This window comes from Lacerta agilis, chromosome Z, assembly GCF_009819535.1.
Source record: "Lacerta agilis isolate rLacAgi1 chromosome Z, rLacAgi1.pri, whole genome shotgun sequence".
Lineage (NCBI taxonomy): Eukaryota > Metazoa > Chordata > Lepidosauria > Squamata > Lacertidae > Lacerta > Lacerta agilis.
The window spans coordinates 19,646,906-19,935,263 of NC_046331.1; the positions used below are offsets into that span (position 1 = coordinate 19,646,906).

General features: G+C 42.9%; 3 protein-coding genes across 6 annotated transcripts; 2 read left to right on the forward strand and 1 right to left on the reverse strand.

Annotated features, from left to right (window-relative positions):
- Positions 1–7,808: 7,808 nt before the first annotated feature.
- On the forward strand, positions 7,809–21,533 carry MAGT1 (magnesium transporter 1). The gene is made up of 10 exons (XM_033137540.1): positions 7,809–7,972; positions 9,152–9,321; positions 10,215–10,332; positions 10,751–10,891; positions 11,993–12,133; positions 12,998–13,087; positions 17,926–17,989; positions 19,217–19,291; positions 19,714–19,804; positions 20,691–21,533. Exons 1-10 carry the CDS (start codon positions 7,889–7,891, stop codon positions 20,704–20,706), a joined length of 990 nt encoding a protein of 329 aa, XP_032993431.1. The 5' UTR covers positions 7,809–7,888; the 3' UTR covers positions 20,707–21,533.
- A 35,696-nt stretch (positions 21,534–57,229) lies between these two features.
- ATRX (ATRX chromatin remodeler) lies at positions 57,230–149,199 on the forward strand. 3 transcript variants are annotated; one of them, XM_033137007.1, is made up of 35 exons: positions 57,232–57,412; positions 63,981–64,081; positions 68,160–68,233; positions 69,414–69,466; positions 72,086–72,210; positions 75,064–75,183; positions 76,757–76,866; positions 78,706–78,773; positions 79,885–82,643; positions 87,075–87,150; positions 94,237–94,367; positions 95,415–95,594; positions 99,270–99,363; positions 101,189–101,291; positions 105,221–105,397; positions 107,539–107,677; positions 107,890–107,999; positions 109,903–110,049; positions 110,264–110,441; positions 113,830–113,967; positions 116,699–116,874; positions 118,596–118,713; positions 124,245–124,375; positions 124,628–124,716; positions 124,903–125,066; positions 129,070–129,223; positions 129,417–129,517; positions 130,973–131,081; positions 133,384–133,561; positions 134,850–135,044; positions 138,189–138,338; positions 139,220–139,345; positions 143,665–143,760; positions 145,176–145,304; positions 148,809–149,199. In XM_033137007.1, exons 1-35 carry the CDS (start codon positions 57,393–57,395, stop codon positions 149,109–149,111), a joined length of 7,122 nt encoding a protein of 2,373 aa, XP_032992898.1. In that variant the 5' UTR covers positions 57,232–57,392; the 3' UTR covers positions 149,112–149,199. The 3 variants fall into 3 exon arrangements, with proteins under 3 accessions (XP_032992899.1, XP_032992898.1, XP_032992897.1); XM_033137006.1 differs by having other exon boundaries at positions 57,380–57,454; XM_033137008.1 differs by lacking the exon at positions 75,064–75,183 and having other exon boundaries at positions 57,230–57,412.
- A 10,924-nt stretch (positions 149,200–160,123) lies between these two features.
- Positions 160,124–185,467, reverse strand: FGF16 (fibroblast growth factor 16). Of its 2 annotated transcripts, none has more exons than XM_033137933.1 (4): positions 184,693–185,467; positions 169,591–169,694; positions 161,859–162,097; positions 160,124–160,355 (listed from the first exon to the last, which is right to left on the reverse strand). In XM_033137933.1, exons 1-4 carry the CDS (start codon positions 184,964–184,966, stop codon positions 160,262–160,264), a joined length of 711 nt encoding a protein of 236 aa, XP_032993824.1. In that variant the 5' UTR covers positions 184,967–185,467; the 3' UTR covers positions 160,124–160,261. The 2 variants fall into 2 exon arrangements, with proteins under 2 accessions (XP_032993824.1, XP_032993823.1); XM_033137932.1 differs by having other exon boundaries at positions 161,859–162,100; positions 184,693–185,459.
- Positions 185,468–288,358: the final 102,891 nt, after the last annotated feature.

Here is a 288,358-nt window from a genome sequence, read left to right on the forward strand (position 1 = left end):
TTAATTCACTGAGCATCCATAAGTGTAAAAGAGGCTTATCTACACTTGCTCTTGTCCGGCTGCTTTTCCCTGTGGAAAACTGCTCGTTAGTGCTCAGTTGTGGAAAACAGCAATACTGGTTTTCCCTGGATTGCCATTTCTTCCAATCTATCGCCAAAGAATGAGTTTTCCCTTGGAAAAGGAGCAGAGCAAGGGGGAAACTATATGGACCTGTGCTTTCTAGGCACAGCACAAGCAGACATGTGAATGAGCTCTAAGTGAGGAATGAAAAGGGGGAAGCGAGAGTAAGGGCTTACCCACACTCAAGTTTCTTCCTATCTTTCCAGCCATGGTCTGCATGTTCTAGCATGTCATTTTTATTTTTATTTTTTATTTTTGCTCTGGAGCTTTCTCTGTGAAAACCTACACTTTAAACTTCAATCTGAGCACATGTCAATCCATAGAAAACCTGAATTGTCATTTGCTTTAATTCAGCTTTAAAGAGCAGATATTCATGGAGAAAGCTCAGTGCAAAAAGCCCACTGAGTTACAGAGCATTAAAGAATGAACCTCTGGGGAAAAGGGGGGGGGTTAGATATTGTTAATTACAAGTTTAATGTTTTGGGTACTGATTGTCCCTGTGGAGCACCAGGGGGATTCCTTTACCAAAGGAGTTTATCATCACACGCATGCGCACACACACCACATTTCCATTCTAAGCAGTCCTCAGAGCATCCTCACCCCCCCCCCATTTGGGTCTTAAGGAATGGTCCATAGGAAGCCCCCTCTGGCTTCAGCATTGAGGTCAGCGAATACTCCGGACCCTAGTGAAAGTAGCCTCTCCTTTGTTTCCTGGGTGGGCAAAATAAATGTGCAACTGTAAACATTTTTATGTTTGCGGTAATCAATCAGAGGATAATTTTATTGTTGTTAAAAATAGAATTCTGCATTTTGCCAGGGAGATTTAGAACTTCAAAAGCTTCTTTTACGCTTTTATCCATTTTGCTTTTATGTCACTTTGTTCAGATTCTTATACATTTCATTTCAGTTTAATATTTGCTAAAAGACGGGCAGTATTTCCTTTTCAACTGACATTTCGTGAAAATTCAGGGTCACAAGTTTGTTTGCGTTGTAGTTTATCAAGAGTCTGAGTTAACTTCCATTTCTGTAGTATACATTTAAAGCTCTGGGATACCATTTTAAACAGTTGTGTCTGCCCCAAAGCATCCTTGAAACTGTAGTTTATTAAGGTTGATGTGAGAGTTATTAGATTCCTTTCACAGAGTTACAATTCCCAGAGTTCCCTGGAAAGTGGGAAGAGGAATGGATTGGTAAATAACTGGTTCTAGAGAAAGTTACTCTGTGAGGAGGATAAGGGGTTTCCTAACAACTCTCAGCACCCTTAATGAACTACAGTTCCCAGGATATGAGCCACCCCAAGGTACCTTCAGCATCCCCAATAAAATATTTGAGAGAGCAGGACCACCTCAAAGTTGGTCACCATTCAAATAGTGTGTGTGTATGTGTGTGTGGTGTCATGTGATTTATTGTGTGGGGCAGGGCTTACCTGCTCCCCCTCCCCAATATTTTATTCAAGTTGGCGCCTCTGGTACCCAGGATACATTTGGGGGCAGCCATCACTGTTTAAAATGGTCTGAGCAATTGCCTTGATACTGGCAATTTTTCCTAATGTGTGTGTTTTTGGATTCAGGTAACAGGGATAAAAGTAATGTGTGCTCATGTTCTGAGATAATGATGGGAGTTTAAGAAAACAATAGGAGTCCACTGAACCCAAGAGTCCAGGGTTCAAATCCCGACTCAGCCATAAAGCTCACCGGGTGACTTTTGGCCAGGTCTTGGGCTCTCGGCCTCCTTTACCTCACAGAGTTATTGTGAGTATAATTTGGAAAGGGGGAGCATGCCATGTGTACCACCTTGAGTTCCTTGGAGGAAAGGTGGGGCTTCCATGTAATGAAAAATACAACTCCAAAAAAGGCCCCTTGGAGCACAAATTTTTTTAAAAAAAAAAAATGTGTGGAGGTGGTGAATGTAGGTGAGCACCCAGGTGAAGAGAAAACGTGGATCATAGCTGTCAAGTTTCGGATTTGAAAATAAGGGATCAGCAGCCTCACCTATCCCGGGGACAGTCACATGGCAGTGGTGGGCGGAGCCAGAAGCAAAAGTGGGTGGCACTAGTGTGAACACGCGCAGTAGGCTTACTGTATTTTGGAAACGCTGCCTGTGGGCTACGACGCCTCGGCTGCTCAACGAGCTCCAGATAAAAAGCTACAAAGTGCGTGCTGCTCCATCGTATTGTAACGTTTCAAAGCACCAGCCGCCCGTTTTCAAAGGCAGCCAGGCTCCCCCCCGCACAGCCAACCCTATTGTCTAGCTGAGGGGCTCGGGGGCAGCTGATAGGGGCTGATGCAGGGGGCCAAATACGCCCCCCTGTAAGCGCGGGAAATGGCTCCCGCTTGCTTTGAGGCTGCAAGGAGGCGAGGTCTTCTCAGTCCCTGGCCAGCAGGGGGAGGGAGAGGAGCTGCTTCCTTTGAAAAAACGGGAAATTAAAGGGATATAAAAAATAAGGGATGGCAGTGGGAAACTGCTTGAAATAAGGGAGATTCCTGGGGAAAACGGGATACTTGACAGCACTGACGTGGATCCATCATACAAAGAAGCCCACATATTAAAATGAAAAAGCAAGAACATTACAACTACTAGAATTTATAATACACAATGGCAAATGAGGAGCCACCATGTAGCCAGCCATACAGGTGTGTTCCAAGTTGGTGCTGTAAACTGAATCCCAGCCTACCTTATTTCCTTCTATCCCTCTGAGGGACGCAAGGCTGGAATGTGGGGGGGGGACTATGGGGGAGCCTAGATCCTGCTGCCTTGACTTCTTTGTGAGGAATAAATGAAGGGGTGGACCAGGGATCGTGCAGCTGCCTGAAGGTGACCCTGGGGGAGAGAGCTGGCCTGGAGCCCAGAGTCCATTGGGCCAGTCCTTGGCCAGGCTCTGACCACACAATGTGCTGTAGAATCCTGTGAAATGTTTTATTTCCCATGAGACCAGTTCAATTAACTGTCTCCTTCAGAGGAGTTTCTTTGATCCATTGAGGTCAGAAAATATTGCTATCTCTTTTGGCTCAGTTTAAAACCTGGATAAAGTCTTCTGCCTCCCCTACTGCACAATGTGGGGAGTTTTGGCAGATGCTGCCGAAGGTAAAATTAGGGAAGAGCAGTACCTTTTTTCCTTTAAAAATGTTTAGGGGTACTCTCACTTTCCAACTCGTATTGAAATACTGCCCCTCAATGAGGCCAAACTTAGATTCACAAAATGTATAGGGGTATGTGTACCCCTGCATCTCCCCAGAAAAAAAAGCACTGGGGAAGAGAGAGGAGACATCCTTAAGCCTTGTGTCCCGTCCCCCTCCCCAACCTTCCAGCCAATTTTTAAATATGCTCCCTGGTTATTTGACCCTTCTAAATCCCATGTTAGCTGTTATGTGAGCAAAAATCTTTCCAAGGGAGTTTTCTGATAAATTTTCTGAGTTGCCACCATGACTCAAAATATTTAGGAAAATGGCTCCCTACCTTCTAATATCACTACTCACAAATCGAATGAGGAAAATACACACCCCTTCTGTGCAAGGTTCACACCTGAACCTCTGGGTGCTCCCTTCCTTGGGTGCATTTCCAGCATCTAGAGTTGGTTTCCCAAATCCCAAGTCCTATCAGCCCCAGACAGCAGGCCTGAGAGTTAGGGATAAGGGGAAGGAGAGAACTTGGGAGTCCAGCAGCAACATCTATAAGCAGGGCCGGATTTAGATGAAGAGAGGCCCTAGGCTACTCCACTTGTGAGGCCCCTCCCCATCCCCCACCCTCATGACTAGAAGAAAATGGAAGAGTGTTATACAGTGGTGCCCCGCTAGACGAATGCCCCGCAAGACGAAAAACTCGCTAGACGAAGGCATTCGTCTAGCGGAAGGCTGCCCCGCAAGATGAATTTGTCTATGGGGCTGCCTCGCAAGACGAAAAATTTTCGTCTTTTTTTTTCATCTAGCGAAAGCGCGGCTGTCATTGCCGCTTCGCTAGACGAGAAACCCGCTAGACGAAAATTTTCGCAGAACGAATTATTTTCGTCTAGCGGGGCACCACTGTAAACAAAACTGAGTGAAGCCAAGGATGATGACAGGTATTTAAAATTCTGCAATTCTCAATTTATCCTCTAAAGGACATAAGATGTTATTGTTAAATACCATGGTGATTTTTTAAAATGCATAAAATTGACACTGGAAAAACTTTTGCAATAACTGAACTTTGTAAACCTTTTGTGGAATAAGCATTAATTTTTAGGAAAATGAAGTTGTAATGTTATTCTTAAAAAAAAAAAAACACCTTGAGTTTATAAATTATATTGCCTGGGAAGTGTAAATAATATGACCATGATTACCTGACAGTGTGGCACTTTTAGAATCTACTTTATGTTGTCATTAAAAAAGTCGGTTTTAAAATACATATTAAGAAGTAAACTACAACCATAAAATACAGTAAGGCTAAAATGTTTTTTTCCCTAGCCTTCCTCATAGCAAAATCATCCAAAACTTCATGAAAATTTGTTTGTCTAAGTTTGTCGCTTTCAATGCACAGAATGCTCAGTGCGGACAACCTCTTTTTGTGACATTGTGGCCCTTAATTAATTTTTAATTCTTGAAAAACTCCTCTCTCCTGAGCAGTTAGTGACCATAAAACTAAGAAATAGCTGCAAGATTGCTTCCACATTAGGAAAGGCCATGTGAATTTTGTCCTTGCATATAATTTGATAAATGTCTGTATGAGACAGAGAACGCTCTGCTGTAAGCCTCTGGCTTTGTCTCACATACAGGTGAAAGTGCAAAAGTTCATCAAGAAGTTTCAGGTCAATATCTTCTGGGTATGCTTCTATCAACAGTTCCACACTTTGCTGAATTCCTTGCTTAGATGTTGTCAAATTAGCAAGAATGCCAAACAATTGTGCAACATCACTGTACACATTACTTTTTCTTTTTAAATTGGCTTCAAGTGCATCTAATAGAGGAATAAAGGATTTTCTCCCTAAACCTATCGCTTGAAGAAAGTGCATCTAAGGCATAAGGTGCACTTCTGTCATTTCTTTGCCGTTCCCTCACTCTTTGTCTCCTTGTTTTATAGTTGACATTTGGCAAGGTGGTTTTTGCTTGTTTCTCAAGCTCATCAAAATCATCTCTAATTTTCCTTTAAAAATCCAGAAGTGAACTGTACAAACTTGCACAAGAACTCAATAACAGGCCTAATTTCTGAAGGGCTTTGGTGACCTTGTGAAAATGACCTAGATCACGGGTCCAAAAATGCAGCATAAACACAGATTCCAGACCTTCCATTTTCTGCAAAAGATTGTTAGCTTGGAGCCTGGTCTCCCCCTTCCCATTAACGTCAGAGTCAGGATGAGGTCCAGTTACCAACCTGCAGCTTGGCCTCCTGCCTTCTACAGGTAGTTCTGGATCCCTCCGAGGATCCCTTCCCACTGCTGCATCTGGTTGACCACTGTGAGACCAGGAAGCTGAATTGGATAGGCCACTTTTCACCTGATCCACTTGCAGTGCTCTTCTTATGTTCTTTAAAAAAAAAAACTTATTAAAATATTTTATTAACATATAGAACACATACATTTACACAGTACATATACATAACACCTTACACATTTACACATAACTTATACACAATACCTACTTTTCATAACGTAAAGCATACCTAAAGGTAAAGGTAAAGGTACCCCTGACCGTTAGGTCCAGTCGTGGACGACTCTGGGGTTACGATGCTCATCTCTCTCTATAGGCCAAGGGAGCCGCCATTTGTCTGCAGACAGCTTCCAGGTCATGTGGCCAACATGAAGAAGCCGCTTCTGGTGAACCAGAGCAGCGCATAGAAACGCTGTTTACTTTCCCGCCGAAGCGGTACCTATTTATCTACTTGCATTTTGACATGCTTTCGAACTGCTAGGTGTGCAGGAGCTGAGACCGAACAATGGAAGCTCACCCTATCGCGGGGATTCGAACCGCCGACCTTCTGATTGGCAAGCCCTAGGCTCAGTGGTTTAGACCACAGCGCCACCCACGTCCCTATATTATACCTACCTATACTATACATACCAACACACCTACACACCTACTCCACACAAACACCCACAAAGTGACTTGATTCCCAGGCATTCTTGTTACACTACTTTATTTTTCCAATTGGCTTAAACACATTTCGTAATTTCTTTAATCTCTTCTTCTATCTTAACTTTACTCTCCTTTCACTATAATCATTTTCTGGATTCACTCAATATCTGTCAAAAGTTCTACCTTTTCCAAATAGCTTTTGATGTGTTCCTTAAAGACAGCCCAGTCCATATTCACTTTTTTACCATATCTCCTCTTATCCTACTTGTTAAGTAGGCAATATGAAAGTAAATATAAATATTGGTCTGACCATTTTTTTAAATTTCCTCTGACATGATACCTAGGAGAAAGGATTCTGGGCTTTTTTCAAATGAAAATCTAAACATCTTTTTCAACTCGTTGTAAATATTTTCCCAGAATCCCACTATCTCTTTGCATTCCCACCACATGTGTAGAAAGGTTCCTGCCCTATTGTTGCATCTCCAACAAACACTACAAAATAAAATAAAATAAAATAAAAATTTCTTCCAGTAGCACCTTAGAGGCCAACTAAGTTTGTTCTTGGTATGAGCTTTCGTGTGCAACTTAGTTGGTCTCTAAGGTGCTACTGGAAGGAATTTTTTTATTTTATTTTGTTTTGACTATGGCAGACCAACACGGCTACCTAACCTACCTGTAACTGACACATCACTAAAGTTTTTATACATTTTTGCCAGTCTAACCAGGGTCAGGTAACATCTGTGTTGCATTTTCATTACATTCTCTTCTTATGTTCTTAATCATTGATTGCTTTTTTTTAGAAAAAAGGGGTGCCGGTACTCACCATGAAGTGGTTACAGTAATTGCCACACTTTTAACATTTGAAAAGAAAAGGGTACCAGAACTACATGCCCTTGAGTACCCCCAGAAAAATGCACAAATCTTAATGATGCTTTTATGATTATCTGGCTTTCAGTTTATTATTTATTAGAAAATTGCATTCTAATATTAAATTGCATTTTATTCCTTTTTGAACATGGTGGTATAAACATGTTTTACATAAATAGGTAAAATGATCATTAACGTAGCAGGTGCGAGTTTTAATCTACTTTTACTTTTACTCTATTGCTATTTTAACTTTTAAAAAGTCTTACACTATTATTGCTGTTAATTATTCCTATTGATAATTTTATTGTTTTATATTTTTCATAAACCAGTTTCGGGTTTTTTAAAATTTAAAAAAATGGTGCATAAATTTTATGAAATAGTAAATAATTAATAAACAGCTTGTCTTTTAAACTTGACGCATCACTCTTACCCCTCCCTCTTACCCCTCCCTTTGGGGGCTGCTGAGTGCAAAGTCCTCCCGTCTGGCGCAGTACCCAAAGACAGCCTGTCAATCCGCACGAAGTCCGCCCAACCGGTCTCTGGCGGCCAATCATATCGCAACAGCTTACCCCATTCTCATTTGTCAACGGGAGTCTGACGCGTCCTCCCCCTCCCCCTCCCCCTCCCCCTCCCCCCCGAACTCCTTTCTCCTCCACTTCCAGTCCAAAAAGTAAAAGTTTGGGTAGGGGCGGAGACTTAGCGAAAGAGGAAGAAGCGCAGCGGACCAATAGCTAGGCAGCGGAAGTTCCCTTCACCCAATCCGGTGTTGGCCAGACGCGCGGCCTGGCCTATGGGCGCCGGGCTGCCCGCGAGTGGCTTTTCTGCCTGTCGTTGAAGGAAGGGAGGCCGGTTCAGTCATGGCGGCGTTTCTGAGGGTTCTGGCTCTTGCTCTCTTGGCCGTGCTGGCCGGCTCCGGCGTCGGAGGGCAGAAGAAGAAGGAGGTGAGTGGGGCCGGCTGGAGGAGGGCCAATGCGGTCGCGATCCAGGTGGGGAGGAGGAGGAGAGGGAGAGGGGCACACCGAGGTCATCCAACCGCCCACCTTTCTTACTCTCAGGGCCCAATTTACGGAGGCTCGCCAACAACTGTTTGCTAGGCCCGCGGTTATCCTAGGAGGAGCTGTGTGTGTGTGTGTGTGACGGACTACAGGATTGCCGAGCATGTGCAGAGTGCCCCCCCCCCGCGCCTCAAGCACTTTGCACCGCTTAATCGCCGCTCGTCTCTCCCACTGCAGTCCTGTGGGAGTCTTCGTGTGGGAGTTGCCGCCGCAGAGTTCCTTGGTGGGGAGATAGATTCATAACAAGTGATGACGATGATGAAGATTATAATGAATGAAAAAGTTGTTGGCTGCGCCTTCAGTTGCTGCAAGTTACACTGCAATTAAACAGAATACGTTTCGTCTAATTTATGCACGACCGGGCTGCAGCTATAGGCGCAAGCGAATTAGTGCCGCCAGATTTTAGCAAGAGATACCTAGAAGAGGGCGCGTTTTCCTGTAACGTAGGGTAAACGACGGGCGCTGCCTGCGCTGAGGAGGATCCGACGATTATGACTCTTAGCCAGGCAGTGAATGGCAGGTGATGAGGGAGAGAACTGAGAATGGGGCAGCATCTAAGGATGCCTTGGCATGTCTATTGTTGTGTGGCCAAGTTCATAGAATCAAAGGCTTGTTGCTGGTTGCATTGTTGAATGCTGTGAACGGGTCTAGTGTACTCCATATAATCTGGACATCTTCCATGGCCTCTGACCATTACCCACTCTTTCTGGGGCTGATGGGAGTTGTAGTCTGCCAACATCTGTAGGACACAAAGTTGGAGAGGCTGTTGCAAGCAGCACTGAGGAAGTGAATATTCACCTTGATTTATCAGTGCTAGTTGCTGTAAAGAAATGGTACTGGGAAGGAGATGAAAGGATAACATACTGGAAAGGCTAAAGAGAAGAAATAAATATTACACTCTCAGTCTCCCAACACAGCTTAGGAACTGGGTCTGATTCTGGGATCATGCAGCTAATGCATATTTAAATGTCATGCATGGTTGTTCAGATTAAGCTGTAGCAGTTTAGACTCCTAGTAGACTTGTTTAACAGAAACTGTTTTCTTCTTTCCAATTTTATATTTTAGATGGTTCTTTCAGAAAAAGTGAATCAGCTGATGGAATGGGCTAGCAAACGGTCGGTTATTCGACTGAACGGTGATAAATTTCGTCGTCTTATAAAGGCACCGCCAAGAAACTACTCTGTGATTGTTATGTTCACTGCGCTTCAGCCTCACAGACAATGTGTTGTGTGCAAGTATGGATTTAAATTACTTGAAAATTCATTATTACAGAAAACCTTGTGTTTTTTTTGTGTCACAGTGTTTCTTCTTTGTTTTATCCTTTTTACTTCAAGCTTATTCTGTTGTACTCAAGGGGAAAACACCATGCTAGCATTCAAAAAATCAGGTGTACCAAAAGATGGTTGAAGTAGCAATTAATCATTGTGATATTTTGAAAATAATTCTTTAAGAAATGATATAAAGTCATACACAGGGAGTTGCTTTTTAAGTTAAAATTACTATACCTGCTTCTTATGAAGAGAATTTGACAGAAAGAATGTCTCTTCAGACAATACATGTAGGGATTGTGCTTGCTTAACCTTATTCAAGCACCTGATTCACAGACCAACATCTTTAACTGACTTAGCATTTGGCAACAGAGACTTAAATTCTACCTGTGTACACCTGAAGTGCCAACTGTAACTGGTTTAGCATTTAGCATTAAAGATTTAAATTCTACTTACTCACACCTGGAGTACCATCTGTTCTCAAATTATAAAAATATTCTCAAAGAAATGCTCACTGACATGAGGGATCCAGCTAAAGACATTCTTTATTGGTACCGTACTTCATTAGCTGAGACTAAGTGATGTGGGTCTTTGAATCCTACTGTATAAAAGGCTTTTTTCAAAGAAAGCAAAATTGCAACTTTGTGGGAACGCCAGGAAGTATATGCATCCCTGTCTGTTCAGATGCTGTTCTGTTGTAGTGGTGACTTGTGGCTGCATGATCATTGCTGCTGTTCAAGTTTCTTTTTACAGCTAGTATGAAAGTGTGGGCTTACTTTCTTGAAACTTCTGATGGGCTAAATGCTTTTAATTCTTGACATGGTTAGATGCTTGAACAGCACTTTCTTACATTTTTGTAGGCAAGCTGATGAAGAATATCAGATTCTGGCAAACTCATGGCGGTACTCAAGTGCATTCACAAACAGGATCTTTTTTGCCATGGTTGATTTCGATGAAGGTTCTGATGTATTTCAAATGGTAATGTGCTTCTTGCGTAGCTATACTTGTGGACTAAGATTAAGAAAAAGATATTCATTACTGTTTTGTTTTATAAAAACTGTTTATACTTACTGGGGAGTCAGTAACATAAACATACTTAATATTGCTCTAATATTTAGGATTGCACATTAAGTAATAACCTGCTTCTCTAGAGCATTTCAGACTAAGTGGAGTGTGAGGTAAGAAATAAGCTTTTCTGGTAACCTAATAGTACAACTACTGGTATTTATGTGAGACAGTGGAGTTTGCAACATAGACCTATGTGTTTTGGTTCACAGGTTATAATGCCTGGATAACTTCAGAATCTGAGATCCATTTCAGAGGATGGATTTTAGGTAGCAGCTCAACAGACTATTTGAGTGACAGTACGTTTCTGTGTGTTTCTTAAAAAATACAGCTCAACATGAACTCTGCTCCAACCTTCATTAATTTCCCACCAAAAGGGAAACCGAAAAAAGGTGATACATACGAACTGCAAGTACGAGGTTTTGCTGCTGAACAGCTAGCCCGTTGGGTTGCTGATAGAACTGATGTCAATGTAAGTAAAGGCCAGACTTCAACTTCTATGCAATGTTTTGCTTCCAACTGTAATATAAATAAATATATTATTGTTCTGTTGACCCTCTGTCTTAGCCTCAAATAGCAGGACTGCCACACAAAGAGAACAAGTTCATGAGCACTTGGGCATCTTTTCCACCATATGCATACACTCAATACAATTATTTCTTTTGAACCAGAACAGTTTACTTGGCCTTATTTTTGTGCTCTATGAAATCACGTTTTCCATGGTGGATGGAGAAAGGGTCGGTGGGTTGAACTGTTAGATTTTTTGTATGGAGAGGCGATTGCAAATTTTGTTGCTTCCTATGTTTCCCAGTTGTCATCATGAGCATCCTGGTAAAACTGTTAGTGATTGGAGTGTCTTTTTAAAAATACTTCTGGTATCTTAGTAAATATATTCTTATGTCACTTTTCAAATTATTTTCAGGGCATTCTAAAATCCAGCGACAACCCTTTGCTATGGTTTTTGTATTATTCTTGCAGCTTAATCCTATACATGATTATTTGGGAGTAAGTCCACTGTGTTCAGTGGGGATTGTTCCCACATAAGTATGCATTTAATAAATGCAGCTTTAAATTGTTTAAAGGTTCTTATTAGAGATCTGTGGGCATCTGCACCATTTACCTGTAAGGAAAGATTTACTGCAACTTAGAGCAGGAATGCCTCAGTGGTACATCTCAATTTGAAATGCTCACTTCATTGTGGTCCAGTATACTTTGTGCTATTTCTGAGGTTTTGTACACAAGAGGAAACTGTTTCTTTTTAAAGCAGATGTTTTTGTAATGTGCTTCCTGAATATAGTTTAATTGTAACCTACTTTGAGGTAGTTTATGAGAACAACAGAGTGTAATATTATTAAAATATTGAAATTATTTGTATACTTCAGTGTTACTACTCAAAAGCAATTTTCCTTTAGTTTTTTTTTTTTTTTAGAAATTGAAGTAGCTTTGCTGCATTCTCAAAAACTTACCTATCCCTCTAGTAGTAAAACTGTTCAGGAATTATTGGTGCCTATATATTTTTGTACAGAATTCTTCCATTTTGCTTTAATGTGCAAACTGTTGTTGACTTTCATAGATCCGTGTGATAAGGCCTCCAAACTATGCTGGGCCCTTGATGTTGGGGCTGCTGCTCGCTGTTATCGGTGGCCTTGTATACTTAAGAAGAAGCAACATGGATTTTCTGTATAACAAGACAGGCTGGGCTTTTGCTGCTTTGGTAAGCAAATAACCTTGTAACTATTTTGCTTTCTCTTTACTCCCCAGGATCCCTCTCCCATCCTTCTTCATCATTTGGCCTATTCCTTGCATGCATCTATACATGCATCTACCGCGATCTGGCTGTATTGTTTTTCAGTGTAAAAAACAGATTGTCATTCTGGTTTTTAACAACAGTTTCCTTTCCACTGATTCAGATGGAAGGGCTGCATTAGCTTGTCCCCCATTCCAGGGGAGTATTAGCAAACAGGATAGCTTTGGATCCTGCAGATCCACTTCCATTTCTATAATATGCCTTCTTGTTCTCTCCAGCATCAGAGTTCTGATATCAGAGTGATAATGGCTGTGGACCTTTCTGCAGCTTCATAGAGCAGGCATATGAGGTCAGATCTTCTTGTCTGAGGTTGAACCTCTCTGTCCTTGGAGAGGGAAATCTGGAGAATATTGTTGTGAGTTTACGTTTTAAAGGAAATAAAGTAGCTTCATTCCTTAGTGGGAGCTCTTTTATTGCAGGAAAGATGCAGTTGTGAAATTATTGTTTTCTGTTGGATTAAAAAAAGGGTTTTAATTGCTTTGCTTGGGGCATGTTCAGTATTGTCCACTTGTGGACAGGACGCTCCTGGCTATGTCACATGATTGTGTAATATGCAATCAAGATGTGGGCATAAATTAAATACACACTCATTTTGAGGATTCAACTAGGGCACAGGCTCAGAATATATCTGAAATTTAAAGCTGTGGGGAAATAGTGGAAACAAATTAATGACCAGCATTGTTTGAGGTCTCTGAAAAGGTGAGCAATGTTTGATTCAGGGATGTCTTTCTTGGTGCTTACATGTTTGCTGATTTCTCAACATGTTTCCAGTGTTTCGTTCTGGCAATGACATCAGGGCAAATGTGGAATCACATCAGAGGGCCACCATATGCTCATAAGAATCCCCATTCAGGTCAAGTGGTAAGTGCTCATTTAAAAAACAAACAAACATCAAAATTCCAGTATAACTTTTTAAAATATGTTAACATGTCTTTCAGCATATACTCCCCTTCATTTGTAAAACTAAAACACATGAACATACAACCCCCATCCCACAAAAGCAGCAGCTACTAAGTATTTTTTCAAGTGTCAAACAACTCAACCACATACTTCAATTAATGTGTCTTGAGAGACTTTCTAAGGACCAGCAGAGTGTCTCTCTGGTTCCAAAGAGTTCCAGAGATTCCCACCCCGGGAGAAAGCACTATTCCTTGCACTCACACTGTTTAATAGCTCTTGCTTGATGGACCAGAGAGCAGGACTCCTGTTTGGGCAGACTCACAGATATAGGTGGTCCTTTAGACAACCTAGTCTCCAACGATTTAGGGTTCTAAAGGCCACAACCAACTTTGAATTGAGTCCAGTGTGGTGTAGTGGTTAACAGCAGTAGACTCGTAATCTGGTGAACCGGGTTCGCTTCTCCGCTCCTCCACATGCAACTGCTGGGTGACCTTGGGTTAGTCACACTTCTCTGAAGTCTCTCAGCCCCACTCACCTCACAAAGTGTTTGTTGTGGGGTAGGAAGGGAAAGGAGAATGTTAGCTGCTTTGAGACTCCTTTGGAAGCGGGACATCAAATCCAAACTCTTCTCTTCTTCTTCCAGAAGCAAAGGGGCTGCCAGTGTAACTGATACAGGATAGGTGTATTTAGAATAGGAGGTTCAGAATATGTAACAGATACAGAACAGGAGTATTCAGAATAGGTGATACACTTTTTACTGAAGTGTGTAGATTATTGTAGCTAGTATACATTTCTCTCCTCCTGAATCTTTTTTTGCCACACTCTGCCTGTTAAAGAGGTCCCTGATTAGGCATGTTCCTTCCTTCAGTTTATTGTTAAAGATTCTGTCTTTCATACCTGTAGGCCTCTTAAATGTGAAACTGAGAGTTTCTAGGCTGTGCTAAAAGTGAAAATTTTGTGGTTATTTTAAGCAACACTTCATTGCTTTCGGATTCTCACAAACTGTTGGTCACAGTAATGTTTCTAAATCTCGCATTTTCAGTTTTAAATATATATACGTTTTTGCCTCCTATTTCCTTTCACTACATACTGTTCGATTCAAAATTTATGTATCCTGGATTTGTTTGTATTCAACTTGGTTTTGCTCAGAGTTGACCCACTGAAATTAAGGGACGTGATTAAGTTATGCCCATTAATTTCAATGAGTAAGACTGAGTTCAATGCCACCCCATGTTTAGTAAAAGTGCAGAAGCACATGGAATTGAGTTTTCTGTTTGAAAACTTGCAAAGGTTTAACATGGGGACCTTCTTTATAAATCTACTTTAAACCTTGATCAGAGGAGTTCTGTGGATATTTTGGAACATGGTTTGCAATCAGAGCTCCTGCATGAAGCAGGATTGCCCTCTGTCTCCCTTGCTTTTTGTGCTGGCCCAGATGTTTAGAAAGTCGATGCGGGTTTTAATCTGCCACCACCTCTCTGCTTATTTAGATTCATACCAAGAATGATTGAAGGGTGGATTTTTTTTTAATTGGCAAAATATGATCCTATCATTTATACATATATACAATGAAAACCTTGTTTGTCACACTGAGTATTATTTCAATTGACTTCACAGGGGGGTGATACAGTACGTAATATTGGATGGTGTTACACCACGTCACCTCTGCACAGTGATATGGACTGGCTGGGTGAAGGGGAGTGGTGGGTGGCACTAGCCAGGGAACCCCCAGTGGAAACCCCAGAGCAGGGGATTGGTGGTGGGATGCTCAGGAGAGTTCAGGGGGAGGCTTGGAAGGAAGGGCTGGATGTTGAATGTGCAACAGGGTTTAGTGAGTAAGGAAGTATTGGTGACAGGGAGCAGTTCAGACTCTTGAGACTGAAGCAGAGGAGGGGGATCAAGAGGCTGCTGAAGAATCCAGGGACTCTCCCTCTCCTGCTGCAACAAGGTCCCCTCCTTCTTGTTCTCCAAGAATATGCAGAATAATGAGGAGGGCAGAACAGGGACCAGAGGCACGCTTGGGAAATATCTGGGAGAGGAAGAGCCTCAGAAAGGGCGCAAGTCAGGGATCTTCAGTCCTGGCAACTGCTCCATAGCTGCGATACCTGCTGGGAAATGTTGCTGAGTTGTATAAAGTTTCATTGAATAAAGAGTTAACTTCACTGACAATGAAGCCTTGCGTCTTTCGTACTGACTTGCATCTGACTCCCCCCTGACAAGTATGAAGTATGTTATTAAATGTACCAAGAAAAAAGTGCACCAAGAACTCTGGCCAGTAAATTTCAATTGTGGGAATAAATCCTACTCACAAGTCAAAAATCAAACAAAAGTATGTATTCTGAAAAGAATTACAAACTTAAGCAAAGAATGCAAACTTTAACAAACAATACAGCTTCAAACTCACAATGATATGTGTGGCACAATAATTCATTACAGTATAAGACACAAAAGTTTTAAAGTAACAACAAATTCATATTAGTCCATACTCAGAATGGCCGTTTCATGTATTGAGCTGAAGTTAAGAGTAGATTCTGGGTCAAGAACCAGGACAGGGCCCTGTTTCGATGTGGACACCTTCATCAGCTGGTAATATCAAACAATACATAAATTTACATTCGAATTCTAAATTATAAGTTTTATAAATTTTATATACGGCATTATGCAACATTCGAATGTAAATTTATGTATTGTAACAAATACTGTAACAAATTATTGTGCCACATGTATCATTGTGAGTTTGAAGCTGTATTGTTTGTTAAAGTTTGCATTCTTTGCTTAAGTTTGTAATTCTTTTTGGAATACATACTTTTGTTTGATTTTTGACTTGTGAGTAGGATTTATTCCCACCATTGAAATTTACTGGCCAGAGTTCTTGGTGCACTTTTTTCTAAGTATGAAGTATGATCATATCTTGTTATGTTCCAGGGACAGAACAAAAACGTATATATCTGAACACCCCTGGAACCACCCCTGCATGAGCAATTTTACCTCCCAGAGCTGGTAAACTGAACAGGTCTTGCCCCCACAAGCAAGGCAGAGAGCTTTTATGCTCTCCTACTCGCATACTGGGCTATGGGAGGCTCTGTTGTGGCTTCTGGGAGTTTCTCACAAGATCTCACAGGGCAATCTGAGTTCCCACAAGAACTTGTGAAGCCTCCCAGAGCTTGGTAAGCAAGGTAGAGAGCTTAAAAGCTATTTGTGTGCCAAGACAACCCAGAACAAAAGGAGCTTTTAAGCTCTCCAACTTGCATGCAATTAATTTGCAGGCTTTCAACTGGCCAGCTTTCATCCGCAGAGGTTGAAATTGTGCTAGTTAATTGTGTGCAAGATGTGATCATACAGTATTACTAGTAATCCAGGGATTGGACCAACTGCGTAGATACAAATCAAATGTATTGTGAATTGTCGTTCCTATAGGGACAATCCATTTAGGCAATTTTGTAAAAATGCTTATTCAGACATAGAAAATCCCTTTACGGCATCTTATTTTTGGATTTGGAGGTGGTGGTGTGCTAAACAAGTACCCTCTCCAATTTTTTCACTGGCGTTTCATCTGGTTATAGAAGATCATTTAAAAACCCAAGGAACTTCTATAATCTTTGGTTTACTCTTATTTCTTATGTCAACAAAGGAACATCGATATAGGCCACTGAAAACACATGGAAGGGCATTTTAATATAATTAGACAGGGACCAATCGACCCATATGCTCATTTTCAGTGGGTATCATTGGGGGACTTTGTATTGGGGGGGGAGAGGTATAATTTTATTCTAAGTTCACTTCTTATTTATGCAAAACCGATAAACATTTTTTTAAAAAACCCAACAACAACTTCAGAAACCAAACAGTGATAGTAAATTCATCTGAATACACTTAAATGGAAGTTGCACAATTCTTAGAGGATAAGGAGTGTGTGTTAGAAAGACCAGTAACCTTTTTAAGTGGTTCCTGTTGCTCCTTTTCATATCTTATACTTAGGGAGAAAATGAAACTGCATCCCTTGGAAGCAAATCTTTTATGCAGTTTTGTTAGTTGTCTTTAAAATACATATATGCATTTCATAAACCAACTGGATAGTTTTCCCTTTGGCTGGGAGGTATGGTATTTTGGGTTATGGCTCCAACTTCTGGTCAAGGCAGGTGCAAACGCTTTGGAAAAAGAAGCAGTGGTTCCCAGGGGGTCTGTGGCACCATTCACATAAAAAGTACTATAGAGAGAGCAATTTTTTCAAAAGTAGGGGTCCATGGCTTGGCTTTTGAAGCAAAGGGGGTCCACAGAACTTAACTAATTGGGAACCACTAGTTCACTCCTCTCTTGGTCAAATAAGGTACAATTGCTTCTCTCTGACTCTCTTTGGCTCTTGGGTAGATGGAATTGCTGAAAGAGTGCTCTTCCTTGCTTTTTGAGATTGTTATAGGTGGCAGTAACAAAGCAGTCTCTAGCCTAGGGGGACTGGGCTATTGCCTTTTTAGGTTAAAGCCAGCATTTTAAATGTAGAAAGCAATCGCTGTTACACATCCTGAAATATTTCTGTAGTTCCTGGCAGGAGATGGACCATCGCATGGTGCATTAGCTGACCTGCAAAGGCAGGTACCACAGTAATATGCTCTGGGAATAACTACTGATTGGAACAGTTTTGCAGTCAGCAGAATCCCTTTTAAGCAAGTATGGAGACTGAGTGAACCTGGCTTTTCATCCCCATGTAGATCTGTGTGTGAGCATGTGCAAATTTAGCTCTGGAATTTTATAATCAAATATGAAATAATCAAAACTGCATAATTTTAACCCTTTTCTTGCAGAGCTATATTCATGGGAGCAGTCAAGCTCAATTTGTTGCTGAAACACACATTGTTCTGTTGTTTAGTATCCTTCTTAACAACAAATACTTAAGTGTGAAAGCCTTTTGACCAGATCTAGCCAAAGTTTCCTGGGGTTTGCATCAGTGACTTTACAACCTTCTAAAGAAATCATTGATCAGATCAAGCAAGTAGTTGCTGAATTCTGATGCCAGTCAGGTGTGGTTATTTGAATGGAAAATCATTGTAACTGCTAAATTTTCATATAGGTGGTAGCCAACTACAGTGGTACCTCGGGTTATGGACCCAATCCGTTCTGGGGTGCCGTTCGCACCCTGAAAAGTCCATAACCTGAGCGGCGCATTTGCGCAAAAGCTTGATATCACGCTTCTGTGCATGCACAAACTGCGCAGAACGCTTCTGCGCATGCACGCAGGGCGAAACCTGGAAGTAAACACTTCTGGGTTTGCTGTGTTCGCGAGCCGAAAAAAACGTAACACAAAGCGAACGTAACCCAAGGTATGACTGTATGTTAAGAGTAGACTCAGTGAAATGAATACATCTAAATGTGTGTCCATTATTTTCAGTGGCTCCTCTCTCAGTAGGACTGCTGTTATTTTTAAGGATGGGTATGCTTAGGGTGTTTGTATTTTTACCTCTTGTTATAAACGGTCCTTGGGGTTATCTGTTTAAGCTTTTAATTGTAAATTCAAAGTGCCACAGACTGTGCATTTCCCTCTCTGTGCTTCTTGAGTTTGTATCTGTTAGTATAAACTGAAAATGGCATTGCTTGTGAAGTTGGTTGTAATCCTTGAAAGCTTTTGACTCAATAAGTTTGTCTTTATAAGCTGCTTTGAATTATTTGATTTGGTTAACATTGTGTAAGTTATGCTGCCCGCCCCATCCCTAATTCAGTGATTTCCCTCCCCCCCAGCTCCCCTTGCTACTGTCTCTTGCTTCCAATTCTGCATAAAAGATAACAAGCACAAAAGCAGTGCAGTAGCTGGTTGCTCAGCTAACAGAAGTCAGGTGGGGTGGGCGGGAATCTAGCAAGGTTTTGAGAATGCAGAGACCTAAAACGTAATGACTCTTACCCTTCCTCCTTTTTTTCTGTAGTTCAACCCAGAATGCTAGGACAAAGTTGCTGAGTTCAAACTTGGTTCAGTCTTGCAATCTCTGCAACTAGAGCAAAAGTTAGGATCTTTCTAAATGCTTAGCATTAAGAAACTGGATAGGAATGTGCCATACTTTTGTTCACCTGTTGAAGTGGTTTAGCCTTAAACAGCTTTCTCAGATGCTGGCGTTACTCTTGGGATGGTGCTCCTGCATGAAGCTGCTACTTCTGACCTGGAAGTAGTGAAGAGAAAAAGTAAGTACTGTACCAGATTTCCCTTCACCTGGCAGGGATGGTAATGTTGGATTGCAGCGCCATCTTCTGGTCAATTCTGACACCACAGCATTCTCTTTCTTCCTTTCCTGTGCCTGGAATGCAGTGGGCTTGCATTTTTAAACAGGGAATGCCATGATGGGAAAAGCAGGTGTGTGTGTGTGTCTATAAAAAATATTTTGGTACTTGGCAGTTGTGTTGTCAGTATGAATAGGTTTGTTACTTATTGCTGGTTTTCTAAGTTGTATGGCCTCTTTTGCTCCTTTTGAGAGTTCTCGCAAATTAATTCACTTGGAACTGCAGTTAGAAAATCAGTAAGCGTTCTTTAAATTTCAGTTTTAATGAAGGATTATTTTCATGCTGTTTTGGCAAGCTGACTTTGTTTTGTGAATTATTTCCTGCAGTAATGTGTATGGCTGGCATCGGTTTGGTGGTCTTGTTCTTCAGTTGGCTGCTCTCAATATTTAGATCTAAGTACCATGGCTATCCATACAGGTATGTATTTTTTGCTATTTAAAATCCCTTTATTCCAGTAAATAGCATTTTAATAGTATTTTGACATCGAGCGTACCTGAAAAGAAACTTGCATAGTTTGTTTGGATAGTTCCAAACTATTAATAATACTTAAACAGAGAATCGTGAACATGGTGTCACTTTTTCCCCTTATTGGTGTTTTATGAAGTAACACTAATGTTACTTCACAAATGAAACTGATCTGCAGGAAAATGTAACTTGAAAAAAGAGACATTGCACATACTTTTGTAAACCAAGAAATCTTTAATAAAAATACGTTTAAATAAATAAATAATAAATGTTTTATGAAGAATATGAATTAGATTGATTTTTTTAAAACAAGCAAGTTAGAAGATAAATAATCCAGGTCAAGGGAAGCAAGCATTCATAATGCACAATGCAGTACATCACAGGGTTAAAACCACAGGGGGGAATCTTTATTTTATAACCAGACAAGACTACCTTTTCTGTATTGTGATTAAAGAAAAAAACATACATTGGACAAGTATTTGGACAAGTCCCTAAAATATGCTAGGCCTACGTGCTGTATACAAATGGAGTGCACAGGTTCCTGCCTGCAGACATATTGTCTAATTGGGACTTGGAGGGAGAGGACCCTGAGCTAAGAATTCATCTGCTGCTGTTCTGTCACACTTCCCAAATGATGCTAACTAAAATTTAAATGCAGCATACTCTGATGCCAAGTACATTTTACATTTCTCTAAAATCAGTGTGTGTTCACTTTGAGTCTTTAGGATTTGTGAGCAATAATTGCTTATTTTGATTTGGTAACCTGAAAAATGTGTGTTTGTTTTCTCTCTCTCTCTCTCTCTCTCTCTCTCTCTCTCTCTCTCTCTCTCTCTCTCAGCTTCCTAATGAGCTAGAGCATGTTGCATCTCTGCTGTTTTCCTGAAGCGTGAAATATGTGGACCATGCTACCTCCATTTGAAATGAATGGGAATGAGACTGTTGCACACCAAACCAAAGATGTCAAGTGCCTTGACAATTTGCCCTAAAAGTCATGGGGAGTATTAAGATACATGCTCTTTTCTCCATTTACTTTAAGTCTAGTATAATTTTGCATCTGGGTTCCTTTTTCTGATTAGTTTAAAAGAAAACTAAATTTTAATTCCCAGGCAACAGTCCAAAGACCCTCTTATGCAGATGTTAGTGCCTCTGTGTTATGCATAGAGACACCCTGATAATCACAGTCACCACCACTTGTCGCTTCATGAACTACTGGACCTATTCATAGCTCATCTGGGTTTCAGGGTGGCTTTTAGCGGGGCGGGGGGGCACAGGGAGGGCTGCTTTCACAAGGGAGGGAGGTGCCCCAAAACAGTACAGTGTTCATGTGCAGCTTTCTATGCAGTCCTTTGGGCTGTGGCTTTAACTGTTATATACACTGCATTGTATTTCTGGCACCTACAGGGACTTTACATTTTGCCCATATTTTTCTCCCCTATTGCAAAGGACTCATTGCAGATGCATTCAGTAGGTCCCTCTTTGTAAGGCAGATGTTCATCTTGTAGGTGATCTGATTCTATGTTGGGCAAAAGATTCCTGCATTGCAGGTGGTTGGACTAGATGATCGCCATGGTCCCTTCCAACTCTATGATTCTATGATGAAATTTTTAACCTTGGTTTCTGTGCAACATGTTCCAATGCAGAGCCAACTGGGAAGAGAAGTTGACTCCTTAAAAAAAAAATAGTACGTAATTTAAAAGTACATAACTTGAATGTGACTTCCATAAGCCTTTCTCTCTCTCTCTCAAACCCTGGGATTATCTTTCAGCAATACTGCTGTCATAATTATTGGGGGGGGGGCTGTTTGCATTTATTTGCTTTGTAATATACACTAGAACTCCTTCAGTACAGTGCATCATCCTCTTACTCCATGCACAGTGCAAATGCTCATGACTACCAGAAAGTGTTTTCTGATGTTGAGACTCATATGGGCTTGTAGCCCCAGCATACCTTTGTTCAATAAAGAAGCATCCTCAATAATTTGTGTTAAAAGGTGCACAGCCTGGATCTGATTCTCTGTGCAGAGCAGCCTGCTGTATACACATTAACCAGCCAAACAAAGTCAGTGTGGTCAGCCTTGATAGTACCAATTCGCTATTGTGTTAGTCTTCCAAACAAGTGAAAGGTACTGTTAAAGCTATTCATATTGCCAACTTGCTATGGGCTGAAAATAAGGTCCTGATCCAGTATGTTAATGACATACCTACTGTTCTAGGTGCGCTGTGTGTGTGTGTGTGTGTGCGTGTGTGTGTGTGTGTGTGGAGCACAGAACTCTTCAGTGCATTTGAGACCTCACTCACACAGCAGTTTTCACATGGAAACCTGTCTCTAGGAGTTGATTTCCAATGCCAATTTGGGGCAACATCTCTTAAATCTGAACATGCAGAATGCAGGACAAAGCATCAAACATGTCAGTGCTTTTGCCATTGCCTTGTAATAATATTCCACTGCTTTTCTTTACCTCTGAATGCAGTGGAAATGTGTGGGGTGAGAGAGAGAAGATCCCAGTATGTATAATGAATCTTAGTTAGTGATTGTAAACTTTATAAGAAAGCCTATGTTTCTTCTGCTTTTGCTGCATTCCCCAGCTCCTTCCATGTTCAAAGAAAATGATCTGCTTGGTTTTCATCCTGCAGCCCATGCGGATACTAGGAACTGGAATCTAGAAGGAATCTTACAAGGATTCTAGGAACTGTATTGATTCAGAACTCCTGCTTCTTGGCTTGATAACACTGTTTCCTTCAAGGCAGGCCTAATACTGGGTGTGATTGACAACATAGAATAAGAAAAACATAGTGCTTTTTCTTGAAGGGAGTGGGTATGGGGTAAGGGAAATTATGTTTCTCATTAAAAGTTGAATAGAGGTAACTACTACTATACTGAACAAAGTAGTTTTCTCTTATGCAAATTTACTATATTTAATTATATTTCAAGTGCCTTAACACCATTAGTCTATTTTTTGATATTGACTCCACAAATATTTTAAAAAATGCATTTTTATACAGCTCACAGCATTCAGTTGTAGCATGGATATTGAAAGGACTACAATGGATTTTGAACATCTTTCAATAAATATTTTACCTACCCCTGCTGTTGTGTTTCTAAACTTTATCACATCTCTAAAACATCATTTGAGACTACGTTCCACTGTGATGTTTCCCCCTCTGCAAGCCTCAACTTGATATAAATCAGACTTGCACAAAAGGCTACATTTTGGTAGAAAGATTTTTAGGTGCGTTTGACTGAGACGATCTATATCATAAGTTGCCATCATTTAACTCTATCACATTTGACTCTGTCAAGCAATGTCTGCAGCAGTGAGAACATAGTTAGTAATACTGTAACACCATTCAGGACTTCATTCTGGAAAGGTCTGCAGAGTGACCATCCCACTTAAACATTGTATTTATTTATTTATTTATTGTTTGTTTGTTTGTTTGATCTATATGCTACCCTTTATCGAAATATTCCAGGGTGTTGTAGAACATTAAGAACAAACTTTACACAGCTTAATAATAAAAACATAATATAGAGGATAATAATACACAGAATAACAACAATAACAACAGTCATATAGTTCCCGCATTTAATAGACCATAGGTTCTGAGAAGCTTTCCCTCGTATTCTCACAGTAGTTGAGCAGAGAGTGGAGGGATCACTAACACTAAGCCCTGGTAGCAGCAAGACCCTTGAAGTCAGCTGTCATCTGACTGAGCAGATGTTGGGATTCCTGTCTGCTAACTTCCAGCAACAACAAAACTAAAGCCTTCATTGAACAGCATAAGGGATGGAGTGGGTTCCTAGTAATCTACTTTGGGAACCACTGTGCCTACCACCTCAAAGCACTTCTCTGCCTTTGACAGTTGCAGAAGTTGTGTCCCTGCAGGGCTTCGTGTTCATGCTACACACATTCATCTGTTGCATAACCATCATGTGTCTTGCAGAGAATCCTATCTGGAACACGCAGGTTGACAACCTATCTAGACTTAGGAACTAATGACCACTGGCCCATGTGGCAAGCTGCACCACTACGTCCTCCCCAGGGAAGGTTGTTGGCATCTGTCTTGAGCAGGGGTCTGCAACCTAAGTCCCATGGGCCACAAGCAGCCCACATGTGTTGTTTAACCGGCCCCCAAGCCACCCGCTTGGTGAGTCCCCGCGCTGTGCTAAACTGGCGCAGCGCATGGACTTGCTTTTGCAGTATCAGAAATGGCATATGTGCATGTGCAGACGCCGGAAATCGCATCTGTGCAGATGCAGACGCCAGAAATCCCGGGCGCACACATTCAAGCTCTGGCTCACAGAGGAATCTCCTCTGGAATGAACCGGCCCAGGCAAGGTAAACCTTGCCGAGCCCTGGTCTTGAGAGACAATGGAAGAGCACCTTTGGGGGTAAAGTCAAAGCAGTTGGAGAGTCAACAGCGCCTGACATGGCTGTAGAGACTGATACAGGAGAGGAAGATTTTATTGCAGATGATGACGTCCGCTTTTGCTGAAAGACCACCTGGATATATGCTACCCACTGGGTTGTCCTGGGCTGGAAGGACCATATGATAACTTTTCATCTCAGTTGTGTTTTCTTCAAGCAAATAAGGTCTTTCGGGGCTCTGGCCTATCTTGTTTTTCTGCCCATGCTGTTTGGTCATGATTCACTGCAGGCTGTTGCCCACAGCTCAGCCCTGGGAAGAAGCATAGGGATCGTTTGCAGCGATGATACTTTGTAAATGTCAAGGTTGAGCCATAAGCAGGTGTCTGAAGTACATCCGAGACAAGGGATGCAACACAACTTCAGCTGAGCCAGGAAAGCCTTGTTGCTCAGACAAGGCTCCAGACTCAACAGCATATTTCTGTAGCACCTTCCTGTTGGAGAGGGTCCCCAAAGGTGGTCCAGAGCCCCAAAGAAGTGCATTGCTGGGATGGTGTAACAAACAAAAAATCCCTCCTGTGCATAGCAAACCAAATACAAGCCCCAACACTGATGACGTCTTTCCAGCCATTAATGATATTGTCAGTCTGACATTGATTTAATCTGAAGTTCCTTATCAAGGAAGTATAAAGATCATCTACAGGGAAAATAATTCATCTGGGATATTTCAATGAAGAAAAAGCTTACCTCCTAATACCTGAGTCTGATGGTGTCCTGGAACATTTAGTACTTGCAAGGAAGCTGGAGAACTGTGTGTGTTCACCATTGATCCCTTCCAAGGACAGATAATACTAGAGCTGTTACAGTGCTACTTGCTATATCTTAAGAGCATCGGGGAACCTTTTTCAGCTGGAGGGCTGCATTCCCTCATAGCGACCCATGTGGGTAGTGGTAGGTGGTACAGTAGGATACATTCCAGCCATTAAAAAAACATAGGGTTCCCCCTAATAATAATAATAATAATAATAATAATATATTTCTACCTCACCCACCTGGCTGGGTTTCCCCAGCACTCTGGGCGGCTTCCAGCAGAAGGTTAAAAATACATTAAACATAAGAACATAAGAAGAGCCTGCTGGATCAGACCCAATGGGTCATGTAGTCCAGCATTTTGTTCTCACAGTGACTAACCAGATCCCCACAAAGTGAAGCCCATAAATAAGTTACAGGTAGGTAGCCGTGTTGGTCTGCCATAGTCAAAACAAAATAAAAAAATTCTTTCCAGTAGCACCTTAGAGACCAACTGAGTTTGTTCTTGGTATGAGCTTTCGTGTGCATGCACTTCTGAAGAAGTGTGCATGCACACGAAAGCTCATACCAAGAACAAACTCAGTTGGTCTCTAAGGTGCTACTGGAAAGAATTTTTTTATTTTGTTTCGCCCATAAATAAGGCATGAGCACAAGAGCCTTCTTGTCCCCTCTTGTGGTTTCCATCTCCTTTAGTTCCGTTTGGTGCAGCTCATTAGGCACTGCAGATTTGAATTCATTTAAAATAGCTAGTTTTCCTATCTTGGGCTGGATCTCCTCCTTGCATTGTTTATTCTGTTATCACCAGGTTGGGTACTGTTTTCCTTTTAGGTGAATGCAGAGGCAAAGTAGGGTTTGAGCAGCTCTGTCTTCTTTCTGTCACCCAAAAGCATTTCTACTACTTGGTTCTTCTTCCTCTTGCTTTGAACATAGCCAAAGAAACCTTTTTTTAAAAAAATAAATAAAAATTAACCTCTCTTGCAAGCCTGAGCTTGTTCTGAGCTTTGGCCTGCATCACCTTCTCCCTGCAACTGTTGGCTACTTGTGTAGGCCCTATACACTTCCTTTGTGATTTACCCGTTTCCATAAAAAAACAAACAAACCCCTTCTTAAATCTCCGTTCTCCTTATGCAGCCACACTAGCTTCTTTAGATGCCTCCTACTTTTCTTTTTTGTTGGAATTTTCTGCATTTGCACTTTCAATTTTTCATCTTTAAGAAACTCCCATCCATCTTGGACTCCCTTCTGAGTATTTCTGACCATGGGATCTCACCCAGTAGCCCCTTAAGCCACTGCCGTGAGTGCTGGAAAGAAGACCTGCTCCTTGCTGCAAGGCCCATTTCCACCTGGCCTGGGAGCAGGCACCAGACTCATCCCACTCAACATAACAGACTCCTGGGATTGCTTTGCTGTAATCCTGAAGAGCCCAGACTCACTGGAACAAACTCTGGAGTTGGGGCAAATGTCAAAAATGCTTTTAAATGTTTTTAATAGTTTTAAATCTGTGGTGTTTTAAATGTTGGGGTTTTTGTTTTGTTTTTGCTCTCTTGTGGGTGGGATAAATGTTTAGATGGAGCTGGGGATTAGTTTAATTTTAGTTTCTACTGTCATATAGGTTTATAGGACCAATTGTTTTGAAGGGGAGAAGCGCAGGTCAATTCTTTGTCCAAGGCAGCTGTCTACCAGCTCCATTTCCTACACAGGCTGAGACCCTACCTGCATGCAGACTGTCTCACCAGATACAGGTGGGTAGCCATGTTGGTCTGCCATAGTCAAAACAAAACAAAATAAAAAATTCTTTCCAGTAGCACCTTAGAGACCAACTAAGTTTGTTCTTGGTATGAGCTTTCGTGTGCATGCACACTTATTCAGATACACTGAGACGGAAGTCACCAACCCCTTAAATACAGTGAGGGAGTGGGGAGGGGTATTACTCAGAAGGGTGGTGGGAATGGGTGATCAGCTGATAGGTGTGGAAAACATGTAGATGACTGTTAACGACTGCAATTAGTCTTTCAGGGAAGGCAAGGGGTGAGATGGCTAAAGATAGCTTTGTCAAGTATAATGAGATAAGAATCCAACATCTTTGTTCAGACCAGGTCTCTCCATGGTTTTAAGTTTGGTGATTAGTTGCAATTCAGCCACTTCTCTTTCCAGTCTATTTCTGAAATTTCTTTGTATTAAGACAGCTACTTTGAGATCTTTTATAGAATGTCCTGGGAGATTGAAGTGTTCTCCTACTGGTTTCTCTGTCTTGTGATTGCTGATATCAGATTTATGTCCATTTATCCTTTGGCGTAGGGTTTGGCCTGTTTGTCCAATATAGAGAGCTGAAGGGCATTGTTGGCATTTGACTGCATACACAATGTTGGAAGATGGTCCTGAGATGGTATATTTGATGTTGTTGGGGCCAGTAGTCTCACCAGAGTAGTGATGATGTCTGCGGTTTTGACGTTCACTGGAGGGCGCTATATTGTTTTGCAAAAAATCACGTTTTTGCTGGCGAAAGGTGTGCTATCTGTACAACGTAAGTATGCACAAACACTCCAATATGGCCATGGAACATTGTGTCCAAATTTCAACGGAATTGGTCAAGTGGTTACGGAGAAAGGCGATCGGTCACAAACATCCACCTTTTACATTTTTATATTATTATTATTATTATTATTATTATTATTATTATTATTATTAATTATAGAAACTAAATATATGTAGTATTGACTCATTTGAAGAGGCACTATTATGAATATGTAGTTCCTGGCTCAAGGACTAAATAAAAGAAAACCACATAACTGTTATGGGAATCAAAGTCATAAATGGTGAAATGTGTTATGAAATGTGTTATGCCTCTCAGAAAATTCATTTGTTAGTTTTTTATTCTCTTCTCTATTCCTCAGATAATCCTTCCACTTCTGAGATCAGTGATTACGGTATTTGTGCAAAGTGAATTTTAAACCAATGCAGCATAAAAATCTGCTAAACATTCCAGTCACTTTGGATGTGTTGTTAGATTTGTAAATAGGGGTGTCAAACTGCACTTTATACAGGATTTATCATTGTAGTAGATCATGGTATTAGTAAAATTGATCTCATTCAATATAACCCAGTCTCTTGGTTGCCGCCTCAACAGTCAGCAGCAAAGATGGTTCTGGCCTTTTCTCTTTTCTTGTTCCCAGCAAATCCCTGCTCCAACCCCTCCCATCTGCCTGCTATCCCAAGTCTAGTTTTTTTAGAGGCACATTTTTCCTGTGACCAAAGCCTTCCCAGCTCCCATCACCTTGGCAACCCCTGCCTGCCCTGGCCTAAGGATTCCTCTGTGATGGGGTCATCAACACCTTTTGTCATGCTAATGCCTCTATCCTAGGTGAGGCCCTGGTTTGGAAAGGAAACTTAGCCTGTATTTTTCCACTGGCCTGGAATCTTACCTTCAATACTCCAAATAATTAGCTACATCCTTACATTGATTAATTTATTCGGTTTGGGGGGTTCCCCCCCCAAAAAACTTATAACAATATTATTTCAACTACTAATTAAACAGAGGAAACTGTTTGGATTTTAATAGAGAGACTGCCAAAAATAAATAAATATTGGTATTATAAGAATTGCTCATCTCTTCTCCTTTAAGATGCATTGGCTATAAGTACAAAACCCCTAGATTTCCAACGGTTAGTTAGCTCTCCAAGCTCCAACAAGCAACTTCACTTTATGCAACACTCTAACCAATAAAGGCTTCACCTCAGTACAAGCCTCTCTCTGTTGCTTTGCATTTGGTGTGAGTTCTGTGGCAGATTGGTCATGCTCACGTTCTTTATGCTTTGGACAACAGTTAGGGATTTGTTTACTGTTTAGATCAAGATGTGCATGTACTGTATGAGATGGGCTATGTTTCAGCTGGTGTTATTTATCATTAAGGATCAAGCAGGAAAATTATAAAGCAAATAACTTTTATTTGAACAAGCTTTCCTTCCATGACACTAAGTATATCTCCTCTTCTGTCCTAACCATCTTACTTAGTGCCACATACACAGATGCATATTTCCTGCATGTTTGATGGGCGTAGGCCCTCATCCAATTTTTTTGAGAAATTATTTCTAAAGAAATCTCTAATGTTGTACACCAGCAGGTTGTGCCCGACACAACACCAGCTCTTCTTTCATTACAGGTAGGTAGCCGTGTTGGTCTGCCGTAGTCAAAACAAAACAAAACAAAACAAAACACGAAAGCTCATACCAAGAACAAACTTAGTGTGCTACTGGAAGGAATTTTTTCTTCTTTCATTAGAAAGTGATAGCAATTCCTGTCGGCTGTGGCAAGGATATACTTAACGTGCTTCATATTCTCAATTCCACTTTCTTAGATATAAAGAGTAGCCGAGTGGAAGATAGGTTCCGGTCTTACTATCCAAAACTGGTTCGCTAGAATTGGAAGGAAAGCACACTTAGAGTCAATATCTCAATACAGTAGAATGCTTAAGGGTCAAGTTAAAAAGGACATTTTTTGTGGGGATAGCCAGCAGATGGGACGACCAGTAATTCCCGGAGTTCCTGCTCCCACTGGCCATGAAAGGGTCCGCTGGCTATGATCTGAAGGTAGTTGTCATGAGTTCTGGAGGTTTCTGAAGGTTTCCGAAGATTCCGGAGGTTTCTGGATAGGAAAGATAGGCTAAGCTAAGTAGTGGCCAAAACTTAGAAGGCCAAATAAACGTTTTGAAATAAAAGAAATAAATACAGTGGTACCCAGCAAGACAAATGCCTCGCACAACGAAAAACTCGCAAAATGAAAGAGTTTTGCGAGTTTTTAGTTGACTCGCGAGACGAATTCGTCTATGGCTGTTTTTCGCAAGACAAATTCGTCTGGTGAGGTACCACTGTAAGCCGGCACCGGACCGCACCGGGTTTTAAAGCTGCAGCGAGCGAACAGCAGCGTAGTTGACCCAAGATGGCGGACGCGATCGGACGGCACCCCTCCCGACCGGAGCCAAAAGGTAAGCCTTTACAGCTATGGCGCGGTGCCGCATTTTAAAGATGCAGTGGGCGAACAGCAGCGCTGCTGTTCGCTCGCTGCAGCCTTAAAACGCGGCGCCGTGTGGCTCCGGTGCCAGTCGGAAGGCCCCCCCGACTCCCCCCCCCATAGGAACCCATTAATTAAATTTTAATGCGTTCCTATGGGAAACGGTGCCTCGCAAGACGAAATTTCCGCAAGACGGAAAGTCTTGCGGAATGAATTAATTTTGTCTTGCGAGGCACCACTGTACTAAGAGACTGCAGTCAATGGTGAATAAGCTCTCAACTGCTCTGTGTGGCTTGGTTTCTCTTTCGGTTTCTCTCTGGCTTGTCTCGCACTGATGTTCTCTCTGGCTTGTCTCGCGCGTTCTCCACACCCGCTACAGAGAGCAGAGGCTATTTATTAGAAAGTTAAACATCATCACAACATTAACATGAACCAATCACAACGTTGTTTCTAGGCTAGTTTCTGGGCAGGAAACCTTTAACTGACCGTTACATTGGCTAAATTGGCGCGCTTTGCCCCCAGCGCGGAGGGATCCAGGCAGCAAACCTTCTGCTGGATCCTTTACCTTCCTTGCGATGTGCGGAAGGTTACCTTAAAGAAAACATAAAGCAAACAGGTGCAGGAGCACCTTAAAACGTATTCCCACAATTTTTGTTACAGAAAAATGTGAGGTTGGCTTTTATAGCCCAGCTCCCCATCAAGAGGCTCAGTGTCCCCTAATCCATTATCGGTCAGAGAAGAATAGATGGAGGCAGTGGCGGAGCTTCATGCTCTGGCACTGGGGGGGGGGGAGAGCACGCGGGGTTGGCGCGCGTCCTGGGGGCATGGTGTGCTGCCTGCAGGGGCGTGGTGTGCGTCCTGGGGGCGGGGCGCACCACCTGCGGGGGTGGGGCACCCACAATGGCACCCTGATGGGATCGCACTGCTGGAGGCGGTGTGCTACCCCCCCACTCCTCTTCCTCCACCAGTGGATGGAGGCAGGATCCAGGGAAAACAAGCCTGATCTTTCTTTTTTTCCTGTTGTGGGAGAGTCCACCCTCCCTTGCAAGGCAGTGAGGACCCTGAACAAGGGTGTGCAAGAACTTTTAAAGACTTTAGATTATTGCCCAGCCCCTTAGCCAAAGACCACCCAAGAAACATACACCTGTCACATAGAAAGAGGCTGTCTACAACAGAAATTTGAGAGTGCAGCTTGCCTCTTGTCTGGCAAGATACCTGATCATGGTCAGTGATTGCATTTACCAGGCGGGTCTGAGCCATTCTTTTGAGATGGTAAATGTCTTAGTTCCTGAATCCAGGTCACAGACCCACCCTATTCAGAAATACAGTATGTTCTAAAGACAGGATTTGTAAGTGAAAAGAACTACTGGGAAAGGTTTTTCCAAGACATTTCCTTCTGCAGAAGAAATATTTAGAGTCATTTAGAACCTGCGGGAGAGAAACTGAAAGGGGGGAAATCTTGGCGGCTCTGCCGCTTTTACCTGGCCCTTGACCCCACCCCTGGCCTCTGTCCTTTTGTCCCATCCTGGCCAGAGGCAGGCCAAGGGCAGACCTGAGCGGGGGGGGGGAGGGGAACCTGACCAGGTGATCCCGCCCGGTGCCGCAAACAGGTGCCGCAAACACCGCTCACCTGGGAAGAGAGGGCGGAAATTCCAAGACATTTCCTTCTGCAGAAGAAATATTTAGAGTCATTAGGAGAGCCAAGATGGCTTTTGGGATTGTTCTGTTTGCTAAAATAAAGTGTATTTTTTTCAGGGAATATTTCTGAAATTCTGAGGGGTGAAGGTCTGGTTTTCTGTGGAGTGTATGTCTGCTATGTGTGTGAACCCTAAAATTTTATAACAGTTTGAAACAACATGGTTTATGTTTATTAGTTATGTCAACAAGTCAGCTTCCTTGATTAAACTTCCATTGACACATGTATGCCTGTGGGGGGGGGGTGGTTATTTGCACAAGTGAGTTATGCTATTTGTATTTACTTAATACATATACATTTGTATTTACTTAATACAGAAGACAGCTTAAACACCATTATTGATGCCATAAAAATGTGTTGGTATTTTAAAGTGACACAAGACTCTTTTCTGTTTTTGAAAGAGCATGTAAGATCTATTTATTTCTTCATTCTCTTTTCGTATTTTGCTTTTCAACCTCTAGACACGCCTAAACCAATTGCAAGGAGCCATAGCTCTGTGGCAGAGCATTTGCTTTGCATGTAGAAGGTCCCAGGCTTAATCACTGGATCTCCAGGCAGCACCAGGTGAGCACTGGCTGAAACCCTGGAGAGCTGCTGCCAGTCAGTGTAGACAATATTGAGCTAGAAGGACCAACAGTCTGGCTCACTTTAGCTCAACTTCATCAGTTGCTTATGCATACAGCCTTATCTGGAGAGGCAATCTGCACCATGCTGTTGTCTACAAAATGAGGCTGCTAGTCTTCCTGTAGGATTATTGAGTGCTTTAAAATAGGATGAAGAAAGAACAGGTAAGCGCGCAAGCATAGGGTCAAGCTGATCTTTTTCCACAATACCGTGAAAAACATAAGCCTATCCGAAAAGGGTAAGTGCCAGGTAACTTCATGTCTTGTACTATGACGTCAAGTGTGGCCTTGCATGGTGGTAACCCTATCTCCCTGTTGCATCCACCCAGGAAAGGCAGCGGTGCTATGCCCTCTGCTGCACTGTATCTTCACAAACACCATTTTGCACTGCCTGGTAAGAAGAGCGTCAGAGTTTAGCGACAAAAGCCAAAGACACTTTGATGCCTGGAAAGATACTAGGAAATGGCATCCTCTGGGAATGGTAGTTTGTTGAGGTTGTTGAGTTAGATCACAGATAGGAAATGTGAGGCTCAGGGACCAAATGCAGCCCTTACAGGTATCTCTGTTGGGCGTCAGGCCTGCCTTGCACCCTCTTTGAGTGTGTTTGACACACTGAAATGTGTCTTTGGCTGGAGAAAAGGTGCTGTGGTTTGTGGTCTCACTTTGTCCCAACTTCTTCACCCCCCCATGCTTTCTTTTTCAATTCTGCTGAATGACCTCTTTCTCACCTTTGCACCCTTGCTTACCGGTACTCAGTTGGATGGAGAGACTGAAGCTCCTCTCTTGTGTAACTGAGAGGGAGCCTGCCTATCAGGAGGCAGCTGCACACATGCTGCATGGCACTTCAGTATATGGTTACCAGATTTTTTTCAATGAGTCCAGGGACACTTTTTTGTGTTTTTTTTTGAAGCTGAGTAGCAACAGGGAGTCAGTAGTGGGGATGCTGAGGCAAAAGATCCTAGGCCGAAGCACACATGCATATTGTATAAAGGTGCAAAGCCCTTCTTTTGCATCCTGTGAAACATAAATGTGCAGAGTTTTTTAAAAACTGGGCAACGGCCACCCGCCCGAAACTCCCGAACCTCCCCCGATCAGTCAAAACAAAGGGGGAAGGGGGCAGAAGATCTGTACCTCCAGATGTCCCCGGTTCCCCTTCAGCAGTGGCAGCGGCAGTCAGCAGCCAGCCTGGTAGCGCAGTTGGCTCTGGCTGACTTCAGGAGCTGCTTGCTGCCGTGGCGCCTGCCAGTTTGCCTCCTGGAAGTCCCCATATGATGTGTCTTGTGCGCAACACATCAAATGGGGTATTCCGGCGAGGCAAAATTGTGGGTGTCACGGCAGCGAGCAGCTCATGAAGCCAGCCAGAGCCAACTGGGCTACCAGACTGGCTCTGGGCTGCTGAGGCTGCCGCTGCCACATTTCCTGGGGACAGATTTGCAAATCTGGGGACTGTCCCCGGGAACCAGAGACGTCTGGTAACCCTACTTCAGTAGGACTTTGTGAGTTGCTCCTTTGAAAGAAAGGAAAGGAAAGGAAAGATGCTATGAAATGGGGAGGAGAAATGTTGTGCTGAAGCAAGGGGGAATGAAATTGTGATGGAAAATGTGGGGGGTGGGGTGGAGAGAGAAAGCATGAATGCAGAAAAGAAAGAACAAATTGCGGAAGGAAAATAGGGTGCAGGGAGGAGAGGGAAAGTTAAGGGCAGAAAGGGGGGGCATGTGGTGGGCGCACAGAGCAGGGGGAAAGAGGCAACCACATCTGAACGGGCCCACCACCCTGCCAGGAATTGCCCTTGCCAAATAATGGTCAGACCATGACCAGAGTGCATTGCATTTGGGGCTAATAATAATAATAATAATAATAATAATAATAATAATAATAGCCCTGGACACAGAATTGACCTGCGCCTCCATGGACAGCTGTGAATCCAAAATGACTCCCAGTCTGCGCACCTGGTCCTTCAGGGGCACAGTTACACCATTCAGGACCAGGGAGTCTTGCACACCTGCCCGCCCCCTGTCCCCCCAAAACTGAACTTCTGTCTTGTCGGGATTCAACCTCAATCTGTTAGCCACCATCCATCCTCCAACCGCCTCCAGACACTCACACAGGACCTTCACTGCCTTCACTGGTTCTGATTTAAAAGAGAGTTAGTGCTGGGTATCATCCACATACTGATGAACACTCAGCCGAAACCCCTGATGATCTCTCCCAGCAGCTACATATAGATATTAAAAAGCATGGGGGAGAGGACGGAACTCTGAGACACCTCACAAGTGAGAGCCCAGGGGTCCAAACACTCATCCCCCAACACCACTTTCTGGACACGGCCCAGGAGGAAGGAGCAGAAACACTGTATAACAGTGCCTCCAGCTCCTCTAGACGGTCCAGTAGGATGTTATGGTTCATAGTATTAAAGGCCCCTGAGAGAGCCAGCAGAACTCGGAAACAGCTTTCACCCTTGTCATTCAATAGCCCTGGGTAACTCTGCATTCCAGTGGGCCACCAGGGAATTGGCTGAAAGGCAATCAACATGGGATAAAACATCCCCTACCATTCTCTGGAAACCATTTGGATTCATTAAGTGGCGAATCCCATCTCCTTGCAGAGGGGAAGGGTCATGGAGAAGTCCAGTTGCACCAGTAAGTGATCCGACCATGGCACTTCTTTTGTTTTGCTTTTACTTAGTGTCAGCTCACCCACATCCATAAAGGTCTAACACCAGGTCTAAGGAATGTCCATGACTATGAGTTGGGCCAAACTTATTCAGGGACAGTGGAATGGAGGCCATGCTTTCCATGAAGTCATGAATGGCCCTTGTAAGGTTGTGTCAGCATGGATGTTAAAATCCTCTAGGACCAACCAAACTAGGTATCTCCAGGAGAACATCTGCCACGACCTGAAGCAGCTCAGGTAGAGAATCCTTGTTGCAGCAGGGAGGTTGGTACACCAAAAGTAATCCTGTACTGCCCCTATTTCCCAACTTCCAGAACATGCACTCAGAAAACTGGGTCTCCCCAATAGGATGCCAGGTGTAAACTTCCTAAAAATCACTGCAACCCCCCTCCCCGCCCATATGACCTGGGTTGCTGTGTGTAAGAAAAGCCTGGTGGGCAAGCAGCGGCAAGTACAGGCCCATCTGACCCGGCAATTACACAGCAGCCCCTTAAGGTCATGTGCCCTGCCTGATGTGTTGGACTAGTGACCATTTGAGTGAGACCCATAGTTGGCATGGAGACCATTAAGTCTTCTTCAGCAGCCTCCATGTGGATATTGAATTCACCCAGGACAATTGTGTTTGGGTCCTCCAACAATGCCCCAGAGACTATCTCAGCCAGCCCAGTCAGGGATGCAGCTAGGCACCAGGGTGGTCAGTAGACCAGCAGCACCCCCAATCTGTTTCTCTCGTCCAACACCACCTGCAGACCCTCTAAGCCCATTCTGAGGTCAAGCGGTTTTAGGGTCAAAGAGATTGTACTTGTATGGAGAATAGCAACCCTTGATTAGCCGGTGCTGTACCACGTACTCAGTTGGACACATCTGGGTAAGGTCAGTCGGACCCAGAACACCCAACTAAGTCTTGGTAATGCAGACCAGATATGCCCATTCACCCATGATCAGATCATGGATAAGCATGGTCTTATAGTGGACTGCCCTGAGTGCTCACTAGAAGGACAGATCCTGAAGTTGAGGCTCCAGTACTTTGGCCACCTCATGAGAAGAGAAGACTCCCTAGAAAAGACCCTGATGTTGGGAAAGATGGAGGGCACAAGGAGAAGGGGACGACCGAGGATGAGATGGTTGGACAGTGTTCTCGAAGCTACTAACATGAGTTTGGCCAAACTGCGAGAGGCAGTGAAGGATAGGCGTGCCTGGCGTGCTCTGGTCCATGGGGTCACGAAGAGTCGGACACGACTGAACGACTGAACAACAACAACAATAGTGGACTGGCATTCAGCAACAGCACCACTAGACCAGAGGGTTCAGTGGCAGGGGTGTATTACCAATAGACGCTAGTGGCGCAGGGCACCAGAGCGCAAGGTTCTGGAGGGTGCTGTGCCGGGCGAGAGTCTGGGAAACACCTAAGGAGTGTTGCGGGCACCAGAAGGCTAAAAGGGAAAAAAACCGAGTGGACGCTCATCTGGAGCACCGCACGCACCCTTGCTCAGGCGCCTGGTTTTGCTGTTGCCACCTTGTACTCTGCTCCAGCTCTCTCTCTCTCTCTCTCTGGCCTCAGTGCTCCTGATTTGCTTGTAGGGTCCCCTTGCCCGTCCTGTTCAGCTACATCTAATCAGAGCCGTGAGTAGCAGCAGCTGCTGCTCTGGTTTCTCTCCCTGAAATCGTGCCCTGTGTTTAATGTTACGGGCAACTCTATCCCAGTGAAGGGAAGCCTCCTCCCTTCTCCTTCTTCGCCCCACCCCACCCCACCCCACCAACAAGGGCCCTAGGGGTTGTAAACCAGGCCAGACCATTTAGCACCGACCCCATTCATTCCAGCAGCTGGCCATCACCCGCTCACTCCAAGCCCTGTGAAAAATATCACCATTACTACTACTACTACTACTACTACTGCCCTCCACCCATAGACATCAGGGCGGCTCACAGCCTGAAACTACGGTACTAAGCACATGCAAAAACTAGAACAAAGGCAAACCAAACCAAGCCAGCAACCCTCCTTCTCCCTTATTTGTGAAACAATCCTGTTAATTGCCCATCCAGCTAAAAAAAATGGCACTGAAGGTTTGTGAGATCAATGCAAGCTAAAAAGAATTGCAGGGGGTTGGGTTAGATGACCCGCAGGGTTCTTTCCAATTCTACGTTTTTCTGAAAAACACACACACACAACCCAACTATGGTCCCTCTGCAGTCCTCGCCCCAAGCAACTGTGTGTGAGACTTGCTCCCCAGAAAGTGGGCCTTGTCTTGCTACCTGTGGTTTTGGTTTCTTGTCAGCCCCCTCCCCCCAGTCTATTCATATTCCTTTCTCCCTAATCTCCAACATTACTTTTTCCTCTGTGTTGTAAGCCAATTTTGGACAAAAAAGGCAAAAAGGGGCCCGGTTTTCCCAAGGAGGAGTTCCGGAAATTTAGCCCTGAGAAGCCCACACCTTTTCTGAGCTCCCCACTTACGCTGGAAAAACAGAGGCGACACCGGAGCTGGTAGAAGGGAAAGCAAGGCACAGCCCTCCCGTTTATTTGGATCTGTTGCAACAGAGGTTCCCCTACGTCGTGTAGAATCACGAAGAGAGAGAACCATGAGTATAGTCACAGGGAGGGTTTTATACATTTTTGTTCCCATACAGGTGAATGGAAGGAAAAGAGCAGGAAGGAGGGATTTACATAAGGTAAGTACAAGGAGATGGCTTATACAATAGTGACGAAGTGGTCTTCCTGCCGGTTCTTTGGACTTGCTAATACTCCTGTTGTCTTCTGTCCTGCAGGGTGGAGTTGGTGATCGGAACTTCCTGGAGGGTGAACGTCCGTGTTGTTTTGTATATGAATAAAGGTGATTCTCTTTGAATGGCAGATGTTTCCATTGTCTTTTATCCTGCTGCTTTGGTGGTAGACCCAGTAGATGGCGCTGTGGTATAGGGGAAGCAATTTGACAGTTCATAGAATGTTGAGGACGGGAATCTGACAGCTCCCGGATGAGTGGCAGTTGGTCTTTATGAAGGGCGGCAGCTAGAGGAAGCCCTTTGCAACGTAATTTTGATACAGTCAGAGTGCAGATAACCTTATAACCTTATAGTTGTTACAGAGAAAAATACATGGAGTGCAGGGATACATTTAAGGTACATAGCTGGAGAATCAAGAGTTACATTTTGGATACAATGTCAGAGACCCACACACAACGTAACGATACATGACATTTTGGAGGTGAAAAGGGCACATTAAAATCAGCGATTACAGAGGGGAGACATCTGCTTAGCAATTAGGGAAAAAGGCACGCCTTTACGGTGTTTTTGCAGGTTCGGGTGGGGTGCGCTGAGGAAGGGCAGCCCCAGCGATAAGGATGTTTATTTCGGTCAGGACCTGAGGCAATGTTTGTCTATTGTTTTCACTCACTGGGTTTTGGCTGATGCATTTAGATATGCAAACGGTGGAGGGGCTGGGTGGGGAAGCTAATCTGGCTGCAGGTGATGGGTGGGTGCGGAGATGTGGGTGATTGGATGATAATGAGCGGTCAGATTTGCATCTGAACATCCGAATTGTTATCGCCCGCCTCCCCCTCCCCTCTCTGGCCAACTTGTCCTTCTGCTTCTGGAAAGAAGTGGATCTAAAATGGCGTTGCAGTGGATTTCAGGTCCCCTCTCTGTGCGTAGGGGTGGTGGTGGGGCGAAGATGTAGGTGACATGGGTATACTCCTATTACACTCTGGTTGAGACTTAAAACAGAAAACCCTAATTCCCAACTGTGTTTCTTGCTGCAGTCCTACTGTCTACTCAGAAGTAAGGTCCTATTAGATTCAGCAGGGCTTACTCTCAGGTAAGTGCAATTAGGGCTGCAGCCTTTGTGACCCAAATCTTGGGTCCTTTTTAGGTTCAGGGTGTCACTGCTTTACACCCACCCCACCCCCCCGCAATATTTGAAAAAGTCAGCTTTGTACTTAAACACAAATTGGCCACCAACTTCACTGTCTGTGTCTTTATTAATTTATGTAAAGAACAACAAACTGGTGATTGCTTTAACTTTTTGATATGTGGTGATTTGAATCATGAGGATGAATTAGAAGAACTGCTGAGTCTTGAAAGAGTCTTGCTTTAGAATTGAGGACTTCATTAGATTTTCTTCTGCCTTTTCATTTTATTTTGTTCTAAGGGCTTGTTAGAGATAATGTGTAAGCGTGGTGTCTGCTCCCTGAAAAAAAGGTCAATAACTCTGGGAACATTTCCTAAAAAAGGTCAATAACTTTGGGGTTCCCCCCCTTAAAAAAGGTTGACAACTCTGGGAAACTGGGGGGAGCGGGGGCGCCAGAGGGATCTTTGCACCACGGCTCCAGATATGCTTAAGATGGCCCTGACCAAACACTTAGGTGGTGGTCAGCACCTCCACTCCAACTGTACCTTCCTCTGCCCACAATCAATGAGATTGGAGCAGCAACTTCACCACTTCTTGCTACCTGCCCACTCAGACACATTACCATACCACTTTTCATCCTTGTATACAGCTGAAGGCCACAGGCAGAAAACTAAGGCCTAGTAGTATGTGCATCCCACATTGTCAGAAAGAAGATGTTAAATCCTCTTCAACTCTCCTCCCCTTGTCTCTCACTTAAGTGGAACCCCACTAAACCAAACTCCCCCTCAATTGGGCTTTCACCCTGGGTGAGGGTCACAGGCCTGTCTACCACAGTGGTGTACAAATTCTATACAGTGATACCTTGGGTTAAGAACTTTACCTCAGGATGAGAACAGAAATCGTGTGGCGGCGGCGTGGTGGCAGCGGGAGGCCCCATTAGCTAAAGTGGTACCTCAGGTTAAGAACAGTTTCAGGTTAGAACAGACCTCCAGAACAAATTAAGTTATTAACCTGAGGTGCCACTGTATTTTGACTGACAGTGTGGGGCACCCCTGCCCTACGGCAACCCAAAGTAGCAGCCACATTCGGGGTCAACCTTGCCACATGAGGCAGGCCCTGGATCCCACCCACACCCAGCTGTATCCACTCAGCCAGCAACCAAACAGTACAAAACACCCATAATCAGCCAGAAAAACTTCTTCCTAGCAGGCATGCAGCAAACATACCAGTACAGAAAACACTCAAGATTGATGCAGGCAGAACACACACACACAAATACTTGCTGGGTGGGAGAGCAACCCAGACAGGGGTAAAGGTGGTGCAAACGAGTCCTTTCTTGCCGAGTCCTCTGTAGGTCTTCTTCATAGAATCATAGAATTGTAGAGTTGAAAGGGACCCCAGGGTTATGTAATCCAACCTCCCGCAATGCAGGAATAAATATTTTTTACTTAACTTTTAACATTTTTATATTTATTACTAGCTGGCCCGGCCACGCATTGCTGTGGCTGATTTGGTGAAATGGGAAAGGGAGGTGCAGTGCAAAAGTGGAAGTGTATGCTTACCGACACTTTTTCTTGTTGAAGTTGAGGATGCGTGGTTTCCTTACCGGCTCTGCAGATGCTTTGGGCGCCGCCAAAATGGCGGTCATTTTGTTTCCAGGCGTCCAGAGTCTCCTCTCAGTGGAGACGGAGTCCCGGACATGACCAAAGTTTTTTTTTGCGGCTGACTCTGCAGGCGCTATGGCCGTCTTGTTAGTGGAAGTGTCGGCGGAAACTGCTGCTTATCCGGCTGGCTCTACAGCCGCTACTGCCTCCGACGCAAATGATGGTAAGTTTCGTTTCCGCCTGCCCTGGCTGTTTTGTAAGTGGAGGCGGCATCGGAAACTTGAAAGGTTTGAGAATGCCGTTTCTGCCCATCCTGGCTCTGTAGGTGGCCAAGGTAACACCGCAGATGGTGGAAGCGACATTTCGTCTCGCTTTTCCTCCCCACCCGATGGAGCCATGGCCACCAACCACACAAACGGTTGTTCCTTCCTGCGTGGGTCTACAGCTGCCACCGGAGACAGCAGCAGCGTTTGTGAGCGGCGTGCTCCTCTATTGGCTGGAGGTAGTGACGTAGTAACAGGAGGAGGGGTTTGAGCTGTTTTTAGTGTGTTATGCTGCGTTCCGTCCACTGGAGGGTGCTGTGTTTTTTTGACACAAAATCAAATTTTTACCTGGGTTAGGTGTATTATTTTTGCAATCTAACTACGTAAGATCCTTCCCATATGCTCATGGAACGTTGTGTCCAAATTTGAAGTAAATTGGTCAAGCGGTTACGGAGAAAAGTGGTACAGCACAAACACCCACCTTTTACGATTATATATATATATAGATAACATTTCAGTAAAGAAGTAATATAACGAAGGTGAGGGAATGGGAACACAAAGCAAAACAAATCGAAAAGAGAGAAAAGTACTTAAAACTGTGGCACAGAACAATATATAAGTGTATAACAATTGTAATTATTCTAACAAGTGTAAATGTATTAAGAAATCGTTGTGTTTATTATAAATGGATTCTAAATACAGTAACATTATATTTATCAATACACAATCAATTCCAATGTATCAATATCAGTCTTTAAGTAGAAGTAAAGGTGTAGAAAAGTCCATTTACATTGGTATGTGGTTTAGAATAACATTGTCATCCGACAATTTTAATTTCTCTCCCAAAGTAACATCTATACATCTTAATACTTCCCTCCAAAATTTTTAAAGTGTATGACGTTGCCTAAACAAACATTTCAAAGAAGCATTTTCCTTATCACATCACCAGCAGTGTGCTGTCGTAGAAAGTCCATTTCTGTATACTGTAAACTTAGAGGAGTCCAATAAATTCTAAACATTACTTTTTTTTTGTATAAGACACTGTTTATAATCTAATGACACACTAGCTACCAAAGTTAAAACATTGTCCCACTGCGTAGAGAACATAGGAACCATCAGTTCATTATGCCATTTGTTTCTCAGAAGTTGTACATCAAATTGACTAACTGAAAACAGTAAAAAAAGCAACCACTGGCTTTTTCATCTGAATGGATTTAGTCAATTGTTCTAATATCTGAGGCATTGTAGCTGCTGTAAAAGCTGCTGATGTGAACAAAATATAGTAACATACAGTATGCTGCAACTGCAAGTATTGCCATTGCGCTGAATCTGGCCCATTTGGTATTTTTCTTTTAATATAACATACCTGTAGAATTCATCATTCTCTAACAATTGTTGTTTTAACTCTCGACATAGGTGCACCATATAGCATCTTGACCCATTTAATAAATTCCAAAGAGAACCTGAATCTGTTTAATGTATCCTGCATATAATGTTTATGATCTTCAGGTATCTGAAGAAGTATGTATGCACACTAAAGTTATACCAAGAACAAACTTAGTTGGTCTCTAAGGTGCTACTGGACAATATATATATATATGAATGAAGTTATTATCCCCAGTACTTTGTGTCCTTCCCCCACTCCTGCACTCTGAAATATTGTCTCTGTCCTCTTCAGGACTCAGTTTAAAGTTCTTCTGATAAGGTTTGTGAGACTCCTAGCAAACACATTCTTCCCAACCACTGCAAGGTGCAGTCCATCTCTTGCCAGACGTCCTTCTCACTGGAAGAGGAGAACATGGTCCAAGAAGCCAAACCATTCCTGTTGACACCGCCTGTGCAGCCAGTGGTTTACTTCCAATATTTTCCTCTTCCACCCTGGGCCATTACCTTCAATGTCCCCCAAAGCCCTTCAGTTTCATACCTAGAGTCTCATAGTCCCATGCTGTACATTGTAGGTTGTATCGTTGTCTGGCAGTATCAATGCTGTACATTGTTTGGCAGTATCATTTCTACACACATGGATCAGAAGGAAGGGGTTGGGGTCGGTGGGCTTGATAAGACTTGACAACTTCTTTGTCACTTCTTGGATCCTTGCATCTGGAAGACAGCACACCTTTCAGGACATTCTGTCACATCTATACACTGCTCCCTCTGCCCCCCTCACCACAGAGCCACCTAAAACCACCATAAGTCTCTTCCTCCCAGTGCTATTTTTATAGAAAAAGAGATGCCAGAACTTACCACCAACGCCTCCCTTGTGCTCTTATAATCGCAATGGTGCCCACTTAACAGGAACTGGAACCAATTTCCGGCGAGTCATGGCTGCAAAAAAGCGCTGGTTCCTCCTCTGGGAAGTGGCATGAATCCTTCTGTTCGCTGAACCTTGTCCAACCACCGAGTTCTGCAACGGCTGACTTTGTTGCTGTGGCCCAGCATCAACGTCCATGGGAAGGACCTGGGCAGCAGCCTGGTTCCCGACAGCTCCTCTTCTAGGCGTCACATCCCCAGGGTTTGCCTTCTGCATTTGATGCTCGTCTACCTCCATAGGAGTACCCTCACTGTGTTCCTCTTCCACGGTAGTCTGCATCACTTTATTCAGAGGTTTTTTATCTTTCACGATGACTTGCGATGTGGATTGCTGGGTTTCAAGCAGTTGTATCTTGTCTTCCAGCAAGGCAACTAGCTTACACCTGCTGCATGTGTAGCGCTGTACCTTCTCAGGCAGAATAACAAACATGCCACAGGTGCTGCAAGTCACAGCAGCAGCTCTGTTAACTTCCATGCCATGTACACTGTTCTGCAGTTCTCTGGGGTCCCCTCTCAAGCATTTCAGCAAAATGCCCTGGCAAACTCTCCTGGTTGCGAGCTCCCAGAGACTGAGAGCAGCTATGTAGAACTAGTGGCTGATATATCCACTCCCAAGAAGGTCAGTGACTCACTCCTCCCTTCAGCCTCACCTCCTCTGAGCAGCAACTCCTCCCCTTCAGACTGCATGGCACATGGTAAAGCACACAAGCAAGTCCCCAGACAGCTAAAACAACCAACCCAGTTTTAACCCAAAAGACACATGGTCACTGGGGTAAGCAGTGAGGAATAGTTAATATATGTAGGTACTGTATATGAACTGACTTGTGCTAGATCAGTCTGTTACCTGGATGTGCCTTCTGGTATTAAGATGGCCGGTTCTGTTGTAGCTTAGAGATTGATTATTGCTAAATCAACATTTTTGGGCAAAAGTCGCCAGAATTGTTTCCCACGTTTTAATTTTCTTATGTTAAATAAATGCAGTAAGGTAAACGAATGTTTCCAATACTTGTAAGGATGCACCGTGAACATAATTACAATCCTGTTGCGAGATATTGTGATAGTTATCCACAGTACTATTTTTCTAGAAAAAGAGATGCTGGGACTCACTACAAATGCCTCCTTTTTTCTTTTATAATGGCAATGGCCATCTGAGGTGCCAGAACTGAGTTCTGGTGAGTTCTGGCTGGGGGGGGGGGGAAAGCTCTGGTTATCTATCACCTTTTCTTGAGATAGGAGAAAAAACTCAGTATGAGATCCAAATAATTAGTTTGGGTGTGTCCAAAGGCTTAAGAAGTGAGCCACAGACTAAGCACACATTGATTTTTATACAATAGCACAGTCACAGGAGGACTTCGTGCTTGCAAAATCTGGTTTGTATTTCCTATGGCCCATGAAGCCCACTAACTGAAGGCATGTGGGAAATGGTGTCATTTGAATCCACTAGTTTGGGTCCTACCCTCCAGAGCAGGAGGAAACAAGCTTGCTCCATCTTCCATGGGTGAGCCCTTCATATATTTGCAGATGGCTGTCATACCTCCTCTCAGTCTCACACAACCTACTCCCTCAGTGAATATGTTAGTTCTGTTATGTTTCACTGGGCTTATCCCTAACTCTGGGCGCATAGAAGAACTGCAGTCTGCAAGATTGTGACAAATGTTAACCATAATAGGGTGTAATATTTATATATATGTATATATTACCCCTTTCCCACAAAGTGCCATAATTTTCCCATTTTATCCTCATAAGAAACCTGTGAGGCAGGTTAGGTTGTCATGGCGACTGGCCCAAGGTCATCCAGTGAGTTATGTGGCCAAGTAGAAATTAGAATTTTGGACTCCCCAGTTCTAGTCCAACACTATTCCAACCACTGTACCTCATACACTCAACACTTAACAATTGTTCTTTGCCAATATTTGAGGTGTTTCAATCTAGTTTCAGTTCCTAGGAGCTAAGCACGATATTCTCAAGCAGCAAAAACAAAAGTCTTGCAGCTCCTTAAAGACCTGAATTATGTCACAAATATTTCTGCCATAAAAATGTGCTTGTTTTTTAAAGGGATACAAGTCTCTCTTCTGTTTTGGAAAGAGGTGCAAGATCTAATCAACCAACCAACCAACCAATTTTTATTTAATTTTCTGTTTTACAATTTAAAGTACTAATTTTTACAACCTTAAAATATCAATGACCTCCCTTCTTCTCTTTCCATGGTTCATTTTACGTATCATAAATGCCTGCATATTTTACAAAGACTATACTATTCAGTATTCCATTATCGCATCCATCAAAACTTATTTACACTGTTGAATTTATCTTAATTCTGCCAGCGTTTTCATCTGTACAGTTATTTCCCATATATTAAATAAACATTTTCCAATCTTCTCTAAACGTATGTTCTTGTTCTCTTATTCTATATGTTAAGTCTGCAAGCTGCACATATTCTGTCAACTTGAGTTGCCATTCTTCTTTGGTTGGGACCTCACTCATTTTCCATTTTTGGGCTAACAAAACATGGCCCACAGTAGTAGCATACAATAACCTTTTTTGACAGCTGGGAATGTCAGAAACTCTGTTTTTTGGGGGGGAGAGAAATGACTTTTAAACATTTTTTTCCATTCATTATGGATCATTTCCCAATACTAGTTTACCCTTTTACAAGTCCACCACATATGAAAAAAACATTCCCTCAACCTCTTTGCATCTCTGGCACTTATCTGATTCAGTCTTATACATCTTAGCAAGGCTACTTGGAGTTAAATACCATATGTAAATCATTTTCAAGTAGTTCTCCTTCAAAGACTAACATGCTGTGAACTTCAAATCACTTTTCCAGAGTTTTCGCCCAGAAGTGAAAATCTATATTATGACCTGTATCTATTGCCCAGTGTATCACTGAGGCTTTAACAACCTTGTCTTTTGTTTCCCACTCTAATAACAAATTGTATATTTTGGACAAAAGTTATTTATTTATTTATTATCTTTCATATTCTGTTTTTCATCCTCCGCCACATCTGAACTAATTGCAAGGAGCCATAACTCAGTGGCAGAGCATTTGCTTTGCATGTAGAAGGTCCCAGGCTTAATCACTGGATCTCCAGGCAGCACCGGGTGAGCACTGGCTGAAACCCTGGAGAGCTGCTGCCAGTCAGTGTAGACAATATTGAGCTAGAAGGACCAACAGTCTGGCTCACTTTAGCTCAACTTCATCAGTTGCTTATGCATACAGCCTTATCTGGCGAGGCAATCTGCACCATGCTGTTGTCTACAAAATGAGGCTGCTAGTCTTCCTGTAGGATTATTGAGTGCTTTAAAATAGGATGAAGAAAGAACAGGTAAGCGCGTAAGCATAGGGTCAAGCTGATCTTTTTCCACAATACCGTGAAAAACATAAGCCTATCCGAAAAGGGTAAGTGCCAGGTAACTTCATGTCCTGTACTATGACGTCAAGTGTGGCCTTGCATGGTGGTTACCCTATCTCCCTGTTGCATCCACCCAGGAAAGGCAGCGGTGCTATGCCCTCTGCTGTATCTTTTCACAAACACCATCTTGCACTGCCTGGTAAGAATGCAGGGGTCAGCAAACTTTTTCAGCAGGGGGCCGGTCCACTGTCCCTCAGACCTTATGGGGAACCAGACTATATTTTTTTTTTTTGGGGGGGGGGGAAATGAATGAATTCCTATGCCCCACAAATAACCCAGAGATGCATCTATATACTGTATATAAAAATGTTTCCATTGCGTGCGCGGCCGACACCACCTTGCTCTGTAACCACTGGACCAAATCACATCAGATTTAGGACAAAGCATAACATGACCATGGGGGAAGGATCTAGCATAATAAAAATTCAAAAAAACCACACCTATCGTGCCTAAAATATAGAATAAATGACAAAAAATGGCGCACACATTACGTGTCACCAGCAACAGAACTGAAGACTTTGAACAACAACCAATAGAAAGGCTGATCGCAGGACAGCGTCACAGACTGTGCACCAACCACAAAACCTCCTTCACCTCAGTCAGCCATTTTCAGTCAGCAGGGACAACCCCCTATTAATATCCCAAGCCCCAGCCTCTGCCAAGGGCCTTACCACCAAAAAAAACAGTTAAGAGGAAGGCCTAAACTCTTCTTAGTAGTTTCAGCTCCAGGCAGGCAGGGGCGTCGTAGGGTGGGGGCGGTGGGGGCGGGCCGCCCCTGGTGCCGCCCCTAGGCGGGTGTGTGCAGTGCTGCTGCTCCCGGGGTGACGGAGGGAGCGGCGGCGCGTCCCACCACTCCCATGCGCCGCCGCTCCCTCCGTCACCCCGGGAGCAGCAGCGCTGCACGGACGAGGCTCCCGAAGTGGCGGCCCGGCATACCCCAGGGGCGGGGGCGTCGCTGCGCGCGCGTGCGTCATGACGCACACGCAGCGATGCCCCGCCCCCAGGGATGCCGGGCCGCCGCTTTCCGGAGCCTCGGTGGGCTGCAAAGAGCCCCGAAGCCGCAGCCTCGCAGCCCTTTGCGCTATGGCTGCGGCTTCAGGGCTCTTTGTAGCCCGCCGATGCCCCCAAGCCCCCGCCCGGCATACCCCAGGGGGCGGGGCGTCGCCGCGCGCGCGTGCGTCATGACGCACACGCAGCGATGCCCCGCCCCCGGGGATGCCGGGCCGCCGCTTTCCGGAGCCTCGGTGGGCTGCAAAGAGCCCCGAAGCCGCAGCCTGGCAGCCCTTTGCGCTATGGCTGCAGCTTCGGGGCTCTTTGTAGCCCGCCGATGCTCCCAAGCCCCCGCCCGGCATACCCCAGGGGCGGGGGCGTCGCTGCGCGCGCGTGCGTCATGACGCACACGCAGCGATGCCCCGCCCCCGGGGATGCCGGGCCGTCGCCCCGCGCGCGTGCGTCATGACGTCATGACGCACGCACGTGCCACGATGCCCCGCCCCCCAGGGGTGCCCCTCGGCTTCCCGCCCCGGGCAGCCGAGGGGCTAGGAACGCCCCTGCAGGCAGGAAAAGGTTTTTAGGCCTGGGCCATACCATTCCTTATGGCGGGGGGGGGGAATGTAGGATGAGAAAGCTCAGCAACTATGCTTCGCTCCCTATCCTGTCTCCACACACAATCCTTTCTGCACTGCTGTATAGCTTTACAAACGAAACTCCAGTTATCAGAAGAGGAAAAAGCGCCGCACACAAATGTATAAGGACCCTACCAGTTCCCCATCACCCCATCAACATAGTCATCAAAGTGTGCTGGCCTTTTCCGCTCCCGCTGGGACCGTCGTGGTTCCTGTGCCCGAATGGGTGACCCAGGAGGTTCCTCCGGTACCTGCGGTCTAAGTGGGGAGGCCAGCTCTGAAGGGGTAATGGCCAATGGCACCATTGAGGACTCCGGCCTGAAGTCACCTTGCTGGGGTAACTCGGTCACCGGCAACCCATCTGGTTCCCACCCTGGCCTGGGCACAGATTCTCCCAAAGTACCCATTTCTCTGTACTCTGGTTCCGCTTGAAGTTCCCTGTTCGGAGGTGTCCTGGTTCTGATCTGGTCAAGGTGTCTCTTCCAAACCAGACCCCCCTCCAGCCCTACCTCGTAGGAGACCGGACCTGTACAGCGGGCAATGGTACCTGGGACCCAACCCTGTCCGGGCCCATAGTTCCGGACGTACACAGTGTCCCCAGGGAAGAACCCTCTAGGAGCCCCCCGCACCACAGTCGATGGCCGTTGCTCAAGAGCCCGGCCGGGGTGCATACGATCAAGGAGGGTAGTGAGCCTCCTTCCCATAAGCAACTCCGCTGGGCTCCGGCCAGTCACTGCGCTTGGAGTGGTGTGTTGGGCCAATAAGAACTCCGCTAACCGGAGAGTCCAGTCACCATGCACTATGCGCCTCAGTGCGTCTTTGGTAGTATGGACCATGCGTTCAGCTTGGCCATTAGTGGCTGGGTGAAAAGGAGCGGAACGAATGTGGCGGATTCCATTCTTTGTTACAAATTCTTTGAATTCCGCCGAAGTAAAAGCAGTCCCATTATCACTCACCAGTGTGTCTGGCAAGCCATGTGTTGCAAATAGCTTCCTAAGCGCGTTTATAGTTGCTCTCGTGGACACGGTTGAGGTAGGCACCACCTCTAGCCACTTGGACTGAGAGTCGACCACTATTAGGAAGAGTTGGCCCTGAAAAGGCCCCGCGAAGTCCACGTGCACCCGGGACCATGGGGACTGTGTGGACTCCCAGGACTGTACTGGAGCCTTGGGTGGATCCGGCCGGGAGACCTGGCAGGGCTCGCAACGTTTCACCCAACCCTCTATCTCCGCATCTATGCCTGGCCACCACACATAGCTACGGGCCAATGCCTTCATCCGGACAATTCCCGGGTGAGACACATGCAGCCCTTCTAAGACTTTTTTTCTTAACGGGGTGGGGACTATAACACGGCTACCCCATAACACGCATCCTCGGTGAGTAGACAGCTCGTCTTTGCGGGCTGTGTAACATGAAAATTCTGGACCCGGCTTCCCGGGCCACCCCCTCCCCACCCAGTCCGAGACACGGGCCAATAGTCTGTCCTTCGCGGTTGCGGCAGCAATGTCCTTCACATGCAGGGGCTGGTCAGGTAAGTCTTCCAGGCGCAGGATCTTGTGGGCAGGAGCAGGGTCAGGGCCGCTCTCCGGCAGTGGCAAGCGGCTGAGCGCGTCTGCGTGACCCATGGCTTTCCCAGGTCGGTGCTGTAGTGAGTATTGGTACCCGGCCAGGAAAATGGACCAGCGCAATACTCGTGGCGAAAGCATCTGGGGTGTCTGGCGGTCGGGCGCAAAGAGTCCCAGGAGTGGCTTGTGGTCTGTAATGATTGTGAAAGGCCGACCATAAAGGAAGTCATGAAACTTTTTGACTCCTTTAACTATTGCCAAACCCTCCTTGTCGATCTGGGAGTAGTTGCGCTCTGCCGACGTGAGAGTTTGGGAGAAGTAAGCCACTGGAACTTCCCTCCCATCTGGGAGCTGGTGGCCCAGTACTGCGCCCACTCCATAAGGGGAAGCATCGCAAGCCAACACCACCGGAAGCTTTTCGTCGAAGTGTGCCAACACTGAGTTGGACACAAGCAAGTCTTTGACCCCTCGGAAAGCCTTGGCCTGTCGAGGGCCCCAGATCCATGGTGCTTTTTTGTCCAGGAGCCTGTGCAAAGGCTCAGCTACGGCTGCCTTGTGTGGCAGGAATGCATGATAAAAATTAAGAAGTCCCAAGAAAGCTTGTAACTCTGCCTTGTTCTTTGGGTCTGGGGCATCGCAAATGGCGCGCACTTTGTCCTCTGCTGGATGCAGGCCATCCACGTCAACCCGGAACCCCAGGAAATCCACACTGCTAACTCCCAACAGGCACTTTTTCTGCTTTACTTTAAGTCCTGCTGCCTGGAAGCATTGGAGCACTGTCCGTAATCTGGCGGTAAAGTCCTCTTTTGATGATGCGGCAATCAGCACATCATCGAAAAACGGTGTGACTCCGGGAATGCCTTTAAGGAGACGATCCATTAGGCTCTGAAATAACCCTGGGGCCACGCAAACTCCAAACTGTAGGCGTTTGACCCTGAAAGCACCCCTGTGAGTCACGATTGTCTGGGCGTCTGCGGTAGCCTCATCAACGGGCAGCTGCTGATAAGCTTGCGCTAAATCTAACTTCCCGAAAATCTTGGCCTCAGCCAGGGTCGCTAACACGTGGTTCACTACTGGAACCGGGTATGCGTGATCCTGTAAGGCCCGTTTCAGGGTGCATTTGTAATCACCACAAATACGGACTGAGCCATCTGGCTTAACCGGTGTGACAATTGGGGTTTCCCAGGTTCCCGAATCTACTGGCTCTAAGACCCCTTGTGCGACTAAGCGATCAAGCTCCTCATCGATCCTGGGTTTCAGCGCAAATGGGACTCTATGGGCCTTGACCCGGATGGGTTGCACTGTGGGGTTCAGCCGTAGGGAAATCGGGGGTCCGTTGTACAGGCCCAGGGTCCCATCAAAGACTGATGGAAACTCCTGGCAGATTGATTCGAATTCTGCCCCTGGGGAAATCTGATTAAGCCCTGAAATGCTTAAGCCTAATGGCCCGAACCATGCTAGGCCTAGAAGGCTAGTGAATGGGCCTTTAGTTATGATGAGGTTCAAATTCTTGGTGTACTTCTTAAACTGGACCTTGAAGGTGCCCATACCCTTTAGCTGTATTCTTTTCCTCTGGAAGTCCCGCAGAACTATGGGGGCCGGGCGGAGAGGAGGACCGCCGTCAGGACAAAGCTCTTTCAGAGTCTTAGCAGATATTATGGAGTAGGATGAGCCGGTATCCAACTCCATAGTACACGGGGATCCCTCTATCTTGAGTCGCACCCTAAGCTTATTGGGCCCCGGGGACGGAAGTTGCAGTACCCTGGCTGAAGAGGTGGACTGTAACTCCTCCTCTATGTCGGCCTCATGGACACGTTGCTTGGGTCGTGCTCCGAAGGTCTTGGAGCGGCAGACTCGACCAATGTGCCCAGTTTTCCCACAGCGGCGACATGTGGCATTCCGAAACCTGCATGTCCGCCGCTCGTGGTTTTCTCCGCAGCTGGCGCAGGTCCCTTGAGGTGCGTCAGATGATCGCTGGTTCGACAATGTGCTCGTAGCTTGAGAGCTGTGGTGTCGGTCGGATCTGTCCGAAGCTCGGTGGACATCCCCATTGTGGGAATCTACTGAAGGTGACCGGTCTCGCTGTATGCGGTGAGTTCTCACTTCGGCATGTAGGCTGTAGGCCGCCTCATGGGCGTTATCCTTCTCAAAGGCTGTGGCCATATTAATTGCTTCCATCATTGTGATGTCATCTTTTGCCAGCAGCTTGCGGCGGAGACGGCTGTCTCGCACGCCAGTGATGAATCTTTCGAGAAGTCGTTCCTCGATGTCCGTGAATTGGCAATACATCGCAATTGCCCGGAGCGCGGTGATGTATTCACTCGCTGACTCTTGCGCTTGTTGCACTCTGTGCGCCAAGTCGTAGCGGCAGTGGTTCTTAGTTGGCTGAGGCGCGAGGTGTCTTGTCATAGCCTGTGTCAGCTCATCGAAAGTGCAGGCCTCTATGTCCCTGGGTGCCATCAGACCTTCCAGTAGAGTGATGGCGGAACTTCCCAGCACAGTGAGAAGTACATCTACTTTATCAATTTCCCCAGTAAACCCTTGAAGCCGAACATAGCTCTTTATTCGGCGGAGCCATTGTGGCCATTGCTCGGGGTGGCTCAAGTCGAAGTCTGGTGGTGGCCTAGTCTGCCCAGTGGCCATTTTCGTACCTTGAGCTGTCGCTTGTGTTGTGCTGGTTGATTGCGAAGGCGCTGCTGGCCCTTCCTCACTACCGGAGTTCTCCGCAGAGTCCAGCGTGACTTGATGTCGCACTCACTATGAGTGGCAGGGCGGTGCTGCAGTGCCAACTCAGGCCTCAAATCCAGGCCTCCAACTCAAGCTCACTGTGAGTGGCAGGCCTCAAAACCGGGAGGGCCAGCATCCCATCCTCGTCGCCAGTATTAAATATTCAGGAACAGTCAGAAGCCCAATATAACTTCGTTTAATCAACAGCTCACTTCCATATTAAAACAAGAACACACTCTGAAAGCCCAACAAGAAGAACTGCCAGTTGGCAGTTGACAGTTGACAGAGCTTGCCATTAGAACTTTCATCCACCTACGCTCTGCGATTGGTTAGAATCATAACGTGTTAAACCCAATACATAACAAGGTTTCCAGAGGGGGGGAGGCAAAAACGGGGGAAAGACAAACAGGAGGCAGGTGGAAGTTCAACGGGAGAAGCTGTGGGGAGGAAGGTGAAAGTGGGGGGGGAGGGAGACAATGAGGTGCCAGGCAAGAGTTCAACGGGAGAAGCTGTGGGGAGGAAGGCAAAAACGAAATACGGAGAGGAGGCAGGTGGAAGTTCAACGGGAGAAGCTGTGGGGAGGAAGTCGAAAGTGGGGGGGAGGGAGACAGAGAGGTGCCAGGCAAGAGTTCAACGGGAGAAGAAGGCAGAAACGGGGAAAAGACAAACAGGAGGCAGGCGGAAGTTCAACAGGAGAAGCTGTGGGGAGGAAGGCGAAAACAGGAAATACGGAGAGGTGCCAGGCAAGAGTTCAACGGGAGAAGAAGGCAGAAACGGGGAAAAGACAAACAGGAGGCAGGCGGAAGTTCAACGGGAGAAGCTGTGGGGAGGAAGACGAAAACGGGGGAAAGACAAGCAGGAGGCTGGCGGAAGTTCAATGGGAGAAGCTGTGGGGAGGCATGTGCCTTCTCTTTTACATGTTCCTTTTCCATTTCACAAAATGAGCCACAGCAACGCGTGGCTGGGTCAGCTAGTTTTAAATAAAAGCAGACATTCTACTCATGCAAAAACATCAGGCAGGCCCCACAAATACCCCAGAGATGCTTTTTAAATAAAAGGTCACATTCTACTCATGTAAAAACACGCTGATTCCCGGACCGTCCGCGGGCTGGATTTAGAAGGCGATTGGGCCACACCCGGCCCCCGGGCCTTAGTTTGCCTACCCATGGAAGAGTCAGAGCTTAGCGACAAAAGCCGAAGACACTTTGCTGCCTGGAAAGATACCAGGAAATGGCATCCCCTGGGAATGGTAGTTTGTTGAGGTTGTTGAGTTAGATCACGGATAGGAAATGTGAGGCTCAGGGACCAAATGCAGCCCTTACAGGTCTCTCTGTTGGACCTCAGGACACCCTTTTCCAATCCCCTGCTTCCCTGTTGCATCCACCCATAATAGGCAGCAGTGCTGTGCCCTCTGCTGTAGCTTTTCACTGATACTGGTATGCACTGCTTGGTTAAGAAGTGTTAAACATTAGGGACAAGGGTTTTGATTTTGTTTGGGTTAAGTTTTGGGGTGGGCACTGTTGTCTTTCTGTTCACAGCTGCTCAACTTGTACATTTCTTTTTAAAAATTGGTATGTTTGAGACCCTGTTTTGGCTAACTTTATTCCCCCGCAGCTAATTTTAATTTAGGAGCTAGGTTCCATTAATTAGGGAATTTAAGTAAGGAGCAGTGTCCTTTCATAGGTGCTCTAAGCTTGTGGCATTCCTTTCCCCTTCAGATCATATTGTTGCACACACCCCAATCTCTGAGTTGTACAAAATTCCAGGGTTTGGTCTCCTTGGAATGAGGGACAGTGGAGACTGCAGTGTTTGTACGATATATGGTTTATTTGCACATGTACAACCTGAGTCTACAATGAGGGGGGAAAGTATTTGATCCCCTGCTAAATTTGTCCGTTTGCCCCCTGATGAAGAAACGACCAGTCCATAATTTTAATGGTAGGTTTATTGTAGCTGTGAGAGACAGAATAACAACAGGAAAAACCCCAGAAACCCAGAAGACGAAAGTCAGAGATTGATGTGCATTATAATGAGTGAAATAAGTATTTGATCCCCTATCAACCAGCCAGATGTCAGGCTACCTGGTATCTTCACTGTATCTTCAGCTGAGATTAGAAGCACCTGCTGTAAGGGAGAGGTCTTACCTTTAATCCCAGCTCGTTACAGTACCTGTACAAAAGACACCTGTCGACAGAAGCAATAAATCCAGCAGATTCTAAAGTAGCCACCATGACCAAGACCAAAGAGCTGTCCAAGGATGTCAGGGACAAGATTGTAAACCTGCACAAGGCTGGACTGGGCTACAAGACTATTGCCAAGCAGCTTGGTGAGAAGGTGACAACAGTTGGTGCAGTAATTCGCAAATGGAAGAAACACAGAATAACTGTCAACCTCCCTCGGTCTGGGGCTCTATGCAGGATCTCATCTCGTGGAGTTGCAATGATCATGAGGACAGTGGTGAAGCAGCCTAGAACTACACAGGGGGAACTTGTCAATGATCTCAGGGCAGCTGGGACCATAGTCACCATGAAAACAGTTGGTAGCACACTACGCCGTGAAGGACTGAGACCTTGCAGAGTTCGCAAGACAGCACATGTATATGCCCATCTGCAGTTTGCCAATGCACATCTGAATGACCTAGAGGAGAACTGGATGAAAGTGTTGTGTGGTCAGATGAGACCAAAATCTAGCTCTTTGGCATCAATTCAACTCACCGTGTTTGGAGGAGGAGGAATGCTGCCTACTAACCCAAAAACACCATCCCCACCGTCAAACACGGGGGGGGGGGCATATTATGCTTTGGGGGTGTTTTTCTGCTAAGGGACAGGACACCACTGCATCAAAGGGACGATGGACAGGACCATGTATCGTCAAATACATGGGTGAGCACCTCCTTCCCTCAGCCAGGGCATTTAAAATGGATTGAGGATGGGTATTCCAGCATGACAATGACCCAAAACACACAGCCAAGGCAACAAAGGAGTGGCTCAAGAAGCACATTAAGGTCCTGGAGTGGCCTAGCCAGTCTCCAGACCTTAATCCCATGGAAAATCTGTGGAGGGAGCTGAAGGTTTGAGGAGCTACAAATCAGCCTTGAAATCTTACTGACTTGGAGAGGATCTGCAAAGAGGAGTGGGACAAAATACCTCCTGAGATGTGTGCGAACCTGGTGGCCACCTACAAGAAACGTCTGGCCTCTATAATTGCCAACAAGGGTTTTGCCACCAAGTACTAAGTCATCTTTTGCAAAGGGATCAAATACTTATTTTACTGATTATAATGCACATCAATCTCTGACTTTTGTCTTCTGGGTTTTTTTCCTGTTGTTATTCTGTCTCTCACAGCTACCGGTACAATAAACCTACCATTAAAATTATGGACTGGTCATGTCTTCATCAGGGGGCAAACAGGCAAATTTAGCAGGGGATCAAATACTTTCCCCCCTCACTGCACACTGGAAGGGTTGGGCTCATAGCATTATTAACACAAAAGGTCTTGCTTTTCTCATAGTCACAGACTTGGATTCAAACAGCCAGCTTCTGTTTTTACCCTGCTCTCATTTGTCATACACTCAGGCTTTTGTCTACCAGCCAGGTGTGGGAAGGGCCACATCCATTTGCTCTTCTTTTGTTATACTAACAACAGTACTTAGAGCCATTAACTCACAAATAAATTACCTGACAAACAATGGAACCCTCTATTATATTTTAATCTTTGCTGAATCCAGGACCCCAGAAATTACAAGGGTCTTAGGCATCATGGAAGCTAACATCCAAAACTCACAACACTATTGACAAACAAAATTTCATTTCCCTTTTGAAGGAAAATGGTTTTGGTGCTATCATTGCTGACTGGTTAGAAGCAATGGCCATAGTTTTACCTGCTGTTTCTTCCTGTATTTGTAATCAAATTTAAATTCATTTTTGTTTAAACTGAAGTTTTGATCAATTGTATGATAATTTGGTTTGAGAAGCGTTATATGTTAAATATTTATGAATAATGGATAAAATAAATGCCAAAGAAAAGGAACATATTTAGCAGAAAACTCTGATTCTGAATCCATTAGCATAAGTTTTATATACTGTACTCGGCAATGAAAAATCCTTACCTACCCACAGTTAAAATTATATCTTATATGAGAAAAAAATGGTATGTTTAATACCTGCAATTCTCTAACTGGATTATCTCTCATACAGAAGAGCCACTATGGGGTAGTCATGGACAGTGCTGGACTTTTTTCCCTCTCTAAAATTTATTGTACAATTATAGAAGGAATAAATGAAAATTCCAAATACACAGAAGCAATTGTAGCTACATGTTGTAGGGAAACAGATTCTGTAATAAACGAAAATGAGATCTGTAATACCTAAAACACTCTAGCTGGATTATCTCTCACAAAAGAGCCACGTAGTTATGGGCAGTGTTCGACGGTTTTTATTTTTCTAAAAGTTACTGCACAGAATATTAAACAATACAATAAAGGAAAATTGCAAACACGCAACAACCACCGGCCCTACGTATTGTAGGAAAGCAAGTTTCTGGCTAGGTCAAGATGAATCGGCTGACCTTCACTTGGGATGAGGAAAGAGCAGGTGACAGTGCGGCCGCAGAGTCAAAGCTCAACTCATCCTTTCCCGACAACGCTGGAGAGCTGAAGCTACACAAGCGCAGAGCGAGGCAGCCTAACGTCCCGCGCCATGACGTCATGCGCAGGTTTGAATGACGGCAGCTCCTGCTGGGGCCAATCCGGAGTGGCGACGATGCTGGGATGACGCAAACGACCCTAGCAACAGACTGAGCCCGGCCTCGTCCAATGGAAAAAAAAGAAGCGGGCCTCCGGGAGCCTATCAGGCGCACCGGAGTGGGCGAGGGAAGGCGGCAGGAGGCTGGTCTCACACTCGCCGACAAGATGGCGACGGCAGCGATGGGGATGGCCGCGCCAGTCGCTTTGTTTCCCACTAGGGCTTGAAGCTCGCCTCTCGTTGGCCTGAAAGAAAGTATCAGGAGCGACGGAGAGATGACTGCGGAGCCCGTGAGGTACGCGGCGGCGCCTCGATACTCTCCCGGCCATGGCGGGCGGTGAGGAATGGGAAGGCGTGGGGTGGGGTGGGGGAGGAGCCGGAGCTGAGGGGCAATCGCCCTCTCTTTGCCTCATGCGCGTGGCCTGCCGAGAGGGCGCGGAGGACAAATTAGACAACACCCCCCCTTCCGCCGGCTCCTCCCGCCATTTCTTCAGACGAGGTTATCAACGGCGGCTCAGGGAGGGTGGGGGAGGGAGGGAGGTTGGGGACGGCCGGGTGTCTCCCTTCCCGCTTGCGCATGCCCAGTGTGAGGCGACCGTCCCCCTCCCCCCTCCACTGCGCCCCCTCCTGAGAGGCGCCGTTTCTTCCCCTGGCAGACGAGGGGGCGGGGCCACTGCGGAGGAAAGGGGCGGGGCTCCCTGCGCAGATCCTGCCACCCGTCCCCTTTCTTCCCTGCCAGCCCCCTTTTGCCGGCCACTGATCAGAGAAGCGGGGCCCCTTCCACGCCTACCCAACCGCGCGCGCGCTGCTCATGGGGCTCCTGAGTGGCCTGTCCTTTGCCGGAACCAGGCCTCGGTCGTCGGGGCCAGCGGCATGGTTGATGTTGATCGGCCGCCTCCGCACCTGCTTTCCCTGAGATCTTGGGGCGCCCTTTTAAATAGGGGCATCACCTAGGAAGCCGCCTCGTGCCGTGCTACCGGTGCACGGTAGCGCAGCGTTGATTGCGCCAGCAGCCCTCCGGAGCTTCAGATTAGGGTAAGATGTCGAGGGTTGAATTTGAGCACTTTTTTATTTTTGTTCTGCCACCCAGCTACAGACCACATCCATGCTTAGGGAACTGCTTTGTACTGAGTTGTGGGGAGGGTCGCCTAGCCCAGTGTTGCCTCTGTGTGGATTGGCAGCAGCTGGCCATTGTTTTGGGCAAGAATCTTGCCCAGTTGTACCTGGAGGTGCTTGGGCGGCGTGCTTTCTCTATATAAGCCTTACTACTGAGTTACAGACGTTCCTCAAAACATAGTCAGTACTCTGGGATGATGGAAGTTGCAGCTCAACAACATCTGGAGGGGGTCACAGATTACTGTCCTGGCTTCTTCTGAAGGGTAACTGAGGGGGTGGGGCTGTATTTCCATGTTGCCTACCTGATGGTAAGTGCCATTGTGCAAAAGTTGTAAGAAATCATAGTTACCTACATGTGCAGTAGAGAGTACTCACACACAAAAGCACACATGTACATAATAGCAATTTTTAACCACCACAAAGTGTGCTCTGTGACCAATTGTTTGCATGGGATATTGGTTCAAATGAAAGATGTTTCTATTTTCCCTTCTGAGCATATTATAGTAGAGCATATTATCTATGTTATGGAAACATTTTGAATAAGTTAAGAGGTTGCTTGAAAATGGGATCTGAAATGGATATGTGAATAAAAGTATATTGCTCTTTAAATGCTGATGATTCATTTACTATTGGCTTAAGACATCACATGTACATGCTAGGTTGACTATTGGTTGTCTTACCTGTGTGCTTGTTTTGAACCAGTGTTTGTGCTTTGTTTATACTCTATTGTAAAACATTTGTTTCCAAATTTTATTTATTTGCAAATTATGTAAGTAAATCTCACACATTATACTGTTATATAAACTTTATGTCCCTATGGTGTCCAGCAAAATAGTAAGATGACTATTATATTAAGCATAATAAGATAATAACATAAAATAATAAAAAGAAACAATACAGTAAATGCAAGCAGCAAACCAAAGAAGCAACAGCTTACTCAGAGAGTAACCTCTTCTCCTTTTTCCAGCTTATTTCTTGAGTAATTGGGAGGCAAGGGGGGCAGATCTGGATCTGGACCCTGGTGGAGGGGTGGGGTACCCTGCTGCAGACCTGAATTGGATTTCCCTCCTACTGCATGGCTATTTATGGTTAACATAATTGCTAATTGTGTGAATTATGTCATGTCTAGTTACTTTCTTTGGAACTCTGTTTCCATTGTATGATAACCTTGCAGTATAGTTCTGTGTAGGCTTCTTTCTGTTGTATCACAATTGATGATAGATGGCTGGTATGTACATTCTTGTTCAACAGCAAATGATTCAGAGTTTAAATATGCACAATGTTTGATATGTACAAAGTGTGTGATATAGTTTTTGTGGCTTGTGTGTGGTGCAAAGTATTTCACAATTTGACCGTTAACAAGTTGGCTGCACATGGAATTAAATTTCCCTATCATAAATTAAAGTGTTCACAATTTAGAGAGAGAGAGAGAGTGTGTGTGTATAAATACGTAATTTCTTTTCCACACTGATTGGTGAATCCTAAAGCTCAGACTTCACTGCATTGTAAAAAAAAGAAACTGAGTTCTTCTGTATTGAAACATGTTCACACACCTACACTTGAGCTTCTTATCTGTACCAAAATTCTCCTTGGAGAAAAAGATGGGATATAAATGCAGTAAATTTCTGCTTACCTGCTTAAGAAGCCTGGGGCCAGCCAGATGGAGATGTTGGTCACCACACAGAGATCTCCACATGGTCGCAATTGAACCCACACCAGTTGTGGGTCCAATTGCAGATTTCTTACATTGTAGAATATCTAGGCCTCTCTTCAAACTATTTTATAACTCTTTCCAATTAATGTTTCTAAGCAACTCCTTCTAATCAATATGTACTCTCTAACAGCCGGAAGATAGGGCAGGATGAAAACTTACAAATAAATAATTAAGTTAATTTCTTTACAGGAATAGTATTCTTTTGTTTTACCTTGTTTCTACCAAAGTCCATTAAAAATTGAAGATACTAATCACACACAAGATTACTGCACTCTTCTTCAAAACATTGACGATACATGTTATAAGAACTATGTAATTTCTGCAGTATGAGCAATTATAACCTCATGGGAACAGATTCCTAATAAAAACTTGCAGGCAAAGTTTTATTTCCAATCTATGGCTGGACTTCAGTATCCCTTACCTTTGCAGCTGCTGGCCCTAACATCTCAGTTCAGTTCATTTTCCACTTGTTTATGTGAGCTACATCCCATCCCAAACCAGCAATCAACTTCCAAGTGTGCATTGTTTGACTCCTTTTAGGTCAATTGCTTGTGAAATAATTTGTGTTTGTTGGGGAAAGAGGTTGAGGGGGAGGAGTCTAAAGGATTCAAGGCACTAATTTTAATAAAGTGCTGGTTCCTCCCTCCTTTGCCAATATGAATTATGAAAATAGTCACCACACCTGCAGGCTACAGAAATAGGGGAGAGTGGGTATTAACATTTTCTCCCTGCTATATCCATTGCACTATTAATACACATATGTATCCTAAAAGAAAAAAAGTGGGAGAATTGGGAGGAAGAATAGAGATAGAAAAGAATGGATTTGTGAGGGGATTTCGAAGAAGTAAAATCCCGGAATATATTCTCTTTACCCCCCATCTTTTCTCCAAGTGTGATGGCACATTTCCCAAGCATGCCCCCCCCCTTCTGTCCTTGGATGACAGGGTAAACACACAATGGAGAGCACAAAAGTTGTCATCTTTACACTTTTTGGTGTGAAAACATTTTTAAAAATTCAACTACTTTTAAAGCAAAAGCAATGAAGTGTCCTTTCACCCTAGCCTTAACAATTATACACACAAATGGTTTTAGCCATTCAGGTCCCCAATCCATGCATGTTTTACTTGGGGGAAGCCCCATTGAACTTACTGTTACGTCTTCTGATTAAAAAGCAGGCACCAAATCAGGGCTGGAAATAACTCTTCCCCCTCCCCACAAATGGCACCTGCCTGCTACTTCTATGTCTCCCTCTTTATCAGTCTCCATCCCTCCCACAGCTGCTGCCCTTTCATGCCCTGTGCTTGGACATGCTCACCCTCTCTGTTTGGTTTGGGTTGCCATCAGTATACTGATGACACCCAACTATCTGTTGATGGAAGGCCACCCCGGCTCAGCCCTAGACACACTGATTAGATGTTTGAAAGCTGTGGCTGGATGGTTACGTGGGAGCCGGTTGAAGTTAAATCCCTCGAAGACAGGTCCTTTGGCTGGGTTGGGATGATACGGGGTTGGGGGGCCAACTCCCATCCCTTGGGGGCGCAGTTAGTGCCAGCGCCTTCCGTCAAGTGTTTGGTTGTAATCTTTGATACCTCCCTTTCTATGGAGGCACAGGTTACAGCTGCAACAAAGGCAGCATTTTTTCATCTCTGCTGAGCTAAGTAGTTGGTCCCTTACCTCTCTCACCCTGACCTCCCCACTGTGATCCATGCGGTGGTCACCTCCAGGCTTGATTATTGTAACTCACTCTACGTGGGGCTGCCCTTGAAACTGACCCAGAAGCTCCAGCAGGTGCAGAATGCCACGGTGAGACTCCTTACGGCGTCCCCACTGCGGGATCACATTCACCCAATGCTATACCAGCTGCATTGGCTCCCGGTGGAGTACAGGATCAGGTTTACGGTGCTAGTTTTAACCTTTAAAGCCTTATGCAGACTAGGACCCTTGTATCTCTGGGACCACGTCTTCTGGTATGCCCCACGGAGGACCTTATGGCATGCTAACAACAACACTTTGAAGATCCCGGGCCCCAGGGAAATGAGACTAGCCTTGACCAGAGCCAGGGCCTTTTTTGGCCATGGCCCCAGCCTGGTGGCAGCTCTCCCGCAAGAGACCAGAGCCCTGTGGGATTTGACATCTTTCCACAGGGCCTGCAAGACAGATCTGTTCCGCCAGGCCTATGGTCAGGGTTCAGTCCGACTCATTTTCTCTTTGTGTAAGAACAAGCACAAAGGAGGTTTCCCAGCCCGCTCACAGGTCCTTATAATATCAGTGGAAACAGTTGGTCCTGGCAAGTATTAACCACTCTCAACTCCAACCTGATAATTGCCACCTGCCCAGATTTTAACTGTCTGAATTAATTTTAAGATGTATTTTAATTAATTGATGTCTGTTTTACTCGTATTGTGTTGTTTTTATGATGTTAGCTGCTCTGAGCCTGGCCTCGGCCGGGGAGGGCGGGATTCAAATAAAAAAATATTATCATTATTTTATTATTATTTATTAGTTATTGTGCTGATTAGAGTAGTTCTTGTATGTTAAAATGTTTGGTAAACACTCATATTTTGAGCGAAATGTTAAGATTGTGTTTCATCCTCAGCCAGGTGTTTCTTGGAAAAGAAGTTCTCTAACATGGGCATGACAATGTAGCAGGAGCTGTATTTTAAAGCTCTTGATCCATGTGATGGGCTCTGCACACAGAGAAGTTTCCCACCCCAGCTTTACGCTCATATTTGCAGACACTGCATGCAAAATGGGTACATTTGTTAAATTTTGTTGAGTACTTTTTGGAGTGTCCATGGATAGAACTGTTCTTTGCTGATTTATCTTGTCAGAATTAGTCCTGACCAGTGTTGGAAATTAACCAGGCACCAAGTGCATTTTGAACATGGCTATCAGCCACTTGTGACTAATTGAGGAAGCCTGGGCACCAGGATGGCACCTGGTATCTCCACTATCTGGAGGTTCATGCCTTGGGATCCTTGGATTTTGCTGGTTTTCACAGACCAACACATCCTTTAGAATTCTATTCATGATATTTTATCTGCACAATCAGAATGAATTTCAGGAACCAAAAAGTTGAATGGAAAAACTTTTCAGCCTTCTGGCTCCAAAATGGCAACTAGACATTCTGTTTTAGTGAAAGTAACCCTGGTTTAAGGAGCCATTTGGCACCTGGCTCATATATTTGAGTTTCTAACACTGGTCCTGACTAGGGCTGGGCAATGTTAGGTTTTCAACATTGCTTTGTATCCTCAGCCAAACATTGTGTCTTCTCAATCAACCAAAACAAGCAGCACTGGCCCCAGTCAGTGAGGCGCAGGGTGAAACTGCCTTAGTTCTCACCGCAGGAGCTGAAGATGTGATGGGGTTGTGTGCTGAAGATGTGCTTACCGCAGGAGCTGAGGCACTTTCACACAGGCGCCTGGTGGGCTGGGGCCAATGCAGTTGACTCCAGCCTGCTGCTCACCTTTTGAACCAGCCCTGATATCCCTGCCTCAGGGCTCCTTTCTGAGGTTGCCTTTGCTGGTGCAGGGTTAGCAGGCTACCCCACGCCTCTCTCCCTGACGTTGGACCAGGCTATGGTAGCCAACAGCAGAGGGTCTTAGGAGCAGCAGCAGTTTCACCAGTGATATATTGTTGAGTAAAGCTTTTGTTGTGGTCTGTTCGTTATACCGGTCCAGGACGATAGGTCGCTACATCACCCAGGCCTAGTCCTGACCCTGAAATGGTTTGACGAGAGTGCCATTAGGCTTCTCAGACATTAATTGGGGCATAGAACATTCCAAGGAGGATAGATAGAACATGCATAGCAGTCAATTGTGTAGAGTCTTGGAAGACAGAGCAGAATGAGTTTGTTTCTCCCCCCTTCCTTCACTCCCCCTTTTACTTGAGGCTTATGGTTGTTTCTTAATCCAAGAGAAGTCTTGAAAACTGGACACTATGCTATTTTTGAGAGAGTTTGAGATTGCATGTCACCACATGACAATTTTTACAAAAAGGCAAACATTCAAATGGTGCATTTTTTTTTAAACAGTGAAAGCAAGTTGACTACATTAGTGCAGAAGCTTCATGACTTTTTGGCTCACTCGTCAGAAGAATCTGAGGATGCAAAGTCTCCTCCAAGGTTAACTATAGGTAAACAGCCTTACTATTTAAAACCTGTTTAGATCTGTGTTCCTTGTATGTTCATTCTGTCAAGCCATTCAGCAAAACTAGTTCTGAAATATAATTACTGCTGTTGTGTTCTTGATGACTCTGAGAGGTGAGTTGTACCCGCTTTGATGTATTGTTTAGGCATCTGTTACTTAGGGAGTAACCTTGTGCAAAGTAAGTTTGTATAAATTAATCTGCACCAGATCCAACCCCCTGCTGTGCCTAAGCATGGTGGATTGAAAACAAGCCTTTAGAATATAGTGTTGTAGGCTGTATTGCTAGGTCACATGACTGAGCTGAACAGGGTTCAGATCCAGCCAAACACCTCCTTTCTGGTATTGCCACACTCCTGGAACACCTTTTGGGGCCTTACACTAAGCTGGGCTGAGCCAGGATGAGCAAATTATGCTGGTTTGTCTTTGGCTGAGCTGGAGTTGAAGACTTAATGCTGGCTTAGCCAGGAATCAGCTGCATCCTAAACTGCTCATTCTGGCTGATCTTGCCATCCAAATAATTCACTTTATTAATAAATATGTTAATAAATATGTCAGATATGTTTACCTTAGTTTGTGTTCAGTGTTTCCATAGTTCATTATATTAGTTTTGCTTACACAGCTCAAAGTAGTATACAATATTATCTTTCTGCCCATGCCAACCTTAGTTCTCATGTATTATGTTGAATATTGCTAGGCGTTTTGTGGCTAATTTAGAAACTGTGGCAAAATAACATAAAAATAACTTTGCTACGTTATCAGATCTGGGGAATTCTAATGATTAATGCTAATTACTGTAAAATAAACCCCCTACTAAGATCTGAGAGAGTAGGGATCCTTGCATACATGGACAAGTCTGTGTGACAAGGTCTGCTCATGTATGAAAACAACACTAAACATGTTACATGAACAAAAACCAATCATTTCAAGTAGATGTTAAGTGTTGTGCTGGACACAGGATTGTAGCCTTCCAGCATTCTTTTTATTCTGTTTTCATTCTTGCAGTTTTCAGGTTACAGTGGTACCCCGCAAGACGAATGCCTCGCTAGACGAAAAACTCGCAAAACGAAAGGGTTTTGCGAGTTTTTAGTTGACTCGCAAGACGAATTTGTCTATGCCTGTTTTTCGCAAGACGAATTCGTCTGGCGAGGTACCACTGTAAGCTGGCTTACCTTTTCGCTCTGGTCGGGAGGGGTGATGTCCGCGTCCGCCATTTTGGATCGACTGTGCATGCGCAGTCGATCCAAAATGGCAGACGCGGACAACATCCCTCCCGACCGCAGCGAAAAGGTAAGCTCCGCTGCCGGTCGGGAGGGGGCCGTGGGATCGTGCCCAATGTCGGGCATCATCCCACGGCCCTCTCCCTCCTTCCCGGAGCCCCGCCGCTGCGTTTTAAGACTGCAACGATCGTTGCAGTCTTAAAACTCGGCGGCGCGGAGCTCCGGTGCCGGTCGGGAGGGGGCTGTGGGATCGTGCCCAATGTCGGGCATCATCCCACGGCCCTCTCCCTCCTTCCCGGAGCCCCGCCGCTGTGTTTTAAGACTGCAACGATCGTTGCAGTCTTAAAACTCGGCGGCACGGAGCTCCGGTGCCGGTCGGGAGGGGGCCGTGGGATCGTGCCCAATGTCGGGCATCATCCAACGGCCCTCTCCCTCCTTCCCGGAGCCCCGCCGCTCCGTTTTAAGACTGCAACGATCGTTGCAGTCTTAAAACTCGGCGGCGCGGAGCTCCGGTGCCGGTCGGGAGGGGGCCGTGGGATCGTGCCCAATGTCGGGCATCATCCCACGGCCCTCTCCCTCCTTCCCGGAGCCCCGCCGCTGCGTTTTAAGACTGCAACGATCGTTGCAGTCTTAAAACTCGGCGGCGCGGAGCTCCGGTGCCGGTCGGGAGGGGGCCGTGGGATCGTGCCCAATGTCGGGCATCATCCCACGGCCCTCTCCCTCCTTCCCGGAGCCCCGCCACCGGAGCTCCGGTGCCGGTCGGGAGGGGGCCGTGGGATCATGCCCGATGTCGGGCATGATCCCACGGCCCCCTCCCTCCCTCCCGGAGCCGCGGCGCCGTGTTTTAAGACTGAAGCGAGCGAACAGCAGCGCTGCTGTTCGCTCACTGCAGTCTTAAAACGCGGCTTGGCTTGGCTCCGGTGCCGGTCGGGAGGGGCCCCCGGACTTTTTTCCCCATAGGAACGCATTAATTAAATTTTAATGCGTTCCTATGGGAAAAGGTGCCTCGCAAGACGAAATTTCCGCAAGACGAAGAGTCTTGCGGAACGAATTAATTTCGTCTTGCGGGGTACCACTGTACTTGATGTTCAGTATCTCTTTAGATTACTAGTTTGCACTTGGGATTTGAGATGCTAGATTTTATAGCTATAAGGAATAGGCCCACCACTTTCACGACTGTTGGGTCCCTGTGGTCCCTGTGCAAAAGTGAAATTGCACAAAGTCAGGAACCCCTGGAACCACCCTCCTGCAGGTGGAGGCCTGCTTACTGGAGTCTGGGAAGGTCACAGGGAGGGTCTTGAGATTGTCTTAGGACCTAGTAAGTGAGGAGGTGCCTTACCGGAGGCTGGTAAGGAAGGTGCCACCATGCTTCCTGGGCTTTGGGAAGACAGCGCCAGGGCACTGGGATTCTGCCAAGCTTTGGGAAGGAGGCATGAGGGCTCCGGCACAATATAGAGCCCTCGCACTGCATTCCCAAAACTGGGTAAATGAGGAACATATAAAGCTACTTGCAGAGCAATGAGATGTCCTAGCAATGAGAAAGTTATGTTGAACTTTTTTGACTCAGAACTGTTGCCTGTCAAGGGTATTTTAAAAATGTAAATAATCAGGAGGAATAACTTTAAATTTTGATAATTTGCAGTTCTGAAAAATTGTATGATTTATCTTATTCTTGTGTTGTCTTTTTGTGATTTACATTATAAATTGTCCTTGGCTATAAACAAATAACAGTCTTGACTGATTTACATTTTTATGAAAATATTGGTGCTAAAATGATGACCATCTGTTTTTGCATTGGAGAGTCACCCTTTCCCACAAACTGCAGATATGGATTAATTTTGTCCAAGCAAAAAATGTTGTTTCCATGGAAATGTGGAGGGGTGGGGGCAGTGTTAGAAAGCTAAATGGCAGCTTAAACCTAGGTTATGGGCGCAAGAACGAAATGTCTAGGCATACTTTTTTAAAACAAGAATACAAAGCTGAAAATGAATGAACTGCAGCTAAAATACTGTGTTCATTTTTCACATGGTCTAGTCCTTCACCTGCCCACCCCCCCTAATATTTTCTTCTCTATTCTTCAGAGAGTAGCTGGAAGCAGGGAGGCAGAAAAAGGTCTTCCTTCCACTCTTCAAGTTTAATCTGAAATCTTAGGCGCAATACTGTACCCAGAGCTCAGAAACTGCTCGCACTAATGAAATCCCCTGTCGCAAAATGCACCTAGAACAATGGGAATTTCAAACACTGGGTGGGTGGAGCATGTACTGTTGTGCACCTTTGGGAAGAAGTACCCCTTTGTTTGTACCCCTTTGTTCATTAGTAGCTGACACTCTTCTCTCTTGCTCCATTGTCCCCCACTTTTTCCAGAGGGAAATGGGGAATCAGCATGTATTGTTGGTTGTCACTTTCTAAAGGTACTCTGTGACAATCGGATTTTATTTTCTGAAGGGAATCCTTTGTTTTTAGTGTTTCTTTCTGATATCATCTAGTACTAAATAAATACAACCCAGCCAGGATCAGTTTGAGTTGTTTGTGGTACCTCAGGTTACAAACACTTCAGGTTATAAATCAGGTTACAGACTCTGCTAACCTGGAAATAGTACCTTGGGTTGAGAACTTTGCCCCAGGATGAGAACAGAAATCGTGCGGCGGCAGTGGGAGGCCCCATTAGCTAAAGTGGTACCTCATGTTAAGAATGGTTTCAGGTTAAGAATGGACCTCCGGAACGAATTAAGTTCATATCCAGAGGTACCACTGTACTTTGCTTACAGAACATTGTTGCTGTTTTGTGTATTTTGAATCATTACTAGCCATTTTTACGTGTGAATATCTTGCATCCGTTTCTTACAGATAAATTTGGTATGACGGAAAGTATTCCAACTTCAGTTCCAGTTCCAACTCCAATGGAAAACTGCAAGGAAGATGTAAGAACAATTTAGTAGCTTAGTTTATAATAATGAAAAACAGTTGTGGAAAGTGGTGATTGATTTTTATAGGGCTCAGATTGCTTAGGTTATTTTCTTCATGGTCGAAACAAAATAAAAAATAAAAAAATTCCTTCCAGTAGCACCTTAAAGACCAACTAAGTTTGTTCTTGGTATGAGCTTTCGTGTGTATGCACACTTCTTCAGGTACACAGAAACAGAAGTCACCAGACCCTTATATATCTGAAGAAGTGTGCATGCACATGAAAGCTCATACCAAGAACAAACTTGGTTGGTCCTTAAGGTGCTACTGGAAGGAATTTTTTTATTTTTTATTTTGTTTCGACTATGGCAGACCAACACGGCTACCTACCTATAACTTTCTCCATGGTGTGTGAGAGTGAATTTGTATAGAGCATCTATTTAGAAATGATTTTGAGTAATTTTTTGGAATTCCCAGGATGTATAGTGCAGTGCATCTTAAATAAGCCAGTGATAACAAATGAACCAGATAACTAACAACAATAATAACTTGGTTTTATTTTTTGGTATTTTGAAAACTTGAGGAATTATCTTTTATTCAGAATATTAATTCTTTATTTTTTCAGTTCTTTCATTTTTATCAGATCTAGCTATCGGTTTCTGTTTTTTTGTTTGTTTCGGGGGCAATTTTCTTCTTACAAATATTTTTAAAAATTGTTTGTGCCCATTAAGCATCTCAACTGTGACTTAATTTTGTGGAGGATGATAATTTTACAAATTTTAGGATTACTTAACCTAGAACGATTGTATGTTCTGGCCTGTGGTTCATAATATTCATGCAGGCTGTATTGTTCATATGGACAGTGCTTTCCTGTATGAGATTTATAGATGTGCAAACCTTCCTGCCCTTGCTATACTTTATTATTGTGGCTGAAAGCAGTTGGTAAGATCATCAAGATTTGGAGTCTAGTGTTTGCTTTTATACAATTGATTTAATTCCATTGCATTTTATAGTTTCTAATCTAATGCACCAACCAAGTTAGATACATTGACATATATAAAAGTAGGGTACAGTTGTCCTTAAACTTCATAGTAAATGTATAATGTTGTATAATATGTATAAATTGATGTGCATGCGTAGGGATATTTAATTGTAGATGGCTTGCGATTTTGTGTTTCCTCTCCCTTTCATATTCAGGGTAGCAGCTCTTCTGAAAAGTCCAAATCGTTATGTTCAGCACGTTCCAAAAGGTTAGTTTGATATTCTGTTTACCAGTTTGAATTGCTTGTTACAGTGAGTGATGGAACAACTCACTGTTAGAATCCATTGTGTTCATTTAAAGAAATAGTACATGTTACTGTGTTATGTATTTTTCTGTTTTTATACTGTAACCTGCCCTGTGATCCTTGGAAGGGTCTTATTTCTTATTTATTTTTTAAAACTTATATACAAAACAAAAAGTGAGTTTTTTATATAAAAAATGAAGAAGGAGAAAGAAGTGTTGTATATTACTAAAAAAATGTTAAGTTAACAAAGACATTTTTAAACCTACTGTATTTTTCATTATACATATCCATGCAAAGCCTATGTCTATAAGCAATCTGCTCATAGGTGGCAACAGTAGTCAGCTTCAATCCATTGAATAAGTGGAGCCATACATTTATCGTTCCAGTGCAGCAATATCAGTCTTTTGGCCATAGTAAGGGCACGGAGAATCCAATTACGTTGTCCAGTTGTCAAATTCCATATAGTAGGTATGTAGTTCAAAAGAACATTATCATATGAAAATTTTAGCAAACATAGTAAGTATAGGACAATGTGAAAACGTGTATTTTAATGAAGCATTATTTCGAACATACTGCTGTCTCAGTCCTTTTCTATACAAACATAATGGAGACCAATAAATTTCTAAATATTATTTTCTGTTATGTAAGTAATGATTTAAGGTTCATTGACATCCTTGCTATAGAAGTTAAAACAGTCACATTGTCAAGGCATTACTTTCTTAACATCTCCACATGAAATTGATTTATTTGTAACAAATATCTTTAAAAAGTAATCACGAGTTTTTTAGTTCTAAAGGATTTAACCTGTCCAAACATAATTGTTAAAAAATGTTGTAGTTGTAAATATTGCCATTGGATTACATCTGATAGCTGATATTTATCTTATAACACAATGTAAAAATTCATTGTCATATTTCAGTTGATCCAAAGTCAATACACCCACGTCCATCCAATTTTCCTTATCACCATATTTTTCTTAATTTTTGATAGCTTTCTCTTAAAGTCAATTTGCTGTGGGAAAAGGGGTCAAGTTGTTTTTATTAGACATCACATTCTATAACTTTCTAACAGACATACAGTCATACCTTGGTTCTCGAATGACATTGTGCTTCTACGTTTTGGCTCCCAAATGCCGCAAACCCTGAAGTAAGTGTTCTGGTTTGCGAACGTTTTTCAGAAGCCGAACGTTCAACGCGGCTTCCGCTTGAGTGCAGGAAGCTCCTGCAGCCAATCGGAAGCCACACCTTGGTTTTTGAACGGTTTTGGGAGTCAAATGGACTGCTGGAATGGATTAAGTTCTTGAACCAAGGTACCACTCTAATTATTTCCAGATGTACCAGAGTTCTAATGTATTTTGATCCTCATACTGTTTATCCAAACAAAAGTGCTATATATGTATATTCCAAAGTTGTCCAAATTGGAAAAATAACACCAATTGTTGGCTTTCATCATTTAATACTTGACAATAATGTTCATTTTGAGAGCATTCACCTTCCCCCAAGGAGTAAAGTATAATGATTCCCATCTATCAATACATGAAGAAACCTCTCTTTATATTTTGTTTAAATTGCATATTACTAATTGAGTTACAAGGGATGCGGGTGGTCCAAACCATAGAGCCTAGGGCTTGCCGATCAGAAGGTTGGCGGTTTGAATCCCCACGATGGGGTGAGCTCCCGTTGTTCTGTCCCTGCTCCTGCCAACCTAGCAGTTTGAAAGCACATCAAAGTGCATGTAGATAAATAGGTACCACTCCGGCGGGAAGGTAAACGGCATTTCCGTGCGCTGTTCTGGTTCGCCAGAAGCGGCTTAGTCATGCTGGCCACCTAAACCGGAAGCTGTCTGTGGACAAACACTGGCTCCCTCGGCCTACAGAGCGAGATATGCGTTGCAACCCCAGAGTCGTCCGCGACTGGTATTAACAGTCAGGGGTCCCTTTATCTTTACCTTTAATTCAGTTACATCTTTTGGTATAGGCATACCTAAATATTTAATAGATTCACTACAAATACAGAATTAATACTCCAGGTCAGGCATAGGCAAACTCGGCCCTTCAGATGTTTTGGGACAACTCCCATCACCCCTAGCTAGCAGAACCAGTGGTCGGGGATGATGGGAATTGTAGTCTCAAAACTTCTGGAGGGCTGAGTTTGCCCATGCCTACTCCAGGTGGTATACAAATTGAATGAATGAATGAACTAATAAATGAAGGTATAGATAGTGGTATTTCTTGTTTTCTTTTTTCTAATAATGCATGTAATTCAGTCAGGCTTTAAGCTTTCAAAAATGGATCAAATATGACTTTCTTAGTAATAAGCCACTTCTGGCATATAAGCACTACACATACTAATAAAAATAGTAATGGGTAATTAATACAACATTATGTAAATTTGGCATTATATTTTCAGTGTTTGTAATCTGCACATTTTACAGCTCAGTTTCATTGGCCATTATATTGCTTATCTATATAATACCATTCACTAGATTCTGTTGTCTAAAAGAATGTTTTGATAAATAGTGGAGATAATTTGGCTTCATGGGTACTGGTTGTAGTATAAATATATGCGTTTGCTGCTCATGCAGGAAACCTACGGTTGTAACAAAGTATGTTGGCTCAGATGATGAACAGACCTTAGATGAAACCACAAATCAAGATGTTTCAAATGAAAACTCTGAAAATGAAGTTGATATGAAAAGCTTGCCTAAAGGTAACTTATTTAATAAATTATGAAATATTCTAACAGCATACTGTGTATATTAAAATTTAGCTCTGATACTGTGTGGACACACTACCTAGAAGCATTGAAACTTGTAATTTCAGTGAAACTAGGATAAAACTGGAAATTATTTTTGTTCCTTTTGTCAAGAACTCATCACTGGGAATTTTCTTAAAGCTTCAGAGCAACAAAATATTGAATCCCTCATTATGTAAAATGTGTTTTCCCTCTCTGCTTTACAACTTTGTTACTTCAAATTAGGGGTGGCTAGTTTGTAGCCACCAGACATTGTTGGATTCCAGCTTCTGTCAGCCCCAGCTAGCATGGCCCTTAGTCAGGGATGATGGGAATTTGAATTTTGGAGCCCAGTAACATCTGTAGGATGTTTTTCGGGATAACTGTGTTGGAAGTGGGACAAATAATTATTTGCAAAATCCTGGACTAATGGTTCCCAATTGGTGGTTCATGCCACATAAGCATCAACTGTCGGGGACATCTTGCTTTTTGGGGGGAGAGGGGCATCTTGTGTGGGTCATGTGATACCATGATTTCCAAAAGTAGGGGGTTGGCTTTTGAAAAAGAAGAAGGGCAGGGGTCTGCTATACTTAGCTAATTGGGAACCATCATCATTGGACTAGGAATTGATGTTGCGATATTGGTGAGTGCTGCTGCTTAAAATAGCAGCCTCATGTTTATTTCTCATGTCTCATAGGATGTGGTGGATTCTCCTTTATTGGAGGTTTTAAAGCAGAGGTTGGATGGTTATCTGTCAGTGGTGCTTTAGTTGAGATTCCTGCATTGCAGGGAATTCAACTAGATAACCCACAGGGTCACTTAACGCAACAATATTATGATTCCCAGGGAATCTATTCCATTGTTGAACAGATCTTACTATCAGAAAGTTCTTCCCAGGGTGTTTACTTGGAATCTCCTTTCTTATAACTTGAAGCTATTGGGCTTGAGTGCTACCCGCCTGCCCCCTAGGGTAGAAGTTTCCCATAATTTCTACTGTTTATCTCACTTTTTTAAATGTTTTGCAATCTGCTGTAGGAAGGCAAATAGGTCAGTCTTGTTTCACTCTTGTAGAATTTTTACCCATATATCAATCTGCCTTCCATGCTCCAGGTAATAGTATATACTTGTGAAGAGATCATCTTTTATATATATTGCTTCTCCTCCCTTTTTGTTTAGTTCAGGGGTAGTCAACCTTTTTATACCTAGTGCCCACTAATGCATCTTTATGGATGGTAAAATTTCCTTACCGCCCACCAGTATTTGACGGAAGGAGGATTCAGCTTGTGCCATAGAACCCCCTACCACCCACCTAGAATCCTGAATTGCCCACTAGTAGGCGGTAGGGACCAAGTTGACAACCCCTGGTTTAGTTTGTTCCTTTTGAATAGGTTATACCCCTCAGTTTCTACATTCCAGTCATGAGTCTCATCCCACCAAGTTTCAGTAATGCCTATTAGGTCATATTTGACATCCTGCATAAAAAGCTCTTGCCTGTTTCCCATACTCTGTGCATTGGTATAGAGATAACTGAAACCATGAGTTAATTCCTCCAGCTGCTTCCTTATTGTAGTTTTCTACCCTTTAGCAGGTTTCTGTAGCACTGCCTCAGTTTCATATGCATCAATGAAGCTATTATCCCCAGTTCTATTTGTTCCCTAGTCATCTCTAATATTGTCTCCCTCCCCCATAGGATTTAATTTAAAGTTCTGTTAGTCAGGTTTTTGAGACTGTCAGCCAACACATTTCCAACTACTTTGAGGTGCAACTCCTCTCTTGCCAGAAGTCCTTCCTCAAGGAAATGGAGAACATGGCCTATGCCTAACCTTTCCTGATGACACCACCGGCACAGTCAGTGGTCTACCTCTGTATTTTCCTCTCCCTGGGCCATGACTTTAAACAGGAAGGATGAAAAAAAACCTGTGCCCCAAGCCCTTCAGTTTCCCTGCCAGAGTCCTTTGCTATACATTGAAGGCTGTGACTGACAGAATTGTTTGTACTTGCATGAATCATAAGGAAGGAGTTGTGGTCAGTGGACTTTACAAGACCTGGCAACTTTGTGAATCGTTGCACCTGAAAAACAGCAAACCTCCCAGGACATCTTCTGTCTCTATTCTCAGTAGGGAGTCATGTATCACCACCATTAACATCCTCTGGTAAAACACATGCCATTCTGTTGTGATTTCCCCCATTGTCTCAAGTGGCAGCCAGTAAACAGCCTGGAAAGGTAATCGTCCAGGCTTTGTATTACTGAATGTATTTTGAGAGCGAGAAGACCATTTGTAGTTGCTGTGATTGGTTTCTGCAGTGTACCTATGATAAATAGTTGCAACCTTAATTTCAAATGGTCTAATATAATGATAGCTATTAACGTTCCTGGCCATCTCATGGGAGTGAGGGTAAGGGGAACATGGCAGTTTAGTCTACTTTCAGCATAAGATAATGGGGCGAAAGGAATGAGGATTAATAGAAGCACCACCACCTGGATATCTGTTTATAAGAGTAGGGATAGACTGCTAGTGCCTGAGGTTTAATATAACCCATTAACTATTTTTTTCCTGGTCCTCTGATGGTCTTGCCAGAACTATGCTAAAGTTCTGTGTGATAGATATGGAACGTGAATGTATGCAATTTCTCTCTTAGGCTTTGTATATAGTATGTTAATCTCCATATTTGTATGCCCAGCACTATGTGAGCCACATGTACTGTATAACACTGATGCCTTTTTTGTTAGATGAGTTGGTCATCCTTGCAGTAAGAGTGTAGGAAAACCCTGCTAGACTTTTATATTACAATTCTGCATTTAATAATTCGGTGTAATTGTCATCTTAGGTACAATTGTTGTACAGCCAGAGCCAGTACGTAATGAAGACAAAGATGACTTTAAAGGACCTGAATTTAGGAACAGAAATACTGCTAGAACAAAACCTGAAACTCAAAAGAAGCGTGGAGGTAAATGCACTTGAATTAAGTTCAATGATGCATTTAAATTATTCTATTATTATTATTATTATTATTAAGAAGTCTGAATTACCTCTGCATTCTTGATGCTTGTGAGCTTTCTAGAGACACTGGATTGACCACTGTTATAAACAGACTGCTGGATAATGAGATGGGACCCTTGGTCTGACCTAGTGCAGCAGTTCTTGTGTTCCTAGGAGCAATGAATTCTAGAAGAGTTTCACTAGAAGTTTATGGGCAGCCGTGCCATTAAAGGAATTTGGGAGCAAGGAGTAAGGCTGAGTTGTTGGTGGGAACAATGATCAAGGGACCATTGATAGCTCCACCAGGTTTGGGAGCTCTTGCATTAGCTTAGCATTATATTAGCAATTTATTTCAAATTATAAATTTATTATAGTGAGAGAAGAACAGAGTGTGGGACACATTTAGAGGAGGAGTTCTTTGCATAATTTACCTCCTCTAATGTGCAACTTTATTTTTGGATGCCAAAACCCATGATTGCAACGTAGTGGATTTTTTAAAAGCTGCAATCAATACTTAAGATTTTTCAGTATCTTTCAGAATAATATAGTACAGTCATACCCCGGGTTGCGCACACTCCGGGTTGCATACTCCGCTAACCTGGAAGTGCAACACGGAGCACGGACGTTTCTGTGCATGTCTGTGCGGTCCGCACATGCGCAGAAGTGTTAAGTGCAGTTCGCGCATGCGTGGAAACGCCGCTCGGGTTGCACACTGTTCAGAGTGCAAATGGCACCCTGGAACGATTTGAGTGCGCAACCCAAGGTACCACTGTAATATGTTAATAATGTTACATCATAATAGGATTGCAGAAGAATTATAACTAAAATTAGTTTTTGACAAACAGCAATCAGAAAAGAAGAGCCCCTTTTGTGGGGACTCTTATGAATTATAGAAAATCCTAATATCAGTCAGATGATTAGGGAGATAGTGAAGCAGAAAGAAGATAAATGGGAGGTGGGATGAAGGGTATGTTATTGTGTGTCGGATGGAAAGTCAGCTTAGCAGGTCACAGCACTTGTTCAGGGGCAATATTTTTCTTTAGGTGTTTTTGTTTTGTTTTAAAAAATAATTATAATACAACATTTCCCCCTCTGTTTTGTTCTTTAGTCTTTCCTCATTTGAAATGTGAATAATGTTAAAAGCTTTCACAAATTTGTGCTCTTGGGTGACTTCAATTCTGCACCCTGTTGAGCAATCAAACTCCCAATGCAGTTGTGAAATCTCTAGCAAAACTGAATGCAGGATTGCAATCTGTGAAGTCAGTCTTGTAAGATTTTTTTACTGATTATTTAGGTTGTGCATTCCTTCAGTAGCTAATTTAATATTTATGTGTGAATCCAATGCTTCAGGGAGAAGAAAATAATTCTTAACTGGTTACAACAGTTTTCTTTAGCCTTTTTAAGATACCTCTGCAATTGGTGATATTGCAGAGGTGGTGACACAGAGTCCTAACAATGACATGCAAGCTAAATTGTGTTGGGAAAAGAGGTTTTTGTAGAAGAAAAATTGATATGGTCCTTCTGACTTTTTTTTTTTGTAGAGGAAGGGCTACATGGTATTGTGAGCTGTACAGCTTGTGGTCAGCAGGTGAATCATTTTCAAAAGGATTCAATCTATAGACATCCCACATTAAAAGTACTTATATGTAAGGTATGTAAATGTTGGATGTGTGTGTATACCTTCTTATGTGTATATAGAATTCCATTTTTTCATTCAGGCTTAGAACAAAACCTGCTACCCACAAGAGACAGGGTTCATTGAGGCAGATGACACTTTGTCTCACATAAGAGAACGACAGTCTTTTATTTCAGTGATAAGTGCGCCTGCCCCTCCCACTTTACTGCAAGGAGGTATTCAGAAGCTTCCATTTTGCTTAATCTCAGTCTTCTATGTTATATGCTTTGACAAACTTTGTAAATGTTTACTGATTTGTAAAAGCCAATTTCATCACCTATGGTTTGATTCAAATTACTCATAACAGTAACCACAGTTTAGGATCCAGATGACCCAGCAATGTTTTTGCCTAACCAGAAGTGAGCGGTTCTGAATTCCCCCTTGTGGTTATGCCAGGAGCTTGCTGTGGCTCATTCTTGTTATGCTAAACCATGTTTTAGTGTTACACCTGGACACAACCTGGGTACATTAGTGAAAGAAAAAAGGAATGCATTTCTGTACATAGGATATGTCTCATTTCCTGCTTCCACCAGATACTTGTGATATTATGCAGGTCCTGTCTCCGTGTCCCACTCTCCAGTCCATTGTTCTATTTTGGATTTCATTTTTAGTCACTTCAGACATTTTTAAAATCAGAAGGCAGGGTATAAATGAAGTGTTAGATATTTTGATACCCCCGCAGAAAAGCCAGCTCTCTACTCTGCCATGTTCTATAGTACTTTAGAGAGATGGCTTAATTATGGGGTGGGGGGAGGCTAGTTTTGCATTCATTTAACAATAAACCATGCTCTGGTGCTCCATGGGCAAGAAAAGACAAATTTTATAATAACTTTACAGACAAATGAAAACAAAGAGTTAAAATACATATTGTAAGATTTGGGTGGTGGTTTCTCGTGAGTAACGAGGCAGGACTCTGTTCCTTCTATTTACAAGTTTAATAGTGCAAATATGTACAGTGCAGCGCTCCAAGATCCATGATCTGCTTAGTCAGTCCCAGTTTCCGGAAGTGGCGCTCTTCGGGAGCGCCCCCAGCAAAAGAACCTCCTCCCCCCCTTTGCGTTTAACCCCTCTACGCAACTGGGGTGACGGAAGCGTTGTGCTATCTTTGCCTGCGTGGTCAGGTAAGCGCTGGGGCTCTGTAGCATACTCAAGCCCCCTCCTCGCCTGATTGGCTTCCTGTCTCTCCTCCCTGCTAGAGGACATCCTGCTTTCCCCACTGGAGGTGTTGCCGCTGTTCCCGCAGCGCTGGGGCTCTCTGTATTTCCACAGCCCCTGCACCGCCCCACTGGGAACTGACGGTTCCCTTGACAGCCCCTGCCCCTCCCCGCTGGGAACTGACAGTTCCCTGACACATATTATATAAACTAAGTATAAAAGCAAACCAAGATGCAATAAAATTAATATCTTTATAGAATTTTGCAGCAGAAAAGAGAAATTTAGCAAGTGTTTCTATTATTATTTTGTTCATGTCAGCCAGTGAGTTGGCCAGATGCCATTCAAAAGTTATTCCTTGGTGTTTTAGTAGGATGAAAGTAAATCTATTTCGCACATCTTTACAAAAAGGACATGTTTACACTGCTGTTTGTAAAACCCAGCCATCCAGTTGAGGAGAAGGAGAGCAATTAAATGTAGCCCTAGAAAAAAAGCAGCCAATATTTCGGAACATTCAGGCTTGGTCCTTAGAAAAGGCAAATGTTGTGCAAAGTTTATTCACTTTAATAGCAGTATGAGGTCAATAATAATGTTTAGTGTTTATATTACATAGTCTGCAAAATTGTTAAGGTTTCTGAAAGAAGAAATTTATTTTCTTCATAGACTTGCTTCAAATATTATATGAGTGATGACATCAGCCGTGATGCAGATGGAATTGATGAACAGTGTAGGTAGGTGTATGAAGATTCCTCATATCCTAAAATTTTATAGAGTGAACAGGGGTATATTTGAGCCTACATTGATCAGTATTAGCGAGTACATTTCTTGAAGTGCTTGTCAGTATTTATAGTCCAGATATAAAGAACCATGCAGCTTGTTACTTGCACTGCAAGTGATTTCTGGACTTTTTGATTCTTCAACAGCATTTTGCCCTCATGACTCATGGCAAGCTGTTTTGAAACTGAATGAAATATCAGAGTAGTTATACTGGGGCTTCTTTGTTGAAAGAAAAAAGTCAAAAGCCCATCTCAAGTGCTCTTTTGGCTTCTGACCTAAATTATTAATGTTATATTAAAGTAACATTGTATATAGCATTGTATAAAGCTGATTAAAACATTTCTGTGGTTATGATATAACATTTTGTATACCATTTTGTTTTGCTAGTACAAGTATATTCCAGCCAATTGGTTAAGTCAGCCTTTCCCAACCAGGTACCTCCCATCTGTGTGTTTTGGACTAGAACTCCCATCAGCCCCAGCCAGTGATTGTGCTCTCTTGGGTGAATGGGGGTTATAGTCTAAGGCAACTGGATGGCACCTAGACTGTGGGGGATAGCATAATTCTAAGCTGCAGAAAGAAATGGAAAGTTAGTATGGAGTAAAAAAAATATATTCAAGTTTTCCATGCTCCTGTTTACTTTGAGCCCCTTGTTGGATGAAAGATTCCTACACTGCAGGGAGTTGGACTGGATGATCCTCGTGGTACCTTCCAACCCGTGATTTTATGATCTATGATTTTTCTTATTTAACTTGCATGCTGTCTTGCTGCTGTGCATGTACAACACAGGTGCAATAAAATTGAAGTAGAGGATGTGGATTTAGCGGTGCAGGACATTATGTGTGTTGAGGCAAATGTGTCACTAGCTCTGCCTGAAAGCAGTATTTGTGAAAATAGCACTAAATTTCTCTTGTTTTCTCTGGATACTTGTATCTTTCTGGCTATTTGCACTTCTGAGAAATATTTTGATGATCAATAACTGACTTTAGATACTTATATAACAGAGTTTTCCTAATTTGTGCCAACATATTTTTTTAAAAAATATTCAAACTTTATTAATTTCAGGTGGTGTGCTGAAGGTGGACACTTAATTTGCTGTGACTTTTGCCATAACGCCTTCTGCAAAAAATGTATATTACGAAACTTAGGACGAAAAGAACTATCAACCATACTGGATGAAAACAGTCAATGGCATTGCTATATCTGCCAACCAGAACCTTTGCTGGACTTGGTTACTGCCTGTGATAGTGTGTTTGAAAATTTAGAACAATTATTACAGCAAAATAAAAAGAGAATCAGAGTTGACAACGACAAAGGCAAAATGTATGATAATACACTTAAATATTCTTTGAAGAAAAATAGTTCAAGTTGTAATGGAGAAGAAAAGAAACAAAATCATCCACATTCTGGTGCTCTAACCTATTCCTACAAAGCACTGATGGTGCCAAAAGTCCTGCTTAAAAAAACTAAAAAACTAGTTGAAACGACAACAAATATGAATGCTAGTTTTGTTAATTTTTTGAAGCAGGCAATTGAAAATTCGGAAATAAACCCGACAGTGCACTTACGTCAGCTGAAGGCTTTTAAATCTGTGTTGAGTGACATAAAAAAGGCTCATATGGCATTGGACGAATGTCTGAATTTTGAGATTCGGTCTCTAGATTCTAAAACCAAGCAAAAAAACACCAAGGAGAGTGAAACTGCAATTAATTTGGATACCAGTGAAGAGAAGAAAATGGAAGGGAAAGAAATAAAAGAGCATAAAGTTGGATTAGAAGTCAGTGAACATACAGATCCAAATGTACCAATAATCGATCAACCAGGGAGCAAAAAACCCAACTGCAAAGATAAAAAAGCTGTGAAAATTGATCTTCAGTATGAACCCAATAGAGCTGAGGCAACAGATATGGATATTGTATCAATTCCCTCATCAGTTCCTGAAGATATTTTTGAATCTTGTATGGAAGCGCAGAAAGCTGCCAGTGAACAGGGCAGTGGAAGTAGAGCAACAGAGCAAGGGGCAGTAAATGCAGATATAAGATCTAAAGACAGAAGGAAAGGAATTAAATTGATACCGACCACAAAAGTAACAAAAACATTGGTTGTAAAACTGACTCCAGTTTCCCTCTCTAGTTCTTCTGTAAAAGCTGAAGATCCAGATGGAAAGCCAGAAAAGGGAGATGAGTGCGAAGACGGGAAAGAAAATAATGGCACTGAATGTCCACCTGAAAGTAAAATTATTCCTTTGGTAGAAGATCATGATCTCAGAAGGTCTCCACGTGTTAAAACTACACCTCTGAGACGCCCAACAGACATAAACGCCCTACTATGTAATTCAGAAGAGGACAGCAATGATGCATACAGTGAAAAACAAAGGATAAAATCCACACAATCTAAAAGCAAAAAAGATAGGCCAGACTCTCCTGTTACTACAGTTCACAGTCCTCAGTCTAACACATTTTCTGAGACAAACAAACCAGACACAATGGACCAAAGCTCTGATTCTGATGAGGTGCCTGCAGTCCTGCTAGCAACAACCACAAGCAGCCACAGTACTTCAGACACTGACAGCAATAGTGAAACACCCAAGGATGTGTTAAATGCTTTAAAGAGGCGGCCAGTGAAGGTGGACAATGGAAAGCGTAAAAGAAAAAGTTCCAGTTCTGGATCAGATTCCGATGCTAAAGAGGAAAAATCAAGGAAGGATTTGCCTGCTGTGAAGAAAACACGCCAGAACTGTTCAGATTCTTCCAATAATGATTCTGAGTTGGAGAGAGAGAATTTTAGTAAAACAGAGTCTGCAAGAAAAGCTACAAAAAAAGAACCAAAGAAAGATAATGATTCTTCGGAAGAGGAACCAATTAAAGAAGGAAAAAGAAATTCAAAAAAGAAGGGTGAAGTGTGCAATGAAGTTGATGATGTTGAAGTCTCTGCTCCAGAAAAAGAAAAGCTAGACAATTCTTTGGAAGATGCACCTTGTAAAGAGCTAGGTTTTAAGGGGAGACGAACAAGGGATTTCAAAGGGAGAGCCTCCAAAGGCAAACAGAATGTGTCTCCAGAAAAAGAGAGTAGCATTTCAGGCAAGATAAGCGAACCACTGGCAAAGGAAGGATGTGATGTTTCTTTTGATGATATAGGACTGTCACTAAAGCTGCAACAAACTGGTGAATCATCAGATGATGCTAGAAATAAAGCTAAAAAAGGTGCAGAAGGAAAGGAAAGTGGGAATCGGAGAAAAGTTTCCACAAGGGGACAAGGTGATTCCTCTTCTGAAATTGAGAAGTTTTCTCCTGAAAAAGAGAGTTGTTCTTCTGGAAGTAAAGGCAAGAAACAAAGTACTTCTGAGAATAAAAAGAACTCAAGAGAAAGGGTTTCTAAGAAGTTGCAGGGTAATGCTTCAGACACTGCAAAGTCTCCCCAAATTGAACAGGTCTCTGATACTTCAGAAGAGCATTTAAATGTAAAAAGCAACAATGCTAAAGAAAAGAAAAAAGTAAGCCCCAAAAGAAGAAATGCCAAACAAGTTAGAGGTGACTTGCTTTCCTCTTCTGAGGAGGACTTGCATGAGGAGAAAAAGAAAAAGAAAAGAGGGGCAGTCACTAAGGGAAATTCCAAGAGTAATCGTAAAGAGAGAGGGAATATTAATGTTAAAAAGGCAAAGAATGAAACCCTCAATTCCACTACCACATCACCATCATCATCCAATGAGGCTGAAAACGAGGACCTGAATTCAGCAGGCGAGGCAAGCAGTGATGAACAGAAAATTAAGCCCGTGACAGAAAGTTTATTGGCACCAGCAACAATTGGATTTTGTCAATCTTCAGGTGTGCAAAAGTTTTAAATTAAATTTTTTGTTATTAATACAGAAAAGTGTTTGCAGCCTTTTGGCATAATTTCGAAATTCTAGCACATAAAACAAAACAAGTTCCTTAAAGTTTGAATGTAGTTGGAAATCCTTACTAGTATGGTGTGTGTATAGGTTTTGCAGTTTAAGATGTTAATTTCCATTTTTTAGTTGATACTTAATCATGTATCAAAACCCCATTTTGGTTTTTAAATGTTCAAAAAATGCTGAAATATTGATGATTTCTATAGCACTCAAATTGATTTCTATAGCACTGTCCTGTTTCCTACAGTGCCAAGTCATGGGGAGCTAACAAACAGGACATTGTGTGAGAGCCCTCTCCTGCTGTTCCCCAGAAACTGATATCCATTGGTAGCCTTCTCCTCCATGAACTTGTCTAATTCTCTCCTGCGGTCTTCTAAGGTAGAGAGATCCAGACATCTTGTGGAGGTGAATTCCAAAGGTTTATTTATGCCATGTAAAGAAGTACTTGACCTATGGAATTGTGATTTGTCTTACTGCTAAAATCACCTAGAATTGCATCCCTAGGTTCATGGTGTAACAATAATATTCAACATGCACTTCCATTATAACCAGTTGTGAAATTCAGTCCAGCAGTTTTAAGCATATATAGTAGGACTCAGGACCAAGTAGGTTACAGATGGGGAACCTGTGGCTCTTGCCTTATTATTAGCGCCAGATCACATCATTCCTGGCCATTGGCCATGCTACATGGGGCAGATAGGAGCTAGAGTACAACAACACTGGAAACTCTACAGGTTTCCTTCTCTGGGATAAGGTAATACCAAGGTTTCAATTCTATACCCATTTAGGAATAAACTGCATGGAAGAAAATGGGACACACTTCTGATTAGGCTTGTGTCTAGTTGTGCTGTGAGTCCAGTTGCATTTACTATATTGAATGTTACCTCAGAAGGTCTCACAGAGGAGCATGAATGACTGTGATAGATGAGATCTGAATGTTCACCAGTTCATTGATTGGACATACCATGAGTATCCCCTTTGGATCCCCCCTACATTTACTCTCTCTAAAACGGAGTAAATTAAAGTTTTCTCATACCATCCTGTTGTCCACAGTTTATAATTTTCAAATACTCAAGAAGATAGTCACAGTTAAGCTGAATTTTGCTGTAGTATTAAAGATGAGCACTTATATGATGCTGTTCAGATTTATAAACATTCCTGGTAGTTTATTGGTAGTTGATTCCTGGGTGATTGATTTTATCAGGGCTAGAAAGCAGATGTGGTATAGCCCAGTGTGGTTTGTTTAGAGTTTGATCGGCTTTTAGGAGGATTTGCCCCCTGTTATACTCCAGAGCTTAGAGCGAGAAAACAAGCTGGGAGACAGCTTGAACGCAAGTGGAGGAAAGATCCAAATGAATGCAACTGAACACTGGTAAGGGCTCATTATCAAGCCTACCTAGTGGCAGTGAAGACAGCAAAGAAGGCATATATTGCTGCCTTCATTGCATCCTCATCATGTCATCCAGCAGAGCTTTTCTGGGTTGTACAGAGCCCTTTTGAGGCTGGCCCAAAGGAGGTGATAGAACCAGTGGTAGCTCGCTGTGATTTTGTTTGCAAAGCATTTTGAGGATAAAATATTGCTTGTATCCACCAAGACCTTGACTGTTGTTGTAGCAAATGGATCTCATGGGGTGTCCAGAGTACTGTCTAGTCCAGGAATAGGCAAACTTGGCCCTCCAGATGTTTTGAGATTACAACTCCCATCATCCATAGCTAACAGGACCAGTGGTCAGGGATGATGGGAGTTGTCCCAAAACATCTGGAGGGCCAGGTTTGCCTATGCCTGGTCTAGTCCTGTTGTGTTGGATGAGTCTCAGTAAGGCTTGAGGATGTGGACAAGGTGCTTGGATCAGTCAGGGCGACCACTTGCACTCTAGACCCTTGCCCCCCCCCCCCCCGCTGATAAAATTCAGCTGGGGGGGACACAGCTGGCTGGGCCAGGGAGGTGATCAACACCTCTTTTATGAGAATGGGTGGTCCCTGCCTGTTTGAAGAAGGCAGTGGCAAAACCACTCCTTAAGAAACCTTCCCTGGATTCGGAAAACCTAATTAACTACTGGCCAGTTGCTAATCTCCCTTTCCTGGGCAAGATCCTGGAGTGAGTAGTCACAGACCAGATCCAGGTGCTTTTGGAAGAAACTGATTTTCTGGATCCATTTCAATTGGGGTTTAGGCTTGGTTTTGGCACAGAAACTGCCTTGGTCTCCCTGTATGATGACCTCTGTCTGTATGATGGTCTCTGTCTAGAGAGAGACAAGGGAAACGTGCCCCGTTAATGGTTCTTGAGCGTCTCAGCAGCTTTTGATACCATCAACCATGGTATCCTTCTGGAGCAACTCTGAACAAGGGGTGGGTGACACCGCTTTGCAGTGGTTCCAGTCCTACGAGGATGGTCGCTCCCAGAGAGTGTTGCTTGGGGAATACTTTTCAGCCCCATGGAACATTCAATGTGGAGTTTCTTAGGGCTCAGTCCTATCCCCCATGTTGTTTAACATCTACATGAAACTGCTGGGTGGGGTTATCTGGATGTTTGGAGTATGTTGTCAGCAGTATGCTGATGACACAGCTCTATTTCTCCTTTACATCGGCAGGTGAGGCAGTGGAAGTGCTGGACCAGTGCCTTGCCTCGGTAATGAACTGGATGAGAGCCAACAGACTGAAGCTCAATCCAGATAAAACTGAGACACTGTTAGTGGGTGGTTCCCTAGACTGGATGGGTGGGAGGTTGCCTGCTCTTGATGGGGTTACACTTCCTCTGAAGAAGTAGGTTCATAGCTTGGGGGTACTCCTGGATTTATTAGGTATTTTGTGGTTTTATATCTTGATTTTATTCTGTGAACCACCCTGAGACCCACCCCTGGTATAGGGTGGTATATAAATTCAATTGATGATGGTGATAATAGTTCCTTATGTAACTGAATTATTTGAAGAGAAGAGCACTGTTAGATTAAAATGTTGAAGGATAATAGCTTTAGATAGAACATGTGAAAAGAAATCTAGTAGATACTGGTATTGCAAAACGTTGATGTTTGAAGTTTTGGGGTTTTTAAAAGCAGCAAATGGATTCTGGTCAGAGCAGCCTAGGATTAGAGGGCTGTGATAGGAAGGAAAATATGTAAATGAGCAATGGACAGCAGTGCAACACACATGGAAGGTAGGAAACTTAAATGTGTCCTAGTTAACTGCAGTGCAGCTTCTGATGGTGGTGCACCATCCCTTTTCTAACACTGAAAGTTTATTTTGTCAGTATTGGAACAGCTATTTGCAACGTGTGTTGACAGTTTCTTGGTAATTTGGAAGAGGGAAGTATTTAGGGTACTAACTAATTCCACCTTAGGCACAGAATAGCCATGCACAGAAAGTTGCAATATCTCTTCACTCCATAACAAGTGTTCCCAATCATAGCTCTGGCCAAGCACCATTTCCTCTCAAATGGGTGACTTAGAGCTCCTCTCAGGGCTGTAGGGTTTAGAAGCAGGACAAATTGCTTTCCTTTCACCCTCCTCTTCACAAACTGACAACATTCTGTAGCGCATGGTGATGACTGAGCATGCTTCATTTTCATTTGGTTATTTTCTTTCGGGAGAGGGGTGGCACTTTTTGAATACTTAAATTTTTAAAAAATGATTATGCTGATACTTCCTCCTTGCTTCTCAGTAGCTTGTTATAGCTCAATTTCTATTGGCATGGGGCACTGAATTCACTTGGAGTTACTATACATTTAAATAACATTTAAATAATATTTGCTATTCCTAGAGCATATGAATTTTAGTTTAAAAGATTGTGAATGAGGAGATCAGAATGAAAACATTGGGATGAGGTGGGCAGAAAGAGAAGACACACCCATAAGAGTAAGAGAGTGGGAGGTCTTGCCTACCCTTCTAACTGTTTCTTTTCCTTCCTCGCACCGCCAAGTCTGCAGGGAGCTAAGCTGAGAATGGTGGACCCTCAAAAAAATGCATCCCTCTTTCTGTTCTTCCTGTTTCTTGCACCGCTGTGCTTTGTAATTGGAGGGGCTGGTTCTTCTGGATGAGTGCGAATTGACCCAAATTTGTAGAGTACCACTATAATATTACATACAGTGAATCTGGTTAATCTACAATTGGCAGCTATTTTTTGTGCATTACAAAGGATAATGTTGTTACACAAATGGTATTAGTTTTCTTTTCCTCTGTTTATTTTTACCTTTATTATTCTGTTCTTAATTTTGTATAGCAGTCCTTAGAAAAGGATGAGTTGAATTTAGTCATTCTAAGAAACTTTGATAATCACTATTCAGGTAACTGGTGATACTGCATAGCATTTGATGTGACAAAAGTTTATTTTGCTTGTGCCAAATATATTCCCTTTCCCCCCCATTCCCAAGGAGATGAAGGAGACAATAAATCGCAGACTGTACCAATGGAAGAGGAGGAAGATGATGACGATGATCCTGAGAATAGGTATGATTCCATCCGTAAGGACTTTAAAAAGATTATAACACACCCTAGGCGTGGGCGCAAACAAGAGCAACGGAACAGCAAGCAGGTTGTAAAAACCAGAAGTGCCTGCCTTGTAAAGACTCGCTCACAGGCTTCCCGCAAGTTTGAACGAGGGGCCAGAAAACAAACCCCCAAATCCAGAAATGAAAAGAAACTAAGAAAATAGTGATAATTCCCACACCTTGCATAGGGTGTGTTATAAATGCATTGCAGCACTGTCTGTTTTAAGTTTCCATGTAAAATGCAGATTTTGTGTAACTTGAACACAATTTGATAATTATGGCTACCTGTAGGAATAAGAAATACCGGTTAGCTGGTATTGTGACACAAATCTTTGTTTTGGGTATTGAATATTTTTGAGTTGGTTTGCTCATTCATTATTAAGAAAATCTGATTAGAAAGTAGAGCCATGCTTTTGAAGAAATCCGTTCTGTTGTATCCAGAATGATTCACATTTAAATTTAAAAGTGAATATCTGGTGGCATTAATATAACGAATGACTGGTTTTTTGTGGTTTTTTTTTTTTTTAAAAAAACACCCATTCCTGTCATTGAGGTTTTATTGGCATTGTTTGGGGGCATTCAGTCACATGTTAAATTAAACATTTGCATATATGCATATATGATATTAAAGTTCAATGTTAAAGTATTGCTGTAGTTCAAAGATTTTAGTTTTGTAATCCGTACGATAGGGCTGGGCGATATATCAAAACATCATACAAAACAGGTTTGAAGTCCATATTGTGATAATGGTTTCATAATTTTTGACCTGGCAATATATTGTGAATCATAATGTGTGCGTGTGCACTATGCAGAAATCACAATGTGCGAAAAACCATAAAGCCAACCACTGCTTCTCTTGATTCCTGCAGCCATACTTAACTCTGCTGGCTCGGCTTTCCGCTGTCTCCTGTAGGAGGAAGCAAATCACAAGAGCAGCTGCTGGAAAAAAATCACAATGTGAAAATCACAATGTGGGAAAAAAACAATGAAGCCAGCCATTGTCTCTAAATAGCTCCATCCTTATTTCAGACATTGTGATATATCAGTATATCGCCATGTTTAGCTGATGATATATCACAATGTTGAAAACCAGATATCGCCCAGCCCTACCATATGGTTTCCTAATACCTAAATTCTATAATGGAAGAAATTGCCAAATAGTAGACCGGAGGGTGGTGGGAAGAGAAGAAGAAACAGTTGAGTAAAGTGAATTTTTCGTTGGAAGATTTGTTGGAATACCAAGAGTACTTACTACCAAGGCATCTAAATTCTAATGTTGGTTACCAGGAAGTTTCTTTTCTGGGCACTGTTTCTACAAAACTCAATAACCATGTTTTGGAATGAGGTGTCTTTGATAATGATATGTGCAATCAGCTTTGTGTGGTTAAGAACTGTTTGTTACCAATTTATCTGGCTTTTAGATACAGAGGAGAGCTTTTCGTTTCTCCCTTAAGTGAATATTGATACTTGTTCTGCCATATGCACCTGGATATAGATTAAAATGCTGCTAATCTAGCTGTTACTTGCTTTTCACACACAGCGTTAAAACAAATGTATAAAGGAATGTTTAAAATAATTGTTTAAAGATTGGCAGTATAAAACAATGAGCATACTTTTGAACAAAATGGGACTTAAAAAAAGATGCAAACTTGAGTCCCTTTTTAATTACTAGATTTTAAATTTTTAGTAGGTATTTTTAGTTAGAAAGTTGTTAGGTGCTTGCTTGGAGTATTATACTTTATTTCATAATACATAGCATGGAGTATTATACTTTATTTCATAATACATAGCAGATGTACCTTGAAATCATGAAGAATAATTATATCTAATACGTCAGTTCCTGGAATTGTATTTAAGGGGGGGGGGGTGGAGAGATAATGAATACAAGCAGGTCCCGCTATCGGAACAAAATACATTCCCAGGAAATTGTTTGTCAGGTGAGCATTTGCATAACAAGCTGATGATTTCCATTTCTTCTTATGGAAACATTTCTAACCTATGTTTTTTGCCTGAAACTGCTGCAGCTAATTAACAAAAGCCAAACAAAAGAAAAACTGATTTGTTCAATCACTCCTGCTCCCTAATATATCCGATAATAGAATCATAGAATTTTAGCGTTGGAAGGGATATAAGGGTCATCTAGTCCAACCCCCTGCAATGCAGGAATCTTAGCTAAAGCATTCATGACAGATGACCATCCAACCACTGTTAAAAACCTCCAAGGAAGGAGAGTCCACCACCTTTCGTGGGAGTCTGTTCCACTGCTGAACAGCTCTTACTGTCAGAAAGCTTTTCCGAATGTTTAGTCAAAATCTCATTTCTTGTAACTTGAAGCCATTGTTTTTGGTATGAGCTTAAGGGTCTGGTGACTTCTGTTTCAGTGTATCTGAAGAAGTGCGCATGCACATGAAAGCTTATACCAAGAACAAACTTACAGTGGTGCCTCGCAAGACGAAATTAATTCGTTCCGTGAGTTGTTTCGTATTGCGAAAAATTTGTCTTGCGAAGCACGGTTTCCCATAGGAATGCATTGAAATTTAATTCCCATAGGAATGCATTGAAATTTTCCTCTTGCGAAGCACGACCATAGAAAAATTCGTCTTGCGAGTCACCTAAAAAATTGAAAAACCCTTTCGTCTAGCAAGTTTTTCGTTGCGCGAGGCATTCGTCTTGCGAGGTACCACTGTAGCTGGTCTTTAAGGTGCTACTGGAAGGACTGTTTTTATTCTTTATTTTGTTTCAACTATGGGAGACCAACACGGCTACCTACCTGTAATTGAAGCTATTGGTTCGAGTCCTACCCTCCAGAGCAGGAGAAAACAAGCATGCTCCCTCTTCCATGTGTTACTCCTTAAGATATTTGAAAGATGGCTATCATATCTCCTCTCAGTTTCCTCTTTCCAGGCTAAACATACCCTGCTCCTTCAAGTGCTCCTTGTAATGTTTAGTTTCCAGACCCTTGATCATTTTGGTTGCCCTCCTCTACACACGTTCCAGCTTGTCAACATCCTTCTTAAATTGTGGTGCCCAGAATTGGGCACAGTATTCCAGGTGTGGTCTGACCAAGGCAGAGTAGAGTGGTACTATTACTTCCCTTGATTTGGACACTATACTTCTGTTGATGCAGCCTAAAATAGTGTTAGTTTTTTTGGTGCATCTAATTTATGGATCTAATACCCCAAATCCTTAGATCCTGAAATCAGATACCTGAGCAGCCAGTTTTGCTGTTTGGCAGCAACCATTGTCGGGAGAAACCATGGATGAAGCAATGTTTTTTTCTGTTCCAGTGCTTTTTTTCTGGGGATACTCAAGGGTGTGCAGCACTAGCACTTTTTTCTAGAAGAAAAATACTGGTTAAAATTGTGGCACTTACTGTAACAACTTTATGGGGAGTACTGGCACTTTTTTTTCTAGAAGAAAAAGCACTGCTCCATCCATTGTTTCTGCCCCAAATGGCTGCTGCCAAACAGCAAAACTGGCTGCTAAGATACCTGAATCAGACATTCTTGTAGTGAAGTTTGCTATGTTCAGATAACTGAGATTTTGGATAATGAGCTTTCCGATAGTGGACCTGCTTGTACTGTTTAATCCAGGAAAGAATAAATCTACCTCTCTTAGATGGAGTTGGTGTTCATCAGCAAATAGTCTTCACCAGTATGCAAGGTGAATTTTGGCTGACTTGTATTATATCTTTTGCAATGCTTTATGTTGTACCAGAATTAAGAAAATCATGTTGTACCAGAATTAAGAAAATGCAATTTAAAGAGTCTATTCACTGACTATGTATGTTAGATAGATCCAAAGAGCTGTTAAGGAGTTCCATAAGACACAAGCACTTCTGGTCCTCCTTCCAACCCTTTGTCCCCAAGCAGTGACTGCTGTGGAATAAAGGGATGCAGCTTGGGGTATTTCCCCATCCCATTTGCACACCAAAATGCTTTCGGCCAGCATATGGGGCTGTTCGGATCTCAACCATAGTGATTACTGTTAAGGGTTTGGTGACTTGTTCCCTGATATACCAATCCCAAACTTTCAAGTAAATGCACTTAGGTTTGCAATTTAATGGTTGCTTGTTTTTTGGTCAAAATACCCATTTCCACCAGGCCAAAGAGGGATGCTAGATATTTGTTAAAATGTTACAGCTTAGGCTGTACCCACAGCTTTCTTTTTCTGACAAAACTATTATTTTAACATGTTTCTTACTAAAGTGTAGAAATAATCTTTTGCCAAAGTGCAATATTTTAGTGGGTCATAATATAACACAGTGTCATATTTCATTGTGGTGTGTATTTGTTTCTTCTTGGTTTGTCTGAAATTTGAAATAGTACTGTTTTAATATGTTTGGAGTTATTTTTGTTCATTAAGAGATTCATAGTGTATTCATGCACAATGCCTTTGAAGTATTTGATGGATGCAATAAATTTTTGTAAAACATGTTTCTTGTCCAAGCATTTAATTTAAGAAATGTAGACTGCCAGTTTTTCTACTAAGATGGTAGGGCACAATTTATTGAGGTATTTTCTTTCATATTAAAAAAAGTTCCATGTATTAGTCATTTTTGTGGTCTGCTAGGTTAAAGCCATGTTAAAGCATGAAACATCATTAATAAAAGAAGCGTGTATTGTTTGCACACTGTTGAAGCTTATTTATAAGCTACTTTCAAGCAATTTAGGAGCATGTCAAATAAATAATTGTGAGTTTGTGTCTCACAACATATCTCAGAAAACTTGTGCATGCATTAAGGATTTATCATTTTCTTTCAGATGCAGTAGCCTGCATGATGCAAGCACATGTGCTGGCAAATTGCATAACACTTTCCTTCCCACAATATCAATAGTATTGCATTGATTTGTTGGTTGTGTGATTGAGTCAGCTTAGGAGCTGCCATTGATGTCTATTGAAAAGGCAGCAGGCACATGCATGGTATTAATCTTGCATTGTAGTTATAACTGCAAATGACTGCACAATATTTGAAATGGGGCAAAAGGTGGTCTCCCTTCAGTGCTGTAAATGAAATTATCAAGTATTAATGCGCTAATCAGCTATGCTTATTGGGGGCGGAGGTGGAAGGCCCTAGACTCTGATAAAACTGCCAAGGAGTGCCCGTTCATTAATCAAATTCTGTATTAAAGAGCAGGAATTCATCCCTCAAATACTTTACAGATGATTGTTTTATTACAGTACAGTGGTTGACCAGAACCATGATTTAAAACAGTCGCTTTGTTCACATGTTAGGGTAAACAAAGTTAATTATTTACCAGGAATGCACAGATGGCTCCTGACTTAGTATGGGCAAGAGCAGCAAGTCATGACGTGAAACCAAGTTTTCTCCTTAGCTTACCAGTCATGGTTTGAGCAAACAAAACCATGATATCCAATTTGGATGCAACACTTAAACCAGAAATCATGGATTTGTTACTTCTGCAAAGTGGGAATGATCTCCATGTCTATGTTAAAGCAATAATATTATTTACCATGATATACAAACTGCTTATACATATAATAAAGTTCAAGCAAGAGAAAGAAGTGAACTAACGTCCCATGAATAAATAAATGGAACTCAGCATATTTCATTGGGACTAAAATAGTGGTTCCCATAGTGAATGGTACTGCCCCCGGGAGGGTGATGCGATTTCCTAGGAGGGCACTGGAGGTGGGCCCACCCAAGCATGTTGATCACTAGAGCCTTGCGTTATATTTAAAGTTTTATTGCTCTTTTCACTTTCAAAGCTATTTCCTTTGGTAATGTTTGTTTGTATTTACGATTTTGAGTTGTCATGAGTCACAAAATAGCCAATCATTGGTAATAGCTTTTGATTTTCTTATAAATTAGTTACAGTACATCTGTGATAGGTGAAGGTTTGTGCATGTTTGGTAAGTAGTTATATATAAACACTTTGTGCTATAAATCTCCTTCACCCATACAACTTTTTAGTAAAAATGCGTAAAAAAAATTCATGCAGTATCTGGTATCAATGGATCAAATTCTTGAATTAATTAAACTAAATAGTTTTAATTGTATTTTGAATAAATGTGCAATTGTTAGCATTTTGAATTTTATTATGTTAATATCTTCCTTAGTGGGTTGTGCAAGACCCTTATTCTGAATTCTGCTTTTTATAGGGTAGGGGGTACTGGAAATGAGTTTATGGAACCATGGGGGTGGTGGCCTGAAATGAATTGGGATCTAGTGGACTGATTTGGCTGGCTTCAGACTTGTTGCTTTCAGAATTGTGCCCTACATCCACCCAAGCCATCCTGCTGTGAGGGAGATGGTTTGTCTCTTCTTGTAAACAAACAAACAAGTAGGCAAGTAAATAAGTTAACAGTAAGTTAATAAGTAAATATACAAATAAATGAATAATAGTAAGTAAACAGTAGCTTAATAGTAAGCTAATAGCAAATAAGTGAATAAATAGGTAAGTAAATAAGTACAAAATAAATAAACAAATTAAGGTCTTTAAGTATGCAAACAAACAAACAAATACATGAATAAGTAAATGAGTGAATAAAGCTCACTTGAGTGGTCAAGGGATATGGGATTATTATTTTTATAAACTGCTAAATCTGTAAGGAGATTGTTGGATAGACCACTGCCATAATCTAAAATACTTTCTTGGGATGTGGTTTTCCGCCCTTCAGAGATACGGATTTCTTTTGATATTTTGGAGGCTACCAAGATTGATGTGGGAATTCAGTTAGATATTGCTGTGCAGCTATGATGATGATTCAGAGAGGCTGACACCGAAAGGAGCCATATAAAAGTGTAACCATGTCTTGGTACCAAGTCAGCAAAATAAATACTTATGAAATTGCAAGGTTGTTTGACATTTTTTGGGAAAAAAGCAGCCTTTTCTTCCACAAGCAGGTTAATCCACCAAATTACTCATCCATTTCCAGCTTTACTTTTGCTCAGTTCTTAAAATTCTCAGTTCAGGTTTGTTTCCAACCATTAATCTTGCTCAGTTATTATGCATTTACTTTGGCATTTACTGATTTTTATTGCTGAACCAATGGAATACACCTTTTTTGTTTTACTTCAAAGAATTGCCAAGAAAATGCTTTTAGAAGAAATCAAAGCCAATCTTTCCTCAGAGGATGAAACTTCTTCTGATGAAGAATCTGATGAAGAGAAAAAGAAGAAAGGAAAGCATTATGAAAAAAGAGGTGACAATGGTGAGCACCACATAATAGTACAATAAGAGTACTAAAATATGATCTGTGACCTGGGTGGGCACTCTTACCATATAGAGGAACTGTTCTTTTCAAATTTATTGTCATTTCAAAATATTTAGTAAGAGGCTAATCAACAAAGCATCTTTTAAAGAAAATATGTAAATTGACCAAACATAGAACTCAGAACTGTATTTCTCACAGTACTTAACAGTAAGTACTGACACTCGTTTTTTTCTGAACATGTGGCAGCCATTTTGTGCTCGTACCCACAGCACTTTCTTCAATATATGAGTACCAGCACCTCATTTTGGACCAAAAGAAGCTCTTAATTGATTGAACTCATATGGCAGCTAGTTGTGAGCAGATAGCTATTATAGCTGTCTGCTCACAGTGTAAGGTTGTGCTGAAGCATTCATATAATGCCTTCGATCCTATGACACTCTTAAATATAACTTGAATACTTAATTATTTTCACAATATCCTTCGCATATTAAAAAGAACTCAAATGTGTTCTGCTTAGTGAATAAATTTAATAAATAATAATAAAATAATAACTGCTAAACTCAAGTCCTTCATAGCATAGATAGTATGTACAGGTGAAACTCGAAAAATTAGAATATCGTGGAAAAGTCCATTTATGTAAGCAATTGTTTTCATTAGCTACTGGAGTTTAATATATGAGATAAGACTCATGACATGCAGAGTGAGATATGTCAAGCCTTTGCTTGTCATAATTGTGATGATTATGGCGTGCAGCTGATGAAAACCCCAAAGTTGAAATTGTTAATTTGGGGTTCTCATCAGCTGCACACCATAATCAGAATTATAACAAATAATAGCTTGGCATATCTCGCTTTGCATGTCATGAGTCTATCTCATATATTAGTTTCACCTTTTAAGTTGAATTGCTGAAAGAAACGAACCTTTCCACGATATTCTAATTTTTCGAGTTTCACCTGTATTGTCATTACCTCCCTTTGATACTGATATGAGCTGGAAAAATAATTCGGGAGAAACTTTGTTGGTTCCCCCCCTTTTTTGTAACAGGAGAGAATGAACAGGAAGATGAGTCTGACTCTGATTCAGATGCTGATGGGGCTAAGAAACCCAGATACAGACACCGCTTGTTAAGACATAAGTTGACCACGAGTGATGGAGAGTCTGATGAAGAGAAAAAGGAAAAATCTAAAGAGGGAAAAGAAGTTAAACGCAGGAACAGAAGGAAAGGTACAAAATCTAAAATGTGTGGTGTGTGTCTACATATCAGGCTGTATAGGCAGCCATTATTTTGCTAACATACTGGTTCTTGAAGATGTTGGTACAATTGCTACTTTATTGGAATGCATCTGTCAAATAGCTGATAATCCATACTCTGGCAGTTCTTGAAGCAAGAATTAAAAATGCTTATTTATTCACATGAAAGGCTTATTTACCGCTTTTCAGGAAATGGTCTTTCAAAGCTGTTTACAGTCTCATTGAAGTATATCAATAAAGTACAACAATAGAATACCAGTACTATTGGACAAATGAGCATGGAGTAGTGGGGTAGATGCAGCAGAAACCTCTAAAATGTGTGTGCCAATCTCTAACTGATAATGACATATCTCCAAGGGGTCTGACATTGATTAGAATAGATGAAATCAGGTAGGATGATGCAGAAGGTCAAACTACTCAGGAATGGGACACTTTAGTTGTGTATTGGGTTTGGAGAGACAGGCCAGTATTTTAAGAGTATTTTTGTTTTCCCAAGGGTTTGGAAATGCCCATTGAGAATTGATTACTTTGAACAGCAGATCAAATGATTAACAAACTTATTTTCCTCAGTTCCAAAATTGTTTTGCCATGACATTGAGGCAAATTATTATTGCTGGAGGCCGATGACCATTACATTATAAAACCTAAATAAAAACAAAAATGACAGTCCTTATCACTTACCCAAACTACAACCATATCACCCTGAATATAGCCAGTTTTATCTGATCTCACAAGTGCCATGTGAAACAGATTTTTGTTGTTGAACATGCAGAAGCTTAAAACCCCTTGACCTTGTGGAATAGTAGAGCAGCAAGTTTAGAATTCTGTTGAATCAGCTGCTACTTGATAGTTGAAATCATGTTGATGATGCCACATGATTCAGCATGCGAACTTAACATTGTATGTCTTGAAATGATAAAAACATAGATTTAGGGGGTTCTCACCTTTTCCCAAATGTTTATTCTAATCTTAATTTAGAACTTTAAATTATCTTCCTGTTTTAGAACTAGCTTGCGCATCCCCAGGAGGCTCTTGACTTGTGTTCTTTGTTTGGGATGGGAGATTACTGTGGAAGAGGAAATCCCACTGGATACGTGCCAGGCAACAGACACACATACCGTGCAATCCTATGTATATCTACTTGGAAGTATGTCTCGTTATCAATAGAGCGTACTCCCAGGTAGGTGTGTATGGTGTTGCAGCCTTGTTGGGCCTAACATCTGAGTAGACATTTCTAGGATTTCACTGTTAAGTAAGCTCTTTGGATTCTGGCCTTAATAAGTATTTAGAGGGCATGAATGCAAGCAGATGGAGACTGCACTGGTGTTTTGCATCCGGTGTCACTTTCTCTGTTTATTTTCTTCCATTTCTTCACAATTAAAAAAGAAGTTTACCAAAGTCAGGTATTGTCTGCTACTGTTTGCTTCTATTGTTTTATTTTTATACAAATAAGATAATTTCATTTCATTGTTCTGCCTAATTCTGCTGAACTGTTTTAGCATGAGTTTTATTTTAGATAGCACTGAAAATAATATACCTGTTGAAACAGCTTTATATCTTTACTCAGTAAGCACTAGGATGCCACTATCCTTCACTTGCTTGAAGGTAGGAAAAAAATGAACGGCCTTCAAGCAAGTGGAGGATCATAATACCCACTTGGTGGTGTCCTAGTACCTCTGAAATACCTTACAGGTAAATACCAGCAGTATCTTCTGTTCTTTTCTTAGTCCCTTTCCCCTATTTTTCGTTAGAAACTCAGAAGTCCTAAACCCTCATTATTCTTCATCCACATTTAAATAATGAAATAAGTGTTTCTTCTGAAACATGCCAGTGTGTGATCAGCAGGTGGTACAGTTTCTACTTTTCTCTTTTTGTTCTTTTTTGTAACATTGGACATATTTTTACAGTTGACTTGCAACTTGTGGGGGTGGGTGGGTACATTCTGGGGATGTAGTCAAAATTACATATAGTTAAAAAGAACCCCTTGAACATACCCACATGGCCACCCATACCTTCTGGAGCCGGCACACTGAATGAGTGCTACCCCCTGAAGCAAGGCCCAGGCTCTGGAAGATTTATGCAGGTTCTGCGAAATCTCTCAGGGCCATTTGAGTTCTTAGAAGAGCCTCCCAGAGCCTAGTAAGCAAATCTGAAAGCTTAAAAGCTCTTTGTGGCTGGAAAAGCCTGTGCAAAAAAATGCTTTTGAGCTCTCTACCTTCCATGCATTTGATTTGTATGATTTCAACTGGCCAGACATCTCCTACCTAAAGGTTTTGTTTTAATTTTTAAAGCCCTGAAGAGGTTAGGTCCAAGGTTCCTCAGGGGTTGCCTGAGTTGGTGAGGCTTATTTGGCAACAATGAGTAACTGACCATTTTGTGTCATCGGTCCAGTTCTGTGGAATACTCCTTTTGTGGAGGAGGCACACAAAGGTCTCAATTTATGATCTAAGGGTTCATATGGAGAGAGGCCATCCTTGAGGTATAATGGTCCTGAGCTGTTTAAGCCTGTATAGGTTGAAACCAGCACTTTACATTGGGCCCAGTAACTACAGTGGTACCCCGCTAGACGAATGCCTCGCAAGACGAAAAACTCGCTAGACGAAGGCATTCGTCTAGCGGAAGGCTGCCCCGCAAGACGAAAAAGTCTATGGGGCTGCCTCGCAAGACGAAAAATTTTCGTCTTTTTTTTTTTCGTTTTGCAGAGCGCGGCTGTCATTGCCGCTCCGCAAGACGAAAAACCCGCTAGACGAAAATTATTTTCGTCTAGCGGGGCACCACTGTAATTGGCTGCCAGTGCTGTTGGGCCAGGATGTGCAATATATGCTCAAACCATCTTGCTTTGGTGAACAACCTGGGCACTGAATTCTGCACTAGCTGAAGTTTCGAAACCACCTTAATATAGAGGTTACCAGAGCATACGCAACAGAAGTTAGGCTACTCCTGTTTAGAGAGGAGTGCAGCTGGGTTACCAGCTGAAACTAGTGGAAGGCATGCTGCCCCACTGAGGCAACCTGTGCCACAAGTGACAACAGTGGATCCATATGTACCCACAAGCTGAAGTACTAGCTACATCAGAGGGTGTGTAACCTCATCAAGAGCAGGCAACATCCCATCCATCCAATCTAGGGAACTACCCACCAACAAGTTGCTCAGTCTTATCTGGACAAACCCCACATAAATTAAAGACAGTTAAAACAATTAAAAAACAGTAAAACAGTAAAAATCGTAATAGTGGTCCAGTCTCTGCTTTTAGCTGGTTCTGTACTCCAGAGATTTACATTTCCAGGTGCAGAGGTTACAAGATTACTCCTGCTCTCAGCTGCGGGCTGGCTTGCGTGAAGCTGAGTATTTAAGCAGTTGCAAGGTTAGTAGCAGGGAGTAGGTAACTGGTTGGTGAAAGGATTGAAATCTCTTATTACCCTCTCTCCTGTTTGCCCTTTGCCACAAACTGAATTCTCTTGGTTCCAGGATCAAAATACCGGTAAATAAAGTTGAAAATTTGCAAATTAATTGCATGCAAGATGTGAGTCAACTGTACTTCTATTGGCTTTCTATTAAAATGTTGATAAATAATGGTCATGTACTTAACTACAAGTGTTTTGCTACTGATGCAGCAATTATGATACCAATTTTTGTTTAACCTTAAAGTTAGCAGTGAGGATTCAGATAATTCGGAAGCAAATGAATCTGGAGTCAGTGAAGAAGTCAGTGAATCTGAAGATGATCAGCGTCCTAGAACAAGGTACTTCACTTTAAAAAGCTGCCGCTTTAAAACACGGCGCGGCTCCGGTCGGAAGGGGTGCTGGCCGATCGCGCCCGCCATCTTGGGTCGACTGCGCATGTCTGTACATGCGCAGTCGACCCAAGATGGTGGGCGCGATTGGCCGGCGCCCCTTCTGACCGGCAATGGAGCCGCGCCGCGTTTTAAGGCTGCAGCGAGCGAACAGCAGCGCTGCTGTTCGCTCACTGCAGCTTTAAAACGCAGTGCGGCGCGGCTCCGGTCATGCGCAGTCCACCCAAGATGGCGGGCGCGATCGGCCGGCGCCCCTTCCTACCGGAGCTGCGCTGCGCTGTGCTTTAAGGCTGCAGCGAGCGAACAGCAGCGCTGCTGTTCACTCGCTGCAGCTTTAAAACGCGGCGCGGCGCGGCTCCAGCCAGCTTACAGTGGTACTGCGACGAATTCGTCTTGCGAAGCACGGCCATAGACGAATTCGTCTCGCGAGTCAACTAAAAAATCGCAAAACCCTTTCGTTTTGCGAGTTTTTTGTTGTGCGAGGCATTCGTCTTGCGGGGTACCACTGTACTACTATTTCACTGTATACTGCAGTTCTACTGTTTTTACTGTCCATATTGCTTTTAATGATACTGCATAATGTTTTTATGTTGTAGATTTTTAAGAGTTTTAAGCAGTTTATCAATTCTAAAAATTTAATATATCTTCAGCTTAAGTTGTAAAACTGACAACCCTTAAATCTCTTCAGACCAATGTTCTTCTACTGCAATACATAATATTAGGTCAACAATTAGTCAACAAGTAGTTCATTAATATGAATAATTTACCACAAGTTTAGCACAGAATGTTCTACCTCTATTGCTGGAGGCAGTATGGATTTGAATACAAAGTGCTGGCAATTGCAGGTGAATATAAAGTGCTGGAGTTGCAGTGCTATATAGTGCTTGTGTTTTGCCTGCTGGCTTTCCATTGGAAAAGGTTATTTCCAGTCAAAGGCGACTATGGGGTTGTGGCACTCATCTCGCTTTCAGGCCAAGGGAGCTGGCTTTTGTCCACAGACATCTTTCCGGGTCATGTGACCAGCATGACCAAACCACTTCTGGTGCAACGGGACACTGATGGAAGCCAGAGCGCACAGAAACACTGTTTACCTTCCCGCCGCAGTGGTACCTATTTATCTACTTGCACTGCTGTGTTTTTGAACAGCTAGGTTGGCAGGAGCTGGGACAGAGCAACGGGAGCTCACCCCATTGCGGGAATTTGAACTGCTGACCTTCTGATCAACAAGCCCAAGAGGTTGAGTGGTTTAGACCACAGTGCCACCCGCATCCCTGCGGCTTCCCATTGGTACATCTGGTTAGTCACTGTGAGAGCAGAGTGCTAAACTAGATGGGGCTTTGATCTGATCCAGCAGGGCTGTTCTTACGTTCTTACACCAAAACAGTTCATTGAGTTATAAACATTATTAAGGGGTCATTAATTTCAAGTTTGTTGCAACTATCAGTTTCTTAATTCCTTAAGCAGGAGTGCATTCCTGGTTATCTGAGTCATTAGTTTTTTAGTAGAGCATAGGAAAAGAGGCCATCACCATAGTGCTTCATTATGAAATGTTGGTGCAGATGAAACTAGAGGAGTTAATTAGTTAATAACAAGGAGCAGGAACAACAGCTACAGTTCTTGTGTTCAAATTGATGCATGATATATTCAATCATCTGGCAGAGGAAGTGAAAATGACATTTCCATGGTTAAGTTCAGTTTTGGATCTGTTGGTTTAGTAGTAATTGAGCAGAAAATCCATGAACAGAAAATCTGTGAATCCTCTTCAATGTTTCAGATCTGCCAAGAAAGCTGAATTAGAAGAAAATCAACGAAGTTACAAGCAGAAGAAGAAAAGAAGACGCATAAAAGTACAGGAGGATTCATCCAGTGAGAACAAGGTATAGGTTCTGTGGCCTTGAGGATTTAGAGTGCACATGTCAAATAGCGCCTCTCCCCACAGTAAAAGGCAAACTCCATTTAAACCTGAAGAGAGTTTCTAAAAAAAGTTTAGTATGGCAGAGGAATGGGTCAGCTCTTCAAGGTGAGTGAGGGAGTCAGAACTGTCATTCCGTAGGATGCTGTAAGTCCTTTGCCTGATCCTATGCAGCTCTTTGGATCCTGGCTTCTCTTTATTATTCTTGTGAAATAAATTACTATCATTTTATTTATATGCTGCTTTTCCACACACAAAAATAAAATGAGTTGCTCAAAGCAGCTTACACCAAGGAGAACGGCAATACATCACAAAATCTAAAACCTCAGGAACACTTTCATATTAACAAAATCGAAAATTCTTTCTAGTAGCACCTTAGAGACCAACTGAGTTTGTTCCTGGTATGAGCTTTCGTGTGCATGCACACTTCTTCAGCTCATACCAGGAACAAACTCAGTTGGTCTCTAAGGTGCTACTAGAAAGAATTTTCGATTTTGTTTTGACTATGGCAGACCAACACGGCTACCCACCTGTAACTTTCATATTAACAGGAAGACTAAAATAACAAAATAATGACAGAAATAGCAGCATACAAAAGTAATATTTCTTTTCTGTGTATGTAACAACATTGAATTTAACAATGTATTTCCTGGCAGTGGCAAAAATGACTGAGCTTCACCCTGAATGTAGAACCACCATTCCTCATATTCCCTCTACTGCTGCAGCTTCTTACAAGGCTTTCTTATAATTTTGGTATTTTCCATGGGCAACAGGCCATCACATGGGTGTTGCTTTGCCACCTATTTTCCAAGGAAGTAAATGACTATAGAGTTCAAGGCTGCTTCCTGCCCTCATTCAGTCCATTTCCTGCCTTCATCTTGGGGTGGACATATTCAGCTTTGTTCTAAACTTAGCCTGCCTGTCTTTGTACTTGCTGACCTTGGACCCATTGTGAGTTTTTCTAACCTGTGTGAGTGGTTGAGTGTGTTACTATTATTAAGCTTTCCTCCACCACTGTATCTTAGCCTTTTATTCCCTTGATCATATGTTTTGTTTTTTTAAGTTCACCTTTATTCTGTGGTTTTTCTCCCTTCCCCTGGCTGAATTTCTCACTATTTTTTCTCACCTTGTTTGAAGCAGCCTAGCTGCTGGCTCAAGGCCTCTTTCTGTCAACCATCCCAGTCATATCTTGGACTCTTCACCACACTTGCTAAAACCAATGGTTCCTGTTGTCATACCAGCTCCATACTGCCAACTCTCAGCACAAGCTCCTTTACCTTCCTTTGTCAGTTTGCCTCTCACTATTGGTAGACCTCCATTGAACATCTCAGCAAAGGGGTCCCATTTTGGGATCCAGAAGGTGTTCTGATCATGCCAGATGCCAGTCTTTTAAGGGGGGGGGTTTCCATTGCCAGGGTGAGTTTTTAGAACAACTGCATTTGTTTGCCACACCTCAGAAGACTCAGCTGCCAAAGTTCAGTGCAAGGTAGCAAGTAGAAGGTGCTCTGGGCATCAGTGCCCTGTCTACCTAGCCCCCACCCCCTGATTATTGTTTGCCTTTCCTCTTCTTCCATTTCTGGCCCAGATTCAGGTAGCAGTGATTGGAATGGCCTCAGTACTGCTGGTGCCATATGGGCCTGACAGCCTGGCATTTGAGTGGAGCCATCTAAAGCATTCCAGACTGCATAGGTGGGGACTACTATTCTAGCATACCATTGACCTTTGACCAATAGAAGATACCAGAGCATGTAGTAAACCATTCATGAGTGGTGCTGGTTTGAAGGTGTAATTCCAGCCAAAGTTACTGTTCAACAAATGCTGTCTTTTCTACCCAGTGATCTGAAAACTGGCTTGGAAGCTTAATACGTTTAGATGTCACGTCTCAGCCATTTCCTCCATTGTGACTTTTGACTTGGCTGCTCCTTCATTTGGTGCCCATCCACTGATGAAGTGCTTCTTGAAAGATGCCTTCCTGTTCTTGCCTCCTGTAGCACACTGCTTTCCATCTAAGGAGTCTTCACAAATTGCTGCAAGCTCTCCAGTGGCTTTCTTTGAGCATCACACTGTTCCTCTAGGAATTCTTTCTTTTAAGGTACTCTTCCTCCTCACCATCACATCAGCTTTGTGTGTTTTCAACCTGGAACCCCTGGCTACTGACTGGCATCTCTGTGTCTTCAAAGACTCTGTGGTTCTCTGAACCGATCCAGCTTTCATTCGCAAGGGGAATTATTGCTTTTCATCACAACCCAGCATAGTTTTTTGCCTTCTTTCTGTCCAAATCTAAGTCATCCTCTTGATCCTGAGAAGGCATGGCACTCCCTCACTGTCAATTGGGCCTTCAATTGAGGTGTATATTAACTGCACAGAATATTGTATCCTTTCATCCACAAACCTTGGGCAAGAAGGTCTCTTGAACTGCAATAACTTGTTGGCTGAAAGCCTGTACAGTGGTACCACTGGTTACGAACAGGATCCGTTCCGGACTCCCGTTCGCAACATGAAAAGGCCGCATCCTGAAGCGCCAAATCTGTGCATGCTTGTCCCATGATCCTGCGCTTCTGCACATGCGCGCAACATAATTTTGCACGTCTGCACATGCGCGAACCACCGAACCCGGAAGTAACTTACGGGTTCGGCGTATTAGTATCCCATGATGAATGCAACCTGCAGCATTCGCAACACGAGGTATGACTGTATTTCTTTTGGCTATGAGTCTTCTAATTTACCTGTGTCTTCAAATATCATAGCCCATTCTACTAGATCGGCTATGGCTGTGGTGGCCTTTGTGACCAGCACCTTGCTTCAGGACATATGCAAGGCCATGGCATGGGTTACTTCAAACTCTTTTGCCAAGCATTACAAACTGGATAAATTTGCACATGCAGATGCCTGTCTTGGGTGGCAAGTTTCTACAACAGTTGCTTCTGCAGATCTAATTCATACACCCGCCACTGCCCCCCCAGCTATTGGGAATGTCATTCCATGTGATGGATTGCCACCCATAGAAAGTGGATTATTGGTCTCACCTGAATAGTCAATTTCATGGATGTCACACCATCACACACACACCCTTCTATGGGTGGGCTGCAAATCTATGTAGGCTCTTTCCTTTGCCAAGGTCCATGTCTTTTGTCTATTGGTTCAAGTTTGTTTGTGCATGAGTTGACTTCTCTTCTTCCAGTATTCATTTTGTTAATCATCTGCTCTGGCTCTGTGTCATTCTCGTCAGAAAATGGATTGAATGAGGGCAGGAAGCAGCCTTGAACCCTGTTTTCTGCCTTGGACAATAGGTAGCGAAGTAACACCCATTCAGGTAAGACAAATGGTTGGATTCAATTGGTAGTATCTAATAGAATATGCTTTGATACGACTGCTATATGGTAGCATTTTGGGGGGAGCTTCTGAAAGAATTAAATATCCCCCATAAAGAGTTTATTACTGCTACACGTTGCAATTGTTGTACTCAATATAAATTGTAGTTTGCCACTGTTGCACGTCTTACTTTTGATTCCCTCCTTTTTGTCCTACACTGCATAGCAAGCCACTTTTGAAACAGGAGGACCTTCAAAAACAGTTTGTGTTGCAACTTTGGGGTATTTAGGGTGCTTCTGAAATACAGTAAGGGCATCCTTGTTTGGTAAGTGCTCATGTGAATAAGTAAATACAATTGTAATAAACTAGCCAAACATTTTTCTCATGCACTTCTATTCAGCTATGGTTGCCATGTATTGTACACTACTAATATTTGGCACCATTAAAAATAATATTAAGTAGCTTTTTTTACAGGACTATTATTTACAAGACTATTCATTGTTTCCTATTTATTACAACACTCATCAACATGTATGAAAATATGGTAGACTTTCAACCAGTATTTTCTTCTGATTTTGACAGAGTAATTCTGATGATGATAATGATGATTCAAAATCTCCCGGGAAAGGTAGGAAAAAAATACGGAAGATACTTAAAGATGATAAGCTTAGAAGAGAAACTCAGAATGCTCTGAAAGAAGAGGAAGAGAGAAGACGGCGCATCGCGGAAAGGGAACGTGAGAGGGAGAAGCTAAGAGAAGTAAGTTTGCTTATTATATACAAAGGGCATCAGGGATTAGTCTGTTTGTTGTTAGCTTAGAACACTTTGGTGCTGGGGAATCATAATCAGTGTGCAATAGCATTTCCCAGGAACTGTAAAATGTTACAAACATTTTAAATGTATTCATTATTATTACTCTTACCAACAATCTACTCTTTCAGACGTATGCTTACGATATTTTTATTTACCCAAGCCCATTCTAGTTGATATTTTAAACAATAGGGGTACCTCCAGGTAGGGCTAGGAAAACTTGTCTGAAAATGAACAGCCAGTGCTAGTTAGTGTTAACTATACTGAACTAGATGGCTTAGCAGCCTGAATTGATCTCAAGTAGCTTCCTTTGTTCCTATGGAGGACAGTTTTCAGCTGTCCTCCAGACCAGATGAATCCTCCCAAATTGCCCCCTTCCCTGTTTTGCTCATGGATGCCTTCTGTCAGTGGGGCAACACAAGCTGGATAGTACATATGTGCGAAAAGTACAATAATGTTCAGAAAACACTTGTTGAATGTATTTAACAACTTTTAAGAAAAAAACAACCTCTTGATTATCCAATCCTTTGTAAAAATATGGAACTGTTAAGGTTGTTGGTGTTTTCTACACTGACTGGTAGCAGCTCATTAAGGTTTCAGACAGAATTCTCACCCAGCCCTATGTGGAGTACTGGGGTTGAACATAGCAACATAGACATGCACATCATGTGTTATTCCACTGAACTATAGCCCTTGCCCTCAACAATGAACTCTTCAAAATTATTGCTGTTTCTTTTTTAAATGAATTTTTGTAGAGGTATATTAGAAAATTTTACACAAAATGTATACATACAAAATCACAAAAATATGTATGAAGATTGTCTGCTGAATGAAATGTAAATAACCATAAAAAGTACTACTGTCATCATTCTCATTATTAGAGGTCATGTCATGTTGTTTGGGACACTGGTGGCCCAGGGAGATTATTAGTTTTATTGATATACCTAATGAAGAGAAACCATGTAACATCAAAATTGGCCCATATCACTTAATTTTTATTTATTTCATAAAATTTACACACTGCTTGATTGTAAAGCACCTTAATGACTTGCCTGTGTTGGGTCAAAAGTTCATATTATATTGCCCCCCCCCCTTTTTGTACCATTCCTTCTCTGTGGGCACAGAAAGCCCCTTCCAATGAGTAGCTAGTTCCAGCTGGGCAGCAGCTGGTAACATTGCTAGTAATTCTCTATATTGAACTCCATTATTATTACCACTTCCAGTCGAGAAGAGTGCTAAGATTGGATGTAAATCGAGGATTTGGTTGGTAATTTTGTCTAGTTCAAAATGTCTTCCAAAGTTTTGGGGCTGTCTCGCAGTGTGGAACTTTGGAGGTTCGTTATCTCGTAGAGACCAATAACTAGGCAACGGGTAGCAAAACAAAGAAGGATTTGTTCTTGTGCAAGAATGGTGTCACATTCACTTTAGGGTGAATACAAGAGATCCCAATTACAGGTTACTCACATACCCACAGTTCCTGTGTCACCCATTTGCAAGCGTCCCCACCTTAGTTTGTCCCACCTTAATGCAGTAGATAATGCAGACAAAAAGACTTGATTCTCTTAAGGGAGTTCTTTTTGGATCATCTTTTAATAATTTCTTTTTAATCTTTCATCTTGTTATTTATTACGTCTGCTAGCTTGTGATTAAGAGAATCTCCTGTTGTTGAATGGAACAAATTATTCAAAGATGCAACTGTTAGCAGGTTAGAAGCAGACATTACTGCATTCCCCAGAAACGGGATATAGATTTAACCCAGGGCACTTTCATTTCTAGCTTAACTATTATTTATGCTTTAGCTCATTTCTTTTGACCAGAGTGCCTCCATTTTCCAACTGTCCCCAAACACATATGAAGCACCAATTTGCAGTTTTCCAATGAAGTCCATGACTATGATGCAAGCCTCATTTGTAGACTTGGCATGGAATGCTCCCTGTCAAATACAGAGTAATTGTTTCATATCTTGGGATAAATCCATTTCCTTGCAACTGAAAAAGTAAGGCTTCACAATATTTATTCTGGTGTTAGCTCTGAGTAGCTTTGTTGTTTCTGTAACAGATTGAATTAATTGCACACAAAAATCTTTCCAGGTGATAGAACTAGAAGATACACCATTGAAATGTCCAATTACAACTAAGCTGGTTTTAGATGAAGATGAAGAAACCAAAGAACCTATAGTACAAGTTCATCGTGACATAGTTACAAAGCTGAAGCCACATCAAGTCGATGGTAAGAAACAGTGGCAGGAGCTTTGCCCCCAAAACTGTGGATTTCTATGAGTTTTACCTTTTTAACTGGTAGGTTTAGAGAGATGTTGCAGTGTTCTGTGACTGCCATCATAAGCCAAAACAAGAAATAATGCTTGTTTATTGCTGCTTTAAAAAAAATTAGTGCAGAGTATTAATATTTCTTTAAGGATCTTTTGTAAAAATTACTTCTAGGTGTACAGTTTATGTGGGATTGCTGTTGTGAATCTGTGAAAAAAACAAGGAAATCTGCAGGCTCTGGATGCATTCTTGCCCACTGTATGGGTCTGGGAAAGACCTTGCAGGTATGTTTCAAGGATTTGTTGGCAGGGATAGAACTTGCTCCTTCCAGCTTTGGTGAAAGCTGCAGCATCATGTAAATGTAAAAGCCTTCTCCTGTCTGTTTGTGTGTGTATTCCCATTACCTTTTTTAGCCTTACTATAGTTTCCATCTTAAGGCAATAATACAATATCCAGTTTATTTGTAGTCACTGTAGGGAGAATAGCTTGGTGCAGGGAGGAGAGATTTTATTACATCTTGATACCACCCTTACTCCAAGGGCCTCAAACACTTTACATGAAGGGTGGTTATCCAATTTTATCCTCTGAACAATCTTGTGAGGTAGGTAAGACTGAGAAAACAGCTTGTCCCCAATTCATCCAGTGAGCTTGTTAGTTGATCTGGGAATTTGAACTTTAGCCTCACCTGTGCTGATCCAACATTCTGTTTATACTACAGTGACATATTGCATCTGTGTTGCAGTTCATTCCCTCTTCAGCATGGGAATGTATACATACCATGACTTTAAACACACACACACACACACTGTTTGAAATTAGCCAGGTGCATTTTGCACGTGGCTATTGACTGCTTGTGATCAAGTGAAGATGCCTGGGCACCAGGATGGCACCTGATATCTCCACCATTAGGAGGTGCATGCCTTGGGATTCTTGTATCTTGACTGCACACACCAGTACCACATCTTGTAGAACTCTATCCATTATATTTTATCTGCACAATCAGAATGAATTTGAAGAACCAAAACACTTTTTCTGTGTAGCCTGAGCAGGGGCAGTCATCATTAAGAAAAAGAGGTAGGAATAGGCCAGCATATAAGTGGAGTTTTCACAGTTCTTTTAAGTTTTCACAGTTCTTAACCTAGCTCAAGGTTGTCATCTGAACTAGCCAGATGTTTAACTGAGAATCAATCACAGTCAGTCCATCATTTGAAAAGTAAGACCATATAGCTGTCTAACCCAAAAATGGCAGCTAGAATTCCATTTTGGTGACTGTAACCTTAGTTTAAGGAGCCATTTGGTGCCTAGCTTACATATCTGAGTTTCTAACACTGTGTGTGCATGCACACACAATGATACTTATTTCAAAAAAGAACAGTGGCAGAAGGATAGCATAGCTGTGTTGGTTACTGAAAGAATGCTCCTTTTGTTGTAGTATTACAATCATTGAACACCTAGCCCATAAAACAATAATAAAAAACTAAAAAAGAAAATTAAGAAATAACTCACAAAATATCCTGGGCACGCACATTCCCGTCACAGCTTATAGCAGGAGTGATGGTGTGCTGTCTTAGGGAAATCCTGCATTTCCCCCCAGGTATAACAAAATGCATTCTGTACTGTGAAAATGCTGTAACCTTGCAGGGGAGAAAACATAATAGGAAAATATCAGGACTGCGCCCAATAAGTGAGTAAAAGGCTATGCATATGTTGTTCTACAGTCAGAAGTTTGGATGGCTGAGTGTTTGACGGAGTATCTCTTGCCTCTGTTAGTAGTATTTTTCTCCCAACCTGAATACAAAGTATATCTTTAAGTGCTAGAGTTTCCTTGGGCTTTTCTACACTAAAGTTGTACATCTTTGAATGGATTAACATGCACCCATAAGCCCCCTTTCACACCCAAACATCTGTCAGTTAGTTAACTACCAAGAGAGATTGTCCACTGAACAGCTATATTGGATGAAGGCAAAATTAGTTGATTGCATAGCAAATACACGCAGCAAGCTTAATACAAGGAGGCAGGCTTTTATTTGCACACAAACCCCTAATAAATAATTCATTATGAAGATCAACTAGTTTTGCCCCGTTAGTCATCACATTAATAAAAAATATTTGTAGCTGTATTTTTCTGTATAAAAATGTGAAGACATATATTAAAGGTGATTTTTTTTAACTTTCTCTCTCTTGAAGGTAGTTAGTTTTCTTCATACTATTCTGTTGTGCGACAAGATGGATTTCAGGACAGCTCTTGTTGTTTGTCCGCTGAACACAGCCCTGAATTGGTTGAATGAATTTGAGAAATGGCAAGAAGGCTTAGAAGACGATGAGAAACTTGAGGTATGTATAATTCATGCTGGACTTCAGGGTACATTCAGTTTCAATCATGGCAAATTATGTAATTAAGAAATGCAAACAGTAACATTTGTGTTGAATGTGTGAGAAGTTTATCCATTGAGTATGAGCGTTTTCAATATTTAATATTCTGCAAGTACATTAATGACATGTTTGGTTGGCGTGGAAATTCAGTTTTTTTTTTGTCTGTTTTCACAAGGTCTGTGAACTAGCAACAGTGAAACGCCCTCAAGAGAGAAGCTATCTGCTCCAAAGATGGCAGGATGAAGGGGGTGTAATGATCATAGGCTATGAGATGTACCGTAACCTTGCACAAGGGAGAAATGTGAAGAGCAGGAAACTCAAGGAAATATTTAACAAAGCACTGGTTAATCCAGGTAAGCCAGAATGTTACACAAATCATTTTAAGTGAATTGGTCACAGTGATCAGATCGCTTTGAGGCTTCCTCTGTTGCAGGGGACTGATGGATAGGTAGTTCATCCATTACATATTTGGAAGCAGGTATGTGTAAAGTGGGTCCCTCTTGCTGGAGTTCGACACACAAACACAACTCTGCAGTGTTCTCTAGCTTCCCAAGAAGAATTCCAACCATGCCAGAACAGAAGCTGCCTCCCATTCTCCTCCTCTCTCCCTTCTCAGTGTGTCATATATCTTGGAAGCACACAGTCTTCTTGTCAGACTGTTTTGGGGTTTCATATTAATTCCTGGAACAATGATGATGTTTGAAATGCTGCAGTAATACATTTGGGATTTCTTATTTTGTTGATCGTCTATATCTGATTGGTTGTTTATTTCTGTATTATGGTGATGTTTCTGCATAGCATCTTAGATCGAGGATTGCAATCTTTCTCTGTAGTCTGTTGTATTTAATCCTTACTTTTTCTGTGACTATGTTGTATCTATATGCATTCCTGTGTACCAAGGGAGTCCCCTGAGTATGTAGGAACTGTTGCCTTGTTTTTGTTTTTGCTTTAGTTTCCCCCATATATTTGTCCACCCTCCCTCCAATACTTGAAAGGCTGCCTTGTCACCTGATGACTGCCCATCTGCTAACATGTACCTGTAGGGCAGGGGTCTGCAACCTTTAAGACAAAAAGAGCCACTTGGACCCGTTTCTGAAGAAAAAAAAAGAAACTGGGAGCCGCAAAACCACTGCAACATTTAAAACAAATATAACACTGCATTTTATTTTAAAAAAATCCGATTTAAATTTAAAAAATCTGATTTAAATAAAAAAAATCTGATTTAAATAAAAAAAATCCATTTTTTTGATTTTTTTTAAAAAAATCATTCATTTTTATCCAACCTGGGGACCACTACCAGGTCACAGCCTGATCCAAGGTGGGTTGCAACAGCATACAAATATTTGATTTGTTGTTGTTTTTTAAAATGAGTCCTCAACTGCACACTTGTGTTAAATGTTTGTCCCATGTCTAATTGAAGACTGCTGGCTTTTACAATAATCTTAGTGTCTTTTACCCTTAATATTCCAGACCAGAGGCTATGCTCACCTCTTCCAACCTCCTCTCTTGCTAAATAAAGCACAGAATTGCACCAGAGAAGCCTGTGATGTTTGTGCTGACTTGCATACAGGTGGCGGTAGTAGTTCATAGTGTTCAAACCTTTTTAGGGGAGTTCCCTGCCCCCTTAATGACAATGGCGATAGATTTTGCACATGAACACAGATCCAAGAGAGGGGGAGGGGGGAAGGAAGCGAGAGAAAGCTTTCCCAGTTTTTACACAAGCCGGAGCTTGAAAAGTTGCCAGAGCGCGTGCGGCAAGGAGACTAAAGAAGTGCTATTGTGGGTCGAGTGACCTAGAACTGGGAGAAAAGAAAGCGCGGGAGAACAAGCCCCTCTTTCAGCCGCCGAGGAGGAATCCCCCGGATCTCCTCCAGCCACAGGCTGCCCAACCAAACCGGGGCAAAGCCAAGGCGCCGCTCTTTGCGCCACGCGTTTGGAGAGGCCACTTTGGAGAGGCCACAGCCGGAGGGCGCGGCGCAGGCGGCCAACTTGCGCTCCCGCGCTCCGCCCGGCAGCCTAAGCAACACACCTGAGGAAGCAGCGGCAGAGGACTCCCCCTCCCCAGTCCCAGTCCCCCACCCCAAGGGACTCGTTGGGGGGTTGCAAAGCCCCCCGCCCGCGGCAGGCAGAGAGCTCGACGGTGGTTTCTGCCCAGCCAGCCCAGCTTTGTGCCCTGGAAGGCGGGGGCGACGTGACTAACCTTGCCTGGTGAGGTCCGGTGGCGGCTCCGCTCGACGCTGCTGCGGAAGAACGCACAACTGCCTTTTCCTCCATGCAGCCTTTTAAAGCAGCCACGTCCCTGCTGTGCGTGCTCGGGCTCCTAGGAGCCTCCAAGCCCCCTCGCGACACATGCACCCATTGGCTCCTGAGACGCGGGTCCCGGGCAAGGGCGAGTCCTGGCCTTGCTCCGGGGCGGAGAGAGACGCGTGCCCGCGAGAGCGCGGTCTGAGGCTGCGAGCGGAACCAGGAGTGAAGGAGGCAGCGGCAGGGAAACAGGCGCAGCTTCCTCGACCATTTTTAAAAGGAGGGCTTCCCCCCTCGCCCTCGCCCACCACCCGCCGCCCCTGGCCCAGCCCACAGCTGCCTACCTCGTTGTCGCCTCAATGCAGCAGCCAGCAGCAGCTCCACACCAGCAGCAGCAGCCACACCTCTGGAGGGAAACTGCTGCTGTCTGCTGCTGCGCCTGCCCTGGCAGAAATGAGGCACGACGCATGAGCAGAGCAGCACAGCAGCAGCACCCTCAGCCTCCGGAGGGCGGGCCGCCGGCCAGCTGGAGAAGCGGACAGGCGTATCCGCCCCAGAGCCGCGGCAAAGGTGTAAAAGAGCCGCATGCGGCTCCGGAGCCGCAGGTTGCAGACCCCCGCTGTAGGGTAAGGGTAATGTACTGAATAGATCTTCCAGGCGGCATTTTCTTTCAGCTTGGATAAATGGTTAACTGCAAGTCATAGTTTTGTACAAGGTGTTTCCCATCTTGCTAACTTGACTCAGATATTGCTGAAAATTAATTATGGAGAATTATCATTTTTACAGGATTATATTCAAGCTTGATTTTATTTCTAGGTTCCAGTAGATGGTGGTATAGCTTGGAATTATAAATGCATATTGAGAAATACTGCTAGAGAGAATCTGCATGGTTAATTTCTTGGGACACTTTTCAAGGGAATTGCTACAGAACGCTCTGTTTTGTAACCCGTGGACCAACACATAATGTTCAATAAGCTGTTGGATCAAGTGATGTTGTTTCTTGCATATATCTATTAAAGTTGTGATTGTCATGTTTCTCTTGCCTTTCTGGCCTTTAAGCATTAAAAAGTACCGAAGGTAATCCTCTTGTTTTCTATTTGAGAAAATGTCAAGGAAAATCATAGCTAATATGAAATACCCAGTAATCTTCTACCATGCTCAGGAGGGTCACATTATGCACATTTAAAACTGTTGCACACGAGCAATTCCTTGCAAGATCTTACTTTGAGCACAGAGAGGTGCCATGGCAGTACAGGGCAGATAGAGAACTTGCTCTTTCCAGACTGGAAATGGGTATCTTCCACCTGGACTCTCATGAGTGAATGTTTTGCCACATCAAAAGACTGCACATATGCTTCCCTTTTGTAGGTGTAGTTACCTCTGGATCAAAGTAGAAGTGGCAGTTAAGCTGTATGTTTGTAAGAAGCCTGTGAAATATTTCTTCTTGGTATCAGCAAGATTCAAAGTAGGCTCTCCCCCTGCCCTTTTTTAAACCAGGCCCTGACTTTGTCATATGTGATGAAGGACACATACTGAAAAATGAAGCTTCTGCTGTTTCTAAAGCTATGAATTCTATAAGGTCCAGGAGGAGGATCATTCTTACAGGAACTCCATTGCAAAACAACCTCATAGAATGTAAGTACAATTTGAGTTGGTTCCTGATGACCTGAATGGGTTGGGTATCATCCCTCAACACATGATGGAGGCAGTAGAGCAAAGAACTTTGGAGCCAGGTGCAGTCCCCTCAGTTTTTTCTTTCCTGCCTGAACATCTATTTTATATATGTCAGTGATTTCAGTAAAATAAAATTTAAAAGCTTTGTTAATATGAGGAAGTGAGTATTCCTGAAGCCTTGATTTTCTTCTTCACTTGTAATCCTCAGGTGTATTCAGTTATTTCCTGTGTCATTCACACTCAGAGTAGATCCATTGAAATTATTAAACTTTACTAATTTAGGTCCAGTAAACTTACTGGGTCTACTTTCAGCAAAACTTGGTTGGATACAGTGCGTGGGTTTTTTTAAACATGTGTCTGCTTCAGCTGTTATTACCTGCACAGTGTTACCACATTTATCAAATATACTTGAGGGAACTTTGCTTAGGTTTATTCCCTGTCTTTGTTTAGCAATAGACTTCATGTGATTTAATATGGGTATGCAAGCATTGTATACTTACCAGGTTTGACGTAGTCTGCAAAGCAGGCAAGCCTACAATCCTGTGCCATGGAAGGGCAGGATTCAAATGACCTTATTTTTTTTTATTTTTTTTGTAAAGAATTTATTGGTTTTTACAAAACAAAGAACAACATAACACATATAGCAACACAAACACAAACACAAACCCAACAATCAAACCATAATAAAACAAATACAAATACACCAACAATTCTTTTTCTTGTTTACACAAAAAAAAACTTTTCTTGTTCGAATCATTACTAGGTGACTTCCCCCGTTTTCTCTCCTTTGGTTCCAATTCCAATTTTACTTTAATAACTTCTCATCTCTGAAATTAAATCATTTAAAAATCAAAACTAAACATACTTCTTAAAATCTTGTTTTTACTTCACAATAATCTATCACTCCTTAACTTAAATCAAATCTATTCCAAATATAACTTCATGATAATTAATAATACAGCTTCATAACACAACATATTACTTCTTATATCAATCATGTCATACATCTTCTTTCACTTAGACTGCTGCTAATAAAAAAAAATCAAATATCTCTTCTCTAGTTCAAAAACTTAAAATGTTAACACACCGGCTTCAGGGTACCATAATAAACCATCCTAATTTTATCCTTAATACATTTCACCCTATCCCTTTTCTAACCATTTTCTTTCGCCATTTCGGGGTCTCCCCCCAGACGTTCCTCCATCTTACACCAAAACCATTTTTCAGAATGTCCTCTTTTCTTATAAGTCCACAGTTCCAGACATAATCCACAACAGTCCTTACAGGGAGCATCAGGGTACGCAGATCATCACCTTCCAGCATCTCCGGTTCAAAATTCCGTTCCTCTTCTAATTGTAAATATATAAATCTTTTCCCCATCATTCCTGGGCTCTCACCCCAGAAATTGGATATAAAAAATCTTCTCATCCTGGGTCTCCCACCCCAACAGGACTTTTCTTCTTCTCGGAGTTGCAAAAGCATTATACTTTGTTCTTCAATAATTCCCCTTAGCTCTCTGCCAAGGTTTTCTTCCATTTTAACAATGTTCTGAATGGTCTTTCCTGTGGGATATAACTGTTCTGCAACATCCTGGTTCAGCAAAATTAATTTCTGGTTTAGCAATTCTAACTTCAAAAAAATAATCCTTTGTTTGTGAGTCAGTCCAGAGTCTAAAACCAGCTTGAAAACGAAACCCAACATGGTAGAAGTGGGCATAGGGTATCAAGTTTCAGTATTTTTCCATCTTAGTCACAGTACTTTTCCATCTCAATCACAAGTCTCCGCAGCCATTTTCCCTGGAGTCAGGGCGAAAAGATTACATTCTGTCCACTTTAGAAAGAAATATTCCCACCAACTTAAGTCCCCCAATAGGGGTCTAATCAGTCTCACTTGTCAAAATCGAAACATTGTATCCATCACTGCAACAGCAGTCGCCATCAAAGCAGTTACTTTCTTTCCACCAAAGGGAGAAAAACGGGCTTCCTTTCCGTCGTATCTCCCGGAGCGCCAAATGTCAAAGATAAATTCAATTGTTCACGTACTCACGGCCAACGGGCTTCTTTTATTTTCCTTCTGCCAGGTTACAGGGGGAACGGGGGAAGGGTTCGGAACCATAGCGGGCTCGCCGGAGAGCCCATGCCGCGGGACGCTCGACCCGCGGTTTAGCGGAGCCCCGCTTTGCGGTAGCGGGGCTCCTACCCCCGGGCCGGCCTGAGTCGCTTCGCTGCTGAAGCGACCCACGACCGCCCGCGATGGCGTCCTCGCCGGAAGTCCAGGATTCAAATGACCTTATGTTGAGTCCCAATATGCATGCTCACACACATAAACTCTATTTGTCCCACAGAATGTGCTCTCCCCTGTGTACACAACTCCTGCCTGCTTCTGCAATATGCACACTGGAGGTCTTGAAAGCAAGGGACTGGAGGGCGTCACCTGCTCATAAATGGTGCGACTGAACTGGATGCCTGGAAGAGCTTTGCAGCAGGCAAAGAGGAGAGTCCTAGCTGGACCTTCCAGGGCTTCCAGAAGTATTGATGTATGCAGAGTACAAGATTGTAGTGGCCCTTTAAGCCGTTTTCTTTTGAACTTGCTTGCCTAATAGGAAATGGCATGATGCATTTTAAAAATATTTCATGGGAGCTATTTTGGCATAGAAATCTATATAGCTAAAGTTTAATTTGTGGTTCCTTAGATCACTGCATGGTTAACTTTATCAAGGAGAATTTGCTTGGGTCAATTAAGGAGTTCCGAAATCGATTTATAAATCCCATCCAGAATGGTCAGTGTGCGGACTCTACCCTGGCTGATGTCAGGGTGATGAAAAAACGTGCCCACATCTTGTATGAAATGTTAAATGGATGTGTTCAGGTATGTGAATCTTTGTTTTTTAATGCCTTGCAATCTGAGAGTTAAGGATTACTTAACTTTTAACAGCTTTTAAATTCTGTCTATTTGTATTGACCAAAGATACACTTCTTTCAGTTCTTTTATGACAATGGGGATTTGCAGAAAAAAGAAAAGAAAAATCACTATAAGTAGTCACAGTGGCTTATAAAGGAATATAGGATGCAGCTTTATGATTTACAGAATTAATAGTAAAACATTCTGAGAGGAAAGGGATGTGTGGTCTATAATTACAATGTGTTCCATTGCCTAAATCAAAATAACTACAATTTTGTACTTATTTCATAAAATTTATACACTGATTGATTGTAGAAAACCTCAAAGAGTTTACAAAAAGAAAGTTAAAATACTAAAACAGATTAAAATTACCTCAACATTCAACACATCTGGGTAGGCTTGTCTAAACAGGAATGCTTTTAGCAGGCACCAAAAAGGGTTCAGTAGGCTGGGAGTTCCAAAGTGCAGGTGTTGCTACACTATATGATTGGTGAGTTCTTAAAATTGTGGAACAGGTATGATGTGGTAGCTGTAGTAGTGCCAGTTCTGCCAATCAAAGTGGGCACTTGTGAGGTGGGATAATTTCATACATAAACTGGCCCCAGTTGTTATTCAAGGTGTTATTATATCCTAATAATAACACCTTGAACTTGGTCCAGTAGCAAAGCTGCATCCAGTGCTGATCTCTGAGCACAGATGTTATAACCTGACAAGGCCTCACTCCTGTCATCAGTCATGCTGCAGCATTGTGCACTAACTGCAGTTTCCATATCAAGTGCAAGGGAAGTCCCACATAGAGCACACTGCAGTAATCTAGTCTTTGAAGTAACCATTGCCTTAACTAATGTAGCCAGGTCCAGGAATGAACCAGCTGCAGTTGGTAAAAGGAACCTATAGCCACTGAGGTTACCTGAACCTCCAGTGTCAGAGCTGGTTCCAGAAGCACTTCAAAACTCTGAACTTCAGGGAAAGTGTAACTCCATCCAGGGTTGGCAACTGATCAGTTTCTCAGATAGAGGAGCTGCTTGCCCACAGTTCCTCCTTACTGCCAGGATTCAAGCTTAGCTTGTTTTCCCTCATCCATTTCACTACTATGTCCAGGTAATTGCCCAGGGACCACACTGCCTCTCCTGATCCAGATGTTATGCAGCAAATGTCATTCATCAGGGCGAACAAGGCTGACACAGTATCGTGCCAGACCTGAACACAGATTGGAACGGAGCTAAATAATTAGTGTTCTCCAAGAATGCCTCCAGCTGCCCCACCACAGCGCTATCCACCATGTTCTCTAAAATGGGGGTGGGGTATTGGCAACTGGCCAATAGCGGTTCCAATCCAAACGGTCAAGGGTTGGTTTATTTAGGAGCAGTTGCACCACTGCCTCTTTCAGTGCAGCAGGGGCCACCCCTTCACCAGCCCACCTCTGCCGGATTTAGTAAGCCAGGAGGGACAGGGGTCAAGGGGGCCACATAGTAGGACACAAGGCTGCCAGCACAAAATTTTATCATTATTATGTGATAAACATTTGAATTCTGGATTGTGGATTCCTACATTAAAAATGTCCTTCACCAAGTTTTGTTTTCTGTAGTTTAGATTTTGGAGCTGACCAATATTTAGTTGGTTTGCTAATTGTACTATTATATAACAATATTCTATGGCACACTAAAAAAAATACTTACAATTTACAGAGGAAAGATTATACAGCATTAACAAAGTTCCTGCCACCAAAATATGAATATGTTCTGGCTGTTAGAATGACTCCTCTTCAGTGTAAACTGTATCAGTTCTACTTGGATAATCTAACAGGTAAGTGGTGATCCATTGTCACTTTGGGCTTTATTTTATTTGATTCCATTGCATCCTTGAGCTCTGTGTGTGGATGCAGGTGTAACTGGTCCAGAGGCTTATTGCTGCAGCAGTTTTGTTAAATTTCTACACTAGCCTCAAAGTTTAGACCCTGCATGTGAAATGCCGCGGTTTGTGTGTTCAGCAGGCATTCAGGGGAAAGGCTGCTTTGAAAGTTTTAGTCAGTTATTGTCGGATTTTAATGGCAACAAGGAGCTGATCTGTGGGATCTTGTTGACTGTGTGTGGTGTGGAAGTGCATTTGCACTTACTCGCTGGACCCATAGGTGGCCCATGTGATAATGCCTATTAGCAAAATATTCAGTGTGTAATCCAGGATTGCACAATCAAATCACACAAGGCATTGAAAGGTGGTCAGGGTATGAAAAACAACTGGGTATGTTTAGCCTGGAGAAGAGAAGACTGAGGGCTCTCACACAGCAGAACCTTGATCTAGACAGGACTAGGTTTAATTGGCTTAGGTTATAGGTGGACCTGATGGTCACGGGTCCCTTTACCTTTATAGGAGAATAGATTTTAGTTGAACGTGAGAAGATATGTGTTGTCAATAAGAGTAGCTTGGCAATGGAACCAGTGAGCTAGAGAAATTGTGGGATTTCCCTGGCTAGAGGTCTTCAAGCAGAGGCTGGACAGCCATCTGTTAGGAATACTCTAGGTCAGGATTGACTATATTGGGAAGACCATTGAACTAGATTGTCTCCAAGGTCCTCTTCAGTTTATTGGGCTTGGAGAATTCTCTGTTTAAGGGCTGCGTTAGATCATCCTGAACTTCCATTCATATGGGTTTCCCTACCCCTTGTAGAGTATATCTCTATTATATTTGGACTCCTTTATTGTTGTGCTGGTGATTGAGTATGAATGTGTCCAAGACTGGTAGCCTTTCTGCACTCTTTCTGCCACTGATGGGAGAGAGTGGAATGAAGGAGAGGAATTTTTTCTCCATTCCCCCCTCTCCCTCTGCCAGCAAAGTTTTGGGGGGGGGGGAGAATGGGACAAGCTCTAAAGTGATGCAGGGTTGGGTGAACTTTAAGAGCATGAGAGAAGGGGGATTGGAAAAAAAGCTATGGGGGAAGGTGGGCTGAGCAAAGTGTGAGAAGAAGATGTTTTTTGGACATGCTCTGAGGGAATGGGGGGGAGGGTATTGTGGGAATGAACTGTGAAAGGGAGATTGCATTTTTTGACAAGCTGTGAAGGGAATATTTTCGTAGGGCAAGGTGTAAAGGGATGAATTGAGATGTTAATGGAGGGAGGATTGGATGAGGTGTAGTGGGAGCAGGATTGGCCAGCAATGTTAGAAACTGGGATGGAAAAGCTAGGAACCAAATGGCTTCTGGGACCTGGGCTGTGGGTGCCAAAACAGAATGTCTAGTCACCACTGGAGGGGACAGCAATATCACATTTTTAGCAGAAATTGTTAATACATGTTTAATTTTGTGCTGACAATAAAAAATTGGTACCATACTCCAGTTTTTCAAGTGCTCTACTCTTTTTTTTTTTTTTGTTAAACTCCTTAACATATTGTCTATCCTTAACATATACAGTGGTACCCCGCAAGACGAATGCCTCGCACAACGAAAAACTCGCAAAACGAAAGGGTTTTGCGAGTTTTTAGTTGACTTGCGAGACGAATTTGTCTATGGCTGTTTTTCGCAAGACGAATTCGTCTGGCGAGGTACCACTGTAAGCCAGACACGCGCAGTCAACCCAAGATGGCGGACGTGATCGGAGGCACCCCTCCCGACCGGAGCCAAAAGGTAAGCCTTTACAGCGCGGCGTTTTAAAGCTGCAGCGGGCGAACAGCAGTGCTGCTGTTTGCTCGCTGCAGCCTTAAAACGCAGCGCGGCTCCGGTGCCGGTTGGAAGGGGCCCCCAGACTTTTTCCCCATAGGAACGCATTAATTAAATTTTAATGCGTTCCTATGGGAAACGGTGCCTCGCAAGGCGAAATTTCCGCAAGACGAAAAGTCTCGCGGAACGAATTAATTTTGTCTTGCGAGGCACCACTGTACTTTGAGGCTTCAAAGCACATACATGTCAGTAATCCTTGAGTGTCAGCCAGGTGCAAAAAAAATGGCACCCAGTCTTCTGGAGGTGCTCACAAATAAAGAATCTTTAGGTGCAAAATGTGCTTGGCGCCCTGCTTATTTCAAACCCTCTTGGCCAGATGTAAATGAAGGGGACTAGCAATAAGGGTGTGTGGGCTGGCAGGGCTGCCGAGCAGTGTGAAGAGGAGTGGCATCCCAAGTACAACAATATGCACCATTCAGAACGAATTGTTACTGTTTTAAGATGTTGGGAAAAAATACCACCAATATACTGAATGTTGCACAAGCTAAAGTATTTTTATAGCATTCACACACTCAGAAATTCTGGAAATTTTTGAGGCACTGTAGATAAGCTAATTCAGTGTGGTGTACTGGAAGAACAGATCCTGAAGCTGAGGCTCCAATACTTTGGCCACCTCATGAGAAGAGAAGACTCCCTAGAAAAGACCCTGATGTTGGGAAAGATGGAGGGCACAAGGAGAAGGGGACGACAGAGGACGAGATGGTTGACAGTGTTCTCGAAGCTACCAACATAAGTCTGACCAAACTGCGGGAAGCAGGGGAAGACAGGAGTGCCTGGCGTGCTCTGGTCAATGGGGTCACGAAGAGTTGGACATGACTAAACAACTAAACAAAAGTGGTTAAGAGCAGTAGACTCATAATCTGGTGAACTGGGTTCGCTCCTCCACATGCAGCTCCTGGGTGACCTTGGGCTAGTCACACTTCTCTGAAGTCCCTCAGCCCCACTCACTTCACAGAGTGTTTGTTGTGGGGCAGGAAGGGAAAGGAGAATGTTAGCTGCTTTGAGACTCCTTCGGGTAGTGATAAAGCGGGATATCAAATCCAAACTCCTTCTCTTCTTCTTTGGGTTTATTTCCATAATCTCTGTCACTTATGGAATTGTTAAATAGACATTTTATGTTTTTGTCTGAATTAGATATATATATCACCAGTGTTGCTGCTTAATATCCAGAAAAGCTATACAGTACTTCTTTGATCATTATAGAATAACAATTATAGACCACAGCTTAAAATGTTAAGGTCCAATAATTTAACATTTCTGATATTTAAAAGCACCATGTTTATAGATTTTTCTCATAATTTGCAGCCCAGACAAACATCAGTCAGGGATACAGTATTCAGTTTTATATTTTTAAACCAGGTTTAAGTCCATAGAAATAAAGCTGGCATTTAGTTAAGATTGTAAAAGAGCTTTCTGGATCAGGGCAGTAGGCCTTCTATTTTTTTATAAATAATATTTATTAAAGATTTTCCAATTTAAACCAAATTACAATACATGATTAAATTTTCCAAACTCCCCCTTCTCTCACCAAGAGGTACAAAACAAAACAGACCCCCCTCTCACTGGGGTAATTATCAATTCTTTCCCAATTTAACCAATTAGCTTGTATGCATCATCTTTACAGACTTCCCCGATCCCCCCGTTGAATTCCAAATTAAAACGTAATTCACAGTTATCGCCAATTAAATCTCCATGCTACTTATACATTCTAACATTTTTCTTTAACCTCTTTACCAAATAATTATTCATCTGACATATCTTATTTATAAGTTTGACATATCCACTGCTTCACAATATTTCTGAACCCTCCATAGCCTAATTTTTAATTTCAATAGATTAACACATTTTAATTAATTTAATTTTAACTCTTCTCCCCCCCCTTTCCTCCCTCTGGTCCCCAAAGTTTTGGCTGTTAGTTCCAAATCCTTAACCATTGTCCATTGCCATACCATCTGTCAAAACCATAAACAAAGATAATGGCCGGGGAGACCCAGCCAGATGGGCGGGGTATAAATTATTATTATTATTATTATTATTATTATTATTATTATTATTATTATTATTATTATTATTATTATTATTATTATATCCATACAAACATACATTTTCTCAACCCATTCCTACTCTCTCAAATTCCTCAGCCCCAAAGTCTTGGGAAACTGGCTTCTGCTTCTTTCTTATCTCATGTGTCCTTGAAGTTTTTTCAACATTGTCCAAGCTCTGTACAGCTCTCCATAGTTCTTTCTTCTTTACTACAGTTTTCCCATTTTTGCTTCTTTTTCTTTTGACCCTTCTCCTTCCTTTGCTCCTTCCTTTTTGTGGGTTGTGGGTTGACTCCATTTAATTTTCCACCCTGGATTTTCTCATCTTCTGTTGTATCCTCATAACTTTCATCATAAGTCATTGATCCATTTTCCTGCAAAGCCAAGTCCAAAGGTTCTGCCGTCCCATTTAACTGATTAACTTTCACTATTAAATTGTGCAAAAGTTCCAAAGTCTTTGTTTGAAATTCCTGCGACCATTTCCTTTTAGGCATATTTAAAGTTTAAGAAGCTTATGCAGTCCAAATATGCTTCTTCGCTGCAAAAGCAGCCATCAAAAGTTTATTCATACCAAGCCTTCCAGGACCACCAGAAAGAAAGAGTAATACTATTTTCCGTAAAACACAGTTCCATTCAAAATAAATCCTAATTCATCCCCCCTGCCTGGGGGAAAACAGTTACAGAAATTTTCTTGTCATGTCGGATTGAAAGTTACATTGTTTCCTTTTGTTTCAACACTCAAGGAACAGACCTCCGTTTTTAAAGTTCCCAGCAAAGCCGAATTTTGAAATCACTTTTCCTTTTTTTAAAAATCAGTACTTACAAAGTCCAAATTAAAGCTGAATCTTGAAGGAATTGGACACTCTCTCTGTCAGCAGCTGCTACTTCTCGCTGCGGAGACAGCAGACGATCCACAGCCCCCGCGCCTCTGGAACCCCGCTCGTCACGGCAGCCCTTATTAGGGCTTACCGGAGAGCAAGGGAGGCGCTCCCGGGGGACCCGCCGGATCCCATGTCCCCAGGACTTGTTCCTGGGGTTTCTTGGGGGATCGAAGCGCCGTTTCGACTCCCCCCTCCCCCGCAGCGACGGAGAAACCTCGGAGCCGAGGTTTCTCCCGACCGAGCAGAATGGCGTCCAACCGGAAGTCCCAGGGCAGTAGGCCTTCTAGTCCTACTAATGAGCCCTGCTCTCACAGTGGCCAACCAGATGTCTGTGAGAATCTTGCAAGCAAGACCCAAGCGCAAGACCCACCCACCCCACATGGTTTCCAGAAACTGGAATGCAGAAACATATAAGCTCCAAAACTTACTGCCAAGAAATTAAACAGCATGTGTGTAGATATGTTGTTACAGATTATCAAATATGAGGAACAGCAGGAATTATAAAATTTTAAGAATTTAAGTGGAAGAAAATGTTGATTCAGTCATTTAAATAACTTCCTCTGTTACAAGAGATGTATCTGTGGAAGAAGCTTGTGTGTGAGAGAGAGGTGGGCAGGAGAGATGTATTTTTAAGAAACAAATGCTAATTTGGCTAACTTCAAGTATGAATGTTTTAGTTTAACTTCTGAACTCTATTGTCAGGTGTCGGCAACAGCAATGAAGGTGGAAGAGGCAAAGCTGGAGCTAAGCTTTTCCAGGATTTCCAGATGTTAAGCAGAATTTGGACTCATCCTTGGTGCTTGCAGCTGGACTATATTAGCAAAGAAAATAAGGTAAATCACATCTGTCTGACTCTAATGAAAGCTTCAGTGAGACATGCCAAGTCCTAGACAGTTTCACTGAAATAATTGAAATTTATTTTCTGTTAACCATTTTTCCAATGTGTTTTGTCATTACCAAAATAGTCCCTTGCTCAGCCTGGCATTGTTCAGATGAGTGAACAGATGTTCTAAACGCTTAAACAAGGACAGCTAAACTTAAGAAAATGCCTCTTCTAAAAATATGCAATTTGGTGTTTTGTTCAGGGCTATTTTGATGAAGATAGTCTTGATGAATTCATAGCTTCTGATTCTGATGAAACATCAATGAGCTTAAGCTCTGAGGAAGAGATCAAGTAAGTTGAACCGTTCCACATAAACTGTAAATGTATTTACTCTGAGTTGGTGGAATTTTTGTTTGTTGTAGAATTACCAGTACATTTTTTAACAACAACATACAACCCACCCCCCAAAAACACCCTAACTTTGCAAAAAAAAAATATTTTATTTATAATAACGAGCATCAAATGTTATGCTTATAGGAAGAAAAAATCGAAGGGTAAAAAAAAGAGTAGCAGCAGTGAAAGTGGAAGTGATAATGATGTTGAAGTGATTAAAGTCTGGAATTCAAGATCTCGTGGAGGTGGAGAAGGAAACATAGAGGAACCAATAAACAATCCTCCAGCCATCGTAAAGTCAGATGAAGGTAATGAGGGATTTCAGCTAAATTTCAAAATTTAGACACCATTGTAGAGGAAATTCACCCATATAGGAGTAGAAACTATAATGTTGGGTGTCCTACTCTGAAGCTCACTCAAAATAACAGCTCATTATACTGTATTGCAGCAATGGAAAAATGTTTTAAACAAAGTAAATCAGTCAATCAAAAAGTACTTATATGACACCTTTCTGAGTAAAGCCCTCCCTCAGTAGCTCACAAAATATTACTAGTTTGTAATGTAAGTTATGCTTCCAAGTAATTTACAAAACTTGAAACTCTTCCAGTGCAGGCCCATAATGATCTTCCTTTCATCCATACACCTGTGATTCATCCTGCATTTTAAACACTGCTTTTCATCTCTCAGAAGGGCCCACAAAGCTTAGATTAAATCAACACAATCAAAATAAATTGCAAATCATACAAAATCAGAGAGGGTTAAAACAAGCCAGTAGATGCAGTTTCTGTTTCTGGGGGGGTGAATGGTTTTTGAAAGGCAGCTTATGAATCTGTTAAAGTAAAATAAACCAAAGATGGAAGAGATACATTTTTACTACCTTCCTGAAAGCAATTAAAGGGGAAATCATTCTGATTTCTCTTGGGAGGTTTTGGTGCAATGACTGAAAACATCACATCCCATATTCCCAGTGGCAAAACACATAGTAAAGCTACTAAGGATGAATGCAGTTTGTAGACTTGTTCATGCAGGAACAAAAGGTTCTTCAAATATCTGGGTTCCATCCATTTAAGAATTTTATTGGTATTAAGTAGCACTTTGAATTGGGTCTGGAAATAAACTGGAAACCAGTGAAAATTAAACAGGAATGTAGTGTCGTAAGTTCCAAAAAGCTGACACCAGAGATTAGTTGGGTCACCTGATTTTTCACCAGCTGCAACTTTTGAATATTTTTTAAAGGCAACCCAAAGTAGAATGTGTTAAAACGGCATTAAAGCAATTTTTTAAACATCCAAAAAGACTGCTTGAGAGAAGATTGCAGAACTGTCCCTTGCAGCTCCTCTCCCAGCTGAACTAACATTTGATAATAGCAGCTTCTCTAAGGAGAAAAATGTCTAAAGGCGACAGATTGTATGGAAAGGGCTGGTGGGTAGAAAAAAGTTGCACATCCCCCCTCCTTTGCACCCCTTTCCTATTTAGAGATACTATTTAGTATGTGCTTGGGACAGATATATGTTTAATCTTTCAGATCTGCCAGAATCCCTTCTAGTTTGGCTTTGAGACTGGAAGCGCATTAAAATTGAAGATGTAATCAAAACATCCAAATGACAAAAAGCAGGCCGTAGCGGGTACCAATAATTGCAGGTACTAGGGAGCAAAGCAGATAATGAGGACAGATAGGGACAGTTCAGTGAAAAGCAAGTCTGGGAAGGTTTTGGGGGTTGGTTTATGGCGCATGCATATGATTTTAGGATTGTGATCAAGGACTGCAATCTAAGGCCTACTTTCTAGGAAGTGCATTCTATTGAACTCAGGCTGGAGAGATGTATTAGGTTGGGAGCATTACAAACAATGAGCTCTCACTTTCATGAACTCCTGTTTCCTCTCTGCACACTATCCAGGGCCTTAAGATGTTACTTGATTGCTGTATTCCATATGCCCTTTGCATTCCATACAAGGGACGTATGGAGCATAGCAACATGACAACTGGCCTTTTCAGTGGGGACTCCTTACCTGTGGAATGCTTTCCCCAAAGGTGTCATTCTTATCAGTTTTCAGACATCAGGCAAAAAAATTTCACCCAGGCTTCTTACCTTTAATTTGGAGAGCATTAGGTATATTTGTGCCTTATTTCTTGCTCATCTTATTGTGTATATCTTATTTTTAGCAAGTCAGTGTTTTGGAGTACCAATAAGATAATACAAGGAAAGAATTCTGTGGAAGAGCATGCTGCAATTAGTAACCATATCAAAGTTTTCAAGACTCCCCCCCCAAAAAAATTAACAATAAGTAACACACGACTAAAGTAAAATTAAAGCCACAAAATTAAAGCCACATATTTATAGTACTGCCTAAAGAATGTAGGTAACATAAATAAAGTCAACCCTGGAATCTTGTATCAAGTTATAAATTTGTAGATGTATTTGTGTATGTGTTGGAAGTCATCACAGTGAAAGGAATGCAGATAGCTAATGGACCTCCAGTATTTTCCAATTTTAATTCAACTCAGATCTAAAGTTTCACATCAAAATAGTTCCACAGTCCAAAAGGCACCACAGCTAACTCATGAGTACAACTGTTAAATCTTTCCCTCACTAAATTTTAAATAGCAGACCTCCTCCCAAGCTAGGAAAATAGCTGGTAAGGGAACAGCTAGCTACTTTAAATGAATTCAGATCTCCAGGGCCTGATGAGCTGACCCAATGGTAATAAAGGAGCTTGTAGATTAACTCTTAGAGCCTGTCTGTCTATGGCCAGATGAAGTCTCTGTGGACTGGAGATGAGCAAATGTCCTAAAAGGGGAAGAAGACCCAAGTTTCTATTGGTGAGCTTGAAGACAGAAGACAGAATCGGGGTTCAATGTGATCTTCACAGATTAGAGACTAGGTCCAAACTAACAAAATGATTTTCAATAGGGGCAAATGTAAGGTTCTATACTTAGGTAGGAAAAACCAGCTTTAAAATTATAAGATGGGGGACACTTGGTCTGAGTAGGCGACCAGCTGAACATGAGTCAGTGTAATGCAGCAGCAAAAAAGGCTAATGCTGTTTTGGCTGCGTCAACAGAAGTATAGCATCCAGATCAAGGGAAGAAACAGTACAATTCTCTTCTGCCTTGGTCAGACTACACCTGGGGTACTGTGTCCAATTCTGGACACCAATTTAAAAAGGCTAGAATGTATGCTGAGGAGTGGGAGACCAAGATGATTAAGGGTCTGGAAAGCAAGCATTAAGAGAAATGATTGAGGGAGTTGGGTATGTTTCACCTGGAAAAGAAGAGGCTAAGATGGGTTATGATAGCTATCTTCAAACATCTAAAGGGCTGTCACATGGAAGATGGACCAAGCTTGTTTTCTCCTGCTCCAGAAGGTAGGACCCAAACCAATGCTTCAAGTTGCAAGAAAGGAGATTACAACTAAACCATAAGGAGGAACTTGGTGACAGTAAGAGCTTTTAGATAGTGGAATGGACTCCCTTGACTCCCTCAATGGAAGTTTTTAAGCAGAGGTTGGATGGCCATCTATCTTGAATGCTTTAGTTGAGATTCCTGCATTGTGGGGATTTGACTAGATCACCCTCAGGACACTTCCAGTTCTACAATTCTGTGATTCTATGAATTTGGCATAAGGATATCTTAGCCTTTGAGTTCTTTAAAAAGAGCCCTCTTTGGGGGTTTAGGTTGGGTAGTGTACCACGTCCACTTAGTGAGAAGCCTCCACTGATATGCTGAAATCAGACCAGAAAATCATGTCATTCTGAATTCCCTCCAGTTGTGAACAGTGGGAGGGTAGTGGAAAAAGTGTGGTGGAGAGAAGTGTGCAAGCCCCCGTCCATTCCCCCTCCTTTGGCCTGCCAAGCTGCCAGGGCTCGGGGAATATTGCCTTCTCCAGAAGAGTTTTAAGCCCTTGCTGTAATTTGAGTTTCAAATGTTGTAAATGGTTCATGTTTCAGAGGAAATGACAGCTGTGTAAGCTATCCAGATATTGTGTTAACTATATTAGAAAACATGTTTGGTAAGCAATTTTGAGTTAAAACCAACATTGAAGACGTTTCCCTTTTGCTTTTTTGAAATGCATTTCTTGCAGTTAAGGCTGAAAAAGTATTGCTTACTGATTTATGCCTTACGGAAAATACGTCAATAAGGCAGACATAAATACATGATGCACAACATACAGCAATAATGCTACAGGCATTTAAAACAGGATAAAAGTAGCATAAAATCTACCACAGTAAAAAAAACAAAAAACCAACAACCCTGAAAAATGTCTTACGATAGATATATTAAGGTGGTTTTTTTTTTGTATTTTCCCATAGGTAAAACTGCTTCCTCTTCCAACCCAGGCAGCCCAGCTCCAGATTGGTACAAGGATTTTGTCACTGATGCTGATGCTGAAGTGTTGGAGCATTCTGGAAAGATGATGCTTCTTTTTGAAATTCTTCGCATGGCTGAGGAGCTTGGGGATAAAGTGTAAGAGTCATTCTGGAAGGATTCCAAAGCATTTGTGCTTTAAGCAGACTTGGCTTTTTAGAATTGGCAGATTTAGATTAACATTCTGCTTTATATCCATGAAGTGTGTCAATGATACTAAGAGTGGTGAGGCAAATTGGTGTGCTAGTTAAATTGAAAACTAGTAACTATTCCTCTTTTTCTCAACTTGCAGCTTAGTGTTCAGCCAGTCTCTGATATCACTGGATTTGATAGAAGATTTTCTGGAGTTGGCAAACCGGGACAAAGAAGATGACAAACCTATTGTATATAAAGGCAAGTGTAGAAATGCCAGATTTGCAGAACTGGAAGAATTGTGAGAGAAACCATTTTTTAACTACAGTGGTACCTCGGTTTACAAACTTAATCCGTTCTGGAAGTCCATTCTTAAACCAAAATGGTTCTTAAACCAAGGCGCGCTTTCCCTAATGAGGCCTCCCACCGCCTTCCATTGCTCGGCTTCCATTCTTAGACCGAGGTAAACCTCACAAACTGGGACACTACTTCCAGTTTTGCGGAGTATGTAAACTGAATAGTTCATAAACAGGGCTGTTGTTAAACCGAGGTACCACTGTACTGTTACATTTTTGGGTTTTAAACAAAAACTTGGTACTTGGAGACTTAGGGAAGTTCAACAGGAGAAAGATTTTGATTTTACAGAACAAAATTGGTAAAACAAAAGATGTGTTAGGAGATAGGATTCTTTCAAGAAACTCTGTGTGTGTGTGTGTGTGTGAGAGAGAGTGTGTGAGTGAGTGAGTGACAGACAGGCTTGTAAACAAGGTGGTAAACACACAGCTTCTTTTGATTTCAGCTTATTAAGATAACTGTTTGAGTGTTATAACTTAGGTCTTAATACTTGGGCTCTTAAACAAGGTGGTACTTTCTGTCAGTTTCCCAACCTTCTATAAATCACACTCTTGAGGCTCCTCTAGCAGTATAACAGATCAAGGGGTCACCTTACTTCTCCTAACTGGTTTGGGGTTCTTCTCTTTCTCTAAATGTTCTCTTCTCTTCTTACTGAATTGAGACCCAAGCAGAGTGTTCTGTAACAACTCTCTTTTTCCTGTCCCCAATTCAGCTTCCCAGTTACTCTTCTTTGGCTGCAGATAATTTTCCTCAGAGTGGATGTTACACAGCTCAGGAGGTATACTCCTGTCCAGCTGAATGCCAATAACTCCAGCTCTCAACTCAAACTGCTTTTCTTTTTAACCCCCAAGGTGCTAGCTCAATCCCTCTCTGGCTAGCTGTACCCACAGCCAATCAGAGAGAGGCTCCAGCCAAGCACCCTGGTGGAATTCTGCACTTCATCACTAAACTCTGGTCTAGCTAAGCTTTCCGTCACAACTTTTTTTTGTTTGAAGCATGCAGCTTGGAGTGGAATTTGGAAACCGCATCATTATTTATTTCATTTATAATAAATGTTTTCCCAATCCTGCTTATCTACCAGTAGGTTTCATCTGTCTCCTATTCTCCAAAAAAGGGTCAGTCAAATTTGAACAGTTTGTGTTTCTATCCCCTCCATGAATGTGAATTCCTTAGATTGTGAAAATCTATCTTATTGGACTTTGTAAACACACCTTCCAGGGATACAGTGTGGGCAAAAGTTGTGGATTATGCTGCTCATCAGGAAAGCTAAAAAGGAAGAACTATGGGGGTGGGTAAGCATAAGACTTGCCCCCCATGTCTTATTCAATGATATATAATAAATTGGGTTTTTTTAATTCCTAGGTGAAGGGAAATGGTTCAGAAATATAGATTATTATCGTTTAGATGGCTCTACAACAGCACAGTCAAGAAAGAAGTGGGCTGAAGAATTTAATGATGTAACTAATGTCAGGTAAAAGAACCCACACCCTTTTCTGCTTGTAAATTTTTATAAGTGATAAAAGTCTATCTTTCCCAACCATTGTAATGCATCTAGGAAATTAGCCCTATGAAGCAATTGTAGGTGCTGGGGCACTTTGTTCCCCCAAGCTAGTTTATAAATGCCACAGACTGCAGTCCGATACGCACTTGCCCAGGAAAAAGCCTGTGTTGCACTGTCAGGAAATAAAAATAGTGGGAACTAACTTCCATGTAAGTAGGTTTAATGTTGAATTACAAATCTTTAACCGCAGCAAGTCATATTTGCTTTATTTCATAAAATTTATATAGCACTTGATTACAAAAAGAACAATACATCTGTAAAAAATTATAACTTTCAAACAATAATTAAAATAAATAATAAGCTAAAAACCAGGTTAAAGCACATTTAAAAAAAAGTTATTTTCAATAAAATATTTTGAAGAGTTGATACGTATTCTGACTTTGGCAAGAATCTCCTTTGGGACCAGACCACGCAGTAGGCAGGAGAGCAGGAAGACCCAGTTGGGCTAGGCCATCCAACTACACCCAGAGTCCACGTGACTCTTCTAAGCCAGCCTGTCATTGGCAAGTGGTGCGACGTGGTTGGCTTGGAGTAGACCTAAGACATAATTCCTATGCCCACCCCTCTTATTAGCTCCTGGGTCTTTTATTGGGGATCCATCCTAGCCATTGGTCAGTGCCTTTTACTTCCTCTCCCTCCTTATTTAAAGACCTCTTCTTCATTTGTGACAAGACCACAAAGGATTTTTACCTGTGTTCTTGATTAGCCCCACCCCACCCCAATTTTCATTAGCAACCAAATTCTGGTGCTTTGGGAGCATTTTGTCTTTTTTGCCCATTTTTCTGCCACAGCATTGTTGATACCTATTGGTGCTACATGTAGGGATCATAACCGGGAGTGATCTTTCTACATACCCACCACAGGGGTGCCTTTGGGGGGCTTTGGGATAAGGGTCAGTTCAATTTGGGGGCTGATACTCCTGCCACACACTCTAGTTGACAACAGTGGGTGGAGCAGCATATACTGTCGACTTTCCTTAGCTAGCTGTCCTTCCCCAATAGCCATCTCAGCAACAGCAGTAGTCCAGCACTCTGAGACTTGGGGTAGCTGTTCCTGCTGTTCCAGCTGCCATCAATAAAGTTGTGGCCTATTTTAACGCACTCAGTTCCTGTACTTGTTTTTCCAGCCTTGCTTTGGTCCCTGCTGCTGGCATAATTAGTTACTTCCGCTCTTAATGAGAAGAAATGCATTTGATGTTTGGATTTCATTTAAGAAAGGGCTTCTGTCACTACGTTAAAGGCTTCCTGTTGAGTTAGTTGATTATAGGTTTGTGCTGCCACATGACCTGCCCTTTGATGTGACAAACTTGCTGTTCACAACACATGTGTAGATTTAGATAATTTCTGACCATAGTAATGTAAATCTCTCTAGTGTTCCTCTGCATTTGAGCGCTGAACTAAAAAAAATCCTCATGTAATCCTTATTGTAACTTGCTGTTTCGCAGGGAGAGATGGAGCGTTCAACCCCCATGCTCTGCTCAGATTTGATCAGGCTTATCTATGTGGCACTAACACTACCCCCAATGTTAGTTACTGCATTTATTAGGTGTTTTATAAAAAAAAGAATTGCCTTAAAGTGACATATAACATCAAAATAAAATACAGATAAAAGAAAAGAAAAAAACCCAGATAAATGAGTTTAGTATTGTGTGCACATAGTATGTTTCACTAAGATTTCAAGTGTTGATGTATATTTATAACTATCTTGCACAGAATGTAGATTGCTTCAGCAGTTTAACCAACGATCACCCCAGCCTGTTAAAATTGGTTTGCTTTTTAGTTTGACAAACTGTTCAGATACCTTGGGACCTGCTTGCTAAAACATGACTTGGTGATTGGGAGCTGACCCGTCTTGCTCCCTTCCCTTCAATAATATGGTTTATTATGACATCAAAGTGGCATTTACTACAGTAACTGCCAAGTGTTGTTTTCACTCAAGCAACAAATTTAAATTATGGGCCAATGTGAAATAAGGTACAAGGTTGTGTATGGGCATGATCATTTCCCAGTAGAGCAATCAGATGAAAAATAATACACACTATAAATATTGCAAAAATAAAACACAATAATATCATATTTTTAAACAACAACCATCTTGTTTTGTCACTCAAACTAATGAATATTCCTTTGATTTGGAGAGGGGAGGAACGTAACTGTTTAAATTTATTAGGAATGATTGTGAGAGGAATATAAAATTTACTTTCTTTTTGCAGAGGCCGTTTGTTTATTATCTCTACTAAAGCAGGATCCCTTGGGATAAACCTGGTGGCTGCAAATAGAGTAATTATTTTTGATGCTTCTTGGAATCCATCATATGATATCCAGAGTATTTTCAGGGTTTATCGCTTTGGGCAAAATAAACCAGTGTTTGTGTACCGCTTCTTGGCTCAGGTAGGTTTGAATTAAATGCTTTCCATGTGATATGTTCTAGATAAGTTCAACAACATATTCTAGAAAATAGTGTGGTATTACTAGATTCACCCTTGTTTATTGTCTTCTCATATTTGTTAGCTTCATTGTAGTTTTAGACTAAGAAGTTGAAGTAAGTTTCCAGAAGAAAACATGAAGTTCCAAAAATCAACCATACCAACCATGTACAGTGGTACCTCAGTTCAAGAACAGCCCTGTTTACAAACTATTCGGTTTACAAACTCCACAAAACCGGAAATAGTGTCTTGGTTTGAGAACTTTACCTTAGTCTAAGAACAGAATCTGAACGGTAGAAGAGCACTGGCGGCGGGAGGCCTCATTAGGGAAAGCGTGCCTTGGTTTAAGAATGGTTTCGGTTTAAGAACGGACCTCTGGAACGGATTAAGTTCGTAAACTGAGGTACCACTGTATATTCTTTCAAGCTGTGTGACTTGACATTCTCAGAAATATTAGCAGACGCACACAAAAGTTGCCTTCCAGCAACTCAGTGGTGCAGTACCTCTAAAGATAGAGGTTCCATCCAATTATCCATGCATTTGTCATATTCCCCCTTTAAAGCCATCTGAACCAGCAGCCGCCACTACATGTTTTGTTGCAGTGAATTCTGAAAGGTTTTTCATTTTTTTATAATTTACTTACTTGCTGCCTTGCATTCAATAAGGTCTGAAATAATGGCATATTTTTGCATCAGCTGAGTTAAGTATTTTCTTTTGTCTTGAAACTACTGCCAACCAGCTTCATTGAGTATCCCTTTTATCAGCAGTGGGTTGTGTGTGTGTGTGTGTGTTGCAAAACAGCGGCAGAGAGCTTGAGGGAACTCTGGGTTGGTGGTTGGGGTCTCTTCAAGTGTGCGTGCGGACATAAATTGTAATGTAAAGGTAAAGGGACCCCTGACCATTAAGTCCAGTTGCGGACGACTTGGGGGTTGCGGCACTCATCTCGCTTTACTGGCCAAGGGAGCCGGCGTACAGCTTTTGGGTCATGTGACCAGCATGACTAAGCCGCTTTCTGGCGAACCAGAGCAGTGCGTGGAAACACCGTTTACCTTCCCTGTGGAGCGGTACCTATTTATCTACTTGCACTGTGTGCTTTTGAACTGCTAGTTGGGCAGGAGCAGGGACCAAGCAACGAGAGCTCACCCCATTGTGGGGATTCGAACCACCAACCTTCCGATCAGCAAGCCCTAGGCTCTGGTTTAATCCACAGCGCCACCCGCATCCCTAAATTGTAATGTATTTTTGTTTTAAAGGGAACAATGGAAGACAAGATCTATGATCGTCAAGTAACTAAACAGTCACTATCTTTCCGGGTGGTTGATCAGCAACAGGTTGAACGCCACTTTACCATGAATGAACTCACTGAGTTGTATACTTTTGAGCCAGACTTGTTGGATGATCCTAATTCAGAAAAGAAGAAAAAAAGGGATACACCTATGTTACCAAAAGTAAGTTAATGTGCATTTTTGTGGGGGAAGCAGGGAGTAAATATGAATTGTTATGCAGAATGAAACCAAGGATCTTTATAGCCCTTCTGTCTGTCTTGAGCAGTACATGCAGGTCCCGATCCACTTGCTCACTATGTGAAAAGGAATTTTGCCTAATCCTCATTATAAACTCGGAACATCAGGAGTTTACTCACTTCCTTATTTTCTTGCTTGTTTGATAGTAGGCAGCCACCATTTCCAGGCAGAAACTAGGCAGGGAGGGAGGGGGCAAGATTGGATGAACCAGAGAGTAGGAGAAATTGGACAAATCAGGGCTTCTTTCTACATTGCATTTTCTAAGTCCAGGCATTTCATCTGCAAATTTGGCACTGTGAAATTGAAGTAGGAAATAGGGGATGGATTAGCATTACAAAATCTCCACCAGAATAAAAGGCGTGACCTGAGAAAAATAATGAAATGGAGTCATCATTCTGCTGCTAATCCCTGGACTGCTTTCCACATAACAGTGGTTTTTGCAAGTCACTCCCATGACAAGTGCCTCAAAGTGTGAAGGGTTGCACTCTTGCCTCATTCGTGGGATTGCAGAGCATCCAGCTTCTTAGTTTCATAATGGCTTAATAATGTTCTCAGATGTGTATGAGGATTCATTTCCTGGAGGATTTATTTAGCTGGCTTGGCTATCTCTGCCAAGTTTCCTTTTTTAACACCTGGGTCCTCAATTGTACAATAGGAACTCTGAAATACTTCATTTCATTCATTTTGATTTATTGCTGCCTGACCAAGAGAGCTACCTAACAATGTCTCAGTGCCTGTCCATATTGAACATTCCTTGGAACTCTTGTTGGCTTTTATTGCCTGCTAATTTTTGAGTCCTGGGAGATTGCTCCTTGAATAAAATGCCCTGATGAATCAGTGTATACATTTTTTCTATCTATACAAGAACAAAAATTTCAGCCTTTTAGATTCACTGTTTTGACCCTTATTTGGTCACTTCGGTAAAAGTAAATTGAATATAAAAGGTCATGACTCCCAGCCTCCTAGTTTAGTTCCATAAGTACTGATGTTACACCACAGTGTGCGATAAAGAAATCAGATATTGCTTAATGTGGTATAGTACTGAACAGTATACCGGTAGATGTTGATGAATTGCAAAAATTCCAAAAAGAGCAAAAATTGCCAAAGTTCATTTATTTGTACCATGTCTGGAATGGAAATCAATCCAGCAAATGAGGGGGTATTTGAGGTTGATGCTTTCACTCTGCAGATGATATGTAATTGGTTGTGGGAATTTTTTTAAAAACAAAACTATTTGCATTGTGTTTTCTTTGCTTTGAAAAGAAGGGAGACTTGCTGAGTGCAATTCACATCAGTAAACAATATTCCTATCAATATTGAGGTGTTTATTGATGAGTTCATTGAAACAATGTTTCAAGAATCATGCAAACATTAATAAATGTTTTTTAATATATATATTTTATTAATTAAGAAATGTTTTATCGGGGCATATTGGTGGGTGGTTGTTGAGGTTTTGTTGAGTAGAGATGTTGAGAAGGCATAACTTTACACTCTAAACTGTATTTGTTGCCAAAATGCATTATTCATCTTGTTATCTGCTATGGTGAAATTATATAACTTACATAATTAATGTTACATTCTCTGATCTGTATTGCACCCAACAAGTTTCTCTCACTCATCAGTTAGAAGATGGAATATTTTGGCAGGTTGGTTTCGTTGCCTACCTTTGTGTTAAATAGAGATGTTGCAGTGTGCTGCTTAAGATTATGAGCTTGAAGTTATTGGACAACTTTCAGATTGGTTCATGAACTCACTAGGTGAGAAGTATCTAAAATGATATCTCAACTGAAAAAATAACTGAAAAAGTAAACATTTTTATCCCGTGCTTAAAGGAAAATTGAAAGAACACAACTTGAAAGCTTTCTTGGGACATTGTATTTATGAAAAAATCAGATTTTGGGGGGGGGGGGAGGAAAAAAGTTGGAAAATAGAGATGATTTTGGGGGGCAACTTTTAAGAAATTGGCTTTAAAAGATGGACATACATTGTGTCCCAAAGCTGAACTTGTTAGTGAGGTACTTTTGTGGTTCTGACTTTTCTACACACATTGTTCCTTTTGCTCAAGCTGTCTTTATACTGAAACTTGGAATTTTTTATTGTACAGATTTGAAAACATTAAGAGATTTTGTACGATACTGTTAAAAAAGCCATTTGTGACATAAATGTAGAGAACAGTATCTTCTAGCAAAGATATTTTACATTTTTGAAATAAATCTTTACACAAATTCCTTCATTAAATGTGCATTTTGAATTGTGGGAGACCATCAATAAATAGTTTATGAAGTTTTTACCTTTGAAGCCTTGACCTTTATTGAATACAAGTTGCATTTCAGACAAAGAAATGCAGATCTACCCAGTTGCATATAATTTAAACCACATTTTGATGACTCCATTGGCATGGTATATATGGATTAAATTGCACTGTATTCAGCAGTATTGTTACCATAGGAACCAAGGCAAATGCATGTCTGAGAACTCTCCAGCCATTTTTAGTCCTCTTACGTAGCATGGAAGAGAGCTCCTTTGTGCTAATTTAATTTTTGAATCTGGCCTTTTTTCAACTTCCATCTACATAGTTTTACTACTATAGTTTTCTGTTCTTCCCAGTTACTGCTATGCTTTGTGATCAGTTTTATTCTATGGATGTGTTTGGGGCTTTGTGACTTAAAAGTGGAGGTTATATTTCACCTGAGGACAAGGTGCCTATTTGTCCTGTTAGCTCTGTAACACCTCCCCACTGACACAGGTTCACAGTTTGGGTGTGCTCCTGGAATCAGCTTTGAGACTGGATGCCCAGGTCTCTGCGGTGGGCAGGAGTGCAATTGCACAGTGAAAAACTGCATTCCCCCCGGGGTGGGGTGGGGGTGGAGAGAACCAAATTGTAATTCAGAAACTAAATTTCACCAAAAGCTTGATTGGGCCATAGAAATAAGACTCCTGAGGAAACAAACTTTCCTCCTTCCGCTGCTTTAATATCCCCTTATGAGAAGCATGCCCCAGGACCCACCACTTGCCATTAAATAATTTTTATATATGCTTACTGAATGTTCTGGCATTTTTATTTACCAGGATACAATTCTAGCTGAACTCCTCCAGATCTGCAAAGAACATATAGTGGGCTATCATGAACATGATTCCCTCTTGGACCATAAAGAGGAAGAAGAATTGACTGAAGAAGAGAGGAAGGCTGCTTGGGATGAATATGAAGCTGAAAAGAAGGTAGGATGCCTTAAGCCATTTAGTGCAGATTTAGAGCAATTTCGTTCTCTGACTCAGACAATTGTTCTGCATCTTCAGTATGTTTGGGCAAGAAGTATACCTCAGAAAACAGGAACCTTGAATTTCCAGTATGGACAGACTTTAGTAGATGGATTTGGCCTGTGATCAAAAAATGCATTTGCTAGAGGAATCCTTGTGCAGTTTGGTTGTTAAATGTGAAAAGCTCTTATTGTTTTCATTGCCCTACCCCAATACTGCTAATTTGTTATTGACTGGATTGGCAATGAAGCACTGCTCCATATAAACTGCACAGGAAGGAAGACACAGGCAAAATAAAGATAAGTAAAAATCAGGAATGCTTCATGCCCCATTTCTGAATATATTATTTCAGTGCCTTGTTAATGCATTTACTATGATTTCACACATTTGGTTTGGGGCTTAAATAAAACTGCACACCATATTTCCAGAAAAATAAGTGTTACCCATTGCTATCTGTAAAAAACATCTCCTTACCCCTCCAATTACTAGAAAGCCCTCCCAAAATTTTGGTTTGGTTTATTGAAATAAGCAATATTGTGATGACTGATGTCTACTTGTGCTTGGTGAGTCTGCAGAACTGAGAAAGGTAGCAGCCTATTTCCTAAACTACACTCCTACATTCTTCAAGGAGATGGTGCCAGAGCCTAACCTAGTAGTAATCTTATTCTTATTATTTTATTTGTACCATGCCCATTTCACTTGGGTGGCTTCCAACAAATATAAAAGCATAATAAAACATTATTAAAAACTGGCAATACATATCTACTATTCAGGTGAGTGCTAGTCATATATTCTCAAACCTTCAGCTTTGAATACTCAGAAGAGCTACCTCTGTTTTTCAGGGCCTGACGATGCGTTTCAACATGCCAATGGGGGCAAACATGTTCCCCACCAACTTTAATGCTCAGGCTCCATATATTCCTTTCAATTTGGCAGCATTGTCCGCTATGAGCAACCAGCAGCTTGAGGTAGGTGGGAAAGTTTCAAATACCATTAACATGATAGTTGCTTCATGCTGAGGATGCCGTACGTAGTCATATTATTGAGAAACACAGTAGTGAGAAGGAAAAGAAAAAGATCAAATAAAGTGCTTAAGTGAAATTTTTTATAAATTGTATAAATTATGACCCTGAGATTACTATCTTGGAATATAAATGGATTAAATAATAAAGTCAAGAGAAATAAAGTGGGACATGTTTTGATCAAACAAAAATTAGATGTTATTTGTCTACAGGAAACACATGTCGCAAAAAAACATAAATTTTTTTATCAAACAATTTTTTTAAAATATATCTCTTTATTGATTAAAATCATAACAAATAAAACATCATCAAACATTAACAAACATAATTACATACATACATTACATTTATAACCTTCAAACATCTTACATACACACATTTATTCTCACCTATCTTACAACACTTCATGTCATTCATTCTCAAAACTTCCAATTATCCTTTTTGTGTTTCTTGTTTTATTTATTTAACATAACGTACAGTTGTAGTTCTCTTTCTTTGCTCTTATTGTCTTCTCATACTCTCCATTTAATTACTAAGATTCAATCTACCGTATTTTTCGCTCCATAGAACGCACCGGACCATAGGGCGCACCTCATTTTTAGAGGAGGAAACAAGGGAAAAAAATATTTTTCTGGTTTTCCTCCCCTAAAAGCCCTTTTTTGTGGGGTTTTTTTTTTTTGAGGATCAGCTAAAAGTTTTGCAGCTGTTTTTGCAAAGGCAAAAGGCTTTTTTTTAGGATCAGCTAAAAGTTTTGCAGCTTTTTTTGCAAAGGGAAAAGCCCTGGTTGGTTTTTTTTTCGAGGATCAGCTAAAAGTTTTGCAGCTGTTTTTGCAAAGGCAAAAGGCTTTTTTTAGGATCAGCTAAAAGTTTTGCAGCTTTTTTTGCAAAGGGAAAAGCCCTGGTTGGGTTTTTTTTCGAGGATCAGCTAAAGGTTTTGCAGCTTTTTTTGCAAAGGGGGAAAAGCAAAGCTCCTTTTGCAAAGGGGGAAAAGCAAAGAGGAAAAGCCCCATTTTTATGAGGTTTAACTCACATTTCTGAAAAATCTTAAGGAAAGGGAGCCATTTCTACAGTTTCCAGACAGATAATCTAATCAGCCAGTCACATGTCCTGGGGAAACAAACAACCTCCCTCTGCAGCACATTCAACAAAGGAGGGCGGGGCTGAAAGGGAGCCGGACTCTTATCTCTCTCCCGATCTCTTGCTGATCAGCTGCTGAGCGGGGTCCTTTCAACACCCCCTTTTCTTTTTGTAAAATAAAAAGCATGATCCTCTTTTGGCCCCTGGGCAATTCAGCTCCAGGGACCACCATTCGCTCCATAAGACGCACAGGCATTTCCCCTTACTTTTCAGGAGGAAAAAAGTGCGTCTTATGGAGCAAAAAATACGGTAGGTCTGCTTCTAGGATTCCGTTTAAACCACTTTCCATTAGGTATTCTTTAAATATCCTCCATTCTCTCCAAATTTCCTGGATCATCTGTCCTCTTATTTTACCCGTTGTTTTGGCTAACTGTAAGTATTCTATCATTAGGTTTTGCCAATCGGCTATAGTTGGTATAACCTTGCTTTTCCAATTCCTGGCCACTAGCATTCTCGCTGCTGTGGTGCCATACATGCATAATACTCTTTTCTCCTTTTTGATTTCCTCTGGCAGAATACTTAGCAGGAACATTTCTGGTCTTTTTTTGAACATAATTTTTGTCAACTTTTTTAGTTCTTCGTAAATCTGGTTCCAATAGTTATTTATTGCTGGACACGTCCACCACATATGTTTATAAGACCCATTTTCGTTTCCACACCTCCAACACAATGGGAATCCATTTCTATACATTTTAACTATTTTTTCTGGGGTGAGGTGCCACCTATACATCATTTTTAATATATGCTCTCTTAGATTGTAGCAGGCGGTAAATTTTATGTCCACCCGCCACAGTCTTTCCCACTGTTCCATTAATATATCCGAAATCCTGGGCCCACCTCACCATCACAGATTTTACCTCCTCCTCTTTTAGATCCCATTCTAACGATATATTGTAAATATGTGAGATATGTTTCCCCTTGCTTTGGAGTACTTCTTTTTTGAATCTAGATTTTTCTTTTGCCATACCATTTTTTTTTTGTCAATTGTAGATCTTTGATAAATTTATCAAACAAAAAATTGAGAGAAGATTTTGTAGCTGCGGGACCATCCAAAAAACGTGGGGTCATGATTTATATCAAGGAGAAATATGAACTGAAACTGATTTATAAAGATGAGGAGGGAAGAGTGATAATAGTACAGATGGTATTCCAGGGAGAGAAATTGTTAATTGTGGGGGTATATGCACCAAATCATAAAAAGGCAGAATTTTATAGAACCCTAGAAGAGACTTTATTTGACTATATGGATCAAAGAATAATTATGATGGGAGACCTAAACGGAGTAGTAAACCCAACAATAGACAGATCCGCAAGAAAGAGGAATGTGGCACAGGGAAAATTACCCAAAACCTTTTCGCTAACTGATAATCTAGAACTTGTAGATATCTGGAGAGTCAAATACCCAACTACAAAACAATTCTCCACATCTATAAAAACTAACGCGGCCTTTTTGTTTATTCTCATTTCTAAATATTCAATTATATCCACAATGATCCTTACGTTGTTCTTCATTTGCCGTCTTGGTAGAAAGCCTGATCGATCCTTGTGTATCATTTTGTTTAAAACATTTTTTAATCTATTTGCAAAAATATTTGTGAATAATTTATAGTCCAAATTTAATAAAGAAATTGGGCGATAATTTTTTACATCTAATAAATCTGTGTCCTGTTTCGGTATCTTCTTTCCATGAGGTATTGTTTCGGTATCTTCTTTCTCATTAAGGTATTGTTCATTACATCTAATAAAGTTGGGCTCAGCTGACCTACCAGTTCTTTGTAATATTTCGCCGTCAAACCATCTGGACCCGGAGCCTTGCATTCATTTTCTCTTGATCTTCCTTCGAGATTTTCCTTATTCTATGGCTCTTTAATGATGTATGACAGGTGTATGACATATTTAATGATGATAAAAGGAAATGCAGTTTTGAAAAAAAATAAGTCAAAATTCCAAATTGAGATAGTAGAAGGAAATGGGAAATTATTGACAAAAATGTATGAATTTTTATTGGAGTGGTATACAAAGGACGAATTAGTGAAAGAAGCAATGATAAAATGGGCGGTTGATTTAGGTTACAATATTCAATTTGATATGTGGCATAAACTATGGAATCATATTAAATTCACGACATGTGTTGTGTTAAAAGAAAACCTGATGAAAATGATGTACCGTTGGTATATTACACCGACAAAATTAGCAAAAATGTATAGAACAGGAAGCAAGAAGTGTTGGAAGTGTAAGACGCAAGATGGGGATTTTTACCATGTGTGGTGGGGGTGTGAAAAGGTAAAGCAATATTGGGAATCAATATATAACGAGTTGAAAAAGATGTTACAATATACGTTTCATAAAATACCAGAAGCCTTTTTTACTAGGTATGGTGGGACAGGAAGTCACAAAAAAAGACCAGAGGTTGTTTTTATACGCCACCACAGCAGCTAGAATGTTGTTAGCCCAAAAATGGAAAACACCGGATCTACCAACAATTGAAGAGTGGAGAGTAAAATTACTAGATTATATAGAATTAGCCAAAATGACAGGAAGAATAAGAGACCAAAGTGATCAAAAGGTTATAGGAGATTGGAGTAAATTTATTGGATATCTAAAAAATCATTGTAAAAATATGGTAACACCAACAGGATTTGATGAAATACTTGCATTGTGACAGTGTAATATATTTTTAAACTTAAAGCAAAATATATAAATTAATGGAAACGTGAGAATAAGCAAAGCGTAAGAATGAAGAGAAGTCAAAAATGAAGAGAATGAAGAGAAGTCAAAAAACCAAAGTCACAATACTCGGCGGAGTATAAGCGTAGATAAGGACAAAACAATGACAAAGAAATGTAATTTGTTCATAATTTTTATTTCTATTTATTTTTTCTCTTGATGTTTTCGTTTAATTGTAACGTTGAAAAGCATAATAAAAATATTTTTTAAAAAGAGACAAACACAGTAGTGTTTGAAATTATTTTCCATTCAGTAGCCCCACAGTATGTATGTGATTGGACACTGTAGTTGTATCATATGGAAGCATTATAAAGAAGCTACGTAGGAATGGAATTTCACTGTATTTGTAGATATCTTAATCTATAGTTATTCAGCCACTCTTAATCATACTTTTCTTGCAGGACCTCATTAATCAAGGCAGAGAAAAAGTTTTGGAAGCTACCAACAATGTTACTGGAGCAAGAATTCAACCCCTTGAAGACATCATTTCCAGTATAGTAAGTAAACTCACTGGTGATAAGAGCCATTTTTGATCTGAGTTTGTATACATTTCAGAGAACTGCATCAAATGCTGATTATAGCTTGCAGTATTGCCCCCCCCCCTCCTTCAGTAATACTGAGATTGCAGATTAATCAATTGGCTACAGTGCTGTGAGGAAGCAATCTGTTTCAGGCATTTAAAAAGCCCAGTCCTATGGTCATTTACTTATAAACTATACTGTATCTGGTGGAACTTACTTTCAGGGAGGCCTGTGTAAGATGACTCCATTAATTTGTTTCTTTATTGTCTTGGCCAAATAACCTCTTCTAAACTGATTTATGTTATAGTATCACATAGTATTCAGTTAACTATTAAATGGTTTGGAGTTGCAGGTTGTGGGTTGTACATAAATGTATGTTAAGATTGTTGTAGACAATGATTGTCACCTCTGGCACTTATTTTAATAGATGACATATAAAATATATATTTATATATATTGGGGGGGGAGAGAACTTCATAAATAAGGTTTGTGCTAAAATGATACTAAACCAGCATCCTGTCAGCAGCCAAGCAAAATATGCCATTTCCAATTTGTAAAAGATTTAGGATTTATATTATATTATGAACTGAAACTGTATTTGCATAATTTTGTATCAGGATGGTCTACTTTAATTTTTATGAATGCTTATTTTTATGAGCAGCTTAATAAAAATAACTCTGTTTACATTTCTGCAGAATACCAGATACTTGCATTTCCAAATAGTCCTTATCCCTTTGCAATTTGTACTCTCTCCCTTCTTACCTTCCCTCCCCCCAATCTACCAGCTGTCATTCAAAGGGGAAAATTCCGCATATCTGTTGGACATGCTGAGGTCAGAGAGGTACCTAACAGAGCACTTTAGAACCCTAGATCCTCTTTAGAATCGTAGCCATGGTACATTCAGCAGGCATAATCATTGAGGAAATGGTAGATTACCCAGAGAACCATTACTTTTCCTCCCGTCTTTCAGTTTGCCTTCTCCATCTGATATGCAATACCTTTGGGACACCTTGCTCTCACCTGTTCTCACATGTCTTATCCAAGGTGGGTGCCTCTGACCTCCAAGCAGCCCTTCTGCAGCTGTTGACCTGGAACGAGCACCACCCCTTCCCTCTCTACAGCATTACTACCAAACAAGACACTCAAGTAGAGGTGAAGAATATATGGATGGACAAAACCTGCACATGAAGGAAAAATCCCAGGGACCAATATTATGCCTGACTTCAGCCAGAGCAGTCTGTTGCAGTGTCTCAGCAGATTTATTTTAGAACATTTTTTGAAAGCTGAGTTGCTGTATTTTCAAGGCAAAAACTCTCTGCTGACACATTTCAGGACAAATTGAGGCTCTATAAGAACCACTGCTAAAGCCTTATGTTGTGTTTCGTTTGCAGTGGAAGGAGAATCTGACGCTCACAGAGTCCCAGGTCCAGTCTTTAGCTCTAAGCCGACAAGCAACCCAGGAGTTGGATGTTAAGCGCCGGGAGGCCATCTATAATGATGTCCTGACAAAGCAGCAGATGGTAAGACTCACAAACACTACTTGATTCAGATAGACACATGGAAACAACAAACAGGGCAGTAATGTAGAAGCACATTTGAAAAGGGGAGCTATTAACTGATTTATCCCACCCCAAGTGCTTACAAGTCCTTTATTAGCATTGTGGATATCAATCTTATACCTCCTTAGGTCTCAGTTGCAAAAAGAGGCATCCATGCAGTTGCTTGAGCTGTAATTTACATGGCGTGATGCAGCTTGCCGTTCTTGCTCCTAATCTGCACCAGCTCTTTTTTAGCAGCTTAGATTTAGCATGGTGAGAGCTGGGTGTTTATCACCTTGCCATGAAATCCTGCTGCAGAAAAAAAGATGTCATGCACAGGTATTGTTCAAGTGAGTTTGGTTGGACAGTGTTCTTGAAGCTACCAACATGAGTTTGACCAAACTGCGGGAGGCAGTGGAAGACAGGAGTGCCTACCGTGCTCTGGTCCATGGTGTCACGAAGAGTCGGACACGACTAAACAACAACAACAAAAGTACTGAAAAGGTTACTTTTTTTTTAGTTTTAAAGAAAAGAGGAACTTTATATCACTCAAGATTGAGAGCTAGTTATAACAACAGAATTGAAAATCTGATGATACTGGGTCTTCAAATTAGCCCCACCTATCTCACCATTAGTAGTTCGAAAGCATGTCAAAGTGCAAGTAGATAAATAGGTACCACTCCGGCGGGAAGGTAAATGGCGTTTCCGTGCGCTGCTCTGGTTCGCCAGAAGCGGCTTAGTCATGACCCAGAAGCTGTCTGCAGACAAATGCCAGCTCCCTCGGCCTATAGAGCGAGATGAGCGCCGCAACCCCCGAGTCGGACACGACTGGACCTGATGGTCAGGGGTCCCTTTACCTTTACCTATATCACCTCTAATCCCAATTGCATTGCATCCTTCCATCTACTCACCTAAAAAAACAAACCCAAATTGATGTGAAAAAAGAAAAAGGCGTATACAGTTTGGCTATAAAAAGGATAACTCTATTACAGCAGACCAAATTATGGAAAAAACGAGAGGGTACAATGTGAACTAGCTATTCACACACCAGGTTATATACATTTTATTTCAAACCAAGCAATTAAATCCCAAGCACTCACATCATGGCATCTTCTGAAAAAATATTTCTAAATACAACTGAGCATTCCCCAAAAAATTCTTCTGACACTACATAAAATACTCAGTGTCCTGGCCACTGAGCAATGTTCAGCTACTAAACAATTTTGGTAAACTGACCTAGGCACTAAAATTGAAGAAGCTGACTGGAACAATCTGTGGGCAAAAAAAACCTTTTAAAATCCGTATCAACCCACACAAGAGAATACTCTTTAAGCCAATTTATAGATGGCGTCTATCGCCCTTAAGACATAGTTACATAAAACATATTCACCAGCTTGCCGGAGAGGATGCAGGGCCACTGGTACAACATTCCATATGTGATGGACTTGTGAACTACTACAAGCATTCTGGAAGGAGTATTTGTTGAAATAAGTAATATTACAATTCAGTAAGTACAGTGTAATATAAATTTGGGTTTATTAACGACCTTTGCAGAATACCAGCTTGCTTTATTATACAAGTAACTCGTTTTTTCTGGTAGTGGCACAATTACTTATAGCACAAACTGGAAAGGGTGATGGAATGGGGAAAAATTACTGTATGTTCATAAATTTTTGAAAACCAATTTTTAAAAAAAGGGAAAATAGAATGAGAGCTAGTATAGCATACTGTGTAAATGAGTGAGCAGTGAGTTGGGCAGTTCCTAGTTCCTATCTCACCCCTGTTGTCATGTAATGCTCGGTGGAGGGGGGGAGAACTTGCTTTCATCCTCCACCCACCCACCCCCCTGTAATATGAAGATAGTTATGCTGCCCTACCTTGACAAGGCTGTGGTAAGAATCTGTGAGATAATCTGTTTGTTGAGCCCTTGGGGTAGGGGGTGGAGGATATTTTTTTCTTCTTTTTCTTTTATTATGTATTTTGGTTTTGTTCTTGTATTTTTATGCTTTGAACCAGCCTAAGATTTACAGATGAAGGGTGGAGTAGTAGTAGTAGTAGTAGTAGTAGTAATTATTATTCTATATAAATACTACTGCAACAAGGAAATTTGTTTCATTCTCTATTTTATTTTAAAAGTACTATGCAGACCTTGATGGTCAGTATAAAGTCAATATACCGTATTTTTCGCTCCATAGGGCACACTAGACCGGACCATAGGGCGCACCTTGTTTTTAGAGGAGGAAACAAGATAAAAAAATATTTTTTCTGGTTTTCCTCCTCTAAAAGCCCTGTTTTTTGAGGATTAGCTAAAAGTTTTGCAGCTCTTTTTGCAAAGGGAAAAGCCCTGTTTTTTTTGAGGATCAGCTAAAATTTTTGCAGCTTTTTTGCAAAGGGGGAAAAGCAAAGCCCCTTTTGCAAAGGGGAAAAGCAAAGAGGAAAAGCCCCATTTTTATGGGCTTCAACTCACATTTCTGCAGCTTCTAAAGGAAAGGGAGCCTTTTCTACAGTTTCCAGACAGATAATCTAATCAGCCTGTCACATGTTGCTGGGGAAACAAACAACCTCCCTCTGCAGCACATTCAACAATGGAGGCCCGGGCAAAGGGGGCGGGGCTAAAAGGGAGCCAGGGCTCTTATCTCTCTCCCGATCTCTTGCTGATCAGCTGCTGAGCGGATCCTTTCAACACCCCCTTTTCTCTTTGTAAAATAAAAAGCACGATCCTCTTTTGGCCCCTGGGCAATTCAGCTCCAGGGACCACCATTCGCTCTGTAAGACGCACAGATATTTCCCCTTACTTTTTAGGAGGAAAAAAGTGTGTCTTATGGAGCGAAAAATACGGTAATTCATAGCACTTCTGAAAGAAAAATCAGTTTCTTTAGAAATAGATATAAACAATATTGAATGAGCAGAACTGAAATAGTCTTGCACCAGGCATTATTGGTATTCTTTTCAAGTTCACTTCGTTGCTAAGCAAATACTTTTTGCTGGAAATCAGTGCTTCTTAACACTAAGGAATTAACATGTGTGTTATGTACAGTCTTGCAGGGTTTTTCATGTTATGTTGTAAAACCTGAATTTTTTTCCAAGGCATTCTGTCAGACTGGAAGTATTTTCTCATGTGGTGTTTGCCACAAAATAATAGCTTGGTCATTCACAAAAGAGTTTTCAGGGGGCTGGACGGGGCGGGGGGTAGAGAGATGGAAAATGGTACTAGAGGAGAGAATGTTGTAACTGATATATGGGAGCAATTTCACAGGAGAATGCTTGCCCCCATGGCAACCAAGATAAAGGTTGCTTGCAACACAATGGGTGAAGTCATTAGGGGACTGTGGTCCTAAATGGTATTGCTAACTGGTGCCTCCAGCCACTAGCTTGAAAATGCCACCACATTAGTCATGGTGGTAGAAGTGCAACAAGTATCAAATTTCAGGTTAAAATATTGAGACAGGTCACGCCCTTATAGCAGCTCCACTTTTCCCTCTACAGCTAATCGGTTGTGTTCAGAGGATTCTGATGAGCAGAAGACTCCATCAGCAGTACAGCCAACAGCAGCCACAGCAGCTGACCTACCAGCAAGCAGCGCAACACGTGGCTCAGCAAGCAGCCATGAGTCATGCAATGATGCCAAAGCCGGGTTTGATTATGAATCCTTCCAACTTCCAACAGATAGATATGAGAGGGATGTATCAATCTGTTGCTGGTGCATTGCAGCACCCACCCCCCTTGCAGCGGGCTCCTCTTCCAATGAGCGGCAAAGGCCCAGGACCATCCCAAGGGAAATCAATGTGATTATTTTGCACTAAAAGTTTTTAAGGATTGTTAAAATCACAGAGTGAGAGAGAGCTTTTTTATTTTTTTAGGAATCAATGGCTTAACAGAACTCAACTGTTTAAATAGTTCGAATGATTTCCACAAACACCCCAGCTTAATCGGCACGTTCCATTGTAATGTATTCACTTTGCTTTAATAAGACATAACCCCCCCCCCCCCCCGGATATTTAGTCGTGTTGCCTAGAATCTTCTTACATGTGTTGAGTACAGGAGATATCCAGTTGTTTTCAGTGAAAACAGGTCCTTTCCATAACACTAGGGGCTGTACAGGTTTCCTGTTTAAACTCCTATGCTTGCTGTTAATAGCCATAAAACAGCCGTCAAATGGGAGAAACTTAGTGAAGTAACACAGATCTGTATATTTTGGTTGTCTCACACACAAATGTGCACAGCTGAGTTCTTTGTTAAAGTTGATTCCTCAAATTATGGAACTTTTTATAATCTTTCACAAAAGTGTAAAGACAGAACTGACACGGAAATTTATTCTAATCTTAGAATTTGTGATGGGGAAAAACCATAAAATTCTAAAATAATCTTAAAACAGAACTGAGTGCAATATTTTTAAATACTACTGCTTTGAAATTTCCAAGTCATGCAGGATTTTTTAGAAACTCTGCAGCCTTAAGTTAAAGCTTGAGAAGTTGCTGTTTCCTCTAGCCTTCTGCCACTTTTATTTCATGTAGGTGATGGAATAATATCAAGTAATCTTTTATCTTCACCAGTATACTTCCACTATGTGCTGGTTACAATACAAAGCACATTTTTAAAACTCCTTTATACTGGTGCTAGTGTCTCATCCTGTTGCCGGCAGTAGGATGGTGGTGGATGGGCTAAGAGAAATATACTCCTGTTACTTTGGGAATCAAATATGGTGGCAGTGGTTAGGATTGAGCCCATCTTCAGTAAACAGTTTTGAAATGGCTAGAACCATTTGCTTTTCAACCACATGAAGGAATGTGCTTTCACAGTTTGCAGTACTGTCAGAGTTGTGAGATAATTCCTTGTTTTATAGATAAGAAGCTCATTTTACCCTGTATTCCTTTACCACACTATTTCCCCTTTTCTAAAAATATACCAGTAAATATTAAAGTGAAAGAAACAGCTTGGTTTTTTTGTTTTTTGTTTGTTTGTTTCTGTGCTGGAGGAAGAAGTAAATTTCCAAATAATTACGCTTCATTAACAGCTACTTTTACAATATGAAAGTGGAATAGTTGTCCGTTTTCAGTCCGCTTATGAAGACCCTCTAAATCTTTTTATTGCATTAGTCTAGCTGATGTCTCCAGAAGAAAATATAGTTATTGCAATGCAGTCATAAAATTAAATGACAGGTGCATATGAGGCATTGGAGAAGGTTATTTTGGAGATTTATGAACGCTAGGTAGGATTCACACCACTGAAAAAGCAAAAGAGTTGCTAATTTGTAGTCTGAAATTTTTTATCTATAATGCGCCTTGAGTCCCTGTCAGAGAAAAAGGCAGGGTATAAATAAATAAATAAATAAATACTAATAATAATAAAAATTCTGAATCATTCTAGAAGAATAGTTTTTCTCCTTTCTGAGTGAATCAATCAGCACCCAGGTGATGCTAATTTTGGGAAAGATTCAATTTTGCAGTGAAAATGCTTTGGTTGGTAATAGGATCACAGCTTATCATTGCAGCAAATTTAACCTTAAGTTGCTGTTTTCAGCTCTTTTTTACAGTGGGAAAACACCCTGAGCCCCTGTTCAGCTAGTGGTGTGATTCATTTCTTTAATTTGGTGAGAAGGGAAATGCTCAAAGATTGCTATATTTGCTTCAGAAGAAGTGAAAATAGATTCCTTGAGACAAATTCTTGAAGGCAAATGGTAGCTGCTCAAGATATTCCTACATTTTGTAAAATAGAGCTGGGAATATTAGTGGCATTTTTACATCAACTCAGGAGACTTAAAGTTTTAGGCCAACTTTTTAAAGACAACACTTTTTCTCAACCCCAACAACAACAGAAAAACGGCAACTGGTGTGGATGAGGATGTCTTGGAGACAAGAAGCATTGAACTAGGACCACTTTTCATACATATTTCTCACTTGGCATATAGCATAATAACGTGCTTTTTAGTATAGCGTCAAGATTTAACCAACATTTAATGACAGAAATGTCACCAGTTATTAAAAAAACTCATTTTTATATTTGTTTTGAATGTTTACCTAGTTGAAATAGCTTATATAAGATGATAAATTGTTGCTCGTAATACAGTTTTGCCTGCTAAATTCTCCACCTTTTGTAACCTGTTTATTCCTTTGGATGTAAAGCGTTTTTGCTTAGTATTGTGATATTGTACATGTTTTTGTCCCAGTTGCATAGTAATGTTTCAGTCCCTTGACCAGCTTTGGCTGCTGAAATCATACAGCTGTTAAGACTTGGCCTTTGTTTTTAAGACAGTTTTTCAGTTGTGTATTAAATATCATAAGAGTACTGTAGAAAAGATGTCACTTCTTATAAGGCTGTTTTGTAAAATATATATTAAGGACTGGAAACGTGTTTCTAAGGAGAAGCATTCAAGTATGGCAATACGCTATCTGTGTTTTCACCATTCGAAGTGCTGTTTGGTAGTTAAAGCTATTTAATATCTGATTTAATAAAGTGACCAAAATGCATTAATTTCTGTTGTGCTGCTTTGCTAACACAAGTGGAACTCTTGACATAGCTAACCAGTGCCAAATTGGGAGATTTCAGAGACTCTAAGATTTTGATAAACCATAAACTTTGTCTGAATAGTAATGTTCCTGAAAGACTAATATCTATGACACATATACATCATGGCCAAACGTACTTCCCAAAATCTGCATTTCCTATACTGTGGTAGCTCGAGTCACAAACGCTTCAGGTTACAAACACTGCTAACCTGGAAGAGTTACCTCGAGAACTTTGTCCCAGAATGAGAATGGAAATTGTGTGCCGACAGCGCAGCGGCAGCAAGATGCCCCATTAGCAAAAGCATGCCCCTAGTTAAGAACAGTTTCAGGTTAAGAACAGACCTCCAGAACAAATCAAGCTCATAACTAGAGGTACCACTGTACATTGTTACCTTGGTTCTCAAACTTTATCCGTTCAACTCCCAGAACCTTTCGAAACCCAAGGCGTGGCCTCCGATTGGCTGCAGGAGCTTCCTGCAGTCAAGTGGAAGCTGCCTTGGACGTTCGGCTTCCGAAAAGCTTTCGCAAACTGGAACACTTCTGGGTTTGTGGCGTTTGGGAGCCAATTTGTTTGACAACTAAGCTGTTTGAGAGCCAAGGTACCATTGTATTGTGAGATGCACCTGAATATGGATTATGATCTTGTTAGTTCATCCATTCCAACAGCTCCCTGTAAAGCTCAGTTTGAGCAGCTTTTCTTTTGCAGGTTTACTAGATAACTTGCTTTAATTGCTGTGGAGAACTTTCAATTCAGTTCATAGGAACAGTTCATGGAACTTTTGCGATTCAAACCAATTAAAAAATAAATATCCATCCTAACAAGACAAAGGTATCCCAAGTGTTTACATTCTTATTCATGGTCACAAATTTTTTTCTGGATTTAGAGACAAGTAGATAAAAATGCCATTGTGAATTTTGTGTGTGAGAGAGGAAGGATTAATACTATATATTTATGCCTTGAGCTGAGCTGGATCCAGGAACACCATTTCTATGATCCTGTGCACCCTGTAGAGCAGTATGTGCTGCCTGTACACCTTGCTGCTTCTCTAATCTTTTGAGGTTTAGTCAGATTTTAAAAAACAAAGATTGTTTTAATGGGTACTATTTTTTTAAACTGTATTAAAAACTGGTACCAGAAATGGGGAAACTTGGTCTTGCTTTCACAAACATCCACAACCGCTTACCTGCTGCTTTCGTGGTGCAGAACGTATGAATATTGCAACCACGTGGATAAGATCTATTGAATGAATCTTTGCACCTAATCATACCACCATATGTTGGAGGAATACTCATCCAAAGAAAATGACATGTAATCAGCCTTGCCACATGATCTGGTTTTTTTTGGGGGGGCGCACAGGTACCGGAACCTCAGGAAGCAACTCACAGTGCAGTGCCATGGGGTGGGGAGCAAGGTACAGTGGGTACTGGGTTTTCATACTGGCATTGTCTAGAGCAGGAGTGTGGAGTCTTGGGCTTAGGGGCCAAACATGATCATCTAGGCCTCTATGGCCCTCTGAACTTTACCCAAACTACAACCTGCACCAGCCAGCGTACCCCCCCCCCCCCGGGGGGGGATTTCTTGACTGAATGGAACATATCTCCTTGAACTCTTGCTTTAGTGCCTTTTGCTTGCCTGGATTGAGGTCTGTGCATATGTAAGGAAACAAGCCTGCTGCACTTTCATAAAGTTCACATTTGCTATGCCAATTTTTCCCTGTAGCCCTCCCACCAGTGGTATGTGGGCCCCAGAAAGTTGCCCAGAAGCAAATAAGGCCGTCAGGCTGAAAGACATTTTCCACTATGGTCCAGAGGTTTAAATGATTCAAGAGTTGCAGGTTTCAGGTGTTGAAGGAAATGTAATCACCTTTTGCTGGCGGTTCTGATAGCTTTGCCCCAGTGGTCAATGATAAATTTAACTTAGTAACATTTTGCAAACAACGTGGCAGAAATGCTGGGAAGTCTGGCCTTGTGTTGAATGTGCCTAGAACCCAGCATCGTAGAGACCACAACAAGCTGCTTTTAACTGGTCTGCAGGCAGAGGACTGTATCTTTATTCCCTTTAGGGTTTGTGTGTGTGCAGGAGGCACGGGGAGGATGGCAGCTGCTAAAGTTCCTTTTATAGTGCGCTTGAATCCCCAGAGTTCTTGGCTCTTTCAGTTTAATGGTTCTGGTGCTCTAATGAGGCATAATGACAACTGAAGAGCTTTGCTTCAGATTTAAGAGAAGCCCCAAATAACAGCAATGCCCGAGACCCAGAATGGAAGGGACACTTGCACAAGAACATCAGAGGAGCCCTGCTGTGTCAGGCCAGTGACCCATCTTGTCCAGCATCCTGTTTTCACACTGGCCACCCTGATGCCTGGGGGGAAACTTCGAGTAGCACCCAAACACAAGAACCTTTTCATCTGTGATTCCCAGCAACTGGCATTCAGAAGCATTGCTGCCATCGTAGGCTATCAATAGCCTCCTCCTCCATGAATTTGTCCTAATGATCCTTTGAAGCCATATAGGTTAGTGGCCATCACTGCCTCCTGTGGGATCCATAGTTGAAAGTCCTTTCTTTTTTCTGTTCTGAATGTTCCAACGTTCAGCTTCATTGGGTGTCCACAAGTTCTAGCGTTACGAGGCAGGGAGAAAAATCTCTATCCACACTATGCCATGCATAATTTTATGAACTATCATGTCAGCTATTACACCTTTTCTGAAAACTCCCACTTGCTGCAATCTTTCCATACTAAAAAAGGGAGAGCATGCTGAATTTTTGCCCACCATGCATGTGCCCTCCTCTCCCCAAGGGCCATCCTTAAACCCTGCAAAGAACTCAAAGTTTCATGAGTTATAAACGGATCTATGCTACTGCAGCTCTTTCATCAATAGATCTTAGGCTGGCAAATTCGCTAGATTAGATTGGAGGGCATTTTGTGGACAGGATGAAGCCTCCCTCTGGGCTCGGTGGCAGGATCTTCAGAGCTTCTTCAAGTGGGAGGAGGCGTCCCACCCTCCAGACCTAAACCCTGACTTCGGCTGCCTTGTGTTGCATTTTTTCCCTTGTAAAAATCCCTTTATGTGAAATCCCTATTTTGTGTGTGGTTTTTTGTTTTTCAATTGTTTTTCCTCCTAAATTTGGTGTATTTGAGAATGACTGGGTGTTTTTTGTTTTTGTTTCTTCCCTCACTATAGGTTTTCTGGGGGGGGGTCCCCCATTTACAGGCTTTACCTTTCCTTCTTTCATGTGCTCTTAAAAGTAAAAAACAAAACAAAAAACACCAAAAGATTTCTTTCCTCTTTTTTTTTTTTTGCCTTTTCCTGTCAATCTTGGAACCTTCCCCCACATTCATTCTGTCAGAGGAGGGGTCTCCAGGTTAACTGCCACAGCCAGTTTGATTTTATGGAGGTGGTGAAGATCCTCAAGGGCATGGAGCATGGTGTGTCCTACAATCATTGAGTGAGAATGCCATTTTCTTTCTTTCTTTCTTTCTTTCTTTCTTTCTTTCTTTCTTTCTTTCTTTCTTTCTTTCTTTCTTTCTTTCTTTCTTTCTTTCTTTCTTTCTTTCTTTCTTTCTCTCTCTCTCTCTCTCTCTCTCTCTCTCTCTCTCTCTCTCTCTCTCTCTCTCTTTCTCTCTTTCTCTTTCCCCCTCTCCGTCTCCCTCTGTTTTAAAATCTCAGTAAACTCCCCTCTGTGCTTCCTAATATCGGAACAGAGAACCAAGGAAATACTCTACACAATAATTGTAGATGTGACTGGTGAATACCATGTTTGATTGAAATGTCATGGAAGGATACGAGACTTCAAGGAAGTTAACAGTCCCATGTCCTGGCTAATGCCCTTCTTTAACCAGTTTTTCTAATAATGCAATTGGCCATACCTTTTGTCACCACCAAGAGATATGCAGATATTCTAAGCTTTCCCAATGGAGCACAATTTTATTTAGACAAGAAGCGCTTTTTCTGCCCCAGCATACTGCTTCATTTTAAGGCGAGACCCTGCAATACTCATTTTGAGCAGGGGCACCTGTTCTGGCCACTTTGTCACTTCTCCCTGCATTCATACCTCCCCCCCCCCCATGTCTGTGTGTCCAGTGCAACTCTTCCAACAAACCAGAGAAGTACACCCTTTTTAAGAGATGGCATTTAAAGTGGGCAAAGAGATTTCAAGCCTTCACAGAAGGATATGCAAACACTGCAAAGGAAAGGGACACATTTGACTCTCAGCCTGTTGTGAAAGGTATTCGATACTTGCAGCAACCTGAACAAACTAAAGCTCCCAGAATTCTTTGTGGGAAGCCATGATTGTTTAAAGTGGAACCATAAATGTATGGTGTGAATGTGGCCTGTGTGTAAGAGATAACAGAGGAGACAGAATTAGTTTCTGGAGAGAGAGAGTGAGAAAACCATTTCCCATAATTCTTTGGAGAAAGCTGTGACATCTAAAGTGGTATGATCAGTGCTGCCCCCCCCCCCTAGAAAAAGGTGATTGGACTCACCATGAACATCTCCTTTGTTCTCTTGGAATAGCAATGGTGCCTACCTGAGAGGTGCTGGTACTGACATCCAGAGAGTTCCAACTGAAAAAAGGCCCTGGGTATGATACTGCTTCAAATGTAGGGTGCAAATGCGTCTCCTTTTCTTCTGTCACTGGTTTGAGTCTATTGCACATTTGTAAAGTTCACATTTGTTGCTCTGCTCCTTTCTGTCACTTTTTTGTTTTTGTTTTAAAGAATAGAGACTTCCAGGGATTACAAGAGTAATCACTCTTCCGGGCGAAGCACACCCAGTCCTTCAACATTTCCCGTTAGGGCTTATTCCCCATGCCCCTGACCACCATCATCACCCTTCTTCTGAACCTGTTTTACATGTTGCGCAGAACTGCCCACAATACGCCAAATGAGATCTGACTAGTTAAGTGCAGTGTAAAGTGGAATGATTACTTGTTTTGTGACTTGGAAGCTATGGCTGTATTAATGCAGCTTGAAAAAACATTAGCTTTTTTTTTGCAGCCATTTCACAGAACATCTGGCTCACTTTCAGCTTGTGTTTGATTGCAAACTTGAGATCTTTTTTGTATGTCCAAACAACAATCCATGAACATATGTAGCTATCCTATGCCTGTGCATATGATTGTTATTTATGTTTGGGTGCCTAAATACATAACTTTAGATTTGTCTAGGCTGAATTTCATTTTGTCACTTTCAGCTCTTCCAGCCAGTTACTTTTGGTTTTCCAGCCTGACAAAGTCATTTTACTATATTCCAAGAAGAGATTTATTAGTCCATTGTTGGTTGAGTAGGACAGAAAAGTCCTTTGCATCCAGTCTGCTGGATCTGGCCAGTGGCCCATCTAGTCCAGCATCCTGTTTCCAGAATTCCCTGTGGGAAACCTGTAAGCAGAAGAGCATTTCCAGCTACTGGTATTCAGAAGCATTACTGCTTCTAACTTCAGTGTATTTTACAAGTTGTCTGATGTATCTGACAAGGGCTGAAAATGGGTCAGGGCATGCATGTGCACAAGCTCTGCCCCTGACAGTCCGGTCGGTGCTCAACTTCTGACCGTCACATGTGGAACACAAATTCTCCATTCTGACCTTCATGCACCCCCCGCAAAAGCAGAGCTGGTGTGCAGGAGAATGTTGGAGGAGGGGTGGGTGGGAAATGCTCACACACAGAAGACCCCAGGTTCAATCCCTGTCTTCTCCTGGTAGGTTTGGGAAGGACTCCTCCCTGGAGAGCCACTGCCAACAGTACTGAGCTAGGTGGACCAATGGGCTGACGTGGCATAAGGCCTCCATTCCCCCACAAAGCCCCCACTTGCCTACAGCTAGACTCAGTTCTGTAAGGTTCAAAAGAGTCAACCCCTCTGCCCTCGTTGATCTGTATGTGTTCCTCCCCACTGCCTTCTCCACCCATTTCTAAACTGAGATCGTTAGCTCACATTAGCAGGCTGCTACCTATGTGTTCTGCGACTGGACCTAATGGTCAGGGGTGCCTTTACCTATGTGGAAAGTGATGTGTAAATAAGAAATAGATGCAGAGGTGTATCCACTGTTGGTTTTGTTTTTGCAAAGCAGGACACTTGATTTTCATTGATCCCTCTGGTGCTTCCCCAAAGCTTATTAGAGTTGTTGGGACCCACTGGCATAGGCAGCTGCAAATGGTGTGTGTTTAGGGGAAATTATAAGACAGTTCCCGAAGAAAAAATGGATCCCACAATGCTGGCCTCTTTATGTTGCAGGTGGATATACTGAATTAAAAAGAGACAGTGGGATCTGTTCACATGAATTCACCTAATAATGGTTGAGCTCTGGAAACTATCAGACTATACATTCAGGCTCCCATTGCTTCACTTGGCATAAATTACTCTTCCAGCATTAAGATCCTAACAGAAAACATGAAGGCAAATTAGTTGAAACCCATTTGATGTTTACCTTTGAGCAGAGCCAGTCCTACCATTAGGCAAAGTGAGGAAATCGCCTCAGGCGGAAGATGTTGGGGGCGGGGGCAGGCAGCCACCCTCCTCTGTTGGAGAGCTATGTGAGTCTCACAGCCTCTGTAAACTAGCTTGCTGCCCCCAGGGGGCAGTAGTGTATGTTACCTCACTGCAGTATCATATTTTCTCTCTTACTTGCTAACTGGTTGTTCTACTCCTGTTCTTTATGCTTCTTTTTACGGTCTTAGAGCATATCCAGGTGAGTGTCTTATTGCTGGTGTATGCTCCCAGTGCGAATTTATAATTGTACTGGGTTGCCTGCTCCTTCTATTGAGACATTAATGTTCTTTGACACCCCCATGTTTCTCCTGCATTGGCCTCCTCTTCCTCCTCTTTTGGCACCGTTTCTGTCTCTGTTTCCTGCCCTCTCTGTCCTCCTCCTCCCCACAGCAGGAGTTAGTTGCACTGTGGTGTCATGCCATCCCTGCTACTTGAAGTTGCCACTCTTGATGCTGTTGTCTTTCATTTGCCTGCAACAAGAGATCTGGCTTCTTCTTCTTCTTCTTCCCTCATTGCACCCTGCAGCTGAGCGGGCAAAGGAGAGAGGAAGGAAAAGACCTACCTGGTCCCCACTACTCAGTTGCTTCTTTACCCACAGCATACACGCCACCCTTGTTTCTCCACACACACACTCACAGCCCTCCCCTTGCTATGTGTGTTGCATATATCCTCTGCTTGGGCTTGTTCACTTTCCCTGAGCAAAAACAAAACCCTAATGGGATCAGCTTCCTCTTGTCCCACCTGACAATGGATATGTAACTGTCAGCCTTGGTTTCTCTCCATATCCCAGTATTATTCTTCCAGTCTTAAACTCCATTCTCCACATTCCTGCACCAGTGTGTGATTTTTGTCCCATCCTTTTCACTTTAAGGCAAATTTATCCAAATATACACACTACTTTTGTATGCAACTTTTGCCTGATACGCACATTTTTATTAAGCACTTTCCCCATACATAACACATTTTTTGTATGTAATTTTCATGTGTCTATGCGTGTTTATGCACACTTCCTCCTAGCAGTACGCATTTTCACATGGGTTACTTGACTGACGAGACTGCCTTGCAAAATTCAGAGAAGTGTCAATTTCAAAACCTGGCTGTGTTTTGCTTCTCATATTGCTTCAGGAAGTTCATATCAGGTCGGTTTGCTTTTAAAGTGTGGACTGAACTGAATCTCTCTCCCATCACTACTCCACACACAAGCAAAGCCCCCAAGCTTCCACCCAGCAGCAAAAGAGAGCAGGTGGGCAGCAATTTCGTCTCCACACCTCTTTCAATTAAGTGTAAATGATTTACATTGTGACAGCATGCCAGCACCATACTTCCACTTTTTAAGTCTTAATGTTTGGGCTGCAATTGTTGTGCTAAACCTTTGTTCAGTTCCACAAGAACAACAGCAACAGGAAATATGTGGGAGTGGCTAAACCACAAGGAAGCAACTTCAAATCAAGATGTTGCCAAGATGCTATAGTGCAACAGAGGTAGGGGTGGGGCACATTCTAAAACCCGGAGAATTTATTAAGTGAAAGATTTCAGGATATTTGCTGAAAGGCTTTGGTTCACAGATGGATTGCTACTCATGTATTGTGACTACCCTGAAAGTTTTGAGGGTGCAAATCAACTTGAACAGCTGTTCAACAGTGGAGTGGACTACCTTGGAAGTTGGTGGACTCTACTTCCTTGGAAGTTTTAAAGCAAAGATTGGATGGCCATCTGTCAGGGGTTATTTCGCTGTGATTCTTGCACTGCAGGGTATTGGACTAGATGACCCTTGGGGTGTTTGGAAGCCAGCCAGCAATAAATCACAGAGAGTAAGTGAAGTTAACTCTTTATTAGAGACAAGGCCTGCTCAGGATTGCCAGGCCTAATGAGCACAGCAACTCTTCTTGGTAGGTTTTGCCCCTATAAGGCAGTTGTGAAGACTGAAGGTCCCCGCCTTCCCACAGCTGACTAAGTCTCCTCCTCTCCTGGGTCCTTCCTGAGCAATCTGAGACAGCGCCGGCGCGTCCGTCTTTGCTCCGACCTCTTCATACCTCTTCGGGTCCTGGGAGACCAGGGGAGAAGGGAGTTGGTCGCAGCAGAAGGGGGAGACCCCCTGGCTTCTTCAGCAGCCTGCCTCATCTCTGCCTCTTGGCCCCCCTCCTTTCCTGCTTCCGCTTCTGATTCTGGACTGCCCTCTGCCACAGCCTCTCCCCGCTAACTAAATCCTGTTACTTCTTCAGCTCCTGACACCTCCTCCTCCCAGTCTGCTCCATCTTCTCCCTCTGACCACATACCATAGTCCCACCACCACTCCCTGGACTCTGAGCCTTCTTCCCTTGGAGGTTCCCCAGCTGGTACCTCCCACCATTTCTCTGTGTCTAGCCAGTCCATGACAGGGTCCCTTCCAGCTCTACAATTCCATGAGTCTATGAATGTGGGAGTATCGATCCCATTAAGAGAACAACTCATCTTGAATGCGTGTGAAGAAGAAATTTTTTTCTGGAGGGGCCTCATAATTAACAATGGATATGACTGGAATAAATTAGCAAGCCACCCGCAATATATAAAGTCAATTTTATTGCCGAAAAGCTCTTAAAACTCATTTCTCCCCACCCCTTTTCCTCCCTCCTATTCCGATAGGACCTTACCCTTCCTGATGAAAGTTGGGCCATAATATCTCTCATTTTAAAAATAGTATTTTTTTTTGAAATAAATAAATATATAAAATAAATATCATATACATTTTATAAATAGATTTTTGTCCTTAGGAACAGGATTATGTTAAGAATGTTAAGGTCCTTGACCTACCCTCCTCTGCTCCTATTCCAACAGCAGGAAACATGCACCATGTGTGTGCCCACACACAACACCCCCCCCTCACATCTCTCTGGACCCAGGATTGCCAGGTGTAAGTTTTGGTTTGGATACTCTAGATTCTGCCCTCCATTTTCCCACTGTGGAAGTCTTATCAGCTTAGAGCCTATAGTCAGGAGTTCCGGCCTAGCAACATAGAGCGAGTCCATTAGGGCCACCTCAAGAGAATCCGAGTGTCAAATAGGAAGAGGCCCCATCCATTCTGTGGGCCCCCTTAATAACCATTCCAAGCCTGTGAGCAGTACACACAAGTCATTGCTGTGGTCTTCTGTGGTGTGGCCACCATGGTTGTGTGGCTGGGAACTGGTGCTGGCGGAGGTGGTTGTCATTTCAGAAATAATCTTTTCTCCCCTGTGTCAATTTTTGCCTTCTCCTAGCCCACCAGATAAAGAGAGTAATTGAACTAATGAATGGTTTTATGTAGGGTTCTCCAAGCTCTGCTCCCACTCTGCCCCTGTCCTCACCTGCCACGGGAGTAAACTCTACTTCGAGATAATACCTTTAGAAAGAAAAGAAAAGAAAAGAAAACTCCAAGGAATAGGCAGTGCTTGAAAAGGCAGTGCTTCCTCTATCTGGTATCCAGATTTGTTAAGAACGATGGAATGGCTATGGGATGGAGCATCCTGGCAGAAACCTTGGAAACCCAAGTAAATATATACACAATGGCTGCTCAAGCTGCAGAGAACATCACCTGTAGTGGAAGAGATGTCTGTACATTGCAGGGATCTTAGCAGGGTCCACAGGCCTTGGTAAAAAATGAGTGAATTTTTGGTGTCTCTTAGTCCTGTATCCTTCTCTGGGAGAGCCATCTTTGTTCAAAGCAACGTAATACTGTCTCTCGGAGTCAGAGTGTTTGTAGAGGGTTGAAGCGTAAGTGTTGTACCAGTTTTCTTCAAACTGCTCACGGAAAACACACTCCCTTGTCAGCTTCTTCTGTGTGTGTAGGTGGGGTGGAAGAGGGAATCAGGGAGAGGGGGGGGGAGAGAGAAAGACTTATGAAGAATAATCTACAATGATTCTGTTCAAACGGGCAGCCCTGTTGGATCAACCCAAAGACCCATTTTGTTCAGCATGCCGTTTGAATATAAGAAGCAAATGTTTATAAAGTCCTTTCCATCTTGGGCAATGTGGTCCTACTCTGACAGTGACTCTCCAGGGTCTCAGGCTGTGTGTGTGTGTGTGTGTGTGTGTGTGTGTGTGTCCCCTTGTTTGTTTGTTGCATTTATACCCCACTTTTTTTCTCCAAGGAGCTTAAGGTGGCCATACATGGTTCTCCTGCTCCTCATTTAATCCTCACAACAATCCTGTGAGGTAGGTTAGGCAGAGAGGGAGTGACCAACCCCCAAGATCACACCCAGTGAGCTTCATGGCCAAGTGGGGATTTGAACCCTGGTCTCCCAGGTCCTAATCCAACACTCTAACTACTATGCCACATTGGCTTTCAAAGTATTGCCTATACTGACTCTGCAGGGTTTCAGGCAGAAGCCTCTCCCGGCCCTACCTGGAGATGTTTGGGATTGAACCAGGGACCTTCTGCGTGCTAAGCAGATGATCCACCACTGAGCTGCAGCCCCCTCATCACTTGCTACCCTGGAGATGCTACCTGAGACCTTTGGCATGCAAAGTGTGGGGTCTGCCCCTGAATACATGCTGCCTTGTGGAAGCTTACAAGCAGGGCAGGAAAGTGGTACCCATCCTCTGTTGTCTATCTGCAGCATGGGTGCCATAGCCCATGAGATGCTCTGCATTTGTCCTTTCCCAGCAATCCCTATGTGCCCTACATTTATAGCTGCAACCCTGTGCCTCCTTGCCTAGAACACAGTGGGGCTGACTTTGCACATGGAGAGGTAGCATGGAAAGAAAGCCACTATGTTAGCATCACAAGGGACTAGATGACCCTTAGGGTTTATTCCAACTCTATAGTTCTATGATTCCATGACTCCATTCTCCCTGACATCTGGATTTGTTTGAATGAATGGTTATAAATGACTTTGAATGGAGGAGCTTTCCATCAAATAAGCCCCCGACAAACATATGCTGTTTAGGAGAACCAAGGCTAATGGCAAATGGTCCTGAGTAGGTGCCCTAGGGAGCAAGTGATAGCAGTGGTTTAATTCCTAGGGACTTTGCTGCAGAGAGAAGAGCCAAACAACCCTGGGAGGTTCCATCTGAGCACAGGGATTCCGAGAAGCGACATAACCATGGGCTGAAGTCATGCCCGAAGGCAGTAAGGATATCCTGAGGTCACACCCCTAAAATAGTTCCAGTTACAGGTGGGTAGCCGTGTTGGTCTGCCATAGTCAAAACAAAATCGAAAATTCTTTCTAGTAGCACCTTAGAGACCAACTGAGTTAGTTGCTGGTATGAGCTTTCGTGTGCATGCACACTTCTTCAGATATCTGAAGAAGTGTGCATGCACACGAAAGCTCATACCAGCAACTAACTCAGTTGGTCTCTAAGGTGCTACTAGAAAGAATTTTCGATTTTGTTTTTACCCCTAAAATAGTTAAACCCAGGAATGGTTGACTGATATTGATACGATGATTCAGCTCCTTCAGAATTAGTCATCCTTTTGTGTCAATGGTACTGGCTTAATCTGAGCATGGGATTTTGACACAGGAACACTGCTAAACTAGGTCCATCCAGTTCAGTTGTCTGCACTGACTGGCAGCAGCTCTCCAGGGTTTCAAGCAGGGTTCTCTCCTAGCCATATCTGGAAATGCCTTTGGGGATCGAACCTGAGATCTTCTGCAGGCAAAGCAGTTGCTTTTATCACTGAGCTATCGCCTTCCCTTTGCAAAGAGAACATCTCATGGGAGGGTCCTTTTCGATGGCTGGGGAGCAGGCTGATCTGGAGTTGGGCACACTGTTGTAATCTACACCAGGCTTTAATTTGTCCTGCCTGGCCGCCTATTCGGGAAGAGCCTTCTATGAACAACGTGCTTAAGACAGGAGTGGAGAACATCAGGCTCTCTCTCTCTCTCTCTCTCTCTCTCTCTCTCTCTCTCTCTCTCTCTCTCTGTGTGTGTGTGCATGTGTGTGTGTGTGCAAACGTGACCCCCATAATTCTCTGTCTGGTCCTTGGGATTCTCCCTAGGCCACACCTGTCACTGGTCCTGCTCCATACTTTGCTCAGGTGCTTTTGCCTACCTGGAATGTGCCCCCTGAACTATTGCTTGCCTAGATGAGAGGGATGAGTGCATTGTAGAAGTTTCTGGCTTGGGTTAAGAGTCACATCTGTTCCTCCACCCACTTTTGCCTCTGGCTCCACCTATCTCTGGCATGCAGCATCCCAGAAGTTTGCCCATCGGCAATGTGGCCCTTGGATGGAAGAAGATTCCCAACCCTTGGGCTTAAGAAAACCACTCACTTGACTGGTATTCCCTTGCACAATATACTGCTGGCCATGCTACTACTTGCCCCACAGTGTTAAGGGAATCCTTTCCACATCCTTTTCCACAAGGATCCTCTTACATGAGCAGCTGCTTTGTCCCAGGTTCAGTCCCCAGCATCTCTTGGTAGGGTTGAGCATGAAATCCCAGAGAGCTTTTACCAGTAAGAGCAGAGGTGTACCTAGGGGTTGGTGAAATCGGCCCCCGCTGGAGGCGCAGGCTCAAGGGCATGTGTGCAAAAGTCACCTATCAGACTATAGAGTGTATGATGTGTATGTGTATGGCGACGTGGCGAGATCAAACATGGGAGAAGCTTCCCATCCTTCTCGCAGCGCAGCACAAAGGCGTGTGAATGCTTTCACCCTTCCTCCTTGCCTTGCCCCTACTCCGAGATGCTTCAAGTACTAGTAGCCATTGATAGCCCTCTCCTCCTTGAATTTCTCCAGTCTTCTGTTAAAGCCATCCAAGCTGGCATCACTGCCTCCTGTGGGAGTGAGTTCCATATTTTATTAATAATGATAGTAATAAATTATTTTATTATTTGTATCCCGCCCATCTGACTGGGTTGTCCCAGCCACTTTGGGCAGCTTCCAAAATATATAAAAACATAATAAAACATCAAACTTATTTTTTTAAACTCCCCTCTACAAGGCTGCCTTCAGATGTCTTCTAAAAGTCGGCTAGATGTTTATCTGTTTGGCATTTGATGGGAGGGCATTCCACAGAGTGGGCACCACTACTGAGAAGGCCCTCTGCCTGGTTCCCTGCAACCTCACTTCTCACAGTGAGGGAACCACCAGAAAGCCCTTAGCGCCGGGCTGATCACTGGGGTGGAGACACTCCTTCAGGTATACAGGGCTGAGACCATTTATTCACTGAGTGAATAAGTACTTACTTTTGTGTGTCCTGCATCTTCCAACATTCAGTCAGTGTAAAGAATATTGAGCTGGATTGGAGCTATGGCCTAACTCAGGCTAAGGCAACCAACTATGTTCCTAATTATTTTGGGGGGGGGAGTGGGGAGAAGCATAGCTCAGTCATAAGCATATACTTTGCATGCAGAAGGTTCCAGATTCAATCCCCAATGGGACCTCCAGGTAGGGCTATAAATGTCTCATCTGAAACTCTGAAGAGTTGCTGCCATGCACTGTGGACATTGCTGAGCTAAACTGACCAGCAATCTGACAGTGTAAGGCAACTTGCTATTTTCCTATTTGGGGAATGTCCTTGGATGGTGTGAGGTGCTCTGTATGGACTGCAAGCATGATAGAACTCTTGCAATGCTCTGTGACAGAAGAGGAGTTGTTGCTAGCAATCTTTATTTCAGGGAAGTTTGCTCTTTGTTACCTGCCCCCCCCCTATATTCCATGTTTTCCTACAAGGAGCTCAAGGCGTGGCAGTGACTAGCCAAAGGTCAACTCCTGTGAGCTTCATGGCGAAGTGGAGATTCAAACCCTGGTCTCCAAGGTCCTAGTCCAACACCCTGACCACAATACTAAACTGGCTTTCTACACATCTCATGGAGGAACCCATGCCAGACAGTTGGGAATCACCACTGTACATGCCATACAAACTAGGCCTCTTCACCATGGCAGCCATGAGGGAGAAAGCCAATGCGTGTGGACTAGTGGCTGTATGAGCCTGTGGCGAGCCGTGTCTAAGAACCTGCTCCTTCATAATGTGCTTCAACATCATCACACACCAGCAATGATGCAGTTGCATCCGGAAAAGTCCCAGCTCAATCCCATGGCACCTCCAACTGCAAAATGATAGCAAGTGATGTGGAAGGCTCCTGTGTCAGATCCTGGAGAGCCTCTGCCATTCAAAGCAGAAAACATTGGGTTGGATGGAACTACAGCTTACTATGTTCCAGCCTGTGCAGGATGCTGCTCTGTGTCCAACAAGGTGAACATTTGCAAATGCTGAACATTTCGGTGTTGATGGGTTATTTTATTTTGTAGAATATTTTATTGGCTTTATAATAAAACGACATTTTAAGAAAACCTGCAGAATGTTACATACACACATACATACATCAGTTATATATACCTCAGTTTCACCTTACCCCCATATATGCCCACTGAACCACTTCCATTGCCATAGAACACCTGTTCTGCAACTACACATTGCTTATTGACACCAGGAAGGCACCGTAACCACACTCTTTTTGGCACCTGCTAAAAACATTCTTGTTTAGACAAGCCTACCCAGATGTATAGAAAGCTGATGTGAGTTTTAATCTGTTTTTAGTGTATTGTTAACTTTTCGATAGTTTTAATTTATTGTTGTCATTCTTTCTTACTCATAATTTTACTGCTTTATCCTTTTTAGTGAACCACTTTGAGGGTCCCACACACACAATCAAGTGGTGTATATATTTTATGAAATTAATAAAATGAAAGAACACATAAGAAAGAAAAATGAGCAGGGACGCTGTCAAGTAACTGAATCACTGGATGTATCGCCAAGGCTTCATCTATCTGTGACAGCCTCTCCATAAGTAAGTGCCTGGAGGCCTGGCATTAGCATCACTTCTGTTTTACATTGCTGATATATGGCAACCAGACCTTGTCAAAATGACTGTGTTTAGTTTGGTCTTTAAAAATCTTTTTCTGCTGCACTAGATGCTCAGAAAGAGCCAAATCCGAAACTTTCCCATGCCAACCCATCAAATGGGATTACAGTGTTGTGCCAAACAGCAGAATCCAGTAAGAATCCTATATGTGTCAAGAGATTTTTTTATGGCATGGAATCAGCCAACTGGAAATTAGCATGGGGCTGGCTTTCCTGCTGAGACTGCCAAGAGAACACATCACAGAGGGGTAACTGGATACTATAAGTAGTCTGAAAGGACTTTGATTTGGAATTGGGATTTAAATCAGATTAGCATTCTCAAGACACCCAGGTGAGCATTTTAACTTCTTTTCTAATTTGAGCAGGAAAGATCCATAACAAGACTGGCAAATTTCCGGTCCAAATTGTGGGCTGCTCCAAAGCAGAGCGGATCTAAGCGATAGCGAGGTCCATGTGCATGCCACAATTATAGGGGAGTGCAGAATATAGAACTTCCTAGAGTCCCAGCTTCAACTTTTCAAAAGTTTCTGACCCAGATGACTGGGAAGATATGCCAAAATGTGTTCATTGAAGTCTCAGAAGCCCACTGGCTGTGTGTGAGGCTTTTTATAGTTCACTATAAGTAGCAAGACCAGAAGAAATTACGCAAAATAATTATAAAACAGCAGTGGAAATTATGCAAGTGAAAAAATGTGCATCTTTATTAGATGCTCACATTTTAACTGGGGGCTCATCCAGACTTTCTTCTGTGCAATGTTTCTAGACACTTTAAAGCTCCGTGCCTGAGCACTTTTTTGGGCTCCAGCCCTTTTCCTGCGAAAACTTTACCACTGAGAACCATTCTGTGGAAAGCCCGAATAGCCATTTGTTCCGATTCAGAGTTAAAGTGTGGGCTTTCCTGGGGAAAGTGGCGGGGGTGGGGGGAGTGCTTGGACACAGACCTGTGCCTAGAAAGCACAGGGCAAAATATACAGCAAGTGTGGATGAATCCTGAGTCACAAAATCAGGCTTTTCTTTGGTGGTGATCTTGAATACAGCATTTAAATATAAGCACAGAATACCCACTGAGCTGACAATGATTAGCTGTCAACTTTCCCCTTTTTTGAAAGGAAATTCCCTGATTCCGAATAGGATTCCTCGCAAGAAAAGGGAAAAGTTGACATCTATGTGACAATGGTTTGTGTTTCATGGCTTTCCTAAACAAGACGAGAACCTCAAAAGAGAGACACACTATCAGTCATGCTCTTGGGTCTGCTAGAAACTCCCCAAACAAACAATGGACAGCAAATGGCCAGTCAGTTTCCGGGCATAACTCAAGGCAGGCACTGGTGCTTACCTTTAAAGCAGTGACAGGGACCCTGGGTGTTTTACCACTGAGCTACGGCCCCTCTCCATATCCATGCAGGTGAAGTTTGCACAAGAGAGAACCTTTTCTGTGTCTGTTCCCATATTGTGGAATCCCCTCCCAACACACTGGTTCCCTCCTTGTAATCCTTCTGCCAGCAAGCTAAGACCTTCTTATTTGGACAGGGCATAGAAAACGAAGGTGTGGGCGATGTTGACCACTGGTCAAATACAAATACCGGTAACTTTGCAATTTATAACATTTTAAAATGTTGTAAGCCAAATTGGATCTCTATTTGGGAGAAAGGTGGGATATAAATACATTAAATAATGGTAATAGTCTTCCAGATGTTGTTGAGCCATAACTCCCATCATACTTGATCACTGACTGCCTACCTCATAGGTGGCTACTTTTAACGTGGGGTAAAAGACCCTACACTTTTGTTCGCTTTTTGTGGAGCATAATGCTTCTGTAACTTATAGCTGCAGCTCATTTTCAGTACCATAATTGTGCCATGGTCAGGGCTGGCGCGTCCATTAAGGCGAACTAGGCAATTGCCTAGGGTGCCAAAATGGAGGGGGCGCTGGCCAGGCTTGGGCGGGGGGGGGGGCAGGGCGGGCTAGCAGCAGCTTCTCCGCTGTAGCGGAGAGGTGCTGCTTGCCCCCTACACCACCACCCGGCTCCAGCAGCTTCTCCGCTACAGCGGAGAAAGTGCTGCTTGCCTCTCCAGCACCCCCCGGCTCCAGCTAAAGCAGGCTTTGTCGGGGGGTGGGGGCGGGTGGCGGGACAGACGAGCAGCAACTTCTCCGCTACAGCGGAGAAACTGCTGCTTGCCTCTCCACCACCTCCACCTCCCGCAAAAGCAGGCTTTGGCGGGCGGTGGGGGGCGCCAGAAGGTGGTCTGCCTAGGGCGCAAGAAACCCTAGCACCGGTCCTGGCCATGGTTACTAATCAGTTGCTGGGGATCCCAAAGGCAACAGAGTGGCTGAGGAAGTCAGAGCCACAAGAGACTGAAGTTGGTATCTTGGAAAATATCAAGGCATAATAAAACCTTAATGTTACCCACTCTGACAGTATTTGATATTCCATAAGCCTGAAGGGCTAACACTTACCGATCCATACAGCTCTCCTCTCTCGTTCATCCCAAGGTAAAGTCCAGAATCCACACCACGGATACTAACCAGCCCTACAGCCAAGCTAATAAACTCCAAAATTCCTTTGAAAAGAAATTAAAAATTGAGTGTTATTCAATGCAAACAATACCACTCTTGGTGGACATCGTTACAGTAAATAAAACCATTCAAAAATCTACCTAGACTTCACAATGCATTTATATCATATCACAATAAAAGGACAAATAAAATCCTTTTTAAAAAATCATCTTTAAAATGAACAAGACTAAGTCTTAAGAATTTTAAAGGCCTGGGCAAATAGAAATGTTTTTGCCTGGCACCAAGTTGCCAGGAAGGCTTCTTTTGAGAAGGAGCTCCATAGCCAGGGCACCACAGCTGAAAAAGCCTTCATTCCTGAGATTGAAGAGTGTATCTCTGATAAAGACAGTACCTGGGGAAAATAAACCCTCAACAGTATACCTTAAGATGGTGTTCCTTCAGATATTTGGACCCCAAGCTATTTAGGCCTTTTTAGGCAAGTGTCAGCAGCTTGAATTGGCCCTAGAAGCAAACAGGCAGCCAATGAAATTCTCTTATGACTAGTATACAAAGAAATGTAGCAGTGGTAATCAAAAGTCGGGCAGCCAGGTTCTGCATCACTTGAAGCTTCCATGTCATCCCGAGGGCAGGAAGATTCCAGATAATGGATAACCATGGCTAGACTGTCTCTGTCTAGAAACAGCCACAGTTGGTGAACCAGCCGAAGCTGTGTCACTGAGTCAACCTAGGCTTCTAGTGACAAAGCTGGCACTAGGCTATGAATTTGCTTACTTTGGAGGGGTGGTGGGTGGTACAATCTGCATCAGAGCCTAGCTCACCACTTCCCCAAACCCAAAGCACATATATCCACAGTGCCTCCACCTTAATAGTATTCAGCTTCAATTTATTGGACCGCTTTCAGCCCACTTCCACATTCAGCCACTGGTTCAGCACCTTCACAGCCTCACCTGACAAGGAGAAATTGAGCTGGATATTTGCGGCACCTCTCTCCAAATCCTCAGGTGATTTTACTCTGTGACTTCATACAGATATTAGGGAGTAGGGTGGGAGGAGAGAGTGCCATAACATAAGTGCCACAGGATTCAGCAGAGATCCTCTAATACTGCCTTCTCAAACCACCATTGCAGGTAGGATCAGAACCATCATATCAGCATGCCCCCAACCCTATCTCACAGAACTGGTCCAGAAAGGTTCAGTGGCTGACAGTATCCCAAGCTGCTGAAATCAAGGAGAATCAACACATCCTCATACTCCCTCTCCCATTCCCACTCCTGGTTTCCCTTCTGATCAAGATCATCTATCAGAGAGACCAAGCTTGAGTGACAAAATGTGGTCTGAAGCCAGTACTAAACGGGTCAGTATAATCCATTTCTTCCAGCAGTACTTGGAGAAGCTTTATTAAAGAGAGTTTGTGGATATAATAATATCGTTTGGATTGGGGTGGTGGTGGAACCAACCTTTCATATGAAAAACTGAACACTTTGGGAAAATACCACAAAGAGGGAATACATTAAGTCACAAATACAATAAGAGGAACAATCTGTTTTTATGCTACGCAGAGTAACTTAAAAATGAGTAAGAATTTCACAAATGCATAAAAGCAGATTATTAAGCGGCTATGGGCCAGTTCAACAGAGAAGACTATGAATGAATTCCACAAGGATGAAAGCTTCTGAGTGACCACAGCAGCTAGCAATTCCTAAGTCACTACAGTCACTCACCTCCTATCAACCCTCTCTTGGCTCTGCCTGCTAGAGTCCTCTCCCTCCCTGCAATAGCACCCCACTTCTTGGACTCAGAGCTGCTGAGAGAACAAGGAAGGCCCATAAATTGTTTTCCATGTTCCTCTCTACTACTCAAAAACCAGGAAAAAGGCAGGTAGTTACAAAGTGAGGGAGAATGAATAGAAGCAGTCAGGGATGTCTTAGCCATTGAGCTACTGGCGCAAGGCACCACGGCCTGAGCACCCCCGCCGGCAGCACCGCTCTCGCCCACCTCTTCTCAGGCTGTGGACGCAGGGAGGCTGACAGCGAGCCTCCTGTTGGCGCTGCAGCCAAGGCTCCCTGGACGGCAGCGCTACACTGCTGGTTCGGCCGAGCAGGCGGAGGCAGAGGCAGAGGTGGAGCACAGCTGGCAGCGTCCCCATCAGCCCCTCTGTGCCCTCTGGCTGCCCGCTGCGCCTGGCCCTGCCTGATGGAGCGCAAGGGGCGCCGGAGGGATGTTTGCACCAGGGAGCCGGATTTACTTAAGACGGCCCTGGAAGCAGTTGAGAAAGAGCATTGGAAGGGGACTTTCCACAGGTGTTTGTAGCAGCTGTTGGAAACATTAGCTGGTACTGTCAGCCAGAGGCTTCTCAACAAGCGGAACCAAACTTCTTTGCCTATGACTTTAGCTGGTCTAATGTGGAGGTGTGAGCAGAGCTGGGCTGGGAAAGGGGTAGGCCCTCTGCCTTGCTCCCACCCTGTTCTTCTGCTTGTTGCCACTGATGCCAGAATGGCGCTGACCTTGATGGTGAATCTTGTGGACCTCCCTCTTGGTAAGTGCTGCCTCTCTTTTCCTCCCTGTCTCCCCTGATTTTAAAACACAGGGAAGCAGGTAGCTAGTCCCTTAGCCTCCCCCCTCCCCCATTTCCCTTTTCCCATTTCCTTCTAGGGCCAGGAGGAGCAGCTTGCCCAACTTGGATGGCTTTAACAGAAGAGTGAACAGATTCATCAATGGCTCCTAGTACTTGAAGCATCCAGAGTGAGAGCAAGGCAAGAAGTTTCTAAGCAGAGGTTGGATGGCCATCTGTTGTGGATTCCTTAGCTGTGATTCCTGCACAAGTTCGACTAGATGACCCTTGGGACCCCTTCCAACACTACAATTCTATGATTCTATGATTTGTGGTTGTGCATCTTATGTTTCCCAAAGGTGGGGTCCATGTAATCATAGCAGGAAAGTATTTAATGTAGGGAGCAGTTCTGGGGCATCCCAGAGCAGCAGGTCCAGCCTCATTCCTTCCACTAAACTAGGGTTTTCCAAACTTGGGTCTCCAGCTGTTTTTGGACTACAACTCCCATCATCCCTGATCACTGGTCCTGCTACCTAGGGGTGGTGGGATTTGTAATCCACAAAGAGCTGGAGACCCAGGTTTGGGAAACCCTGCACTACCCCCTTAGGTACAGCCAGGACAGCTGTAGCTCCATCAGACATGAGGATATTTGGTGTGATAGGCCAGAGAGACACATGGCAGTGAGGGGGCCAGAACTGCTACTTTTGCATGGAGGCCTTAAGGGGCCTCCAAATCAGGAACCCCAAATTGCAGCTAACAGCACACAGAGAGCAAGGGAACAGGCCAGGGAGAGAAGAGCAGTGATAGTCACATGGTTCCTCCCATTTATTTATAGAGCCTCTAGAATGTCCATCCAACCCTTCACAAGCACACTTGACCCACCCTGGTTGGGTTACATCACTTACATGCTTTTTTGCTAGCTCTAAGATTCTCAAAGTACCACTTGGAAGAACCGTTCATTGCTCAGTCACTCATGAGCTCACAAGGCATACTAGCAAGACCTCAAGTGCAAGGACGATGTCATGGCTATACATAGAACAGGTATGCCATCGTAACTGCCTTGCTGCACTCCATGTTCATTATAGTATCACCTTGTTGCTTGAGCCTGCACATGCCCTGCTTATTCATTTTAAATACATCTCTCTTCAGCAAAGAAGGTTTTCATGCTTCTGGCTCCAGAAGTTGCACTGAGAAACACTTTGAGCTTTGCCTTCCATACATAACCTATACTGCAGGCATGTCCAATAGGTAGATCGTGATCTACCGGTAGATCACTGGACGTCTGTGGTAGATCACCAGTAGATCAGTGGCTCCCCCCAAAGAAGCCAAAAAACTTTGGCTCCCCTAAAAAAATCTCAACATCTTTGCCCTGCACCCCTAAAATGACCTGAACCCCAAAACAGGGCTTTCCTTCCTAAAAAAAGCTCAACGTTGCTTTCCTCTTCCGTAAAGAAGCTCAACAACTTTTACGTGAACCCCCCCAAAACAGGGCTTTCCTTCCTAAAAAAAAAGCTCAAAAACTTTGACCTGAACCCCCCAAAAGGGGGTAGATCACTGCCAGTTTTTAACTGTGAGTGGATCACAGTCTCTTGGAAGTTGGCCACCCCTGCTATACTGCATTTGGTTTGAGCTGTATTGCTTCAACTCTGTTGTACCCAACCACGAATCCCAATTGACTAGTGTTCCATGTCACATAAACACCTTCCCCACCTTAAATGCCTGGAGCACTTTTGGTACTGTTTATAAAGCTTTCCTTCATGTAAAATACTGTTTAAGTGCATGGAAGGATGGGTGTGTATTCACACATGCTAAGATGCATCTCTTTAAAAAGGACACATGCACCCCCACCCCGGAAATTCTTGTTGGCAATGCTATGGTGCTGAGCGAACATTCAACATTGAATTTCTCCTGCCTCAGAAGGATAGGATGAAATGAAAGTCCTCTTCATGCCTTCCGGAGAACATGGCACATGCAACTAAAGTATGAAGAGAGAACATACCGGTACACATGCTGCCCCACTGTACTAACATCCTCAGATGCACCAAGCACACCTACTAAAGCCTGACCATCCTGTGTTGCCTGAAACAGTCTCAGGGAAGTTATGATGGCCAAATGCATTCAGTAGCTCCCTTGTGATCAGGACACCTAACAAGGCAAGGTTTCCTCATCACACAAGGATGCTTTTTAGTGAATTCATAATCCAATGAGATATACTACTTTAGCAAGGCTGAATGTGCTCAGTGGAAGAGCTGAGTCAGGGAGTGGCCACTATTATGGGCAATTAGCCTATTTTAGCCTGTATTACCTCACAACAGCTAGGACCATGCCTGTTGCTTCCTTTTCATAGGCTGCCGAGCCTCTTGGAAACAGTTTGGTGGTGAAGTTATTGTGTGCATGTATTTGAAACTATGTGTAGTGTGAAGTTACTGAAAATTAGAATTTTCTGCCTAATTATGGTGTTTTTGTTGTTATAAGGGCCTGTAATTATCTTTTCAGGCACCTATTTGAAGAAGACCGTGGTGGAAACTGAGGTGGAGAAGACACAGCTATATCTAGCTTAAGATGGAAAGATGATGTTGCTACAACTAAGAACATTAAAAAAACAAGAACAACAAATCTCTCCCTGCTATGAACACAAACTGAGGTTGGCATGCTTATCAAAATTTGAGGGGGATGGATGGACACTGCACTCAGATGTTTACTGTTCCCTTTCAGTTTTATGACAGTGGTTTAATGTATGTATGAATATCCTTGCACATGTGATTTAGATACAATACTATTAATGGAGGCATTGCTGGATCTTGTGGGCAGCTGCTACACAGAGTGCAGTTGTGACTTGTCATTCTGGAGGAACAAGCTTGTCTTGGACTTCCTCGAGTGGGAGTGGACCTCCCTATTAGCAAGAGTGATGTGGGCAAGTTCCTCATCCATGGTGCCTGGGCAAGCTACATCCACTTTGCCACTGATGGTAGGCTCAAGGGTCCCACCATCTCCACCATGGCCCACTACCCGAGGATGCCAGCCAGCACAACACCTGGCTGAGCTGTCTTAACAATGGGCATTATGTGTGTTTTATATGTATTTTAATGAATTGAATTGAGTGGAAGATTATAAGTCATGGGGCGTGGAGCACGTGTGTATGAACTTAACAACACTGAGCTTATTTTTCTTAGTTGCTATTTTGTTAATGCTGTTAATATTGTTTTATGGGTGACAAATGCCATATTGATTTGTTAATCACAATTGCTTGTAAGCTGCTTCGGGATTCATTTCAATGAAAAGCAGCACGGAAATACAATGAATAAATGAAAATCAATGGTTCCTGTTTAAGAATTATATGTCATTTGCCTTCAGAGACCCCTTAATAAAGGCATTAATCATTATTATACTATTAATTATTATTTATATCCTGACAGGGACTCAAGGCAGCTTACAGATAAAAAAAGGAACAGCTAAAACATTTGGCAAACAGAAGAACATTAAGAATCACATATCAAAAACAGTTACATGTTCACTTGGACAACACTAACATCTTACATTTAAAGACTTGTGATACTACTAGAAACAGTCATGGCTTCACCTAAAGAATTCTGGGAGCTGTAGTTTGTCAAGGATGCTGAGAGTTGTTAGTAGATAACCCCCCCCCTTCATTCCCCTCCTGGAACAGTTTAACCACAAAGAGTGGCGGAGCTTCATACTCCGGCACCGGGGGCGGGAAGCAGGTGGGGGCGGAGCTGGCATGCATTCTGGGGGTGGGGTGCGCTGCCCGCAGGGGCATAGTGCATGTTCTGGGGGCATGGCGTGCTGCCCGCAGGGGCGTGGTGCGCCAAGATGGAACCCTATTGGGATCCCCGCTGCCCAGGGTGCCCCGCCTCCTACGCCCCGCCCTTCCTACGCCAGTGACCATAAACCCTTCTTTGCAGGAAACTCTAGAAATTGCAACAATGTCTTGGCTGGGGCTGATTGTAGCTGTAGTACATAGGCTGGCAAAAGCTGCAATGTAACCTCCAAAAATTGGACACCTGAGGAGCCTGCTTCAGATTTTAAAAAAAAAGAATGACGGCAATGCAAATCCAACCAAGGTGTCTGGGAAAGAATTTTTGCCATTATCTAGCTCAGTTTGCAAGGGAAGCCTCCAACACCCATGCTTCACCAGTACTGGGAGTGGCTGTTGGGACTCAGTCAAGAATTCACTTTCTGCTTGCAAGGGGGAGTTTTCTGTGGCCAAACATGATTTGTTTTTCCAGCTCTTGTCTTCTCTTCTGTGGTGGAGATATTCATTCCACTCACTCTTTTGAGCCTCTCCAGATCACATTCTGTGAGATTTGACTGGAATTTCTGATGTCTGAAAAGCTGAATTATCTTTGAACTTCCATTGGAGCAGGGCAGCCTGCCAGTCATTGTTATACTACTAAAACAATTGTTTAAAGATTACTTCAGCTGCCTGCACCTGTCTCTCCTCGTACAGCCATATCCACGGGCAAGGGGGCTTCAGAACAATGTTGCATGTTGTACTAGTATCTGCAAATCTAAATTTTCAGCTAAATCTCTCTCTCGCGCCCCCCCCAACTGCCCCCCAGGCAACTGTTTGGAAACAGGTGCACTGGGTGTCCATGTCAAAGCCTGCAAAATCTCAGGAGAGCTTCAACAGCAGCAAAGAGTATACCCAACACACACTAGCACACACAAAGCCCTGCTGAGCAGGCAGAATTGCTGCTCATAGTTTGGGGGATCAGGGTCTGCAGTAGGCAAGGAAAGCAGTTTTTAAACATTTTGGACCAGCTACACACTCCCTGGCACAATTCGCTCAAGGCCCACGCACCACAAGGCCTCTTGTTGCAACAGTATCTACTGCTCCAAATACTCATAGCCATTGAGTCCTATTGATGATGTACCACAGACGATCACAACTGCAATGGTAAGTTGTCATTTTGGTGAATATAAACTGGGGAAGGGAATCTCAGGCCCAATCTCAAGAGAATGTGGTCCTCCAGGCTTCTATATCTGGCCCTCGAGACTTTCCAGAGGCCATGCTCTTTGCCTAAAACTGCTTTGGGCCTCTCTCAAGCAATTTTGACTGCTGAAACGTGTATTTGAACCGCAATAGTAAGAACACTGGCGAAGAAAGGGCGGGGCATAGGGGGTGGCGTGCCCCAGGCAGTGCGATCCCGGTAGGGTTCCATCTTGGCTGCCCCCCACCTGCGCTGTGTGCCCCGCCCCCAGAACGCGCACCCCACCCCCAGAATGCATGCCACGCCCCTGCAGGCAGCGCACCCTGCCCCAGAATGCACGCCAGCCCCACTCCCGCCTGCTTCCCGCCCCCAGTGCCGGAGCATGAAGCTCCGCCACTGAGTAAGAACATAAGATGAGCCTGCTAGATCAGGTGGGTGGCCCATCTAGTCCAGTATCCTGTAATCACACTGGCCAACCAAGATGCCAAGGTCCCTGATTGGGAAATCAGGGAGCAAGATTCAAGCCCAAGAGCCCTCTCCTCTCCTGTGATTTCCAGCAGCCCCTGTTCAGAAGCATTACTGCCTGCAAATGTGTGGAGGCACAGCATAGCTCCCTTCATGACGTAGCCACCAATAGTCTCCTCCTCCATGAATTTGTCCAATAATGCATCAGTTGAGGTGGGTTGTGGTAATGAGTGCATTAGAAACCTCTGACTTTTGCATGCTTGGAATGTAGCCTACGACACAAAGGCAAGAGTCACATCTATTGTTTTTGCCTGCCCCCTTGCTAGCATGTGGCTCCCAGAAAGTTTTCCATTGGGGCGCAAAAGGATGCATGGGGAAGTGGGAAGTGGGGTGGGGAACTGCATCCCTGTCCCATTTCTTATAAGAAAAGCCCTGCTGGATCAGGCCAGTGGCCCATCTAGGCCAGCATCCTCTTTCCACAGTGGCCAACCAGATGCTCCCAAAAGGAAGCTCACAAGCAGGAACCAAGGAAATGAGCACAAGAGCCCTCTCTCTTCCTGCAGTTTCCAGCAACTGGTATTCAGAAGCATTGCTGCCTCCAGGTGTAGAGGCACAGCATGACCAACGAGTCTAGTAGCCACTGATTGTCTTATCCTCCTTCAATGAGTCTGAATGGAACTCTGAGTACTAGTCTGGATCCAACTCATCCTGTATGTAAGGTGAGCCTCCAAAAGTATGTGTGGCTGTGCTGTGCTATGCTCTCTCTCTCTGTGTGTACATTTTGTTGCAAGCTTCCCATTTCACCTACAAAGAAGGCTGACTCTGCTGTGCAAAAGGTGAGGGAGAGACCTGCTTCAGGTGACATCAATGAGGGCAGAGGAGAGCAGGCAAAGGCAAGAACTGGTGTCTGATTGATGCAGCAAAACTTTGCTGCAGTGTTTGCCCTAGCAGGGTTGGTGCTGCCATTGGACACTATGCTGCCTACAAACTACATACTGTATTCCAAAGCCTCTAATAGTCTAAATACTTAACGAACCATCCTGCTTTCAGTTTCTAAAATAAGAGTATGAAAAACTGGAACATTAAACAGCAAATCGAATACCCCCCCTTTTTTTAAAGGAAGGGAGAACTAAGGTAAATTGCTTTATTTGAATGATATGCTTTCCTTTTTTCACTTTGGTCATTTCCACTGTGAAACTGGTGCATGGGATTTTTAAAAGGGGGTACTAAGAAGTAAGAGTGTCTACTTTTCCAGCTCCACTTACACATGGAAAAGTGTTGTAATTCACCTTTCACCAACCTGGTGCCCTCCAGATGTTTTGGACTGCAACTCCCATCATCCCCAGCAAGCATAGCTAGAAGATACTGGGGCTGATGTGAGCATGGCTGCTCTGGCTGTGGCTCATGGGAATTGTAGTCTAAAGCATCTGCAAGGCATCAGTTTGGAGAAGGCTATTGAAATGGCTCTTAACATTACTGTGCACCTTTTGCCACGCTGAGGCAATGGACTGCTGGGATTTGCTGTAAATACAGATACATGTATTTTGCTTACAAAAGAGATCAGATCCAACCCCTGGCATCTCCAGGTAGAGACTGGGAAAGGATGTTGTTTGGGTCCCTTGTAAATGGTTAGGTGAAGCCTCAAAGGTTGTCACAGGCTGTTGGAAAGCTGTAAAGGTAAAGGTACCCCTGACCGTTAGGTCCAGTCACGGATGACTCTGGGGTTGTGTGCTCATATGCTCTATAGGCCAAGGGAGACGGTGTTTGTCCGCAGACAGCTTCCGGGTCATATGGCCAGCATGACCAAGCTGCTTCTGGAAAACCAGAGCAGCACATGGAAACACCTTAACCTTCCCGCCAGAGCGGTATCTATTTATCTACTTGCACTTTGATGTGCTTTTGAACTGCTAGGTTGGCAGGAGCAGGGACCAAACAACAGGAGCTCACCCCGTTGCGGGGATTCAAACTGCCAACCTTCTGATCAGCAAGCCCTAGGCTCTGTGGTTTAGACCACAGCACCACCCGTGTCCCGTTGGAAAGCTGTAAGAAGTTCCAAATGAATTCAATACTGGTTTGAAGTTTTGCAGGTGGTCAGGCAAGAAGGGGCAGTGGGATTTTAGCCTACAGGACTTGAGCCAGTGAGACTTTGCATCTTACATCATCCCTGTTATCCTGCTACCTTCTGCTGATGGTTTCTCAGCTGCTGAGAGAATAAGATAGTGGCGTATGAGGAGTTATGCTTGGACTGGTTAGCACTTCAACCATTCTTGGGTGCTTGACCATGTCAATAATAAAAATGAAGGGACACATGGTTATTTTGCAATACATAGCCTTCTTTCACTCCCTGTTGCCAACTGGGCTATCTGCAGCAGTGGTTTCCAATATGTGTTTGGGATTCCTCAGAAGTGTACTAGGTACTCCTCCATGAGAAAACCTTCCTTCCACTTTCCAGCAGAGAAGTGTTAGGTGTTCACACAGAGTTCACACAGACCGCACACACTAGGGCTCTTCCCATTATCCTCTGCACCAGGATTCAAAATGAAAAGGGTTCTCAACAGCTTGCTCAGCTTTCACCAACCTGGCGCCTTCTGAATGTTTTGAACTACAATTTCCCATTAGCACCAGCCAGCACAACTATGGAGGATAGGGCTGATGGGAGTTGTACACAACAACATTTGGAAAGCACCTGATTTGCCAAGACTGAGCTAGAAAGTTTGAAAGCTCCTGGTCCACAGAACCCATCACCACCACCCTTCCTTTTATCAAGCCTTGAGCAGATCAAGTTATCTTTCTTCTGGGGTGAATGGATGTTGGACAGCATGCACATCATATGGATTTCGCCTGACCTTCTTCAACTTGTTGAAGCAAGCTCCCATTCTAGCCCTCCCACCCTGAAGTGGCTGCAGATCTGGCTTCTTTGCAATCCTTCAGGATACTACCCTGACTCTTACTCAGAGTACCAGGCAATCAGTATCCATACACAAATGATTCTCCATGTAAGTTTCCCTTAATAGGTAAGTAAAGTAACGCTACACGAGGAGTAGCAATAAGCAATGGCAGACACATAGTACTGAATATATGAAGTTGCCTGGCAATTCTCATGGTTCAGTACCATGTACTCCAACAAGCAGCTTCTCTCAATGACTACTTTGGGGCATTATGCATGCAAAGTGGGTGTGCTCTGCTATGGAGTTATAAGCCTTCTCTCTAAAGAAACAGAGCCTGTCTCTCTGCACACAGGATTTGAACTCACAACTCTGCAGTAGCCAATAAAAACATAACAGCCTTGCTGAATCAGACAAAAGCCCACCTAGTGTAGCATCCCATGGACTGCAAGAAGATCAAACCTATCCATTCTCAAAGAAATCAGCCCTGAGTGCTCACTAGAAGGACAGATCCTGAAGTTGAGGCTCCAGTACTTTGGCCACCTCATGAAAAGAGAAGACTCCCTAGAAAAAGACCCTGATGTTGGGAAAGATGGAGGGCACAAGGAGAAGGGGACGACAGAGGATGAGATGGTTGGTCAGTGTTCTCGAAGCTACTAACATGAGTTTGGCCAAACTGCGAGAGGCAGTGAAGGATAGCCGTGCCTGGCGTGCTCTGGTCCATGGGGTCATGAAGAGTCGGACACGACTGAATGACTGAACAACAACAACAAGTATAGCATCTTGTTCCCATCAAGGCCAACCTGATGCCTATGGGAAGTCCCCTGAGTAGGGCAGGAACACAACAGCATTCTCCCCACTTATGTTCCCCAGAGGCATAATGCTTCTGATCTTGGTAGCCATGTCCGCCATAACTAGTAGCCATTGATAGCCTTATCCCCATAGAATTTCCCCAAACGCCTTTTAAAGCCACCCAAGTTGGTGGGCATTGCTACATCTCCCAAATCACCATGCTTAACTTCTTGAAGTCCATTTTCTTAACTCACAGCCCAGGTCTTCCTCAGTGATCCAGCTCCAAAGGGAAACCCTACACTTGGTGATGCACCCATCATAAAAGCTTTGCAGAGCTTACCTTCTTGGCCTGAGGCTTTATACTGAATGTGCTTAAGGAACTAGCTTCTCTTTTCAGAACAAGAGACAGCACATTCCTAAGCATATTTACTCAGATGTACCGATGTACCGGTAAGTTCCTCCTCTGGTTCCAAAAGGAATACTCACTGGGAAATGTGTTCTGCAGCCTAAGGAAGTAAGAAAGGGCCTACTGGTTCTGAGATCCAGCACCCTGTTCTCAACAGAGGGCAGCAAGATGAGATGGCTATGGAAAGTTCATGAGGCAGAAATGAAGATAACAACCCTCTTCATTTGTTTATGCTAAGCATCTGCTTCTAAGCATGGAAGTTGCAGTCTCCAGCTCAAAACATTTGTTGAGATCCTCCCCACTTGCTTAATTCTTATAAAATAAGAGTGAAAGATCACTTGAAGCCTGAAGGCAAGCTACAAATTTTGGAATTTAATTGCTCATGATTGGCTGAGAGCAAAAACTTAATACAGCATGTCAGGTCTCTGAGGTGCTGAGTTTCTCAGGCCTAGAGTTCAAGCCAACTTGATCTGCACCTGAGGATTCCAGTTTGATCCCTCCCCCCCCCCTGAGGCTCTGCCCTCCAATTACCACAAATAACTATTTATTTTACACTGCCTTTGGGAGAAGCCTGGAGCAGAAATCTATAATATTTTATATCAGAAGCCTGGTCTCATTTACATAGCTGGATGCCAACTGCTTGAAACACTTGTGGAATGCTAATGTTTCGATTTATTGAATGCACCATACAGTTAACTCTTCAAACTCAGCTTGCAAACCAAATGAAAAAGTGGGTTGCTGTCACTGAACAAAGGGAGGGTTTTCTTCTTTATTTCTAAACTCTGGCTGGCTGCTCTAGACTCTTACATGCCAATCCTTGGCAGCAAACCTAACATATTTCACTGAAGTCAAAACAAAATAAAAAAATAAAAAATAAAAAAATCCCTCCAGTAGCACCTTAGAGACCAACTAAGTTTGTTCTTGGTATGAGCTTTCGTGTGCATGCACACTTCTTCAGATACCTGAAGGTTGCTCTCGCAGTTTATTGACCTGCAGCTGTAGAAAATCCATAGCTTGTTTAGAAATTGTGTGTGTTTGTATGCAGGTGCTAGCAGTAGCCAGGTTGGGTCAAAGCTGGCTGAGGTGTACACAGCATTTCTTCTAACCATCTCCTTCCTAGGAACAGGGAAATTATATTATGTCCTTCAGGAGCTAATTAAACAAGGTTTGGCTGTGCTTATTAGTACCTTCCACTGACCTGTCGGTTAGGGCTTTGCTTGTTGATTCAACCAAGCAGATACCATTTATAGTAAGGCTGACATCCTGTACACATTTACTTGGGAGTAACCACCATTCAGCTTGGTGGGTGGTGGACAGGGCCGTAAGCCTTTTATCTTTTCCCCTAACCAACTCATATATTTTTTAAATGTTCAATTTCTTGCAGAACCTGAGTGTGTAACAAGACAGAGAGAACAAAACTGGTTTCACTGCAGACATCTTAATAGGGTAGGGGTGGTGCTCACAGCTATCCCAGGATTCCAGACTTGCTGGATGCATGGCTGAGGTCTCCATGTTGGACCGTTTTGAGAGTCCCTGAAAGACACCTGCGGTTCTCATATCCCACTCCTTTCTCTGCACCTCACTTTCTTCTTTGCATTTTAAAAAAATGATTATTAAGCATTCCCAGCATTCAATAAACCAAGGACAGTGTTCTGAAGTCTGCATATTTTACCAAATAAAAGTTACCAAGCTCTGATCACATTCCTACCATCGTGAAACTTCATTTCATATGAAGGATGTAAAGTTATGAAACTATTTTTAGTTGGTTTGGTTCCACATTTTATTCATGCTTCAAATTCCCTTTGCAGCACAACCCTACACACATATTGCTCAGAAGTAAGCCTGAGTGCATCAAATGGTGCTTACTTCCATGCAAACAGGTATAGGTATAGGGTTGTGACCTTAATGAGAGGTAGGAAGAGAAGTGCCTAGTCCAAAATTGTGCAAAGGGTGGGTTTTCCAAAAGCACCTGCCTGCCTCTTCTCTGCTTTCCAAGCTTATGTTATGAATTATCTTATTAATACTACAGCCACAAGTTTTTCACAGCCTTTGGCTAGAACAATAAACTTATGAACTGATGTTTTCTGTTCAGCTTTCCAAACTACCCTATTGTAAGCTGCATGGGCCTGTGTGTGTGTGTGTGGAAAACATGTTCCTAGCCTGCTTCTCTTTGGTTCTAGTTTTGTTTTTGTCGGGGTTTTTTTTTTCAAAGAGTCTGCTTTTTAAAGTATTTTTTGTGCACCTGCAAAACGGTTTAGCAGTGGGAGAATAGGAAATTGAAAATTAACATGCTGGCATTGCAGGGGAGTGAGCGCATTTATTTAGCATTCTAATTATATCCATGCTCGGGATGATTTATATTAGGAGTGTAATTAGTTCTGTATGTGGGACAAGCTGGCGGGGCACTTTGAACAAGTTCATAAAGGCAGCTCTCCGCGGCTATTGTGACTGCGCGAGAGATCCGGCAGAGCAAAAAAGGACACCTGCTTTCGAGACGGGGGTGGGGACGCTAGTGGGAAGGGAACGGGAGACTCCTCCACCAACACGGTGCGGTGGGGTGGAACAGAGAGGGAGAGAGAGGAGAGGTTCCAATCAGGGGGTCTTTCGGTTCAGGGACCGAGAGAGAAGAAAGAGTTTGGGAGAAGGAAAGGCGACCACGTGGCTTGGACGCGAACCAAAGCACAGAGGCTGTAAACAGGGGACGCAAAGTTGCTCCACAGAACGCAAAGGCGGGCGTACGTTCCCACGCGGTGGGTAAGGGCTACATGCCCCCCCTCGCCAGCGGGCGCCCCTGTCGAGCTGCTGCCAATGCCCTCTCCCCATCTTGCGCCTACTGCCCCTCCTGCTCAACCGCTTTCCCTTCCCAAGCTAACTCTCCCTACAACTTTGAGGGGAAACGGAGCTCAAGGTTCTGCCGCTGCTGCTTTTGTTTAGCGCTCAGTGCCGCGCACGCCTCTTCCCAACCCCGCTGCCACCCCGCCCGCGGCTTACCGAAGCGGCTGTGGTCCTGGCGGGTGCCGTGCACGGTGCCGTTGGAGAAGATCTCCAGGTGGAAGCCGGTCCGGCAGTAGAGCTGCCTCCGTCGGAGGATGCCTTTCAGGTGGGCGAAGTCAGTGGGAGACCCCCGCTGCAGCCGCCCCTCGATCTGCCCCAGGCGCTCGTTTAAAAAGCCCGGCGAGTCGGCGAGCGCCACGCTCCCAAGTGTCGAGGAGAATCCGTGCAAATCCAAATCCAGGGAGCCCAGGAAGCCGCCGACCTCGGCCATGGCCACCGCGGGGGCGCAAAGCCCGAAGGAGACAGGAGGGAAGCCCGAACGTACTAGCGAACGAGCCACGCGAGCTCCGGGTCCAGCGGAGGGCAGTAGCTCTTGCCCTCTTGGAGGCTGCGATTCCTCCGGCGTCGCCGCCGCTCTCTTGCGCTTGCTAGCTCCCCAGCTCAAGCCGCCTGCGCCGGCTCGCCTGGTCCAGCGCGTCCCCCCCTGCTTCTCCTCCTCCACCTCCTCGTCCTGCCGCCTTTCATAGCTGCTGGATCTGTCCGGCGATCCGATGCAAACTGGACTTTATATACGTACACACACACTCCCCTTACATTGACATATTGGATATTTAAATGCAAGCCACACCTCACTGGCATACCCCCTTGGCAGTTGCCCCGGTCCCCCCTGCTCCCTGCGCCTCTTCTGCGATCCATTTGGCTCTTTTGCGGGGCGGGGGGAGGAAAGAGAACGTTTCACTCCCTCTTTTATTATTCTTTTAAAAAGAAAAGAAAAGGAAGGAAGCCGCGCCACAATGCAGCGAGCCAAGCTAGCTTTTTTGGCAGGTCCCTTTCCCGAGCGCTGATGATGAAACTTCGCGCGCGGGGGATGCGAAAGGCTTCGAGCTCGCTTGAGCCAGGCGACCCCCAAGACCAGCCTCGCTTTGGCCAGTCGCCTGCCAGCCTCGGATCGTGGCTTCAGTTCTGACAGACTCTCGGTGGAACAAAGTAGTTGCCCTTTGCAAAAGGCAACGGAAGCAGAACCACGGGCTGGTTTGATTTTTCTTTCTCCCCCCCCCTTTTTTTTAAACAGCAGAGCCCAGCACTCGGCGCCTGCTTCGGAATGCCGCCGGGATACCCTCTCCCGGGGTCCCCTGAAAGCGCTTTTTGTGGGCGACAACCCCAGAAGCAGACGGCAGATCTTCCTCTCCATCTGGAGTTTGCACCGCGCGTTCTGCTGCAGTTTCTCTTCCCTCTCCCCTCCTCCTCTTTGTATCCCTAGGAGGCAAAAGGAACCTGCTCCACTGAATTCCACCCCCCCAAAAAAAAACCTTTGGGAAGCACACTGCCAAACACATTTTGGGATCTATTGTGGGAGGGGGGGAAACCCGGACCCCTCTAGTGTGTGTGCATTTGTAAACGACTTTGGGGTGTTGGATAGCAGAATAGATAGGGAGTGGGGGTGGGTGGGGGGTTCCAAGCCGGCTGTGGACTCCCCCCCCTCCACCTTTTTTCGCACTGGGAACAGGTGTTTCCTCGCTCTATTCCCGCCTCTCCTCTACTCCCCTTTCACCCGCCCCCTGCCTCTGAGCTCCCTGATACCGTATCTCTGGCGGCAGCAGCTGCTGCCTTGAACTGCAGACAGACACGAGTCAAGCGCCCGGGACGCGGAGGGGCTTGCGAGGTTGGGCGGAGAGGAGAGGACTCTTTGCAAAAAGAAAAAAAAAAGTGGGGGAGGCGCGCGGGGGCACAATCCAACTCCTTGAAACCTGATTTGATGCAATAAAAGGAGCATTTCCCACCCCCACATGGATCTTTTAAAGAGGCGGCATTTTTGCAACGCCGCACGGCTGGAGGAGCTTGCCCGCCGTTTGCCGTGTCCTCCTTGGCGGCTAGGCGGCGCTGTTGCTCAGGGGCTGAAGCACCTCGCCTTCCTTGCAACCCCTCCTTGGCCCGCCTGCCTACCTCGCTACCTTTCCACGCATTGCAATGAACAAGGTGGTAGGATCTTGGGCTGCACCACTTCAAACCGCAGGAGTGAGTCGGGCCGATTTAGGAAATGCCTTCGAAAGCACACACCCAGTTCCTTGCATGTAGTGAACTAGTGCACCAGTATCAGAATGTGTACTCTTTCCATCTTGATGTGCTAGCTTGCATGCAGGTTCGCTCAAGAAATTTTGCAGACTGAGGCCAAGCGGCAAGTGATGCTTTCTTCCACAACCTCCACCCTCCCCTTAAGGTACATTACACCCAGGTGTGCCAAATCATTTTGGTGCCTGAGGCAAACCTGCCACAAGTGCCCCTACCTGTTCTCATAGGAACCGACCCAGTCCCTGTGATCATCACTTGAGGCACTTCTTTTTGTGCCTTCTCCATGAGAGGTCCAAAGGGTGGCAACATGAGAACAGGCCTTTTTTGCAGTGGCACCCATGAAACGCTCTTCCTAGGGATGAACCAGCAAAAAATGGTCCTCTTCTCCTAGGCCTTTGGGAGAATCTATGGCCTTTTAAACTGGTGGGGTGGTGGTAATTGTTTTTGTTGTTACTATAGAATACATTTTTCAGTTTTGATAGGCCTACTGTAAACTGCCCTGTGATCCTCAGATGAAGGGCAGTATTGTACAGAAATGTAATAATAATACTAATGAAAAGGGAAAAAAGAATCCATTAAATGGTGGTTTACTACCTTTGGATGACACCTGAATTTGACTGCCTGAGGCTGTTTTTGCCTTACTTTGTTAACAGTAGGGCTGACCCTGCTTGCTGCAAACCTAGAACCAAGCCACCTGCCTTCTGAAACGGTACAACCCAGATTTCTGTAGCCTCAGTTTATCACCTCTGGGTGACCACCTCCTTCCCACAGCACCCTGGCCACCTCAGAAACCTCAGGCATTTCTGGGAGGAATCCACAAAGAGCCACTTCCTCCTTGCTGCTGTTCATAAGAGGGGCATTTCCAGTGTAGTGTTGTGGTGGTTAGAGTGTTGTGCTGGTATCTGGGATACCAGGGTGCAAATCTCCAGTCAGCCATGGAGCTCACTGGGTGACTGTGGGCCCAGCCACTTCCTCTCCACTTATCCTACCTCACTATGTACACCACCTTGGACTCTTTAGAGGAAAAACAATAAATTGTATAAAAATTGTATAATTTGCATAATAAAATGTATAAAATAAATTGCAACTGCAATTTGCATAACTCAGGATATGCTACCCTAGTTGTTTTCAAGGAGTGTTCTGGGGAACTCTGGGGTTCAGCAGAGCTTATTGGGAGTTCCCAAGTCTGAAGCTCTCTGTAAGGGCAGAATAGCTTTCTTGGAAAGCAGGTGGATCACTGTCACTAACCTTCCTCTGTAGCTTGCACACCCAGGAAAGGGTTGGGTGTCCTCCTTGGTCAGGGGTAGGGAATACTTTTCAATCTGAGGGCTGCATCTCCTTCTGGACAACCTTCCAGGGGCTACATTCCCATGGTGGGCAGAGCTAGAGGCAAAAGCGGATTGGTCAACCAATGTGTATGTTATCTGCTTCACTGACAATGCAGCCACCCCAAGCAATTGCATAGTTAAACTATGGAACTCACTCCCACAGGAGGCAATGATGGCTACCAACTTAGATGGCTTTGAAAGAGGGTGCAACTAATTCATGGAGGAGGAGAGGGCTACTAATAGCTACTAGCTATGATGGCTGTGCTCTGCCTTCAAGGCTAGAGGCAGCAATGCTTCTGGATACCAGTGACTGGAAACCACAAAGAGGAAAGAGAACTCTTATGCTTGAATCCTGCTTGCAGGTTCCCCACAGGCATCTGGTTGGTCACTGTGAGAACAGGATGCTGGGCTAGATGGGCCATTGACCTGATCCACCAGGGTTCTTCTTAAGTTCTAATGTTCCATGTTGATTGTGTAGTCCTGCTAATCCTGGACACGCTGAATGACTGTGTTGAAGTTGAACTCATGTCCTGTTTAGAGGCTTCCTACAAGCTGTCTGGCCAATAATTCTGGTGGGAGGGCTGTAACTCTGGTTCAATCCCCAGCAACATCTCCAGGCTGGACAAATCCCCTACCTGAAAGCCTCAAGGGCCACTACCACTCAGAGCTAGAGAGACCAGTGGTTGACTTGGCATAAGGTAGCTTTCTATGACTAGTTGGGACTTGGCTCTGATCCAGTGGGACTGTTCTGATGGTCTTATGGAAACATAATCCCCTGGGTAGAGCATGAGACTCTTAATATCAAGGTGGTGGGTTCATGCCCCACATTGAGCAAAAAGATTCCTGCATTACAGAAAGGTTGGACTAGACAACCCTTGTGGTCCCTTTCAGGTCTACAGTTCTGATTCTGATTCAATGCATTGTCGGAGTCTATTATTTTTATTCAGTTATCTCTCAGTCAGAAGGAACAACAAGCAAATTATATTTAAAAGAATATCAAAGTTTTTGTGCTTTTTCTTTCTGTCTTTCATTCTTTTTTTTTTTTAAACTTTCTTAGGGAGTAAGCAATGATAAAAGGGTGAAAAGAATGATTTTTGTAATGGGCATGAGAACGTCACTATTAACTTCAGTGAGGTTTGGATCAAGGCCAATATCCTCCAGCAAAATCCACTCAAGGATGAAGGAAGGTTCCTGAAATTGTCAGGGGAAATTCTACAACATTAGAATAAAATCCAAGGTGAAATAAAATCCACAAACCTTGCACTTAACTAATATAAAACAAAAGCAGGGAATTACCTTCACCAGATGAGTTTTCTTTCTTTTTAAACCTTCATCATTATGCCTGGTTTGCACAGGCTTGGCCATGGGAGCTGGAGCAAATACCAAATGATCGGCCACAACAACTTCCCTTGGATCAAACACAAAAGAATGGAGGAGAGGGCTATTATCAATGGCTTCTAGCCACAATGGCTCTGCTCTGCTCTCCACAGTTGAAGGCAGCAATGCTCTGAGTACCAGTTGCTGGAAATGGCAGGAGGGGAGAGTGGCTGTCGCGCTTATGTCCGGCTTGCTGATCTCCCATTGGGGCATCTGGATAACCATTGTGAGAGCAGGACACTGGATGAAATGGGCCATTGGCCTGACCCAGCAGACTCTCCTTATGTCCTTGGAACTATGCAGACAAACATCCAGTGGCAAATGTTTCTCTTTCAACGTGGCTGTTTCCTCCTATGTACATCAAGTACTTTACTAAGGTATGATGAGCTGGATCTAGGGCCTATTTTATTAAAATCTTAAAAGCTCCCCAACATGAATCTGAATTGTGTGCCTTGGTTGGGTAGATGAATTTTTGCTATTCAGAAACTTGATAGATAACTTTCTGACATAAATGCTCTTTCTCTAATCATTTATTTCTCCCAGCATTACATGTCCTGGAAGGTGGCTTTTTTATTTTGTTTCATGCTCGAATTGCTGTGTTCATTTGTGTGGCTTTAATGTAACACAATCAGCCATTTATTCTGTCATTAGCTGTGCATTAGGCAGGCGATGACATCTCAGTTATGTGATCAGCTTGGAATACCACCAAAGAGAAGCTTTCTTCTTTTCCATTTCCTCCCCCTTTTCTTGGTAGTATATGAACTCACTAGCATATGTGCCTGGTTTTGGTAAATGTGCAAAACAGCATGTATGTACAAACCTGCCTTAATTCACAGAGGCACAGCTAGCCGCTTTGGTGCCAGGGGTGGCACATGTGGCCTGCGTGCATGGGGGGTAGGGCAAGGCGCCCATGGGGGCAGGGTGAGGTGCCCGTGGAGTGGGACAGGGCACACCAGAATCCCAGTGCCCAAGTCCCATTCCTCTCCAGTGCCCCCTGCAGGCCCGCATTGCATCCCATCCAGTTATTCTCTAAGCACCTCATTTTGGTTCTTGGACAATGAAGACAATATCGGAAGTTCTGAAACTTGCAATACAGTACAAACATATCTTATGAATCAGTTCCAAGAGTTCCACATATACCAGAAAATCAAATGTACCCAGATCCTTGGAGCCTCTCCCACAGCTAGTGGTTGAGGGAGCGAGAATCCCCAGCACTCCCAGACATAGGAGCCAACACCTAGGGGCTGAGGTCCCTTCACACACACACACACACACCCTGTAAAATATTTGAGGGCCAGGGACCACCAAAGTTAATGGGCATTGCCATTCAAATAGTGTGTTTGTGCTGCACATTATGATTGGTTATGGGGCGGGGCTTACCTGCCCCAACCCTATTTTATTCGGCACCCCTGCTCCCAGAACCAGCATGTCAAGATTTTTCCTTACACCATGCACAATGCAGGAACAAATCCTGCTTGTGGGTTTCCCACAGGCATCTTGTTGGACAATGTGAAAACAGGATCCTTGACTAGATGTGCAATTGGCCTGATCCGGTAGGCTCTCCTTATGTTCCTATGGTAGATGGAAGAGACAGGCTTATGGAACATGCAACCTCACAAGGAGGTTGTGATGAAACCCAGTACCTCCGAAAGAAAACAAAATCCACATTTTTTCCAAGACAGGAGAGAGCGAGACTCATAGAATCTCCATCAATGTAACCGTAACCAGTGTTGTTGAGTTATAGAAGCAGATAATAGCCTCGACAGCCTTTTATTTCTTTTTTTTTTTGCTGTCTGATTCAATTTGGGGGCAAGGGAGGCAGGGAAAGGTAGGGGGGGAGTGAGGGAGTTAAGAAAAGGCATCTGAGCAAGGACCTCACAGGAGAACTGACCTAAGTGTCCAAGAGGTTTGCATAATCTAATTTAGAACAAAATGGTATTTTACAGTGTTATCAGACAAAGCTTAGCAGTGTTAAGTTAAACAGCGTATAATGTGATTAGCTAGGGGGTCGTGCCTATGATGTCATGGAGATCCTCTGAACTTTCTGAAGGGGCCTGACAAACATCCTAGCCATTGATCCTCTGTGACCTGACAAAGACTCCCCAAAGGGTGGGGGAAACAAGGGAAGGGGCACACAGGTGACACTCAGCGCAGTTAGTCTATGTATTCCAATGCATTTCTTTCTTTCTTTCTTTCTTTCTTTCTTTCTTTCTTTCTTTCTTTCTTTCTTTCTTTCTTTCTTTCTTTCTTTCTTTTTTTAAAAGGTTTTATATATAATTAAACCTGAGAATCACACTTACTAAACCAAGATAATAATCAGACTGCCATCACCAGCCATATCTGCAGTTTCTCCCTTTCTCTTGATCACTTTACATGTTTGGGGTTGGGGGGTTGTTCCTGATCAAAAACGTTTCCCAGAATACACCAATTTATTCACGATGGAAGAGAAAAAAAGAGGAATGAAAATACAGTAACTGCCTGAAACGGGGAGCTTGGGTCTGTCTTTTGTTGAGTCTTCAACATTCATTGGAGGTTTTTAAACAGAAGTTGGGTGGCCACCTGCCAGGGATTCTTCAGCTGTGATTCCTGCATCGCAAAGGATTGGACTAGATGATTCTTGGAATCCCTTCCAACTCTACTGTTCTAGGATTCTATGATCCACGGTCAGGGATGATGGGAGTTATAGTCCAGGAGCACCTGAAGGGCCACATATTACCCAACCCACCTTACAATGCAACCCCATCCATTTTCTATGCAGAAGTAAGCCCTGTTGAATTCAGTGGTGCTTACTCCCAGGTAAGTGGGGTTGAGATTGCAGCCTTATTGTGGCATCAGCTTTTGTGGATTGCAATCCCCTGAAGCATCTGGGGAACTATTCCATGGAGGTTTGTGCCACAGCAGATATGGCAGGGTTGGATCCAGGGTGTTTAACTAACTGTTCAACCAACTGAGCCTAAATGCAACCCTTAGTCTTTAGGTGCTTCCAGACATCCTATTTATGGAGCACTCATCCTGATTTGTCTGAAAGGAGATTAGACAACAATGACTATCTGATTAGCATTTACTCTGATTTATTTGCATGGAGACTAGATAATGGGATTGCCTGCATTTGAACATTATTTAGCTGCTTAGTCCACCACCCCTTCAAATTAGACTGGGGTAGTCAACACTTACACAGGAGTCTATTATGCCACTTAAGTACTAACAGGGCATTTGTGTAGCTGCACCTGTGCCTTTTTTAAAAAAATGAAACACCCAGTAAGTGTGCAAAAGCACAGAGCTAGACAATTGTAAATTGGTTTCTGCATTTTTCTGGTTTTGTGCAAATCTGAGGGATCAAAAGGGAAAAAATACTGTTCTGTTTAGGAGCACAACAGAAATAGTTATGAGCGTAGCCAGAAAGAGATGAAAGCATTGAGGGAGCAGTGGTGCAGGACAGGCCCTACCATTAAGCAGAGTGAAGCAATTGCCTCAGGTGGCAGTTTTGGGGAAGCATCTGTGGCAGCTTCCCCAATTCTCCCCAGCCATTCCTCCTAAGTCCCTGGCCATTCCTTTCTGTTGGAGATCAAAGCTATGTGTATCACAGGTCTGCCACTTGCCCCCTTAAACTTGCATGTTGCCATCAGGGGCAACTATCCCATGGCCAGTGCTGAAGCATTATTCAGCTACCAGTCCACTTAGTTTCTGTACAAGGAACAGGTGTGTGCACGTGCACGTGTGTGCAAACACACACACACACACACACACACACACACACACACACACTTGTCCTTTGTCTTAGGCAGCAAAATGTCTTGCACTGGCCCTGGAAAGGGGAGTAGCAGACAGTGACAACTGATCCACCCATCCCAAAACACGGAAACAAATAATTCATGACCCTGAGTGGAGCACTTTTGAGCCTGAGCTCCCCAATTTACAGGATTATGCCCATATGGGTAAACCCAAATTAAAAAGAGAAAAGCATTTAGACTAGCATTGCTTGAGGATAGCATAATGTAGCTCAGTTGATTAGACCATGGTGCTGGTAATGCCAAGGTCACAGGTTTGATCCCTGTGTGGGACAGCTGCATATTCTTGCATTGCAGAGGGTTGGACTAAATGATCCTCAGGGTCCCTTCCAACTCTACAATTCTATCACTTCACAAATTAAATGGGAACACAAGCTTCTGTACATGCACAGTAAACTCCAATATCGACAAGTTCAATGTTGCATCAAAGCAACTGATAGCTCACACTTTCAAGTGCTTTTCCCCATCACATTTCTTACTGGGGGGAAAATCTGATCTGTTGGGGAAGCAGATTTGTTGTGCAAGACCTCCTAACTGACTGTAATTGTGTGGCTTGAATTTGCTGGTATGTGGCTGAATCTCACCTGAAAACAGGTCCATAATTGCATGGCTACACTATGGTCTTTGAGTGTTTGAGCACTGACAAGGTCTGTCTCTCCCTTCCAAATAAGGTTGTTGCAAGGAGACTAAGATAGCATTTTGAGATATCACAGAGGGGTCATTGACAACAGCTTAAAAAAAACCCCCACAAAAACTTCCCAGATTTTCCTTGGAAAGTGAGTTTCTGGATCGAATTGGGGGAGAATGGGCTGGCATTCTGATAACAACGACGCTGGATTGAGACTGCAAAAAGTGTGCATGAATGATATGGGGCAGGCTGCTTCACTGTGTTCTTTTCAGTGTCTGCTAAAAACATTTCCCTCCTAGAAAAGCCTATTCAGATGTTTAGAAAGTAGATGTGAGTTTCAATCTGTCTTTATTCTATTGTTATTTCAACTTCTCAAAAGACTTAAATTGTTGTTGGTATTTTTCCAATTTATAATTTTATTGTTTTATTTATTTATTTATTTATTTATTTATTTATTTATTTATTTATTTATTTATTTATTTATTTATGAAATTGCCTTGAAGGTTTTCTTTTTTAATCAAGTGGTGAACAAATTTTATGAAATAAATACAGTAAATAGGTGCATCAATCCCCCTGTAAACACCCACCTGGAAGCACCCTTGGCAAAAAGCAAGGCTGAAAAAGATCAGTAGATTAAACCAGCAAACCTGCCTGGTCATGGATACACCACTGCAGTTCATTTGCTGAGGGGGATTAAGGGCTGATCATGAGTGCTGGCTCCAGGCTTTATGGGCAAGAAAGATGCCTTGAGTGGGTCTGCCTCCTCCTTGGCACTCTCACCACTGCCTCTTCACTTGCCCTCTTCTGCCATCCATCCATTAAGAGGGAGAGGGGGAGAAAAGCAGAGGACATGGCTTCCTCCGTTTGTTGCAGCCTAATGACCAGACAAGGACCCAGGTGGCGCTGTGGGTTAAACCACAGAGTCTAGGGCTTGCCGATCATAAGGTTGGCGGTTCAAATCCCAGCGACGGGGTGAGCTCCCGTTGCTCGGTCCCAGCTCCTGCCCACCTAGCAGTTTAAAAGCACGTCAAAGTGCAAGTAGATAAATAGGGACCGCTCCGGCGGGAAGGTAAACAGCGTTTCCGTGCGCTGCTCTGGTTCGCCAGAAGCGGCTTTGTCATGCTGGCCACATGACCCGGAAGCTGTCTGCAGACAAATGCCGGCTCCCTTGGCCTATAGAGCGAGATGAGCGCCGCAACCCCAGAGTTGGACACGACTGGACCTAATGGTCAGGGGTCCCTTTACCTTTACCTTTAATGACCAGACAACAGCAGCAGGGAGGAGAATCCAGGGAATGGGTGCAGGCCTTGGGAGGTGTCCAGCAATGCCAACCTGTGATGCTGGTCGTGTGGATAATATTGTTAGGAAAAGAAATCCTTATCTTTCTTTCTTTCTTTTTTTTTTTAAAAAAAGATATAGACATAGATATAGATATTCAAGATAAGAATGGAAAAAAAGGAAAAAAACCCAAAACATGTAACCAAACTTATCTCCTGCAACATAGGTGTAGGTGAGCACTTAATACAGTATTGTTATATATTATAAGTGTGCCCCCCCAATGTTATGGCTGTGATATATAAATATTAAGGAAGAAGTGGAATAATCACCAAAATCTGTGTGTGTGATCTATGATGTCCCTATAGATCTGGCCTTTTCTGGCAAAGAGATGTGCATCTTTTGATCCATGGTAAATTGCACAAAGTCCTACCATACTGTACTGAAATCTTGCGGTTTTGCTTTACCCTGTACCGATCTTAACTTCTTATCTTTTCTGAGATTGCATTAAACCAAATGTTTTTATGCCAAGATTGTATAGATTGTCTAATTCCTTCCACCATGGCCTATCTAGCTGCGATTAGTATAATTTTTAACACTTCTTTAGACAGAATATCCTTGTTTGATACTTGTTACACATAAAGGGTGCTGGTTTTGCATCAGCTGGAAGAAAGCATAGAAAGAGACAGTTAGATAATATTGCTTTCAATAGTTTTGGAGACTCAGAGCTTTAATCTGAGGTTGAGCTATCTGATTGTACTTCTGATTTTTATTTCTTTTATATGATTGATGTTCGTTATATTATGATTATACTAGAAATCATGGACATCCAATGAAACTGAATGTTCAAAGATTCAGGACAGATAAAAGAAAGGATTTCTTCTTCATGCACCACGTTAAATTATAGAGCTTGTTCTCACAGGAAGCAGTGATGGGCACAAATTTGGATGGTTTTAAAAGAGGATTAGACTAATTCATGGAGGAAAGGACATGGAGGTCCTCTGACTGGCCACTGTGAGAACAGGATACCGGACTAGATCGGTCAGTCGTCTGATCCAGCAGGCTCTTCATATGTTCTTATTCTTCTACGTTATAATATAATCGTCGTGGCCTTTGGCCATTTAAATTTATTGAACTCCATTCCCTGATGGAGGATGGTCGGAAAAAATGCAGGAGAAGTTTTTGGCACAACACTAACTCACTGTGGCTGTTCTCAATGTGACATAATATGGGAACAACTGAAGGGAGTAGTAAGTGGAGATACAGAGGGCTTGGAGGTGATGTGAAGCCCATACGACATGGCCGGCCCAGCTGAGTAGGATTTATAGGACACGCATCTTTTATTGCAGCAGAAACTCCTTTGGATTGAAAGTGTCTCTGACTGATGCTTACAGAGTTATCACCGCTTTGATGCAGAATGTCTCCATCTATTTTATTTGACCGCAGTGGGAGGCCTCTGTGCAGTAAATCACTGTTGTCCAGAAAGGGGAAAGCCAAACGTTTGTCTCTGCGTGGCTGATAGATTGTGAGCAGGAGCCAAGTGCAATACACATAGAATGCCGTGGAACACTAATTGCACGAGGGAATGAAAGGCAAGACTGCAAGGCAGCCACCTTCTAAATAATCAGGGCTGACAGTTTTACTACAGTAGCAAAGTTTAACACTCCTATAGGCATGTACTCCACCGTGGCTGTTGCCCTTAAGAGACATTTTCTGGGTGTTATATTTAAACAAAAATTCACAATAAAAAATGTTTTCCTCACTAGGGTTCCCCCCCCCGAAAGAAACCACAAAATATCGCCCCCTTAGTATCATATATATGTTAGATAAGAAAATAAGAAGAGCCTGCTGGATCAGGCCAATGGCCCATCTAGTTCTGTTTTCATAGTAGCCCATTAGATACCTGTGGGAAACATGTAAACAGGATTAGAGCACAAGAGCTCTTTCCTCTAATGCGGTTTCCAGCCACTGGTACTCAGAAGCGTTACTGCCTCTGACCATGGAAGCAGAACATAGCCATCAAGACTAGTAGCTATTGATAGCCCTCTCCTCCTCCGTGTGTTTGTCTAATCCTCTTTTAAAACCATCCAAGTTGGTGGTCATCACTGCCTCATGTGATATATAGGCAAAAGTCAACTCTGGATAATGCACAGAAAGTTAGCAAAGAAACTTAAATAATGCAGACCAGAGTCCAGAGAAACAAGAAATCCTCTTAACACTGAGGGAAACAGGACAAAAATGCAGTGTATATCGTGAAGTAAACAGAAAGGTTTTGTCTTTGTAGTTCAGGCTTGGTCCACAGCAGAGGGACCTACAACTAACATACAAGAGCAAACTGCCTCAGAACTAAACAGGCAACCAGAACTTGCACTATCTCAGCAAGGATCACGCCAATCAGACTGGATGCTAGGCAACACCACCTGGTTGACCCACTGTCAACCCCTTAGGTTACTAACTGACAGATCTTTGGTTCAGGTAGGTGGCCGTGTTGGTCTGACGCAGTTGGGGGAAAAAATTGTCCAGTAGCACCTTATAGAGTAGACCAATTAAGTTTTTTCTGGTATAAGCTTTCATGTGCCTGCACACTTCTTCAGATGCAGCACGTGCCCTTTTAGAGCTAGGCAAATGTTTATCTCAGTGTTTTTCTTTCTTTCTGGGAGTACTCAAGGGTATGCAGTACGGGTACCTCTTTTTGTTGTTGTTAAAAAGTATGGCACTTACTGTAACAACTTCATGGTGAGTACTGGCACCTATTTATTTATTTATTTATTTATTGAAGGGGGGGGAAGCATCAGTTTATCCCATAGAACTTTCGATGTTATTAATATTTCTTGCTAGTTTCCTGCTACTTAATTAACTGTGATTGTTGTAGGCTAGACTAAGGAGACTCAGTTCATATCTCCACTCAGTCACCCACACTCACTCCTTTGTTTAGTTGTCATGAAAATAAAATGGCAGCTAAGGGTGGGTAGGGAGGGAGGACTCATATATACTGCCCTGACCACCTTGGAAGAATCATGTCAAACGCAAAGAGAGGGCCTTAGTTGCAGGGTAGAAATTCAAGTGATAATTAAGTGAGATAATATATATATTGGGGTAGGAATCTGTGGCCCTCAACACGTTGTTGGATTCCAGGTATACTGGTCATGGATTCCAGCATGACCACTGATCATTCTGGCTGCTGGGGCTGCTGGGAGTTGGAGACGACCCAATAGAATCTGACGGGCCACATGATGTGCTGTAAAGTATCATAAAAAAAGAAGTTGGACTGCACTGATTATGAAGTTGAATACACCTACTTAATGCTCCAATTTTCAAACAACAACAACAACAACAGTGTTCAGGTTGACTGCTCTATTTATTTTCTTTGTTATTTAAATTTATGCATTTTTCAGGACATAAAATTTACTGTAGGCTATATACATCGTGCCAGTCTGTGTCCCCCCCAGGTGAATGATACAATACAGATGTTTAACAAAAACACATGCTGGAGGAGAGGAATGGCTTAGCCTTAACAGCGCTTCAGTTGAAAGGAATCTACGGAGTAGCGAAGTGGGCTGTAAATTAGCCCTTGCGCTAAGCTTGACTCTAATGAAAGACTCCCATAAATTACAGCAGAAGCAACAACAGTGACCACTAAGGAATTATCAGAGGCCTCGGTGTGGAGGAGGTTTACTTTTGGGGTGCCTAATTGTGAACCAGGTAATTCCTTTAGCAGCACAGTGATAGCCCAGTTAATTGCCATTATGTTTGCCTGTCCAAAGATTAGCTGGCAAAGGTGGGGAAATCAACATATGTGACTTCTTTTACAGGCTCGAAGGAAAGGCAATTTCCAATGGGATGCTTTTCCGACTCTTGTCTTCTGAAAAGAGAAAACAAGTTGCAACCTAGGGTGAAAACGTAAACAAAAACAAGTGTGTGTGTGTGCACGCGTACATGTACACACACACACACACACACACACACACACATATTTGGAAGGGTGAATAGAAGGGAAATTAATGATGAAGGCTGTCAATGGCTGCAAGTCACAATGGCTACGCTCTGCTTCCACAATTGTTGTTGTTGTTGTTGTTCAGTCGTTCAGTCGTGTCCGACTCTTCGTGACCCCATGGACCAGAGCACGCCAGGCACGCCTATCCTTCACTGCCTCCCGCAGTTTGGCCAGACTCATGTTAGTAGCTTCAAGAACACTGTCCAACCATCTCATCCTCTGTCGTCCCCTTCTCCTTGTGCCCTCCATCTTTCCCAACATCAGGGTCTTTTCCAGGGAGTCTTCTCTTCTCATGAGGTGGCCAAAGTACTGGAGCCTCAGCTTCAGGATCTGTCCTTCTAGTGAGCACTCAGGGCCGATTTCCTTGAGAATGGATAGGTTTGATCTTCTTCCACAATTAGAGGCAGCAAATACGAGTTGCTGGAAACTGAAGGGAAAGTGCACTTGTGCTCAAGGCATCTGGCTATAACCACTGTGAAAGCAGGATGCTGGACTAGGTGGGATATTGGCCTGATTCAACAGACTCTTCTTATGTTCTTATGCTTCCTGAGTGCTGTGATCTCTTGTCCAAGTTGCCAAAGCTTCAGACTTTGCAAATTGGGTGTTTTTGTGGGGGGAGGGGGGTGTCAAGAGACTACCGTAGGAATTCCTAGTAAATATACTGCTAGGCTGCCATTGCAAAGCTTCCTCTTTCACAGCCCTGTAAAAAATGGCTAAGCATGCAGGTGGTCCCATATATCAGCTGAAGGTTGGGATTCCTCATCCCCTTTGGAAAGTGTTGAGGCATGAAGTGCTCCTCACTCCAGCCACACTTTCAGAAGCTAAAGCACTCTTGCTACTCCTTGCCAGCACTATCAGTCTCTGATGCATCCACTCACTCTTCCCCATTGCCAGCTGTGATGCAAGACAGGGCATTTGGGAAAAAGATGGTGTAGGTTACTTTCTCTGTCACAATGCTTCCTTTGGGGTTTCCTCCATTCCAACAAAATGGCTTAACTTAGGGATTTTTTTTTAAAAAAATGTTTTATCCTTAGCATATAAACAGAGGAGATGTAGGCAACAATTCAAAAATAGTATGGTGCACATACATCAAGAGAATAGAGACCAGTGCTGTCAAGTATCCCGTTTTCCCCAGGATTCTCCCTTATTTCAAGCAGTTTCCCGCTGCTCTCCCTTATTTTTTATTTCCCTTAAATTTCCCGTTTTTAATGGAAGCAGCACCTCCACTGCTGGCCAGGGACTGGGTGGGAAGACCTCGCTTACTTGGAGAGAAAAGCCTCAGCCCTCAAAGCAGGGAGCCGTTTCCCGTGCTTACAGGGGGGTGTATTTCTCCCCCTGCATCTGCCCCTATCCGTTGCCGCCAAGCCCCTCAGCCGGCCAATAGGGTTAGCTGGTGGGCGGAGCCTGGCTGCCTTTGAGCAGCTGCTGCTTCCTGTCCTGTTTTGATGGGATCAGACAAGAAGAGCACATGGCTGCCCTCTTCTTTGCTGGCTGCCCTCCTCTTTGCTCCGCTCCAAGCCCGAGCCCGCTTGGAGTTTACATTGCTGCTCCGCCCACTTTTGCTTCTGGCTCCGCCCACCACTGACATGTGACTGTCCCCGGGATAGGTGAGACTGCTGATCCCTTATTTTCAAATCCGAAACTTGGCAGCTATGATAGAGACACAAGAGCATTACTTTAAAACAGATGAATTAAATAGAAAGGACCAATAGAAAACGACGTGGGCTGGAGATATTTCTGAAACAGAAACATAATTTGGTGAAGTATAATAGAGATCCATTCATATCAGTACTGCTACATGTATTAAAACGTGTAATCAAAAGCCCATCACATAACAAAAAGATTTTCAAATTCATGGAATCCCTGAAAACTGTGAAGCCATATATGAAACATATAAGATTCACATATTCTATTTAAACAAATACCTTTCTAATCACACATCCCCTTTACACGCATTCCAGTAAGTGATAAAATAATTCTCTCTCTGCTAGTGCCTGTTTGCTAGTTCTTCCTTCCCTTCTTCTTACTAAATCTGTCAATTTATACATAATGGCCAGTTTGATACATTCTTGGGACATCACCTGGAAACCAGATTCAGTCTCTTCTTCTTCCTACCCCAAACTAAGGGCCCTTCCCAACCCATCCATGTCTGGCTTTGTTGCATTGATGTTAAACTATAGGCCTGACGTCCAACTGTGCTCTCTCAGCCCTCTCTGCTTAGCCCTCAGGCCACACATCCTTCATTGGCCCTGCTCTGTGTTTTTCCAGGCTAGAATGCGTCCTTGAGCTGTGAGAATGCTTTTTGCTCACCTGGATGGTGAATGGAGAGGTTATCTGTGTAGGGTGTGCTTGAGGTGTTTGCAGAAGCCCCTGTCTTTTGCCTGGCTGGAGTGTATGAAGGTAAGAGTCACATCCACTGTACTGTCCATGTTTTGTACCTGCCCACCCCCTGAAAAGGCTCCCCATGAGGGAATGCAGACCTTGTGCTGAATATAGGTCCCTCCCTTCACCCCTCTAGAGCTTTGCTTCAAGTGGGCATGCTTACTCAAAGCAGCTGATATCAATAAACTAAAGCCAGAGTGAGCATTTTTAACTTAGCGAATTATGCATTTTTTTTCATGTTGTTAGTTGCCTTGAAATGGTTTACTATGGAAAGGCAGCATATACCGGTAAATAAATTATGATTTTTGTCCTCCCCTTTGTTTAGCTGCCAAGATTTTGGGTTTTTTGTGTGAAGCTCTCCATGGTGCGATTTAAATAGACATATTGTCACAAGCCACCCTAATCTGTGAGAAGTAAGAGATTCTAGGGGTCCCCATGCTTGCTCAGAGTTCAGTTTCCTTGAGAATGAAGGTCAGCAGAGATATATATCCTTAGGATATATGGTTATATTGACGTATACCGTATATACAACCTGAGCGTAGGATGGAGGGGCTTACAGCAGCAACACTCCAAAGGATCTGACTTCTTCATTAGCCACAGCTTTGGTTCCAGCACAGAGCAAGCAGGTATCATTCTGTGTCTCCAGCTTCAAGCCTGCCTCCAGCTCAGCCCACCCACACTAATCTGGCTATTGTTCTCCTACTTGGCAGCTAGGTGCGGTTCTGGGGAGGGAGGAGGCACACCTACTTGCTCTATGCTTGGTTATGCTAACTATGATGCTCAGCCAAAAACATTTCCTAGACAAAAGGATAGGTTTGGCAAGCTCTATTCTACCCCTACAGTTACAGGATCCAAAGAATTGGAAGGGACTCAGGTCACCATCCAGACTGACCTCGACCCAACTCAAAAGAATATTAATGGCACTTTGGTGTTAGCATACAGTATAGCAAAGTGCAATTTTCTGGAACCTCTGGGCCAGAGGTGATTAATAATAATGATAATTAAGATAATGCTAACCTACGTGTATAGTTCTGTGGAATTGTTTATTGGAGTTGTTTTCCTATGTAATGTTGCCAGAATTAATTAGATTCATTGTTGATGTGGTTATCAAGAGAAGAAGTACTATGGTATTGTTTACTGGGTGAAGCCGTCCTGGTTCTCTTTCATTTACACAGGCAGAGCAATAAAAATCTGGCCCTCCATTGGCCCCATTCTTTTTGCCTGTGATAATGTGGGGCCAGATTCTGTATCATAGAGGTTAATGTGATTTCTTCATTGCTTTTATTATATGCAGGAGACGGCCTTGAAGGGTGGGGGTGGGGTGGGAGGAAGAACGCACATCAGTCGCGACCTCCCTAGGAGAATGACTTTTCTTGATTAGAGTATTTGTTTGGTAATGGGAGATGACCTCACCACTGGGAAAGATTAAATACAGTATCACGACTTGGCTGGCCTTAAAACAATTTCTTTCTGAATTCTATTTTGAAATCTCACAGTTTACATGGGGCTCGGTAATTTGAAGAGATTGCCATAAAGTTGTTTGGAAAAGTGAGGCCTTTCTGCCTGTCTACAAAAATACAGGGGTGGATAAAAAGGTGGGGCTATCCCTGAACTTCTCTCTTTGAAGCATGCAAAATTTAAAGGAAAGCTGGTCCAGCCAAAAGACACTGTGGTACCTGAGGTAAAAAATCCAAATGGTCTGCCTCTCACCCATCCACCCACAGATTTGCTTGACAAGACTAAAACTGGTCTAAGTCGAGAGGAGAAGTGGATTTGAGTACGGTTTCCCCTCGTTGCGTGTCGAGGTCCCCAAACCACCCCTCAAGTAAATCACACTTCACACCAGATATAAGTTTTAGGTTTTTGGCATTAATTTGGCCACAACTTTATTGAATACAAATTAAGTGAGTGGTTGCTTAGGCATTGGTTAAGACTATCTGTCCCTCTGGGAACAGAACTGACATCCACCCGCCTGTGGAGTCAGTATAGGGGAAAACACTTTGGGGAGAGAATGTGCGCCCGTTCTCCCCAAATGCTCCCAGGGGCTCTTGCGTGGGCCCTGTCCCCCAAGCGGGGGGAAACGGACAAGCATGGTGAGCCCCTGGATTCCTGTAACGGAATTCCCCTTGCAGCAGCAGCTTTGAAGGGGCAACCACAGCCAACCTGCCCCTTCGCAGCATAGGAGGGGCAACCACAGCCAACTCTGCCCCTCCTAAATCAATTTATAACCAATGCCTAACCGCCAACCTTACAAGTTGTGACTAATTGCTATGCAGTAGGCGAAAAACCAAATGGCAACATTCCAATCAGCCAAGTGGCAAAAATTCCTACCAGGCCCCTGCTCAACGCAGACGACCCCATGACAGGCATAGCAAGGTCAACGCAGAGGCCTAAAAACAGGGCGGGAGGGCGGGCGATCCGATGCACGAAGCCAGGAGGGCTCCGACGCTGAGTGCGGGGTCATTTATAGGCTCTGGGCTGTCCATCAACAAATTGCAACATATGAATCTCCCCAACGACAGCCAGAGCCCAATCACAGTAGTGGCCATCCAAACTAACCCGCCCAGCAGCCGAGGGGTGACTTGTTAGCCCCCACCGCAACACGTGCTCTCCATGAAGGAGAACACGCTTAATAAGACAAGAGTTTGAACTCATCTAATGCGATGCACACATTAGTGACACAAATCAGTGTTTCAATCACTTTCTTATGCTGCTGTACACATGGGAGCAGAGATGAGTTGGCCTGATGTGCAATGCCAGATCCATTTCCCCGTGGTCCAATTCTGCAGTGGCGTAGCTGAAGTGGCTTTTGATGCCCAGGGCAGTCACTGAGTTTGCCGCCCCTCTCGCTATTCCTCATGTGTGAGTCCCACCAATTTGCCACGGTCCTCCCCTCTCCTCTGCAGCGAGTGGGGTGGTGCTGGTGTGGTGATGTCACACGCCCTCACGGCTGACACCTGGTCCCCCCCCCGAGAATAATGCACTCAGATAACCAGGTTTGTGCGTATGTTTTTGGGTAAGATACTTTGGTTATAATAACAGGCTACATCCAACTTAACCCGACTTAGTGCAGACCCTTTGAAATTAATGCTTGGATTTTTAATTCATTTGAGTCTACTCTGAGTAGGATTAGCATCCGAGGCAATCATGTGTGTGTGTGTGTGAGAGAGAGAGATAGATGTAAATTTACATAGTAGGAGGAATGTAAAAAGGATGGGACAGCTGCATATTCCTGCATTGCGGGGGTTGGACTAGATCACAGATGTGCAACAGATCTACTGGTTGATCGTGGGACATCACTGGTCAACAACTTTGGGTCTTTATTCCTCAAAATAGCTCAACAACTTTGATCAAACAATGGGTTTGCTCAATACAATACAATGCCATTTTTTTTTAAATAGTGGGAGTAGATTGCAGTCTCTTGGAAGTTGTACATCCCTGGACTAGATGATCCTCAACAGGGTACCTTCCAACTCTACACTACTAAAATTCTAGGAGAAAGGAGCCGAAAGGGCAAAATCATTTCCCAAAGGTGTCTTTCCATGTGAGAAAGGATTTAAAGCGAGGCAGGAAAGAATTAAGGGGGGAGGTGTGGAAAGGTGGGAAGGGGCACACACAGAGAGAGGGGGGGAAGAGTCGCTCTGTTAATTTGTTTGCAACTTCAGAAAAAGAACTCAGGAAAAGAAACCCAGGAAAAGAACTCAGGAAAAGAAACCCATGAATACCTGAGTGTAGGTGCTTAAGAGATACAGAGCATGTGGTAGCCAAGAGAGAAGCAGCCTGGTAGATGAAGGGAATGCTGTGGATATGGCCTATCTTGATTTCAGCAAGGCCTTTGACAAGGTGCCCCCTGATATTCTTGTAAAGAAGCTGGTAAAATGTGGGCTAGACAATGCTACCATTCAGTGAATTTGTAACTGGCTGACTGACCGAACCCAAAGGGTGCTCATCAATGGCTCCTCTTCATCCTGGAGAGATGTGACTAGTGGGGTGCCACAGGGTTCTGTCTTGGGCCCAGTCTTATTCAACATATTCATCAATGACTTCAGGTTTGGGGCAAGTGCTCTTTGGTTAGAGAACCCCAGCAGAGATTTAAAAACACAAAATATGCAGCAAAGTAAAGCGTGGCAATATAGGCTGTTAGACTTTTAAAATATGCCCTTGTGAGTTCCAAAACGTCCACATTTTGGTAAGTTAAAAAAATGGTTTATTTACAAACTCTCCAAAGGCCACGTTCATTTGCTTTTCCACACATCACTCAGAAAGGTTGCACAGGCAGTAAAACTTGGCTTACTTACAGTGGTGAAAATTCCTAAATTATTGCTATACGAACCCACAAGTGGCTTGTGAGAAACATAAGGTCTGAGCTTGGAGCAACCAGCTCAGACCTCCTCACATGTTGAGTTTCTCAGTAGAATGAAGAACAAAGGCTTGATAACCTAGTCCGGGGGTCAGCAACCTGCGGCTCCGGAGCCGCATGCGGCTCTCTGACAGGTCTCCCGCGGCTCCGGCATGCCCCCTTTCAATGCCCTTTCAATAATAATTAAATGGTTATCGGCAAAAAAAAGGGCCAAAAAAACCAGGAATAATCCGTATCAACGTTGAACAGCTGGGCAGTCTTTCTCAGCCCTCTCGGGGTTCCCGAGGACAGACCCAAGATTGATGTCCACCTTGACCACTCCTAGAGAGAGGAAGCGACTTCTTCACACCAATAAGCGTGTGGGGAGGGCTGAGCTTTTACCACCTCGGCGTGCCGATTGGCAGGACAGATCGCCCGCCTTGGCGCATAGGCTCGGAGCCGCGGCCTTACCGCCGAGGTAGCCACTAAGGATGAAGGTGGGAGGCGGGCATGGGAGAGCGATGCTTCGTCCGGCCAATGAGCCGCCGGGATGCCTGTTCCTGTTTGAGGGGAACATGCCAATGAGGGTGGCGTTAGGGCGGGGAGAAGAAGGAGCTGGGCTTTGCGAGTTATCAAGAGAGAGAGAAAAAAAAGAGTCGGGATAATAAAGGCGGCGGGAGGTGGTGGCGGCGATTGTAGCGGCCCCTGTTCTGAGCGGCCCCTGTCGGGCGGAATCCTTTTCAAAGCGGCCGCGCGGAGGGCGGAGCAGGCGGGCCAGGCGTCGCCGTGACGGGAGGGCGGTGATGGTCGCCGACAGGATGAAGTAGACCTGCTTTGGGGCGGCGGTGGCGAAAATGTCCGGGCTGCTTCTGAAACCTCCGCCAACCGGTGCTTCGCCAGCGCTCGCTGCGGGCGGTGTACATGCTCAAGACGGCCCCAAGGGCGGATCGGGGGCCCGGAGGCCCGGAGGCCGGCGCGCTGCAGTGCCTGGCGTGATTTCCCCCCCAAAACCTGTTTTTTGCTTTTTGGCTTTTTGCCTTGCTCTCCCACCCCCCTCTCTTTTTCTTCCTCCCCTCCTTTTTTAATCCAAGGGGAGAAATCCCATTTTTAAAACAAACAAACAAACGAAAAACAAACAAACACCCCCCACAGCTGCTGCAGCCACTCTATTTGAATTTTTATTATTACCCTTTTCTCCCTCTATCCCCCCTTTTTCTTTTCTCTTCCCCTTTTGTTTTTGTTTTCAAAAAAGGAAAAAGAAGAAAAAGATTTCCCTTTATTTTTATTTTTTAACTACTACATATTTTTAATAGATATTCTCCCCACCCCCCCCCACCCCCAATTTATATTTTTCCACCCCACTTTTCCATTCCCACCCCCCCTTTTTCTTTCTTTATTAGTTCGCTTGCCAACCTATCTTAGAGGGGGAAGCCCTCTCTCCCACCCACCACAACCCCCAAAAAACAACTTTGAGCTGAACCCCAAAAAACGGGGGTAGATCACTGCTGAAAGTAGATCACAGTTTCTTGGGAGTTGGCCACCCCTGGTATAACTACTGTAATAAAGCACTGCTATAATTATATATAATTTCCCTAAAATTTTGGTTTCATTCGCCTTTCTGTGCTGAAATGTCACAACCTGAAGGACCATGGCTTGCCCCCCCCCCCCCAGTTTTGATCCTGGGTACGCCCCTGAGTCAATGCAAAAAAGTAATAACTTATTCTTGTTGTTTTTACTAATTATACTTTGCATTGGCTCCTATACGTTATTTATTATTATTGCATTAAGGTAAGAAACAATATATGCAGCGTTATATTTGTTTTAAATGTCGCAGTGGTTTTGCGGCTCCCAGTTGTTTTTTTCCCCTTTGGAAATGGGTCCAAGTGGCTCTTTGTGTCTTAAAGGTTGCAGACCCCTGACCTAGTCCCTCCCAAGGTGAGCAAAGCCTGGCAGGACAACTTGCTCGATGGTCTTAACCCCTTCATGCATTAATTATATTTAAGCATGTGGCTATATGAGACCGATTATCCCACAGTTAACTATGTGCTGTGTGAAGAAGCCCTATCTTTTATCTGTCCTGAATCTTCCAACGTTTAGATGTCCATAGACTCTAGTGTCATGAGAGAGGGAGGAAAACATTTTTCTATCCGCTTTCTCCATGCCATGCATAATATTATATAAATTGATCATGTCTCCTTTCACTTATTTCTCATAAGGCAGTTGCTCTATCTGTTTGATTATTTTGGTGGCTCTTTTCTGAGCCTTTTCCAGCTCTACAAAGCTTTTTTGAGATGAGGCAATTAAGAACTGTGCACAGTATTCCAAATGTGCTTGCACCATAGATTCACATTTTGATATCAGCAGTTTTATTTACAATTCTTTCCCCACTTTAGTAGAAGAGTGGGCTATAAATCACGATGATGATGATGTTAAAAAATAATTTGCTGTTTAGGGAGGTTCTCCCTCCCACCCATGATTCCCATGGTGGCCCTTTCCCCTGTTTTGGCTCCAGGAATTCTGGCCTCTTTTGTTTGATTTCAGCAGGCTTTTGGATGAAATCTACTTGCTTTGTTTATTTATTTATTTGCTCCAGACACTGTGCTCTATCACATTCTTGGTAACGATGATTGGGAATATTGGAAGCCCCGTTGGAAACTACAAGGAACAGAACTGTGGCATGTTACTCTGATGACACACAACGACAGGTGTGGGATTGTGTTGGATCGTTTCCACCCATCAAGCACTGAAAGATTTGACAGTTTTTTGGAAAGACGTGTTACTGTGCATAAAGGACCTAAAATTCTTTCCAAGGAATCTCACAGATAGTTGGGAGTGAAGAGGCTGAGTCATGTTTTTGGGAAAGGATTATGGGGTGTTTTTTTTACCCTCAATGCAGGGTGTTGCCATAATATTAATCATTATTATGAGTTTAAAAAAATGAAAAGGGGGAAAAAAGAGAACAAAATTTTGGACACAGATATGAACGGGTCTGTTCCTCTGTGTTTTTCCCCCTTTGATAGCTGCTGAACTTCATTGTCTTTTTGGCATAAGTCTTTCTCTTTTGCCATAATAGTTGCTGCAGCAGTAATGTTGGTCAGAAAATAAATGGGGAGGATTGCTCATCATGTATGGTTGTTCATGTGATCATTGGGTGACAGAGAGAAGGCAGAACCTACTTTACCTCTGACTCCACCCAAAATGAAGGCAGTGCCCAATCTAGTAATAACAGAATAATTGATACAAGGAGTGAACTGCAGCCCAAGATAGGAAAAGAGGTGGTAAGGGAACACCTAGCTGCTTTAAATGAATTCAAAACTCCAGGGCCTAATGAGCTGCATCCAGTGGTACTAAAGGAGCTTGCAGATGTAATATCAGAACCTCTGTCTATAATCTTTGAGAATGTTGGAGAAAAGGTGAGGTCCCTGCAGACTAGAGAAGGGCTAATGTCATTCCCATCTTCAAAAGGGGGGAAGAGAAGACCCAGATAGCTACCAACTGGTCAGGCTGACTTCAATACTTGGGAAGGGAACAGATAATTAAACAGCCAGTCTGCGAATACTTAGAAAATGATAGAGTTACAGTGGTTGGCAACCATCTGTTTCGGAAGACAATAGAAGAGTGTGCCTTTCGGGGGTGAAGTTAAACTAACTGAGACTTACACTGCCTGCTGTGGCTGTAGAGACCAGCTGTTGCAGATGAAGGCATCTGGTTGTGCTGATGTGAGTGTACTATGACATTTCTTCTCTCTGCTCTCCTCCCAGGGATCATTTCTTCTCTGCTGGTCACTGCTATGGATGCACAACTTGACTGTCTCCAGGCACTGCGTTCATCTGCAAGGAATTCCCACATGGCAGGGTTAATGTTGCCATCCTTCATGTCACATTTGCAGATATCTTTGTGGTATGTGTGTGTGTCCTAGAGACAGAGGTTGCAATTTCAGTGTCTGTCCTGTGTTCCTTATAATGCAGGAGTAGCTAAACTTTCTGGGCCTGAGTTCACGGCCACAGCAGTTGTAGGGAAACCTTTGCCCCTCTCCCCCAGATGTTGCTGAACTACAGCTTCCATCAGTTGCAGCCAACATGGCCAACCAATTGCCAGAGATTATGGGAGTTGTATTTCAGCAACATCTGTTGGGCCATAGGTTCCCTACATCTGCTCTTGAGCATGCACAACAGAAGAAGGCATGACTGCCCCACACTATTGCACACATCTGCACCTGACACACAGCTCCTCTTCCCATATAAATGATCTCTGATGGCCAGGGGAGGGGATTTTACATCCCCATTAGGGCTCTGAGCTGGGCAAAGAAGCTTAAACCCCTTACCCCCCATGTCTGTTTTAATTCTACCCCCTCCCCTGTTTTCACTGCCACCACTAAAATCTGTTGGGTTCTAGGGAGTAAGAAAAATTGCTTGGGGAGCCAAGGCACTCGCCCAGACTGGAGTTTAGTCACCCATGTGATAATGTGTAGCTTCGTCTTTGTGGGGTTTTAAAAATAATTTACGGAAAGGAACGCTTTCAGAATCCAACAATCACAGTTTGCAGACCCTGTCATGCTTTGCCTCTGGAACTAACATTCTTTCTTAATGTGTTCATCATTTTAAATAAATACATTTGGCAACTTGTATCTTTAAACATTCTGTCTTTTGGGGTCTGCCAACAAGAAAATCATACAGTATATGAATCTTGATGCACGAACAACGCTCTTATCAGCTGTTATTAGGGCTACTCTTCTTCCCACTGATTCTTTGTGGTGCTAGCAATCGTTTTCATGCTCTAAATGTTGCTTTGGTCTAAGCGGGAGATGAACTTTGAAACAGCTGAGTTTAGAGAGCATACAAGAGTTTTCATGCAGGATTCCAGCTTCCTGGCAAATTAAGAGTGGCTGCGTAAGCATGGCAAGAGTTCAGATGCTGGTTAATGAAGATGAGAACTTCGATAAAGAAAAGTGGTACAACTTTAGATTCTGCTTATGAAATGTGAAATGTGTTGCTTATGAATTATACAGTTGTTTTAGTGTTTCAATATTATATTCATTTTTAAAGAGGATGTTAAGGTTTAATTGTCTTTGTAGGTCTTTTTATGAATTAAAAACTGGGTTATGCAATTAATAAATGTAATTAAAATGTCTAAGTAAATAGTGAACTGTTTTGCTACAATACATGACACCTTATAAATGTTCTTGTGTTTTGAGGTTGTTGACAAGAGCGAGGATTTCAATTTCATATTTGTTTTGGAAATGTAACTGGCTTTTTATACCATGAGCTGCTAGTCCTCATGAATGTAAGACTCAGGGCTCATCCACACTTCCATTTGTCGCTAGGCACATGTCTGAGAGGTTTTTCTTTTGTCCCACATGGTTTTCCTGGACCCTGGGAAAACCCACTGTTTACTGCTGAATCAGAACAAACATCAGTCAGGATCTGTAGATTGATGTTTGTTCTGATTCAGCAGTAAACAGTGGGTTTTCCTGAGGAAAACAGCAGGACAAAAGAAAACTCTCTTGGACCTAGAAATCACGGGACAAATAGCTGTCTAGGTGAGCCTTCATTCATAATTGTCAATGTGTGTAGAAATACATATACTGTATGAACTTGAAAGGAGTGTGGCCCCAAACTGACTTTCTGTCTTGTCTGTCAGTGAGAAACTTATGAAGCTTCTCATGTTATTTTAACAATTTCAGTGCGAAATCGTCATCCAAAACTTTCCATATGTATGAATTATCCACCTCCAGGAATGAAGCAATCCACAGAGTGTAATTAAATATAGCACTTTGTAGTGCTGCATTCCTACCATTCAAAACAGATGATGAGAAAAACCTTTTTCTAATCTGTGTGAGAGTCCTCCATTTAGTAAGTAGGATCTTTGGTGTGTCAGTTCTTTCTACATATTTGATAAGCTTGAGGCTCCAAAGCTTCCAAACTGTCTGGCCTGGCAACTGTTCCATAAAAAAGGGAGATTCGATCTCAGTGCTGTCAGCAAGCTAATTCAGGGCATAATCATAAGATCTCAGGGTCTTGTTTTTCAGCAATGCTTCTGGTTCAGAAGTCCTGCATTTCATATATGCCCAGGAAAGTTTTTCCAAGGCATATTTTATCAGTGGGCCACAAAGACTTTCTCGGCTTGTTTTCCCTCTCCCTTTCATTGCCAGGGCACACAAGGGTGCCACAAGTGAACTACTTGTACGCCACAAGGAATTAATGAAATTTAAATGATCCAGTGACCCCCCCCCCCCCGCGCAAAAAGGTATCCCACCACAGAGGGTCTCTACAGTGCTTCTATGTCATTCATTTTCACATTTGTTTTTATTTAAAACTGTTTTTGTACCATTGTCCATGGAATTTCATAGCAGCTTTCAGGGCAGAAGCAAAACACACAGAAAAACCAGCTCTCTCCAGGAGCAGGTGGAGAGGCTGCAGCCGGAATCAATGATGTAGCCAGAACTGGAGCATCAATGAGCTACAAATACAGCAAAAGTTCAGAACAGATTGAGGAGCTCCGCTCTGCGTGGTCACTGGCTCTGCCCGGTCCTCTGCTGGGTCACTGCTCACAGCTTATTTATTATGTATTTATATGTGTCTTTATATATCACAATGCTCAGATGGCTTCTATGTTGTTGTTGTTCAGTCGTTCAGTCGTGTCCGACTCTTCGTGACCCCATGGACCAGAGCACGCCAGGCACGCCTATCCTTCACTGCCTCTCACAGTTTGGCCAAACTCATGTTAGTAGCTTCGAGAACACTGTCCAATTCCTATGCCCCACAAATAACCCAGAGATGCATTTTAAATAAAAGGACACATTCTACTCATGTAAAAACACGCTGATTCCCGGACCGTCAGTGGGCTAGATTGTGAAGGCGATTGGGCTGCATCTGGCCCACAGGCCTTAGTTTCCTACCCCTGGTGTAGATCCACCCAAAACCTTTTTTTGTTGTTGTTCAGTCGTTCAGTCGTGTCCGACTCTTCGTGACCCCATGGACCTGAGCATGCCAGGCTCGCCTATCCTTCACTGCCTCTCACAGTTTGGCCAAACTCATGTTAGTCGCTTCGAGAACACTGTCCAACCATCTCATCCTCTGTCGTCCCCTTCTCCTTGTGCCCTCCATCTTTCCCAACATCAGGGTCTTTTCCAGGGAGTCTTCTCTTCTCATGAGGTGGCCAAAGTACTGGAGCCTCAACTTCAGGATCTGTCCTTCTAGTGAGCACTCAGGGCTGATTTCTTTGAGAATGGATAGGTTTGATCTTCTTGTAGTATACAAAACATAAAAACAAATTGCCCTGGAGAAGGAGCGTCTTGTTTTTATTACATGTAAGCCACTCTGGGAGCTCTTTTGGCTGAAGAGCAGAATACAAATGCTCTAAATAAAATAATAATAATTGCCCCCCCCCCCGCCACATTCGCACAACCCAGCCCCCTGGGGACCACATGCCAGTGGGTGTGAGGCATACAGTTGCCCTATCTTAGCTAAACTATGCCAGTTTCCACTCATCATACAATCAATCTGCAGACTGGGGTGCAGTGGAGATCTGCACCCCCATCTAGGTGCTGGGCTCTGCCCACTTTATCTCTCATTCTCAAATCTATAATTGAGGATTAAATCTGGATCGGAAGGATTCTACTCTCCAGTTCTCTGTCTCATTCTTCAGACACTGGTGTTGTATCAAATTTAAGCCTTCTGGCCATGAACCTAGAGTAAAGAGCTATAGTTGGTTTGGGTAGTGTTGGTAAACAAGGTAGACCCCCCGAAGCAAAGGGGAAGGTGCTGTTTAGAAACACTGAAGGCAGGAGGCCCAAACTTGGAAGCTAATGCATGTTTCAGTTTTGCAGATTCTTTTATTTGCATCTAGTCACCAGACCATCAAAAAGCAAGAGTTTAAGAAAGGGAGCTGCATATCAGCATAACAGTAATGTAAGTTAAGACACAAACAGAATTGACATAGATCCAAATGGAATGCAAACAGTCTTAGCATTCTGAACCTTCCTGGCAAGCAGCCATGGAGGTTGCTTGAAGATGGAACTTGGGGAAGCTGGCCCCCACATTCTCACAGCTGCTGCGTCAATGCTGAATAAGGCTTCTGAACCATATTCAGAAATCCAATCTGGAAGCTACCAAAGCATGATTTGCCCAGGCCTCTCTTCCAGCATTGAGTGTAGTGATGTATCCACTGTTTATCCAGAAGCTGTTGGAACTACAGTGACTGGTTGGGGCTGATGGGAATTGTGGTCAAGAACATATGGAGGGTACAAAATTGGTGACAGCTGCTCTAGAACCTGCTACCTGTTAGGGAGTGGGACCATTGCAATGAAGTACCCCTCACCTTCTTGTGCTCGTGCCTCCTTCCAGTCAGCCTTCACTCTGCCCAACCACTGCATTTAATGTGTTGGGTACTTTCAGTCAGTCCCAAGGCAGGAGCATGGCAGAATGACCTGCCCTCATGGGTGCTTGTTGTGTCTCTGTGCAAATCACTGTTTTGTACTTGCCATTTAGGAGGTTCCTCAAGAACAATGATTCATACTGTACAGACACAGGGAGGTGCATGGGCGTAGCCAGGATTTATTGGGGTCAGGCTTTATGTTGAGGGGGGCAGGACCAAGTTACCTTTGACATAATTGTTCAGCTAAATATTCTTATTTACTTGTTGGGGGGGGAGCTGCCCCCTTGGCAATGCCCTTGGGGGTGTGGGGTTCCTCTTTGGATGAGTAGTTCTTATTTTTACATGTTCCAGATGTAAACCATTTTGAAGAGAGTAAACTTTGCCTCCAATTTTAATATGTGTGTGTGTGTGTGGGGACACAGGTTTCAGCTATCAGAAGTTTGGGAAACAGTTCATCTGACGTCTTGCAAGGAAATCTGTCATCTGGGAATTAAAATTGTGCAAAAACAGCTGCTGTTGGCTGCATTCATATTGCAAGACATTTAAAACCCTTTAATAAAAAAAGAAATGAAAGAATATGAATGCGATACAAATGCTCACAGCCAGCTTGTACTTATTCAAATGAAAATGTTGCATCTGAAGGTATTTTAGAAGGAAGAGTCTAAATTAGGGGTGAAGACCTTTGATGATCATAGTATCATAGGTTTGTAGAGTTAGAAGGGGCCTGAGGGTCATCTAGTCCAACCCCCTGCAGTGCAGGAGCTGCAACCAAAGCATCCATGATAGGCTTGCCATATCTCCAGAATGATGCAGTTGGAAGCAGTGTCCAGGCGGAAAATGCAAAAAACAACCGCAAACCCTAATACATGACAGATGGCCACCCAACCTCAGCTTAAAAGCCTCCAATGAAGGAGTGTCCAGCACCTTCTGAGGATGTCTGTTCCACTGTCAAACAGCTTTACTGTCAGAAAGTTCTTCCTGATGGTAGTTGGAATTTCCTTTCTTGTAACTTGAAACCATTGGTTTGGATCCTACCTTCCGTAGCAGGAGAAAGCAAGCTTGTTCCATCTTCTATGTGGCAGCCCTTTAGATATTTGAAGATGGCTGTTATATCTCCTCTCAGTCTCCTCTTCTTGCAGGCTTAAACATGCACGATTCCCTCAACTTTTCCTCATAAAGCTTAGTTTCCAGTTGGACCTCCAGCTATTATCATCCCTCACCACTGGCCATGCTGGCTGGGGCTGATGGGAGTTGGAGTCCAGAAACATTTGGAGGGCCCACAAAGGTACCCCACCCTTCATCTCAATGAAGGCCACTGTAGTTTAGAGAGGCTGCCCAGAAAAAGTTCATAGCCCCACAAAGCCCTTTCTTCATAAGCCATATACAATGGAAACAACACCAAATGCAGCCATCCGTTTCCCCAGCCATCGCCAACTAAGATACGCCTGTGTTGGAAATTCTCTCCCGTGAATTAATCTTTGGGTTAGCTTGGCCCTGTCAGATTATGCTAAGTAATTCTGCCAAATTATGCAAAATAATGTCACGAGGACCACAAGTCACTTGAGGGTACAGATAATTCTATGATATTCCTGGGGGATGAGAAATTAAAAGGGATCCTCGTGGTTTGAAAGCAATGGGATGAAAGGAGAGATAGCAGGGAATATAATGTGCTTTAATCCTGCTTTTCTCGGATGCTTTGGAGAGCTTTGAGGTAAAACTTTTTGATGTCCCTTTTATAGTGATCTGCTTCCTTATATATTTCAAAACATCTGTTCCAAAGGTACTAAAAGTCTATGGTGACTGGAGAACTTTTCCACTGCAAAATACTTGTTAAAATATAACACATTTCCAGACCAGACCTGGATAGAGATCTTGCTATTCACATTATATTGAATGTTTGGCAAATTTCTTCAAGTTACAATGAGGCTTTCCACTGGAATCTATATTTAGACTTGAAAGTAAAAAATCTTTCCTATTTAGCTGAGAATAATAGTGACTTTTACCACATCCAACTATTTTTATTTTTTAAAAAAGAAAGAATATTCACAGCTATCTTGAGCAGCTTTGTATATTAAAATTAGCAATTCACCAGCTGTCAGCTGCTTTGAGTATATGCAGAATGCCTTCAAACACAGTAGAAGTTCCACTCATTCCAATGGATGTGGATTTCGTTTAGGGTCACCATATCCAAATGTCATTAAAGCAATTTTCATTTTAATTATCTAGATCTTAATTATTTTAGGGCAGGTTTCCCCCCCCTTGGGTCTCCAGCTGTTTCTGGACTACAATTCTCATCGTCCATGAACACTGCTCCTGCTAGCTAGAACTGGAGACCCAAGTTTGGGAAACCCTGTTTTAGGGTGTCTTTCCATGGTCCCTGGGAGGGCATCTCAGGACACACAGGAAGTCTGTGGGTAGAGGAGGTGGCTACAGGATCCTTTAGAGCTGCCTCTTCATGACATCAGCGTTCTGATAGCAGCAGAGACTAACATCTAGCTGCTTAGGCAGCCATGCTGACTTGCTGTGGTGCAGAGATTCCTAGCTGACTTGCTGTGGCGCAGAGATTCTTCAGCAAAATGGCATGGAAGGAAGGCATGGAACATCTTTGCTCCACCCAGTACCTCCTGTCTTCTTTGGCGATCATTCGTAGCCAAGTAAGATTATCTTCCATAAACACGGTTTTAACAATGAGTCCGTAAGTGACTGTGGAAGCTAATTCTGGATCCACATGTCCTTCCACAGTGGGGACATTGGTTTCTGGGCAGGAGTTTATCATGGTGTGCGGCTTTGCCAAGCGTGCCTTCCTCTTAGCACGTTTCTCCCTTGCGTCCTGAGTTCGAGTGTCTTCAAAGCCCATGACACCTTTGGTAAAGGCTGTTCTCCAACTGGAGCGCTCGCAGGCAAGTGTTTCCCAATTGTTGGTGTTTATAGTACAATTTAAAAAATTTGCCTTAAGACAGTCTTTAAACCTCTTTTGTTGACCCACCAGGCTATGGGAGACATCAGCACACCCTCCAACATTCTGCTGATGAAAACTGGGATGCGTGTCTTGTGGTGCTGGTGCATTTTATAGTATTCTACTCCCTCACCTCATCCCTCACCTTGGCACTGGGCAGTTCTGGCCTCTGCACCACAGGCTGCAGCAGATCCTGCTGCTCCTGCTAAGACAGTGGCTGCGGCTCCTGGTCCTGGCTGGTCTCCAGCTCAGAGGCAGCGATGAGGTCAGCCAGCAGCAGCAGAGAAAGTGACTGGAGTCGCATGGGGCCTGCCATTCCCAGCACCAGACCTGACATAGTCTCTCTACCCCCCTTGGTTCCCTAAACTCATTCCTAGTGCCCCCTACCCTATAAAAAACATTATTCTGAATAGCAGTTTGCATGACCTACTAAGGTAGTAACACAATACAATTCAAAATGGCAACAATTAATTCATTCAAAGTCCAATTAAAACTATTTAGTTTAATTAATTTAACAAAAGTTATGAACTTAATCTAGCGATACCAGATTTTCAAAATCTGAAAATCAGTTTGCAAGAGTCTTAGGTAACCCATTAATAACTTCCGTGGTTCTTTTTGTAGTGTATGGACCAGGTTCCCAAGGTCTGGTTTAAAGTCACTTAGCAGGAGTCTTAAATTGCCACCCCAACATTCCCCTGCCACCCCATTGCCTCTTAGTGCCCACCTAAGTATTCCCACCACCGCACACCAAGGGGAAGAACTGCCCACGTTGGGAACCACAGCATTAGCTGTTGCTGCTTCAGGATAGCTCTGTGGTAGAGCATCTGCTTTGCATGCAGAAGGTATCAAGTTCAATCTCTGGCATCCTCAGATAGGCATGGGAGGGACACCTGCCTGAAACCCTGAAGAGGTTACACCAGTCATCATAAACCGCAGGCCCACACAGAGATTCTCTGAGGCCCGGGTGGCACTCTTGTTAGAATAAATTTATGAACTCAAACAAAAAAAAGCAGGTCCCTGGTGGGGCACTCCAAGCCAGCTTAGCTCTCCAAGGACCAGAGCACATGTACACAGCTGTGCCCTCCTCTACAGGCATAGTAAACCATACTGAGCTAGATGGGCCAACAGGTCTGACACAGTATGAAGCAGCTTTCTACATTCCTAAGTTCCATATCTCTCCTAGTCATAAGGCTTCTTAAGATTCTTTTAATGGCAGATGCTAAGGATGAAAACTGGGTCCTTCTGCATGCAAAATTTGGGCTCTGCAACTGAGCGATGGCCCCTCTCTTCCTGCTCCTCTCTTCCTGCTCTTTTCCTGTGGTGTGAGTGGTCCTTCTCAGCTAGCAACTGCAGCAGAGTTAGTTAGCACATTGCCCTCCAGATGTTGCTGGACTACAGCTCCCATTGGTAATGTAGGTTCGGGCAGATAGGAGTAATCCAGCAATTGCCCCATTTGCACTATGCAATTAAAGCATTGTTATACCACTTTAAATAGACATGGCTTCCCCCAAAGAATTCTGGGAGCTGTAGTTTGTTAAGGGTGCTGAGAGTTGTTAAGAGACCCCCCTCTATTCCACTCCCACTCTTTAAATGTATAGTGCAGATATAATCAAAATCTGGAGGACACCTCCTGCTTTTCTAGTGTTGCTATTTTTGTTTGTTTTTTAAAAGTAGTAATAGTACTTTTATTGATTTATTTCACCTAGCCCTCACGACCAATCACATTAAATAACAACAACACCAAAGCAAATATCTGGTGGTTGTGGGTGAGGTATCTTGGCAATCATAGAATTGTAGAGTTGGAAGGGACCCTGAGGATCATCTAGTCCAACCCCCTGCAATGCAATGCAGGAATGTGCAGATGTCCCATAAGGGGATCTGTGATATAACAGGTGCTCTCCACAACCGTCTTGCCCCCATAGTGCCCAAACTGGAAACTTGCAACGTCAGAGTTTTTCAGAGTTTGCCCTGGGAGAGAAAAAAGTGCATTTATACTACTGAATGCTGCAAGATTGCTTTCAAACCACCTGCGCTGCCCTAAAAATGTTACATCTGTCTTCACCTTATCCAACAGAAATTAAATTATTTGATTCTTTGAAGCTCTTTCTGTGTATTCCAAGTTATTTTTAAATTTTCCATTAAAAGGGCAGTTTTTATACTGTGAGAATATGCCAAAGCAGGGCAAATCTTAAAGAGTAACAAGCATTTTATATGTCTTAGCAGTACGTCAGATACCTCCAGTAGAAAACAACATTTTAAATGTCTCTGTGGCAAATACCAGACAGCTTTTTTCTTTTTCTTTCTTTCATGGGGAGTCTTGAAAAGGCATGATATTTTTGCTGTTACCATAGAATTGTCTTGTTGGGTCTGTCTAACCTTGCTAGTCATTGGGAAGCTAACCTGAAAGAAAATGCTAAACTGTATTTATAGGAACAAAATAATTCAGTTTTTCTGTTACTCCCTCTGACATAATGTGGCTAGACGGGCACTTTTTTTTTTCATTTAGTAACCTCGTATTCGGCTCTAGAATTCATTACACAGGTCAATAAACTATTTATTGGAAAGCCAGAAGGTCTTACCATTATCAAGGGGGAGCGTATGTATATGTACCCAGAGCAGGTGGCTGCTGGAGTGGCAAAGGAATTCTTATTTGCGGTGGCGACAAATGATTGAAGAAGCAAGTCTGCACTTGCTCAATATGACTTTATTCAGAAATAGATCCATTGATTTCACTTGAGCTACTCCCAAGAAAAGGATGAGGCAAGTGGGCAGAAACACTCTTGAGAGTCCCATGGACTGCAAGAAGATCAAACCTATCCATTCTTAAAGCAATCAGCCCTGAGTGCTCACTGGAAGGGCAGATCCTGAAGTTGAGGCTCCAGTACTTTGGCCACCTCATGAGAAGAGAAGACTCCCTGGAAAAGACCCTGATGTTGGGAAAGATGGAGGGCACAAGGAGAAGGGGACGACAGAGGATGAGGTGGTTGGACAGTGTTCTCGAAGCTACTAACATGAGTTTGGCCAAACTGCGAGAGGCAGTGAAGGATAGGCGTGCCTGGCGTGCTCAGGTCCATGGGGTCATGAAGAGTCGGACACGACTGAACGACTGAACAACAACAAAAAAAGGTTTTGGGTGGATCTACACCAGGGGTAGGCAAACTAAGGCCTGTGGGCCAGATGCAGCCCAATCACCTTCACAATCCAGCCCACTGACGGTCCGGGAATCAGCGTGTTTTTACATGAGTAGAATGTGTCCTTTTATTTAAAATGCATCTCTGGGTTATTTGTGGGGCATAGGAATTCATTCATTTCCCCCCCAAAATATAGTCCAGCCCACCACATGGTCTGAGGGATGGTGGACCGGCCCATGGCTGAAAAAGGTTGCTGACCCCTGATCTACACCATATACAGTGGACTCTCGGGTTGCAAATGCGATCCATGTGGGAGGTGTGTTTGCAACCTGCAGCGTCTGTAACCCGCAGCGCTGCATCTGCACACGCACGGGTTGTGATTCGGTTCTTTTGCGCATGCACAAAGCGCAATTTAGTGCTTCTGCGAGAGCGCCGAAACCCAGAAGTAACCCGTTCCGGTAGTTCTGGGTTCGGCGCGGTGCGCAACCTGAAGTGGTCATAACCCGAGGTATGACTGTACTTAAAGCAATGAAACATGTCTCTCCCGTATCGGTCTCTACAGCCACAGCAAGCACTGTCATTCTTCCAATGATTTGCCTTTACCCTTGTAGGACCACTCTTCCATTGTTTCCCAAGATTGATGGATGCGTATTCCACACACATTTAAATCATGTGACTTCAAAGAATCCTGTGAACTGTTGTTCCCCCACCCCCACAGAGCTACAGAGCACTTTTAAATGACACTTCCCAGGTTTCTCTGGGGGAAGTCATGTGTTTTAATAGTGCGTCGAATATTCTTGAAGTGTATGGTGTGGATTTGCCCTGAATCTCTCAGCCATTATACTTTGAAAATCTCTCTCTCTCTCTCTCTCTTTCTCTCTCTCTCTCTCTCTCTCTCTCTCTCTCTCTCTCTCTCTCTCTCTCTCTCTCTCTCTCACACACACACACACACACACACACACTTTGAAAAGCTAACATTTTTCCTCACTGGTTTTCAAACATTTGGCTCTGGGGTGCCTTCTAGGGTGGGCAGTCAGGGCTCATCTACACTCCCATTGGTCCCATGATTTCCAGGAATGGGTCTGAGGGGTTTTTCTTTTAGAAGAAGAAGAAGAGGAAGAAGAGTGTGGGGGGAGCGCACCACCCCCAGCAGTGTGATCCCGGTGGGGTGCCATCGCAGCTGCCCCTCCCCGCGCTGGGTGCCACGCCCCTGCAGGCGGCGTGATCCACCCCCGGGACACGCACCAGCCCCTCCCCCGCCTGCTCTCTGCCCCCTGGTGCCGGAGCATGAATCTCTGCCACTGGTTGTAAATTGTCCCTGTAGCACTGAAGCCTGACTGACCTCTATCAGTAGTTGGGCTTTTAGCGTTGCCAATCTATTTTGTAGAACATGATCCCAGAAGTGGTTTGGCACACATCTTTGCTTTAGGTTTTCAAATGTCTGTTGAAGCCTTTTTTTTACATTGGCAGGACTATGCGGTTCACAGAATTATTTAGTAGGCAGTGATTTTAGTGATTGTTCTGTACAGCGCCCATTAACATTTTCGTATTTCTGCACACCACTCTGGTATTTCAAGAGAAGGCGGTATATAAATACTTCTGTAAATCAGCCAGTTAGTTTGGCTAGCCATTCTCATGATATTGAAACAGATAGTGCCCCAGAAAGGAAGTTTGTCTCCTTTGCCTAATTCAGAAAAGTCCCCATTTCTCCTCACCGTTTCAACCTTGCCACATCTGTGTAACAATTACATGAAATCCAATTCTCATTCACTTTTGTTTTGCTTTTTTTTGGTATAGAAATTAGCATTGACAGGCATATCAATGACAGAAAGTCTTGCCATAACGGATAGGCTATTCATCTAGTTAACAAATATTATTTTTAAAGATGGTTATCTTCCTAATGGCTCCGGAGACCATCACAGAGCTCAGTTATACTGCGGCAATTTTCCTTGGATGTCAGGCTGTCGTGTCAGTGTTTGAACTAAGGGCTGTGTGAAATGGAGAGCTTGCCCAGCCCCTAACCCCCTTCCCCCCATCCTCACCCCCCCCTTCAAAAATAAAAAAGAGGAGTGGGGTTGGGGTATTTGGGAGCTTTGTCACAAGGGCTCTCTGAAATTATTTATCTTTATCTAGTTCCTCTGCCAGCAAAGATGTGAGGTAGAATATTCACAACAAAGTTAATGGGGAAAATCAAAGGATTAAAAACCCCATGCATGCGACTCTGATGAATTGGATGGTCCTCAAGATGTTAAACAGAGCAAGTTTAGTAATGGAAGGGCAGTTGGTGCCAAACAGGATTTCTGATTTATTGTGCTAATCAAGCTGAGTGGTGGGCAGGCACTGTGTGGTACAGAAGGCAGGCACCATGTGTGTGTACACACACACACACACACGGTATTAAGAACACATTTGAACCTATAGGAAAAGATCTCTGTAGATTTCCTAGTTCTTGAAGATCACCACCCTTACACTCCTAAAAAATTAAAACAGGGAATAAGCACTGCTGAAGCATCTTGTAATATACGTTCATTTCCTTGTTCAGATTTATTGCCCTGTTCCTGAAAGACTCCGGATGTCCATCTATTTTATCTATACTAGTTGCGTGTTTAGACCTTTTACCTTCCCACAAATAAATTCACACGAGTCAGATATTTGGTTTGGTTTTTGGCAGAAATTTAGGCCACAACTTTATTGATTACAATGAAGTGAGTGGTTGCATAGGTTCTGGTTCGACTACCTCCCTGCACCCATGCAGGCAGCGCTGTCCCAGAGCCACATTCATAGGACAGCCAAAGGATGAACACCAGGGACAGCTGATGGAGCGAGCACCAAACAGCTGCCCTGATGTCCCCTGGGCTTGGGCATGGGCCGAACCCCTTTTGGGGTTCACCAAACCAGTGAATCCCTGGATTCCTTTACTAGAATATCCTGTCATTGCATACCGTGTTTCTCCTAAAATAAGACACCGTCTTATATTTTTTTTCGCTCAACAAAACACAGTATGGCTTATTTTCAGGGGATGTCTTATTTTAACCACGTCGCATCGGTACGCTGCATAGCCACGCCTCTCCAGGCTGTTTTAATGGGAGGTACCACGTCACTATGGCTTATTTTCGGGGTATGGCTTATTTTTGGGGAACGGCTTATATTTCGCAAATGCATAGAAATCCTGCTATGGCTTATTTTATGGCCATGTCTTATTTTAGGAGAAACAGGGTAGGCGTGGCCATGTCATGTGCCACGCCTATCACTTGAACCAGAGCCTACCCGCCACCAAGAGCGCAAGCACTCGCTGCCAACCACTCACCCTTGTAACAATCCCTCAACCCTGCTGACATGGAAGTCAGCCATAAATCATTCCCAAATACAGACAGGTGAACACCATCAGGCCTGTAAATGGATGCATTGTGATAGTGATGCCTGGGGGGTATATGAGGGCTCTCCCCATGGACAAAACCTTTCTGGCCACCATGCTCTGGACGCGTTTCCTGGCCCTCTTGGTGGCAGCTGGGCTACAACTCCCTCTCCATGCGCGCCTCTGCAAGAGTTGTGACCAAAATATTTTGAGTCCAGGAATAGTTGCCGCCAACTCTTCCAAGTCCTCCTGCATGCGGGTCCGCAGGCTCAGGCCGGGAGCTTCTGGCAGGTTGTTCTTGCCCAGCTGGAGCACCATTGCAGCAAGCATGTTCGCAATACACAGCCTGCTCTGAATCGTTGGGAGAAGCTCCCCCCAACACATTCCTTGTCTGGAAATCCAGGACAGCCGCACATGCTTGGGAAGCCGAGCTGGTGTCCAATTCCAGACTCCACCGGCCTCCTGCTGGCCCAGTGGGCAATGCTGTGCCCGACTATCCAGATGTGCAAGGGAGGTGGACCTACAAATGAACAAAAGACAATTACTGACTGCACCTCAGCGCCGTTTCCGAACGTACCCTTTGTAAGCTTCGGATTTCCAATGGCCCAGGTCCTTGATCCTGTCTACTGACAGGCCCAAATGCGCAGCTGTGGCAGTTGCTCCAATGTGGAAGGAGTGAGGTGCAAATTCAGTGGCCTGCTGGCCGCATGCTGCTACTGCCATATGCATTACCACAGCAAACTGATGCCTCTTCAAAGGCGTGCCATCCTCGGGAATGAGGAGCGGGCCATCCCCAGGAGGGTGAAGGGACAAATATTTCCAGACATCCTTAACTGGACCAGTGTTTTTCAACCTTTTTTGGGCAAAGGCACACTTGTTTCATGAAAAAAATCACGAGGCACACCACCATTAGAAAATGTTAACAAAATTAACACTGTGCCTATATTGACTATATATAAAGTAATTTTCCCACGGCACACCAGGCAACATCTCGCGGCACACTAGTGTGCCGCGGAACAGTTGTTGAAAAACACTGAACAGGACAACGGCCAGGTTCACCAGTGGCCGGCAGCCTCATCAAGGCGCCTTTGCCCAATTGATCCGTTTTCGAATTGTGTATGGTGAGCAACAGCTCAGAATTGGCCAGTTGGGTGTCCTGCAGGAGTAAAACACTGGAAACTCCACCCTGTGGTGCCTCAAGCACCACCTCGCCCACACGCAGTGCACCAAAGAAAGTTATAGAAAATGCTGCTGAAAAGAGTCTCGCCTCATAGGTAGACCAACAAATTTACCTCAATTTACTGCACATAATGCAAAGCATATCAAAAGTAATTGGTTTTCTGGCTGGGGCTTTCGGTGGTTGCAGCCTAGCCCAGCCTTCCAATGCTTTTCACACTACAAATTTAGAGCAGGGGACTCTTGAATAAAGGGACTTACAAAAGAAGGAAATGGCTGACGATTGAATTTGAATAGACTTCACGGCCTGGCCCAAGAAGCGTAGATGTGTTACATGTTGCAACACCTCCTGCGTATTTGGGCAAAGGGACTCCTGTACTCCAGGGCACTGTGCCCTGAAGGCCAAAAAGTCCGTCCAGGCCTTTTTGTAAGACCGGAGGGTGGATGAGGATATAGATGCGATTACTCCCTGCATTACAATTTGCTGCCAAGGCTCCAGAGGTGCTGAGGGAAATATTCTGGAAGTTGCCGGGCTGCTGGAGCTAAAGTTCCGAAGTGCTCTATCTGAAAACATGACAAAGCACCAGCAATTTCGTTACTGGTGCCAGGAATAAAACGTGCAGAAAACAAAATATTAAACTTGAGGCATCGCAACACAAATGTGCGCAATAGGGAGGACACTTTCGGAGCGAGAAGACTGCCTGGCCAACACGCTCACCACCACCTGATTATCAGACCAGAAGCAGACACTCTTATCCTGGAACTCACAGGTCCAGATGTGCACCGCTACTACAATGGGGAAAAACTCAAGAAAGGTTAAATCGCGAAGAATGCCAGTCCCCTGCCAGTGCTCGGGCCACCTCTGAGCACACCAGCGGCCCCTAAAATAAAGCCCAAATCCTAATGAGCCAGCAGCGTCTGAATGGACTTGGAAATCAGTTTCCAATTTTAAAGTGTCCTGCCACAAGGATATTCCATTATATCCTTCTAGGAACTCTAGCCAAATGTGCAGGTCCCTTTTGACCTCGCTGGGCACTCACACCCTGTGATGGGGGGATCGCAGGCCTGAGGATAACCTTGCCAAACGTGCACAGCACCCCTGTTTGATCCAGTGTTTTGCTAGCTTTGCTGGTGTCCGAGGGGGCTTGCACCTCGTAAGACGTAGTGGCGGTTGAAGGACCTGGCTGAGAAGCGGGATGCTCCGGAAACTGCCGCGCTAGGGAATCCAGCTCAGTGTTGATTCTGCTCACAGCCGCTGGATCTGTGCCTACTCTGGACATTAATGTGCACATACGATCCAAAGTATTTTGAGGAATAACTGTCTGCGAAGGGGAGCGTGAGGCCTGAGAAGCGCCCCTAGTAACTCTCCTCCCTTGCAGGTCTGGGTTTGGAATGCGCTTAACCGGCATGGTAAAAAGACCTTAAAGTTTAGCTAGGCTTAAATTACCACACAATGAAAACGGCGTTCAGACTAAAACAAAATGGCGCCCACCTGAAATTGGCATTTGCGCCAAAATAAAATGGTGCTCAAAATGGCGGCCGAAGAACAAGGCGTCTACAAACCCAAAATAGTGGTTCTCGCCCAAGTACGCAGCCCAGCCCAGGCTGTTCGAAGCCTATGCGCGCAAGGACAAGAAAAAACCCGGGCTTCCTGACGCAGCGTCTCCCCACCTCCCCCCCGATCCCAACGGAGCACCAGCACCCAACCCGCTCCACCAGCTTCAAGGGAAGCCAAGACCGGTGAGGCCGAAGGCGCAGAAGCCTGGTGAACCGAGGTGAAGGTAGGAACAAAACAACTGCCGGAAAGAGGTTCCCAAAGGACTAAAGCTACCCCCCAACAGACTCTCCGCAACCCAGGAGGAAGAAGGGGGATGGGAGAAGGTATTCGTGAAGGCCCACAGGCCCCCGGGGGGGGGGCAAGCCCCTAAGGCAAAGCCTTCAAAAATGGGGTAAGGGAGAAGATAAGGGAAACAGGATAGTTAACAGGGGAAACTAAAGGGAAGATTAAGGTAAAAAGGTGAAGCGATCACCAAAGGTCGAAGTCTCTCTGAGCAACAGCAGTCCACAATCCGATGTTCCATGTTCGGATGTGATAGCCCCAAAAAGGAAGCTCGTAAGCCTCGTATGGGTTATATAGGTCCTGCGTTGCTCCTTTTTGAGGCACCCCATTGGTCAGATTGTGCCCAAACAACGCGGGACCCACTTATCAGGAGTTGTGGCTGTTCCAGGATTACCCACCCACCACACTGGGTCAGGTGGCCAGGTCGCACCGCAACACGTGCCCTCTTTAATGGAGGACCTGATTTAAGGGAACATTGAACATGCATAGATTAAATAGAGGATTGCATTTTTGGACAGAAATTTGCTACAGGACTCTTTCTTCTTTATTCAAAACAGGCAAGTGAGAATCTACTTACATATTTATTTAATAAAGTTTATATGCTGTCTGGGGTGTGTGTGTGTGTAATCTCCCCTGAAAGTGGTTTACAAAAAGATAAAATAACCAAATAAAGGGGGGGGGGGGAAATCACAACCATGCTTTAAAACATACAAAAGTTAAAATACTAAAACAGATTACTAAAACCAGGCAGAGTGCCTTCTCAGTAGTTGCGCCCGCCCTGTGGCACACCCTCCCACTCAAGGGAATGAAATAACTATCCAGCTTTCAGAAGACATCTGAAGGCAGCCCTGTTTAGGGAAGTTTTTAAAGTTTGAAGTTTTATTCTGTTTTTAATGTTCTGTTGAAAGCCGCCCAGAGTGGCTGGGGAAACCAAGCCAGATGGCCGGGGTAGAAATAAATTATTATTATTATTATTATTATTATTATTATTATTATTATTATTATTATTATTGAAATGACCTCACCATTCTAAGCATCCGGGTAGCCTTGCCTAAACAAACATGCCTGAGCATGTGCCGAGAAGAGTACAGTCAAGGTGCCTGTCTGATATCATCAATAGGCAGAGAGTTCCAAAGTGCGGGTTCTGCTTCTGGCTCAAGTGCGAGAGCAGCCCCACATAGAACACACTGCAGTAATCCAGTATACGAAATAACCAGTGCCTTAACTACTGCAGCCAGGTCCAGGAATGATTGCAGTTGGTAAAACGCCACTTCTGGCCACTGAGGCTACTAAGTAGGGTTGCCATATTTGAAAAAGTGAAAATCCAGACAGAAAAGTTTGTTGAACCTTATGAACCAAGTTGTTGAGTTTATTTTGGGGCGGGGGGAGGCAAAGTTGTTGAGGCTCCCCCCCCCAATTTTGTTGAGCTATTTTTGCAAAATCACAAAGAAATTGGGCTTTTAAAAGCTTTTTAAAAAGGAAAATGAGCAAAAATGACACTGCTGACATCGGTTGCCGTATGTCCGGATTTTCCAGGATATATAGCCAATTTTTACCTGGGCACTGCTATGGATACAGTATTCTGGGTATGTCCGGGAAATTTTGGACATATGGCAACTCTACTACTGAGCCTGCAGTGACAGAGCTGGATCCAGAAGCATCCAGGGTAGGAAACTGATCAAATTCTCAGACATGGGAACTACTTATCCACAGTGCCTTCATCTTTCCAGGATTCAAGCTCAGCTTGTTTTTCTTCACCCATTTCACCACTGTGTCCAGGCAACGGGGTCAGGGACTACACGGCCTCTCTTGATTGACAGGTACAGAGTTGAGTGTCATTAGCATACTGATGGCACCTTAACCTGAAACTCCCAATGACTGCTCCCAGTGGCTTCATATTGATATTAAATAGCACCCCTGTGGCACCCTGTAGTGTAGCCACCAGGGGGCCAAAATGTGAGACAAGCCAACAATTCATGTTTTGCCAGATGGGCACAGGAAGGGGCTGAGGCTCACACATTTTCTAAAGAGAACTCTGTGACATCATTTTCTTTGTCTGCCCCGGCAGGAAGCTGTAGCGCTACATGCTTGCAGGCTGACCACATGTGCATGTCTGAGCTCTGCAGCTCCGACACCATTTTTGAACTTACATTTTGTACTTTTGTAACTTAGATAGTAAGTTATACACCTGCCTTCATTTTGCTACTGCATAGCCTAGGGTGGTTGTGTGGCCCTTCTATGTTACAGCTATTACAGCTACACCTATTTGAAGGTGTTGTTTTATTTACAAGGCTCCCTGGTCCAAGTCTGGTTTAAAGACAAACAAGCAATGAGAAGGGAGGGCATTAGGGGCTCTGAAGTTGCCCACCAGACGTTAGCGCCTAGAGTGAGTAACCCTATCACAGCTTTACCCACTTTGGTAAGATGCACTAAAGTTTTTATTTAAATTATAGTAATTATTTTTAAATTTGCATCTATACATCTAAATGAGAAGCAAATTTTATGCAAACATGTGCCCTCTTTTTGGAGTGTGTGTGTATTTATTTATTTATTTATTTGGCAATGTGCAACTGGTCACCCTAATGTCTCCACATGGAAAATCATTTGGCAAGTGGATTGGCCATGCAGCTTTTGCTGCGTAATTTAAAGGGAGGGGGAAAATCACATTCTGGACCTAATAAATATGAAGAGACTGTTTCTGCCAGTTTCTTGAATATTATTCAGTCCCTGCAAATGCTTTCTGATCAAGCACTACCATCATTTGGGACTTTCCCCCCTTTTGAGTGAAACGAATGTTCATAAACTTGCCAGATTATTAACAGTGTTTGCTGTAATGTAGACAAGCAGGGGATTCCTCTGGAAAATCCTCATTGTTTTTGCTACTGAAATTTCCAGTAAAGGTTGGGTCAGCGTTTTGAGACTGTGTCAAGTGATGCATTTTGCAGCTTTAAATTAAAATACAAACCTGCCAGAATCTCAGAGGGCGAACTACTCCTATATTTATCAAACGGAAGTTAATATTAACCAAACAGAATTTTTCAAAGGGAAGTATGGGAATAGGAATTGTATTTGGGGGGGATAGTCTGTGGCAGAGAGGGACTGCCGCCTCCTAAGCCCTGCTGGGATCATGCTACCTAGGGTAGAAGATGGTCTACCCTCTTTTGTCTCCCTGCTGCTGCTTTTTCTACTTGGTCATCCTTTATAATTTACCTTCCATTGGTTTCAATGTCCACACGCTTTTCTTCCTCGTCAGGGACATTTTAACATGGCAGTTGCCGTCGCAGTAAGTGAACAGTATTCAGATCGTGTTAGATGCATGTTGGGGTTTTTTTTCGTGTCTTGTCTGAGTTTGGAGATGAAGCTCAGAAAGGATACAACACATGTTTTTTAAGTTGTGAAAAGGAACGAAATTGTACGGAGGCTCATAACGCCAGTACACGCTGGTATTACACTTCACAAGCTCTTTTGCAAAGCAGCAGTGCAGATGTGAAGCGTTTAGCATCTGTCTGTAGCAAGTGCTAGGAACCAGTGGAACAGAGGACAGATTTGTATATGGGAAGCCCAGATGGAAGGGGGTTAAGGACAGCACATGGTCTAATGAAGCAAAGCTTGCAGCTCACCAATTTGAGGAGAGGGAGGTTCTGTAGTTTAAGGTTATATAAGCAAAGCCGCTGGTAGAATGTGAGGAATGTACACAGAGGGCGGTGCCAAGCTCCAGAAAGGCAAGTGTGTGTAGCTGGAAGGAATGGGGAGGGGGGAGAGAGAGGCCACGTGGCCGAGTGCATGTAAATCAGGTGGTTGTGTGATTTAAGACACACTCTCTCAACCCCCCCCCCCCACAATATGTGGATATATAAACAAGTCAGAGGAATAGACAGGTTGGTGGTGAATGAAAGCCAGGTTCACAAAGGGCTGAAGAGACAGAAGCCGTGAAAATGAATGGAGGTAGGATGCTGTTATCCAGCTCTGATCCAGCCACCTGGACAAGTAACATGGTGGGGGAACAGGATATTCCCTTTCCACACCACCACCCACATAGCCCTATGTGTGAGGCAGGGTGTCTTAAGTGCAGACGTGCAACTAAATGATGAACCAAAGGTCTGGCTTGGTGGGAGGTGACTTCCTACGTGCTTCACTTTTCAAGAACGAAGGTCATAACCTGCCACTCAAGAAAGGCAATGTAGCTTGGGGACAGCTCAGCTAGGCTGGCTGGGGCTAATGACAGAAGTAGTCCGGAATAGGGGTAGAAGGAACTGTCCATTTTGGTTCTCCCAAGTTTCTCATTTTTCAAATCTTAATTTCAGTTCTCCACATATATCCAACAATTTGTGAATTTTCTTAAAAACAACAACAAAAACCCTCATTTTATGAGGAAAATTCTCCAGCATTTTAGTATGAATTTCTCCAAACAGGCACATTTTTTTTGGTATGCAGTTCTTGCTCATGTACACATATTTAAAAGCAATTTCTCTTAAGACAATCCATTTTTGTAAACATTCTTGGGTAGAAGAAATGCATATCAAATTTCAGAGAAGTGCAAATTTCGAAGGCTTTGTGTGTTTCGGTTCTCATGTTGTTTTGGTAAATTTGGCTTTAAGTGTGAACGGCATCAAATTTCTCACCCATATTTGGAGCAGAACACGTGGAAGGCAGCAGGTTGGGGAAGACAGCTGTGCAGGAGCACCACTGACTTCTACTGGTGCTTTGCACAGTTCTTCACTCTTACAAAAGACAGAAAAAGATCCATACCAGGCGTCTCATGCAGAAGCTAAAAGATATTTTTAAAGAGGACAAGAAAGGTTTTTATATATGGTTTCCAAATTTCAAAAGGAAGTTATAGAAGACAATTCAAAATTATTTTTTTAAAAAGGCATATAACATCCTTTTGGAATGGGAAACGAAGGATGAGAAAGTAAAGTTAGTTATGATTAAATGGGCACAAGATATACAATTCAAAGATTGGATAAAACATTGGAAAGTAAAATTGAAATTTATGGATTGTGTATTGCTAAAAGAGAATTATATGAAGGTGATGTATAGATGGCATATTTCACCGGTTAAATTGGCAAAAATATATAAAAATGAACAGAGGGAGTGTTGGAGGTGCAAAGAAGTTGAAGGTACTTTTTACCATATGTGGTGGGATTGTAAAATTGTTAAAACATATTGGGAAATTATATATAATGAATTGAAAAAAAAGTTTTAAAATAAGATTTGTTAAGCAGCCAGAAGCCTTCCTGTTGGGTATTTTAGGTCAATACCTGCCGAAAGAAAAATGACATTATTTATGTATGCTACCATGGTGGTGAGAATACTGATAGCACAGATTGGAAGACTGGAGAAATTCCAACAAAAGAGCAATAGCAAGAAAAATTGATGAACTATGCAGAGCTGGCAAAGCTGACGGACAGACTTCGAGAAAAAGACAATAATGACTTTGAAAAAGAGTGGCAACCTTTTATATTATATTTGCAGAAACAAAGAAAGAACATTGACTCGATGGTAGGATTTAAATAAACATTCACAATTTTATTGATAGGGAACAAATAATGTAACAAAGGGAAGATATGATACATAGTAAAAAAACAGCAGAATACAATAATGAGGACAACAAACCAGAAATGGGAGTTGAGGGAAGTCCAAAGGGAGAGAGGGGTGATGTTATGTAAATTGCATGTTATGGATAGAAGTATATTTGCAATGAGAAAAAAGAAAATTAACAAAAATTAAAAATTAAAAATTAAAAATTAAAAATTAAAAATTAAAATTAAAAATTAAAAATTAAAAATTAAAAATTAAAAATTAAAAATTAAAAATTAAAAATTAAAAATTAAAAATTAAAAATTAAAAATTAAAAATTAAAAATTAAAAATTAAAAATTAAAAAATGAATGCATACATACAGATGGTGGTTTATCCTTGCTAGATTCAACCTGCTGCCATCTGCCTTATTGCAGGGCAGATTTGAGGGTAAACCATACATGGAATGAGTCTGCCCCTGCGGCTTGATGGAGGTAGAAACTGTCTCTCATGCCTTGTTATGCTGTCATTTCTATGGGGATATACGCTCGGCATTTATCATCCCTGCTATTCAAAAATCTCCAAATGGGTCCGAACCTCAATGTCAGAAATCCCTGGTAGAGGACAAGGATCCAGAGATCAAGCTAAGGTTCGCAAAATTCTGTGCGACTGCCATAAAACTTAGGGAACAAGCTGTGCTACCATAATGACTAAGGCCTTAAATGACAATTTTAGGTTATATTTTAGTGAATAAGATTTAACTTATATATTTTTAATTGCTGCTATATCTGTATTGCCCGTTATACCCAATTGCAAATTCAAATGTATCCCTATTGTGTTTTATGACTTCCCTGATATTGTATGTGAGCTGGAACTGGTCTGCGACCAAAACAAACAAACAAACAAACAAACAAACAAACAAACAAACTCTATTCTATTCTGTTCAGTCCAGTTCAGTTCAGGTGAAATGCTGATCTAGCACAACACCAACCCTGTATATTATTAAAGGGGAGGGATTTGAGTTTAAGAGTGCATTTCTTCCACGCTGAATTTTAGGATAGAAATAGAGCTGAAAATGACTAGAGGGTGCTCTTTGCTCATGACCGTTCATTGGTCCAGTTCCCACTTCATCCATAAAGTACACACATTGAACAGGTGGAACGATCTACTCACATTGTTTTTAAACCACTCTGATTATCAGAATGACAGCATGGCTAAAGACCGCTGATGGATTTACTAAGCCGCATCGCTATATGGCAGCATGGGATCCACTTCTGGGTGGTCGAGTCTGGACAGCAATGCACTGCCCACCTGGTTCAAGATACAGGCGTCACTGATGTGGCATGCAGGCTAAACATCTTGGAAGCGGCTCACACACCACCATGATGACCTAACGAATGGGTGCTGTGAAAAGTGCACGCCCGTGTTCTATGCCTGCCTGTGTTTTCACCTCTCTCTCCTTACCCATTCCGTTTCCTGGTAGCAAAAGTATTTCCGCCCCTTTCCCCCCTGCCAGCCCCCCTGGCTGCCCTGAAGAATATTTACAAGCAGAGCACCTCGTGCAAATCTATTTACAGCAACATCATCTAGAACAGGAAATATTTCTCTCTCTCTCTCTGAATTAAGAGAAAACCAGAGGAATGGACTGAAAAGACATTAAGCTTAGTGCAGCTAAACATTCTTGAAATAAGCTGGAAACAAAAATAAGTATCTGCATTTGCCTACCCCCCTCACCCTCCCCAGACATGTATACTCATAAAACTTAATGGAGTGGAATTGCTTGAAAGAGCGGAACTGTTTTTTTAATATAACTTTTCTGCAGCTCTTCCATACATATGTGAACAATTTCAATATAAAAAGAGAGAGACGCTAATTGTTAGAAGGCTTGGAGTTGATAATTTGTACTGGACAGATGGATTCGGTCTATGCAAGGCAAATAAATAAATTAGCACCATCTTTGAAATGTATAGCTTAGCTTGGCATCTGTGGTTACTGTATACCTTCTATTCAGTTCAGATACCTTCACCTATAATGCTGAACTGGCCTGGCTTTATATTGTTTGGCCTTGAGTTAGGACCACCTGCATGAAAGTGATGTGAAATGTTATGCGTGCCTTTGTAATGGGAGAGGACCAGAGAGGACCAAGTCTGCAAATATTTTACTGAGCAGGTCATGTATTAAGTAAAGCACTGAAAGGTAAAATGATAAATCATGAAGTCATCCTTTTAGAACTGGTGTCCAGGTGGTGAAAAGCCGGAGGTCTGAGAATCAGGAACAAAAAAAAAAAGGGGGGGGGTGTAACTTCCTTTTAGGCTATAGGCAGCTTTAATGTCTGTGCTCTCTCTAGCAGTTTATTTAAAAAATAGTAAATGGTCCTTGATGAAAAGAGAGGCAACAACTGTATTAATCAAATGGCACACTCTGGAGAGAAACCATCTCCAACCTGGTGCCCTCCAGATGTTTCGGACTGCAACTCCCATCATTCCCAGCTAGAAGATACTGGGGCTGATGTGAGCATGGTTCCTCTGGCTGTGGCTCATGGGCGTTGTAGTCCAAAGCATCTGGAAGGCATCAGGTTGGAGAAGGCTATTGAAATGGCTCTTAACATCACTGTGTGCATTTTGCCAAGCTGAGGCAATGGACTGCTGGGATTTGCTGTAAAATACTTGTATTTTGCTTACAAAAGAGATCAGATCCAATCCCTGGCATCTCCAGGTAGAGACTGGGAAAGGATGTTGTTTGGGGCCCTGCCAGTCAATGTAGATGGACCCAAAGTCTGGCTTGGTGGAAGGTGGCTTTCTACATGCCTCACATTCAAAGTACGAAGGTACCTGCCATTCAAGAAATGCAATGTGGCTTGGGGACAGTTCAGCTAGGCTGGCTGGGGCTGATGAAAGAAGTAGTTCTTTTTTCCCGATCTTAAATTCAGTTCTCTACATTTATCCACATTTTTTTATTTAAAAAAAACAACCATCATGAAAATCTTTCAACATTTTGGTGTGAATTTCTCCTAACGAACACATTTTTGTATGCAGTTCTGACTCGTGTTGTAACGTGGGGATCGTGATTCAGCAAGTGATTTCAGCTCTGACAGAGCAGGCAGGAGACAGCTTCTTCATGTAACACTCTTTATTCAGACAAACAAGACTGGGGAACTGAGGAGAGGGAGATACATTTATAGGGACAGTAGAGGATACATTTTGGAGGGAACAACCTCAAGCAATCACAAAGCTGCCTTTTAGTGGGAACCGATAAGACTGAGGATCCAAATGCAGCAACTTGAATGAACCAATAGTAACCGTTCCTTCTGGAACAGGAAGGCAGTTACTTTCCCCTAATGTGAATACAGACAATAGTAATCAAATATGATAACTCTTGAATCAATACACAACAACTTGTGTACACATTTTTACAAGCAATTTCTTAATATGTTTTAAAATAATTTTTTAATTGAATGTACCCATATTTTAGTAGAAAAGAACAAAGAAAACAACAACAAGAATAATAAAGGTAACAAAGGGTAAAGACCAGGATCAGAGCAATCACTTCTGGTATAGATTGTAAGCTTTGCGAATGTTATTTTCACTAGTACAGTGGTGCCCCGCTAGACGAATGCTTTGCTAGACGAAAAACTCGCTAGACGAACGGCATTCGTCTAGCGGAAGCTGCCCCGCAAGACGAAAAAGTCAATGGGGCTGCTTCGCAAGACAATTTTTTTTTTAGTGTGAAAACCTCCGCGCTCCATTGCCGCTTCGCTAGACGAAAAATTCGCTCTACGAAAAAACTCATAGAACAAATTATTTTCGTCTAGCGGGGCACCACTGTATATTAATTGTTATCCACTTTCCCTTAATACATGCAGTATTGGAAGCAGGGGTGGCGACTTGGGCTCCAGATCATGGGTACTCAGCAGCACTGCCATAATGTGACGTCATGATGTCACGTTACGTCACCCCTGGAAGTGACGTCGGAGGCCCTATGAGGCCTAGGATGCCACTTCCAAGGCCTCCTGGGGCCTCGGATGCTACCTCTAGGGCCCCGCGAGGCCTCGGACAAGACCTCTGGGATCTTGTGAGGAACTGGAGGTCCTGTCCGAGGCCTTCCAGGGCCTTGAAGTGGCATCCTAGGCCCCACATGGCCTGCAATGTCACTTCCGGCTTCTTGTGAGTTCTCTTCCAGCTTTGAAGATGGCGAAGTAGCACGCACCCTGTGCGGGAGTTCAGAGCTCATAATAAATTGCATCACCAACCTGTTTCAAATTCAAAGACAATTAATAAGCTCCCAGAAGTTCCTATCTCCTACTTGTCACCAGCAAGTTGATTGATGTCAGCCAGGGCAAGTAAAAGAGATGGTAAGCCCCAGCCAGCCCACCCCACTCCCGCTCCCACTACATGCAGCAAAATGGCAAAACAGAAAGTGGGAGAGGCTCGGAAAGAGAGAGACATGGCACCTGAGAGTTTCATTGCTGACACACTTAAGGAAATAGTGTCACAGACTGAAACCATTGCAATATAAATTAACTCAGGTGAATGTCAAGGTTTCAGCCTTAGATAAAAAAATTATGGATCTTAAGGAGGAGATACCCAGCCTGAAAGCAGAAACTACTCAGATTAAACAAGATGTAACAGAAATATAGGCTACACATGAGTGGAAAATTGTGAAAAACGTTTAGCTCTCCAGGAACCCTTGGCAGAAGCCAATTATAATATTTTGAACAACACAATAACAGTCCTGGAGAACCAAGCACATAGACGCAACCTTTGCATAGTTGGCATTTGCAAAATTCCAACTAAAGGCAATCTGCCAAGGTTCTTGGAGGACCTCCTCAGAAAACTGCTACAGCTGGGGGTCAGACACTCCATTGCAAATTAATCAGGCCATTAAAATCCCAATTTGACAATGAAGAAACACAGCTCCTGTGATAACTGAGTTCCTCCACAATGAAAGCAGAGATACGATTCTATCTCTGATATATGAACAGCACGTGAATGGTGTCGCGGGCCTTCGCCCTGTACAGCCCACCCCCGGACGTTTTACGGTCTATGAGTGCTGCACCAACGACAAACAGTCCCCAGCATGCAGCCCTTCAGACTACTGGCTGGATCCTGCTTACTTCATTCACCACAGACGAGGATATTGTGAACTAAAAAGATGTTTATTGCGTACAAAGCTTGTGGTTGCTGATAAATAAAAGGTTGTTCAATAAGCTTAAAACAGTTGTCCTATACCGGCCTAATACCTCTAAATATTACCGGCCTAATACCTCTAATAGTAAACTAAATATCAATAACAACGCGTTTCACAATCTCTTTATCCTCTCTGCTAACATCCACCTAAGACTCTAAACTCCCAGCTCTAACTCGTGACTCACACTGCTCAACTCCAACTCTAACTCCCCGCACTTAACTGCCTCACTGCCCACTGGGAGGGGTGTTTTATACCCAGGCTAAGCCCGCCCCTGAGGGTTCTAACTGTAAGAAAAAAATAACCCCTACCTGGCATTGGGCTAGTTCTCCACATACCTCCCTCCTTTTTAGGTTTGTATCAGAGGAGTTACTAGCCAAAGTATCCCTCTGATACAAACAACATTTTTAAACATTAACATAAACAATACATTTTATAACTCTTACCTATTTTACCTATCTATAACATAAACAGTTACATCTTCAGTAAAAGTACATATGGTTGTGAACATTATATACATGCAATATTACATAGTACCAGTGACATGCAATATCGTTGTGGTGATGTCTTGTCTTCGGATCAGCCGTGGCTCCCTGGTTTTCGAGACAACGCATCAGCCACAATGTTCAGGGTTCCTTTTACTGATTTGATGGTGAAATCAAAGTCTTGCAAGATTAATGCCCACCTCATTAACTTGCTGTTGGTCTTCATGGATCGTAGCCAGATCAGCGGTGAGTGATCCGTACAAAGTTCAAATGTTCGTCCCCACAGATACGGCTTTAAACGTTGCAGAGCCCAGATGATGGCCAAACACTCTTTCTCGATCGTCGACAGATGTTTCTCCCGAGGCAACAACTTTTTGCTGAGGTAGACGACCGGATGTAGTTCGTCCTCAGCTCCCGGCTGGCATAACACAGCGCCAAGTCCATCATTAGACGCGTCAGTGTAGACCGTAAATGGCTTGCCAAAATCAGGTGTAGCTAGTATTGGTTGGGATATCAGTGCGTTCTTCAGCTTGTCAAAAGCAGTTTGACAGGCTGCTGTCCACGTGATGGGGTCTGTTATTTTTTTTTCTGTCAGACTAGACAAAGGAGCAGCTATTTCACTAAATTTGGGGATGAATTTACGATAATACCCCACCAGTCCCAAGAATGCTCTCACTTTCTTCTTGGTTGTGGGTTTCGGCCAGGTTGCGATGGCTTCTACTTTTGCAGATAAGGGTTTAATCTGCCCATCCCCAATCATATGACCCAAATATTTGATAGAACTGCCCCCAATGTGACATTTTGCCGCCTTGATGGTTAGGCCTGCCTCTTGGATTCTTTGTAGCACTATTTTTAAGTGCCCTTTATGCTCCTCCCAAGTTTTACTAAATATGGCGATATCGTCAAGATACGCAATTGTAAAGTCATATAACCCATTTAAAACTTTATCCATGAGGCGTTGGAAAGTGGCTGGTGCGTTTTTGAGACCGAACGCCATGACTGTAAATTCATATAAACCGATAGGACTTCTGAAAGCGGTCTTTTCCCTATCTTTTGGGTGCATTGGAATCTGATAGTATCCTTTTGTTAAGTCCAAACTAGATATGTATTTACAGCTTCCAATTTTCTCGATTAAATTGTCGAGCCTAGGCATAGGATAGGCATCTGATTTTGTCACATGGTTAAGACGGCGAAAATCCAGACAAAATCTTATAGTTCCATCGGGCTTATCTAATAAAAGAACAGGGGCTGCCCATGCACTGCTCGAAGGAACAATAATGCCTGCTTTTAACATCTCCTGAACTTCCTCGGTTACAGTCTTTATATAATGGCCTGTAATCCTGTACGGAGCCAATGCAATGGGTTTGGCATCGCCCGTATCAATCTGATGCATTACCCCTTTAGCAATACCTGGTTTATTGCTGAACGTGGGTGCATAGTGTGTCAAAATTTGTTTTACATCTTCTTGTTGGGACTGCGTTAGTTGGGGGTCCAACTTAATGTCAGTTATTGGACAGGGTTTCTTCTCCCTTTCCCAACAAGGTATTGGCATGTCTTGGGGATCTTCTTTAATAACAAATAATGACCACCCTTCTGCTTTATAATAAGGCTTTATCATGTTCACATGCACGACCCGCCTGCCTTCACCGTATTGAATTATATAGTTTACATCATTCATTTTTGAAATGATTTTAAAAGGACCTTCCCAGGTCAGTTGTAACTTATTCCCTTTTACTGGTCTGATTAATAAAATATCCTGTCCTGGCTCAAAAGATCTCACACGTGCCTTTTTGTCATACCAAACTTTCTGTTTGTGCTGAGCAACCTTGCAATGTTCTCCTGCCAGTTCTAGTGATCGTTTGAGAGTGTTTTGCAATTTAAATAGGTAATCAACTACATTCTCCGAATCTCCAACCGGCCGTCCTTCCCAATTAAATCTTAATAAATCTAGGGGACCCTTGACTTTTCTCCCAAACAATAATTCAAAGGGACTAAAACCCGTGCTTTCCTGGGGTATGGATCTATAAGCATATAATAAGGCTTGAATATTGTCATCCCAATCGTGAGGATGTTCCGATACATATGCCCTCAGCATTCTTATCAGGCTTCCATTAAAACGTTCTGCCAAGCCGTTCGTCTGAGGGTGATAAGCGGTACTGGTGATATGTTTTATCCCACACCTCTCCCACAAACGCTGCATCAGTTTAGAGGTAAATGAGGCTCCAAGGTCTGTCACGATCTGTTCTGCAAACCCTAGCCGACACATATAACTTATTAGAGCTGAAGCCACTGTTTCAGTCTCTATGTTTCGTAATGGAATCGCTTCCGGATACCTAGTCGCAAAATCCACAATAGTCAATAAATAATGATGTCCCCTGCGACTGGCTTTTGGCAGTCGTCCAATAATATCTATTGCTAAGCGTTGGAAGGGTTGGGAAATTATAGGCAAGGGGCATAATTGTGCTTTCGTTTTATCTTGCCCATGTCCTTGTAATTGGCAAGTATGGCACGTTTGACAAAATAACTTTATTTGCTTGCCCATCCCAGGCCAAAAGAAATTTTGGGACACCCTTTGTTTGGTTCTGGTGATTCCCAAGTGACCTCCAAAGATACTGCCATGTGCATGTTGTATTATCTTGGTTCTGAATTCAGTAGGTACTATCAGTTGCCTGTGGATCTCATTACCCCCTCTATTAGGCTTTAAAAGAATCTCCCTGTATAGCAACCCATTGTTGACTATAAACCGCTCCGGGCTTTCAGGGGTTAATACTGTATTCACGGCTGTGGCTTGAAAATATTTCTGTAAATCTGTATCTAGTTTCTGCTTGGCTGCAAAACTAGCTGCTTGACTATTTGTAACTGGCATTATACTTGTATCTTGTGTCAGTTCAGCAATTGTATCAGGCCTTTCCTCCTGAGGTAACTGTTGCAGTTTTTGTGCCCTAGTTATTACAAATGCACTCTGTACATGGTCAAGGAGATCCCACCCGATTAACATTGGAGCTGGGATTTCTGGTGAAACTGCTACTTGCCATTTTCCAGACCATTGTTTATATGTCAGATTAACTAATGCGACTGGCAAGATTTCTGGCTGTTTTGATATTCCTTTTAAACTGATTGTTTTGCCCTTAATAAAGTCTTCTGGCTTTAACAAATCAGGATGTACAATACTAATCTGAGACCCTGTGTCTTTTAAGCCTTTATATTGTTTACCATTCACCCAAATTTCTTCTCCTGTTTTGTGTAATAGCATGTCATCTTGTTGAATTATATAGCACCTCACAACTTGGGCCACTGGTAACTCCTCAGCCTGTTCTCTAGACTGGGCCTCGGTTGCCGTGGCAACCATGTTGGCAGTTGGCTCTGTCTCCACAGTTTGGACACAATATGTCTGCTTCTGAGGGATATTATTTACACTCTTAGTTCTGAGTTCAGTTCTACAGTCCAATTGTCGATGGCCTTTTCTCCCACATTGCCAACAGATTAATTCAGGCCTTTTACCCTCACTATATTTATTTACTTTTCCCTCAGTCCCCCCCGTTGTCATAGGCGTGTTATGGGGAACATTTGCATTGGCGGGAAAAATTTTCTTGGCAGTTTCTGTGGTAAACTTTGTGGGCTGTTGCGTTCTCTTAAACTTATTTGTTTCCCACTGTTTGTCCTTATATTTTGGGGCATCATAAGCGTGTTCTCGGATTTCATTTATTTCATCTGCCAGATTAGCAGCTTCCAGGATGGTTTTAGGTCGTCTTTCTTTAATTAAATACTTCAGATGACTATTAATCGTGTCATAAAATTGTTCTAATGCGATCACCTCTTTTATTTTCGCCACAGAATCAGCACCCTCCTGTTCTAGCCACTTGTTTAAATAATTTGTAGTTTTAGCTCCTAGTTGAGCAAATGTTTCCTCACGCACTTTTGTTATTGTTCTAAATTTTTGTCTCAGTTGTTCTGCAGTAATTCCGAATCTGACATAAACCAACCGTTTAAATGCTTCAAAATCTTTAGATTGATCAGATGGCATTTGAGAATAAATCTCTGTTAATGTTCCACTAATACGAGCTCTCAGTATTTGCATTTTCTCCTCATCTTTTACTTCAAAATCTTCGCAAGCCCTCTCAAAAGAAATGATAAACGCTTCAGGATCGTCTTTATCTCTGAAGTCAGGGAATCTTTTTAAATCCACCCTGCTAGGATTTTGTGTGGAACTATTGTTGTTGTTTCTATTATCTACAGCTGATAATTCAAGTCTTTTCATTTCTAGTAAATATTCTCTTTCTTCCCGTTCTCTTTCTCTTTCAATAGCTAAGGTCATTTCTTTCTCTTTCAGTTCTCTCTCTTTTGCTTCAGCTTGTAACTTTAATTCTCTCTCTTTTGCCTCAGCTTGTAACTTTAATTCTCTCTCTTTTGCCTCAGCTTGTAACTTTAAGGTCATTTCTTTCTCTTTCAGTTCTCTCTCTTTTGCCTCAGCTTGGAACTTTAATTCTTTCTCTTTCAGTGCCATTGCCTCCCTTTCTCTCTCACTTTCAGCTTGTAATTTCGCTAGCTCGAATTTTAAATTATATTCCTTCTCAAGTTTCCATTTCTCAAATTCCTCTGAGGCTGTAAAACTAGTCCCCTCAGCAGGATTTTTGTTAACTGTTTCAGTACTGGTTTCCTCAATCTGGGAAGCCCCATTTTCTTCTTCAGAGCTTTCTACTTGTGAGTCCCTAAGAGCTGTTTTAGTCTTTCTAGGTGGCATTTTCTATTTATTTGGTGGTATTATTTCTGTACTTAAATCAAGGATGTTTCAGTTAAACTATTTCTCCAGGCTTAGTTTCCACAGTTTAGGTCCAAAGTCACGCCTAAAGTTACCTCAGTGCACTTTGTCCAGCGTACTTTTCCGACCTCTCACTATAAACCTTTCTGCCTGAAATAGTTTCAAACGCAAAGTATCTTTGTAACTCTCTCACAATCTCACAGTCTTAGGCGCTATCACACCACACCCTAGGGCCAGGTAATTCCTCTCTGAATTCCCCTTCTCCCTTTCCAGGTGTATGCGATCCCCTTCCTGACTAGATTGTAGAGTCTCACAGAAGTTTGCTTAAATCCTCTTTAAGCCTCACACTTCACACAATGCGTCACCCTTAAATCCTTCTTGTACCTTGGCACTTCTTGCCCACACTTTAGATCTTTGATCTCAATGTGACCACCACTTTATGACAATCTTTCGTCCCACCGCTGCCACCACTTTAATGTCGCGGGCCTTCGCCCTGTACAGCCCACCCCCGGACGTTTTACGGTCTATGAGTGCTGCACCAACGACAAACAGTCCCCAGCATGCAGCCCTTCAGACTACTGGCTGGATCCTGCTTACTTCATTCACCACAGACGAGGATATTGTGAACTAAAAAGATGTTTATTGCGTACAAAGCTTGTGGTTGCTGATAAATAAAAGGTTGTTCAATAAGCTTAAAACAGTTGTCCTATACCGGCCTAATACCTCTAAATATTACCGGCCTAATACCTCTAATAGTAAACTAAATATCAATAACAACGCGTTTCACAATCTCTTTATCCTCTCTGCTAACATCCACCTAAGACTCTAAACTCCCAGCTCTAACTCGTGACTCACACTGCTCAACTCCAACTCTAACTCCCCGCACTTAACTGCCTCACTGCCCACTGGGAGGGGTGTTTTATACCCAGGCTAAGCCCGCCCCTGAGGGTTCTAACTGTAAGAAAAAAATAACCCCTACCTGGCATTGGGCTAGTTCTCCACAAATGGTCCTCAGAAACGCCACTAATTTGGGAGAATAAAACCTCCATATTTTCAGACTTCACAAAACAACTTGCAGACCAAACACGTGGTTTCCTCTAAGCAAGAAGCATGGCAAAATAGGCTAATCTGGAGTTCTACATCAGATTCCCTGCCATTTTTTGTGTTAGAAGGTGTGAGGAAACACAGATTCTACATATAGCTAATATCTATTAAATTCTAGTTTAAACTTATATGTTAGCTTTTTATCCTTGAAATATATCATTGGATCCTAGGCTTTTCTAAATATGGATTAATTAGTTACTAGAAGTGATTAATGGGCTGAATTAGGTGCAAATATGAATGTTCACTGGAAGGATAGATCCTGAAGCTGAGACTCCAATACTTTGGCCACCTCATGAGAAGAGAAGATTCCCTGGAAAAGACCCTGATGTTGGGAAAGATTGAGGGAACAAGGAGGGGACGACAAAGGATGCGATAGTTGGACAGTGTTCTTGAAGCAACTGGCATGAGTCTGACCAAACTGCGGGAGGCAGTGGAAGACAGGAGCGCCTGGCGTGCTCTGGTTCATGGGGTCACGAAGAGTCAGACACGACTAAACGACTAAACAACAACAACAACAACAACAACATGAAGGCTGTTAGTTTTAATGTGAAGGGTCTGCGAGAAACTAAGAAGAAGAATGTAATCCTTGCATATTTAAAATTGCTAGGAACAGATATAGCTTTCCTACAGGAAACCCCCTTAATGGACCAAGACAAAACACTATTAAAAAGAACAACTGGGTAGAGTAAATATTTCTTACTGACAATTCATGAAACTCCAGAGGAGTTGCCATACTGGTGTGAAAAGGATTTCTGCTAGAGGTACAACAGACTATTATTGATGACAATGGGCATTATTTAATTTTGTGTGCTAAATTCGTAGGAAATATACCGGTAATAGCTTTGGTTAATATATATGGACCTAACATAGATTCTCCTGATATGTTTCATGAATGCTTTGCAAAGTTAAATCAATGTTCTTATGATTATCTGATAATCAGTGGAGATTTTAATGAAATATTGGCTCCTGAGTGACATAGAAATACACTGATAAGGAAGAAAACATCTTTGGTCAGGCAATTGTTTAAACAATATATACAAGAATTTAATCTGATAGATCCATGGTGATTAATGTACCCAACCAAGAAATTTCTGTCAGCCCTGAACCAGAATTTCTTTAGACTAGATTATTTCTTAACATCATCCTCACTGTAACATCAAATTCAAGATTGTAGTATTGACATCAGTTATGTATCTGATCATAACGCAGTTATCTTGGAATGTGAATTTCATAAGTCGATTAAAGTAGGGAAAAATTGGTACTTCAATGTCTCCCTACTTAATGATAAGGAATTTACACAACAAATGTGGGCAGAGACTGTACAATACTTCAGACTGAACGCTGAGACAGCATCTGCCCATATTTGAATGGGAAGCATACAAAGCATATATATGCGGCTGAATAATGGCATACACATCATATAAAAATACATTAAAGAATAAAAGGGGGGAAACTATTGAAAGAAGAATTTAAAGGCCTCTGGGATCAAATGGTCAGGGATCCAAACACTATGATAAATAATGAAATACAAAAAAGGGAAATTTGCATTAAATAATATACTGTCTCAGCAAACAGAATTTATGCTCACTTGTGTAAGTCAGAGATATTGGGAGAATGGTGAAAGACTAGTAAACCTATTGGCAAATCACTTAAAACAAAAGAAGGAAAATGTATTTATCCCAAGTATTAAAGGTGATAAAAATCCAAAGGATATTAATAACCATTTTTTTTAAAAAAAATTAGTCACAATTATACTAAACCAAAAGATGACCCACAATGATATGCAGGCTTTCTTAAATAAAACAAAACTACCTCACCTAGATGATCTACAAAAGCAAATGTTATTAGCACCAATATCAGAGACAAAAATTAAACTATCCTTAAAATGACAAGTGGCAAAACACCAGGATTGGATGGATTCCCTATTGAATGGTATAAAACATTGGTACCAAAACTTCATGAATTGTATGATGAGATACTTGATAAAGGTATCTTATAAACAATATTCAACCAAGCTTACATCACAGTTATACCCAAACCAGATAAGGATCACAGAAAATGTGTGAATTATTGCCCTATATCCTTGATTAATGTTGATACAAAATTTTTAACATCAACACTAGCAAATAGAATCCAACAGGCAATTTGTGGTGGTAATCAAGAGGGATCAGAGCGGCTTTATAAAAACAAGACAGGCTGAAGATAACCTAAGATTCATGTTACAGGTGGGTAGCCGTGTTGGTCTGCCATAGTCGAAACAAAATAGAAAATTCTTTCCAGTAGCACCTTAGAGACCAACTGAGTTCATGGTAGATTTGGTTGAGTTAAATAAAAATAAAGATCAGTTTGTAATCATATCATTAGATTCCAAAAAGGCCTTTGATAAAATTTATAAACAGTATATGGAGTTAGCTTTAATTAAATTTGGATTTTGGATCAAAGTAATGTACGATGTACCTGCATCTAGAGTAAAAATGAATGGTATTACTGGTATGTCTACCACCTTTCCATTGGCTCAAGGTACCAGACAAGGATGTCCACTCTCACCTTTGCTTTTTAATATTTGTTTAGAGCTCCTGGTTAGCACCATTAGACAACACTGCAAGATTCACAGGGCAGTTCATAATTTAGTTGAACTTAAGTTAGTTTATTTTGGAACCTCAGACTAGTATACCTGTCAGGATATAAACTCATTGTTTAGGAAATGCCTTTGAGGCTCAGCAATACCAAGAATATCCTTGCAGAGTATGCAGTTACAAATTATAACTGCAGTTACAAATTATTAATAAAACTAATAAAAACAAATTTGGTTCATTTCCACATGCTAAACTTACTCTGAAAGGTCCGTATAGTTAAAGCTATGGTTTTCCCAGTAGTACTGTACGGAAGTGAGAGCTGGACCATAAAGAAGGCTGATCGCCGTAGAATTGATGCTTTTGAATTATGGTGCTGGAGGAGACTCTTGAGAGTCCCATGGACTGCAAGAAGATCAAACCTATCCATTCTCAAAGAAATCAGCCCTGAGTACTCACTAGAAGGACAGATCCTGAAGTTGAGGCTCCAGTACTTTGGCCACCTCATGAGAAGAGAAGAATCCCTAGAAAAGACCCTGATGCTGGGAAAGATGGAGGGCACAAGGAGAAGGGGACGACAGAGGATGAGATGGTTGGACAGTGTTCTTGAAGCTACTAACATGAGTTTGGCCAAACTGCGAGAGGCAGTGAAGGATAGGCGTGCCTGGCGTGCTCTGGTCCATGGGGTCACGAAGAGTCGGACACGACTGAACGACTGAACAACAACAAAACTTACTCTGTGGTGAACCCCACACTAAGAACTGCAGAGAAGATGGTGATGTGGGAAAAATGGATGAAAGCAAGTGTATGATACTGGACCAACTGACATTTGGGGAAGATGAATTTTATACTTTTTGCTATTTTAAGACAAAATTATCATCTACCAGATCCAGTCCAATGGCAGTATCTTCAATTACTATATCTCCTAACAAGTGTGTTTGGGCCTTCAGCCCTTTCAGCTTCTGAGATACTTGAGATATTGGAGCAAATGGATAACTCATTAAAAATAAAAGGCCAGAAATTACTTTTTATAGATATTTATTAGCAGTACACAAGTTCAATATGCAGACTGTAAGAGATGATTGGAATAAAGAACTGGAACTTCCATTATTATCCAGACAGTGGGAAAATGTATTAGCTTCAATAACTAAGGTGTCATTAGAATTAAAATTAAGACTAATACAACAGAAAATAATATTTAGTTTATTGTACTCCTTTACTGTTGTATAAAAAAGGTTAGCTAAGATAGCTCAGTGTTGCAGATGTGGCTTAGACATTACAATGCCTCTCTGAAACACGTTTGTACAGTGTTCTTTGCTTAACTTGTTTTGGAAGAAAGTGCTGGACTGTGTGACTATGACTGCAGAAAAAGTTAAAATTTTCAGTGGAGAATATTTTATTGAACTATTATACCTGCAGTATGGAAATTGTGCTGGTCCTGTGGGTTACCCAAGAGGCGAGGTCCAAGTACGGTCCGTGGTCAAAGGTGCAATGTAGAGGCAGTCCCTAGTAGCTGAAACTGGGTGCAGGGCAGGGAGTTGGGCAAAGTCAGGAACAGGTATGCAGGCAGGGAACCAGGGCGGGTCAGGAGCTCAGGCAGGAAAGCAGGATGGGATTCAAGCAGGAACACTGGCAGGAACTGGTCACTAACAATGTTGCTCCTGCAACTTGGGGCTGGCCGGCTTTTATCTGCCCCGAGGCATAGGGTGGCCCCGATCCTCTGGTGGCTCGCCTCTCCTGGCCTGGAGGTGAGCACTCCTCCTGTGGGAACTTAGTTCCCTTCGCCTCTCTGCCCTTTGCCTCTGTAGCTCAGGAGAGGCTGGAGGGTTACCGGACCCAGAGGCAGCCTCAGCTTCCCCTGACGGGGCTGAGAGTGGAGCACCTGCAGGCAATGGGTCTTCCATCCCATCAGGAGCCAGAGGAGGTTGAGGAGGACCCTTCAGACTCAAGCCCTAGCCCCGGCTCTGCTGGTTCTGGAGGTGGGCAATCCTGTGCAGGCTGGGATCCCTCAGTTTCAGCATCTGAGTCTGAATCCCAGGCCATCACAGAAATGATCAATGGGACAACCGAAATGGATTTTCTGTGCCCTAATGGTGGCCAAGAGATTGATATGGAGGAATTTGAAATATAAAAATATGATACCCTTCAGTCAATGGACTGATATGACATCACTGGCAAATTATGAACGGACTGCTTACAGGTGCAGACTTTGTATGGATAAATACAATAACATTTGGAATGAGTTTATACAAAATGTAGTAGGCTATTAGCATTTACATAAGCACTGGGACACTATTATACCAATTTATACAAGAATGTATGGAAATATCACATATTGCTTTTGTTTGTGTGCATTTTTTCACTTTTATATGTATCTTTGTTGTTGTTTCTCTCCCTCTCACTTTTCCTTCTTTTTATCTGTATCAGTTTATTTTTTTTAACTGAAATCACCTTAATAAAATATAAATGGTTTTTGTTTTTTAACTAGGAAATTCACTGGGTGACCCTCAGCCTTAAGAATGGTCCTAAGGAATGAACTTCATATATATCACTTACAGGTAGGTAGCCGTGTTGGTCTGCTGTATTCAAAACAAAAACAAACAAACAAACAAACAAACAAATTCCTTCCAGTAGCACCTTAGAGACCAACTAAGTTTGTTCTTGGTATGAGCTTTCGTGTGCATGCACACTTCTTCAGATACCTGTGGGGTCTGAGTCCAATATTATGTAAAAGGTGGTATTGGAAAGTTGTCTGAAGAAGTGTGCGTGCATGGTATCTGAAGAAGTGTGCATGCACATGAAAGCTCATACTAAGAACAAACTTAGTTGGTCTCTAAGGTGCTACTGGAAGGAATTTTTTTTATTTTTTATTTTGTTTCATATATATCAGTTGACTCTAATGTTCCTTAGGGTCATTGTTAAGATAAAATTGGGGTGGAGATACACGTATGTTGCCTTGAACTCCATGCAAGAATGGTGGGGGATTGGCCTTTACAGCCATTTGGTATGGTTGACTAGCCTGCCCTAACTGGGTGCCCAGCAGATGTTCAGACAACTCCTATCAGGCTCAGCCAGTAAGACCAATGGTTGGGGATGATGGGAGTTGCCATCTAAAACATCTGGAGGGCTCCAGGTTGAGGAAGCCTGTAGCTTCCTCAGGCTACAGGACAGTGGAGGCTTCTAGTTGGGTTGCTAAAATGGCAGCATCTTGAAACATCATTGGCAAATACTCCTGTTGGCACAAACTCCTTGTAGAAAAAAAAATATATTGGTTGATAACTTTCCTTTCCCTTTCCTTTCCTTTCTCTTCCCCCTCCCCTCTCATTTGCTTTCCTGTTCTCTTTCTTCCCTTTGCAAATGCTATGGAGTCCACCCTGGACCAGATGTTGGGAGTCTATAGTTTAGTGTTCTTGGAAAAGAGCCCAGACTTTTACCTCTCTTTTCAGCTATTTACATGGCTTTTATTTCTCCAGCTGTGCTTTCATTGATACTGTACAGTCACAGACCTGTTAAACCAGGACTCATTAGCGTAAGGAGTTACTGTAATTTCAGCAATACGAAACGCGGGATGGAAATCATTTCTGGCTTTGCCTGAAGAGCAAGAGGATCAGGCTTAATGAAGGGTGTGAAGAAATGTGCCATGGATGATGATAACTCAAGGGGAGGGAAGAGCCAACTGCAGGATTTTTTTTTTTTTTGTTCCAAGACCATTGCAGAGAGGAAGGCATCAGGCAGCTGCCACATATGGAAAGGGTGCCTGGAAGCATCTTTTGTTCGTAGCAGACTAAACTTTCTCTATATTGTTTGGCTTTAGAGCTGTTTTTTATTTTTGATGCATTGCACCCTGTTTGTGTTTTCAGCATCCACCATCTTTATCTTGTGCAATTTCTTATTTGTAGTTAATAATAATAATAATATTTAGGGACAATGGCTTTGCAGACTGATTTCCATATACATCTTTGGCTTGGTTTGCATCCCAAGAGATCAAGTATCATTTGGAAGTGCTGCCATGAGAAGTCCGTGCATGTAGAGCAGTGGTTCCCAAACTTTTTTGGGCTGCTGTCCCCCTTGGTTCCATAAACTCATCCCCAGTGCCCCCTACCCTACAAAAGGCATTATTCAGAACAGCTGTTTCCACAACCCACTAAGGGAGATAATAATAAAATCCAAAGCAGAAACAGTTAATTGCACATTTATTCAAAATCCAGTTTAAACAATTTAGTTTTATTAATTCAATAAAACCGATGAACTTGATCAACCAATGAACAAGCTTTTCAATATCTGATAGTCACTTACACCTTCCGTGCCCCCACCCAGCGTCCCCATCGATGTAGTGTCTTTTTCATGATGGCACTCATAAAATGAAAGGTGCAAACTGTGTGCCCCTTTAGCCATGGTGGCAGTTACTCCAGAGATTCTAGATGTGGATCCTTCCTTTTAGTACAGGCAGATGAGGCAATGGGCTTGGAGTTGAATGGCAGCAACACATTCGCAGTACATGAAAGCAACTGTGTGTCTGAGAAACGCAGGATTCAGTGTTTGCTTCTTCAGAGCTATGGATGCTATTTGTGATAGTCAATCCGTGTCTTGTGGGTGAGGCAACTGATGGTATCCCTAGGCACCTTCACTGAGTGGCAGGCTGCGGTGATGGAAAACTGGATCACTTGCTTTATTTATTTACTAGCAACCTCGTACCCAGCATTGCTCATGAATTCTAAGAAACAAAAAACCCGTGCAGTTTTGAAATCAGTATTTAGATCACTGCAAAATAAAAAATTCCTTCCAGTAGCACCTTAGATACCAACTAAGTTTGTTCTTGGTATGAGCTTTCGTGTGCATGCACACTTCTTCAGATACCTGCAGTTTTTAAAGGTTCAGTCTGCCATCTTGATTCAAAATGACATCCAATTGTATCCAAACATCTACTTGCTCCTTGATCTCAGAAACCTTTTGCACAATTTGGTTATGATAGCTTAAGAGAAGCAAAAATAGAGGACGGACAAACAATATATAGATTTCATTTATTTTTACATTTATAAGTCATCTTTCTAATACATTTTCAGGATTATTCAAATCTTTAAAGTCTGCTTTAGCGCAGGTGTAGCTGTCATTTATCCATTTAGCTTAATGTCCACACACTCCCTCATTTGCTCTCTGGTTCTGACTTCCAGCTTGCAGCTAGGAGCCTGGGTGGGGTGGGGGGTGGGGGTGGGGGCTCCTCCTTATCCAGTTGCACTTAAAAATGTGGAATCTCACTGCTTCTATACATTGACTTGTAGACAATGGCCAAAGGTGATACATGTCAAAGTCTCAGGTCCCTTTGCATGAAGCAGAGTACTGTATCTCTTTAAACCACACACACACACACATTTTTGTTATTGTTCTTGATTAAAATTATGTAGGGCTACGTAGGGTCAAATAAAATTGCTCTAATGCACAAATCTAGATCAGCTGGCTGTCCCTGGATTAAGAAGTCACTGAATTGCCACTTAGAACTAAAGGGGCAGGGGCAGATATTGAGATGCCTGTTATCCAAGACCATAAACTTCAAAGCTGCTTCTATTATTTGCCATGCAAGATTATTCTGCAGGAAACAATACATTTTGATCAGGCATCCATTTTCCCCCATTGGAGAAGGTGAGTGAGTTTGGGTTAGTTTTGGTTCAGCTGAGATTTGTGCACATCTATTGTTGGATGCAACTCTCTCTCCCCCCCCCCCAAAAAAAATCATAAGGTCATTTTTGTAGCTGATCCTTTTTACAATTGCAAAGGAGCTCATCCAGTGTGTAAATCCATCAAGAAACAACCTATTCTGTCCATGTTTTATTGTAAGTGGCCAAATGATGGAATTTGGCTGTGTCCTTTTAATTATTTCAAGAACTGGCATTCTTAGGCTAGTAGTAAATGTGTCATGAAATTACTGTACAGTTGCATGAAATTTGGCCATAAATCTTACTCACCTCTACTAAATCTCATTCTTTAATTCACTGGGGTATAAAGCACCACTTACATTAGTTTTTGGTTCACTTCATCATAATTAAATGACTTCAGAGGGCAATAATTCCTAGAAACTTTTACTTTGATGTGACACCATGCTAGTAGTGTGTAGGTGGATTTGCCTACGTTCACTTTCGCTACAGCCTGTGACACAGCCTTAGACAACATCAGGCATGCTTTTTAGGTAGGCATGTGGTCTTGTTACATGCAACATCTGGGTCACAGATGTGGCTGACATGGGCACATGACATCTTTTAAAATTTCATCACACTCTGTTGAAGCAATGCTTGGATATTTTCAGGATGGCTTAAGGGAGAGTGATTTCCCCCCTCCCCCCTGAGTTTGTTAGGGTGTTTAATCTGTTGCCACACTCAGTTTGGCTTTGTTTCCAGACATTGCCCTGACTGGATGTGTGAAGAAGTCAGACTGCTGCATACTTCCAACATTAACAATTGAAAATATGAATAGGTGCATAATGTCCTAATTATAATACGAAGGATGCTTCACCTCTCTGCCATTACACACTGTGGAAGACTCTGCCCTGCCTACTGTGCAAAGGAAGGGCTGCAGCTCAAAGGTCCCACTCCTAACCACGAGGCCAAGTGAAGCAACCACCTCAGGCAGCAGGAGCCACAGGGGCAGCAGATCGTTGTCGCTGCTTCTATGTGGTGGCAGTGACAGTTGCCGCATACTCGTTGGAGCACCAGCATCCCATGCCACCTCTACAACAGGCTCTGCTGCTCTCCTCCCAACCCTAGGGAGGAAATGGTGAATGCTGTCGTCTGGGGCCTCCTGGGCTCTGTACCTGCCCAGCATGATTCAGAGTCCTCCCCACATTATAGCCTTTGTTTCTCCCTTCAACTATTGGGTAACGTTGATTTTATTCCCCCACTTGTGACTGACATAGATCTTCACTCACCCCTTGCTGCCTAGGTGTGTGTGAGGAGCATTTGTTGTTTGCCTCAGATCCCAACTGTTGGCTGATAATTTAGCAGGGTCAACTCTGGGTTAAGGATCGCCTTGCACATCCAATTGAGGCAATCCCTCCAGGATCACCATTTTTGGGAGGGGTGCTATGGCCAGGGCCGGATTTAGGTTTGATGAGGCCCTAAGCTACTCAAGGTAACAGGGCCCTTTATATGTCTAGCTGTCCTTTGTCAACAACAAATTGTTGTTGTTTTTTGTGTTGAATATATGTTATATGGTAAGTTATGGACCTAATAGGTATCTAAAGCCATTTGCACATAACAAAATATGTATTTTATCAAAGTAATTGTTGAACTGAAATATAATTAAGAAGTATATTAATAGTGAAATACAGTGGTACCTCGACTTATGAATTTAATCCGTTCCGAATGCACATTTGTAGGTCGAAAAATTCAAAAGTCGAAGAAAGCGATTTCCCCATAGGAATGCATTGGAAACGAAAAATTCAGAAAAAAATCGTAAACCCCATCTAAAACCGCCAACGGATGTCCCTCCGATGTCAAAAAATTTGTAGGCGTGCGGGCACTTTTTTCATTCGTAAGTTGAAAAATTCGTATGTCGAGTAATTCGTAAGTCAATGTACCACTGTACAATTAAGAAGAAGTATATTAATAGTGAAATAATTATTAAGCTCTTAACTTAATGATGTAGGTTTTATTTTATTTGTTTTTTATCTTATATTTTGGAATTGTACATCCAGTGTCCCCCCCTTTAATTTTTTTGGGGGCCCTCAAGAGAGTGGGGCCCTAAGCTATAGCTTGTTTAGCTTATACATAAATCCAGCACTGGCTATGGACCATCAACCACTGTCTGGGCATCTAGACAGAAGCACCTCCCCCTGGACCCCTTTAATGGGGTATCCCGCTTCCCTGTTGTGAAAGGGGTAGGCTCCCATACCCCACCAAGACTAAGGATCCAATCCAATGCGTTATCTGCCAGCTGAGCCAGCCCCTCCTTGCTTCCCACATCTGCAACCAATCCCAAAGCCTGTTAGAAATGTCCAGCAGCTAAGCTTCATTGGCCATTGGACACTCCATGGGGCCAGACTGAAGATCAGGGGCCGAAGTCCCTACACTGGTCCACCATGCAAGCCATGCCCCTGGCTCACCTGTGATTGGTCCAGTCACAGGTGAGCTCCCAGCAACCACCAGCAACTCGCATGGTTGGCAAAGGAGGAAGGGACTGGAAATCCATCCCTGGCATGTACACAGCCACGACAGACTGCAATTGCAGCTCACCACCAGAACGCTAGGAAGTAGTCCTTCTGTCTCTCTAGTGTCATAATGACTGACATAATGCTAGCTCTGTTTTAACTGGGGACATGTGATTCTGAATCTTTTCTGTCCTCACAACTTTTTGTTCCTACTTCTTTCTTCTCAACCCATAAAGCAAATTGGTTTAGGTCACAACGTAGCACCTTTGGTCAGGCATATTTTATAAATGATGATGCGCCTGAGTGAGGCATCCTATTTTTGTAGAAATTAACTTTATTGAGGGTCAGGCCCTTTCTTTTCGTCCTGAAATCTTAGAAGGCCCTCAGACCTTGTATCCCCTCTAGACTCTAAGGGGGTCCATTTCAAAGCAGGGATTGGAGGAGCCTGGGACACAAATCATTTTAGCAAATAACAGGATTTATTTTGGATGTGACCTCTTGACTACTGCTTTGAAAATTAGCCTGTGGAAATCTGAAAAGTTCCTCAGTCAACACCCTTTGGGAGAGACAATTTATTGGTGATAATGGTTCTTTCCTCCTGTATCTGTGCAGGCAGGAATAAAAGCAGAGAAAAATTTATGGTTCCATGGTCATTTACTGACTTGGGGACCATTTCAGCCAAAACTGACTTCAGGGAGATTGCAAGGACCAGGCTTATATGCACAAGACTGTTCACATCACTACTGTGGGGTTCTTAAACAAACAAACAAACAAACAAACAACAACAACAACAACAACAACAACAACCATTTCTGCATCAGTGTGTTTAAATACATACTCATTTTTTACATATGCAATAATCCCAGGGTTCCTCCCCCCCCAAGACGGAGCTCACCACATCTCACCTCCTGCACCTCTCAGGTGAGTGCCACTGCCATTCTAAGAGAAGGAGGGAGGTGTTCATGGTGAGCTGTGGCACCTCTTTTCCTAGAAAAATAGCACTAATTCTCACCCAGTTCCAGGAAAGCAAAGGTAGCTATGCTGCTCCATAAGGGGAAAAAACCACACACTTCCACCAATCCACAGTTGGGCAATACCTTTATAGGGACCCATGGTGCAAAAATGTGGCAAGCTTCTGAGTTCTCCAGAACTGTTCATCAGCCATAAGAAGAGCCAATGGTCCATCTAGACAGTATCCTGTTCTCAAAGCGGCCAACCAGATGCCCCAATGGGAAATCTGCAAGCAGGACCCAAAACACAAGAGCTCTCTCTCCTCTCCTGTCTGGTGGTTCCCAGCAACTGGCGTTTATAGGTATTACTACCTACGACTGTGGCCAGTAGCCATTGATAGCCTTATCCACGAATTGGTCCAGTCCTCTTTTGAAACCATCCATGCTGGTGGCCATCACTATCTACTGAGAAAGTGAGTTCCATAATTCAGTTCTGTGCTGTGTGAAGACATACTTCATTTTATCTGCCCCAAGTCTGTGGAAGGACCCACAGACACCAAACCTTGATAAAGCTGGGACAGATATGCAACAAGCAAGCAATTCATTGGTCTCTGTGAATTATTAATGTATCTTGTGAAGATGAGCGTCTGAAGTAACACCTAAGGTCAGTCACTGCAGGTGACAAATAATGCTTAGAATTTCTATAGCATTTCTAGAGCAGTCTTAACCAAGCTGATGCTCTCCAGGTGCTGTTGACTTAAACTCCAATCAGCGCCAGCCACCATGGATGTGCTATTATCAACCCCAGCCTCATACAGCTGTGCTGGCTGGGGCACATACTTTATTGTGTTCTAATTCTTACAGTAACCCTGCAATGTAAGGGCAGCATTATTATATTCAAATTGCATAGGGAAAGCTGAGGCCAAGATAGAGATCAGTGTATACAGAGATCAGTGTGCACTGCAATGTGTTCTGTGTGGGGCTTCCCTCGTGTGGGGCTTCTCAAAAGCTGCAATTAGCATAGAATACTGCAGCATGATTGCTGACAGGAGTAAGAACCTCCCAGCATATCTGTCCTCAGAGACCTGCGCTGGTTGCGGATTTGCTACTAGGCCACATTCAAGGTGTTACCATTAGTATGTAAAGCCCTTAAAAACTTGCGGTCACCTTACCTGCAAAATCACCTTACCCTTAATATGCCCATTCAACTACAGTGGTACCTTGGTTTACGAACTTAATCTGTTCCGGAAGTCCGTTCTTAAACCAAATCCGTTCTTAAACCGAGGTGCGCTTTCCCTAATGAGGCCTCCCACCGCCGGTGCCCTTCCACCGTTCGGATTCCGTTCTTAGACCGAGGTAAAGTTTGCAAACCGGGACACTACTTCCAGTTTTGCTGAGTTCGTAAACCGAATAGTTCGTAAACAGGGCTGTTCTTAAACCGAGGCACCACTGTACTTTGATCTGTGAAACTGGCACCAGGGGTGCCAACTTGAATAAAATATTGTGGGAGCCCAGGTAAGCCCCACCCTGCATAATTGATCACATGAACAGTGCACACACCCCATTTCAATGGGAATGCCCATCAACTTGGGAGGGGGGCTCAGCTCCCTCAAATATTTTGTTGTGGGGGCCAAAGCCCTCACAGCCCCTAGGATTTGGCTCCTATGACTGGCACCATTACAGGTGCCACATAATACTCATTCAGTACTTGCAAGAAATTAATATTTTAGTGTGGCATCACCTGCATATTGGAACTCCCTGCCTATTGGCACCAGAAATTCAGGCAGGCACCTTCACTGCACTCTTTTTGGCACCTGCTAAAACATGTTTGTTTCAGCAACCCTATCCAGACATACAGGATGCTGACATTTGTTTTAGTCTGTTTTTAGCTTATTGTTGTTTTAATTCTTTTTTGAATATTTGAAATAGCTGTTTTTAACTGATTGTTTTCTTATATTACAGTGGTACCTCAGGTTACAGACGCTTCAGGTTACAGACTCCGCTAACCCAGAAATAATGCTTCAGGTTAAGAACTTTGCTTCAGGTTAAGAACAGAAATTGTGCTCTGGCGGTGCAGTGGCAGTGGGAGGTCCCATTAGCTAAAGTGGTGCTTCAGGTTAAGAACAGTTTCAGGTTAAGAATGGACTTCCAGAACGAATTAAGTTCTTAACCCGAGGAACCACTGTATTCTTTTGTAAACTGTTTTGAGGGATCTTTTTTTAAACAATCAAATAGTTTATGAAATAAACATAAGACCGCATGGTAAGTGACTTCATGGGAGAGACAAAATAAAAAATTAAAAAAATCCTTCCAGTAGCACTTTAGAGACCAACTAAGTTTGTTCTTGGTATGAGCTTTCGTGTGCATGCACACTTCTTGTTTTGACTATGGCAGACCAACACGGCTGTCGCGGGCCTTCGCCCTGTACAGCCCACCCCCGGACGTTTTACGGTCTATGAGTGCTGCACCAACGACAAACAGTCCCCAGCTGCCGCCCTTCAGACTACTAGCTGGATCCTGCTTACTCCATTCACCACAGACGAGGATATTGTGAACTAAAAAGATGTTTATTGCGTACAAAGCTTGTGGTTGCTGATAAATAAAAGGTTGTTCAATAAGCTTATAACAGTTGTCCTATACCGGCCTAATACCTCTAAATATTACCGGCCTAATACCTCTAATAGTAAACTAAATATCAATAACAATGCGTTTCACAATCTCTTTATCCTCTCTGCTAACATCCACCTAAGACTCTAAACTCCCAGCTCTATCTCTTGACTCACACTTCAACTCCAACTCTAACTCCCCGCACTTAACTCTAACTCCTCCTGCCCATACTTCAACTCGAACTACAACTGCCTTACTGTCCACTGGGAGGGGTGTTTTATACCCAGGCTAAGCCCGCCCCTGAGGGTTCTAACTGTCAGAAAAAATTAACCCCTACCTGGCATTGGACTAGTTCTCCACATACCTCCCTCCTTTTTAGGTTTGTATCAGAGGAGTTACTAGCCAAAGTATCCCTCTGATACAAACAACATTTTAAACATCACTATAGACATTACATAAACAAACATTTTATACCTCTACCTATATTACCTAACTATGGCATAAACAGTTACATCTCCAGTAAAAGTACATATGGTTGTGAACATTATATACAATAGTTCATGCAGCATTAGGTCTTTATTGCAAGAAAAACCGTAACTGTCCATTAACCTTTGTCTTTGGGTCTTCATTATAAGGCGTCTGCGATGATGTTTAGGATCCTTTCACGCTCCTTATCGTCCTTAACCGTCGCAAGAAGTATCTTTCTCGGGGCACCAGTCTTTTCTCTGCCATACGTGATGGGATGTAAGCTGTCTTCCTCGGCCAGATGCCACCGTCCCATTCCGATCTCTGCACTCGAGGCGTCTGTAACGATTGTGGATCCCAAGCTGGGTAGAGTCCTTGTTTCTCAGGGTCAAAAGCTCTCTTAGTTCAACCTCTCCCTCCTTCAGGATCTCCGTTAAATGTTTAAGCTCGCAGACTTGTACACACATCTTCAGGTCATCATAAGCTGCATAAACACTGGTTGTCTGGCTTTTAAATGCACTGGGAACTATTTTTAGAAGTTTATGTATATCTTCTTTTTTAGTCAGCTTGCTGGCGCTTTGTAGACAAGCGTGTTCACTTAATGAAAGTAAGCTACAAAGCTCTGATTGCTTATTGCTCATAGCAATCTCCCTTGTTGTCAGTTCATCTTTGGTCTGTATTGATTTATCAGTTCCCACTTCGAGCAATTTTAAGACTACTTTTGTATGCCTTTGACGTGGTAGCCCTGTTAATGCTGTGTAACCACATTCATTTTGGACATTTATTTGTGTTGCATGAGCAGCAGGGTACCCATCCTCCCACCACACAATCTCTAGTGTAGGAAACACTTTCACTTTCATAGAAAGTCGATAGGCCCCCATGCCAGCTATAACTTCCAGTACGTCTTTCTTTCTATCTTTCCAACTGATGAATGGTTTATCGTAACTATGATTAGTGGTTCTAACTGATCTCACAGATAGGTCACTGGTCATATTGCAGGTAGACACTTCTTTACCAATATCACAGGCTTTTTCAACAACGTGACTACTGTAGTCTAGATTGGGTTCATGGTTTAGGGACTTGATTGGGTTTATCCTATTCACATGCATGACCCGCCTCCCTTCACCATGCTGAATTATATTGTTTATATCATTCATTTTTGAAATGATCTTACAAGGACCTTCCCATGTCAGTTGTAACTTGTCACTGTTTACTGGTCTGATTAATAAAATATCTTGTCCTGGCTCAAAAGATCTCTCATGTGCTTTTGTTTTATCTTGCCCATGTCCTTGTAATTGGCAAGTATGGCACGTTCGACAAAATAACTTTATTTGCTTGCCCATCCCAGGCCAAAAGAAATTTTGGGACACCCTTTGTTTGGTTCTGGTGATTCCCAAGTGACCTCCAAAGATACTGCCATGTGCATGTTGTATTATCTTGGTTCTGAATTCAGTAGGTACTATCAGTTGCCTGTGGATCTCATTACCCCCTCTATTAGGCTTTAAAAGAATCTCCCTGTATAGCAACCCATTGTTGACTATAAACCGCTCCGGGCTTTCAGGGGTTAATACTGTATTCACGGCTGTGGCTTGGAAATATTTCTGTAAATCTGTATCTAGTTTCTGCTTGGCTGCAAAACTAGCTGCTTGACTATTTGTAACTGGCATTATACTTGTATCTTGTGTCAGTTCAGCAATTGTATCAGGCCTTTCCTCCTGAGGTAACTGTCGCAGTTTTTGTGCCCTAGTTATTACAAATGCACTCTGTACATGGTCAAGGAGATCCCACCCGATTAACATTGGAGCTGGGATTTCTGGTGAAACTGCTACTTGCCATTTTCCAGACCATTGTTTATATGTCAGATTAACTAATGCGACTGGCAAGATTTCTGGCTGTTTTGATATTCCTTTTAAACTGATTGTTTTGCCTTTAATAAAGTCTTCTGGCTTTAACAAATCAGGATGTACAATACTAATCTGAGACCCTGTGTCTTTTAAGCCTTTATATTGTTTACCATTCACCCAAATTTCTTCTCCTGTTTTGTGTAATAGCATGTCATCTTGTTGAATTATATAGCACCTCACAACTTGGGCCACTGGTAACTCATCAGCCTCTGACTGGGCCTCGGTTGCCGTGGCAACCATGTTGGCAGTTGGCTCTGTCTCCACAGTTTGGACATAATATGTCTGCTTCTGAAGGATATTATTTGCACTCCTAGTTCTGAGTTCAGCTCTACAGTCCACCTGTCGATGGCCTTTTCTCCCACATTGCCAACAGATTAATTCAGGCCTTTTACCCTCACTATATTTATTTACTTTTCCCTCAGTCTCCCCCGTTGTCATAGTCGTGTTATGGGGAACCTTTGCATTGGCGGGAAAAATTTTCTTGGCAGTTTCTGTGGTAAACTTTGTGGGCGGTTGCATTCTCTTAAACTTATTTGTTTCCCACTGTTTGTCCTTATATTTTGGGGCATCATAAGCGTGTTCTCGGATTTCATTTATTTCATCTGCCAGATTAGTAGCTTCCCGGATGGTTTTAGGTCGTCTTTCTTTAATTAAATACTTCAGATGGGTATTAATCGTGTCATAAAATTGTTCTAATGCGAACACCTCTTTTATTTTCGCCACAGAATCAGCACCCTCCTGTTCTAGCCACTTGTTTAAATAATTTGTAGTTTTAGCTCCTAGTTGAGCAAATGTTTCCTCACGCACTTTTGTTATTGTTCTAAATTTTTGTCTCAGTTGTTCTGCAGTAATTCCGAATCTGACATAAACCAACCGTTTAAATGCTTCAAAATCTTTAGATTGATCAGATGGCATTTGAGAATAAATCTCTGTTAATGTTCCACTAATACGCGCTCTCAGTATTTGCATTTTTTCCTCATCTTTTACTTCAAAATCTTCGCAAGCCCTCTCAAAAGAAATGATAAACGCTTCAGGATCGTCTTTATCTCTGAAGTCAGGGAATCTTTTTAAATCCACCCTGCTAGGATTTTGTGTGGAACTATTGTTGTTGTTTCTATTTTCTACAGCTGATAATTCAAGTCTTTTCATTTCTAGTAAATATTCTCTTTCCTCCCGTTCTCTTTCTCTCTCAATAGCTAAGGTCATTTCTTTCTCTTTCAGTTCTCTCTCTTTTGCCTCAGCTTGTAACTTTAATTCTCTCTCTTTTGCTTCAGCTTGTAATTTTAATTCTCTCTCTTTCAGTGCCATTGCCTCCCTTTCTCTTTCTCTCTCAATATTTAATTCTCTCTCTTTTGCTTCAGCTTGTAATTTTTTCTCTCTTTCCTCAGCTTGCAATCTCATTTCTAATTCCTTCAGTTTATATTCTTGTTCTAGTTTCCATTTCTCAAATTCCTCTGAGGCTTTAAAACTCGTCCCCTCAGTAGGATTTTTGTTAACTGTTTCAGTACTGGTTTCCTCAATCTGGGAAACCCCATTTTCTTCTTCAGAGCTTTCTACTTGTGAGTCCCTAAGAGCTGTTTTAGTCTTTCTAGGTGGCATTTTCTATTTATTTGGTGGTATTATTTCTGTACTTAAATCAAGGATGTTTCAGTTAAACTATTTCTCCAGGCTTAGTTTCCACAGTTTAGGTCCAAAGTCACGCCTAAAGTTACCTCAGTGCACTTCGTCCAGCGTACTTTTCCGACCTCTCACTATAAACCTTTCTGCCTGAAATAGTTTCAAACGCAAAGTATCTTTGTAACTCTCTCACAATCTCACAGTCTTAGGCGCTATCACACCACACCCTAGGGCCAGGTAATTCCTCTCTGAATTCCCCTTCTCCCTTTCCAGGTGTATGCGATCCCCTTCCTGACTAGATTGTAGAGTCTCACTGAAGTTTGCTTAAATCCTCTTTAAGCCTCACACTTCACACAATGCGTCACCCTTAAATCCTTCTTGTACCTTGGCACTTCTTGCCAACACTTTAGATCTATCTTTGATCTCAATGTGACCACCACTTTATGACAATCTTTCGTATCCCGACGCTGCCACCACTTTAATGTCGCGGGCCTTCGCCCTGTACAGCCCACCCCCGGACGTTTTACGGTCTATGAGTGCTGCACCAACGACAAACAGTCCCCAGCTGCCGCCCTTCAGACTACTAGCTGGATCCTGCTTACTCCATTCACCACAGACGAGGATATTGTGAACTAAAAAGATGTTTATTGCGTACAAAGCTTGTGGTTGCTGATAAATAAAAGGTTGTTCAATAAGCTTATAACAGTTGTCCTATACCGGCCTAATACCTCTAAATATTACCGGCCTAATACCTCTAATAGTAAACTAAATATCAATAACAATGCGTTTCACAATCTCTTTATCCTCTCTGCTAACATCCACCTAAGACTCTAAACTCCCAGCTCTATCTCTTGACTCACACTTCAACTCCAACTCTAACTCCCCGCACTTAACTCTAACTCCTCCTGCCCATACTTCAACTCGAACTACAACTGCCTTACTGTCCACTGGGAGGGGTGTTTTATACCCAGGCTAAGCCCGCCCCTGAGGGTTCTAACTGTCAGAAAAAATTAACCCCTACCTGGCATTGGACTAGTTCTCCACATACCAAGTTTGTTCTTGGTATGAGCTTTCGTGTGCATGCACACTTCTTGTTTTGACTATGGCAGACCAACACGGCTACCTACCTGTTCATGGGAGAGGTGAGATTCAAACCGGCGACTTAATAATTCAAAGTTCAGTCTTCTAGATACTCTGCTATACCAATGAGATGAGAGCTACTTCTGGCAAATATGATTAATTGTACAAAGTCTAGCCAGCTTGGTCTCATTTCTGCACCGGTCATGCACAAGAGTATCCCCTTGAAAATTAAGCATCTCCTCTAGAAATGTTCCTTGACATTGCATGGATTTGTAATTTGTGCTCAGGCTAACACAACTTTAAGGTATGCACCAAAACAAGTGACAGCTTTTCATTTACGTGATCTTAGCAATCATGAGCTGGCATTTATATTCGGACCGACTGAAATGCTGTGAAATTCAGACTGTTAATTCATGAATTAAAAGACCCTTCTTATGAAATTGTGTGCTTGTTAAGTTCTAATTTGGTTTAAAAAATATAATTAAAGACAGAAGCCATTTAGGAAGGAAGGCTTAAGAGACCAAGGCTGCATTTGAAAGAAATTAAAGACAGGAAGCCCCAGGGGTATTGCACTCCTGCAACGTAATTGTTTTTAAACAAAACAAACCATTATTTATTTAGGGTTGTAAATTTGCTCTGTGATTCACACAAATTAGATATGGGTCCTTGAGTACAGATGTACATGAACAGGTTGCCATGTTTCAAACTTAAGGTGCAATCCAAGGGATTTATGTGAGCAGGGAAGCCAGTCCTTGACATGGAGGATATAGGAAGCCTCCCTTGTTAGGATCATAATTTGCTGTGCAATGTAGGGGGCTGTGGTAACTTTGATACAATGGCTGTCAGCACATGAACACAAATATCAAGCAAATATGCCACTTCCCAGGGCTCAGTTGGTTGGAGTGTGGTGCTGATAATGCCAAGGTTGCAGGTTCGATCCCTGTATGGGTCAGCTGCATATTCCTGCATTGCAGGGGGTTGAACTAGATGATCCTTAGGGTACCTTCCAACTCTACAATTCTGTGTGTCATATCCCAATTGCCAATTGCCTCAGAGAGTGATCTGGAGGCATAGGGGTCCTCTGTGGACCTCAGTGGTCCTCTTCCTTAAGGTTATCACAGACCCCAAACTGTGGGGTTCTTTGCGTGTTCAGACCCAGAAACCTCCCCCTAAAGAATTCACACATGACTCAAAATTTTGGTTTGGTTTTTGGCAGAATTTAGGCCACAGCTTTATTTATTACAGCAAGTGAGTGGTTGCATAGCCTCTGGTTCAACTAGCTCCCTGCCATGCAGGTAGCGCTGACCCAGGGTTCCAGCATAGGTCAGCCAAGGGTGAACGCCTGGATAAGTGGAAAGCCGGGAGCAGGCTATCTCTGCTACCTAAATGTCCCCCTGGACTCAGGCATGGGCACAACCCCCTCTCAGGGGTTAACCAAAACATTGAGTCCCTGGATTCCTTTAACGGAATACCCTTCACATAGGGATGGCGAGAGCTTTCTCCCATCCCTATCACCTGAACCAGAGCCTATCCGCAACCTTACAAGTTGTGACGAGTTGCTATGCGGCAGGCAAAACCCAAATGGCAACAGCCAATCAGCTAAGTGGGGAAAATTCCTGCCGTGCCCGTCCCAACGACAGACAACAGAGGACGGCATAGCAAGGTCAAGCGCACAAGCCCTAAAAATAGGGAGAGGTGGGCGGGTGTTCCAAATGCATGCACTGAAAGAGGAAGCTCTGGGACACGTGCATGGGCATTGATAGGTCCCTCAATACATTTAGACTGTGCCCCATTGGCCAGAGTGAACCCAGCATCGAGGGACCTTCCATTCGGGTGTTGTGGTTGACCAATCCAACCCACCCACAACACAGGGTGTCGGTTTCCAGTTCTCACCGCAATACGTGCCCTCTTTAAGAGAGGACCCGCTTTCTGTGGCAGACAATATGACATTTCACTTTCCTTGGAAGCAAGGTCCTCTGACAAAGTCTCTGGAGGATAATACTACCAGTAGCTTACCAGTCATGATGGTTATATATTACATCCAGTATCAGAGTCAGTTGCTGGGGATTACAAGCAGGACAGTGTGGGGCATCTTTTAGGATTCCCAGAAGCCTCTGGCTAAGCATGTTTTGCAGAAAATCCTTGCTGAGCTAAGTATGATCTCTTGGTTTTGATGGCAGTTTTTTTTTAATTTACTTAAGATATTTATAAAGCCACTCTGTGTGCAAACCTTTCCTGAAGGCAGTGCCTGACAATATAACAACAAGATGCAAAACCCAATGAATACAAAAGCAGCAAATCATGATGATTAATGAATAAAAGTACCTGGCAATAATATTAAAACAGTGGGCAGTCCAGTAAAGCCATAATATCACAATAATACTTAAAAAATAATCAGAGCACAAAATATGTAGCAGCCCAATTAAAACCCTTAATCATGAGAAAGCAGCAACGAAGGAGTCAGTTTTCCGTACCCGCTCAAAGGTGTGCAGTGAAGGAGGTTGAGATTTTTTTTTTTTAAATCATCCCTGTTTCTATCTGCTTGTTAATTATTCCATTTTTCTTGCATTTTTCTGGATTTGTATTCTTTATTATTATTAGATGATTTCGGAAGGGTGGTGGCTTAGTCTGGAATGGCAAGGTATAAAGTTAAATTACAAACAAACAAACAAACAAACAAACAAACAAACAAACAAACAAACACCAGCTCTGTGTTGCCTCCTACTGCCCAAACTTGAACCAAGTTACAAGAAAGGAGATTCCAACTAAACATTTGGAAAAGCTTTCTAACAGTAAGAGCAATTGGGCAGTGGAACAGACTCCCACAAGAGGTGGTGGACTCTCCTTCCTTGGAGGTTGGATGGCCATCTGTCATGGATGCTTTAACTGAGATTCCTGCATTGCAGGGGGTTGGACTAGATGACCCTTGGGTCCTTTCTAACTCTGTGATTCTATGAAAGTCCCACCCTCCAGATAAAGAAGGCAAAATATGTGCTTGGCTCCATGCTGAAGCCACATCTCCTTCCTCCCTTAGCTTCTGACTGAAGCAACATCCTTCCCTCTTGGGCATTTGCAAAATTTGCTGCACTAGGTTTTGCCAGCTACATCCTCCCCCCCCCCCCCGGAGCTTCTGCCCAGGGTCTCCTCCCCCAGCCCTGCCTTCTCTTCAGGCCTGACCTGGCTCATGCTCCTTGCTTTTTTATTCAGCATGGTTGGCTAGATGGGTGGCTGGGGGTCTGCCAACCTGGAGGGTCACTGTATAGACAATTGGTCCTAGTTTACATTTTAAAATATTTCATTTTGGATATTACTTGCAGCAGAAATCACTCCAATATCATTACATTTGGTGAGGATCGCTGCTATAAAAAAATGTTAGCTTATTTTGACAAAATTTATATACTGTTTGATTGTAAGAAAACATGTAAGCAAATGCTTTACAAATTTTCTTATGTATCTTCGCACGGCTGCATTTTAAAGAGTTTTTAAGGCTACACTTTGAGCCTTATAACCAGTTTTGTTTTCTTGTGGTAATTCTCAGTTGGTAGAAGTTGTTTGTCCCAGGGCTTTTCCGCGTCCTTTTCTCCCACTGCTTTCCCCATGGGGAAACTGTTCTTTAGCACTCAATCGGAGCAAAAGCGGGTTTTCTCCCGATTGCTTTTTGCTCTGATTTAGAGCTAAAGATCGCTTTTTTTTCCTCTGGGAAAAGAGCAGGACAAGGGGACAACCGCTTGGACCTGTGCCTAGAAAATACAGATCAAGTGGAAAACCTCTCGGACCCGTGATTTCTAGGCACGGAACAAGTAGAAGTGTGGATGAGCTGTAATTCTTAGGTATCCCGTTTTTGCTAGATTTATTTTTATTCATAAATATGTTTAAACATTTCATACATTCTTTTAATAATTTTTAAAGGGAAAAGCAGCCTTATAATTTTGTTTCTCATTCTTTCAACATGAGACTATGAGAATGTGTTATACTTTGTACTGACTATCTCATTTCTTATATATATTATTTGTATGTTTAAGGTGCCCCAGGGGAAGGATTTCTTCTGAGGCACGTTGGGCCTGAGTTAAATTTCATTTCAAGCACCTGTGCCCCCCCCCCCTTTTGCCTGCTGTTGGTGTTTTTCCAGTTTTGTGGCTGGTTTTCTAGCTAAAGAAGCCAGGTACTACTAAGGGAGGCTGAGCATGTGGGCGGTAGCAGCAGCAATGATCTTAGAAGAATGGAATGAGGCTGTCCAGATGCCTGTAGCAGCTGACAGGACAAATAGCTGCAACAGCCAACTGGAGGCTTCCATGCACCTGGTGCTTGTTTATAGGCTTCTAGGTGAACTAGTCTTTAAAAGTGTGCATCTTTCGTTGTGTCATAGAATACTAGAATTATACGATTTATACCGAAGTGTCATCTAATTCAACTCCCTGCGTTGCAGAAATCACAGCTAGAGAAGTCCTGACAGTCATGCCACTGTTTATTCCTAACAAGGCCAACAAGGCATAAGTGAAAGGCAGCACTTTGCGATATTTCACCTTATCACCAAATTAATAGTTGTCATATTTGTATAGTGAAAAGTTACTCGTATAGCTGGAAAACTAATTCTGACTGCACCCAAATCAGGAGTGACTAAATACTGTGGAGGTCAAATAAGCACCGGGGGGGGGGGGAATTCAGGTTCTTTGGTGCATGTTTTCATTCGATTCAATGACTCTTCCTTGTTGACAATGTTACACGCACCCTAAACGAGACTTTCCTCTTAAGAAGCAAGTGATGTATTTCAAACAGAGTTTTATTCCTGCTGAAGGAAATGAAGAGAGAGAGAAATAGAGAAACGAGGTAACCTATGTGGGTGGTGCTCTGGAAAGTTATTTATTATCCCCTATCCTCATGTTGCCATTATAGACCAAATAGAAGCCCAGCCATGATTGTGTAAGAGTAAATGCTTGTGCCTTGTTTTATTGAGCCCACCAGTCCTTATTGATCCAGAAGCTGCAGTGAGTGCAGAATGCCGAGGCCTTGTCAGTATACAACACCTGTGCTCAGAGATCTGAACTGGTTGCCAGGTGAAGTTCGAGGTGTTACTATTGGCATGTAAGGCCCTTAACAACTTGGGACCAGTTTACCTGTGAGATCATCTTACCCCATAAATGCCCACTTGACTGCTTTGATCAGTGGAACTGGCACCACTACAGATGTCACATTATGACACCTATTCTGTATTGGTAAAAACTTTATATTTTAGTGTGCTGTAGCAGTACCTACACTTTGGAACTCCCTGCCTTCATTATAATATTTCTGTCAGCTGCTAAAAGCCTTTTTGTTAAGACATGTCTGCCCACATGCTTAGAAAGTTGGTGGAGAGTTTACATCTGTTTTTAACCTATTGTTATTTTAACTTTCTGAAAAGTTTTATTGTTACGTTTAATTATTTGCAATTTTATTGTTTTACCTTTCTTGTAAACTTCCTTGAGGTTTGTTTGTTTTCACAGTCAAGCGGTGTACAAGTTTTTATGACAAAAACAAATGAATCATTGCTGAAAGCCCCTCTATTGTCCTCCTGTGATGCCTGTTAAGACCAGCAATGATGGGCTGAGTTAAATGGGATTCTCACATCAATCCACCAGAGAGCACTGTACTAACATTGGTAAAGTTCCACTAGTGAAAAGGTTTAGTAATTACTGCAACCTCCCAGGAGGCTTTGACTAAGAGTGCAGCTGCATAGTGAGTGTTCCTTACAGTAGGGCACTTTCAGGTTAAGAAAACATTGACTTATGTTTGCAAGTGGTTCTAGGGTCAATTGCTACCAACGAAGACATGGAAAAAACTGGAGGAGCAGCGGCTGTATCTCAGGAAGACAAAACACTATACAATGCCACAGTCTATGATTTGCTGGAGTCACTAAGATGTATGCAATCTTTATATACAAAGCACATACTAACGAGCCTGCCAGAAGCTTGGCTAATTTCCTGCTGAATCTGGCTAGCTTGTGTGCTTCAATCTGTGTTCTTTAGGTCAATCTTGCGTATAATTTTATTGTTACTGCAAGGGGCCTTATCAGTGCAATTTTTCTCAAAAGAAAGTCATGCCAGACAAATCTCATTTCTTTTTTCGACAGAGGTACAAGTTTGGTGGATCAGGGCACTCCTGTGGATGCAGTGTATCTTGACTTCAGCAGGGCTTTTGACAAATTCTCTCACGATATTCTTGCGGGGAAGCTGCTAAACGTTGGGTTGGATGAGGTTACTGTTGGGTGGATTTGTAGCTGGTTGATTGGCCAAACCCCAAGAGTGCTCACTAATGGTTCCTCATCATTCTGGAAAAAAGGGACAAGTGGGGTGCTGCAGAGTTATTTCCTGGGCCTGTTGTTGTTCAGCGTCTTTATAAACAACTTGGATGAAGGAACTGAGGGGGTGCTCACCAAATTCTCAGATCACCCCAATCTGGGAGGGGTAGCTAATGCTGCAGAAGACAGAATCATGATACAAGATGACTGTAACAGATTGGAGAACTAGGTCAAAAACTAACAAAATCCTGTACTGCAGGTGGTTGAATTAGATGACCCTCAGGGTCCCTCCCAACTTCCACCATGAAGAAGAAATCAGCAGAAATGTAAGTTTAGCAGACAGAGCCACCCTTGTTTTGTTACCTAGGTATCTTTTTTTTTTTAAGACCAAAGATAGTATATTCTGGGTGTGTTTGCTTGTTTTTGCATATCTAAAGCAATCATCCCCATGTAATTTTTTCTACACCACCACCACCTTATCCTTGAAGAGCACAGCTTGGCCTTCTGGAACATGAATATAATATTTTGGTGGAGGGCTAAAACAATTAAAACATAATTCTTAGAAAGCAGAAAAAGCTGAGCAGTCATTTTAAAGAACATAAGTAAAATGCCTTTGAAAATAAGAAGCTATACAGTATTTGCCTGGTGCCAAAAATACATACGCTTGGCACTAAAAAAAAGCATTCCATATCAGAAAGCCACCATCAAAAAGGCCCATTCCCCAATTGGCACATGCTATACCTGAAGGTGGGGGGTCACACAGGCCTTTCTAATGCACTTGTTGACTAGCTTGAACAGGGGTGGAGAAAAAGCAGGGAAGAGGGATGGCATGATTGAACATAAGAAGGTCCCTGCTGGACAAAGCCAACCACCCTTTCAGCCCAGTATCTTGTTCTCAGAATGACCAACCAAATGCCCCCAAGGGAAGCTCCAAAGAAGGACCCAAGCACAAGAGAACTCTCTTGCCTCCCACCCACTCTGTGGTTTCCAGAAACTGGTATTCAGAACCATTGGTGCCTCTTCCCACGGAGGCAGAGCACAGTGGTAGACTTTGGGCTCTCAAATTTCAGCAAATTATGCAAAAAATTGGCACCCTCAGTCTCTTGTGTTCCTAACCCTAAAACTGCCTCTGCAGAGCATAGCAACTAGTAGTCACTAAAAGCTTTCGCCTCCATGATTTTGTCTAATTCTCTTTTAAAGCCATCCAGGTTGATGGCCATCATGGCCTCTTGTGGGAGCAAGTTCCATAGTTTGACTCTGCACTGCATGAAGTACTTTCTTTTCCCGAATCTCACAACATTCAGCTTCATTGCATGTCCAAGAGTTCTGGTGTTACAAGAGAGGGAGGAAAACTTTTCTCTACCAACATTCTCCATGCCATGCATTATTTTATAAACATCTATTACAGCACCTCTTATTTGCCTTTTCTCTAGACTGAAATGTCCCAAGTGCTGCAACATTTCCTCATAGGGGAACCGCTGCATCCCATTGACCGTTTTGGTTGCCCTTTTCTCTGAACCTTTTCCAAGTCTACAGTATCCTTTTTGAGGTGAGGTGATCAGATGGGCACACCCTAGTAGTCCAAATGTAGTCCCATAATAGAATTGGTGCTAGGATTGAAATTACCACACAGGGTGGAGCTATAAGCTTCTTTGCTGCTTATTACACCTATAACTCTGCTGCCATAACACTTAAAGAGAGCCAGTTTGGTGTAGTGGTTAAGAGCGGCAGACTCGTAATCTGGGGAACCGGGTTCGTGTCTGCACTCCTCCACATGCAGCTGCTGGGTGACCTTGGGCTAGTCACACTTCTCTGAAGTCTCTCAGCCCCACTCACCTCACAGAGTGTTTGTTGTGGGGGAGGAAGGGAAAGGAGAATGTTAGCCGCTTTGAGACTCCTTCGGGTAGTGAAAAGCGGGATATCAAATCCAAACTCTTCTTCTTCTTCTTCTTAAAGAACACTCAAGGCAGTTTTGTTAACTGAAACTAAACTCTTTAACTGCTGCCCAAAGTTATTATACGCTGTTGGTGTGAATTGGTTGTGTGGTTCTGGAGCATTTTAATGGATGCACACAACACTCCCTGCTTGAATGTTGGGTGAGAAAAATGAAAGTCTGGTTCTCTGGAAGGATTTGTCTTGTTAATTACTCTTGTTGGGGAAGATACAAAGGGTGATTAACAGGCAATTACCAAGTTTTACTGTAAGACAATGAAGTGTGACAGACAGTATCTGGCTTGGCCTATGAATGAATGAATGTTGAATTGAAATAGCTGCTCAGCTGTGACTTTTCTGGGAGGTTTTAGGTGGATTGTTTTGCCTCAGCCACAATTTTCCAAATGTAAATATATCTGTACATATTTGCAGAGTCAAGGATAGCTTTCAGAAATCTTTTAGGCATTTCACTATCATCAGTGAGAAGGAAGAGATATCATATTGGGACACAGAACACAGAGATTTGCAGGAGATTAGTGGTTTGGAGAAATCCAATATGCCTCCTAAATCAGATGAACTGGAGGTGGCAATCAAGAAAACCACAAGCTGCAGTTAAATCTCCATACTTATTGGCTGTGAGAACTCTGGCTTGAGTAGTTGGAAACTGCTTCAGATGCTGAGACATCATGGAATGTTCATGAACATTCCAACTGCCCACACATTTCTAAAAAAGCAAGCTGTCAATGCAACAGAGAAGCAAGTCAGCAGCCCTATCAAATTGTTGGTCACCATTGGATTGTGTGTGAATGTTATGTCACATAAGAGTTCTGTGTGAATGAAGTTGTTGTGTGTATAAAGTATATAAAATAGCAATAGAAAAGAAAATTGATTGTTATTTTCAAGCCACAAACTATTATTATTACTTGCCTGTCTTGGAGAAGCTCATTCTACTTGAATATGATGTATTCAGATGCTATAAAAATCATATTTATCAAAGCTGCCCCAGTTATGTTTGATGTTTTAATTTCTTCTTTAGTTTTGTATTGCATTGATTGAAACTGCTACTCTGTGCATTGTTTTGCTCAAATATTCTTTGGTCTGTTATATATGAATGTTGTAAAAAAAAAGAGAGAGAAAGAGCTGCATGTCGTTATCATAGAATGTAGTCAAAGGGACATTTCTGAGTAGACATATGTAATATTTTGCTGTTTCTCTGCATCCAAGTCAAAGCATTCAAATGGGGGAGACAAGTCTGCACTTAGCTACAAGGCTCATTGAGTGACCATGAGCCACTCCACTCCTAATCTAACTGCCAGCTGGACATGGGTACAGCCAGGGGTTTTGTTGGGGAGGCAGGTCATTAGTTAGGGGGGGCAGAACCTTAGTTAGCTATGTATTTTTAATTTTTTTTATTGATTTACAGGGGGCAGTTGCCCTTCCCTTCCCCCCTTGACTACACACCCAGGAAACTGGAACATCAATACCATGGTGACTGGATGAGTGAGGAAGTAGCCTGGAAAGGGGGGGGGATATTTCCCCCTTCTCCCAGCTCACTGAGACACTGCAGACCTCAGGCTTGCACCCAAGGTCTGGTATTAATGGTGCTACTTATATGGGACATTTTTTAGTTTGTCGATAAGTGAGTTTTTTTCAGAATTTGCCATTGGGCAAAATATATTTAATTGAATAGATTTCCCCTTTTCTCCACAATAGGAACTGGTGCTATTTATCATTACAGCAAAAGTCTTGGTTAAAGGCAGCAGCAAAGAAGCCAAATGTGATTGCCATTTAGGCCATATTCAGAGGGTCAGCTGTAGAAGCAGATTACTTATTTTGCTAATGCAAGCCCATGAAGCTTTCAGGAAAGGTAAGGCATTAGTTGCGACTGCCCTGTGGAACACCCCTCCATCAGATGTCAAGGAAATAAACAACTAAATAAACTCCTCTGCCGCTTCCCAGAGGAGGAGGAGACAGGTGGCAGCGGCACATGACTTCCTATTGAGGGGAACAGAGGCAGCAGTTTGCAGAGTTAACAGGATGTCATGACATCTGCGCTGTCTTCCAGGTGCAAAGTTTCCTGATGTGACAGATAAGTTGCAAAGTCATATAAAGCCCACTGACCACCACCCCTTTCTTCTGATTCATGTTGGGTACAAACAATATTGCCAGACACAGTCTTCAACAACTGATAGCAAGGGACTATATAGGAAACTGAAGGGCCCCGGGGCACAGATTTTTCCCCATCACTCCTTCCTGTTGAATGTTGTGGCCTAGGAAGAGAGAGGAAAACACTGGAAGTAAACCACTGGCCGTGCAGGTGATGTCAGGAAGAGCTTGGCATCTAGGACCATGGTCTCTGCTTCTTTGAGGAAGGACTTCTGGCAAGAAAGGGGTTGCACAGCGGTTGGCAATAATGTGCTTGCTAAGAGTCTTCCAAACCTGAATAGGAGAGCTTTAAACTAAATCCTTGCGGGGAGGGGGGGAGAACACTACATATGACAGAGGAACACTTGGTGCAAAGGATAATAGCTTCATTGATATATAGGAAATTGAGGTGGTGCTACAGAAACCTGTTAAAGGGCAGGAAATTATAAGAAGGAAGCACCTGGAGGGAATTATTCATGACTTCACTTGTCTCTATAATAATGCACAGAGTATGGGAATTAAACAGGATGAATTGGAGCTCTTAATATGGGATGGCAAATCTGACCTCATAGGCATTACTGAAATCTGGTGGGATGAGACTCTTTACACGAATGCAGAAACTAAGTGGCATAACTGTTCAAAAGGCATAGACCAAAGAGGAAGGTAGGAGTAGCAGCACTGTATACAAAGGATGTGAAGATAACATGACCTGGAGTACGGAAGGAAGATTAAGAGTATATGGGTAAATATTATAGGAGAGGGAAACAACAGTGATTTTACTATGGGTGTTTGCTATAGACTGCCAGACCAGATTGAAGACTTGGATAATGCCTTTTTAACAGATTACCAAACTTCCAAAGAGAATGGATACAATAGTCATGGGAACTACCCCAATATCTGTTGGAAATCAAACTCTGCCAATAATTTAAGGTTAAACAAATTCCCCAATTGCCTTGCTGACAATTTCATTTCCCAGAAAGTGGAAGAAGCAACAAGGGGATCATGTATCTTGGACTTGGTCCTCACCAGCAAGAAGGAACTGGTTGATGAAGTGGAAGTGCTGGGAACCTTTGGAGGAAGTGATCATTTCCTCTTGGGCTCCATGATACAGAAGCAAGAGTTGCAACCCATGAATGAATTGCCTTCGGACGAAGATTATGCATTGATAGATTTAATGATATTTGGAATGTACCGTGTTTTCCTGAAAATAAGACACTATCTTATATTTTTTTTCTCAAGAAAACACACTATGGCTTATTTTCGGGGATGTCTTATTTTAACCGCTCCGCATTGGTACGTTGCATAGCCATGCCTATCCAGGCCGTCTTAAGGGAGGCTGTCTTAAGGGAGGGTATGTCTTATTTTCGGGAAAACACGGTATTTGTCAAGACCATAGTGACATATGGATTAGCACAGGCTTCAGGGAAACAATAAGTTGATACATCTACATTGTCTACACACACACACACACACACACACACACACACACACACACACACATATATGGCACAAGGAGAAGGGCACGACAGAGGATGAGATGGTTGGACAGTGTTCTTGAAGCGACTAGCATGAGTTTGGCCAAACTGCAAGAGGCAGTGGAGGATAGGGGTGCCTGGTGTGCTCTGGTCCATGGGGTCACGAAGAGTCAGACACGACTGAACGACTGAACTACAAATATATATATATATATATATATATATATATATATATATATATATATAGTCTACATAGCTGATACATCTACATATATACTATATAGTTTTGTAGCCTTAAATATATGTTATGGTTAATTTGTTACTGCTGTTTTCCTCTGCTTTTGAAAATGTTTTAATGCATTCTCTTCTCCCTTTTCTCTTCTTTCTTTTTTATTTTTTACATATAATACATTATTATGGTTATTATTATAATAATCTCAATAAAATTATAAATATTTAATAAATGACACAGAAGCAAAAGGGAGCGAGGGGAAAACCCAGGTAACTGTTGACCAGTCAGTTTGACATTGATACCAGATAATTAAATGGCCAGTCTGTGAGCATGTAGAAAATATTGTGATTACTAAGACCCACTACATGTTTCTCAGAAACAAGTCATGTCAGACAAATCTGACTTGCTAGAACCTCTCTTATTTTGGCAACAAATTTCTCTGAATCCCTCTCCTCCTTGGGGCCATTAGAAGTTTTCATGCCTTAGTGCAGTGATGCTAAACCTTTTAGAGACCAAGTGCCCAAACTGCAACCCAAAACCCACTTATTTATCACAAAGTGCCAACACGGCAATTTAACCTGTATATCTCATTTTTTTCTGTGTGTTTTATGTTTCTTCTTTATGACTGCTGTTGTAATAAACAATCCTTCATAAAAGTTATTGCATTACATTCTTCATTAAATTATCTTTCCATTGTTATATAATTCTATGGTATAACTCAGTGCTTTCCACCCCCTAAAATTGTTTAGGGGTGCTCTCGTACTGACTCAAAAAAATGACCACCGGGGAAAAATACATACAGTGAATTTCTTCTCCCATTAAATTCACAAAAAAGTTTAGGGGTATGGGTCCCCCTGCGTCCCCGCAGAAAAAAGCACTGGTATTACTTCAAAACAAAGTTGTGTTATGAGCCATCAAACCTCGGAAATACATTTTTTCCCGAAGGTTCCACAATTTGGGCCACTAGTGTACACTGGAGGGCTGTACTAAGAGCCACCATCTCCCAGTTTTTGCTATGAGATAATAATGATTGTCTGTGTGCACACATATAAACAAACAAACAAACAAATACAAATAAACAAATAAACCCAGCCAGATGGGCAGGGTGTAAATATTATTATTATTATTATTATTATTATTATTATTATTATTGTTATTATTGTTATTATTATTATTATTATTATTATTATTATTATTTGCTGTTTCTTCAGCTGCCATTTGATCGCAGCCTCCATGGAATGAATTTCTCTGTTGGCTTCTGTGGGAAAGCCCAGCCAACATGTAAACCCAGCAGCTGCTTCTTAGGCTGCTGTCTTTATATGCTTACTGACCTGGGAGTTAAGCCCTGCTGAACTCAAGGTGGCTTACTCCCGAGTAGGAAAAACAGACTGGTGGGAGGCCCTGGCACATAAAAAGTCAGTGCCTGCTCAGCCCCTCGCTCGCTCGCCAGGCCCTGGTGCCACAGGCTTTGGATGGTGTGAGCCCTCCTCTCTTCCTCCTCCCCCAGCCCCGGCACAGAAGCTATGCTATGGCCCTGCTGGGGCAATGGTGCGTGTGCCCACAGAGAGGGCTCTGAGTGTCCTCTCTGGCATGCGTGCCATAGGTTCGCCACCACTGCCTGATTGTCTAGAAGGGCCTGGTGCCATGTCTTCCTCACCTGCTTTGTCCAACTGTGCTGAGTAATCAGCTTCTAGACTGTTCTGGAGATCAAGCTTCATTAGATTACTTTTGGGACTAAGTAAGCCTCACAGCATTACATTTCAGAGAGAGTGCTAAGAAGGTTGGAAACAGTGTTTTTGCAGATGTCCAGAGCCATTTTAATCCCAAGGATAGTGGAGACTCAAAATCAGGCCACTGTTCGGCTTCATGGCAAGCCACATCCAATTGCTGGATTCTGAAATCATAAGTAGGGGGAAGTTTGAGCTCCAGATGTTGAGGCATGGGAGGCGTTATCATAAAGGAAAAGCTTCAGCAGTGGGAGATCTAGTGTTTAGACATAACATCCATATTCACATTTTTGTCTTTGGAAGTTTATCTGTAAGTCCATAATTTTGATGCAGAAAGCTTCCAAAGAATGAATCTGTTTTTTTCTTTCCCATGAGAAACTTTGATGTTGTGGGTTGTCTTCTCCGCCATTGCCAGCCTTTCTACATTCTTGTACCATAGTCCAAGGGTAAGGTCCTGTAAATCTCTCCAAGTTGGAGCTATTGCCAGATGTGCCAGCTGTTAGGTGAAATGTTAGCAATTCTTTATGCTTACAGTCAGTAACACGAGATGAGCGCCGCAACCCCAGAGTCAGACATGACTGGACCTAATGGTCAGGGGTCCCTTTAACTTTTTAAGCTGTATAATGTCACTCTTGTAAGAAGGGCCAGTTCTAGGGCAAAAGCAACCTCTCCAAATATTTGATATTTCATCCAATACTACATCTCCAAATGCTTTAACCACTGGGCAGTCCTAGCAAAGGTGGACATATATTCTTTTTAGTGAATGTCTTCTCCAGCATGTGAATGTCCTGGAGGTTATGTGGGAAAGCTGTATGGAGGTTCTGTACTATCTATGTATAAGTTTATAGGTGTTTCCCCTAATATACTCTGAGATAATCTTTCTAAAATTATGTCTATTTTCAAAAGGGAGAGTAACTATAAACACCAAATATAAGAAAATATAAGAGAATGACATGTGAATGGGGAAAGGTATAGCATATCAAAAGAAAGCCCACAACTCTATAGTACCATGACTAAATTAAAGGGGAAAATACCGTCTTTTACATTTTCATTTCAAAAATTTAAAAACAAAGCCCACCTCTCAATAAATTTGCTGTCTTGATTATTATGTACTGTATTGCATTTCTCTCATATGTAAGTTTTATCATTAAGATAGTCTGCCAGGTTTTCCTTAACCAATTAGTTATGTGGGGGTACTTATTTTCCCATTTGTGTGCTTTACTGTTGTAAGCAATGTAGAGAAGGTTTAATTTAGTAGTATTTACATGGGTGTCTGCTTGTTAATAAACTAACTCTTCTCCATTACTGCACTGAACATGGAATTTCATGATGAAGACATAGCACCAGGAGAGAAACACATTGTCGGAAGGTGCTATGGAATATTCGAGGGCTACACATCCTTTATCTCCCTCATATGAGGCAGCTGGACAGTAGAAGAGGGATAAGTTTAAAACCTTTGCTGTTATTTAAAATGCATTTTTCCTCTGTGTCTTTCCCTCCCTGCTTTATTCAAACCTGTTTAAAGCAGCCACTTTTTCCTTTCAGCGTTTTTTGCATCTCACTGTACCCAAATGTCTCCCTCTTCCATTCCTCAGCTACCTCATTTGAGGGAGATAAAGGATGCAGAGACCTCAGATATCCCAAAGCACTTTACTCAAACCTCTGCCATTATTTAAAAGCACAATTTTCCTCTTAGTTTCCTTCATCCCTGCTTTACTCAAACTTCTATTGTTTTCAACCATCACATTTCCCCTCTCAGTGTCTCTCCCTTCTTGCTCCAGTGCCATGACCACTGCTGTTATGCATCATGCCTTCTGTTTTGCTTCCCTCCCCTGACTTCATGCCAATCAAGGAACGTGATGCAGCGCTACAAATTCTTCAGTGAGGCTGTACGATGACTGCATTGCATTGTTATGCATATAGGAAGGTACAGTCCTGTACAAAACTTTGTTTTATGTAGTTTTCCTCTTAAAAATACAATGCTACACATGTGGATACCTGTATTTTACCATGTCCTGATGAATCGAAGTGAAAAACAAGGAGTACAAGGTGTTGGAAAATCTGCTTGTGCATAGTAAAGTTCAAAAGGAAAACATTCAGTATAAATTGCTGAAAGTAGCTTTCAGTCTCTGAAACTGCCAACACTGCAGACTTCCTTCATCTTTTTCACTTCTGTAGTAATGGTGCTAAAAATGATTGTGGGGTGGTTCCTTAAAAAATAGCAAAAATTGGCATCTGCTACCATAAAACATGTGAAGCCTAAGGTGTGTTCCTTGTTGACGGAGCAAAAGACCTAACATCTGGATAGCTCCTGCGGATTGAAGGTCAATGGAAGTTGCAGGTGTACTTGGCTTAGACCCCAAAGCCAGATGATTGAGCCAAAAGACAAATCCCAGAAGGTGAATTAATTAGTGGTATGGAGGGCGCGGCAGTGCCAATGCTCACACTCAATTGGTGGCTCTGTACTGGAGGGAGATCTTTGGTCCCAACTTGCCCTCTGCTGCCAAATATCAGTCATGTCTGACTAGTGCCCTGCCTTTGTTACTAGCTGCCTTGGAGTATGCTCTCATGGAAGATGATATAATCCTTATTAGGTAATGCCTCTTATATAACACAAGGGTGGGTAATAGACAAAACAGGTTACCACCTAGGCTGTTCTGTTCATTTACATCCAATGGTAACCATGGTTCATGGCTAGCTAGTTTGTATGTTTGTAATTTTTGCTTATAAAATAGAGTCTTACACATTAGAGATGTGGATAAGTGAAAGATCATGTGGGGTACCCAGTTGTAGAAAGCAGGAAAATCATTCATTTGGTGTTGTTTTCAAACTTGGTCACTTCAGTCTTCATCTTTGACTCCAGATATTTAATGAGTAATTTAAATAGCGGCACTAATTGCGAGAACCATCCCCTAATTGTGAGAACTATCCTCTATGAGAACTGTACTTTTACTAGTAGAAGTAGTTCTACAACTATTGCTGCTAATACTGCACTTTAAAAACCAAAGTATGCAAATTCCCTTTGCTTCATGCTTCACTATTAAAAGTACCGGTAGTTTCTAATCCAAAACAGTGCCCATCCTCCTAACCCAGATGACAGCTAGGTTTCAAAAGCCTTTGGTGTGAGACTTTGCCAAGGACTTTGCTTGTTGACACTCTCAAATAAGTTTAAGTGGTCTCCTTGTAGAAACCATGCCGATTCTTTCAATTATAGAAGCCATGCCAACTCTTTTGCAGCAATGCTTGTTCTTCTGTGTGCTTAAAAGATTTGACTTAATAATAATTTCCATAAATTTACCTGGGACGGATGTCAGGTTATCAGCCCTCTTGTTCTCTGGCAGTTTCCTGTTCTAAATCCCTTTTTAAAAATTGGCATCATATTAACTGTTTTCCAGACCTTTGTTTTTAGTGAAATGTTCAATTAAATATGAAAACGGAAAAAGAAACAGCAATTTCACATTTGAATTATATAACACCTCTCTGCTGTATGCCATCTAGGTTTAGTGACTTATTTTTAATTTGTCAGTTTGCCCTAAAAGTTCAAGTCTTGCCAGCTTTATCTGAGATGATTCTTCAGGAGCATTTCAAAAATAAAAGTGGGTTGTCTTTTGGTATCTGCCCAACAACCTCTGCAGTGACCAGCCCCAATAATTCATTCACATTTCCTGCAACCTCCCCATATTCCTTCAGTGACCCCTTGTCTCCCAACCACTTCCTTGGTAGCTTTCCACTTCTGGTGTATTTAATTCAATTGTTATTGCTGGTCTTATTAAGACCTCGAGTAATCATTTTAGCTCCTCATCATCTCACAAGAAGAGCAAGGAATTCTTGGACAACAAGAAGAGACTTAGAAGAATGAAGACAGCAACCAGGCCTAGAGTGGAATACCAAGGACAAGAGACAGGAAGGAGACTGAACATAAAGAGGTTTAAAAGTAGGCTTGCCATATTTCAAAAAGGAAAATTCCTGAAACCCCCAAAGTTGTTGAGCTTCACTCAGATGGGAAGATTTATTCCTTTTACCTGGCTTGTTTTTTATTTTTATTTTTTTGGGGGGAGGAGTAAGAATGTGGTGCTGCCTCCCACTCCGCAAGCTTCGTCTGGCTGTGCTCATTCCATTGTGGGAGGGGGACCCTCAAAGGCACTGACTGCCTTCAGTTGGGAAGGCGACAGCCAGCAGCAGAAGCACCTCTGGTCCCTCCCCATTGGCTGTGGATTTCAAGGAGGAAGACAGAAAATGTGGAAGTTTTTTCTGCCCTGAACTGCAGGTGAGGCGCACTTAGCAGGGGTTTACGAATAACCACCACCCCTGGTGGAAGAGACCCACCAGCTTTCCCATCGCAGACCTATTGACACCGCGGGGCTGTCATTGCCCAGCACATCTGGATGACCACTCTGCCCAGCTCTGACAGGAAAAATATATTTTTTTAAAAAAGTATTTTGAAAAACCGGACCCCCTCTGCCCACAAAAACCAAAAACAGCTAGTCTCATGGCGGCCACATCACCATTTTAGTTGTCCGATTTCTGTACATGTCCAGAATTTTCTGGACGTATGGCAAGCCTATTTAAAATTAAAATCAGTTTATGAAGTAGTCTTGAAGTGACTGCAGAGGAGGAGAAACATGGTCTGATTGACACACCAAGAAAATGATATTTGCTTCAGCACTTTGAATGGAAAGAAGAGGATTAATAGGAGCCTCTGGGAAACTAACCAAAAGAAGATTGCAATATGTACCATCCTGCTGCTGCATCTGGAAATGGGGCTATTGTGGTGGTGCATGGTTCCAAAGTCATCTTCCAAAATCTTTTAATTCATTACATAATTCAGCAGCTGGACTGCCTATGGAGTTCTTATGTAAAACTTGCTCTAAATTTACATAGTGTTCTATAATTTGGGTTGATGTAAAAAAAAGGTACAAGGCCCCTGGATGGTTAAGTGCAGTCAAATTTTACTATTGGGCATGGTGCTCATCTCCGCTTTCAGGCCAAGGGAGACAGCATTTGTCTGCAGACCGCTTTCCGGGTCATGTGGCCAGCATGACTAAACCGCTTCTGGTGCATGTGACTCTGTGACAAGTGCCAGAGCACACAGAAACACTGTTTACCTTCCCACCACAGCAGTACCTATTTATCTACTCACACTGGCATGTTTTCAAACTGCTAGGTTGGCCGGAGCTGGGACAGAGCCAAGGGGGCTCACTGGCAGGTTGCCCAGGGAAGTATAAAGACAAGGCAAAGTTTCTTACAGTCCTTTTTATTTCAAACTTTACAGAGAGAGCCTATAGAACCCAGCCTTTTGGATAATGGTGTTGTCCCAAGTGAATCTCCATCCCCCTTCTCTCCTACTTCCTCATTCGTCATTATCATCATCATCTCCTCTACGGGTGCCACTAAGTGCCCTCTGTCTTTGAGCTCTTTGCTCTCCTACTTTTAAGGCTCACCGGGTTCTGGGAGATGGTGGGTCTGGAATGCTTTCTAGTGACAACGTGTCAGCCAGCTGCTGCCCTGACTCTGCCTGCTCCTTCTCTCCCATTATTTTCCAACTTTCCCCCTCATCTGCCTCTGAGCACGCCAATGTTTTAAATCTATACTGTCTGCCTCTTCCTCCTCCCTCGAAGGGTCAGGATAGGGAGGTGGTCTCCACCACTCCACTTCCTCTGCCCAGTTCCTGACTCTTCAGTACTCCACCTTGAGAAGCTGCATGAGCTTTTTCCAGAACTACAAGGTGAACTGTGTTCCCCTATTGGACATGATCCATTGTGGGAATCTGTGCAACTTGAATACATGATGTATAAAGAGCTCAGCTGTTTCTTGGGCTGTCACTATACTGTAAAAGATGAATATTGCAGAAGAAGCCAAATACAGAAATGAACTTAAGCATCTTTGTGAAGCATCTCTTTCATCAAGACATTGTACTGCAGCGTCAAGGACTACAAAATAAAAGTTTTCTCTGAATTTTTCTTTAAGATTTTGGATAGGTTCATTGTCCATTTCATATGCAAATTGCTACTTCTTTTTTTTCTCAGATAGAGCCCATCTAGTTAAAATTTTTTACTAGGGATTCTACTTCTTCAGCAGGTTCATGTGCATCTACTAGTACTTTTTTGAATCCTTCCTCAATCCTACAGTTTACAATAAACTTTTTCATATATGGTTAATGGCATCATGTATTTTTGCTTGAAAAATTTTGCTTGTGAGATTGATCTTGAAGATAGCTCCACACAACAGAAACCACCGGTATGAAATTAGAAATGCCTTTGATAAGGCCTATTGCATCTACTTGTGAGGCATTTCCAGAAAACCCTGTTAAATTAGCATCATAAGATCTTTTAGTTAATGCAATCACCTTCTAAATGCGGCCCATGGATGGTCTGGGAATCAGTGTGTTTTTGCATGAGTAGAATGTGTCCTTTTATTTAAAATGCATCTCTGCATTATTTGTGGGGTATAGGAATTCGTTCATATTTTTTTTTCTAAATATAGTCTGGCCCCCCACAAGGTCTGAGGGACAGTGGACTGAAAAAGTTTGCTGACCCCTGAGTTAATGCATCATATATGTCACCTAATAACAGCGCAATGGCATATCCCTCAACTGTCCCAGTAAAACTGGAGTATCTCTTTTTTCACATGAGAGCATCACATCCATTTTGGGTGCCACAATCTTATGCTGTGATCTCGCCCTGAATAAAGTGATTTTTTATGGGCCACAATCACACGTAACACCCCAAAACATGGTTTTGAGCACCGTGCTCTCCTGAAAACATGTCTTTCGGGGCCACAATCTTGTCCCAGTAACTCACGCAGGAGTGCAGCTCCAGAAAACACACTTTCTGGATTTCCGCTTTGTCATGTTGGAGGGTATGCAATGATTTTAAGACATCGACTTTGTTGTGCATGTAGGCATTGTACCACCCACAGACTTTCTCCTCTTGTTTCACTCAGTGGTTTCACTGTCATATTGATTCTGTATGTCTTTTCCAAGATGGTGAGCACATTTCTCATTGTTCCTTATTCTACAAAGGTGTTCATTCATAACTGGGTTAAACAAAGCTAAATATTTTACAAGTAGTTAGTTCTAACATTTGCTGCCAATATTTCTCTTCTAGTTTAGTAAGGTGCATGTTTCCTTCATCAATTGTCTTCTTTTTAAATCCAAGTTCTTTCCACTTTTAAAATTTTCCAGATGTTCACTACTTCCCTCATGTCTTTCTAAATAGCAGATATGCTTTTCCAATCACTTGTTCCTTTATCACAAAAATATGATGATATTCCAGTAATGCATAAAGGAAGAGCTTGCAACAAAAACAGAACACTGAGGGTTAATCCACACTTCCTCTTGTCCCTCTGCTTTTTGCTGTGGAAATTTGATCCTTAGTGCTCAGTTGGAGCAAATGACAATTTGGGTTTTCCCCGGATTGCCATTTGTTCTGATCTATCACTAAAGAGTGTATTTTCCCTTAGAAAGAAGAGGGGTGAAGGGCAAAGTGCTTGGACCTGTGCCTAGAAAGCATGGGCCAAGCAGAAAACTGTTCCAGCCTGTGTTGTCTAGGTGCAAGTGGAAGTTCAGATGATCCCATTAGTGGTTAATTATTTATTTGCTGGCAGCTTTCCATGCATAATGATAGATGCATAATTTTCTTTGACAGTTAACCCTGGGGAAATTCAAAATTGTTGAATTTATTCCACCAAAATTTGCTGCACACGATCAACATATGTGTTCACAAAATTAGACCATGTACTAGGATAAAGTTCAAGTGAGAATTTGTAGACATTGTGACATTTTCATATTCATTTGGTTTCCTGATCCTGAATACTGTAACTGCATTTGGTTTGTCTTTTCTGTTCTGCAAACTATTCCACTTTCAAGGCATAGATTGTGGATTAGCAGAAAAATGGACTGGTCACCTTCATGCTGCCCAAGGGAAGTTAGTTCTATGCAATCTGGTAACCTTTAGTCCCATATATACATAGGGACGGCAAAACTTGAAGACCACTGCAACTGCATGAAAATCTTTGTAGAGACTTATAGTCCATTTGCTATGGTATATGTCTGAAGGCTCCTTTGGAACTCACTGGAGCTGCTTTCAGTATTGATGTAATAACTGTCAAGTTGTATTTTGTTAAATTTGTTTGTTGATTTCTCAATTTTTTAATAAAGCATTTATTAAATAGAACAAAGTGTTCAGCAACCTTATATGATAGCTGATGCCCAAATGACAGTGTGGTAGGGCAACAGCAAGCACCAAGGTGAGCTGATTGATGTGCCCCAACTTCCCTCATCCACAAACTATTAATTCACAAGCAAGTGAATAAAATTTTACATTCATTATTCATGGAGTGGTGGTAGATCTGCCTTGCACTTACTAGTTTTGCTGTCTTTTGAATTTTTACTACTCTTATAATCTTGTTGCCCTTAAAATTTTATGAACCTACAGGAAACTTGGTGGCTTTCATTTCATGTTGTGGGATTCGTTTTTTGAAAAGTTTTTCTTTGGCTGCAATAACTGGTACCAAGGATCAGTACTCCCAGTGTTCCAATAGGAGGGTGGGTGGGTGGGTGGAGACAACAGTCACACACAGGAAATAAAATTCTAGGTAGGAGGAAGAATTCCATTTATATCGCAACAAGAAAGCAAGTGTTACTTCATATAGAGGGATTTCAAAGATGGAGACGTACACACTCAAGTCTAGAAAAGCACTGAACTTTTGGACGGAGGGAAGAGAGCATTAACTCAATGGCAGAGTTCATGCTCTGAATGCAGAAGAGGGCCTAAGTGAAATCCCAGTATTTTCATGCTAAAGGAGAGCTGCTGCCAGTCAGAGTTGACAGTACTGGGTTGGATAGATAACATAACAGGCATATGTTCAGCAAACATGACCTTGTTGCCCAAGTGTAAACAGACTCTGGGATCATGCACCCAAACGGGTGTTGAATGCACACTTCACCGACCCAGGCTAGCAGCTGTTTCTGCTCCAGAGTAACCTAAGAGCCCGTGTGGTGTAGTGGTTAGGGAGTTGTTGGCTACTGCAACTTAGGAGGACAGAGTTCAAATTCCCACTCAGCCATGATGCTGGGCCAGTCATTGTCTGTCAGCCAAACCTACCTCACAGAGATGTTTTGAGGATAAAACAGGGAGGGGGAGAGCCATGTAAGCCACTCTGAAGTCTATGAATGAAAAGTAGGATAATCATAAATACCCCCTTGTAGGATTATGTTGGTATTAGCGCTGTTGCGTGTGACCGCCATTAGCGCTGTTGCGTGTGACCGCCATTAACTGCAAATGAGCCTGCTGCGCATGACGGAAGTAGACATGGCATGATATGCGCATGTACAGAGTTATTCCCAATAAGGTAATGCTTGTATGTGTCCAATTCTTATTGGTTAGTTGTATATGACCTGAGAGGTTACGTATGCAGAAGGAAATATAATAAAAGATCCCGCCCCGGTGCTGGCGGGAAGGTTCGTTCGCTGTTCTTGTTGTGCACCAGATATCAGACTGCAGTCTCCCGTTTCTTACCCTCACGACCATACCTCATTTGTTGGAGCAGGTTCTCCGACACCCCCTTCTTTAAAACGACCAACAACATTGAAAACCTCACCAGTTGTTCAGGAGGGGGCAGCTAGCTGAAGTGCTCATGCAGAGTAATATAAATTAAATGCCAAATGCTGCCCTTGAAGCACACAGCTTAGGACACGCCCACACTTCCGCTTGTTCTGCTGCTTTCCCCGGGGAAAACCTGCTGTCTATGTTTGCTCTGATTCAGCATTAAGCAGAGGTGTTTTCCACCAGGGAAAGTGGTGGGACAAATGAAGAACCACTTGGACTCTTGAAACAAGCAGAAAACTTGTGCTTTCTAGGCATGGGACAAGCAAAAGTGTGGACAAGCCCTCATTCTGATGGGCTCACAGTGGAAACAGAGAAGCAGTGATGCAGGAAGAATGGTGGCTGCCTGCTGGGCATCCTGATTTGAGACCACCCTAGCCCTCAGCCAGTGCTTTTTTCTGGGGGGGGGGGGGGGGAGGGGGTACGCAGGGGTACACATACCGCTAAACAATTTTGTGAATCTTCGTACTTTTGTCCATTTACTGTATTTATCTTTCCCGATTTGAACTATAAAATTGTGATTTTCATGAATCAAAATGAGAGTAACCCTAAAATTATTATTTTTTTAGAATAAAAGCACTGCCCTCAGGACATTGCAGCTCTTGCGGAAAAACCCAGGCATGAAGGTTTCATGTCCCTGTAAGAAATGTTTGCCTGCCTTACCCAGAACTGGAGCTGTTAGAGGTACAACAGCTGTGGCAACACCTGCACTTTGGAACTCCCTACCTTTTAATATCAGGTGGGCACCTTCACTGTACTCTTTTTGGTGCCTGCTAAAAAGATTCTTGTTTAGAAAAGCTTGCCCAGATGACGTTTAGAAAGTTCATGTGAGTTTTAATCTCTTCTTAGACTATTGTTATTTGAACTTTTCAAATATCTTAAATTATTGTTCTTGGGGTTGTTTTTTTACATCTGTTTTGTAAACTGCTTTGAGGGTTCCCCCCCCTTTACATTCAAGTGGTGTATAAATTTTATGAAGTAAATAAATTATTGTAAGAAATACACAACCCTGGGAAAGGAGAATACCAATTTCCTTTGCCACCAGCTGGGTCCCCCCACCCCACCCCGGAAAAGAAATATTACTAAATTCTACAGTTGTTGGTTTTTTTTTAAAAAAAGAAGAAAATATGATTGCGTGAATGAGGAATTGAGGAAATAAAAGGTCAGTTCCGCTTCTGGGAGGGAAATAAATGAGTCAAAAATAAGCAATGGAGTGTTTTGCAAAACAATGTATTGAAGTCGTATCAGGCAGGCACCAGGTGTGGTCCTGTCATGATGGGATTTAGGATTTCTTTTTCATGACGAATAAGAGGAAAAATAGGCAACAAACTGGGTGGGGGTTGAGAGAGGAGGGTAAGTTGAAGGCCAGATGTTCTTTGAGAACTGCATGACGTGAAGTAAGCATTTGACAAGAATGCAAAGTGAAGATCGATCAGTGTGGGAAATGGTTGTGCCCTCCCTTGCCTATGCAGACTCAGAATTGCCTGCTTGGGTAAGTGGCACGCCTGCAAGATATGCATAGTGAAATAAACCAAAAAAACAGACCTGCAGAATCTGGGGGGAAATGAATGCAAGTTTTGAGGCCTCTCCTTAAAGACGCATGCTCTTTCTAAGTAGCTGTTTCATTGGAGCTCTGGCTAAAGGCTGAGTACAAATAGGCTGTAAGTTGTTCATATGCTCAGGCAACTTTAAGGAGCTCCCTTTTCTGTTTCAGTGTGTCTCTGCTCTGTTTCTGTTTGACTTAAGAATCAGGCCAAAGGCCAACCTAGTCCGGCATCCTGTTCTCATGGATGTTCCACTGAGAAACCTGCAAGCGGAACCTGAGCACAAAAGCCCTCTCTCAACTAGTGATCCCAAGCAATTGGTATTTAGAT

What these genes read in the sequence shown, in the direction of transcription:
- MAGT1 (XM_033137540.1), top strand. Translation starts at nt 7,889, where the DNA reads ATGGCGGCGTTTCTGAGGGTTCTGGCTCTTGCTCTCTTGGCCGTGCTG. An exon ending in ATCCCCATTCAGGTCAAGTG is followed by an intron (nt 13,088 to 17,925) that starts GTAAGTGCTCAT and finishes CTTTTCTTGCAG; the next exon opens with AGCTATATTCATGGGAGCAG. An exon ending in GGAAGTAGTGAAGAGAAAAA is followed by an intron (nt 19,292 to 19,713) that starts GTAAGTACTGTA and finishes TATTTCCTGCAG; the next exon opens with TAATGTGTATGGCTGGCATC.
- ATRX (XM_033137006.1), top strand. Translation starts at nt 57,393, where the DNA reads ATGACTGCGGAGCCCGTGAGGTACGCGGCGGCGCCTCGATACTCTCCC. An exon ending in AACTCAAAAGAAGCGTGGAG is followed by an intron (nt 75,184 to 76,756) that starts GTAAATGCACTT and finishes TTTTTTTTGTAG; the next exon opens with AGGAAGGGCTACATGGTATT. An exon ending in GGAATTGATGAACAGTGTAG is followed by an intron (nt 78,774 to 79,884) that starts GTAGGTGTATGA and finishes TATTAATTTCAG; the next exon opens with GTGGTGTGCTGAAGGTGGAC.
- FGF16 (XM_033137932.1), bottom strand. Translation starts at nt 184,966, where the DNA reads ATGGCCGAGGTCGGCGGCTTCCTGGGCTCCCTGGATTTGGATTTGCAC. An exon ending in CCAGGACCACAGCCGCTTCG is followed by an intron (nt 169,695 to 184,692) that starts GTAAGCCGCGGG and finishes TTCTTTTCAAAG; the next exon opens with GAATTTTGGAGTTTATTAGC. An exon ending in AGACATCTCTTCCACTACAG is followed by an intron (nt 160,356 to 161,858) that starts GTGATGTTCTCT and finishes CTGGTCTCCCAG; the next exon opens with GACCCGAAGAGGTATGAAGA.